This window comes from Phacochoerus africanus, chromosome 11 (genome assembly GCF_016906955.1).
Source record: "Phacochoerus africanus isolate WHEZ1 chromosome 11, ROS_Pafr_v1, whole genome shotgun sequence".
NCBI lineage: Eukaryota > Metazoa > Chordata > Mammalia > Artiodactyla > Suidae > Phacochoerus > Phacochoerus africanus.
Window position 1 is genome coordinate 81305487 of NC_062554.1, and position 288358 is coordinate 81593844.

At 37.3% G+C, this 288358-nt stretch overlaps 3 protein-coding genes and 1 long non-coding RNA gene across 10 annotated transcripts; 3 read left to right on the forward strand and 1 right to left on the reverse strand.

Annotated features, from left to right (window-relative positions):
- The first annotated feature begins 67825 nt into the window (after window positions 1-67825).
- LOC125112160 (uncharacterized) lies at window positions 67826-72306 on the forward strand. The gene is made up of 4 exons (XM_047754392.1): window positions 67826-68258; window positions 70657-70741; window positions 71503-71645; window positions 72211-72306. Exons 1-4 carry the CDS (start codon window positions 67869-67871, stop codon window positions 72304-72306), a joined length of 714 nt encoding a protein of 237 aa, XP_047610348.1. The 5' UTR covers window positions 67826-67868.
- A 2950-nt stretch (window positions 72307-75256) lies between these two features.
- On the reverse strand, window positions 75257-99868 carry LOC125111233 (uncharacterized). The gene is made up of 3 exons (XR_007130847.1): window positions 99518-99868; window positions 80016-80143; window positions 75257-75715 (listed from the first exon to the last, which is right to left on the reverse strand). It is a non-coding gene; the product is annotated as an uncharacterized LOC125111233 (long non-coding RNA).
- Window positions 98727-181848, forward strand: SCIN (scinderin). 2 transcript variants are annotated; one of them, XM_047753118.1, is made up of 16 exons: window positions 98727-98829; window positions 114401-114555; window positions 120572-120733; window positions 131194-131343; window positions 151936-152028; window positions 154491-154623; window positions 155020-155108; window positions 156077-156292; window positions 158421-158542; window positions 164378-164468; window positions 168370-168540; window positions 175030-175207; window positions 175477-175598; window positions 178234-178311; window positions 180435-180495; window positions 181019-181848. In XM_047753118.1, exons 1-16 carry the CDS (start codon window positions 98742-98744, stop codon window positions 181144-181146), a joined length of 2037 nt encoding a protein of 678 aa, XP_047609074.1. In that variant the 5' UTR covers window positions 98727-98741; the 3' UTR covers window positions 181147-181848. The 2 variants fall into 2 exon arrangements, with proteins under 2 accessions (XP_047609074.1, XP_047609073.1); XM_047753117.1 differs by lacking the exon at window positions 98727-98829 and adding an exon at window positions 98883-99305.
- Window positions 181849-220219: 38371 nt separating this feature from the next.
- ARL4A (ADP ribosylation factor like GTPase 4A) lies at window positions 220220-222508 on the forward strand. Of its 6 annotated transcripts, none has more exons than XM_047753428.1 (2): window positions 220220-220351; window positions 221500-222508. In XM_047753428.1, exon 2 carries the CDS (start codon window positions 221586-221588, stop codon window positions 222186-222188), a length of 603 nt encoding a protein of 200 aa, XP_047609384.1. In that variant the 5' UTR covers window positions 220220-220351; window positions 221500-221585; the 3' UTR covers window positions 222189-222508. The 6 variants fall into 6 exon arrangements, with proteins under 6 accessions (XP_047609384.1, XP_047609385.1, XP_047609386.1 ...); XM_047753429.1 differs by having other exon boundaries at window positions 220240-220351; window positions 221503-222508; XM_047753430.1 differs by lacking the exon at window positions 220220-220351 and adding an exon at window positions 220557-220619.
- The last annotated feature ends 65850 nt before the right edge of the window (window positions 222509-288358 follow it).

The window sequence follows — 288358 nt, forward strand, 5'->3', positions numbered from 1 at the left end:
AGACCAAGATTATTTTCAATCCTATGTTAGTTCTATGTTACATGAACAAATTCTAAAGTATTATGGGTATGTAAATTAAGAGGTTATGAAGATTGCAAATGCTTAATAATATTTTGTATTATTATTGGGTTATATGTTCAAAAATCATAAGAAATATATAATAAAGAAAGGATATTATTATACCCAATACATGAACAAATAAAAATGAACAAAATCTTAAGTTTAATACATAAGAAAAATTTTCCTCGGTGCCTGCAGTATGTATTCCAATGTGTCTGACAATCAAAAATGCGTCAACCACTTTAACTAGGTCCTCCTATTTTGGCTTTTAGCTAATTTCTATCTACAGCTTCTCCTTCAGGAGAACCAGGTGTTAAGGCAGCTTTATTCCCCATGTCAAGGCTTCCATAATGGTCTTAATTGAGATTTCAATGAAAATGGGTCAGTATTCTCTTTATTATTATATAAAAGATGCTCAATAAAAATCAATTTCCTCTCACTTCTTTTGTATCTCTATTCAATTAAAGATATTATCTATGGTACTTTTATAGGAGCTTAGAACCTGATAAGCGACAATATTAGTCTTAGAGAAATGACAGCACTATTTATGTGAAAGCTAAAAAGATGCCATCTATAGTAAAAAATGAAGTCTATTTCTTTATTAAATTTTAGTCACTTTTTTGTAAGATATTTTCTTTAACTAATAAATGTACAATTACTGTGCTACATGCATGCATTTTTAAAAGATGTTTATGAAGCCATGGTAAATCTGTGCACAAAACAAGGGAAGTACCAGCCAATGATACTTGTAGCTTAGAATCTGTGACAATGTTTGCTCAAAGAAGACAGATGACAAGGCTAAGGATAAAAAGAGGATATGCGGTCTATAGTAAAACTGTAAAAAAAAAAAAATCTGACATCTCTTATCTTAAATTTTGGTGAAATATTTTCTGTAAAATGTTTTGTCTAATTATAATAAATTCATATTTTATATATTATATGCATCCATTTTAAAGTGTTCGTTATAAGACATGGTATTTATGTTAGAGAAAAAAGGAAAGCACTCATACTCAGGTGTGTTATTTCAAGATATTATCTAATAAACTGAATCTAATATTCATTTTTAAATTGCGTGGTAGATGATAAGATAGCTTTCCATTTTTACAAATCAAACTAACCTTAATAAAATAGATTATAGTCAACGGGATAATAACAAGAGTATCATATCCTAAACAGTTAAGTCTTGCACTTAACTTTTTAAAAGCTGCAGACAGTTGTACTTCATATATATAAGATGTTTATTTTCTTTAAAACATAAGGGTACTTGGAAAATAAAAACAAACTACTTTTACTTTACTATTCCTGTCTACATGGATCTTGAACAATAACTAGGAATCAATAATGAATGCTGTTCTGTTTTAATTGTGCTGTATATTAGCTACGTTTTCTTTGCCTACATTAAAGGAATTGGGGGCGGGAGGGTCTTTCCTCACTTACAGTAGGGAGAGGGACTGGAACAGAAAGTGTCTGATTACCCTTTTTCTAATTATAAGTTCCTTGCCGCTAGGATGTCTGGTAGGATCTAGAAGTTTCTTGCAGTTCACTGGGGGAATTTTAAGGAGCAGGATGTCAGAGGCAAAAAGACAAACAAAAACAAAGGAACCCCCCAGTATCTCCTGGAGAAGACAACTGCCAGAACTTAAAGGAAAGCTAAAACAACTGGAAGAAAAGTGACTACTGCAAAGGCAGAAACGAGGCAGGTGGCCATCAGTCAGGGTTAGTCACAGCCTCCAGCTGTACATGAAGATGCTCAGCGACACTCCTGGAGTTGTCTGACAGAGCCTCCCGCCTCCGCACCCGGAGGCGCCCCCCTATCTCTCAACTTCCTCGTGAGCAGGAGCACCAGAGGGCTCCCATGTCCATCACAAAGACGTCCCTGAGCCCAAAGCATGGGGACAAGGGACGATGGGGCCATCCTGGCCTTCCTTGTCTGTTCCTGCTACAAATTCGGGTTGGCAGCGTGTGCTCGCCATGGCTCAGCCAGCCCTCCTCACGCAAAGCGAAGTCAGTCTGTGCGCTGTGCCTCCCTGACTTAGGCCTGCGACCCAGACCCACGGGTCAGAAAACATGCCTGCGGCGTTTCCAGCTCCAGCTTCTTGCTGCCCCGAGCAACTAGGCAAGTAGCCAGGCCCCGCGTGGCTACTAGCTAAGTGCACTGGTTTTGGGGAAATTTGGTAGTTTTAGAAACTTGAGATGGAGTTTCCATCGCTGAAGCCAGGTATGGTTCAGTTGGAGGGGGCAGCGCCCCCTGATTATCCCTGCTGACAGAGTCTTCACCCTCTCAAAGCTCTTGCTGGAGTGCCCATGAGGACGAACGTGCTTCTCTGAAGATGCGCCTGCCACCTTCCATCTCAGTGAGGGGAGGTAGGAGGAGGGCCTAATGGCCTAATTGCGACATTCCTCTTTCTCTGCAGCTTTCACGGAACTCCAGAAATGAAAAGAGCCATCTGAGACACAATTCAATACTTGGCAACCATTCACCGCTATATGGTGGTGTTTCCATGCTTAGAAGGGTCTTGTATTTGAATTAGGAAATTGAGGTTGATGCAAGCCATTTCTGTAAATACACTGTGTTGCACTGTGACATCAAAATGTACCACATGTTTTCTCATGACCATGTCCTTGTACTCAGTTTCCTTTGCCTAAACTGCCTTTATCCCTATTTCTTACCGTAAGAGTGTCTTGATGATTCAGCTGAAGTAAAATCAGAGATAAAGGAGTTATAAATTACATGCCAAGAAAAGAGTCATATCCAGTGTGTCACATGCATCACTCTTTATGTCCCCTCATTGTTGCAACCATTAATCTTTATTTATACTTGCTTAGTGATTGTCAAGATGTATTTTAATAAACTTTATATGTCTCTCCCCAACATTAAAAATGATCTATTTTTTGTAAATAAGTGGCATTGGCAGGCTGTGTTTGGAAAAAAAAAAAAAATGTTGCTGAGGGCAGCACTAGAGTAGTAAAGCAGATACAGCATTTTTCCAAGGATTAGTCTCAGCTGCATTATGCAGTGTGAAAGTAGACAGACTTGAATGGCTACATACTGCTTGATTCCATTTATATGACATTAATGCTTTTGGGGGGGGGCGTTTTGCCTTTTCTAGGGCCGCATCCACAGCAGACATTAATGCAAAGTAGTACTATCTTCTCAAAGAATATATAAGTAGCTTCCAGGGCTGGTAGTGGGGTATTTGTTGATTTCAAATGGACAAGGAGTACATTTTGGGGTGAGATATCTGTGTTATATTTTGCTTATAGAAGTAGGTGCACACTGATTATGAAAATCCTTGGAACTACGCATGTAGTGCATGGAAATTATGCTATCTTGAAAGGAAAAGGAAAAAGGAATTAGGCAGCAGCCACATTGGTGATTCAGAGCCATAAACCAAACCTTATTTGGTTAAACTTTCCAGCTGCGCTAGGTTGAGGAGGACTTGCTGTGGATACTCTTTCTCCTGACTAATGCGCTGTAATGGAACGATCACTTGTACTCATGGAGTCACCATGTACCTCTGGTTTATTCGTCTTTATGTGTGAGTGTTATATATGACCTTAAAAAGTTCACAAAATTAAAAAAAAATTAAGTCACAAATGACAAAATTCCTAAACATCAAAATATGAAAAATACATACCAAATTTAGTAAAATATAGAACAAATAAATGGCAAATTCTGAAATAATATGCATAACCATAAATTTGGGTTAACTCATAGAATTCAATAAAAATAAAGAGTAGCAGGGAGTTCCCTGGCACAATGGGTTAAGAATCTGACCGCAGGAGTTCCCGTCGTTGTGCAGCAGAAACGAATCCGACTAGGAACCATGAGGTTGAGTGTTCGATCCTTGGCCTCGCTCAGTGGGTTAAGGATCTGGCATTGCTGTGAGCTGTGGTGTAGGTCACAGATGCGGCCCGGATCTTGCGTTGCTGCGGCTGTGGTGTAGGCCGGCACCTGTAGCTCTGATTTAACCTCTAGATTGGGAATCTTCATATGCTGCAGGTGTGGCTCTAAAAAAAAAGGGAATCTGACTACAGTGGTACAGGTAGCTGTAGCATTGGGTTTCAACCCTTGGCCCAGTGCAGTGGGTTAAAATAGCTAGTGTTGACAGAACTGTGGCTTGGATTCAGTCCCTGGCCCTAGAGCTTCCATATGCTGTGGGTGCAGCCATAAAAATAAATAAATAAATAAAAATAAAGAGCAGTAACTGAAGTATCAGTGTATTATTTCTTACTTGAATGAAATGACAAAATGAGGGGTGTGGTATCATGCCCTAATTTTTAATGTCAACAAAATCATAAAATGATATGGGATATAGTTAGACTAAATGAGGAAACAAATCATCAATATAACAAAATGGTTATTAATGTGTGTGTGTGTGTGCGACACATGGTTTATTGGAAGACAGGAGAGTGCTTATTTCTTATGGTACAACTCCTGATCTTGTCAAGGTACTGGAGGCTCTGCCGAGTGGCAACAATTTGTCAGGATGGAGAGCTCTACCCTTATGCTTATCCCCTGCAACAGACATTGCCTTGCTTGTCATGCATCCTCAGGTCCTCTCAGCTTGCTGCTCTTTCACAGCCATTTTGGGGGCACTGGAAACTTTCTTTAAGGCTGATTCTTATCTTTCTGCCTAGATCTGCCATACAGCCATTCCTTTAAAGATTCTTCCCCTACCTTTCTTCTCTCCCTTTTCCAAATTTAGAGGACTCTGGTTGGGTCTGTTCATGTGTCTTTGTGTTTGGGGTGATAACAGAGGAAGGGGAATATACTGTTCATCTTTCTCCCAAAGATATTTTATTCACTCTCCAAATATGCTCCCTCCTCCGCGGTTTAAGGTCTTCAAGATAAAAAGCTGGAACATACTGAACAAATTTATATCATCTTCCTATTTTATCCATTATCTCAGAGATTATATGAAGATGCTAATTAAAGAGAAGAAAGGGGAAAATGAAGGAAACAAAGATTAACATCTTAAAATATTATATTTGCATAATTATTGTCAGGTTAAATTGCCTAAAAACAAGTCTTGAAATAAATGTGAAGCATGTGAATGAAAAAAACTACTGAACATATAAAAGAAAATTTAATTAAATATTCATGGTTTTTTTTTAATGGATATTAGACAGCATTAAAAAATATCAACTCTCCCTAAGATGATCTATAAAATTATTACTAAACCAAAAATATCTTAATAGTAGATTTCATGGGGATTATGAAAGATACTCAACTAAATTATATTGGACTTATTTAAAAAAGATTAAGCACATCCAAAAAATGAGAAGAATTCTTAAAGAGAATGAAGAATAAAAACACTGAGGTTTTGCCAGGGGTTTGTTATTGTTGTTTGGATATTTTTATGTTTTTTCCCTGTTATTTTCTTTTTTTTTTTCTTTTGGTCTTTTTTGTCCTTTTAGGGCATATGGAGGTTCCCAGGCTTGGGGTCTAATCGGAACTGTTGCTGCCAGCCTACGCCAGAGCCACAGCAATGCCATATCTGAGCTGCATCTGTGATCTACACCACAGTTCATGGCAACGCCAGATCCCCAACCCACTGAGCGAGGCCAGGGATTGAACCCACAACCTCATGGTTCCTAGTCGGATTCATTTCTGCTGTCCCACAACGGGAACTCCCTCCCTGTTATTTTCAAAGCCAATCATCAATTATTAAAGTAAATATTAGGTTATTTGTACAGATTTCTTAGTAAACTTAATAGCATATAGAAATAAACTTTAGTATTTCAAATATCTCCAGCTGGTCATGTCAAATTTCAATTGTGGATGAAATAATCATGGAGAAATTTATTCACTTAAAATACAACACAACACAATTGAATTCTAGAAGGTCCAATTAAATGAAAATAATGTATTAGTAATTATTATTTCAGTCATTTATATTCCAGAAATACTCTCTTAGAAGTTATAATATATAAAACTTTAATATAAGACCAGAAACTATAAAACTCCTGGAGGAAAACATAGGCTGAACACTCTCTGACATAAACTGCGGCAATATCTTAAATCCACCTCCTAGAGTAATGAAAATAAAAGCAAAAATAAACAAATGGAACCTAATTAATCTTAAAAGTTTTTGCACAGCAAAGGGAACCATAAATGAAATGAAAAGGCAACCTACAAAATTGAAGTGACTGACAAGAGATTAATCTCCAAAATATACGAACAACTCATACAGCTCAATATCAAAAACGAACAAGCAACCCAATTTAAAAATGGGCAAAAGATCTAAAAAGGCATTTCTCCAAAAAAGACAGACAGATACCAAAATCACATGAAAAGGTGCTCAACTATCACTAATTATTAGAGAAATGCAAATAACTACAATGAGGTACCTCTTTACACCAATCAGAGTGGCTATCATGAAAATGTCTACAAACAATAACAACTGGAGAGGATGCAGATAAAAGGGAGTCGTCTTACACTGTTTGTGGGAATGTAAACTGGTAAAAACCACTAAGGAAAATGGTATGGTGGTTCCTCAAAAAACTAAAAATAGAACTACCATATGATCCTGCAATGCTACTCCTAGACATCTATCTGAAAAAAATGTAATTTGAAAAGACACATTCACTCAGTGTTCATTGAAGCACTATTTACAATAGACAAGACATGGAAGCTACCCAAATGTCCATCAACAGAGAAATGAATAAAGATGTGGCACATATATACAATGGAATATTACTCAGCAATAAAAATGAATGAAATAATGGTATTTGCAGCAACATGGATGGACCTAGAGATTATCACACTAAATGTAAGTAAGTCAGAGAAAGACAGACATCATACAATATCACTTATATGTGGAGTTTTAAAAAAGCATACAAATGAATTTATTTGCAGAATAGAAACAGACTCACAGACATGGAAAACAAACTTATGGGTGTTCCCATCGTGGCTCAGTGGAAATGAATCTGACTAGCATTCATGAGGACACAGGTTCTATGTGGGGAAAGAATCTGAGAGAGAATGAATGTGTGTACATGTATAACTGAATCAATTTGTTGCACATCAGAAATTATTACAACAATGTAAATCAACTGCACTTCAATAAAACTTTAAAAAAAAACAAACTAAAAAAAAATAAAAAGAGAGAGAATATGCATCATCAGTTAAAGGGCAGCGGTTACACTAGAAAAAGATCAACCAAAATTGAGAGGAAAGCATCAGATTTTCTGCTGTGCTGGACATTGGAGAATGGGCTCTTCTACAGCTGATCAAACCTGTGCCTCGCCCTGGACCCCTGTGTCCTCTCATCGTCCCCCCCCCCCCACTCCTCCAGGGACCTGAGGATGCAGGGAATGCCCTGACCTCTCTAGCAGCTGCCCTGGGCTGCATGTGGAATAGCAGCATGAAAAGGGCCCTTTGGCAAAAGCTGGATTCTAAGCTCTGATTCTATGCATTTTTGCTTGTTATGATCATTTTCCTTCCTTAGTTAATTGACCTTTTAGTCAACACAGCTGCTAAGAAACTTAAGGTTTTTTTTGTTTGTTTGTTTTTGTCATAGCAGAAAATCCTATGGGATAGAAGTAAGTGGAGCTTTCCAATTCTTTCTTCAGGTTTTGGCCATCTTACCATACGTTTCATGCTTTTAGTGTGTAAGGGTAATGTTTTCATAAACTTTGAGAAGTTTATACAGTCTTCTCCTTTTTTCTTAAACAACAGATTTCTTTTCTCACAGTTCTGGAAGCCAGAAACCAGAAATCAAGGAGCTGTCAGGGCCTCAAATCCTTTAGAGCTCCACAGAAGGATTCCTTCCTTGTCTCTTCCAGCTTCTGGGGGCTGCCATCATTCCTTGACTTGTGGCCATATCACTCTGCCATCATTTTCATATTGCCTTCCCCTTTGTGTCTCCTACTCCATTTCAAGTGACAAATTCCTCAACGGATGCTGTGTTTCATAATCATGACGTAGTTTAGACAGTTTTTCGATGTCTCAGCTGAACCTTTTGAATCTCATGCTCAAAATGTGCATTTTCATACATAAAGATGCTCTTTTTTTTTTTTTTGGTCTTTTGTCTTTTTTTGTTGTCGTTGTTGTTGCTATTTCTTGGGCCGCTCCCGCGGCATATGAAGGTTCCCAGGCTAGGGGTCGAATCGGAGCTGTAGCCACCGGCCTATGCCAGAGCCACAGCAACGCGGGATCCGAGCCGCGTCTGCAACCTACACCACAGCTCACGGCAACGCCGGATCGTTAACCCACTGAGCAAGGGCAGGGACCGAACCTGCAACCTCACGGTTCCTAGTCGGATTCGTTAACCACTGCGCCACGACGGGAACTCCTAAAGATGCTCTCTTAGTTTGAAACTTTGAATTGTTTCATTCTTTTGATCATCATCATATAACTTTTAAAATATCACTTGTTTTCTCTTTTAAGTCTATTTGAAGAAGTAGTTAAGTTTCTTCAAATCCACTTCTGACTATTTTTTGGGTCTCATTTTTCTGAAATACTTTTTGTCCCTCTGATTTCAAGTTGTCAATATCAGTGACACTGACACTGATACTTCTCTAATGAGATGAAGCACAGTTCTTCAGGAGAGATTCACTCTGAGGTTTTAGATTCACTCCTCATCATTTACAGAGTTCCATTGTGTGTCGAAGTTTTCATGTTGTTGTTGTTGTTCCTTTGGCTTTTACATTCTTTCCTGATATTCAGCATCTTCTTGGGCAAAAAATCCTAAGCTTTCTGCAGTTAAGCATTTGCATCAATACCATCATTCCCCTGTGACATAGTTCTTTATGCTTCTGAGAAGAGTTTAAGTTATTTTTGGACTCAGTCACTTAGAGTTGTAGTGACTTTGATGACTCTTTAAGTGATTGTGACTGGCCTTAGAGAAGCTATCCTCACTCCATTAAATGAAATTTTTTGTAAGTCTCCTTTCTGTCCTTTGCCAACAAGGTTTATTGTATCCCTTAGGGACCTGTTCACATCTCTCCTAAGTGCTGCCAAGCACAGAGTTTGTGACTTCAAAGGCCTGGCCTCCACTGCAGGTGATTTGAGGACTTTATTATAGTCTTCTATAATAAGTCTTACCTTCCTGCTGACTTCAGGATATTCTTCAACTCAAACAAAAAATCTTTGACTAGCTCTTTTTTTCTTCCTTAAAGTAAATTAGCTTTTTGTATTAAATACATTCAAAGCAGTTCACACTAGAATTTCACAGGAAAATCCAAACAGACTTGAGTCTTGTGTCCATAATTCAGACAACACCATCAGAGCATTGCACAGTTGCTACAGGACTGGATGGAAGTTCATTTATTTGGCCTTCAGGAGGCCCTGCCTGGTTCCAAAGGGCACTACAGCTCTACTGTAGAAGTTAGCTTGTAGGTTTCAAGTGATTGCCTAGACCCCTGCAAGTGTTTCACTTCAACACAAACGCGTGCCTGGCCACCAGGACAGACAATATTGGGGCCGATGATGAAAGGGGGCAGATTTTCTAAATGAGTGCTCTCTAACTGTGCACTGGTACTGAATCTGTTTTGCAGGTCATAAGGGGGGGCCCTAATCTCATTGAACTGTGGCCTTATAAGAAGAGGAAGAGAGGTTGTCTCTCTTCTCCATATGAGAATGGTGCTATCTGCAAGTCTCCTTCTGACCTAATTTAACCTTAATTACTTTCTAAGACCCTATCTCTGGATATAGTCACACTGGGGCTTAGGGTTTCAACATATGAAAGGGTACGGGGCGGCGGGGGGGGGGGGGGTGGCACACTCAAATCAGTCCATAGCAGGAGGCTTCAAGACAGAGCTGATTCTCTAAACATTCTGTCCTCAACTTTGGATAGTTTGAATTTAAGACGAGGAAAGTCAGCTGGTAGGAGGTGAGTTGCTGCCAGGGTGCTGTTATTCTGAGAGCTACTGCATTATACCTGAGGAAGAACAATGTAAGGCCATTCAGTGCTGTGGTTAAGAGACATAGAATCAGAATGACTTGTTTTGAAAACTAGCTCTGCCACTAACCAACAAGGTAACTCTGTTGTTTTTACCTTGTTTTCACCTGTTTTTGACATCTGTAAAATGGGAATAATCATAGTATTTGACTCATAAAGTTATTGTGTGGATGAAATAAAAATACATGTGAAGATTTAGCATACCTAGTATGGAAGATGTGCTCGATAAACAGGAAAGATTTTGTTATTTTTAGCATTTATTATTTCTCATATGGTCTATCAGTAGAATCTGACTAAATGAGCAGATTTACTCAGTGCAGCCAGAAAAAGGCTAAATTACACATTGCTTTACAAAATTGTCAGGGAGTTTAGAGATCACCTATGGTCTTCATATACCTATCCTCTCTTCTGTTTTTCTGGTTAAAACTTCCTCTTCTCTTATGAATTAGCTAATACATCACCTTTAGCAAACTTGCCTGCACTCAAAGGCTAGGTATAAGCAAGCCTCCACTATTTATTCCACTGGGCCCCTAACTTCATTATTAGGAGTTTAGCCTCTTGACATTGATGGTGTTAGATTAAATGTGATCCTAAGTATGTTTCATAAAGTATCTAAGCCTCATTTTATCCTCTTGAAAATGGGAATAATATAGAGTCACTTGTGATAAAGTTGGGATAAAATTTAAATTAAGTGATTTAATCAAATGTTGAGCATAATGCTGGTAAGGACTCAAAGATTAGCAGCAATTACTGTACTGTCATTGCTGGGTCATTAGTACAAGCATAGGAATTGAAATACCCTATTTTGGAGCTCCCGTCGTGGCTCAGTGTTTAACGAATCCAACTAGGAACCATGAGGTTGTGGGTTCCATCCCTGGCCTTGCTCAGTGGGTTAAGGATCTGGCATTGCCGTGAGCCGTGGTGTAGGTCACAGAGGAGGCTTGGATCCCGCGTTGCTGTGGCTCTGGCGTAGGCTGGCGGCTACAGCTCCAATTCGATCCCTAGCCTGGGAACCTCCATATGCCGCGGGAGCGGCCCAAGAAATGGCCAAAAAGACAAAAAAAAAAGATAGAAAAAATATTTAAAGAAAATTTTGTGTGTCTAGAGATTTCATTGATGGTGGAGTGGGAGTACCAGAGTCCTTCTTCTGGTTTCTTGTATAACTGCCAGTTGGCAATTGCACATCATTAGTAGGACAAATTTTGCCAAAGAAGATCTTTGCCGTCATTGATCTGAGGACAAAGGCAGTGATGTAAAATGAATTCAGCTTAGAGTCTTGAAAAATCTGACGTTACATCATACTTGCCCACATTTTTCTGGCAATGCAGGCTTTGTAGTTTATTTCCTACATGTAGCTGTGTCATTTTATGAGTCAAGGATTTTCACACAATATTAAATTAATGTAATATTCATCTATAATGAATATTTCACACATGAGAGTCTGCTTTGCAATTGAGAATCAAAGAATAACTCTTCCTAATAAACCATGCTTTTTCTTACTTCCCAGTTTCATTTCTATATTTAAAATATAAAACTAGAGATACAAGGATGCAGCTATTTGTTAATATCGATTTTATATTCTACAGCTAATTTATGAAATATTTTAACAAGTAAATGTCAATTATACTGGTTATCTAATTGTTATTGGTTAAGATTATTTATTCTACATAATGTTATTTTATATTGATTTTACTGATAAAATGCACATATGTTCTTCTCAGGTATTTTAAAAGAATCCTGTAATTTGGGGGAAAAAAATCTCTTCTCAGTGCTCTAGGAATTTCCTGGATTTACCCTATAAACTATATCCCTGGCAGGTTTCTTGTTCTTCTGACTGTTAATAAATGTGTTCTTAACTCCTTTCCTTGGCCAGCTGTTTTCCCTTTCCCTATATAGAATTACTGTGTGATGCATTCTTTCTCATGTTTTATCTATTACTCATATCCCCAAACCCATCAATGTGAATATCCAGTCCAGAACCATTGTATGAGCTTCAGATTCATATAATCAATATCTTCACTCAACTGTGCAGGACCTAATTTTTTGTATGTTAGCAACACACACAAACACACTTATGTTGTCATTAATTTACTTGAAGTACTTTTCTACGTTAAAGCACACAATTTTCCATGATCTGGGCTGTGTATAACTTCCCAGATTATATTCACACACTTCCTGCCTCACACCCAAACATTATTAAAGCTGAATTATCCTCTTGACCAGTTGCACATTTTTGTTTTTAAATATCATGGTATTGAAATTGTATGTTTCTAGGTTTATTCTACCTACTAGACTCTAAACTCCTTGAGAATCAAAGCCTTTTAAATACATCTTTGAATGTCCAGTTCCTAACTAAGGGTTTAATATTGAATACAAATACTGTTTGAACTGAAGTGAACTGAACTGAAATGTTTGAAACAAGCTACATCTGACAGTCATAACTATGTTGCTTGCTGATGGATACTAGGCAATCTTGATGCAAAGTGTAATGTTCTATTCATATCCATAGGTGGCAGCAACCCCTAAAATAAGGAGGAAAATGGTCTCTGCATAGGGATGATTGATGACAGAAGATAGAAGGACATATTCTAATGTGTATTTTGGCCTTTACATGAATAACAACTATGTAAGTTCTCATTTTCCAGAAAACACAATCTATTAAATAAGAAGACGCTTAAAGTGAGGGGTTTTGTTTGTTTGTTTGTTTTTTGTCTTTGGTCCTTTTAGGGCCACATCCGTGGCCTATAGAGGTTCCCAAGCTAGGGATAGAATAGCTGCTTGCCTTTGCAACAGCCACAGCAACACCAGATCCCAGCCACGTCTGCGACCTACACTACAGCTCATGGCAACTCCGGATCCTTAACCCATTGAGCAAGGCCAGGGATCGAACCTGCGTTCTCATGAATGCTAGTTAGATTCATTTCTGCAGAGGCACGATGGGAACTCCCTTGAAGTATTTTTTCTGTCTTAATTACTCAGTATCTTCAGGGTCAAATATAAAGCCTCATAGTCTAACTCTTTCCGCTTATTCCATGTAGAGGCTGTCTTCCTCTACCTTTTTGTCTGGTCGTCACTGAGCAAAACTGTGAAGTTATTTCAGTTTGTTTTTGGTACCATTTTTTTGTTTCCTTGACAGAAGCATTTATGCCTCATTCCATATCCTGAAATAGTCACAAAATAATTTCTAATAAAATATTGGTTACATTTTCATATAGTCATGGAAAGAAGTTAGGCACATTCTTAATATTAGGCTCATAAAAAGAAAAGAAAGGTAGGTAGATGGTTATATGACAGACAGATAGATGATACAGGTATAGCTGATATAGGGGTATAGATAACAGGTGTAGTTGTAGGTATATCTTGGGTGCTGTTAAGGAAGAAGGAGCTTGTAAAATCGTCAGCCCATTTCCCTAATCTTACATTCCTTTCACTGAAGTCAATGTACTGGTGTGGTCCAGGTTTTCCTTTTGGATGTAACTAGTGAAAAAGCAGTTATTATTGAGCCTTCCTTGACTTTTTCCTGACTACTTCAAGGCACTCTGCTTTAGATTATAGTTTAAGTAGAAGGTCCAAATTTTGAGCTGTGTCTTTACACATAATCCAAATATATGTCATGTTCAGTACAACTGTCTCACTCAGTCTCTGAGAATCAGTCTTCTCTTCAGGCTCCTAAGGTCTGTTCCCTCACAAAGGCAGGAGGCTACTTTTTATCAAGGCATGGTGCACAAAATTGTCATACCACAGGTCAGGAGCTGTTTCTATTTAATTAAATAAAATATTGTTGGCAAAACTACTTGTTAGTAATTCATGGCATTAAATTTTTGTATAACCAAGTCATAAGTGGCCCTATTATTAGTACTGATGTATTTCCATTATAGATGCAGTCTATAATAAAACCTGAATCTTATTCCTTTTCCCTAAGCCCACAAAGAAATCACAAACATTAAAAACTTCCCATAATAGATAATCTACACAAACTAGATAGTGAAGCAGCCAGGCAGAAGAAAGAATAACTTACCAAAGATGAAGATCAAGGATAATGATAATATTTAAGGAAAACAGTAATAGCTGGTGATGAGCATCTTTTTCTTCCAAAGAAAAAGAGGGACAAAGCATTTTGTGCTGTTAAAATTTTTAGCTTTCCTTTGGTTCAAATAAAAACTGTCTATACTAATTGTGGGTAAATACTGGATATTTATATTTGTAAAATAATCCATTTTAATTATGTATTTAATCAGTAAACAACTACTGAGATTATGGGATCCTAGGATTCTGATCCCTCTTCAATATCAACATACTAAATGACTTGGGGAAATTTGATTGTCCAGTAAAATTATTTCCTAAATTTCTTCCAACTTCTATCACACTTGAAGTAATAATGGGGCTCTGTAATAACACAGACTAATATTATAAGCAACAGCAACACTGCAGTAATAACAATAAAATAATTCTTACCCAGAAATTTTCCCATTCTTAACCCTGTTTGGAAGAACAAATTATTCACCTTATTTTATTTGGTTAAATCAACATCAGAAAAAACTAAAATCAGGAACTCTGAAAAAAAAATTAGACTCTTGTTTCTGATACATGACTTTATGTTGCCAATTATTTTACTAAGAAATACTTAATGCAGTAATATCATCTCTCCCTTGTTTACATATAAAATTTGAATAGCTGTTATTTTATTTAATAAAATTATTGTATTAGTATTGCTAATGTCACAAAATGAAAATGAATTATTACTGAAGAAAAAATACAAAGAAGTTTGAGAAAATTTCAATTAGATGGAACAGAGTAAGGTGAAAATAGATTTATGTTTTTGTGTGCATTTGAATGTTTGCAGGTGTCAATTCCCACTTGTAAATACTTTTCTTTTTAAGGATGGAACATGTTTACTTATAGATCTGGGAACTGCTCCTTTTATAACCTACTCTGATTTTATGTCATATGGCTTCTTTCATCATACTTTAAATTCTAACATTCTATAAAACACTTTTGATTATTATATTACTTGTGTATTGTCAATTTCTCATTTATTTAAAAATATTTCATTTAGCCAATAGGTCCCACAAAGAAGCTAAGTTTTCAATAAATAATTTTAATCTCCGTCCATTCATTAGATAAAAATAATAAATGTAATTATTTCATCTATCCCTAGTCTTTTAAATTTTTCTTTATTGTTATTTGATATCTGTATGTTTCAATAACAATGAATGAAAACATTTTAAAGTAACAAATATATTAAGGTTTAAGTTTATCTAGAATAATATGATTTATTTTTCCCTTCTTTTATTATCTTATTTTGTTTTGATAATAATGAAAATACACACATTTAATAAATATTTTAGAAAGTCTAATATAGTAAAAGCTAGAAAATATGGCTTATAATCCCATCAGCCAGAGGCAACCACTATTATATTCTTCATATTCTGTTTTTATTCACTTTCTTTTTTATTCCCCCTTTTACATTTGTACTTGATCCCTTAGCATATAACAATTTCCTGTAATGTACTTTCCTTGCAACATGGTAGACTCAAAGTAGGCAATCTTCTTACATTTTGGCTGGCTTATCTCAGAGGAAGCATCCCAAGAGAACCAGGTGCAAGCTGGATGGCCTTTTCTGACCTAGTTCAGAAATCATATAGCATTGCTTTTACTGTAATATATTGTTGGAATCAATGAAATACCTTCCCAGATTCAAAAGAGGGGGCGCTGACCACCCCACAGTTACCCCCCAATGCCATCATGGAAAGAGTCAAAGAATTTTGGTTTATGTTTTAAAACTAACGTAATAACTAGGAGTTCCCGTCGTGGCGCAGTGGCTAATGAATCTGACTAGAAACCATGAGGTTGCGGATTCGATCCCTCGCCTTGTTCAGTGGGTTAAGGATCTGGCGTTGCCGTGAGCTGTGGTGGTGCAGGTTGCAGACGCGGCTCGGATCCAGCATTGCTGTGGCTCTGGCGTAGGCTGATGGCTACAGCTCTGATCCTATCCCTAGCCTGGGAACCTCCATATGCCGTGAGAGCGGCCCAAGAAATGCCAAAAAAAAAAGACAAAAAAAATTAAAACTAACACAATAAGTAAATCATAGATATAAATCAGAGTCACAATTGACATTTTAATAAAAGAAACTACCAAAATTTCTACAATGGAGAAGTCCAAATAATATCTCATCCCATTCCACTAAAAGAGCTCATGTGATCTTTCTTTCATTTAGTATGTGAAGATCTTTGTAAATTTCCCCAATAAAATTTAGGGTCACAGTAGGAATGCTGAAAAGAAAGCAGTTTTTAGAGCCAAATTAGGGGTGAAAATTTGGAATATCAACATTAACAGGAGTTTGGAAAAGTCGATTGCAACCATCATGGATGACTTTCAGGGCTTTAAGACTTCAGTGCAGAGAGTAACTGCAGATGTGGTGGAAATAGCAAGACACTTAGAATTCCTGTGAGTCATGAATGTTCTTAATGGCATATAGAATGGTGAATCCTTTCTAAAAGGTTTTCAACTTACTTTGCCCAGATCTATAAGAGGAATCACTATCCATGGCAGCCATAGCCTTACAAAGTGTATTTCTTAAATAGTAGGACTCTAAAGTCAAAAATGACTCCATGATCCTTGATGTTGGAGAGTAGATGTTGTGTTAGCAGCTGTGAAAACAACATTCATCTCATTGTACATCTCTATCAGAGCTTTTGGGTGACCAGGTTCACTGTCAATGAGCAGTAGTATTTTGTAGTAATAGGTCTCAACAGTTGGCTTAATATATTCAGTAAGCCATGTTGTAAATAAATGTCCTGTCTTCTGTTGTTGGTCTATAATTCTTAAGAGCCCTAGTATTTTCAGAATGGTAGGTGATCATTGGCTTCAATAGCTGCATTAGGCCCTAACAAGAGAGTCAGCCTGTCCTTTGAAGCCAAGCATTGACTTCTCTTCTTTAGCTAGGAAAGTCCTTGATGGCATCTTCTTCCAGTAGAAGGTTGTTTTGTCTACACTGAGAATCTGTTGTAGAGTGTAGCCACGTTCATTGATTATCTTAACTAGATCCACTGGATAACTTGCTGCAGCTTCTACATCAGTAGTTTCACCTTGCACTTTTAAATTTAGAGATGGCTTCTCCTCTTAAACTTCATGAACCATTTGTTAGCTCCAACCTTTTTTTCTGTGGCTTCCTCACTTCTCTCGGTCTTCATAGAATTGGCAAATTAGGGCCTTGTTCTGGATTAGGCTTTTGCTTAACAGAGTGCTGTGGCTGGTTTGAACTATTCAGACCCATGAAGTTTTCTTCATATGAACAATACAATTATTTCACTTCCTTATCATTGTATGTTCAATGAGTAACACTTTTAATTTCCTTTAAAAACTTTTTCTTTGTATTCACAACTTGGCTAACTATTCGGCACAAGAGACCTAGCTTTTGACTTTTGACATGCTTTCCTCACTAAGCTTAATCATTTCTAGCTTTTGATTTAAAGTAAGAGACATATGACACTTCCTTGCACTTGAACACTTAGAGGCTATTGTAGGAATAATAACTAGCCTAATTTCAATGTTGTTGTGTCTCTGGGAATAGGAAGGCCAGAGGAGAGGGAGAGAAATGGTAGAAAAACTGGTGGGTGGAGCCATCAGTTCTGATGGCTTTTATCTGTAAAGTTTGCCGTCTTTTATAGGAACTCTTCATAGGGCCCTAAAACAATTACAATAGTAGCATCAAAGATCACTGATCACAAGTCACCGTAACAAATTAATTATAACGAAGGAACTTAAAATATTGTGAGATTACCAAAATGTGACGCAGAGACATGTGTTGAGCAAATTCTGTTAGAAAAATTGTTTCTGGATACAGAATTGCCACAAGCCTTCAATTTGTAAAAAATGTAATAAAATGAGGAAATGAGGTAAATTGCAATTGCTGCAAATAAAAGTGTGTCTGTGTTTTGTAATGTTGATATTAGCTTAGTAAAATATCTGTAAGGATATGTATCAAATTGCTACTCTTGAAATTTAAGGAGTTGGGATTGGAGTAGGGAAGGGCACTTTAAGTTTTTTATTGAACTCAAACATTATAATACATGGTTATTGTTTCTTTAGTAATAAAGATTCATATCATTTTTATGAGGGAAATAAGTGGACAAAGGAAAATTTGCAAATAGGAAGTAAAGTGACGTCAGGGGTCTAACCACGGAGACGTGCAAGATTTTCAAACCAGAGTAAAAAGTACTTTGGGAACCTGAAGGAAGGATGTTAGAGAAAGGTTATACCATGCTCTAGGAAGGGGTTCTCTGAGCTGGGAGTGGTGAAGGAGCCCACGTGCAGGGGAGTGTACTTGTGCAAAGACAGGAAGGAGGAAAATAGTCTGGAATGGACCCAGTTCTACAAGGCTTGGCAGAATGATATTTTGAAGTAAAATTCCATCTTCTTTCTCTTTCTTAGTATGCTGTGTACTAAAAATTGTACATTGCTTCAAGGAGAATTCTGAGGCAGAAAGCTGGAATATCTGGAGATGCTTCAAGTTTTGCTTTAATTGTACCACTTCATAGAAGAATTTAGTGAATGACAGAACAAAAGAAATAATCTGTGCATTGTGAATAGAGTGATACCCTTGAACTTTTGTATCCCATGCAAAAAAATAGTCCACATGAGCAGGGAGCAGAGAAAGGAGGGTGACACTGTGCACAGAGAACATAGGTTAGACAGTGGAGGGCCATGCTCTCTGTCATCATCCCAAAGGTGAGGTGGGTCAGAGAAACAAAATTTCATGACTCATTTTTATTTTTGTATTAGCATTTTTCTTTTTTTGCCACATTAGAAAATATTATAATTAGTATTACATTCTATTTTGCTGGAGATGGTTCTCTTGTTTGATGTAATTATCATAGACTTTGCACTTTACTCTCAAAAATTCATGGCTTATACAGCCACTCTACTTATACAGTCACTCTAATTATAATCAATGTATATCAAATGTATGCTCTTCTTTGTGTTTTTCCCCCCTTCCTTCTCCATTTTTCTCATTTTCAAAAGTATTTGAAGCATCCTTAGAAGTAAATATAATAACATGAAGAGGTAAACACATTGAGTTCAAAAGACCATAAAGATACAAAATAAAATAAACCCAAGAATAATGTCAACACACACAATGAATAACATAAGGTTTCCTGTATTTAAGCTATGAATGTATATTTAGCTTTAAAATTAACAACAGGACTCATGGTAATAGTAAGATGAAAACATATCAATAGCTCAGTACAAAACACCAACAGAAACATTTGAGGGACCAAAGCAAGTAAATCTAAATGAAAAAACTGTGGAGTCAGAATTTATGTTTTCTCCTTGAATTGCTTGCTATACACCATGCATGAAACCAAAGCTTTGGGGTGAACCAGACCAAATTCTAGACCTCATGAAATTTATTCTATTAGGGACAACAGATAAGTAACAAGTAAAATCAATGATTTTATTCCATTCAACTGTACAAGAAATACAATTTGTGCTAGTTTTAGATAGATCAGAAGGCAAAATTTTTTGGATCTAAGAATAAAATATAAAGTATGAGGAAGATAATGTAGCCTCAGTAGCCTCTAAACAATCTAACACTCTCTCTGAGAATTAAAGTCTTAATAATTGAGTAATCTGTAATTTAAAACTCCATTGATCAAATTTATATATTTATAATGAACACCTAGAAAAGATATTCTGATTCTCCACTTTGATTTTATATTTTTATTCACTTTTGCTTTTAATATCAACTCTAGAAAGCTATATTTTAAAGGTGAAGTAATAGATGTTTAGAAAATTGAATGTATGAGAAAAGAAATTACCTAGTGATAACTAAAAAAATAATACAGCCTTCCAATTTCTTTTCTTTTCTTTTCTTTCTTTTTTTTTTTGTCTTTTTGTCTTTTTGCCTTTTCTAGGGCCGCTCCCACAGCATATGGAGGTTCCCAGGCTGGGCGTCTAATCGGAGCTGCAGGCGCCGGCCTATGCCAGAGCCACAGTAACGCAGGATCTGAGCCGCGTCTGTGACCTACACCACAGCTCACGGCAATGCTGGATCCTTAACCCACTGAGCAAGGCAACCTCATGGTTCCTAGTCAGATTCGTTAACCATTGCGCCACGACGGGAACTCTGATACAGCCTTCCAAATTTTTTTATTTTTTATTTTTTTTATTTTTTTGTCTTTTTGCCATTTTCTTGGGCCACTCCCATGGCATATGGGATGTTCCCAGGCTAGGGGTCTAATCAGAGCTGCAGCCGCCGGCCTATGCCAGAGCCACAGCAATGTGGGATCCGAGCCGCGTCTGCGACCTACACCACAGCTCATGGCAACGCCGGATCATTAACCCACTGAGCAAGGGCAGGGATCGAACCCGTAAACTCATGGTTCCTAGTCGGATTCGTTAACCACTGCGCCACGATGGGAACTCTGATACAGCCTTCCAAATTTTTTTAATGTGACTAATTACTTACATTTAGCACAGTAAAGCTGCTGTCCATGATTTTTATGATATATTAGTATTTTTATTTTAATAGATAAAACTACATATTATCAATTTAATGGTTGTATACTCATATCACTTACGAATGTAGTGTTTGATGTTAAAATGCTCTATCTTTATTTAAATTAAGAGATACTTTGAGTTTTTATAATTTAATGGTTGTGCTTTAGTCGTTAATGTGAAGAAATTTATAACAATTGTACTATGTTTGACATGACATGAGATTATTATAAGCAAAAAATCCTGCTAAGTCACAGGCCACTATATTTGGAAATTAAATTTCCAACTATTTTCAAATAAGGATGTTAAATATTAAAATTATTTGGTGCTAAAAATTTTTGACTCAGATTTTAATCTAGATGTGTTTAAGAATAATGCACACTATGGAGTTACCATTGTGGCTCAATGGTTAATGAATCCAACTAGGAACCATGAGGTTGCAGGTTTGATTCCTGGACTTGCTCAGTGGGTTAAGGAATGGCGTTGCCATGAGCTATGGTGTAGGTCACAGATGTGGCTCGAATCCTGCATTGCTGTGGCTCTGGTGTAGGCTGGTGCCTACAGCTCTGATTAGACCCCTAGCCTAGGAACCTCCATATGCCATGGGAGTGACCCTAGAAAAGACAAGAAGACAAAAAAAAAAAAAAGACTTTTTGATGTTTGTTGATAATGTAAAAAAAAAAAAAAGACTTTTTGATGTTTGTTGATAATGTAAAAACAACTTATTTACTGTATTATTTATTTTAGAAGTTATTAAAAGGCACAGTTATTCAAATTTTAAGATATGCTTTAAGATGAATCATATATTTGTTATATATATTAAATGCATTTTCTGTAATTTTGTCTCTATTTTTTTAAATTTTAGTAGTAAATGCTTATATAATACATAATATGAACATAGAATGACACATAAATTCTTTTCTGTACCTAGAAAAACTGCCTTTGGGCAAAATTATGGACAGATTCTGCCTCCTTGGATAGAAACAGTGCTTCATCTTTCAGGAAAATGCTGTCTTATTCTGAGAAGGGTCCCTTTGGTGTCGGGTCTTTTAGTAGGAGTTATTACATCCTCATTGTTCCCAGGGAATCATAGTGCAGTGAAATAGCCCAAAGCAGATGTTTCAGAGCAAGAAACATGTGTTAAATCAGTACAAGGACAGGCCATATCCTGAATACAATCATTTTTCTCCTGGAAGATAATCTTAGCTGTGTATTTTGCTCACAGCCTATCAAGGATCATTTTCCCTTGGGCCTAGCAGACTGAAGGAAAGATTGCAAGCAGTAAGTAAGAGGACTGAATTTTGACTACAGCAGCACACAGTATGGACCAGACTGTTTGTACTGCATTAGTTTTTTTGTGTGTGTATTTTGCTTGTGTGTGTGTACCTGATAAACCAAACTTAGAGAAACATATCATCAAATGCTTTGACAGTCTTCACCAGTCCACTGGCCCAGACTCTTCCCTGTATTGGAACTACATACCTAAAGGGAGTGGATATGTCTTCACTGTCAATAAACCCAGGAAGGACTTAAGTGTGGGATAGGGAATGAGAAAGGCCTTGGCCTTGGGAGGTGAGAATTTTCTTCCTCCTTTGAGAATAGTAGGAAATGGGGCCGAAACTGTGAGGTGAGGAAAAGCGTGGAGCATTCACTGATGGATGAACTGGCTTCTTCCTTGCAGAGAATTGCTAAGAGATAGGCAGAGCCTGACTCCAAAAGACTTGTACGAGATCTACCATTTGATCCAGCAGTCCCACTCCTAGACATCTATCCGGAGAAAACCATGACTCACAAAGACACATGTACTCCAATGTTCATTGCAGCACTATTTGCAATAGCTAAGACATAAAAACAACCTAAATGTCCATCAACAGAGGAGTGGATCGAGAAGATGTGGTGCATATACACAATGGAATATTAGTCAGCCATTAAAATGAACGAAATACCAGCATTTTCTGCAACATGGATGGACCTAGAAACTATCATATTAAGTGAAGTCAGCCATACAATGAGACACCAATATCAAATGCTTTCACTGACATGTGGAATCTGAAAAAAGGACAGATGGAACTTCTTTGCAGAACAGATGCTGACTCACAGACATTGAAAAACTTATGGTCTCTGGAGGAGACAGTGTGGGGGGTAGGGGAATGTGCTTGGGTTATGGGAAGGAAATCCTATGAAACTGGATTGTTATGATCATTATACAACAACAGATGTGATAAATTCATTTGAGTAATTTAAAAAAAATACAAAAAAATAGATTTACTGAAGTAGATGAAAAATAATATGAGAAAAAGAATGCAAGTATCTCTGTGACTGAGGCACTTTGCTGTACAGCAGAAATTGACACAACATTGTAAATCAAGTATACTTTAATTTTAAAAAAATTAAAAAAACATTTACTGAGGTGTATTAAACATGTTAAGAGTTTATTTGAGCAAAAATGGATCAGAGTTAGGCACTGCCAAACTGGAAATGGTTAGAAGTGCCTCATGGATGGGACCACCAGAAAGACTCTTACAGAGGAAAGGGGGAAGCAAAGCAAGAAAACTATTGATGGGCAATTGCTTAAAGCCTAAGCTCTTTGCAACTGATTGTCCTTGGGTTTTGACTTCATAACCCTGAGGCATTGGCAGGCATAGATTTTGGTTTGCTTACTTAAGTAGGCTGCCAAGGCATTAGTGCAACCTCAGTCTAATGGCCCCCTTGTTTAATTAGACTCTAATGCAAATTGGGAGTTGCCCTAGAAGTTAACTCACACTTCAGCAAATTCTAGATGCTAAAAGTCACAGTGTATTCTCAGCTGTACTCTGGGAAATATGAGCAGGCAGTGTCATCCCTGTCCTAAGGCTTAAGAAAGTATCAGTGGTGGTCTCCACAGAAGGAGGGCTGTGAACTGTCCTGGATATGAATGAGGCAATGGCCTGGAAACTTAAGAAACTAGAAAGCTAGAAGGAAGCTTAAAGATAACTTTTCTAGTTGGACTAGTGTGGTTTAGTGCTAGAGTACAGTGTGAATAAATATCACCTTATTTAGGAAGGAAGCTTAAAGATAACTTTTTTAGTTGGACTAGTGTGGTTTAGTGCTAGAGTACAGTGTGAATAAATATCACCTTATTTTGTAAACATTGTCTAGAGAGGCCAGGTATGTAAGGGGTAAAACTATTCTAACAATGCACTTTCACATAATTTAGTAAAAATTCTTACCAAGGAGTCTCTGCTGTGGCACAGTAGGTTAAGAATCCAGCTGCAGTGTCTCAGGTTGCTCTAGAGGTGTGGGTTCAAGCACGGGCCTGGGAAGTTTTGTATGCTGTGAGTGTGGCTGTAAAAAAAAAAAAATTCTTATGAAAATACTACTCAGAGAAATTATTCATATTGGTGCCCCCATTTTACAGATAAGAAAACAGAGACTTGGAAAATTGAAATTACTTGTCAAAGGTAATACCACAAGCAAACAAAATAAAGATCTCTCAAATCTATGAATTTTTGGCCATAAAAATCCATATTCATTCTACAATAAATCAGTCATCTTTGCTTTCTACCTACACCTCTGTACACTTCCTTGAAGTTCCATTAAAATGCTCCATATATTTCTTGATTTTCATCATTCATTTAGTCACAGAATTGCATAACCCAAATGTCAGCTTTCCTGCCACCCTCTAGCTCCTGTACCCATGGAACCCAGATCTCAACTCTTGTTAAAGCTTCTTTCCCAAAAAAATGCAGAGGCTTCATCAAAGATTTTTCTTAACATTCTCACCCAGGAGCTGAAAGAGGGGGCCTATATTGCACCTTTCATAATAAATAATTCAGAAGTTCTTATTTATCCTTTTGGGTCCTTCAGGCCTTTTCAGTTTCCCATCAAAGATGCAGCCCAGCACACTCTTCCTTCTTCTAGTTTCCCTTTGGAAGGCAATTTCCTCTCTCTTTAGCAAAATCCCTCTTCCTAAAAGCTTGAAAGCCAGGTGGGGCAGTCGTCTCATGACTCAGTGTGAACCGTAGGGCAGCTTGACTAACTCATCTCCTTCACAAAGAACAAAGAGAAGGTTTCTGTTCAAGGGGCCGTCTGACTGATAGTGAAGAGTGTGAAGTGCTTCCTACCTATGAGTGGGAATTACCTCCCTGTGGGAAGATAATTCAAGATGAAGGGAGAAAATATGAGAAAGAGGTGGTGCAAGCAGGTGGTTTTTTGTGTCTGGAGGGTTGTTTGTCTTTTGTGGATTGTGTACTCTGCTGCACTCCTCTCAAGGGGACTTTGTGTCTTAGTGTCTCTGCTCAAGCTGCTGTAACAAAACACCATAGACTATGAGGGGCTGGGAGCATGGGGCTTAAACAACAGGTGGGTTTCTTATAGTTCTGGAAGCTGAGAAATCCATGATCAAGGTACTGGTAGATTTGGTGTCTGCTGAGGGCCCTTATCTGGTTTGCAGATGGCCTTTTTCTTGCCGTATCTCCAAACGGCAAAAGAGAGAGAACAAGAGACTCTCTGCTGTCTCTTCCTGTAAGGGCACTCATCTCATGAGGGTCCGACCTTCATGGCCTAGTCTCTACCTAATTACCTCCCAAAGGTCCCACCCACCAATACTATTGCATTAGGAGTTCATATTTCAATATAATAAATGGAGGCACAAACATTTAGGACACAGCAGCCTTTAACCCCAATCACCCTCCACCTCTCTCCACAGAAGGTCTGTATAGACAGAAGAGATCAAATAAGGACAAGGAGAGGGAAGAATCCTGAGGTGATCACTCAAATGTCTCTTCACAGATTGCTCAAACAGGATAAAACATGCAAAATAATATACAAAAAATAAGCTATTTCCCTTTGAAAACTATGCTCTGAAAAATTAAATATTTAGCACATATCGTATGACTTTTGTTCAGCTTCCTTTTATTTTTTTCCATGCATATGAAATTAACATTTTATGAATTGGTTAATTCTAGGGCCTGGCATGTAGTAAATATTAGATTATATAAATTTAATATCTATTTGAACTGTTCTTGGTGCTTAAGCCAAGTTCTTTAAACCTACAGCTTTAATTTTTTAAATAAAAGTGGTACTTTTCAATGTAGAAAATGAATATAAGCAGTGTCAAAAGAATTTATATTTTAAAAACCATCCCAATCCTATTATACAGAGATGACTAACTATAACAATTTTGAAGCAAACTTTCTGAGGGTTTTTGAGGGTTGAGAAGAGAAATTTAAAGAGATCTAAATAAAGAGAAAGAAACTTATCTCCCTGGAGGCTGACTGTGGTGACAGCATCAGGAATCAAGTTAGAAAGCCAAAAAAAAAAAAAAAAAAAGGTTGCTGAACTGCTTTTTCTTCCTTCCTAAGGATTCTCCATCTAGAATTCTTCTTTGAAAAATTCTTGAGGCAGACCATTTTTTATGAAGCCTACAGTTTATATAATCTGGGCCCTTTTTATTAAAAAAAATGGGCATATGAAAATCAGATACGAAAATGATAATTATTTAGAAAAAGAAAAATCACATGTTACATATTTTAAAAAGCTGGCAAATACCACATCATAAAATGCAAGCAAAATGCATTCTTTTATTAATAACCACCTCACTTCTAAAATAGATTTTCTGACACTTTTGGCTGCATATTATTTGAGTGCCTCCTCACATAAAACCATATCATAATGTTTCTATAAAGAGAATTGGAAGATAATTGAAGCTTTTGCCTAGCTGAAATTTTTAATTATTAACAATTAGAAGAGTTTCTTTCAGATTCACTGTTTACCACTAGTGCTATTATGTAAAGTTTTAGTTGTTTCCTTCATTTATAGGCTATAAGGCTAGGACAGATTTTTACAAACTAGTTTTTGAGTACATACATTTCGAGATCAATTTTTTCTGCATTTCTACACTTTTAGTGTCAGATGTTGTTGGACATGTTTATAGAGTAATATATTTCCCACTCAAGTGCTAACATTATTGTAACATGATGTAACAGAGAAGAATAAACCTGATTCCATATTGGATCTATGCCTTTAGCTCTAATCCTTGTTCTCTGTTTCCTGTGCTTAATCATGTTGGCTCTGCATGATTAAGCACGGACATTCTTTATAAAAGAATGTTACCTATAACATGCAATATAAATGATTCTCAAGGTTCTGGTCTTTAAAAGTATAATACTCTTCCATTCACATAGAGATAAATAGTTGCAGAATAGAAAATAACATTTGTCTTATTGGAGGTTTATAGGAACAATGTGATCAGACCTACAAGGGCAGCTGCAGGAACAAAGGATTCTGGCAAGGAGTTTGCAACAAACAATCATACCCTCCCCCTTTTAGTATAAAAAGCTTAAATTCTAACTAGAGTAAGATAGTGCTTTTGGACACTGGCCCACCATCTTGGTGTGCTGGCTTTCAAAATAAAGTTGCTTTTCCTTGCCCCAGCAATTTAGTTTATTGGCCTGTCATGCAGCAAGCAGTACCAGAGTTTGGACTCTGTAACAATGACACCAACTGAATTGGTATCATGGTAGAAGAAGGCCTTCCCACACAGACAGTTATGTAACTATCCATGCAAGAGACTGTGAACCACATAGCTATAGCATAATAAACTTAATCTCAATGTATCCCACCTCAACCTCCTTTGAGACAAATCTCATAAATTGCTGCAGTCACTTCAATCCTACTTCCCCTGAGGAAAGTACAAAGAAAACAAAGTGAGGAGAATGCAATTTTAGCAGATTTCAGATAGTCTTTTACTTTTGCAAATATTACACTAAAGCATGTGTCAGGCTCCCCTACAAGACCTTGGAAATAAATGACCAGTGGTAGTAAGAGGCCCTGAAGCTTCTGCTTCATTAGCTTCTTAGTAAATCCACCTCTGCCTGAAGAGTTGTGTTTTCTTTTACCGAAAGCTAATCTCCTGAAATTCCTCCCTCATCCGAAGTTAATAGTTCTTCATAGACATAGACAGAGCTGTGTGGCCCAAAGCATCCACTTGGCTTCCTCAATATTCGCTCAGCTAAGTAGACTGCTAAAGATTACTTCAGTATTTCAGTGCACTGGACTAGTAACTTTAATAATGGAAATAAATTATAATTATATGTTTATATTATGGGGGGAAACAATAATAATAATGGTTAACTCACCTATAATAATGTTTCTATATGTTTATATGTTTATTTTTAACTTTTCAAAGAACATTTTCATAAAGCACCTGGCTATTAACTAGATTCACTGTCACCAGTAAAAATATGAATAATACATGTAAATATGGCTTAGGAAAAAGACCCACCACCTCACTTATTTACATAGAACAAACCTGTATTTCCCTACATCACGGAGCTTGAATGTCTAAGCAGATACATCAATAACTACAACTCCTAGCCCATGTAAATATGTGTCATTCTATATGTACAAATTACCTTGATAACAAAGTGGAGATTAGATAAGTAGGATTAAAGACAATAGTACATGATTTTATCTATATAAGTATGCCATTTAAGCAATTTCAAAGTATTATTTAATTAGTTATCTCCTTTATTACTTCATAGATTTTGTTATTTTATGACCTCATTACTAATGATAAAAATTGAAATAACTTATTATGAAAGAAAAATATGATAATTATAAAAATATCTATATTTTGATAATGGATTATGACCTCCAAAATCTAAGTCGTAATAAAGTGATAAATATTTTCTTAAAGTTATTATAACTAGAAAGCTTTCTTTCAAAAAATATATAAGAAATGAAAATTAGATTTCTTATAAACAAAGACACACAATAAGTATTCTGATTTTTAAGTGCAGTTCATCACAGTGGATCAATAATGTGTTAACCCAAAAAAAAAGTCAGAATACCACATTAACTGGGGGAGCAATAAGTCCACTGTCACACTGCTTGTTGAACATGATAAATGTTCCAAATCTACATTATGTGACACCAAAAACTGGTTTTTTTATAATCAAGTAGTGGATATGATTGTGTTTGGATGGTTTCCTATGGAAAAAAAAATTGATTTGCAAAAGTATCATGTAGAAACCAGTCTTGATATTCACAACTAATATCTTTTTAAAGTAAAATTTAGTTTTTTTTTTCCACTAAGGAAAATGCTTTAACTATGTCTCATTCATCTAACACTAAATTAAATAGGGTCTTACAAACTTATTTGAAATTAAAAGTGAACTTGGAAATAAGTAAATACATTCTGATCAAAAGAGTTTTGGATTGACCATACCACTGTTTTGGCTCAAATTTTATTGAACTTTATTTATTACATTTTTTTAAAGATAAATCTCATAGATAAATGATCAAATATTTATCACCATGCCCAAAAGTTTAAATCCAATTTTTTTAAAAGTTGGCTATTATAACCTCACAAAGCATATATATTCCCTGCCCCCTTGGGACAAGGATCTTAATCTGGGCCTATAATACATGAATCAACCTCAGATTCTGGGAAGCTTCTGATATTATATCTGTTAGGGGGTGGAAGACAGTATTTTTAAGAGAAAGTAGTTCGGAGTTCCCCTTGTGGCTCAGCAGTAACAAACCAGACTAGTATCCATGAAGATGTGGGTTTGATTCCTGGCCTCGTTCAGTGGGATAAATATCCAGCATCTCCATGAGCTGTGGTATGGGTGGCAGACGTGGCTTAGATCCTCTGTTGCTGTGGCATAGGCCAGCAGCTGCAGCTCTGATTCGACCCCTTTCCTGGGAACTTTTGTATGTCATACCTGTGGCCCTAAAAACAAAAACCAAACAAACAAAAAAAAGAAAGTGGTTGGCTCAAAGTGGTTGGCTTAAAATAGTCTGTGATCCACAAGATCTCAATACCTAAATAACATCATTAGCATCTACAGTATAAGAAAATGAAAAACTAAAAGTCAAAATTTTGGGGGCCTTGAGAGACCATATTTGAGCATCTGTATTCAACTGAATTTCACATTAAGTTAATTTTTATGTATTGCTACTATTTGCTTCACTCAAGATTTCTCAGCTATTTAAATGAAGAAGTACACAAAATTTTTCACTCTGAACACTACCAAACTCTAAGGCTGCATATTTTTCTTTCAAGTCCAAATAATTGCGTGACAAGAACTATAGAGTCCCAACTGATTTACTCACTTTGCTATGCTTAATATAAAAGGCAATTTAAAAAATAAGAAACACTGCTTTTTGCTTCCGTGTGGTGTGCCGTATGCTAAGGAAGAGCCTACGTAAATATGTAGTCTATCTTATTTTTTTTTACTTAATGTTTTATTACTCTGTAATCTTTTTAAAAAATCATTATAATTGTCTATTCATCATCTTTTCAGCATGTTAATTGTTGGTGTCTGTTAATGTTTAACTTGCTAAATCTGACAATTCAGAAATTACCAATATATACAGGCAGGATTTCATCTTTTAAGATACTGTTTTTAATGTATTTATTTTTTAATTTTTTTGTTGTCTTTTTGTTGTTTAGGGCTGAACCCACGGCATATGGAAGTTCCCAGTCCAGGGGTCCAACTGAAGCTGTGGACATGCCCTACACAACAGCTCACGGCAACATCGGATCCTTAACCCACTGAACAAGGCCAGAGATTAAACCCAAGTCCTCATAGATGCTAGTTGGGTTCATTAACCACTGAGCCATGACGGGAAATCCTAAGATGCAGTTTTTAGATATTCTTTTTAAAAATAAAAACTTTGTATATTATATTTTAATTCCCTAACTGAAAAGTGTACTGCCCTTTGTTATCATTTTTGCTTTTGTTTTGTTTTGTTTTTCTTTGTTTGTTATCCCTAAATGAATAAGACACCTTTCTTATTTTTTTCCATCATGAGGCTAAGTTAAGCTTCCAAGTAGTTTGGTATAGGATCCAGAGTTGTGTTATACACACACACACACACACACACACACATATGTATATGTTTATGTATATATGTATTTTAAGAAAATATATGTATTTTATTTATACTTCCATTAAAAAGTTAAACTAGATTACCCAGAATTGAGAGTACAAAGTAGATAAAATTCTTTTGTTTATGAACAATGGAATAGTATACCAAGTCCTTATAGGGTAGTAATATCTTTATCAGATGGTTTTGTTCACCAATCTTTTTCTGAATTAATTTATTTGAGATAAAAATTAGAGCTTTTTAAAAAAGTTTTTGGCTATATTATAAGCCCTAAATTTTTTTTAAAGTTTGAATGGTAATTTTGTCCTACATAAAATATGTGTACACTTCAACCAAGAAAAAAAAAAAGATTAAAATACAGTTTTATTGGGAGAAAAAAAGTCCATTTTCCTTTCATCACAATGAACAATAAATGATTTTAATGTTATGAAATTATCTGAACTCTGCTGTAGCTATGAGTTAAAACTACTTGAAATAGCTTAGAGCATTTTATAATTTCTCTGTAACTTACTCATAAATCCACTGCCTGGAATGAATTGAGAATAGTCAGATGGCTTAATTCGAAGTTCCTAATGTGAGATATTTCAAAAGACTGGCCTGAAGGGATTTATTATTAATAAAGTCTGCAGAGAAATAAGAATATATTTGCAAATTAAAAAAAGGTTTTTGACATGAGTTTCATTGTATATGTAAGATAATTCCATTCACTCAGTTTCTAGTAATATGTATGTAGATGACATCTGACAAGGAAATCAGTCCTTGGAAAAGAATCCCCTCCAATACTGCCAGCAGAAGAGCAGCTTCCCTTGGGATCAGGCTCTCAGCTCTGCAGTTCAAAGGCAGAATCCAATTCCTCACACACGGCAAAACACCAATAGACACCTAGTGCAAAGTTGTATCTTTTTTTTTTTTTTAAAATTCAGGAGAAGTACAGAAACTGATACATTTTAAAAATATAAATTAATTAGATGCATTATTTTAACCTAGCAATGATAAACTATTGATTTAATATAAAAGAGGAATTTGGGAGCTCCTGTTATGGCTCAGTGGTAACAATTCTGACTAGTACCCATGAGGATGTGGGCTTGACCCTTGGACTTTCTCAGTGGGTTAAGGATATGGTGTTTCTATGAGCTGTGGTATAGGTGGCAGATGTGGCTCAGATCTGGTATTGCTGTGATTGTGTTGTAGGCTGGCAGCTACTGCTCTGATTTGACCCCTAGCCTGAGAACTTCCATATGCTGTGGGTGTGGCCCTTAAAAAAAAAAAAAAAGAAAGCTAAAAATAAAAAAATTTAAAAAGGGGAATTCAATGAAATCTATAGATAATGCAAGAAACTTAATTGTAGATACCAGTTTGAAGATTTTTCCTCACCAAAGGGATGCTCATTACAGGGAATGAATTGCACTTTTTAAAAAAAAAATCTCTATTCCCTAGTAGAGATGTTAACAAACAGTGAAATGTACGTGAGGAAACTGGTTGAAGAACTCCTTATGTCATCAGTTAATATAATGTTCTAGATAAATGGAGCCCAAATAAGCAAAAGGAGCTTGCACTAATGTCAGAATATGTTACCAATTTTATTTTATTTTATTTTATTTTAAATTTTATTGGACTATAATTGACTTACAATGCTGTATTAGTTTCAGGTGTACATCAAAGTGAATCAATTTGTATATATTGATTCATTTATATAGACATAGATGTGTATATATATACATTTTTATATATATACATAAACTTTTTTCCCATATAGGTTATTATAAACTATTAAGTAGATTTCCCTGTGCTATACAGGAGGTTCTTGTTAATCATCTGTTTGATACAGTAGTATGTAGATGTTATTTCCATTTCTCAATTCCTCCTTCCCCATGATTTCCCCTATGGTAATCGTATGATTTGCTTTTGAAATCCATATGTTTCTGTTTGATAAATAAGTTCTTTGTATCTTTTTTTAGATTCTACATGTAAGTGACGTCATATATGTTTTTAACACTTCACTTAGTATGATAATCTCTAGGTCTATCCACATTGCTGCAAATGGCATTATTTCATTTTTTTATGGCTGAAAAAAGTTTCATCCTTGCTAGGTGCTTCCAAGGTACTCTGGGTTCCACCTGCAGATATTGTATTAAAATTTATCTAAACACTGAGTTCCCGTCATGGCTTAGTGGTTAAGGAACCTGACTAGCATCCACGAGGACGAGGGCTCAACCCCTGGCCTCACTCAGTGGGTTATGGATCTGGCGTTGCTGTGAGCTGTGGTGTAGGTCACAAACGTGGCTCAGATCCCGCATTGCTGTGGTTCTGGCATAGGCTGGAGGCTATAGCTCTGATTCTACCCCTAGCCGGGGAACCTCCACCAGCCACTGGTGCAGCCCTAAAAAGACAAAAAAAAAAAAAAGTATCAAAACAGGAGTTCCTGTTGGGGTTGTGGCTCAGTGGCTTAAGAAGAAGACTAGTGTCCATGAGGATGTGTGTTCAAACCCTGGCCTCACTCAGATATGGCACTGCCACAAGCTGCAGCATAGGTTGAAAATGCAGCTTATGTCCTGCATTGCTGTGACTATGGCGAAAGCTAGAAGCTGCAGCTCTGATTCAACCCCCAGCCTGGGAACTTCTATATGCCATAGGTGTGGCCATAAAAAGAAGAAAAAAAAATGTATTAAAACATATTGAAAAGTAAAGCCCAGGATAGCTAAATTAAAGAGTTTCCATTAGAATTGCTTTTTCAAATGATGTAAGAATTTATAAATATATAATAACTTTTAGTTACATATATAGACTTAAGCTTGTATTTCTAATTAGGACATAGTTTGAAGCATACAAATGAAAGGAATTTCCTGTTTCCCTCAATTTAAAATAAAAAAGGTAGTGGATATAAGTAGATGAGTCACAGAAGAGAAAATTTAAGTGAGGTATACATATATCTAAAAACGTTCAACCACACTTCTAAAAATGCTAATAAAAAATAAGTACCATTTTCTCTATCAAATTAGAAAATATATTTTACATAAAATGCTGCATAATGGTAAACAGAAGCTTTCCTATTTTGCTGATGGCATGTAAACTGGTACATTTTCTCTGGAAACAATATGGCAGTACATATCATGAACTTAAAAAACAATCATAAGGAGTTCTCTTGTGGCTCAGCAGGTCAAGAACCACACTAGTATCCATGAAGATACAGATTCAATCCCTGGCCTTACTTGCAGATGCAGTGCAGATCTGGAGCATTGCTGTGGCTATGCTGCAGCTCCCATTTGACCCGTAGCCTGGGAACTTCCATGTACCATAGGGGCAGCACTAAAAAGACCAAAAAAATATGCATACATAATTTGATCCACTCTTACATCCTCATCTAAGCAAATAATCAAAGTGAAATCAGGGGAGTTTCCACAATGGTGCAGCAGAAACAAATCCGACTAGGAACAACCATGAGGTTGCAGGTTTGATTCCTGGTCTCGCTTAGTGGGTTAAGAATCTGGTGTTCCCATGAGCTGTGGTCTAGGTGGCAGATGTGGCTTGGATCTGGTGTTGCTGTGGCTGTGGTGTAGGCGGGCAGCAACAGCTGCAATTCGACCCCTAGCCTGGGAACCTCCATATGCCGCAGGTGCGGCCCTAAAAAGACAAAAGACAAAAAAAAAGAAATGATATGAAATCAAATTCAAAGATGTTGTTTAATACTACTTATAAAAAGTTAGAAATAAACATCTAACAAATTAAGAAGAATTAATTATTGTATGAATATACTATAAAATTTTCTTTGACTATTGGAAGTTGTGTTTTGTAAGATTATTTTCCAATATGAGAAAATAGTTACAACATATGATGAAAATAAGCTCTTGTATAAATGAGTTGTCGATTCATGCTGTGTATACACATGGAAACCCTCTAAGTAAGTGTATAGCCAATGATTTTAACTTCATTCTCTTTGAAAGAAAAACAATGTAAAATTATTGAAATGTATGCAAATACGATTCCAGATCTAGATTAATCACTAATCTATATTTGGCAAAAATATTTAATGATAATAGGGCTTACATTTTACAACTATGTCCAGTAGTCACTGATGATTTTAGTATTTACTTGGGATACTGCCAGCTAAAATTTTTTTTAATGTTCTCTTGACCTATGCCAAAATGCTGAGAAGATTTATTCCTAAGTAATTTGTCAATGTCAAGCATCACTCAAGAGAGACAGCAGGGTGTGGGGAATCTGATCTGGAATCTAGAAAGCAGTAGGGCGTACGCTGATACCAGTTCACATGCTGACAGCTGTTGACCTGCGTAAAGGGTATCATCAGGTTTAGATGATTATTTCTCAAGCTAAATATGTGATATTAACTTTACTCCAAGGTGTGATGATTAGGTGCAGATCTTTGCAAAGCTACAGATGTGACCACAGAGTTAATAATTAAGATACCAACAACCATATAATTAATAAAAATGATAGAGAAAGAGACATTCACTGTATACTCTGCTTTCACTTTTATGGAGGATTGTGTAATGGAATTGATGGTTATACTGAGTTACATTTTTAATATTCTTAAACTTCCTATTTATTTGATTGACTACAAACTATTGACTGATTTGACACAAAATGGTCATTGGCATTAAGTTGCAAGGTTTACAGTGAATGGACACATACTCTTCTTCATTTAGAGACAAAACTGCTCTAGCACAAATACATAAAGGAAAATCTCACCAATTTCCCCCATATCTCTCTACCTATTACCAGCGATTGCCAAATGTTAGAGAACTAGAATATATGCATTTAAAATAAGCAACACACATCTAGCCCAAATGAAAACTTTAATTCCAAAATCCAGTCTTTAAAATTTAAAATCAACTGGTTAACCTATTTCCTAGAATCCATATCATATTTCTAAGGGGCAGAATCAGCAGAATGATCTAAGTCCAGAATATTGCTGTACACACACACACATACACAAACACATGCATACACACACACACACACTCATGCACGTGCATGCATGCATGTGCACACACACACACACACACACACATAGTATGCATGTAATCTTAGAAGAGGAAACATTTCTATTGTATTCACTAGTTTTTAGGTGTCACAGTCATAAATATACTAGCTTGATATTTTGGATTCAGAAGAAATATATCTCCTACAAGTGCTGGCATTTTTATATGTGGACACTTTTAGGGGTAAAGTTCAATTTACACATGCTGCTTTGAACACGGTCTGATTTTTTTTCTCCTGAGTTAGCACAGAAGGCCCACATGACCACATCCATATGTAAATCAAAGAAGGTTTGTGCTACCTTTTGTCCATTGTGGATCGATTGCTTCATAAGACCTTCTGAAATGTTCATATATTATTACTTCAGTTCATCAGAAGTTCTGAAATGTTAGTATCACCAAAATTGGCCACAGAGATTTTTACTTCCTACAAATGTTGTCTCAAGGTAACACCAACTAGATCTCAGACAAGGAAAAATATTGTTTGACTAAACTTTTGATATCTCTAAAAAACAAAGTATAGGAAAAAAAAAAGGGATGGAAATCGATCTTGTATTATGGACAGCCACAACTATCATACTACATCTAAAGAAGAAAAATGATGGTGTTGGAGTTTTAACTCATTGCTGATTAGTTTCTAGCTGCTACAGATCCTTCCTTTTAAGAATTTATCCTTGGAAAGATCAGGAAAAGAGTAGAAAATATATCATTCTAAAACAAATTGCTGTCTGTTTTCATTTTGAGTCCAGAGTGCTTCCAGAAATATAAAGGTGTAGCGGAGTCTTATGTTGGAATAGGATTACTTCATATATAAAATGGATATTGCAAAAATGGTTATTAAAAAAAATCACTGAAGAAGACACAGATTACTCTAAAAATATCTAAACACTGTGTGTTTACATAATTTATTAAAACAATTTGGTCTTCAAAATGGGCTAAATAATAGCCTTTCATGATTATTTTGATTATTATATGTGTTCTGAACTATGTTTTAAAGTTGTATTTTTTCATATTTCAGAATATGAAATGGATCAACTCTCTAGAACATATGACTTTGTGTGACTAAAGTGTTTGTATATACAGAGGTCAAAATTTATTTCTACCTTTGTCATGGATTGTCTGATTAAATTTAGGTGAGTTACCTGACATCTCAAGACTACAGTTTCCTATCTCTATAATAGAGATAATTCTATCTTCTACAAATATCATAAAATTTTAAGAAATTAAATGAGCTTTTTGCATTCAGTATTTCGGTAGAAAATGCATTGTTTAATTATACCTCACTTGCTGTCTTATAAATTATTTTATAATGTATCAATTTGGGGGAGTACATTTATTTTTATTATCATATTTTCTGCCATCAGCTACTTTTCCTGTTTACATGCATGTTACTAAGGAATATTATACGTCTAAAGGTGGGCTATAGTCCATTCAGTATTTCGGTAGAAAATGCATTGTTTAATTATACCTCACTTGCTGTCTTATAAATTATTTTATAATGTATCAATTTGGGGGAGTACATTTATTTTTATTATCATATTTTCTGCCATCAGCTACTTTTCCTGTTTACATGCATGTTACTAAGGAATATTATATGTCTAAAGGTGGGCTATAGTCCATTTCAGAATGGAGGTATAATAGAATGCGTGTGTCTTGCTTTTATTAGAATGGCATTGTAATTACTTCTCTCTGACTCTTGGACTGTCTTTCTTCTTTGGTCTGCTTCTGTTATATTACTTAACATTTACTCAATTGCAATGAAAAAATTAAAATTTCCCTTTCTCAAATTTACCTCTCCTCTTTTTTTTTTGATACATATGTGTCATATTCAACCACCTCATAGCAACAGTTTATATTTTGAATCTTTATAAAATTTTCAGAAGTACTGCCTCCTTAATTTCCTGTTGGTATAAACTGTCCCATGGAGTAACTAAAGTTGAATTTTAGTGATGTGGTGAGGAGATAGTGAAGTCCTTAATTACACAGTCTCTTTGAGTAACTGAGCTCTCCTCACCCCAGCCTCATTCACTGATTGTCTGAGATACAATATAATTTGCACATAGAAAGGCCTTCAAAGCAAAATTATAATAAACATTATGACATTGGCTAGGGTGGGGGAAATTGGGAAGAACTGGCTCAAAAACAGGATATTAATCCAATATATTCATCAGTGCATCATGAAATCCTATCTGCTATATGTCCTACATGGGACATAGCTTATCAAAGGCAGCTCAACTAATTCAAGATTTTGGAAGAAACTTTCAAGATTTTGGCAGATGAGCCTGAAAATGTTGACAAAATCAAAATTGTAAATAATTAATTTTTTCTTATACACTTGTTTTGCTTATGAGGAAATGTCAACACAGAAAATTGAAATGAGCTACACAAAGTCTACCAGTTTTTATTCATTTTAACTCTTGACTAAGTCATTTCATCTTTAGGGTTCCAAAATGTCTTTCTCTATAAGATGGGGATTTTTTATGGGATCTAATGCCTTTCTTCTACCCAGAAGGTTATTACAAATCCTAAGAAATTCTATATCTTTCCAGAACTAAGTTGTGTCTCACTTTCCACAGAAAATTCGGTTAAGAATATTAATTGAATACTTACTACTAGGTTTTATTTGCTATTTGCTCCCTTAGTCCCACAACATCCAGGTGCAGTCAGATATGCTAATAATATAGAGTCTCCAGGGCTTCAACACATCACTGATGCATTCATAAACAAATTAATTTTACTAATTTTTTTCTGTCAATGTATATGTGGAAGGAAAGTGGTATGTCTATTAAACATTGATTCTCCAGTTGATTTTACATGTGTTCTCTAATGATTTTGGTGAAGTTAAGTATTCCAATATGAATATACTGTAGTGTTTTGGTCAACAATGTGGGCTCTGGACAGAGGCTGACCAGTTGTAATCAAATCCTTAATTACACTATGCTCAAACTTCAGTCTTTGAACGTCACTATGTTCATTGAATAAGATCATTCCATAGTTTTTAAATAAGAATGAAATGACAGTGAGTATGTAGAACAATGCCTAAAATATATTTTAGGAATAAAACAAATATTTGTTAGTATTATGGCAAGTTAAATGATGTATTACTGTCAGATCTGAATACCATCAGCAAATTTCCTTATTTTCCATTATTTAAATTTTATGTCTATTTCTTTCACAGAGACTAACCTCCTGAAAGCACTATAACATATATGGGAAAATGTTTGGAACTTGGATTATGAGTGTGATGCTCATTGTATTTGGATTCTTATTCACCCACTTGATACTTAATATTATTCTAGAAACTTGGAAGAGGAACTCAGAGACTAAATTTAAAAATCTCTCTTTAAGATAAAAATCCACACAGACTACCTATTAGAAAAGTGAAATCTTGGATTTCCTGTCATGGAGCAGTGGTTAAAGAATCCAACTAGGAACCAAGAGGTTGCCGGTTCGATCCCTGACCTTGCTCAGTGGGTTAAGGATCTGACATTGCCGTGAGCTGTGGTGTAGGTCACAGATGAGGCTTGGATCCCGCATTGCTGTGTCTCTGGTGTAGGCCGGCGGCTACAGCTCTGATTAGACCCCAAGCCTGGGAACCTCCATATGCGGCGGGAGCGGCCCTAGAAAAGGCAAAAAAAAGAAAAAAGAAAAAAGTGAAATCAACCCAATATAAAAGACAAACTACATTGAACTTTAAAAGACATGAAGACACATCTCATGGACTTTAAAACATTGTGTCTCCAGTGACTGGAGTTTGGTCTCAGCAAGAAGACTGTGGCCCAAATACTGCCAATATGTGAGCAAGGCATCATTTAAAACTACATTGACTTCTTTCACCTTCTGTGACAATATGATGACAACAAGACAGATCGTAAGTGTAATTTTGAGTCAATTCTTTACAAAGGCCAAAAATCATTCTGAGTGTTTTTCCCAGAAATAGCCTATCCAATATATTAACTTGGACTGTAGAGGAGTCAGTGTTAAGAACCATTTCTTTCAGCAAAACTTCAATATCAAAGCAAAGTTAGGGGGAACATTGCAAACAGAATTCTTTTTAGCTAAAAGAATGAATGCAGCTTCAATCTTATTAGTGATCTACAAAGTACCTAGCCTAAACATGGAGGATTAGTAGCAATTCAATTTGCTTGTTCTGAAAATTCAGACATTTGTAAATGAGAACTAAATAAGCTGATCTCTGTGCTTAAGAGACACCTAGTCATAATAATAGTATTTGAAGTTCATCCTAATGTTAGAAGCATTTTATGAACATCATCTTAGCATCAGGTGACTCTTACCATGTTGTTCAAAGAAAAAGCAAAACAAACAAAACTCCTAGTTCTCAGGGTTAATGTGAATATATATGTTGACTGGAAGAGGACTAAACTGAAATTCACTTAGTGAATTATATATATATCCAATGTCTCTTAATAGATATTGTTACTTCTCTTTAAAAAGAAATCTATTTTTAGTAAAATTTTCAAAGGTTGTTTTATTTGAAAATCATCTCTCCAGTTTACCATTACCTCTCCAAGACATTGAAACAAGCTTATGAATGATTAATTTCAACACTGTTTCAACACTGTCTCACTCATCATGAACTCTTCCCAGATCTGAGAAAGAGCTCCTCACTAAAATTCTCTTTCCAAAACAGGATTAAATAAGGGTATATGCAAAACAATTCACATGACAGAAACATCACAAATGCAAATACAAACTGGCAAAATAGTGACTGAATGCCAATTACATCATTAGAATGGTTCTTGAAAAATTCAAGCTTTCTATTCACTTAAGTAATGTAATATGTAGTGAGGCAAATGAGAGTTGGATTCCAGGATTTCAAAATGAAATAAGTTCTTTATAAATTCAAATCTCATGCTAAAATCATATAACTGATAGACCATACCACCAGCTGCATTTGTATGAATGTGACACATGCAAGATTGTTTAAAACTAACTCAGCAAAAAATTTTAAAGCACTCAGATAATAATGAGACTAGATTCTAGCTCATAACTTATGTATTTATTTAGTAAATGTGATTCAAAATAACTGCTTATAAAATGTTCTGCGTGATTTGTATTTTCCAGAAGTTCTATGTATCCACGGCATAATATGTGCATTCTGAGATAGCTATTACAAATATGTAATATTTTTAAAAAGAAGTGCTTTTTAAATATGATTATAGTTATAATTAATCATGATTACAAGAAATTAATCTTTTTTTTTGGCCATGCCTGTTGCATGTGGAGATTCCAGGGCCAGAGATCAAGCCTATGCCACAGCAGTGACCTGAGCCACAGAAGTGATAATGCTGGATCACTAACCCACTGAGCCACCAGGGAACTCCACAAGAAATTAATCTTGATTATAACAAATTTGTTAAATTTTTTATTGGTTCATATTTTATTACTCTAGTTTACCATGGAAAATTGAGAGACGAGAGTATAGAAAAAAATAATGGGGAATGAAGACAATAAGATTGTTGTCTCCTCAAATAATGGTTATTATGGTGAAGATATTTTAAACATAAAAATCCTCATTGCTGAATTAGAATAGGATACATTTTTGGCTATATTCATATACCCTTTCCATAATGTTTTCACAGTATAATCAAAAAACAATGAACACTTATCATAATGAAAATTATTCCAATAGTCAGAAAACACTTCAAGACTTTTAGTCTAACATTACTTAATTATTAATTTGTCATCTAAGTATCATCTAGCTGATTACATATATGCCAAATTATTGTCATCATTTTCTCAAGCACCTTTAATTCAACAAGCTCATTCAGTGAAATGCAATCATAATAGAACATTAATTAAAACAAGGTTTTTGGTAAATGGAAGACTATGAGTGATCGACTTTTAATTTTAACTAAGATCAGTTTCCATAGAGGTCTGTAATATTATCAAATCCTTTTAAATGCAGTCACTCAGTAGAGATAACCTAGTCTCAGAGAGGTAACTTAGGATGCTCAGCTAAACTGTACAAATCCCATTTCTTCTTCTTCACTCCAGAATCATGACAGTGGTCTAGAATTCAGAATTGAGATGAAGCTTCCTCACCCGGGACTTAATCAAATTTACAACCTTTTGCATAGCAAAGGAAACCACTAAAAAAAAAAAAAAAAAAAGACAACCTGTGGAATGGGAGGAAATAGTTTCAAATGATGCAACTGACAAGGGCTTAATCTCCAAAGTATACAAACGATTCATACAACTCAACAACAACCCAATCAAAAAAGGAGTAGACTGACACAGACATTGCTTCAAAGAAGACAAACAAATGGTCAGTAGGCACATGAAAAAATGCTCAACATCACTAATTATTAGAGAAATCCAAATCAAAACTATAATGAGGTACCACCTCACATTGGTCAGGATGGCCATCATTAAAAAGTCTATAAACAATAAATGCTGGAGAGGGCATGGAGAAAAAAGGGAACCCTCCTCCACTGTTGGTGAGAATGTAAATTTGTACAACCACTATGGAAAACAGCATGGAGGTTCCTCAGAAAACTAAACATAGAACTACCATATGATCCTGTAATCCCACTCCTGGGCATATATCCAGACAAAAATATAATTCAAGAAGATACATGTATCTCTATGTTCATTGAATTGCAGCACTATTCACAATAGCCAAGACATGGAAACAACCTAAATGTCAATCAACAGATGAATGTATTAAGAAGATGTTGTACTTATAGGAGTTCCCATCATGGCTCAGGGGAAACAAATCTGACTGGTAACCATGAGGACGCAGGTTCAATCCCTGGCCTCATTCAGTGGGTTAAGGATCTGGCGTTGCCATGAGCTATGGTGTAGGTTGCAGACACAGCTCAGATCTGGTGTTGCTGTGGCTGTGGTGTAGCCAGCAGCTACAGCTCCAATTTGACCCCTAGCTTGGGAACCTCCATATGCTGTGATTTTGGCCCTAAAAAAAAGGAAAGAAAGAAGACATTGTACATATAGACAATGGACTACTACTGAGCCATAAAAAAGAACAAAATAATGCCATTTACAGCAACATGGATGCAACCAGAGATTCTCATACTAAGTGAAGTAAGTCAGAAAGAGAAAGACAAATACCACGTGATATCACTTCTGTGTGGAATCTATAATATGGCACAGGGAGTTCCTATTGTGGCTCAGCGGGTTATGAACCCAACTAATATCCATGAAGATGCAGGTTCAATCAGTGGCCTCACTTAGTGGGTTAAAGATAAGGAATTTCTGGGAACTGTGGTATAGGTTACAGGTGCCGCTCAGATCCTGAGTTGCTGTGGCTGTGGTATAGGTCGGCAGCTGCAGCTCTGATTCAACCCCTAGACTGGAAACTTCCATATGCCACAGGTGTGGCCCTAAAAAACAAAACAAACAAACAAAGGGCACAAATGAACCTATATACAAAACAGAAACAGACTCATAGACATGGAGAACAGAATTTGGTTGCCAAGCAGGAGGGGGAAGGGAGTGGGATGAACTGGGTGTTTGGAGTTAATAAATGGAAATTATTATATTTAGAACGGATAGACAATAAGGTCCTACTGTATAGCATATGGAACTATATTCAATCTCGTGGGATAGACCATGATGGAAAATATTTTTAAAATGCATGTATATATGTATGACTGAGTCATTTTGCTATTAACAGCAGAAATTGGCACAATATTGTAAATGGATTATATTTTAATACAAAATGTTTAAAAGTGACAGTAAAAAGTTAGAACCCAGGAAATAATTTTCAAGTATGAGAAGAAATGGCCTTTCATGGGGTTGGAGGGGAAGTGGGGGAACCAGAAAGGATTCATTTAAAGTGTCTCGGAATTATTATTATCAGCAAAAAAAAAAAAAAGTGTACTGAAGAAAGAGTCACATCTGAGATTGGATACTTGTGCCAGTAAGAAGAAATATTTGTCTGTACCAAGGATATGGCATTTGTCATTAGAAAAAAACAAAAGACAAAAAGGAAATAGTAGTAATCTAAATAAAACATGCTTATATTTTTAGTATAGATGAATAAACATGAGAATGGAATAATGTCAATATGGCAGTTTTTACTAGGATGTAATTGAGACAATTCAAAGATGTAATTCACATCTTCAGATTTATATTCCCACAATTTCAAATGAAAGGCACAAAATTTAAAAAGCACTTCCTCTGATTTTCTTCATTAAGGGAAAAGTCTAGTGTAAGACTGCTTTTATACAGGAGTTGGCCGAAGGTCAGATAGCTCAGTACTGTATGTTTCTCTCTGCAAGATCATCTGGAGAAGGTTTTAACATCCTCCACGAAGAAAAGCTAAGATTTGTGGTAGGAAACGTGGCCTCCTCTTTGTCGACTATTCTTCATGTTATCATCATGTCAGCAGAATTTATTACAGGATTACAGTAAATGAATTTCTTATAATCATCAACTATAATGAATTGGTCAAAAGCAGAAAGCTAACACCAGTGCAACTCCTTTTCATATGTATAGGGATATCTAGACTTGATCTGCAGATCCTGTTAATGGTACAAAATTTTTTTTCTCTGTGTTCTTTCCACTCTTTTATAGAGTAAAAATTCATGGTAGAGCAATGTTTTTTTTTTTTTGATGTTTTTTAGCTCTGTCAGTCTCTGGTTTTGCCAATTGTCTCTCTGTATTTTACTGCCTCAAAATAACAGACTTCAACCAGTCCTATTTTCTTTGGCTGAAATTCAGGATCTCAAAGTTAATACCTTGGATGCTTCTGGGAAGCCTGCTGATCTCTGCGAACACTGCAGCTCTGTATGTCAAGGTGAACTACCCTAAAAACATGGCTATTAATGTCCCCAGGAATGGCACACTACAGAGGACTAAGCTAAAAACAAAGCACATTAATGAAGCTCTTCTTGTCAACTTGGTATTACTATTTGCTCTGACCATATTTGTATCGTGCACTGATTTGTTATTCATAAGCACACTCTTTGGATACAAAATGAATCACTTGGTTTTAGAAATGCCAGGACAGAAGCCCATATTAATACATTAAGAACAATTATAATATCCTTTTGCTTCTTTGTTTCTTATTTTGCCACCTTCATGGCAAATATCATGTTCACTATTCCTTATAGAAGTCAATGCTTCTTTGTGTTGAAGGACATAATGGCAGCATAGCCCTCTGGTGTTCTGGTTAAAATGATCTTGAGCCATTCTAAGTTCCAACAGCCATTCAGGAGAATTTTTTGCCTCAAAAAGAATCAATGAAGAGAAGGACCAATGTAAAATATTTTTTACTTCCTTGTCATTCTACGGACTTGTGTTTTGTTTTTGCTCACTTCTGTGTTTTGTGTGCTCCCTCACTCTGGCAGTTTGCTGCTCATCTCCCATCCCCAGAGGCACTACTTTTGATGTCGAACGGATAAGGTATCTCTTTTTCCAGGACTTGTGTACTTAAAAATATTAACACATTTAAATAACTAGTACTTGCATGGGAGTGCCTGTTGTGTTAAAAATTGGAAGAAAAAAAATACTAAGACTTCATTTGACTGACCAAAGTTATTCTGTTACCTGTCTTCCCAGGTCACTGAGAATCTTCTGCTTTAGATGAGCAAAATCACATTGATTTAGTGTAAGACTTGGAACAATATAATAATCTGGCTATGTGATTGCATATAACCATTTTCTAAAGAGAGTCATTAATGTAATTATTTTAAAATGTAAATTATAAGTGTATGCATGTCAGGGCAATGTACTAAGATATACAGAACAAAGTCTTATTTTGCTTTTGATTTTAGTTACTATTGTTCAGGTAGGTGCAAATGGAGCTGGCGTATAAATACCTAGTGCAATTTCCCATTTTTTACAAGTTGAAGAAACATTTTTCAAGTCCCTGAAGTCTGAAAGTCATACCCAAGAAGGATATGAGGTAGATTGCTGACAATGAAGGCCCAGCAGGAACTCATTCAACTGGTGTTTTAATTTCCCTCCAGCTGGGAATCTTATCTGAGATATGGTTGCAGCAAGTGACTTGAAACTCTAAGGTAAAAGCTTTGAAATCTGTTAATAGATTTGAACTGATTTAAAAAATTTTTTTTAATTACTCAATGAATTTATTACATTTATAGTTGTACAATGAGCATCACAATCCAATTTTATAGGATTTCCATTCCACAACCCCAGCGCATCCCCCACCCCCCAAACCATAAGTTTTTCAAAGTCTGTGAGTCAGTATCTGTTCTGCAAAGAAGTTCATTGTGTTCTTTTTTTAGATTTTCCCAAAATAGCCACCTCTAGAGAAAGGCATGCTGCTGAATATTCCCAAGAGCTTTGCTTCCAATGTCCTTCCCCCACAACAAGCGCATTCACCCCTGTTTTCCCAGGAGGTCCTGCAGTCAGGTTTGACCCAGATTCCTATAGAGACTGTGCTTTGCCCTGGGACCCAGTGCACATGAAAGTCTGTGTGCATCTTTTAAGAATGGGGTCTCCATTTCCCTCAGTCTCATGGAGTTCCAGCACACAAGCCCCACCAGCCTTCAATGCCAGATACTCCGGGGGCTCTTTCTCCCAGTGCCAGATCCCCACACGTGGGAGTTTAATGTGGGGTTCAGAACTCTCACTCCTGTAGGTGAGTCTCTGTGAACCAGTTACTTTCCAGTCTGTGGGGCTTCCCACCCGGGAGGTATGGGGTTGCTTATATCATGTAATCGCCCCTCCTACCTCTTGAGGTGGTCTCCTCTTTGTCTTCTGGAGTAGGATATCTTTTGAAAGTTTCTGGTCCATTTGGTTGAAGATTGCTCAGCATTTGGTTGTAAATTTTGTTGTTTTTAGGAGAGAAGTTCAGCTCCAGTCCTTCTCTTCCACCATCTTAATCCCATCTCAAACTGATTTTGCTCTTTTAAAATCTTGTGTCTCTTTGGGGAAGATAATGTTTTTGTAATATCTTACATCTCGGGATATCTGCTTGAATCTGTGAAATCCTCATTGGCTCTTAAACAAACAGACAAAATGACAGGTAGTCATTTTAATTATAAATATATTGTAATTAAAATGGATTAAAAGTGAAGGGTAGGGGAAAAAAACTAGAGATGTGTGTGAATACGTGCATATATATGTGTGAATTTTTTTGCTTTATAAAATATGTCCACACACAGTTGTTTATTTAATTCTCAGAATGCTTTGTGAAGTTGGCAGTAGAATTATCTCAGTTTTACAGTTGAGAAATTAAGATTTGGAGAAATCATTATACATGGCTAATTTCACTCAACTATACTCAAGTAGTATAATTGGAACTCAAACCTGGTTCTTCTGTCTCTAAAGCCAGTACTCTCTTTGTTTGATTTTCTTCCCATTATTCTTCATGGCAACTTTAGATTCTGAAAGTCCTGACAAGAAAAATGATATTCAAATTATGATCTATGACATCCTATTACCTTTCTCTATTATGTCCCTAGAAAGTCAATTAAAAAATATTTCACAAATCTCTGAATTATTCTATTATTTAGTCAAATTATTTTATTTTGGTTTACTGGTAGTCTGAAGTGACATAGGTGCCCCAATTTATGTTTTAGTATCACGTTACTCTTACATGGTAGGGCAGTTGCTGTACTAGAGTCACTTGTTACAGGTCAGGTGGGATTATACTTTTTGTTGGGAAAAATTATTTGTGATGTTTATATCTTGAATTTTGGATAATTGTGTAATTTGAACCTACTCTAGATTATAGAACAGACCTACCAGCTTATGTATCATCCTGGGGGAACCCATAACCCCTGATCTCCTAGTCAGCTTGTCTTACTTATTTTAGTGCCTGAATTATGCAAGAAGTAATGACAGATATTTCCATAGTGATGTCTGATATCATTGGGCCATTTATACCCTCTGTGATTATTTTTTAATATGTTCTATGTGGCATGTGAAAGTTCCTGGGCCAGGGATCAAATTTGTGCCACAGCAGTGACCTGAACCACTTCACTAACAATGCTGAATCCTTAACCTGCAAGGCGACCCAGGAACCCCTCATTTATTTTTTAATTAAAAAAATTCTAGTAATTGTTTTCAAAATTGTAATATAATACACCATCTATGTAAAAAAATTGGGAAATACAGAAATATTAAAGGTGAATCTGACATAGTCACAAGTGAAATTTTTGTATACATTTTTTCAGGATTTGAAACATATATACATATAGACATATATAAGTATATGTGTGAGGGTATAATTTGTTGCATTTTGAGGATCCCACTGTATATATACTTTATGCTACCTTTGCATTTAAATTACATATGAGAAATTTTGCATATTTTAATAGCTTAGTAATATTTTGCTTTTTAGTTGTGACTTTGTTTTAACCATTCTTCTATTGTTAACCATATCTCCATTAACAAAGAGAACAGAGTGGAAAATAATATTTATATCATCGATGAAAGAAAAGGAGCTCACTCAAACAAAACACATAAAAAATGAAATGTAAGTTTACAAATTTAAAAAAGGGGAGGAGTTCCTGTCATGTCTCAGTGGAAACGAATCTGACTAGCACCCATGAGGACACAGGTTCTATCTCTTCTTCAGTGGGTTAAGGATCCTGCTTACCGTGAGCTGTAGCGCTGTAGCATAAGTCACAAATGTGGCTTGGGTTCTGCATTGCTGTGGCTGTGCCGTAGGCCAGCCTGGGAACCTCCATATGCTGTGGGTATGGCCCTCAAAAGACAAAAAAAAAAGTGAAAGAATCTTTTATTATTAACACGATTAATATATGAGTAATCAAATTGGTCCTAATGCCTTAAAAGATTCTGGCATGGGAATCTCTTGGCATGGGGCTTATTTGCATTGGGAACCTTTTGTGATACAGGTTGCAAATTCCTTGGATTGAGCTTCAGGCTGGAGATTTCCTTGGAATGGTACCGTGGCATAGCAAGCATTCTAAACTTTCATAAAGTTTGTATAAAAAGACATCAATGCCTTTAAAAGGAATTGCAAAATTAATAGATAATTAATTTGAACCAAAAGAGTGTAAATAAAACAGTGAGTTATAGCTTGAATGCTTTGTAATGGAAAATACTATTATTTAAACACCATTAAAATTGCTCCTAAGAAAGATTTTATTTTAACATGAATATATTTCTTAGGCTCCAATTAGTACCATAATAATAATAGATAATTAATCTTTTATTCTAGAATTGCCTTACTTTTTTGTGTATATAATTTCAGGGATCCTCACAAGCCTGGGAGAGGATATCATTATCTACCTTAAAGATGAGGAAATTTAATTTTAAGTGATAAAATAATTGCTCTAGAATTACCTAGACCTGAGTCTTGCCTTCTAAATCTAAACTCCATTTTATTTTCCTAAACTTAATTGTGCATCAAAGTCACCTGGGAAACATTGTACAAGTGTAGATTCCTACACTTATCCTAGACATACTGAATATAGTTTCAGGAGATGGAGCCTAAGAATCTATGTCATAAACCTCCCTTCTGAGAGAATTTTAAACATCAGGGTTTGTAACTCACTGAATTACAACATACTAATGCTACAAATTGGAGCCTAAGAAATATATTCATGTTAAAATAAAATCTTTCTTAGGAGCAATTTTAATGGTGTTTAAATAATAGTATTTTCCATTACAAAGCATTCAAGCTATAACTCACTGTTTTACTTACACTCTTTTGGTTCAAAGGAACATATTTATATTTTGACTACCCAATGTAGCAACATAATGAAATGCACATGAAATGATAAAGATGAAATACTGTCATGGAAATCCAAAAATATAAGTGGAGACAGGCTGAGTCACAGGCAGTCCTATATTACTCAACTGCCATAATTTTGGGAAACTTCTAAGTGTTATTATTCTGCACATTCACTTTCCTTCTCTCAATAGAGACACTCATTCTCTGCCTTCTATGTATATCGTTTCTCTACCACATTTTTCTCATTGGATATCTCCTACCTAAACATGTCGGTTTTTGCAGATCCTTCATTGAGCACAAACACCACTCCCACCCATGAAAAGTAAACATTTACCAAGTTCTCACAAATATAAAAGAAGCAGCTACCAATTCACAACAGTCCCCAAGAGCATTTATGAGTCTATTCTTTAGCTAATTTAGATACAATAGCTTGTTCTCAAATGCCCTCTTTACCAAATTTATCATACAATATTAGAAGTTGGAGTCAAGAGATTATAGTGCCTCTTATCCCTCCCCCCACAGAAAATAAGTAAGTAAATAAATAAATGGATAGATAGATAGATACATGATTCTGGATGAGTATAAGATTCATGAAAATGGTTCACATTTAAACAGAATCTGGCTGAGATTAGCTGTCCTATGGATTTGCAAAAACTGGTGGTTTATCATTTCTAGTATAAGGTAACAGCCAACCAATTATTTATTTTTTATGGCAAAACAGCCTTAGGGCCAAGTAGTCATGTGGCAAAGAGGTTTACAGCCACAGTACCTGGCCCACATTTTTCAGGACTCAGTAAGAGAAGGGATACCCATAGATTCCACAGACTTTTCATGTCATTAGGAGTTTGAAATCTGCAAATGGGAGTTTGGATTATCTTTCCAATATGTTCTAGATAATTTTGCATCCAAAAAGACTTTGTAGGTAGAGGTGGTTGAGTTCTTTTTACTGTATGAGATCCTGTGTACAGTATTCATAAATAATGTAAAAACTGAGAGATGTGGATGTTTATATGTTTCCAGTTCTTGGGCACATCACAGCTGATTCAAACCTAAAACTGAATTTGAGGACATTTATGTTTATTTCTTCTGGCTTCTCCTTCAATAGACACAGCTCTCTCCTCCTTATGTCAACAGGATAGAATTTACATTTTTAATTAGTCGGAAGAAAGTTTTAGTTTTAGCCATTGAGTTATTAAAGAGGAGGCTTTTCCAAGTTAAGCCTGAAATCTGTGCCTCATCTGTGTGACATTGCTTACATAGTAAATCTTTTTTTTTAAAGCTCTTTCCATGGCATGCAAAAGTTTCTGGGCCTAGGACTGAACCTGTGCCATGGCAGCTACTTGAGACACAGCAGAGCCCTTAACCTGCTGAGCTACCAGGGAACTCCTAAATAGTAAATCTTTTGAAAATTAAAAGCTTCTTCCCAACATATACGCACATATCTATCCAATCTTGTAAAAGAATAAGAATTTAAAAATTTTATTAAGAACTCCTTCCCTTTGGTAAGGCAAGCTTCCAGGATTTTACTGAAGGGGTTGTTATGGAAATTACCAGTAAGTTTCATATAAGTAATTTCTGTATGAAAAGACCTATGCAATTTTTTTTATGATTGGGATTCACATTATAGTGACACCAAATGTTGACTAGTTGTTATCAGAATGAGCTACTCTGATAATAATATGGATTAATTGTGTATTAGTTACTTGTCTCTGATCTGTGAAGTAAAGAGAGATCATTTCAGTAAAGGTATACATTCTGAAAAATAAACTCTCTGCATGTTTGACTTAGATGGGATGAATCTCAGTATGAGAGACGGTAAGGGGTGGAGTGAGAAAAAGGGAAATGGGAAATAAAGGTATATCATAACAACTTTGCATTTTTTTTCTAGGTCTTTGCTCTGTGTCACAGATTCCTCAGAACAGAGGATCCCTGACACATGAAAAATATACCCAGATTATATATTTCAAGTTGAAGGGAATGAGTCATTAATGGAATTCCTGTGATACTGTCCTAAAAGCCCATGCTATATATAAAAGATGAATATAAGAAAATATTAAATGTTATAACTCGAGGAAATAATAACAATAGTTGTATTACAGCATCCACTGAACCCAAAGTATTTCATGCTTAGAGTATGTAACACAGGTTTAATCAATAACTACTCTTTCGCTAATATGCCAAATATTGTTCTCCAATTTCTCTAGGGGTATATATTTTCACAGAAATGATAAAGACAATGGAAATGGTACTCTATGGAAAATTATAGGAATTTGAGAGGATGGGGCTTTATGGACCAAGTTTTTTATGCCATGATTCTTTCAAATTTACGTTTGCATTTTCAGAGCCCCTTAGTAGTAAAAATCATGTATTTTTCTAAATAATGTTAAAAGTTGCGAAGGATAGGCTTACAACCCTTTTTAAAAAATCTTATTCCCCTTTATGGTCCACTGTAGTTTTTTTTTCAATTCCCAGTTTCATAGAAGCAAAACAAAATAGTCATTAAAAATAAATCATCCTAGAATCATAATAGATTTTGGTTTTGCTTTTTATTTTTTTTTTGTCTTTTTTTTGCTATTTCTTGGGCCGCTCCTGCGGCATATGGAGGTTCCCAGGCTAGGGGTTGAATTGGAGCTGTAGCCACCGGCCTACACCACAGCCACAGCAACGTGGAATCTGAGCCGCGTCTGCAACCTACACCACAGCTCACGGCAACGCCGGATCGTTAACCCACTAAGCAAGGGCAGGGACCGAACCCACAACCTCATGGTTCCTAGTCAGATTCGTTAACCACTGCGCCACGACGGGAACTCCTGTTTTTGCTTTTTAAATATGAACTAAGTTTTCTAAAAATTTTCTGTAACTCTACCAAGTGTAGCCCCATAGCGTTCCAACATAGGCACTGTATGGTGTTACAGCGTCAATAATTTAGTCATAATATCACATTAAAAAAAAGCAGTAATCTGCTATGGGATAAAATAAATTTTAGAATCTATACTAGCAATTCTCTCACTGTCCTCTAAAACAAAACTTCTCAAATTTGAATGAACATCAGAATCACCAGAAGGGCTTGTTAAAACACAGATTGCTGCACACCATCTCCAGAGTTTCTGACTCAGTATGTTTTGGGTAAGGCCTGAGAATTTCTATTTCTAACTCACTGCCAAATGATACTCCTGCTGGTAGTCTGATTTCTCTCCTTTGAGAACCATTGATTTAGCTTTAGGGTGCTGTAGAGACTGAGAATCAGACCTCTGAGGCCAGACTGGATGGATTTTCATTCTGGTACCACTGCTTATTAACTCAATAACCTTGGGCAAATCATTAGACTCTCCTTCAGCTTCCTCATCTGTCAAATGAGATAATTACCCACCCCCAAAGTTTGCTGTGAGATTGAGTGTATTAACAACCATAAAGCAACTAGCACAGTACCTGGGTGGTGCACTGTAAAGCTCAACTAGTCAATATTAAGTTAAGAAAATTTTTCAGTTGCCACTATGTGGAAGACATATAGATTATTATTCTTAAATACATCTGCTTTGAAGTTGGACAAATAGAACTAAAATATTTTATCAGTACTTTGAGAAAAGAGGTAAAGTATACTTAAGTTTACAAATGATGAACAGCATTTGTATTTTTACTAGGCATAAAAGGGAGAAAACAAGTATTATAGAATGTTACAAAAAGCAAGAGATTAAATAAAGTGAGAAGACAATTATTGACCACCAGAGGCTGACAAAAGATAACAGTACATGAGATTGAATGAAGGAAGGCATGAAAATGCTTAACAGTGTGATAGAAAGAGAGATGAGAAGGCAGTTTGCCCTGGTTTCAGATGTGGGACAGTGTTGTGCATTGTAGATGCTTGACCTGGTGAGAAACTATGGAATGTGGGAAGTCCTTCTTTGAAGCATCACTCATGCTCTGTCAAGGGGGCATGTCTTAATTGGCGTGACTTGAACATCTATAAGTGAAGGAGGAGCTCTTTAGCTGGTAAATTTTAGAGGTCTCATGGGAGGAAGGAAGGGAAAAAAAAGCACAAATCAACAGACGAGCTTTGACCATCAGTAACACAGACCCGGGCATCTCAGGGTCAGTGTAGAGCAGCCAAACTAATGTAGGCACAGTGTGGAAGCGTCACATATGTTTAGGCCTATTTTATTTATATGTAGCTCTGCTTTGTAGACAAATCTACCATGAATTAATCTGCATTTCTGATAGTGATCAGAAAGTCCCACTTCCCCTAGAGTAATTACTAATCATCTGTTAGAACACCTATTCTAGCGTTTATTAAGGTTCTGTGGTGCAATAAACTTGACTATCCTAAAATAACCCTGACAGCTCATTCGGGTCTGCCTGGACAATACAATAACTAGAATCTGGAGGTCTTCCCTCTGCCTAGTGAGAGGGGTTGCTTATGCCTCAGCTTCCCCCCTGTGTTGTTAGCTTTCATCCACAAAAAATAGGAATTCAACTCTGTACTGGTCCCCAAAGTCACCAAATGCTGAACACCTGGCTTTCCCAGACACTCTTGGGAATTGCTGGCATCCAGACACAGGCTGATACCCAGATAACCTGTTAGTCACTGTGCTCTGCTCCTCAACCCCTGCTGATAAAGTTGCTCTCAGACTAGCTCTGTAAAAAAGGAGAGCATCTGGAGTAGGAATTTCTGTCACCCAAAATGTTCACCCATTGTGTGTCCACCTGCCTACCCTGGTGGACCCACCTGCAGGATATTAGGAGGATTGAAAAACTCAAGTCCTCTTTTTTTCTGATCTTTGGTTATAAAACTGTTACTGCAATAAAATCCATTCCTTAACCCACACTGTGTGGTATGTTAGATGGTACCCATAAAGAGACCCTCCCTGTGTCAAGGGTAAACTCAGGTGTGTTTGAACTCCAATATCCACTTTTATATAATCCTGTCCTCTCAACAAGTTTTCAAAGGGTACCACCTCCTTTCCCACTGCCAGTTCTTTCATTGTTCTGAAATGTAACTCCTATAGTTTCATGGACCTGACTTCATTGTAAATAAGTTATTTTATTGTTTTTGCATGTAACTCAAGCTTCAATTTGTTCTGATTCACATCTGCTATTTTCAGTGTGAAAATTGTTCCCTTTCATAAAGAAGATAAAATAGAAGTGAAACTGTTTAGCTACATTATAGCATCCACTAGTATTATTCCATTTGACCAAGAATCTCCCTCATTCTTTTTTTCCCTTATTCTGAGCATAATTTAAAATCTGTTTTACTTCCTTATGAATTGCTGGGGTATTTCTAACTATAGTCACTGGCTATATGATAAGGTTATTACTACAGTAAATTTTAAGTTAATTCATGTGTATAAATATGTTATTCAAATGGCTTTTTCAGAAATGCACATTTACCTTAGTACCTAGAAACATAAAAGTCAGTGTGGAGGTTTTTATTTGCCACAACAAGTTGCCTTCCTAAATTTTTGGAAACTGAGCTACAGATCCTGGAATAACCCCTAGATATTCATGTGCAGTAAAAATATGTTATTCACTTAAAGTATCTATTTAAGAGGAGATTTTTGTATGGTTTATATATAGCTTTAGTTACTGAACCATGAAATAATATTTCCCTATCAAAAACTTCTGAAAAATGATTCATGAAAGCATTATAGAGAATTCTAGTAACTTTAATGCTTTCAGTCATCCAAACCATTTTCCCTTCTTATCCTTTTTATTAGGAACTCTGCTGTTGTCAAGAATATTCTCAAATTTTAAGGACCTCATTAATTTCTTAGGAGAGTAAATGTTAGTACTGATCATTTGGCATTTAGTACATGTCTTGAGATGTATTCTTACAGGTTTGTATCTTTTCTAGACAATTATTTATAATTTTCTTAAAATTTGAGGCCATATCATATGTATTTTGGTATCCTGGTCAATAGTAGTGAACCAAACCTAAATAAAGGTTTCAACCTATGCTTTTTTTTTTTTCCACATCTGTAGTTGTATAATGATCATAACAATCCAATTTCACAGGATTTCCATCCCATAACCCAAGCACATCCAAACTGTCTCCTCCAGAGACCATAAGTTTTTCAATGTCTGTGAGTCAGCATCTGTTCTGCAAGGAAGTTCAGTCTATCCTTTTTTCAGATTCCACATGTCAGTGAAAGCTTTTGATGTTGGTGTCTCATTGTATAGCTGACTTCACTTAGCATGATAATTTCTAGGTCCATCCATGTTGCAAAAAATGCTGGTATTTTGTTCTTTTTAATGGCTGAGTAATATTCCATTGTGTATATGTACCACATCTTCTGGATCCACTCCTCTGTCGATGGACATTTAGGTTGTTTCCATGTCTTGGCTATTGTGAATAGTGCTGCAATGAACATTGGAGTACATGTGTCTTTGCGAGTCATGGTTTTCTCTGGTTAGATGCCCAGGAGTTGGATTGCTGGATCAAATGGTAGTTCTAGTTTTCTGAGGAATCTCCATCCTGTTTTCCACAATGGTTGCACCAATTTACAATCCCACCAGCAGTGTACTAGGGTTCCTTTTTCTCCACACCCTCCTCAGCACTTATTGTTTGTAGACTTTTGGATGATGGCCATTCTGGCTGGTGTAAGGTGGTACCTCAGAGTGGTTTTGATTTGCATCTCTCTAATAATGAGTGACGTTGAACATCTTTTCATATGTTTCTTGGCCATCTGTATGTCTTCTTTGGAGAATTGTCTGTTTAGATCTTCTGCCCATTTTTTGATAGGCTTGTTTGTTTTTTTGGTATAGAGCTGCAGAAGCTGTTCATAAATTTTGGAGTTTAATCCCTTGTCAGTCGATTCACTTGCAAAGATTTTCTCCCATTCTGTGGGTTGTTTTTTTTGTGTTGTTTATGGTTTCCCTTGCTGTGCAGAAACTTTTAAGTTTGATTAGATCCCATTTGTTTATTTTTGTTTTTCTTGTCAATACTCTGATAGGTGGATCTGAGAAGATGTTGCTGTCATTTATGTCAGAGAGTGTTTGGCCTCTGTTTTCCTCTGAGTTTGATAGTGTCTGGTCTTACATGTAGGTCTTTAATCCATTTGGAGTTTATTTTTGTGTATGGTGTTAGGGAGTGTTCTAATTTCATTCTTTTTCATGTGGGCGGTCCAGTTTTCCCAGCACCACTTATTGAACAAGCTGTCCTTTCTCCATTGTATATTCTTGCCTCCTTTGTCATAGATTAGTTGGCTGTAGGTACGTGGGTTTAATTCTGGGCTTTCTATCCTGTTCCACTGATCTATATTTCTGTCTTTGTGCCAGTAGCTTTTGATGACTGTTGCTTTGTACTATAGTCTGAAGTCCGGGAGCCTGATTCCTCCAGCTCCATTTTTCTTTTTCAGGATGTCTTTGGCTATTCTAGGTCTTTTGTGCTTCCAAACAAACTTTAAAATATTTTGTTCAAGTTCTGTGAAAAATGTCCTTGGTAATTTGATAGGGATTGCATTGAATCTGTAGATTACCTTAGGTAGTATAGTCATTTTGATAATATAGCTCTTCCAAACCATGAGCATGGTATATCTTTCCATCTATTTGTGTCATCTTTGATTTCTTTCATCAGTGTCTTATAGTTTTCAGAGTACAGGTCTTTTGTCTCTTTAGGTAGGTTTACTCCTAGGTATTTTATTCTTTTGGATGCAATGTTAAATGGGATTGCTTCCCTAATTTCTCTTTCTGCCCTTTCATTGTTAGTATATAGAAATGCCATCGACTTCTGTGTATTAATTTTGTATCCTGCGACTTTGCCAAATTCGTGGATGAGCTCTAACAGTTTTCTGGTAGAGTCTTTAGGATTCTCTAGGTATAGTATCATGTCATCTGCAAATACGTATAGTTTTACTTCTTCCTTTCCAATTTGGATTCTTTTTATTTCTTTTACTTCTCTGATTGCTGTGGCTAGGACTTCCAAAACTATGTTGAAGAGTAGTGGCAAGAGCGGACATCCTTGTCTTGTTCCTGATCTCAGCAGGAATTCTTTCAGCTTTTCACCATTGAGAATGATGTTAGCTGTGGTTTTTGACATATATGGCCTTTATTATGTTGAGGTAGGTTCCTGCTATGCCCACTTTCTGAAGGGTTTTTTATCAGAAATGGGTGTTGAATTTTGTCAAAGGCTTTTTCTGAGTCTATTGAGAGGATCATATAGTTTTTATTCTTCAGTTTGTTAACGTGGTGTATCACACTGATGGATTTGCAGATATTGAAGAACACTTGCATCCCTGGGATAAATCCCACTTGATCATGATGTACAATCCTTTTAATGTATTGTTGGATGTGGCTTGCTAGTATTTTGTTGAGAATTTTTGCATTGATGTTCATCAGTGAAATTGGCCTGTAGTTTTCTTTTTTGTGGAGTCTTTGGTTTTGGTACCAGGGTGATGGTGGCCTCATAGAATGAGTTTGGGAGTATCCCTTCCTCTGCAATTTTTTGAAATAGTTTCAGAAGGATGGGTCTTAGCTCTTCTCTAAATGTTTGATAGAATTCACCTGTGAAGCCATCTGGTCCTGGACTTTTGTTTGTTGGAAGTTTTTTAGTCACAGTTTCAATTTCAGTACTTATGATTGGTCCATTCATCTTTTCTATTTCATCTTGGTTTAGTCTTGGAAGATTGTACTTTTCTAAGAATTTGTCCATTTCTTCTAGGTTTTCCATTTTATTGGCATATAATTGCATATAGTAGTCTCTTATGATCCTTTGTATTTCTGTGTTGTCTGATGTTACTTCTCCTTCTTCATTTCTAATTTTATTGATTTGAGTCCTCTCTCTTTTTTGCTTGATAAGTCTGGCTAAGGGTTTATCAATTTTGTGGATCTTTTCAAAGAACCAGCTTTTTGTTTCATTGATCTTTTCTGTCGTTTTCTTTGTTTCTATTTCATTGATTTCTGCTCTGATCTTTATGATTTCATTCCTTCTACTAACTTTAGGTCTTGTCTGTTCTTCTCTCTTGAGCTGCTTTAGATGTAAAGTTAGGTTGTTTATTTGAGCTTTTTCTTGTTTCCTGAAGTGGGCTTGTATTGCTATAAACTTTCCTCTTAGAATGGCTTTTGCTGCATCCCATAGGTTTTGGAGTGTCGTATCTTCATTGTTATTTGCTTCTAGGTAATTTTTAATTTCCTCTTTGATTTCTTCAGTGATCCATTGGTTGTTTAGTAGCATGTTGTTTCGTCTCCATGTATTTGTGTTTTTTTGCGGATTTTTTCTTGTTGATGTCCAGTTGTATAGTGTTGTGGTCGAAAAGATGCTTGATATGATTTCAATTTTCTTAAAGTTACTGAGGTTGGATTTGTAGACCAGGATATGGTCAATCTTAGAGAATGTTCCATGTGCATTTGAAAAGAATGTGTATTCTGTTGCTTTTGGATGAAATGTCCTATGAATATCTATTTAGTCCATCTGGTTTAATGCTTCATTCAGGGCCTCTGTTTCCTTGTTGATTTTCTGTCTGGTTGATCTGTCCATTGCTGTAAGTGGGGTGGTAAAGTCTCCTGCCATGATTGTGTTATTGTCAATTTGTCCTTTTAAGGTTGTTAGCAGTTGCCTTATATATTGTGGTGAACCTGTGTAGGGTGCATAGATATTTAAAATTGTTATATCTTCTTCTTGGATTGATCCTTTGATCATTATGTAATGACCTTCTTTGTCCCTTAAAATAGTCTTCATTTTAAAGTCTATTTTGTCTGATACGAATATTGCTACTCCAGCTTTCTTTTGATCTCTGTTTGCGTGAAATATTTTCTTTCATCCTCTCACTTTCAATTTGTATGTGTCCCTAGAAGTGAAGTGGGTCTCTTGAAGACAGCATATATATGGGTCTTGTTTTTGTATCCATTCAGCCAGTCTATGTCTTTTGGTTGGGGCGTTTAGTCCATTCACATTTAAGGTAATTATTGATATGTATGTTCTTATTGCCATTTTATTAATTGCTTTGGATTTGCTTTTGTTGCTCTTTTTTCTTTCCTTCTTCTCTTTTTCTCTCCTCTTCTGGTTTGATGACTATCTTTGGTGTTATATTTGAGTTTATTTTTCTTTGTTTGTGTATCAATTGTAGATTTTTGGTTTGCAGTTATTCTGAAGTTCTGATATAAGAGTCTATATGTATATGAGATTGTTTTAAGTTGTTGTTCTCTTAATTGCAAGTTCATCTCCAGTGTCCTGCATTTGTACCCACCTCTTCTCATGATTTCTGATTTTAGTGGTATAATTGTGCATGGATTATTTCTTATCTTTACTGTATATATACCTTTAGTGGTGAGCCCTATCATTTGTGAAATTTTTGTTTCCTGTTGCTGTCTTTTCTTTTCTGCCTGGAGAAGTTTCTTTAGTATTTGTTGTAAGGTTGGTTTAGTGTTGCTGAATTCTCTCAGCTTTTGCTTATCTGTGAAGGTTTTGATTTCTCCTTCAAATCTGAATGAGAGCCTTGCTTCAACCTATGCTTTTGAGAAAGAATCCTATGCATCTCTATGTAGAGAGAGGGAGGGAGAGAGAGAGGAAGTCAGGTAGTATAAGGATAGGTTAATTTTATTCCCCAAACTGTAAGTAATTGAATAAACTCAAATCTACTGTCATTTCTCTGAGGGAAAAAACAGTGAAATTGAACAGTAGAGAAAACAGTACAGGAAAATTTATCTTTGAGTCTCCATTTATAAACTTGGATAAAATTATAAGTAATTCACTGCCACCCAGTGGTGAACTTTTACTTCAGATGAAATAATGGTTCAAAGGACTCCAGCCATTAAGGATCTCTGTTCAGGAAATTTTATACCACATTACAAAAAATAAGAGGAAAAGAGAAACTAATAATAAGGTCATAGGAAATTTTTTTTTTGGTCCAAATGAAAGTGAATTGTAAGCCCAAATCAAATAAATAATACTCTAAAGAGAAAAGAAAAACCAAAAATATTTGTGATGTTGTTGAGATAATTGGGAACTAGAATTTTGCCTGGATAGTGAATATCAATGAATTCATGTTCATCACTTTTAGATGCCATAGTTGTACTATGCTTATGCTTTTTTTTTTTGTCTTTTTGTTGTTGTTGTTGTTGTTGTTGTTATTTCTTGGGCCGCACCCGAGGCATATGGAGGTTCCCAGGCTAGGGGTTGAATCGGAGCTGTAGCCACCGGCCTACACCACAGCCACAGCAACGCGGGATCCGAGCCGCGTCTGCAACCTACACCACAGCTCATGGCAACGCCGGATCGTTAACCCACTGAGCAAAGGCAGGGACGGAACCCGCAACCTCATGGTTCCTAGTCGGATTCGTTAACCACTGCGCCACAATGGGAACTCCTGCTTATGCTTTTAAAATAAAAGAGTTTCTAATCTTTTAGTGGAAACATTCTGAAATAATTTCTGATAAACCAATGTGATGTATCAAAGTAAAATGAGAAATAGAGGGAGGTAAGTTGGAAGTATATTTAAAGCAATTTGGACTATAAATTGATCAATTTTGAACTGGGGGATTGTTACATAATGACTCTTTTATACAATTCTGTCTACTTTTGTACATGCTTGAAATTTTCTATAAAAAATATATTTTTAAAAAATCTCACCAAGAGAAATGTCATCATCAAGTGTAGGATTTGATCAGTAAAAACAGAAAGCTTTTTCCATAAATTATTTTGCAGAAATCAGTAGGTTAAGCCATAGGTTAGAATGAATAACTTGTAATCTTCATTCCTTTTATGAAATGAACATGTAGGAAATTAAATCTTCTTAAACCCAAGATAATAAAAGAGTTGAAACTGATTTTCAAACTGTGTTTATATTGTGTCAAACTCATGTTGATTTATAAAAGAGATTATTAAACAAATTCAAAAGGTGAATTGTTGAGACATTATTTAGTAAACCTGAACTGGAGTGGAATATTCTTTCTCTTTTTCTCTCTTGATGTTTACTGAGTATTGAGTTTTATAGTACGTTGATTTTCTAACCTTTCAAAGAAGAATTTGGGAGTTATTGCCTTGTTGCTAGGTTTTAGGCAACATTAGAAGTCCTGCTTTTATTCCTTTTTCCTACCCTGACTTGAGTCCTTTAGTAAATTAATTCCATTTCTTAGCAACACTTTGAGTTTTTCCGTAAAGCAAAAGGCTTAACATTTCCTTATAAACTATTTGTTTGCTTAGTTTCATTTGGCTTTGCAGAAAAGATTTGCTGAGGCATACTGCCTAGACATTTTTATAACAACTCTCGATTTTGAATGGTGAGTGAACTTACTGATCTTATAATACTCCTGCCTTTGTTTTTATTTTGAATTATTCCAGTTTGTCAATTTGTGTAGCTCTTTGGAATCTGTTTGTTTTATAAGTTAAGACATATGAGATTAATTAATTTATGAGAGCCCTAATCTCTTTATATGTAATATTGTAAATGGGAAATCATGAAAAACATATTAAGAAGGAGAAAACCCAGCTGGAAGAGAGTGCTGAATTTCTTTATAAACCTACAAATGTGCATAAATTCATGGTGTGAATTCACAGTGATCTTAATAGCAGACTATTTTACAGTGCTCTTTTCTTACATTGGCAGCATTTAGTTATCAGTTATGTATATATATATATATATATATCTTTAGAGACAATCTATCTCTCTGTCTCCTCAAATACTTAAGGTTACAAAATTAAACTCAGCTATGTAAGCAAAGAAGCTTAATTTTTTGTACACTTGCTAACCTAAGAAATGCATTTCTTTTAGTTAGCTGATTGTAAAAGCAGGTAACAAAAATATTTTGGGATTTTCCAGTAGGAAATATTTGAGGAAGAAGTTTAAATGACAATTATTTTCTTATATTGTCAATATTAAAAGCTTTCATTGTTTAGAAAAATTTTGTTAGATACTTGGGCTTTTAGATAGAGTTTTCAAAAGAGGAGTATCTAATTTTCAGAATTTGACAACCATAGAATTTCTATTATTCCTCTTATTGTCAAACCATTTAAAGTTTGCATTTTTTTTAAGGTTGAAATAGTTAAATGAAAGGAATTTTACATGGCTCAATCTAAAATACACAGAACTCAACATAGTGTTTGTAAAGATAGAGATTTTTGTCTCAATTTTTATAATCTAATTTAGGGGCAGCTCTTATAAATAACTTTGAAACAAGGTACAAGGTAAAATGTAGCTTCAGTTTCCATTGCTGTTTTCAGAAGGATGTATGAATCATGATAGGGAGAGCTGGGAATGCTTTTATTGAAAGTGGCATTTAAACTGGTCCTTGAGACCAGTATAATTTCATAGATGGAGAATAACTGTGTTTATTGAATGCAGATTAATCCATTATTTTATTTCCAGTTAGGCATCTTGTCCAAAATATGGCTTCTATAACATCAACATTTACCACTAAATCTTTGACTCAGTGAGAGTATTGCTAGTTTACTTTTTCTTATTTCCTGAATCACCCCTCTTATGACTGTATTTCTCTCTGCCTTTGATTTTTCCATGTAAAGTGAGAATTGTAATGTGATATTGCAATCACAGGCTTCAATCATTCAACCAGATCTCCAGTTGATATCTTTATGCTAGGGTGTTGTGGGATTATAATGGCATGTGCTAATGCGAGATTCATATGGTATAAAAGCGTAATTTTACATGCATATTTTCCAAAAGAATAATATATAATCATAAATTCATAATGTAAGGGATGAAATAAAATGTCATACAGAATTAAAGATAATTTATCATTATTTAAAATATCACATAGCAGTTTTTAGTAGCCAGGAAATCTAAAGACATGTAGAGAGAGACAGACAGGAGTGTTAGTGGCAACAAGGTGACAGATGTAGGTATCCCATGCTCAGCTACCTAGGCTACCTAAACCAGCTTTGCATTCTTTAGTTCCATCTCCTTTGGCCTCTCACTCTCTTACTGCCATGATTCTTGGTTTGTTTTTGTTTGTTTGTTTTTGCCTTTTAGGGCCACACCCGCAGCATATGGAGGTTCCCAGGCTAGAGGTCTAATCAGAGCTACAGTTGCTGGCCTATGCCACAGCCACAGCAACACCAGATCTGAGCTGTATATGCAACCTACACCACAGCTTACCACCGGCAACCCTGGATCCTTAACCCACTGAGCAAGGCCAAGGATAGAACCCGCAGCCTCTTGGTCCTAGTTGTATTTGTTTTCACTGAGCCATGATGGGAACTACTGATTCTTGTTTTTTATGTCAGTTAGACTTCTGAAGTCTTGACCTATTCTTACTCTTTCAGTGTATAATTCTCCTGGCATCAGTTTCTTCCAAGTTGTAGGTACTGGTGAGATATTTTATTGTCTTACTAACCAAACACCCTCAACCTCCATGTCTTTTCATGGCAGCAGATTACAAAGCCCTAACCATGAATCAGTCCACTCATGTGCTTTATTTGCTCATGTAGCCAGATTTCTGAGCCCCGCAGGAGATATGCATATTTACAGATTTAGTCAAGGATGAGCCTTCGGTGCTCCTCAGAAGTCTAAAAATATATTTCTGCAGAAATGTGAATAGTCATAGATGAGACAAGACTGTTACAAAAGAAGACATGGACCAGGAACAGATTAACCACTGACTATCAGGGGCTTGATTTTCATCATCTCCCAGTGAATAGGTAGGTCAGGATTGAATCACTTTAATCAGGTTCAAAAGAATCCAACATGAAAACCAGACATGTAAATTTATTGGTTTATGAGAAAGACCAAGCTATCTTATATTTTTTTCAAGCTCATTATCTTCTAGTAGATTACTGTACATGCATGTGAAGCCAAATGAACATCTGAGGGTGACTTGGTAAAAGTTAGATCAGAATAAGAATTATTGATTTATATGTTAAATGGCCCAGGTTCTGAAAAGGTATGCATTGGAGTTCCCCGTGTGGCTCAGTGGTTAACGAATCTGACTAGGAACTATGAGGTTGCAGGTTTGATACCTGGCCTCACTCAGTGGGTTAAAGATCTGGCATTGCCGTGAGCTGTGGTGTAGGTGGCAGATAGAGCTCGGATCCGCGTTGCTGTGGTTCTGGCATAGGCCGGTGGCTACAGCTCTGATTAGACCCCTAGCCTGGGAACCTCCATATGCCTCAGGTGTGGCCCTAGAAAAGACAAAAAGATAGAAAAAGAAAGGAAAAAAAATGAAAAGGTATGCATCAATCTTCTAAGTTTAGATAGATATGATAACAAATAAAAATCATATATAAACCAGCATACTCTTCACCCTGAAATAATCTTAGAAGGGTACTGCCAACCTTCAGATTCTCACCTTTTTTTTTAAATTATTTTTTATTTACAAACACTTTTAAATCCTATACAGACATTTCCATTGTTTACTGTATAATGCAGAAACATGAAATTAAGATATTTTTATTATTTAACTTATATTTTTAGCATTGTTTAGGGAATAGTAAACCTACATCCTATTTCTACTTATTTTGTTAGTGTGATATTTTAATGATTAATGCATTTTATAGTAATTTGCTAGAGATTATAAGTGATTCCCTATTCATCAAATCTCCTTTATTTTTAATATCATATTTAGAAATATTTATCAAATATGTTATCCTTTAAATATAGATCCAAGTCCCCCTCAGATGTTAGTTAATATAATATTTAGAAGATAACGTATTTTTGAACACTTCGGAAATTTCTAATCTTCTCACTCAGATATTAAGCAGCATTCTTCTTTGTCTTGATTCAGCTTTTTAAAAATTGTAGTAAGAATACTTAACATGAGATCTAGCCTCTTCACAGATTTTCAAGTGCACAATACAATACTGTTGGTATAGGCACAGCATTGTTCGGCAGACCTGTAGAACTTAATTCATCTGATATAACTGAAACTTTATACCTGTTTAATGGCAGTCCCTCAGGCCCCCTAACCCTCAGGTGCTGACAATCACCATTCTACCCTCTGTTTCTGTGTTTAACTATTTTAGATTCCTTGTATAAGTGGAATCATTAAATATTTGTTCTTCTGTGACTGGCTTCCTTCACTTAGCATAATGTCCTCTAAGTTCTTTCATGTTGCTACATATGGCAGAATTTCAGACATTTTAAAGGCTAAATACTGCTTCATTTTTGTGTATATATGATACTTTCTTTATCCATTTGTTAACTTGCAACCTCCTTGGGAGCTGCCCTGGTATAGTCTGAAACTGGCTGCTGTACATGGAAGGCAGGGAGAGAGGGAAGACAAAAGCAGATCATTCCAGGTTGGGACGTGGGCAGGCTTAATAAGCAAAGGAATTTACATACGTGGCTTGACTTGGGCAGCTGCAAAATGAATAGATCTCTGTACCCCACTCACACGAGAATCTTAAAAGTTTTTTCTCTGGGCTTCATCATGTATACCATTGAGATAATCTCAGCACCATATTACTATCTCAAGGCCGTATCTGTCCTTAGGAAGCCTCTAGAGCAGGAAAGACAAGTGAAGTTCACGTTCCAAGGACAGAGGGGATGACGGACTTCTGATTGCCAATTCTGACAGGTGTGAGGTGATATATCTTTCTGGTTTTGATTGGCATTTCCCTGATAGCTAGCGGTGTTGAGCATCTTTTCATATGTTGTTGGACATTGTATAATGTATTTGTAGAAATGTCTATTCAAGATTTTATCTCATTTTAAAATCAGATCACTTTTTGTTCCAAGTTGTAGGAGTTCTTAAATATTTTAGATTTCAAGCCCTTATCAGATAAACAGTTTGCAAATATATTCTTCCATTCCATAGGTTGCCTTTTCACTCTGTTGATTGCTTCTTTTGCTGTACAGAAGGCTTCTTGTTCTCTTAGACTATTTTTTGTGAAATTTAAGTAGATTCAATTAGGTAACACCTATAATCTTGTTCTATTTACCAGAAAAAAAAGTTTGTCTTTTAAATTTACTGAAATTTATCCAACATGCTTTCATGATGAATTTGTTTATTTCCTAATTGAGATAAAATTTGTATAACATAAATTCACTACATAACCATTTTAAAGTGTTACAGTTTAGTGGTTTTTCATATATTCACAATGTTGTGCAACTGACATCACTATCTAATCCCAGAACATGTCCATCACCCCCAAAAGAAATCTTGTACCTGTTAGTTAAATTCAATTCCCTCTTCCCTATAACTTGTGGAGAAATATTTTTCAATATTATTTTAAGCCACTGAGTTTGTGGGCAGTTTGTTAGATAGCATTATTCCAGCAAAACCTGATTTAGGCATAGGCCTACACCTCCAGTTAAGCAATGGACATATACTTTGTTTAAATCTATTTATTATTTTGACATTTTCCCATGTACTGTTCATCCCCTTGTGTATTATCTTGGTTAAGAAATTTTGCATCATCTTTAATTCATTAAAATTTCTTGATGTATCATGAAAGACCTTTGCTAATATAACCTCAACTGATTTTCTAGCTTTATATTCCACCGCTGCTCACATACATATGCTATGCTCTTGCTGCATGTGCTTCTTGCTTTTCTTTCAATGGGCCATAGGAATTTAAAATCTTTTAAAAAATATTTATAGTAGAAGTGAAAAACAATTTATTTCATATTATGAAATATTATTATTAGTTTTTCAAGTTGACATTTTCTCCACAGTAGTTTCTCTTCATTCGCAACTTAAAATTACTGCCTAATAGCATTTAGAATGTTGAAGCTCCTCTATTTTGTTTATCAGCCAATGCAAAATTGTAGCACAGGACAAGGAAATACATCCCCATCTCAGGTCCTTATTTCCTAGGAGCCAGCATTATTTTATTTCCACTTAGCCAAATATCTCTTAATTGATTATTATCCCTCCTTCCACGGAGATTTCAAATTCACTGGCACTGTTTAGTAACATAATGATATATTTATTAAATTCTAGAAGTGCGCCATCCATTTCCTTGTCATAGATCTACAATGAGCAAGTCATGATTCTTATCCACGATCCCAGCAGTTGACGTTCCAAGGCATTTCTTATAGTTTATGTGACCATAGACATCCTAGAATTCTACATACTTTATGTGCCTTAGTGAAATGTTGTTTCCTTCCTTTATCATCTGGCATATTTCTGTTTATCCTTCAAGATCAGTTCAAATGATAACTTTTTCTTTCTTTTTTTTTTTTTTGTCTTTTGTCTTTTTAGGGCTGCACCCGTGGCACATGGAGGTTCCCAGGCTAGGGGTCGAATCGGAGCTGTTGCTGCTGGCCTACACCACAGCCACAGCAACGCGGGATCCGAGCCGCATCTGCAACCTACACCACAGGTCACGGCAATGCCAGATTCTTAACCCACTGAGTGAGGCCAGGGATGGAACCCGCAACCTCATGGTTCCTAGCCGGATTTGTTTCCACTGCACCAAGACAGGAATTCCTGATAACTTTTATTTTGATGTCACTTCTGTTTTCCCAATAAGGGTTAGCTGAGCACTCTCCTAGCCTTTCATAACACTGTTGCAGTATCTGTAACATTACACAGATTTTATTTTCTGTTTTCATGTCTTTCTCCCAATAGCCTCTTGATTACTTAAGGACATGGATTTCAAGTTAATCATTTAATTATTTATTTATTAAAATATAGTTGATTTACAATGTTGTGCCAATTTCTGCTGTACAGCAAAGTGACTCAGCCATATATACTTTTAAGTTAATCGTTTTGAATTCATAGCCCCTAGAGTAGTGACTGCTGTGACAAAGATGCTGAATAAATACTTGCAGCAGCTGTGACACTTTTCTTCTCCACGGTGCCCCCACCCCCATCATTTCAGAGCTTTTTTTCTGCTTCATAAATTTTTCAGAGATTACTCTGGCCTGGAAAGAAAATATTCAATACACAGATGCTACAGTGGCATACTTCACCAATGTCCTTGTCTGTTGCAGATTCCAACATATGAAAACGTCCTTGAGTCCCAGAAAGGCAGAGGGGCCATGGATATTGCAAAGAGGCTGCAGTGTTTGCCACAAAATCTCAACTCCGAATGGAAAAAAAATGTCCTGCAACCACCAAAATCTGAAATAAAAGTCAAACCATGGGAAATAAAGCCTCCTGATTTCAGTTATAAACTGTATAAATCTTTAAGACTTCCAGAAAAACCATTAAGGACCATTAAAGAAGAAGAAAGGAAGAAAAAAAGCAATTTTCCAGGAACAATTCTTCACCTTCCCGGAATAAGGAGTCATCCTCAAAAGGCCATATCTCCCAAATTTATAACTACATTTCCACATCTGGATTCACATAAAGCAAAATTAATGTTTGTAGAGAATGGGAAATATCCAAATGGTATATACATTGACCCAAAACCACATGACTTTCGACAGGTACAAAAAAAAGAGCATTAGATTCAAAATAAGTTAAAACATGTAAGGGGAAAATATATTATTTTATTTATTTCTTAATTATGAAAACTCTAACATGAGTAAAAAAAGTTTATGTGGATATAATGAGTATAAACCTCTTTTTATTTCTCATGGAATGATATAATTCAAATTCAGCAAGAAATGATAAAGGAGAGGTAAGACCCTGCTTAATGTTGCTGATTGGGATTTTATCTGCCAGGTGGAATGGCCAACCCAAGGATGGCTTTCTTGACTTTATGAAAAGTTTGAACGAGGTGTGATTGGAGGACAGACCTCAGTTGCCAGGAGTTTACAGTGTGGTAGAAATGAAATTAATTCCTGGAACAAGTGGATGAGAGAAAGAAAATTGACCAAGAGTGGATATTATATTACTTAAATGAGTCTTTCTAATGGTTAATAATTTAATATATAAGCAAAAATTAGATTGCTTTTGGAATGGATTAGCAATGAGATACTGCTTTGTAGCACTGGGAACTATATCTAGTCACTTATGATGGAGCGTGATGATGTGAGAAAAAAGAATGTATGCATGTATGTGTAACAGGGTCACCATGCTATCCAGTAGAAAAAAAAATAATGTATCGGGGAAATTAAAAAGAATTTTTTAAATTAAAAAAACAAAAAAGATTTTTAATTTAAAATGGTGATGGAGAATATATATTTAAGGAGATGCAAGTGAAGTCAAAATATAATTTTACTAGAATATGAATATATCCTATACTTAGAGCTGTGATTTAACACATAATTATGTTTCTTTCTATGTAAAAAAAAAAAAACAAGCAATAGGACTGATAATACTGAAAAATCTAGAAAAAGGAAAAAATTTATTTCAGTAGGAAAAATATAGGAAAGCAGTTAACAGCATGGCCTCTGGGATTAGGGTATTCCAGTTCTCTCACTTTCTAATAACTGGACAAGTTATTAAGCCTCTTTACTCATTTATACATTGGGATAACAATACTACATGTTTTATATGGTTAAGTAAAGAAGGAGATAATTATACACAAAGTTCTCACAACAGGATTTGGAATATCAAAGTTTTCAATAAGTGTGAACTCTTAGGAGCTATTAGGATAAAAGCTGTGAAATTAAAGAAGCCTTGATCCATAACCTTCTTTACTTGTCCAGAGCACCTAAACACTTCTATTCATATTACCTTTTGGAGATGAGGGGAGGTCAATTAAATATTAAATATTAAATGCTATTGGTTTAACTATTTTACTAGTTAAAGTTACAAGCCTTGGGTAAGTAAAATTTAAGAAATGGGGGATTTTTAAATTTTAGCTAAATTAATTTTTTTTTTAAGAGTGAATTTGAGGCTGCATGATATAAATTGTACAACCACCAGGTGTCAGTCTTGTTACTGACTTACAAACAAGATTTTTCTAAACTAACTTGGTTCACACTGGATTTGACTAAAGATGAAAAATCTTGTATTAGGGAGTTTCCTTTGGGACCTTTAATATTTTATTATTTGCTTGTGGTGGGACAAAGAATCTCTCACTAAGAAGAGAACTCTGTCTGATTTCTTTTTTTTCGTCTTTTGTCCTTTTAGGGCCGCACCCGCATCCGGGGCATGTGGAGGTTCCCAGGCTAGGGGTCTGATCGGAGCTGTAGCCTCTGGCCTATGCCACAGCCACAGCAACGTGGGATCCGGGCTGCATCCGTGACACAGCTCACGGCAACGCTGGATCCTCGATCCACTGAGCAAGGCCAGGGATCGAACCCTCAACCTCATGGTTACTAGTCAGATTAGTTAACCACTGAGCCACGATGGGAACTCCTGATTTCTCCTTGATATCCCCAAGTTCACTCTTTTGTACCACATTAATTCAGATTTCAAGCAGGGACATTTAGGATGCTTTATTTGATTAGTTTCTAGAAGTGTACAGATTCTATTTCAGTTCATATTGGTTCATTTAAACCATGTTTAAAAAAATTTTGTTTTATAGATTACTAAAAACAATCAATATTTATTCTGTTCCAGCAAATTATTTTAGCTTTGTTCAATATTTTTCCTATTGCATGAAATAAATTCAGTTCAGGAAATAAAACATGTACCTCTCCTTGCATTTAAGATTACACTGCCGAATTCTGAATAGATATATTTAAAATACCATTTCTGAATTATTCACAGAAGGCTAATTGAAGTTCTTGCTCTACTATAAAATGAATTGGTTACACAGTATCCTGTCTTAGATTTTTCTATCAAGTTTTCATATCCAAGTTTTATATGCCTTAAAATTGCATTTTACTGGTGAAATATTTCATATTTGGAAAAAGTAAATTCCAAATAGAATACTAGCAATAAGAAACAACACTTATTAGTAATAACACAATCTTCTCTTTACATATTTAGTACCAACGTAACTTACCGAATTTTGTGACAGCTTATGAAAAGGACCCTTTTGGATTAAAATTTAAGTCACAACACCTAAGTACAGGTAAGTTATTATCATAATGCTATGACTATGGCAAAAAAAATAAATAAATAAACTTACTGCATTGTATCTTTTTTTTTTTAAGGGCCACACCTTAGGCATATGGAAGTTCCCAGTCCAAGGGTCAAATGGGAGCCTCAGCTGCCTGCCTACTTAGAGCCATAGCAAACCCTGGCTCCAAGCTGCATCTGTGATTTACACACCCAGGGATGGAACCCACATCCTCACAAAAACAACCCTCCGAGTCACAACAGGAACTCCTCTGGATTATATTTTAATGGCAATATTTGCAAAGACAAGTAATTTCAAAGGTATTTTTTAACTTATCATCTTTAATGATACAGTAAATTTTTTTAAATTCCTATTTAATTTATGGCAACAATCCATATGCTTTACTATCCACAACTTTTAATACATTATTAAAGATTGAGTTTATAACGCAATGTTTTCTGTATAGAGAACTGGTGAGTGAAAATATAGACTGGAGAAGCCAGGTGTGTAGCTTTGAACCTTGGCTTCACTGCCCTAATTACCTGAACTGTCTATATCTTGGTTTCCTCATCTGTAAAAGGAAATGGTAATAATTGGATCCAGCAAAAATGGTAGAAAGGATAAGCAAAATTTTTATTTAAATTTGTATTTATAAATTGTCCAACAATTTACTACTCCCGGGTCCTGATCCCAAAATGAGACTGCATTCAAAGAGATATCATAAACAAAGACCCATGTAATTGCTTAACTTCTCATTTGCCTCATGTCTGTAGTGCATGGGTGCCCACTGCTGAAAGATGGTCAACAGAAGAACAGTGCAGAAAGATTTATCACCTACAAGCCTCATGGATGCACATGGGATTCAAAGCTAATTTTACCAAAAGCCCCATGGCCCGTTAAATCTGCTTCATACACGGTGAGGTTGCTTCTGTCTCTACAGCTGTTGGGGTTTGTCTCCAGCACTGTTGTTAATGATTGCTTTAATGAAGGAGTTTTCCATTTGTTGTAGGGAAAGATATTCCTATCTTTAAAAGTAAAACATGCAGATTTCTGCTTTTTCTTAAAATGCAAACAGTGGATTATCTAGAATTTTGGATTTTTTTTCCTATTACCAAGAGAGGTTGTATGGTAGATTGAGGCCTAAATATTGTGAAGAATTGTCCCCAAATTTACTCCCACCTCATTTGGAGGACCCATTTTGAGTGAATTGCATTCAAATAAGAAGGCCTGACAAGTAGGCTCTGTCATATACTCAGAAACAAATGCTTAAACACATGCCTTATGGCTCAAATTCTCCCCTGGACAAATAAGGCTGCTTTGACAAGCCCTATTTGTCCAAGCAGAACAAGGTGTGTTTTCGGCATATAGAGCAAGCTTTTAAAGCAAAAAATTATTAAATGACAATTTTAAAAATATAAATTAAAATTAAAATCAATACGTGTTTGCTTTGTGGTAACTTACTTTGTACTGCATTTGTTAAGAGACACAGAAGGCGGCGAGATGCATACAGTGCATTTATGGATCGTGTGGAAGAAACATTTACTAAGACATGCAAGAACAATGGGCACATTTTTTAAGATTTGTTGAACACTTCCATTAACTCTTTAGAATTACTAATCAAATGACTGTTTAAAATATTATGTGTTTCATCCTATAGAAGCTCTATTATCATAGGAATTATAAGTGAAATATTTGCATGGTGCTTAAACCATTTTAAGTGGAGTAGGAAAGAATCTAGTCCCTTGACCAGATAATTACTATTTTTTCCTAGGTTTCAGTGGAATTCTGCAAAACTACCAGTGACAATGTCACAATTCCAAATTTTGCAGTCACTGTTGATGCCAGCCAACTCCCTTTAGTCTTGATCATTCCAGAGCATTTCTGCTTAACTTCCGGTAGCCAGTATCCACATCTCCTTGTGTGAGAGTTGTTCCTGGCTGTTGGAGCTGACCACAGCAGGTCTTTGTGCTCACAGCTTAATATCTACCAGCAGCAGCCCTGAAGCAAGGCCTGAGATGGTTGTTTTACAGTGTTCCCCAGGGCTCCCCAAGAGGGTTAAACACCAGTGTCTCAGTAGTTATTAGCACTTTGTTGGCTTCCTTCCTTTTCCTTTATCACCTGCCCACGTTCTTACCTTTATTTTGGGGCACCTCTGGTTTCACCAGCATCTTGGTTAAGTGTCTGCTTCTGCCAGTTTCCCCCTCTTGTAGCCACCTTCAGTCTCTATAAATGGTGATTCTTAGTTGGCTTGGCAAGGATCACCTTTTTCTATCTGTCTTCACTGCATTGCTCCTCCCACCCCCTACCCCCCCCCCCAAAAAAAGTGCCTTCAGAGTTTTCATCATTTACTTAATTTGGAGGGAGTAGAGGGTGAGTGTAGCTGGTCTGGCCCATCTACCTTTTAAAAAGTCCTGTAGGAATGTTTTCTTGCAGCTTCTTTGTGGAACATAGGAATACTTATTTCCTTGTGTTCTCAGCTCCGGGCTTTTGCCTCATATCAAGGCAACAGAAAATATTCCATTTCCACATGCTGTTAATACTTGTATTCCTCACCTCTGTGAGTTCCTACTTTCGGTCACCTGAGGAGCCTGGGTGCACTTGCCCTCTAACTCCTCACATGCCTTCAGTCATCTCCTGGGAGTCATCCTCCCAACATCCTCCTCTCCTACCCACTGGGTTTTATTTTAATACTCTTGTCCAGCCAGGCATCAACAAACCCAGGGCTTAGCTTTAGCATAGCTTCCCCCCCACCTTCTTTTCTTTTCTTCCTTTCTTTTTTTTTTTTTAATTGAGGTATAGATGGAGTTCCCATTATGGCTCAGTGGTAACAAACCCAGCTAATATCCATGAGGACTCAGGTTCAATCGTTGGCCTTGCTCAGTGGGTTAAGGATCCGTGAACTGTGGTATAGATCAAAGGCACAGCTCGGATTTGCTGTGGCTATGGCTTAGGCTGGCAGCTGCAGCTTCGATTCGACCTCTAGCCTGGGAACTTCCATATGCTATGGGTGAGGCCCTAAAAAAGACAAAAACAAGCAAACAAAAATTGAGGTATAATTGATGTGCAACATTATATGTTTCAGGTGTACAACATATAGTGAGTCAATTTTTAAAGGTTATATTCCATTTATAGTTATTACAGAATGTTGGCTATGGTCCCTATGATGTGCAATACCTTCTTGTAGTTTATTTTATACATAGTAGTTTGTACCTCTTAATCCCCTTGCCCTATTTTGCACACCCCCATTTCCTTTTCCACTGGTAACTACTACTCTCTATATCTGTGAATCTGCTTATTTTTTGTTATATTCACTAGTTTGTTGTATTTTTTAGATTCCACATACAAGTGATGTACAGTATTTGTCTTTTTCTAACTTATTTGGCTAAACACAATATCCTCCAAGTCTCTCCGTGTTATTGCAAATGGCAAAATTTCATTCCTTTTTTGTAGTTGAGTAGTATTTCATTGTGTATATACATACCACATCTTCTTTATCCATTCATCTTCAGATGGACACTTATCTCAGCATTTGTAAATAATGCTCTGTGAACACCAGGGTGCATGTATCTTTTCAAATTAGTGGGTTTTTTTTTCCTATGTATACCCAGGAGTGGAATTGTTGGGTTACATGGTAGTGCTATTTTTAATTTTTGGAGGAAACTCCATACTGTTTTCCACAGTGGCTGCACTAACTTATAACCCCACCAACAGTGTACCAGGGTTCCTTTTCCTCCACATCCTTACCGACATCTGTTATTTGAGTTCTTTTTGATGATAGACATTCTGACAGGTATGTACATGCTTGTAGGTGATGTACTGTCTCTTTCTCCAAGTAGGTAGTAAACAACTTTGGAAACAGGGTCTTGCCTGATTTTGTTTTATAGGTGAGTGCCTGAAACATGGTACTTGAAAACTTTGTTTACTGAATGAATGCAGAAAACTGGATAATACATGGATATAGATCACCAGGATTTAGGCATAAAATGGCCCATTTTAACACTCTTCAACTCTCTTCCACCCTCCTGTTTCTTTTCTTTTTTTTTTTTTTTGTCTTTTTGCCATTTCTAGGGCCGCTTCCATGGCATATGGAGGTTCCCAGGCTAGGGGTCTAATTGGAGCTGTAGCCGCTGGCCTACACCACAGCCAGAGCAACAAGGGATCCAAGATTCGTCTGCAACCTACACCACAGCTCACGGCAACGCAGTATCCTTAATCCACTGAGCAAGGCCAGGGATTGAACCTGCAATCTCATGGTTCCTAGTCAGATTCATTAACCACTGAGCCATGACAGGAACTCCCACCCTCCTGTTTCTGATGGAGAAGGAGATGTTTAACTGTAGGAGATAGGATATATTTAAGAGTCTTTGATTTTCACATACTTCAGTTATCTTTCCACAAACCAACTCAGCAATGCGCAATCACTTTTATAGGCATAACTTCACTTAGTTCCAGGGTATGCAGTTTTTAGTTATTGTGTCATTCTTATTACAATTTTATAAACCAGAAAACTGAAGTCCTCATTACAAATTTAATATTCACAGCATTTATTAAAGATAACACACCAAAACACTCACAATGAGTGTCAGCTTGCAGTGGCATGTGTATACTTTTTATAAATAACACCAAATCAATTTGGCTGACACAGCATAGCATAGGTTTTACTCCATATCATAGTTGACTTTTCCTTTTTGTTATCATGGAGTTATGAGGTTGGTTTTAGATGAATATCTCTATGGTGAGATAAGAGGATTGAAAGCTGACATCTACCACTTGTAGCCAAGTTTCTGCTTCCAGGAGTGATGCATCAGGTATGCCTCACCATTTACAGAACTTAACTCAGGAAATTTTGGTCTCACATTTCTCTTTGTTCAGTTAGGCAGTTGGTGAACCAAAACAACATAAGGCTTCCTGAACTCTCTCTTCAGTGTTCATCTGCTGTGCATTTCCTTCTGAGAGCATCAGTGGATTCTAGCATCAGCTTGGATTCTAGAGAAATATAGATATTTATATTATATATAAAATATAGATATTATAGGGAAATATAAATATATTTGTGCCTCCCAAAGACACTAAAAAGTTCTAAAACGACAAAATTTTCAAACTAAAAAAATGCCTAACTTGAAAGTCCGTTGTTGAAACAAAGTTAAAAATGCTGACACTAGGGTTTTGATTGTTTCTGAAAGTTAGATCTTTGAACTATAAGTGGAAATACTGATAAAACTTGTACTTTCTGTTAATGCCCAAAGTTAAAGAGATGTTCTAGTCTTAGGTTAAGCTAATAAGAGTCAGATAAACAAGGATAACGCTTACTAATTTTGACCAGCAAGCTTCTCTAGGAGAGATATTGTGAATTTTATTTGTATCCTTCATTAACAAGAATTCCCAGGGAGATCCCTTTGTAGCTCAGTGGTAATGAGCTCGATTAGCATCCATGAGGATGTGGGTTCAATCTCTGGCCTTGCTCAGTGGGTTGAGGATCCAGCGTCACTGTGAGCTGTGGTGTAGGTCGCAGATGCAGCTTGGATCCTGTGTTGCCCTGGTTGTGGTGTAGGCTGGTAGCTAAAGATCTGATTTGACTCCTAGCCTAGGAACTTCCATATGCCATTAGTGTGGCCCTAAAAAAACAAACAAAAAAGAAGACAAAGAATTCCCAGTATGTAGCACATATGCTCTTAAAAGTGTGAATGTTATCTTCTTTGGAGGACATAGCTGATTAAATGTAAAATTTCTAGGGCCACTCCCTATGGAGGTTCCCAGGCTAGGGGTCCCATTGGAGCCGAGCTGTAACCACCAGCCTACACCACAGCCACAGCAACGCTGCATCTGACCAGCGTCTGAGGCCTACACCACAGCTCATGGCAATGCCGGATCCTTAACCCACTGAACAAGGCCAGGGATCGAACCCGCAACCTCATGGTTCCTAGTCAGATTTGTTAACCACTGAGCCACGACAGGAACTCCAAATGTAAAAACTTTTGACCTTAGAAAGCAATGTAGCAGCCACAGTTGATGTAATCCCATGTAAACAGGGCACTTTTCTGGGGGATATTTTTCAAAGACAAAAATAGGCAAGTTTAGTTTGTGGCACAGCAGCATTTTTCTAAGGTTTAAATTGTTCCCAGAAGTAGATTTTATTGCAGGAATCTTAGGATGCCACATGGTCTGCAATAGTATTTATTCTCAAAAAAACAAATTCAAGAGTTTTATGTTCATGTTTTCAAGGTGACATAATCTAAAACAGTTTAAATTTACTTTGTATATTTACTGCATATTGAATCAAAATCTGAATATTTATTTTTCACTTTTTTCAAGTATATTTTTTGAAAATTTACTTGAGACACTCAAATATATTAAAAGACAGATGATCTTCTACTAACAGAGGCAAAATGTGTCCTTGAAGATCATTAGATTTGGAGAATTTATATTTCCAGAAAGGGAAAAAGTCTTTCTTAAAATTATTGAAATCATTTTCTAAAATTTTGTTGAAAAATCTTGCAGGAAAGAAAACAAATGTCTTAAATATTTTTCTTTGTTTCTGATAAAGATTTGTCATCTTAAACAAAAAAAAGAAAAAGAAAAAGAAAAAGAAGATGGAATCTCCTGTCACTGACATTTTTATCAAATGAATTAGCCTAGCTTCTTTCCAATTTCTAATTTCAAAACTAATTGGAGTAGAGGCGTATAAGGATTTGATAGCTCTGTTTACATAAGCAATATTAAGTGGAAAGATGAGGCAGTGAGTTATTTCATTTCCCAGAGGGTGATCTGCATAATTTGAGTTCCTTAGAATTTTAATAGGTGATCCATGAAAAGGAAATTATTCCTTAGAAAAATAAATATAGCAAATTCTGGATTAAATATATTAGGTGAATTTACTCAGTACACGTGAGTAGAAATGTTGGAATGCTGAAGGCTTAATTCTTGGCCCTCATCTCTTTCTTATTTATACATACTCCCTTAGTCATCTCATTTATTCTTGCTGCTTTAAATGTCATCTACATGTTTAAGACATCCTGATATGTGTTCCTACCCTGGCATATGTCCTGAACTCCAAACTCTTAGACTCAGGAGTCTAAGGCATGACAACCTAACATCTCCCCATGATGTCTAATAGACTTTCAAACTTACCGTGTCCAAAATTGAGCCCTAATATTTTCCCCCAGTCCTCTCACAATCTTGCTTGTCTCTTTAAGAATAACTCCCTTCTTCCATTTGCTCTGGTAAAAAGTAAAAATAAAATGGATTTATCCTTGTCTCTATTCTTTATTCTACACTCTTTTTACTTCACATTATACCATGAACCCATCTACTTTAACCACTTCTAGTAAATACACTGGTGCAAATCCCCATCATCTCTTGCCTGAATTATTGCAGTAGCCTCCTATCTGGAAATCTCCTGCAGGCCCACTCCCACCTTGGCCTATTGACTCTTGCAAAATGAAATTCCAATTGTGTTATTTCTCTGCTCAAAACTCTCCCATGTCTTTATATCTTAAGCCAAAGTTCTTTCAGTATCCTACACAGACCTTTGCTGTCTGGTCCTGGTTATTTCTCTGCCCTCATCTACTTATTTGCTTATTAACACTTCTCAAGCCACGGAAGTTCTCCTACTAACAGAGAACTGAGAACCTTCACGAAGGCAGAGAATTTGTCAGTGTGTTGATTATTGTGTCCCAGTGCCAAGTATAGTAGCTGATACGTATTAGATGGTTATTAAATGTTTATTGAATGAATGACTTCATTGAAATAATCTAAGAGCTGAATAAAAACAGATGACCTACTTATTGATTCCTGCTCTTAGAAGCCAGTGAAGCTGAGGTCATTCACTAGCAGTTGAAGAGTACTGGATGATATATATATATATCATATATTCATTATTCATTTATATTCATTCTGTTTACCACTTCTCTTCCAGCTTTTCAAAAGGTAAAACCTATTTTTATTTTCAATTTATTTAATTAATTTATTTATTTGCTTTCTAGGGCTATACCTGTGGCATATGGAAGTTCTCAGGCTAGGGGTCAAATCGGAGCTACAGCTGCCAGCTTACGCCACAGTCACAGCAACATGGAATCTGAGCCACATTTGCAACCTATACCGCAGCTCATGACAGTGCCATTTCCTTAATCTACTGACTGAGGCCAGGGATCGAACCTTCATCCTCATTGATACTTGTAGGGTTTGTAGCTGCTAAGCGAAAATGAGACCTCCCTGAAACCTCTTTTTAAATTAAAACCTTTGTGGAGTCATGCACACTTACCCTGCTTTATATCTATCAGGCATATTAAAATTTGAATATTCTTGTGTATTGAATGGAAATACCATCCTAGGAGGTAAGAAGTCAAGCCTTTAGGGAAAATGCTTGTGCTTACATGATAGGTAAATCTTTTTATCATTGCCAAACAAGTATAGGCTTAACATTAAGCCTTGCTGAGAACATTAATGATTAACTGCTCAAAATTGCGTGGCAGAAATGATCTAATTGACACAAACCTCTGATATCTGTGTTCATATTCTTGGAGACAGTGGATAAAGGCTGGATAAAGGCTGTGCTATAAACTGGTTAAATTTCTCTATGAATTTTTGTGACTTGTGAAGTGACTTTCAGAACAATATTAAATTATGTATGTCATAGTTGAATTTTAAGAAGAGTATTATGTACCTAAGAAAGGTAGTGAAAGCCAAGTTAATGTAAAGATTTTACAGTGTAATTTTTACAACTTTTTCCATCAAAGTATAATTTTCAGAAAGTTAAAAGTAGCTTTTTTCTGTGTCTATTATTAGTTGGAAATGAACTCTTCTAAATTAAATCCTCCAGAGTGAATACTTGGAAAAGGTTTACAAACCTATTCCCTTAAGGGAGTCAAGAAGATGGTGAAGCTGGTTAAAAGGTCATTTTGAGATTCTGGGTATTGATATACATGATTTTAAAAAATGCCATAATAAGATTCCTAGGTTGTTTACACAACTGTTTGCTGCCCTTTAGGACTACAAGTTATAACCTGTGAGGTTATCTTTTCTACCTGAGGAAAATCACTTACATCCCTACTGGAAACATACCAGTTAATATTTAGCTTCTCAGATTTTAGGTTTTTATTTTTTTGCATACTTTGCAAATTTCACTTTCCTCTTACATGCACATATTTATATTTCTAGACATCTAGCCTAGATCAGACACTGTTTTTAAAATCTGAACTTCCCAATTTATCTGTAAAAATCAATATAAGATTATAAAGTATAATCCTTGGAATATACCTTCCAAACAAGTGATTAAAATACAGCTTACCATTTTGATGCCTGTGGAGAAAATGTGACTGGCTTTATAGGTTTAGGTTTCTCAAGCTGCATTTCCAATGGCATAGATCTATCTTTATGCCAAGCCAAATACAGAGCAACAGGGAGATCAGAACTCTCCTGTAAGAAGAGAAAAAAATTGTTAAAAGGAAAGGGGTTCACAAATAATTTCTGCCTATCTGAAATAATGCTATAAAGGTCTATGATTTCAGGAAAGGGAAAAAAAATATCTTGAAAGGGAAGCTAAACATGAAAATACTACTAGCCAAATTGCTTAATACAGACCCATGTGGCAGAAAATGTCATGGACAGAGACTATCTTGTCAAAGGAAGCAGTTTCAGAACAGCCATCACACCTTAATGTTCAGATCAAATTACCTTTAGAGCTGGAGTGAATGACCTCTTTTTCTCATACTGGGCCTTAATCATCTGACTAGCAAGATGGGACTATGGACTGAATAATCTTTAAAGTCCCATCCAACTCTGAGTTTCTACCTGTGATTTCACATTTATTTAACTATGAGGAAATTTGCTGCCCAACATACATAAATGTTTACCACCACAATAATGCAAAATTATTTTACATGTAGATTTAATATCTAAAGGGTGCTTTTCCTTTCTTGCTTTTTCTCTTTGTGTCTTTGTCTTTTTCCCTTTGCAACCCCACCTCCCAGCCTACCTGTGCCTGTATTTTCTCCACACCTATCTTCTCTCTCTTATCTCTTAATAAACCTTGCCTCTGCTTTCTCCACACCTATCTTCTCTCTCTTCTTCCTTTAAATAAACACTTAATTGCCTCACTAAAAAAAAAAAAAAAAAAATCTAATGGGCAAAATCAAAGCTATGAAATTATTAGACGACAATATAAAAGAATATTTTAAACTCAGTGTGGAAAGGCCCACTTAAAGAGGAGAAAAGTCTAGACATAACTACCAAAGACTTGGAGGAAAATATTTATAACACATATATGAGACTAGGAGTTAATATTCCTAATATACACAATGATTAAAGAAATATAAGAAAAGGAACCATATAATATATAAATATATAAGTAATATGAACATAAAAATCATAGAATACCTATAGATGTCCCATAAATACTGGGAAATATGCTCATCTTCACTATTAGCAGGGAAATGCAAATTAATACCAAATACAATATAATATGATACCCTTTGGGTTTGCAAGAATTAAATTAATAGTATTAATTGCTGGCTAGAGTCTATTGAAATGGACAGTCTTCTACAGTATTTAAAAGTATAAAATGGGCATAATATACTTGGAGAATACTTTAGAATATCAATCAATTAAAAAATAGAAATATAACTTGATCCATCACTTTCACGTCTAGGAATCTATTCTTCAGAAAGAGTGCTATTTACATGCAGAGATATGTAGAGACCACTGCAGCTTTAAGTATTACCTGTAAAGCAAAAAGCCTGGAAGGAGAAACTAAAGGTACACCAGGTACACCATTGTAAAAGTAGTATATCAACATAATGTGTTACAAGACAGCAATTTATTAATGAGTCTACATGTACTCAGCTGAAAAAGTCCATATTAAGTAAATATTGCAATATAAAACAAAAAGGCATGTCATTTTGGTGCATATTATATATTTATATGTATGTGTGTGCATGTGTGCATATGTGTGTGTATTTATGTATCTATACATGCTTTAGTCTGTTTGTGTATAATGATGGTGATGATGGTGATAGCTGATATTTACTAGGACCTTACCTTGTGCTCGGCACTATTCTAAGCACTGTGCATGGATTGATTTAACTAATCCTCAAAACTGCTCTATGAACTAAAGATTAGTCTTCTCTCTTTATAAAGAGACCACAAAAATTTGCCCACATCACACAGTAGATGAAGATCTGGAATTGATTTCAACAATTGGTCTCCAGAACCTGCATATCTTAAACCTTTAATTAAAATTGCCTGAATAGGTCTGGCCTGAAATAGGACAGCAGGCACAGTCTGGCCTGGTTGGTGGTGTCAAGCTCCCAGGAACCCAAGGATCCTAGCCTCTCTTCCCTGAGTCATCCATGAGCATTTTGAGAGCTCTTGTGCATTCTTTGACGGCTCAAACTCCTTTTCTTCTCCAACAATAGGTAGCTGAATTCTTTCACTGATCTCTCAAGTAATACCTCTATGGAATAAAATGGAAGGTCAATGAACTTAAAATATTAAGGTCCTGTTAGATAAGAAATAGCTTTTGGAGAAAATATTGTTAATTGTATGATGAGAAGCTTTTTATTGGAGCCACAATAATATTTAATTCTGAGGTTGGTGAGGATATTGATAATTAAGAATTGAAAGTAGTGAGGAGAAATGTTCTACATTTGCACACAGTTGTAGAACAATTGTAAGCTAGAGATGTACCTGTTCACATGCTGTTTATACTGCTCTTTGTGAAAGTTCTGTGAAACCAAGTGACTATCCAAAAATAAATAAATAAAATAAAATAAAATAAAATGACGCCATCATCAGGATTATATGGTAATCATCCAGCACTCATTTTAGAAAAACAGAGCAGTGATTTCCAAAGCTAATTCAAACAAGATGCAGTTTAAAACTCCAAGATGAATAGTTTTCCAATGAGGAAATTTTGTCTCAGGGAATTTCAGGACAACTTTTAGAATCATTCAACTGTGCAGAACAGGCTACATTTTAATCTCATTCTGTACAACAAATAGGTTTCTAAAACTTTTCAAAACAATTACTTTGCCAGTCATACATATTCATTGCTATATATTTTATTTTTAATTTTTTGTCCAGTTTTATAGAGCTATCATTGACATACAGCACTGTATAAATTTAAGGTGTACAGCTGGAACATCTGGAAATTAAAGCAAGGTAGTGTAGGGATTTTTTAAATATGCAAAATCCAGATTTCTAACTCAGTGCCCATGAGAGTTACAAGCATGAAAAGGGCAGGAAACAGGTTTCAGGTGACTTTTCCTCTCTGATTTTATCACTGGAAAACAACTCTAAAAACCAAACTAACTATATCTCCTTAACTACCAAATATTTGACATGTTCATTCATCTGTAAAATTTGATGCACAGAAGTGTTTTTTTGTTGTTGTTGTTACCATCATGAAACTTTAAAATTTTCTTGGCAGGTGGGCATAGCATTTTCTGCAGAAAAATAATAGTCTCATAATTCTTTGTGGAAAAGTTGAAGGCTGTGTAAATTGAACATCTATCCTGGTTACCCAAATGATGAAAGAAAGTTAATCTCCTGGTGACTTTTTGAAAAATGTTGCTCTTATTTGTAAAAAAAGTTAGCTTAGGAGTTCCCGTCGTGGCGCAGTGGTTAACGAATCCGACTAGGAACCATGAGGTTGCGGGTTCGGTCCCTGCCCTTGCTCAGTGGGTTAATGATCCGGCATTGCCGTGAGCTGTGGTGTAGATTGCAGATGTGGCTCGGATCCTGCGTTGCTGTGGCTCTGGCGTAGGCTGGTGGCTACAGCTCCGATTGGACCCCTAGCCTGGGAACCTCCATATGCTGCGGGAGCGGCCCAAGAAATAGCAAAAAAGACAAAAAAAAAAAAAATTAGCTTAATGTACTTGATATGACAAGGGAAAGAAGGCATTTTTATTGTGACATTGGAAACACTGTCAGAAACCTTGAGTTCTCACCAGTCTCTCAATACTCTCTTTCAGATTTCAGTACTCATAATTTAAAACTTTTAAATTATCATGAGCTTTCCAGTTCCCATTGCAGCTCAGTAGGTTAAGAACCCAACATTGTCCTGTGAGGATGCATGGTTTATCCCTGGTCTTGCTCAGTGGGTTAAGAATCTGGCATTGTGGTAAGCTGCGGCTTAGGTCACAGATGCAGCTTGGATTGGATCTGGTGTTACTGTGGCTGTGGCGTAGGATGGTAGCTGTAGCTCTGATTCAGCCTCTAGCCTGGGAACTTTCATTTGCTTCAGGAGTGGCTATAAAAAGAAAAAAAAATTACCATGAATTTTCAAAATAAAAGCCACTAATTTTCAACTGGTATTTCAATATAATAAATTCTCCCTAAAACAAATTACTCATCAGTTTAAACCATGTCAATAAAGTTAAACAGTTTCACTCACCAATCTCTTTGGACAACTGTTTTATGTCCTGTATTTTGAAATTGCAAACAAAAAAACAAAAAAAAACCCTTTCTCTTCCCTTGCAAAGTTACTTGTTTATAATAAAAATTCATTAGTTGACAGTTTACTTTTGAAATTACTCAATGAGGGAAAGCAATATCTGTAGACAGAAGCTGTCCCACACAAACCCAGAGAGGTAGAAATCTGGCCATTCCTCACCACACCTGTGGAAAGCATCCCACACCTGCCAGTTGTTTTGGAAATGGGAGACCAGGCCATGCATCATCCTGAATGTGGCTGGCTTTTTGGACTGGCACCAGAAACTCTTCCAAATGTGTCCAGCTATGCAGCTCTAAAAGCTTTATTCATTTTATAAATATTTCAGAACACAATTATAGCAAAATCATTTTTAAAACCACACAAAACCCAAGCTTAGTATTTTTTAAGAAAAACATTTTACAATGAAGAATTTAAATCATATGCAAAAGTTGACTTAATAGTGAACCCCTATACTTCTGTCACTAAGCAATTGTTACTACTTTGCCAGTTTCATCTATCCCTCCCTAAACTTTCTTCCTGATGTATTTCAAGGTAAATCTCAGACACTATATCCTTTTATTCATAAATATTTTACTATATCTCTAAATGAGAATGATATGCTTTTATCTTCTTTTCCTCTTATTAAGGTAAAATTGTGTTTTTTCCATTATTTAAGTAATTAAATATGGCAATGTTTAATAAAGGCCATAAATGCAAGAGGATGGTAATTAAGACCATTAGAAAGAATGTAGAAGTTTTTTCCTATTTTTCTGCCTTCTCTCTAAGTAGTCGCCATGCTGTTTCCTCTTGAAGTTTCCTTGATCCATTAAGTAAATATGTTTTCAGGGTCATTGTAAGCTTTGAAACTAGAAGAAAAGAAAGATTAACATAAATGCAATATAAAGCATATTCCTTAATTATTTAAAAGTTTTTGTAGTTATAGTTTGTAAGGGTGCAAGATTTCAGGTCATAGAAGCAAGTATTTTACTACACATTCTTAAACTAAACAGTAATAAAATAGCAAATTAGTAACCCAGGTTTTACAACTCATGTGAAACACTTCCTGGGTTAAATGTTTTTCTTTTTGTCACATGAGCTAAAAGAGTATACAGGAAAACATGGAATTAGAACCACTATATTCATCCCAATAGTTCACTCTGTGCTTTTCTTTAGGCACCCCAATTTCTTCAAATTCCTACATAATTTTTACTATAATAGGTCTGAGTTTTATATATTGAAATACTGACATTAAAGAAATCTATCACATGGATGGATGGATATGTATAGATAGATTTTTAAAATTTTGTTGCTGTTTTTTATTTTGTTAGTGTTGGGATTTTGGATATCAGGTGCATGGAATTGAATTGCTTATACTCCTTGGTTTCTAGGAGATTTTTATTGTCTATCAGTGCACCTTCCCTATTTTATGTTTTATTTTTTCCCATTCATGCCTGCATCATTACTTTCTTTCTTTCCCTCACTGAGTACACACTCACATGCAGCTAATGTGTGCTCTTCCAGTCCACTTTCCACATGGTTCGTGGTCATGTGCAATGTGTGCACTCAGGAAATTTATTTTTATGAATGTAAACATTCTTTTAATGGCACAGATGGCATCGCCGTTGTTTCTTACTTGTCTATTTAACATTATGGTTTTGAAATTTGCCTACAGAGCTATCTTTTCCATGCTGATCATTGCCTCTGACATTAGGATTCCTCTCAAGCATATCCGAACACCACATGTCACTTATACATTTACCTGTTTTTGAACTCCTAGGTTGACTTCAACTTCTTTCTAGCACAGTGTGCTTTGGTGGGCATCATTGTACAGGGCACCTTGTCCATCTGTGAAGAACATCACTGGAGTACACATCCAAGAGTGGAATTTGGGGGCGCAGAGGTTATGCCCACAATTTTCACTAAATGCTGCCAGATTGCTTTTGAGATGGTTACATTGTAATAAGAGCTGCCTCTCTTAATATTATATGGGATTTCTTATTTCCCCCTATCCTTCCCAGCTTCTGATGCTATCTTCCTAATTTTTTTTTTTGTCGTTTTAGGGTCACACCTGTGGCATATGGAGGTTCCCAGGCTAGGGGTCAAATCAGAGGTACAGCTGCCGGCCTACACCAAATCCACAGCAATGCTGGATCTGAGCCATGTCTGTGACCCAGACTACAGCTCATGGCAACCCTGGATCCTTAATTCACTGAGCGAGGCCAGAGATCGAACATGTGTTCTCATGGATACTAGTCAGATTGGTTTTCTGCTGAGCCACAACGAGAACTCCTCTGTCTTTCTAATTTTTAAACAACCTGATGATTATTAAATAGTGGAACAGAGAGCAATCGTGGTGGTTATTAGAGATTAGGTATGAGGACTCAAAGCCATCCCACCTGGATTCAGATTCTAGCTCTTGCCACTTGATAGTTGTGTAACTTTCTGATCTTGGTTTCCTAATTTGTTAAGTGAAACAATAATGATGCCTAGTTCATGGAGCTGCTGTAAGGATCAGAACAGAACAGCTATACTTTATTTTATTTATTTATTTTTGCCTTTTGGGGGCCTCACCTGTGGTATATGAAAATTCCCAGGCTCGGGGTCAAATTGGAACTATAGCTGCTAGCCTACATCAGAGCCACAGCAACGTCAGATCCGAGCTGAGTCTGCAACCTACACCAAGCTCATAGTAATGCGGGATCCTTAACCCGCTAAGTTCAGTGATTGAATCTGTGTCCTTATGGATGCTAGTCAGATTCATTTCTGCTGAGCCATAACGGGAATTCCCAGAACAGTTATACTCTACAAGCACTTTGAATAGTGGCTGACCATAGTAAGCACTCAAATATTGGCTGTTGATATAATTCCTTCAATTAATAGTGAGGCCAAAATCAGTGAGCACTCTTTGTAAAATTAGTGGCCAGATGACTCCATATTTTTACCTTACTTTTCCATAAAATTCCTTGACTTTATTCTTGCTGCATTCTTTTTGTTTGTATATATTCTTGATATCCTTAGTTATTTATAGAAATTAAAAAGATTTTCACATACTTTACCCCATTATTTTTGTCTTTGTTGTTCTATTTTAAGATCATATCTTCTCTTCATTGTAGTAAAAGCTATTAATGATTTTTCCCTTTATATTTGATGCTATATTTGGTATTGTTTAAGAAATCTTTTTAAATGATTATTATTTTTTCCATTATAGTTGGTTTACAGTGTTCTGTCAATTTCTACTGTACAGCAAGGTGTCCCAGACACACATACATATATACATTCTTTTTCTCACATTATACTCCATCATGTTCCATCATAAGTGACTAGATATAGTTCACTGTGCTATATAGCAGGCTCTCACTGCTTGTCCACTCCAAATGCAAAAGTTTGCATCTCTTAACCTCAGACTCCCAGTCCATCCCACTCCCTCCCCCTCCCTCTTGGCAACCACAAGTCTGTTCTCCAAGTCCATAAGTTTCCTTTTTGTGGAAAGGTTCATTTGTTCCATATACTAGATTTCAGATATAAGTGATATCATATGGTATTTGTCTTTCTCTTTCTGACTTACTTCACTAAGCATGAAAGTCTCTAGTTCCATCCATGTTGCTACAGATAGCATTATTTCGCTCTTTTTTTTTATGGCTGAGTAGGATTTCATTCTGTATATCTACCACATCTTCTTATTCCATTCATTTGTCAATGGACATTTAGGTTGTTTCCATGTCTTGGTTATTGTGATAGTGCTGCAATGAACATATGGGTGAATGTGTCTTTTTCAAGGAAAGTTTTGTCCAGATATATGCCCAAGAGTGGGATTGCTGGGTCAAATAGTAGTTCTATGTATAGTTTTCTGAGGTACCTTCATACTGTTTTGCATAATGGCTGTACCAATTTACATTCCCACCAACAGTGTAGGAAGGTACTGTTTTCTCCACACCCTCTCCAGCACTTGCTATTTGTTGACTTGTTAATGACAGCCATTCTGGCAGGGGTGAGGTGGTACCTCACAGTAGTTTTTTTTTTTGCATTTTTCTAATAATCAGTGATGTTGAGCATTTTTTCATGTGCTTGTTGGCCATCTGTAGATCTTCTTTGGAAAAATGTCTATTCAGGTCTTTTGCCCATTTTCAGTTGGGGTGTTGCTTTTTTTTGCTGTTGAATTGTATAAATTGTTTGTATATTTTAGAGATTAAGCCCTGTTAGTTTCATCATTTGAAACTATTTTCTCCCATTAAGTACATTGTCTTTTTTTTTATGGTTTCCTTTGGTGAGCAAAATCTTGTCAGTTTGATTAGGTCCCATTGGTTTATTTTTGCTTTTATTTCTATTGCCCTGGGAGTCTGACCTAAGAAAACATTTGTACAGTTGATATCAGAGAATGTTTTGCCTACATTCTCTTCTAGGAGTTTGATGGTGTCTTATCTTATGTTTGTCTTTAAGCCATTTTTAGTTTATTTTTGTGCATGGCGTGAGGGTGTGTTCCAGTTTCATTGATTTACATGTGACTGTCCAGTTTTCCCAGAACCACTTGGTGAAAAGACTCATTTTCCCATTTTATATTCGTGCCTCCTTTGTTGAAGATTAATTGACCATAGGTATCTGTGTTTAAGAAATCTTTTCCTTCCCTAAAATCATAAACACCCAATTTTATGTATTTAATTCTTTTGAATTTGTATTTCATTTTATATCACATTATTCTAATCATTTGATAATCTTGAACTTTCTTGTTAGTTCTATCAGTTTGTCAGTAGGATTTTTAAACACTTAATTTTCAGACTATCATCTTCATATAATGAGTTCTGAATCTTTCTAGCAATTCATAATATCTTTTATTTCTTTTTCTGGTCTTGTATTGCCCACAAATTCCTGTATCCTCTTGAGTAGTAGGAAGATACTGGGGTTCCTATTGTCTTTTCTTTTTGTTTATTTTCCAATCTTAAATGAAATCCTTAAAAGGTTTTCATTTGATATGTTGTTGCTTTAATTTATTATTATGTCATTAGGTTAGGAAAATTCCCTTCTACCTTGCTACTTAGATTTCTAAAAATGTTGACATAAAGGAATTTTATTTCTTTTTAATATATTAAATTTTCTTATTTTTTCCTTTAAACAAAACACATTTTTCACTTGGACAAAATTTTATATGTGATATTGGTGTTAATATTCATAAATGAAACTGAACTGTAATTTTATTATTTTGAACTGCCCTCATTGGGGTTTATAAGCTATAATTGCTTCATGAAATAATTTTAGCAGCTTTTCTTTTTTACATTAATATTCAAAACTCACAAATAAAACTTCTTGTGTCTGGTATATTATAGAAGAAAAGTTTTTGCTTTTTAAGCAGCATTGTTTATTTAGCATCTATTGGTCAATTAAGATTTTCTATTTCTTTTTTTTAAGTTATTTTTTTCCACTGTACAGCATGGGGACAAAGTTACACATACATGTATACATAATTTTTCCTCTCAATGTTGTGTTGTGATGTGAGTATCTAGACACAGTCTTCAGTGCTACACAGCAGGATCTCATTGTAAATCCATTCCAAGAGCTTCTTCTTTTACTGATTTTAGCATTTTACATTATCTAGAAATATATCCATTTTACTTTGAATTTCAAATTTATTGACATTTATTTGTTTAGAATTTGATTTTTTAAATAGTTATGTTTTTCTGTACTTATATTACTTTTACAAATTGTATCTTATTTGCTAGAACCAAGAACTATGTATTCTCCCAAAGTCCTATCAACTTTCAATCTCTGTCTTTGATTCTAAGATTAAAAAAACCATAGTCCTGCTGAGGTTAAATCTAAATACATGTCAAGTCTACTTACTGTCCTTCATGAATTAGACTATATCAACTGGTTAGGGCCTGGATATGTTACTACTGATGCTTGTGGGTGTTGAGATGATCCCTGGACTTAAGATGGTGAGTTCAGCACTCCCATTGCCTGTTTCAGATACCAGCCCAGCACTGACTTCAAATGTGATTTTGGACAAGGTTCTTATCTCAGCTCTTATCTCAGCTCTATCTCAGTTTCTCCTTCTCTATGAAAAGGGAGATAAATAATAGTAGCACCCATCTAATATGATTGTTGTGTTATTAAGTTGGCAAAGCACATAAAAACATTTAAACAGTACATGGCACACACAAAATACTCAAAATAAGATATGTTTATGTACAATTTACAGTCAAATCTGAACATAGAAATTTGTATCTTGTTTTATTTTTCTTTCATTCACTTTTTATTAAAAGCTTTCTAGTACTCTAAATATAACTTAGAGTAACTTCTAAGCATTATCAAATCCTTTTGTATTGATAAAATTATATAGTTTTTACTGCTTTATTTTGAAGGTGAGACTATTATTGGAATAGCAACAAACATAAATAGAAACTAAATATTTATGTATATATAGAGAGAGAGAGGTGGGGGAAGGTATCATATATTCATTATAAGGCTCTAGGAATAAGAATTTTTTAAAATTCTGAAATAATATTGACTTTTATAAATCATGACATAACCAAGGGTGAAGATATTTCCAAATACCATATTTCCAAAATATTAGATTAAATTAATGTGAAAATTAACTGACACTGGAGTTCCTGTCGTGGCTCACCAGTAACAAACCTGACTAGTATTTAGGAGGACGTAGGTTTTTGTCTGGCCTTGCTCAGTAGGTTAAGGATCCAGCGTTGCGGTGAGCTTTGGTGTAGGTTTCAGACACAGTGCAGATTCTGCGTTGCTGTGCCTGTTGCGTAGGCTGGTAGCTATAGCTCAGGTTCGACTCCTAGCCTGGGAACTTCCATATGCTGCAGATGTGGCCCTAAAAAGACAAAATAAATAAGTAAATAAATAAGCACACAAACAAATAAATAAAATTAACAGACATCCAGAAAAGACATAAGTGGCCAACAGACACATGAAAAGATGCTCAACATCTCTAATCATCAAGAAAATGCAAATCAGAACCACAATGAGTATCATCTTATACCCGTCATTATGGATATTATTGGGAAGAAAACAAATAAGCATTGGTAGGGATGTAGAGAAAAGGGAACCCCCTCATTCACTGTTAATGGGAGTATAAATTGGTGTAGCCACTGTGGAAAACAGTATGGAGATTCTTCAAAAAATTAAAAATAAAACTACCATGCAATCTAGCAATTCCACTTCTGAGTACTTTTCTGAAGAAAAAAAGAAAAACCCATAGTAATTCAAAAAGATACATGTACCTCTGTGTTCATTGCTGCATTATTTACCATAGCTAAGCTATGGAAGCAACCTAAGTGTCTGTTGATAGATGGATAAAGTAGATGTGATACATATATACAATGGAATATTGCTCAGCCATAAAAAAAGAATGAAATCTTGTCATTTGCAACAACATGTATGTACCTAGAGGGTATTATATAAAGTGAAATAAGTCAGACAGAGAAAGACATATACTGTATGATTGTATGTATATATTGAATCTTTGAAAATCACATAAAAACATATTCATAAATATAGAACAAATTCATAAATTACAGAGAACAAAGAGGTGGTTGCCACAGGGGATATGGTTTGGATGGATGAGTGAAATAGGTGAGAGAAATTAAGCGTTACAAAAAAATGAGTCATGGGGATGAAATGTATAGCATGGGGAATATAGACAATTCTACTGTAATATCTTATAACTAGACATATCATGGTGATCATTTGTACAGAAATGCTGAATCATGTTGTGCACCTGGAACTAACACGGTGATGTAGGTCAACTACACTTCAATTTAAAAAAAATATGTAAACAATGGGAGGAAATTCATCAAAATACAAATGATGTTTATCTTTGTGGAGTGGGGATTATGGGTGATTGTTAATTTTTATGGATTTATGTATTTCTCATAACATTAGAAAGAAAACATAAATGTCATTAAAAAGTTTGATGCTCAATTGATTATTAATTTCACATGGAGAACTATGTAAGAATTGATAAAAAAGGTTTTGAAGAAAATTGTGAGGACCTGCCATAGCAGAAATTAAAGGAAAATATAATTATTGTGATAAAATAAGTATGCCACAGATAAATGAAGACAAAAATCAGTAAATTGAATAGAAAGCTAAGAAATAAGAATTTTATATATGATAAATGATACTTCAACTCAATACATAATCATTTCACCCAGAAATTGAACTTTTAAAATCTATTCTATGGAAATAGTGACGTGTGTGTGTGTGTGTGTGTGTGTGCATATAAAGAATAATATGTACAAAAGGCTGTTTATTGATCTATTATTTGAATTGGTGCTTTTGGAAATAACTAAAAGTATGTGATTAGGAAAATGGTATATTAACACAATGGAATATGAAGCCATTATTATTATTATTATTATTATTATTATTATTATTATTATTATTGTCTTTTTGCCTTTTCTAGGGCTGCTCCCATGGCATATGGAAGTTCCCAGGCTAGGAGTCCAATTGGAGCTGTGGCCGCCAGCCTACGCCAGAGCCACAGCAATGCAGAATCCAAGCTGTGTCCGCAACCTATGCCACAGCTCATGGCAACACCGGATCCTTAACCCATTGAGCGAGGCCAGGGATCAAACTCGCAACCCCATGGTTCCTAGTCAGGTTCGTTAACCACTGAGCCATGACGGGAACTCCCAAAGCTGTTATTATTTTTAATGAGGTTCTATTTATCCTTACTTGAAAGGATGTTCATAATCTATTAATAACTTTTTAAAGCTATCTACATATGAATATACACTCCATTTTGGTTGAAATGCATATGTGCATATATATGTGTGTGAATGATAATATGCATTTATTGAGCATTTACTAGAATATTTTTCAATCTGTATTAACACATTTAATCCACACAAAAATTCTACCAGGTAATACTCCCATTTTAGACATGAGAAAACTGGAGTGCAGAGTAACCTGAATTCAGAGTAACTAGAATTGGCAGAGCAGGGAACTGAACCCAGGACATTTGACTTCAAAGCCTGTGCTTTTAACCACTAGCATAGGTAGAGATAGGTAGATGGATGGACGGATGAGCAGAAATGGACAGGTAGAAAGTCAAAACAATGATCCATGTATATGTCTTTAACATCGCATGAAAAGGATATGCATCAAATTGTTTAAATATGTTCTCTAAGGGACGGACTTGAATGGGCTGAAGTTGGGCATTCACTTTTTAATATAAGGTTTGTCAAAACAGAGCAAGAAAGATATAATTATAGGTGAGTGTAATGCCATCATAATTTTTCAAATAAAAATTAAAATTAAAATACTTTCAAAGATGACACATGATCTGTTCATGTCTAACAAATCAGGGTTTCTCAAAGGTGGGGATGGGACTTTTCTACATTGTTTTCACTTCCAGCCACCCAATGAAAAGATCTATGTATCATGGGTGATAAAATAAACTATATGTCAAAACATAGAGTTTCATATCATGACCTGAATGTTGTTTACAATGTTATCAGCCAAGGGAGTAGGGAGGGAGTGGGATAGACTGGGAGTTTGGGGTTCATTGATGCAGACTGTTGCATTTGGAGTGGATAAGCAATGAGATCCTGCTGTATAGCACAGGGAACTATATCTAGTCACTTGTGATGGAACATGATGGAGGATAATGTGAGAAAAAGAAGATATATATATGCATGGGTCACTTTGCTGTACAGTAGAAATTGACAGAACACTGTAAACCAACTATAATGGAAAAAATAAAAATCTTAAAAAAATAAAATAAAAATGTTATCAGCATTTATCTGTATGTGATTAGGGATAATTTTAATCTCATCTATGATTAGTACTTTTGAAATTGTTTTCAGTGAACATAGGTAACTATTATAATCAGAAAAAACATAATAAATATTAAAATAAAAATAGTGGAGGAGTTCCCATTGTGGCTCAGTGAGTTAAGAATCCGACTAGTATGCATGAGGATGCGGGTTCGATCCCTGGCCTTGATCATTGGGTTATGGATCTGGCATTGCTGCAAGCTGCAGCATAGTTTGCAACTATGGCTCTGATTCTGGCATGGCTGTGGCATAGGTGGGGCAGCTTCAGCTCCAGTTTGACCCCTAGCCTGAGAACTTCCGTATGCCATAGGTGTGGTCCTAAAAGAAGAAAAAAATTCCAAAAAATAAAAACTCTTACCTATCTTTTTAAAAGTCTCCCAAGTATCCCAGTGCCCCATGATTTCTTTGGTGAATCAAATTGCTTTTCATTTTTCCTCCCTGAGCCTCAGCTGGAAGCATGAGTACCAAGTGTCCAGGGGCTAGGTACTGAATGGCTTATGTGTAATCTTGGTCATTTTAAGGAAGGGACTGGGTGGATATGTAGGAGGTGAAGTTCCCTTTGGCAGGTTTGGAATACAGTGTTATCTAATATGTGTAAAATAAAACATCTAACAAAAATCCTTCCAATCAATTCGAATACTTCATAGAACCCTGTGATTTTGAAGCCTCAAAATATTGAGATACAGGGAAGCTAGGAGTAAAAGGAGTACCAGTCAAATTGCTCAATTTAAACTCACATATAGACATACTGAATCAAAAGAGACTTAGCTAAAGGAAGTTATTTTTGGTCAGTGAGAAGGGTATCATCAAGTCTTAATTCTTTTCAACAAACTTCCATTCAGTTTAGGTGAGTTAATTAACCTTATTTTTCTAAATTCTTATATAACAAAATGATCATCTGATCATGTCAGATTTCCGTTATTCCCTATGATAATACACTTCCGGCATCCAAATGTTTTAAGCAACTGTTGACATATTCCTTGAAAATCTAAGGTTATTTCTCACAAGATGGTAAACTCAGAGCTATAAACAAGCAAAACTGAATAAGGTATTCATTGTCATTATTAGTAAATAGATACATTTAGAAAAACTGGGCAAAAAAAAAAAAGCAGCTATAATCTCAACCAGCTTTAGCTTCAATTTTATCATAGTTTTAAACCAGAATTATCTTCAGATCTATTGGCATAAACATAAGCTTAATGCAGAAGCTATCATTTTAGATCATAAATCTGAGACCTTGGATCTTCTTTTTCTTTTCTTTTCTTTTTTTTTTAAGGCCACACCCGTGGTATATGGAAGTTCCCAGGCTAGGGCTCAAATCAGAGCTGCAGCTGCCGGCCTATACCACAGCTCACAGCAATGCTGGATCCTTAATCCATTGAGCAAGGCCAGGGATTGAACCTCATCCTCATGGATACTAGTCAGATTAGTTTCTGCTGAGCCACAGTGGAAATTTCTTGGATCTTCTTTTGGTCTTACGTATATACTCTAATACTTAAGTAAGTTGCTCAAGTAATGATGATGTCTTCTCTCAATAATCTTGCAGGGGTTAGCTAGTTCCTATATATTAATAATAATGTGTTTTTATATATAATAAAAATATTATGATGAAAGTGCTGAATCAGCCTGCTGTGGTAAATAGATTTACAAGAAATAAATTATTTATCACAATAGCAGACATTCAAGACCAATAAAACCTTCACTGAGGTATTGAGCTATGATCATGCCTTTATAGTTACAGTATGTGCAATTTTAAACTAATTGGTGGAAAAAGTCCTAAATCCTGGCTGATCTTAAAAAAAAAAAGTGAATTTTTAAAAAGTTCTAGTTTGTATGGTATGGACAGGAGTGGAGGAAATAACTTGCTTAGAATGCATTTTCACTTACAGTAATCACCTAGCTTTAATGAGCACAGGGTTTAGGGCCCTTGCTGATTATTAACTGTGTTTATTGATTGGGTTCACATGGCTTTGACATACATTATTACCTCTTTTAATCTTTACAACATTCAAGTCTTCTGACTCCAGGTTCCAAGCTTAAACCGTCAAATCATTTGGTAAATCAAGCATGTTATTACAATTTAGCAGGATTACAAGTAAAAGAAATGTAATTTTATAAATCAACTATAATGGAAAAAATAAAAAATCATAAGATTCAAAAGAAAAAAAGAAATGTAATTTTAATTACCTTCTTTCATTATTTATAATGTAAGGAAAGCAAATAAATAGCATACTTGAAGCATTTCCCTCTCCTGGAAAAAAAAAAATGCATCCAGTCTTTCACATATGTTTAATTTTAATGATTCTATGGTCATGATTTAGAAAAGGAAAATAAACCAGATTTTTCTCAACTCTAAAATTTTAATGTTTTGGGGAATAAAGATCACTTGAACTTGTTTTATTTTGTTTTGTTTTTTACTAACTCATTCCCATGAATTGAACAGTGAATTAATTATATTATTTAGCACTGTTATTTATTTCAAGGATTAAACTGTGTAACATTTCCCCTTGGGAGTTAACATTCTAGAAAAACACCTACCTTGAATTCAACCACAAGTTCCCACACCTCTAGCCTCCAGACTCTTGGTAAAAAAAAAAAAAAAAACTTACTCACTTTGGCTCTTTCTCCCTGGACTAAGAGAGGATTGGTAATTTGACCAAAAAAAGAAAAAAAAAACTATTTTAATCACAAAGCAACTATTTAATCACACATTTTCAGCCTGAGTTACCATAAGGTCCGAGAATAAAATAAGTCTCTGAGTGAGCCTTCAGTCTTGTGAGAGAAAACTTGCTTTAAAGTGTGGTAATTGTTATAATGTAAGAACATATCAAAAGCACTGGGAGCCCAGAGGATGCTGAAGTTAAAGGATCCAAGGGAATAATGGCAATAAAGATGTGTATCTTTAGTTAAATCCTAAAAAACTGGTAAAACTTCAACAGGCAGATAATGGAAAAAGGGCAATAATATGAAGAGGAGAAAATAATCTACTTTTAAAAACCTAGGTAATTAGAGAGCGAAAATAATAGCAAGGGAAGGAAAGTGGCATCTGGTTTTAAAGACTCCCCCTACCCCAGTCATGATCTGAACTTGACTTAGAAACATTCTTACAGGACTGGATCTGGAGAAGTGAATTAACCGTTCATCAATCTCAGTCGAGTCTATGAGAGGCACTCCTACAGGTATATCTACTGATTTAACACGCATGCCAGTTTTACAAATATTTCTATAAGTATTCCCATTTCACAGAAAAGAAAAACGAGGCACAGTAATGCAAATATTGATAAACAAAATATCAAAGAGGTAAGTTAAGTAAGATCAGCAGTTTTCCTTTGCCTCAACCTTAAATATGGCCTCACCTGGCCCTGTTAATAATTCTGCCTTGATTTTAAATTTTGCTATTTTTATCATGATTTTTTTTGCATTAATTTTGATTTCCTTAAAATACTGCCTTAAAATAGTATTGATCTTGATTATTGAACTTTTTTGGTGCCCTTGTAAATTCTGCATCCCAGGGAAGTGCCTCACTTATCTCACCCTAGTGTTGACCTAAGCAAGAGGGAATTTCACTTATCTATCAAAGTTCAATTTATCTCTTCACTAAAAGAAAATTATTTTCTTCTATTTTTATTTCATCATCAAAAGGAATTCCTTCACTGGAAGGAAAGGAATTATCACTAAAACTGAAAATGAACTTAACTGATAACTCTGATTTTTAAATTATCTTAAGTCCAGATCACCAGTTTTCATATTTTTTTTTCCCTAGTGGAAGTAAGACAACAAATGATTTCCACTTAATAGATAAGAAAACCAAGATATGTAATGGTCTAGTGACAAAGTTAAAGCTAAACTTTCTGGTGCTGACTGGAAGCTTCTCTAGTGACAAGGTTGAAGAAAATGAAAATACAAAGTATACTTATATGAACAAATCTTGGCCAGATAATTTGGGTTGAAATAATAAGTTTTTGTAAAGAACATGTACTCTTGAGTTAGACACAGTGATCTTGAATTATCCTTTGGCCCTCACTAGCTGGGTGAGCTTTGACAAGTTCCAAAGTTTCCTCATTTATAAAACAGCCCTTCTCATACCTCCCTATCATTGTTTGCATTAGAAAGGAAAAAAAAAAGAGAGAGAGAGAGACCGTAGCTAATATTTATCAGTTAGGATCTTGACCTATGACAGATGACATACCAAACAGAACAATTCAGAAGATTATTCTTTTTAAGGTTATATATAAAAGTAGAAAGACAGAGAAACCAAAAGGGATGGTGCATTTGAGGGGACAGTTGCCAGAATCCAAAGGCAAGGAAAAGTCATTTATTTGTCAGCTTCAGTTAAATGAATGCAAAATAAGAAGTAAACTTCCATCTGTATTTTACAGTGCTTTGCCTTGCTGCAAAAAGCAAAAGCTGTAGGGAAAAGAATGAGAATGTTAGCAACTGGAAGCCAGGTTAACAGGTAACTCACAACGCAAGGTAAGCAAGCATATCATAGTCATAAACAGCTCAGTCTAAAAGCACCCCAAGAGGATTTCTTGAGAAACTTTCTTGGCCATAGGTGGCAGCTGGCAAAGAGCTTAACCACAGCTCCCCGAACCCGTGGGGACTTAGCTCTGTCTCCTGGGATAAGACCACCAGCCTCTCAGGTTTTCATTATTGCCAAGAAAATACTGTTTCTCATGACGTTTTCAAATTGGGACGATCAAGACAGAAACTTTGGCCATCAGGAATGACAAAATTGGAGTTGATGATTAATTGTTACGTGGACAGTCTTTTTTTTTTTTTTTTTTAAACCATGAGCCAACCAGAATTTATTGTTGATTTCCTCCAGCTGTTGCCAAGGAAAATGTCCTTTCTAGGAGAAGGCATTTCCAGGAGTTTCAGTAAGTTCTTTCAGGATCTCACATTTTCTGAGATTGGGATTCTGCTCGGGCTACGGGAAGGGTGGGTACTGGCGCTGGGTTCAGGATGCAAAGGGATCTTCTACTTACAAGCAGCTACAGCCTGGGCACTTAGCCCCTCCCTTGGGGGGCCCCGCCTTCCCGCAGAGCAAACCTTATAAAACCTCTGCGAACAGGGTCCTCTGCTCAATTTCAACTCCAAGGTCAACGAGGTTTCTTGCCGTCTCGCCAACTCCCCGGAGCATCGCGTGCCCGAGCCATGGCCCAGGGGCTGTACCACGAGGAATTCGCCCGGGCAGGCAAGCAGGCGGGGCTGCAGGTCTGGAGGATCGAGAAGCTGGAGCTGGTGCCGGTGCCCGAGAGCGCTTACGGCGACTTCTACGTCGGGGATGCCTACCTGGTGCTACACACGACCCAGGCCAGCCGGGGCTTCGTCTACCGCCTGCACTTCTGGCTCGGTACAGGGCGGCGGGACCTGGAGCGCCCAGGCCGGGGAGGGGCGAGGCCGGTGGGGGCCGAGGTTTGCGGGCGGGAAGGCGGGGAGGGCAGCACTAGTCGGTCGCGCAGGTTGCACCCAAGGCGCGGGGGCATTGGGGGGAACCTTGCGGCACCCCCACTCCCCCTGCCACCTTTTGGGGACACGGCATTCCCTCTCTGCTGGAGTCCTCACCTGCAAATGCCGCTGCGAGCGCCCGGCGTTGCAAAGTCGGAGCAATCTTACCCCACTGGCTTTGGCCTTTGTCATGTCTGTCTCCCAGGCTTCGGGGCCGGTTCCTCTAGCTTCTCCTTCTTTTATCTTCCTCTCTCCAAACTCCACTCTCGCTCAAGGCCACTGCGCGCCCCGCCCTGGCCGAGTTCCTCTCACCTTCTGACAAGTTCAGTCCTGGTTTCCCTGTCAGTGAGCAGATGAAGTCAAACAAGTTTGTGGGCATTCGCTGCAGCTAAGTCCTTTAAATTTCTTAATTTAATTTTTATTTCTTGCCCTTGGGCATCAGCTTATATTTCTCTATTAATTGCAGCAAGTAATGTTCTGGCCGCTTAAATAAGGATCCTGCCTGCACCTGGCTGCTCACAAATTTGGTTAACAAAAATTCCTGTTGATTAGGATGCTAATGACCTTGGATGAAAACAGGGGGAAAAAATACAGATATTGTCAATATAAGTAAATAGCTTTATATGGCATATTTCATATTTAGATGAATTGCTTTATAATAATGATGATGATTAAATTTATTATTTAAAGCAGGACACAGTTTGGAACAAAACGGCTCCTTCATCAGTAGTAATTATTTTGGACTGGACTGGGCCCTGGCCAAGCTCTCAGGACACTGGGCCTTGTGTGTTCTACTTTTTCCACCTTCTACTTTTACTCGTAAACATCCTGGATGTCTAACCTCTCCCTGTGAGATTCTGTGCCAGTGGGCACACCCCTTCTAACAACACAACGATTATCTGAGCCTTATTGCCTTATTCTAAAATCAGCTTGCCTCCCCTGGACTGTGTTTATTTTTAGTTTTATTCTTGAGCCTATGAGGAAAATATACAAACCACACACACATACACATTTTGAAGTCCTTTAAAGTCATTTTTTTTCCCCCAAACACTTGAAGATTTTAAGAGACAAAATGATAAATAACTTTCATTGATGTTCTCGATATTAGGAAACACCTGGAGCAAACACTCCGAATGAGAAATACACAGAGGGAGACAGGACTATGTTTATTATAGAATTCAATATTAAAATTTTGTGCTTGCTTGAGGAGGCTAAGATCCAAACTCATTTTGGTTTCCTAGTGTAATGATGTCACTATTTCTGTTATCACAGATACCAATCTGTTTATATTTTATCCTCCCCAAACCCTACTGAAACCTTAATGTATAACTTATGTTCATGAATGGATAAACATAGAATAGTAATGTCCTTACCTTGGTCTTTCTGTTCAGAACTTGTAGCTGGAATGAGTAACAATGTCCAAAATGCTGAATTTGTTATTTTGATGAATTAAAATGTGAAATAATTTCATATTCTGTTGTGGGCAACAGTTAAGTTTGACTTGGTCAGAGGACCACAAGAAGGTTTTAAACACAATTGTTTTAATTCTATAGGTTCTTTCTAATCCAGATGAGTTCTGTGTTTTATAGGGTTTACAGATTGAGTTTTAACTCAATTATTTGGTGCTCACCAATTTCAAAAAATGTAATAGAAAATGCTTTTGGAAGAAAGATTTTATGATCTTAAACATCTACTAAAATGGAACTTAATAGTGTGTTAATTAATAGGTTAATTCAGTAACTTTCAATGTGCACAGCTTTGTGTAAGACATTTTTGCATATGGATAATTTATACACCTTCCCTGAAAATTTACAACTCAAAGGTAAAATAACACAAAAAGTGATAAAACCCGGGTAAAATGTGATGAGCGCTCTGAAAGAGCCACAGGTGTGTGGTTATGTTGGAGGAGAGAAGACTTGATAGAAAAAAGGAAAATGAGGGTAATTGGGAAGGATCTTGTGCTAAGAGAAAATCATGGGAAACCTGGAAAGTTTAGAGCATGGTAGTCAGCAGGACCTGTAGTTGGAATTGTTCTTCCTATTGCAGTTCTCTGAAGCAAGCTGGACTTCATCCAGAACATTCTACTCTAAAACCTAAATTCAGATGAATTCATGAGGATTATTCAGAGGGACAGACCGAGAGAAAGTTCCAAGAGGGAAAACTTTCAGGGGAAAGTTCAGGGGAAGACAAGGTCTAACTAAAGGAAAGCAGTTACAAGGAAGATGAAAGAGTAAAGTCAGACTGAGACAGAAAAGGTACCCAGTGTAAAAATGAAACAAGCCAAGTAAGAGGAAGAAAGGGGAAACAAGAAGTGGGACGTAAAAGAGGACAGAGGAAGAGTTATCTTTCCTGGCCTCTTGCAATATCTTTCTGTAATACCCTTGCATATCTCAGGTTACTTCATTTTACTGTTTTATTTGGTTTCCTTTACAAACTAAGAATTTGTTGAATGTAACTTTTAAGTTATTGTATTGGTCCTTCCTAAAAAAAAAAATTCTGCTTTGTACCTAATGGTTTAAATGCATCTACCAACTAGTCTATGCAAGTCACTAGGGATCCAAAAAATTGGATTACAATATGCAACATACAAGGAATTTATTCAAGGGTTGGAGAGGATGCTCAGAAACTAGAAATTTTTTGGGGGGGTGGAGTGCTGTGCCCAAGGCATATGGAAGTTCCTAGGCCAGAGATTGAATCCAACCAGTAGCTGTGACCTATGCCACAGCTGTGGCAATGCCAGATCCTTAGCCCATGGTGCCACAGTGGGAACACCAAGAAAAACTGGATTTTTAGACATCACTTGGGGTGAGGGGGAATATAAAATGTACAACAATAATGGAAAAGAGTTTGGCAGTTTCTTACAAAACTGAATATACAACTACCATTTGACCCAGGAATTTCATTCATGGGCATTTATTCCAGAGAAATGAAATTTTATATTCATACAGAGGACTGTACATGAATGTCCATAACAGCTTTATTTGAAAGACAAAAACTTAAATCATTCCAGATATCCTTCAACAGGTGACTAGTTAAACAAATGGCATATCTATTCCAAGGGATGTTACTCAACAACAAAAAGGAACAAACTATTGATAAACACAGCAACTCAGATGAACCCCTCAGATAATTGTCCCAAGTGGCAAACAAACAAACAAACAAAAAACCAAAAGGTCTCATGCTCTATGATTCTACTTACACATTTTTGAAATGACAGAAATTTGGATTTGTTAGTATCAGAGGTTAGGGATTAGGTAGGAAAGAGGTGATTAAGGTGGGAGGTGGGTATAGATATAAAAGGGCAACATAAGGGATTTTTTTGGTGATGGAACTGTGCAGTATCTTGACTGTGATGGTGGATATATAAACAAATACATGTGATAAAATTGTATACATGGGGTAAAATTGTGTAACTGTACAAACATGCATGGATGAGTGCAAGTAAAATTGGGGAAACATGAAAAATATAAGTGGGTTGTATTGATGTCAGTACCCTGATTGTGGCATTTTGTGCTGTACTTTATACTTTAGTATGTGGTAATATACTAAACTATACATACTATAGTTTTACAGAGTGTTACACTGGAGGAAAATTGGTCTGTTGCTCTCTGTCTGTCCTTCCATCAATACCAAAACCAGACATGGCCCTGTGGGCTCCTGGGTACAAGAGCCTTTCCATGTCCCCCATTTCTTGTTCTTAGGAAATGTGCCTCGTTCAGCCACCATGACCTTCCCTCAGGTTCCAGACAGTTGCTGATTAGGGAAGGGAGGGGATGCGAAGACAGGGGAGGAAGAGTCTAGGACAGCTTGGAGTCTTTCCTTGTCTTTCTCCCTGGCTTGATTGCACCCCTGAATACAATCGCCTGAAAGCTAAAAATTAGGAACCCTGAGCACAGCTGCCTGTGGGTTAAAAAATATTAGCATATGATGTTTTTCAGGAACTTTTCTAGTTTGTTTTAATCTCTGATCAATATGCCCTTTTTGCAAGTATTGTTATTCTAAGCAATAACCCAAAAGACCACCATCATGATCATCTCGTGACTCCAGCTTCGATGCCTAAAATTCCCGGAAAGAAAGAACAATGTATCTTTCCCTCCAACCCTGATTCTTACCCAGAAACCCATTTTTCTCCTTTTAACTATGAAACTTCCTGCAATCCTTCCCAAGGCGGGGTGGGGTGGGGTGGGGGGCACAGTCTTTAGGTCATTAGTCTGCTCTGACCCTCCTTTGCCTGGCAAAGCAGTAAAGCTATTTTTTTCTCCTTTACCCCAAACTCTGTCTCTGCATTTCAATTCAGCATTGGCAGACAGATGCCAGATTCTGGCAACAAATTTTTGGGCTTCCCTGGGATCTGCCTATGGGCAGGTAGCCCCACAGGGCTCTTGGCTTGATTGGATGCTCTGAGGTTTCTCTCCACTCCAGTCTCCCCTCGGTTCGTGGAGAATTGTAGGACTCTTTCAGGGCCAGATCACTGAGAGTTTCCTGCCACAGGGTCGGGTTCCAAGCAGTTCCAACTGGCCATCTAGGAAGTTGGAACTCCAGGGTGGAAAAGTGGTGGGAAGGCAAGGACCACCCCAACAGCTGCCGAGGTCCCATTGTCCTTGGGGGAGCTCCTTCCTTTCCCTCCTCTTCTGCCGACATAAACTTCCCACTTCAAGAAAACTTTTTGGGAAGGAGAAAAGTAGCATCTGGGATGTCGTCACACCTCTGCCAGTATCTGGGTACATCCCCTGGCATGCACTCAGAGACCCCTTAGACCTTGTCTGTTTGGGGAACCTTTGGTTCCCATTTGGGGATCTTCCTTTTAGGGGGATCCCATCTGTAATTGCTGCTTGGACTAAGGTCCTGGGTTTAGTAGGACTTGGAAGCCATTCTGGAGAATCTTTGGTTCCCATTTGGGGATTTCCTTTTGGGTGATCCCATTTGTAATTTTGTGGCTTTCTCTTGGCTGGTGAGGATTCTGATTTCACTTTCATTTTTGCGCGCGAGTATTTAATTACATTTGATGGTACCCTAGAAAAGATTTTGACAGAGATTCTAGCATAGGCCTCAGTTTTGTGAGTTAAAGAAAAACAAAGCCAATCCGGGAAACATCTCTAAAATTGTATCAGGCAATACTCTGGGGAAGATCGCAGACAACTAGATGACTTTTGTCAATGAACCAATGACTGAGATACCTTGGCTTGTTTAATTGGAAGAGACTGAGGGGTCTGGGCTGGGTGTTTAGATAAGAAGCTGATCTGATGCCTTTCCTCAATTTGGCTACCTTAGTGGAATTTGGCGGAATAAAGGTGAAAATATTACATGAGAGCATTGCTCCAAAGAAAAGGGACAAGACTCCTCCTGGCCAGTTACGGTTTTCTCAGGTGACTGAGAAATTTAACGGGGGTAGTGGAGGCTGAGTCCTCACACCATTCAGTAGTCCCATAGGGAAACCTACTCATTAATTAAAACCTGCTCAACTGGGGACGTGAATAAGAATCAGCCATTCAGCGATCTGAGCACCCTAGATATTTCCTAGATGCCACTGGGACACTCCAGACACGTAAGAGAGAGCTGAAGCAACTCTGGGATAAAACCTGGAGGAATTAAGCTCTCAAGCTTACCCCGACCACTCAGGGTGCTTGAGGACCTGCTCACCCACAGATGGACCAGACCCAGCAGCCGCAACCAGGACCCTTCGGTCCCTGGTCTCCTCCTGGCCAGAGTGCCCTGACCTGGTAAGGTAAAAGAGACTTTGTTGACCTTTTCCCCTTACCTTCTTCCCTCAAGCTAGCCCCTTTTCCTCCCTTTGAAACCTTTGAAGTCCCAAGATACTTCTGTTGACTCTTTGCATGTATAATTTTTTTTAAAAAAGCAAGCTTGAGAAAATATCTTTTCAGAATTCTGACCTTGAGGGAGTAAGTCTCCTAGAAAGGAGAACTTGCTTTTCTCTCCCTGTGCCTCGAGACCTGAGTTCTCGGGAACACTTATCTCATCTAGACCATCTCTAATTCCTGAGACCAAAGGAAAAAAAAATGGGGAAGAAGTCTTTTCAGAACTTCCTTTTAAACTAGTGAGTTTTATTTGCAGTATCTGCCTCATGACTAAGCTTAGAAAATGAAGCTATGAGATCTCTGTATCTGTCTGAGTTTATATGTGCATCATCTATATCTTTGGGATGCTATTATCAAAAATTAAATGTAAATAAGCTCTACTTAATTGGCTTAAAGGAAATTAAGCACATATATAAATTCTCAAAATATGAAAGGGAACTGATTGGCCAGAATTAATTTTATGTTCATGTGAACTGGGAAATATTCAGTACTAAATTAATATATTGTGTTATAATTAAAGTTGTTGATCTAATATAGACATGTCAGTAGAGTTATCAATATTAAGTATAAAATTTGGACCTAGGTTTAATAGAAGTCAAATGAGACACTGAGATGTCAGTTACTAAACAGAGATACTAAAGGTATTGAGGACTATTAATATGTTCAGTGCCACCATGTGATGTTCCCTATTAAAAAAACACACATTTTTAGAAATTATAAAAGACAGTCCCCTGGTTGCTTTAGAAAAGTAGAGTGTGTGTGCTTTTGGTAAAGAAAGAATGAGGAATGGAATTACATTTTATTAAGGGAAGAGAAAGACGGCATCTTTAGCTTGTTGCTCTGAATGTAAAAATAAGGAGCAGAAATAAAATATGGGTTACGAAAGTGATGCAAGGTGTGTGGGAAGTGGACGCTTTGAAAATAATTCTGTGCATGGTCGGGACTAAGTTTAGAATAAATTTAATTGAGTAAATAAATTTTAAAAGTAAGCTGGTGCAAAGCTTGAATTTGGCTTTTCTCCCTCTGCCAAGAAAACAAAGAATGCCAGTTTTGACAACAGATTATGTAAAGTCCTTTGCCTTTAGGTGATCTGTGTTTTCTTTTGAGATCTAGTAACTTTGGGAAAAGTATTAGCCACAATGAACTGTAATTCTCTCTGTCCAAATTTTTTAATGAACTTCCTGTCAAATTCTAATTAAAGTTTTTTTTTTTTTTAACTTCAGCTAACTTTGGGATGGTTCAGAGGGCCCCGAGGTATCCCAGAGTTAAATTAACTAGGAAAATATGTAGAGAGCATTATCAAATGAGTGATAAGCATCTCCAGCTTATACAGTATGATGTCTTCTCAACAATAACCAAGTTTCTTTGTCAATTGCATTGTAATCAGATCTTTAATGTGCCTTCTTGAGTCTTTTGTCATTATAGGCAGCTAATGGGTTTACTCTGATGCCTTAGCAAAAATGCTTTCTCTTCAAGGAGGTCTATAGAAAGGACTTTTTGAAAAATATGAATTCCTAATTTTGAAACCATAATGCTGAACTAGGTCCCTGAACTGGACTGGTCTATAGAGAGGACTGCTGACAAAATCATACTTATATGGAGGAAAAACCATACTAGGATGAGATGATAACATCAGGAGTAGACAGCTGGCTCAAGATGCTGGTCCTGACTTGTATGATGCTTTATAATGTTTTCTTGACTTCTTGAACTTTTGCATATGAATCAAATGTTTTTCCATCAGGAGCATGATCCAATGCTAAGCTTAAAAATCAATCCACTTGTTGGGTTGGTGACCAGTTACCTTTGTCTAGTACTTCTAGGTTGCTTTGGTGGGTTTCTCCTCTCGAAGGCTCTGAATGAATAACCTTTAAGAAATTTATTTTATTACTTAGTGGAATTTTTCACCATGCCAATTAATAATACCTGCTCTGACCCTGACCTTAAATATGAATTTTCTTTTAAGGTCACTCAAGCTCAGAACAATGCGCTAAGTCTAACTCAAAAACTGTAAGCATAATATACGGCACAGGAGTTTCTGTCATGGCTCAGTGGTTAACGAATCTGCCTAGGAACCATGAGGTTGCAGGTTCGATCCCTGGCCTTGCTCAGTGGGTTAAGGACCCGGTGTTGTTGTGAGTAGACACGGCTTGGATCTGGCGTTGCTGTGGCTGTGGTGTAGGCCGGCGGCTACAGCTCCGATTAGACCCCTAGCCTGGGAACCTCCATATGCTGCAGGAGTGGCCCAAGCAATGGCAAAAAGACAAAAAACAAACAAACAAACATAATATACGGCACAGATGAACTTTTCCACAGAAGGGAAAATCATAGACTTGGAGAATGGGCTTGTGGTTGCCAAGGGGGAGCGGGTCGGATGGATTGGGAGCTTGGGGTTAATAGATGCAGACTGTTGCCTTTGGAGCGGATTAGCAATGAGATCCTGCCATGTAGCACTGGAAACTATGTCTAGTCACTTATGATGGAGCATGATAATGTGAGAAAAAAGAATGTATACATGTATGTGTAACTGGATCACCATACCGTACAGTAGAAAAAAAAATAATGTATTAGGGGAATAAAATTAAATAGAAGATAAAAAAAGAAACACATGGATTGGAAACCCAACTAAATGTACTCAGGCCAGGCTTCTGACTTTGTTGGGGGTATTTCTGTTTCAATCTCCTCTTCCTCATCTGTAGATTGGGCATAACAATATGATCTTTACATAAAGATTTATTTTAAAATGGAGTAAATAAACTCATTGTACCTTCCAAAAAAAAAAAAAGAAATAAAGAATGTGTACATGCATGTGTAACTGGGTCATCATGCTGTACAGTAGAAAAAATATGTATTGGAGAAATAACAATTAATTACAATTAAGACTAAAAAATATATATGTGTATATATATATATATATATATATATATATATATATATAGTAGCAACTAGAAAACAAAGAACAACAACAACAAAAACCCTGTAATATCATGTTTATTAGAAGGGAACCTCCCACACTTATGAAATGGATTTAGTGGTTAATACCACACTCTGGGCATTTAAGTTTAAAGGCTCTTCTATGTTGAGAACAATTAAATCATTCTAACAATGATCAGCCCAAGTAACATTAGGAAAATATGCTGGGTGCCTTATGAACAGTGCTTACATATTATTACCCTTGAAGATCATGGCTGATGTAGAACAGGCTGGGTCAGACCACTGGAGATTCACTGGGTTGCACCAAATGGTACTCAGTGAATTTATAGTACTAATTTATGACCTTGGCTTCCAGTAGAATGAATAGGAAGATGTACTCTAGAACTCCCTCAGAGTCAAGGTCATATACATAACAGCTTAAAGATGACACCAATCAATCTACCATTGGTTAGAGCCCAATGAGTTAAGAAATCTGTATTCCAATAGTATGACAACTTAGCAGCTATTTTTGCACTGTCAGTGGGATTGGAGCCTGTCATCGGCCACATCAAAGCCTTAAGGAATTTCACCCAACAGATTTTAAATGATAGTAACCAGGCTATTAGCCTACTGAATTCTGAGATCCTATGCTGCTTTAGAGCCTATGCTGCTTTAAGTGACCCACTCCCTAGTCTTGACAACATATTCTAAAACTGTTTTGGAGTAGGAAGCTATTGGCTTAAATATTTATTTATAACTCTATTAGCTATATTGCTTGTATTTTAACTGTCTTATAAGATTATTGTTCCTTATTTTACCAAATGAGTGACTGGGCCTCCAAGAAAAATAATTATGACTAGGTGACTTGAAGCAGTTAACCAAATATATAGTTCTTTACTGTAATAGTATAACTCTAGATATGGGAAGATGCAACAAGAGGGAGTATTTTCCTGGACCATAATGACCAGAAAGACAAGTGGTCGAGAGACTTTTGGCTACTGTAATAAGGCTAGTCCAGTAATAGTACATTGAGTGGCCTATCAGTGAAATCTTTGCCATACCTGGAAATGAGCATTCCTAGCACCTTGGAATGAAATGGTCATGAAATGCCTCCTAAAACTATCGTCCAATTTACGTCAATGACGGAAGCCTGTGAACTGGAGATTGGCACTTGCCATCTGCATAAATTGAGTCATGAGCCATTACAGCTGCTGACTTTCAATACCCCTGAAAGATCTCAGGGCTGAAATCAGAAGTGAGGCACTCTGTGTTCTGGGAAAACTGGCAGAACAGGTCTTCAGATAGTTAAATATTTTCAGGAGAATATTTTATGAGCCCAGTTCTTGCATCTCCTCATATAGAAAAGCACTAAAATCTTTAACAATGATATCTGCCTTGGCCTTTGAGGAAAACACTATTAAAAATGGAGTAGCTATGGGTCAGACAAGGCTTTGTATTGCTGAGAACTTTCTGAGCTGTGTCAGACTTGAATGCCACCACACATTCTTGAAACAATGTCTGCTGGCAGCCAGTAGTTGCAACCTTCTGGCTTCAAGGAATCTTGTAACTACTAAATCGAAATTACTTTAGATCAGACATTATGGGAAAAAGGAAATATGTAATGATCAGTTGCTCTTGTTGTATATGTGTTAGTACCATATCAGAAATTAAAAAACCTTTTTAGACAAAGGTAGACAACTGGCTACCTAGCTACAAGTCTCACCAAAGTGACAGTTCCAGACGTAGGTTTGGGCTAATTCTCCTGAATTCTCAGGGAATGAGATCTCTTTTGTTTATTGAAGTTCCAGTTGTCACTCCTTCTACTTTTAGCAGGGTCTGTGGCACTAGAATGTTCAAGGGATTGAGATCCTAATCATATAAGACTCAGATCCAGGACTTGGAGCTGAGGAATATTTCTGATGGGGTGTCCATTCCCCAGATTGAGGCAGGACTATGCCCCATTTCAGCAGGAATTAGCAAGAGTGATCATCACCCATTCCCTGGAAGACTTGGGGAAACATAAAACAGAGGTGAGGATTTAAAACTAAGCACCCCCATACCTAGTTTCTTTGCTGAGTTTATGATTAACATGTCTACCCAAAACAGTTATTTCCTTTCTTGCCCAACACCTGTTCTTCTCAAGATTGAGGAGTATCAGAGAAGAGGAGGAGGGGGAATGAAACCGGACATGGCCCTGTGGGCTCCTGGGTACAAGAGCCTTTCCATGTCCCCCATTTCTTGTTCTTAGGAAATGTGCCTCGTTCAGCCACCATGACCTTCCCTCAGTTCCTAGGGACAGGTTCCGACAGTTGCTGATTAGGGAAGGGAGGGGATGCGAAGACAGGGGAGGAAGAGTCTAGGACAGCTTGGAGTCTTTCCTTGTCTTTCTCCCTGGCTTGATTGCACCCCTGAATACAATCGCCTGAAAGCTAAAAATTAGGAACCCTGAGCACAGCTGCCTGTGGGTTAAAAAATATTAGCATATGATGTTTTTCAGGAACTTTTCTAGTTTGTTTTAATCTCTGATCAATATGCCCTTTTTGCAAGTATTGTTATTCTAAGCAATAACCCAAAAGACCACCATCATGATCATCTCGTGACTCCAGCTTCGATGCCTAAAATTCCCGGAAAGAAAGAACAATGTATCTTTCCCTCCAACCCTGATTCTTACCCAGAAACCCATTTTTCTCCTTTTAACTATGAAACTTCCTGCAATTCTTCCCAACGGGTTGGGGGGAGGGGCACAGTCTTTAGGTCATTAGTCTGCTCTGACCCTCCTTTGCCTGGCAAAGCAGTAAAGCTATTTTTTTTCTCCTTTACCCCAAACTCTGTCTCTGCATTTCAGTTTAGTACTTTCAGGCAGAGGCCAGATTCCAGCAATAATACCACACCGTCTTAATTACTGCAGCTCTATAGCAAACCTTAATATAAGATAGAGTTAGTCCTCCTACCTTATTTTTCTTTGTCAAGATTGTTTTAGCTATTCTAGGGCTTGTGCATTTTTATATAAATTTTCTAGCAAACTTATATAATCTATAATAAATCTTGCTATGATTTTGATAGGAATAACATTAAGTCTAAAGGTCATTTGGGTGAAAACTAATTAATGTCTTTATTATATCAAATCTTAACTGTGTCTTTATATTTTTTAAGATTTTTGATTTTTTATCATCATTTTGTAATTTTTAGTATATTGATTGTATACCTATTTTGTTAAATATGTACCTGAATATTTCATTTTCTTTGGAGTGTCTTAAATAGTACTGTGCTTTTAATTTCAATTTCTGCATTTTCATTGCTTATAAGAAAAATGAGACTGCTTTTTGTTTTTGATTAGTCTTTATCATGCTGCCTTGCTGAATGCATTTATTCTGAAGGTTTTTTTGGTAGATTCATTAGGATTTTCTATGTAGACCTCCCTGTCGTCTCTAAATAGAGACATTTTTTTCTTCCTTTCCAATCTGTTTTTTTTTTCTTTTTTTTTTTTACATAATTGCAGTAGTTAGGGCTTCCTCTGTTATGATGAGTTGGAGTACTTGCCTTGTTTCCCTTCATAGGGGGAAAACATTCAGTCTGTGATCATAAAGAATTATATTAGCTAAAATTTTTTTGTAAATGATGTTTATCAAGTTGAGAATCTTCTTCTGCATTCCTAACTTGGTGAGAGTTTTTATCATGAATGGATGTTCGTTTAACATAATCATTATACCTCTCTTTTTGTCTGTGGTTTATATGTAAAATCACTGCATCCCCAAAATAATTTTAGGAAGTTTATAGCATAGATACACATATAACATAATGTAACATGACAAAACACAAAACAACAAAACATGAAAGCATTAGGAAAATCAGCAGAAGGAAAATAAATGAAGTCATTCAGAAAGTTCATGTTTCTGAACACTTACTAGAATTTCATGATGAGTTTGATTCTAGTTTTTATATTCAAAGGCTAGCATTGGTTTCATTAAGACATTTCAACCTCTTTAGAGCAAGGACTCTGGTTTATTCGTACTGTTAGTTCCTGGCCTAGCTCAGTAGATAAACATCTACAAATAATAGTATAATTATCTTCCTTCTAGTTCATTCATTAATTGCATTCCTATCCATTTACATCTACCTAAGGAGATTCAGGTTTCAACTTGTACTCAAGTGAAAATGTTTATATCAAATACATCATCCTTTACACCTTTTATAGTAATCCTTTTTTTTTTTTTTTTTGGTCTTTTTAGGGCTGCATCAGTGGCACATGGAAGTTCCCAGGCTAGGGGTCAAATTGGAGCTGCAACTGCTGGCCCACACCACAGCCACAGCAACACTGAATATGAGCTGCAGTCAAGACCTGTACCACAGCTCATGGAAATACCAGATCCCCAATCCACTGAACAAGGCCAGGGATCAAACCTGAGTCCCCATGGATACTAGTCAAGCTCACTAACCGCTGAGCCATGACAGGAACTCCCCTTTTATAGTAATTTCGATTTGTTTCCCTCTTAAAGCATCTCTGTACAAATCTCTCTGTATGTCTTTATTAGTAATATAGTTTATGGATGGAAAAGTAGATAAAAGAATGACCCCAGAGCCTTTTCAGACTGAAAATTGAACATGTTTATGTGTTTGATTTCCTTCAACAAGTTCACAAAATTGGTATCATGTCAAATACTTTTCTAGCTACTGAATTTTTTTCCTTGCTGCACAGATCCCCTTTGAGAGAAAGAGAGGAGTTATAAATAAATCTAGTTCTTTCAGAGTTCCCATTGCAGCTCAGTGGATTAAGAACCCAACTTAGTTTCCGTGAGGATGCAAGTCGGATCCCTGGCCTTGCTCAGTTGGTTAAGGATCTATTGTTGCCACAGCTATGGCGTAGGTTGCAGATGCAGCTTGGATCCTGTATTCCTGTGGCTGTGATGCAGGCCTGCAGCTGCAGCTCCAATTTGAACGTTAGCCTGGGAACTTCCATGTACTATAGATGTGGCTGTAAAAAGAAAAAATTTTTAAAAAAATCCAATTCTTTCTTTCTTTAAAATAGCTGACCAACTTACTCTCTTCAACTTTCTTGAATACTCTCAATTGGGATTCTGGATGAACAATAGTATTGTTACAGCTTCTAAAAAATTGTATATCAGGTATCCAAGGAGGAAAATAACTTACCCAGTCACCACAAAATATTACTGCTAATGAGAGTCTGAGTATAGAAAATACCTATTACTATTGTAGTTTCTAAGATTCTGTGCTTCAGAGTCACAGAAACCTGCCTCTGAATCATGTTCTACCAAAGGTCAGATTTATAACCTTAGGGAAGTTCCTTGGCTTCTCTAAGCCTCTATATTTTCTGTTGTAACATGGTACAGAATTGTTTCTGTGGCACTGGGTCACTTGATGATTAAGTGAAATCATCCACATAAAGCACTAGTACCATGTCTGGCCCATACCAAGCATGCTATAAATACAGGATTAGCTGTTATTACTTCTAGAATCATTTACGATTTTCACACAGCTCAGGCATATAGAAGTTTTAAAAATGCTTTTTATAAATTTTGAGCTCCCTGCAAACTGTCCTGGCTCTGATCTTTGTGTCCATTGAAGGCACTGGGTCTAAAAACTGATGTTTGGACATCAGTGAAGTCACCTGGATGGGATCTGTATTAAAATTGTGAACATTAAGTGTATCTTGTTTGTTAAATCCCTGAGGAAATACTGCCTATGTTAATGTTCAAAAGATGTTATCCTGCCTATTCTTTATTTTCCCTTTTCATTCAGAGAGTATTATGCCAATAAGGTAGTGAAGTGGGAACACTGGGGCCCAAAAATAGGATAAAGTCATGTTACATTCATTTGCCTATTCTCAGAGTGTTGTAGATGTTCATATTCCTCACAAAGATTAACATCCTGACATGTTGGAAGCCTGGAGATTAATGCTGATAAAAGCCTAAAACAATTGAAAATTGTTTTTATAGCCTGATCAGACCAAATGAATGTGAATCCCATTGGAATATATAGTTATATCTTCCTGAACATAGACAGTGGTATTTCTTCTAAAATTAAAAAAAAAAAATGAAAGCAGGAACAAAACAATTCTTTCAGTTATTAGCAAAGGAATATTTTATATTAAACCATTTCTACCAAGAGATTGTTCTGTTGAAGATGAACAATTTACATATAAATTGATTGCATTGGAAAATAACTCAAAGAAAATTTCTGAGCTTTTTCATATCAGAAATTCTGCCTTCATACTGTTTCTTGCTTGACAAATGAGGTGCTGTCATTGCTGTTTCAGGAAAGGAGTGTACCCAGGATGAAAGCACAGCGGCTGCCATCTTCACTATTCAGATGGATGACTATTTGGGCGGCAAACCAGTGCAAAATAGAGAACTTCAAGGCTATGAATCTACGGATTTTGTTGGCTACTTCAAAGGAGGTCTAAAATACAAGGCAAGCAGTTCTCTCAAATTGTTTTGTGACCCCCCCTTCTCTTCTTTTCCATCCACACCTCATGTCTTCATAGAATCAAAGTTTACTGAGGGCATAGTTTTTTGTTTTGTTTTGTTTGTTGTTTTAATCACTCATACATCCCTGGTACTCTTTTAGACACATACTAGATGCTCAAATGTTTGTGAAATATCTGATATAATGTGTGAAATAGTCTAACTTAATTTCATTTGATAGGCTAATTTTCAATAAAGTTAATATGGGCAACTTGGGCATTAACAGTTTTTGTTTTTGTTATTCTAAAGAATTGCTTAATCTGCTTCAAGTAACCCACAACTTGGCTATTTCAGTTGTTCTGGAATATAATAATATAGTATTTATAACAGTTATAACTTCAGTTAATGCAAAGAACTATACATACATTTCCCAAATAGTATGGTTTGACCTTAGAAATGATATAGATGAAACCATTGAGTTGAACATATGTGTGGTTCAACCTCACAGACTTGTGCACATACACTGCCACACACACACATGTTTTTGTGTTTTGGCCTGAAACATTAACCAACAAATGGCTTTATTTTTTTTTCTTTTAAAAAAATTTTTTATTACTCAATGAATTTTATTACATTTATAGTTGTACAATCATCATCACAACCAAATTTTATAGCATTTCCATCCCAAACCCCCAGTGCATCCCCCCAGCCCCCAAACTGTCTCATTTGGAAACCACATGTTTTTCAAGGTCTGTGAGTCAGTATCTGTTCTGCAAAGAAGTTCATTGTGTCCTTTTTTTAGATTCCACATGTAAGTGATATAGCATGTGATGTTGGTATTTCACTGTTTGACTGATTTCACTTAGCATGATAATTTCTAGGTCCATCTATGATGCTGCCAATATTGTTATTTCTTTCCTTTTTTTGGCTGAGTAATATTCCATTGTGCATATGTACCACATCTTCATCTACTTCTCTGTTGATGGACATTTAGGTTGTTTCCATGTCTTGGCTATTGTAAATAGTGCTGCAATGAACATTGGCATACATGTATCTTTTTGAGTCATGGTTTTCTCTGGATACATGCCCAGGAGTGGGATTGCTGGGAAAATGGCTTTATTTATTTTATTTTTTTTTTTGTCTTTTTGCCTTTTCTAGGGCCACTCTTGAGGCATATGGAGATTCCCAGGCTAGGAGTCTAATCAGAGCTGTAGCCACTGGCCTATGCCAGAGCCACAGCAACGAGGGATCCAAGCCGCATCTGCAACCTACACCACAGCTCACAGCAATGCCGGATCCTTAACCCACTGAGCAAGGCCAGGGATTGAACCTGCAACCTCCTGGTGCCTAGTTGGATTCATTAACCACTGTGCCACGACAGGAACTCCAGCTTTATTTTTGATTCAAACAAATAAATAAACATAGTCCCAAATAGTTAAATAGTTTTATACCTTTAAGGCAACCTTCAGTAAAGGATTGCTTTTTCTAGAATTCTTTCAGTGACCCTTGCAGACTGGCCATCCTTCACCATTCCCTCTTCCCCCAAGAGTGTTCAATTAAAGTGAAGGAATAACTTCCCCAGACAACAGTCTTTTTCAAAACCAAACGTGCTCTAGCAGGTGTTCTACAGACCCTCCCACACATCTCCAGCACACTAGCCTAGTGAAGATCTAAAACCTCAGAACTAAACTAGTTCTGAATATATACTAAATATGCCTGCTATGATGCCAGAGTCTATTTTCTACTTTTTCCTGATCCAAGCCTTAGTCGAATATTTTTTGATGCCATTGAGATCAGGACAAAAACCTTAAAAGTTCTCTTTCTTTCTTAAAATCATATGTCAAATGATCCTGAGACACCCTGCATGCCAGTGAACCCAAGGTTTTGTATAAGCTGGGGTTTGTAGTCACTGAAAGTGTGTATGTACCATCATCTTATTTATGAGCCCATTTCTGCTGCAAGTGGCTTGTTTGCCTCAGGGCAATTACATGAGCTTTCTGTGCTCAGTTAGCTCAAATGGGCAATGGGTTTCACAACAGCTTTCTTGTACAGGTATTGTAAGGATTAAGGATTAAATTAAATAATAAAAATACCCTTGTTATAATACATATGCAACCACTGGGGATTTAATCCTTCTGGCTATTAGCAGGACTTCTGAGATCAAACTTCTGGATACATATTTAAAAGTGGACATGATAAAAGTAATTTTACAGTTATTGGATAATTATTTTCCAATTATCAACATCAAAACCACAACAAATCAGCCTTTTTTAGAAATGGAGGCCAAATTTATTAGCAAAAAATAAATTCATTTACTATCTTCTTAGTGACATTGAACAGATAACAATGTATGCAGTTGCAACAATGCTTGTTAGGAAATGTGGAGGCACAGATAGTTTACCATCCAGAATAGCAAAGACTATAATGTTACATAGTTAATGTCATGCTTAAAGGAAAGAGCTCTGTGCAAGGTGCAATTTGTACCACTATCATCCTATTAAATAAACTGAAGTTTAGAGAAACTGTGTTAACTTGCCAAGCTCTCATAGCTGGTATGTGAATAGGTGACTGTTTGACTCCCTCCAGTGCCTAAGCTGGTAATCATGATGCTATGATGCTTTCAACATAAATAAATGGTTCAAATACAAGGATAAATTTTTTATTTAGGATTATTCTGTGAAAAGGATATTGTGTCTATATGAAATGGGCAAAACTTAACAAAGTGTGCAGTTACCAAGTCAACAACAGCCACATTTAGTAGCCATATGTAATATAAAGATGCAGCTAGGAAACAGACTCTCATCCCATGTCACTTAATCGACTTGAGGGTTTTTTCTCTGTGAGGTTTTTATAGGGAGTTGGGGAGGGGTTATAGAGGACTAATTACTTACTACTACTTTTTCATATTAACTCTCTGGTTAAGCATTTTCCCAAGCTGAACAAGACCCACCCCCAGCCATAATTTTATTTTATTTTTTTATTTTTTTTTTGTCTTTTATCTTTTTTGTTGTTGTTGTTGTTGTTGCTATTTCTTGGGCCGATCCCGCAGCATATGGAGGTTCCCAGGCTAGGGGTTGAATCGGAGCTGTAGCCACCGGTCTACGCCAGAGCCACAGCAACGCGGGATCCGAGCCGCGTCTGCAACCTACACCACAGCTCATGGCAACGGCCGGATCATTAACCCACTGAGCAAGGCCAGGGACCGAACCCGCAACCTCATGGTTCCTAGTCGGATTCGTTAACCACTGCGCCACGACGGGAACTCCCGCCAGCCATAATTTTAAATAGCAACAGTCAGACATCTGACAGACATCTGCCTGTCAGGCAGTAAAACTGCATTTATGGCCTCCTTGCTTTAGAGGATCATTCACCTTGCTTCCATTCTGTAGAATAGGTAGAAAGAGGCAGGGAGTTCCTAGAGCTCATTCGAACAGTATTAACAGAAGAACTATTTACTGTCTGATACAGACATATATGAAACAAAAGTTTTTCTTTTGTGCAATTTTGGCAGCAAATATTAAAGATAAAATTAATTTTTAAAATACTGTTAAATGTTCACAGACTGTATAGCACTCTAATGGTTCACCATATGAAATTATCTTAAATGTTATATATGTATTTTTTTTATTACAGTGTCTTTATATTGTTTTTTTTTATCCTATCACAGTGTACTTATTTTAAAAAATTAAAATGGCCAAGCATAGTACTATGGAGATGAAAATCTTGAATTTATTTTAACTGTATAATAGTTTGTGCAGTCAAGAAAAATGGCAATGTTTGTATGCCGAGACTAACTCAGCAGGTGAGGGCTGAAGAACGGGTGCTGTGGAGCTTAAGAAAAAAGTTAATGTAAAACAAGACATGGAGACATTTGTCTTAATTAAAGGTGGGAACTGGGAGGCTCAGGGTCTCAGGGACCAAGGGGGTCGCCTCAAGAAACCACACTGCTTTTATTGTGCTCTTTAGGATTACATCAAGTGAGGAGGGGGCTATAAGTGCAGGATATAGTTTTTTTAAATTATTCTAAATGTTCTTTTATTATTTTAAAAGTCCTATAGCTGGTAGATGGTCAAGCTTTTATTCTGACCTTGAGGCAGTTAACAATCATTAGCATTGAGGAAGCTTGGCCTCAACTATCTATGCATAGCATCTAGAGACTCATCACTGTGCTTCCGCAGATGACATGCCTATCTGTGGCAACCCTGCCTGCCTAGGTTTGCACCGGTTCTCCTTGCTGATGCATATTCTGCTAACAACCGCTCATAAACTACTTGGGACTTGAAGTTCCTCTTTCTCTTATTCTTAAGAGGACATATCATGCTGTGATGCTGTGCAAATGGCATGCCCATTTGCACAAGTCCAGCATGGCTAGACCAACGCATTATGTCCTCATTCAGCTGACAATATGAATAATTTATGCCTTTAGGTCTTTGTCCTTAAGCTTAAGTCATTTACCAGCACTGCAACTGTTTTTCAAGCAGAGATATGGGGTAAAGTAAAGCAGAACAAAATGGAGTTTTCAGCATAGAAAATAGAAGCCAAAGGCTAAGAAAATATTGTAGAAACATGTCTCCCGACATTTGTAAAATTATGAACTGGGAAATGGTTATGTATTTCTAAAAACTTGTGCTTATAATTGTTCTGAAGTCAATATCTAGTCTGTACTAATAAAACCATTTTATTCACGAGGGCCTTTTCTCACAGAAGGTGAGAAATCTGAAGTCAATGGAAATTTAAAGAATGTACCAAGGATTACATAAGCAGCTTAACTTCTTTCTTTGGATTTACCATATATGTTTATGCAATAAATTTAAAAGTTGGATTACTTTATAGGTTTCTTATACTGGTAATTTTCTTTGCATGTTTTCATTTGTTTACACCGTACTTTTATTCTGCACATTATCTCATAGTTAATTGTGGAAGTAAATAAAGATTGTTGTCCATAACCTTTAATTAGGGGAAATAATAAAAAAGGTAAAAGCTAATATTAAATGATGCAAGAAAATGTGCTTGATACTGTTGAACATTTTTCTTCAGCATTTCTTAATTTGGTGTGGCTGTATCTTGATTTTTGTTTTGCTTGTTTTGGGATGTGCAACCAGATTTAGAGTATAAATACTTAAGCCTGGCATATTTTGTGAATTATTTTTACCTAAATAAATAAATAGGTGAGATGATTTTTTTCAGTGTAGAAACAAGGACTTTGGAGTTCCCATTGTGGTGCAGTGGAAACAAATGCAACTAGGAGCCAAGAGGTTGGGGGTTTGATCCTTGGCCTCAGTGGGTTAAAGATCCGGTGTTGCCGTGAGCTGTGGTGTATGTAGGTCACAGACGCGGCTCAGATCTGGCGTTGGTGTGGCTGTGGTGTAGCCTGGTGGCTACACCTCCAATTGGACTCAGCCTGGGAACCTCCATATGCCATGGGTGTGGCCCTAAAAAGACAAACAAAAAAAAAAAAAGAAAAGGAAAAGAAAACAAAAAAAAGAAAAAGAAACAAGGACCTTAGTTAGGAGCAGCCCTTTCCTGTCCAGCACTCGGCACTCAGCTTCCATCTCTGAGGCCGTGAAGGTGGAATTTTAGGCTGCCTGGTTCTCTGGACCCTCCTCCTCTGTACTAGTGACCTCTGACTCTCCTTTAGCTTCCTGCCACCTTTTTTATGAAATCCTTATCTGCCCTCTCTTTTAATGGTTCAAGAATCATTAGTTCCCACAGGACAAGAGCTACAATTTCCTATTGTTTATGTAGCGGGTTTTACACACTGAAGTTTTTCAGTGAATATTTGCAATATTAAATTGAATGATTAAAGTAGGAAGGACCAAGAGCCTAAAACAGCAAAACAAAAACCTGTTGATTTGCCAGAAATTCTGGCATTTGCATTTAATTTTCCACATGCCCTTAGGTGGCTATTTTACCTTGGCACAGTGGGCTCTTTGGCACCAACACCTATAGTTTTATAAGCTGCTGTGTCTAGTTCAAAGCCTCATCTGTTTTGTTTTGTTTTCTGTTTTCCTCCCACTGATCAGGCTGGAGGTGTGGCATCTGGATTCAACCATGTTCTCACAAACGACTTGAGCGCCCAGAGGCTCCTGCACGTGAAGGGTCGGAGGGTGGTCAGGGCCACGGAAGTTCCCCTAAGCTGGGACAGTTTCAACAAGGGTGACTGTTTCATCATTGACCTTGGCTCTGTAAGTTTTACACACATGGCAACCTTTGAAGGAAAGTAAACTCTCATCAAATCAAACCATATGTCTTTGTCATGGAGGATAATCACTTTTCATGCGCCCTAGAAAGAGGTCATGCTTATGTGAGATGCAATCATATCATATGACTAACTGGCAAGTATTTAAATGACACATAAAACAGGACTTCACAGTTTTTATTCTCTTTGATAGGTTTAGAATGGATGAGTGATTTAGTTCTTCCTTCCATAGAACAGAAATTGAATGATTTTTAATATTATTTCCCCTTCTCACCGAACAGAGCTTCCTCTAATTATTTTTATCCTTAAATGCATGTGGGAAAACATTACTTGAGGGGGAAATTGATTCCTCCGGGAAGCAAAGATTCAAGAATTTATTTATTTATTTATTTATTTATTTATTTATTTTTGTCTTCTTAGGGCCGCACCTGTGGCATCTGGAGGTTCCCAGCCTAGGGGTCGAATTGGAGCTGTGGCTGTTGGCTTATGCCACAGCCACACCACACTAGATCCGAGCCATGTTTGTGACCTACACCACAGCTCACGGCAACCCTGCATCCTTAACCCACTGAGCCAGGCCAGGCCAGGGATCGAACCTGTATCCTCATGGATACTAGTCAGATTCGTTTCCAGTGAGCCATGATGGGAACTCCAGATTTAAGAATTTATAATGGATATAGGATGAATCTAAACAGCCTGCCTGGAAAGTTTTGGTAAAATATTTTTACAAATATTAATATATCTCTCATGTCCACACATAATTCTATTTCATACTTTTTACTTCTCTCTTAGTTATTATAAGAAAAGGAGCAGGTAAAAATACGAGGTGTCTTAATGGGATGGGCAATATCTGACTTATGTTTTCTTCCAGGAAAAGAAGCCACTCTAATGTGTCAGGTGTACTTATTATTATCATGATGAAGAAGTATTATTGTCAGGTCTTATGCTAGACTCCAGTAGGTAGGATTTAAGTTGTGTTTTTGAAACTATTTAAAGTTTTAAAAGTAGAAACAAAGGGTATTCCCTACCACTGAAAGCCCACGTGCAGAGGCAGAGAATGCAAGAAAGCACAGAATACGTTTATAATGTCCTTTTTCTTCTTGGCATCATAATTCTTAGCACAGCACATACATCAGCATTCTGATATCATCCCTAACATTTCTGCGTCAAGCATTGTACAGGGACTTAATCTGACTTGCATTGCTTCAGTTAGCATGAGGCCTTGGACTGGTTATGGAACTTGCCCAAGGTTGTGCAGCCAGAAATGGTGAAGCCAGGGTTAGACCCTGCATGTGTCTGATTCCCTCCTGAGCATTTATTTTACTACCTCTCCTTGGGCAGTGTTTTGGAGAAAAGCATCAGATAGAGGCCAAAAGAATTTATTTCATATGTGCAGAGAGGGGACATTGAAGATTTTGAAAATGGAGCTCTACAAAGTTCTATTTGAGCAATATTAATTTGGCAAGAGCAGAGAGTAAATACACTAAGGTTATAAATGGTTTGGAAAATGACCCGAGCTGTAAACTTCAGTGGGTTCTCTAAGTTGGAGTACACCTCTAGTTTTAACCCTGCTAATGTATAATCTGACTGTCTTGGATTATACCAGTTTGGGTGCACAGTCAAGGTCATGGTATCAATGCCGAAAGTACACTTCCTAGTGTCACACTTAGACATCTGCACCCCAAATGGCAGTAATCTTGCACTGTATCGCAGAGAGTGAATTTCATGGAAATCTCCTTTTTGACCTTAAATGCTAGCCTGTTCTCCTAACTGGGCTTAAGTCCTGACCTTCAAATGTGGGCAGAAAAAAATACTACTCTTGCCCTCCATTTCCCTGAAACCACAACCACCGCTTATACAAATAGACGATCAGGTGTGTTAAGTCACACAGTTCCAAAAGCAGTTATGGCACTCAGAGCCCCTCAAAGCCTCTGCAAAATAATCATCTCTCTTGGCTACTTAGCTTTTATAGCCCTTTATCCATTTATAATTTATAAAGTAGTCTATATATATAATGTGGTATTGTTCATGGAAAAGGGGGACCTCAGTTTTCACCCAAGTGTAGTGTGATCTCAGGTTCTAATCTATAGAAGTCAGGTATTTGATTTGGTGAGCTCTGGGCCCCCTACACAGGAGAGACATTTCCCACTGATAAATGTAATGCATCACTGCTATTACTTGAAAACATTTCTTTTGTCCAAAAAATGTTTTATTTGTAATGCAACTACTCGACAAATGTAATAATCTCTTTAATTGTTGCAAGTAGTATCAAATTGAGCTTTCCAACTATCTATTCTTTGATCTTGAGAAAGTCATTAACCTCTGAGTCTTAACTTCCTTGTTCTTTTTGTTTTGTTTTGTTTTGTTTTTCATCTAGAATCTGGTTTCTTTGATTCTACTGACCTTATCTGGCTATGATTCAGTCTGGTCTGACACACAGTCACATCTGTGAGTGGCAGTTACTATTCCTCCCAGTTTCACAAGAAGAAAAAAAACCTGAGAAGATGTGAGCAAGTCACCTGTATGAATGCAGGTCGAGTGGTGACTTGGGATAAGACCTGGGTTTCTCTGTTACGCATTCAGATCTTTTTCATTACATTAAGTGAACTTGGCAGTATAGAAGGTGATGTGGCTCTTTAACAGGGTATCTTGCAGTACTTTCAGGATCTGGTGAATTCAGAATTGAGTATTCCTAATGTGGCTTAGTGAAAGCAATATTATTAATGAAATTATTATTTTGTTCAACAAGTATTGAGTTTCCACAACGGGCCAGATAGTTGAAGGCTTTGATAGACTGATTGTAGTTTTAGTAAAACAGGCTCTCTTCTGATAGGTAGTATCTGCCCATAGGCGTATGACTCACAAATCCAGGCTCTTATAATAGGAGCAGAGTCTTTATAAGGTTAAAGGATATTTATACGTTTAATGGTAAATTTTCTTTATTTTGTGTGGTCCATTTTCTTTAATGATTTTCCAGTTATCTCCTGCTCTCATGCCTGATTAGAGACATTTGGAATGATTTTATTGCAGAGACACTTGAAGCTGATCATCTCTTATGTTGTGAAAGTGTGTCACACTCCAGAAGGGCTCCCCTGGTAGGAATCAAACCCTGGTCCTAAGTACATTAGAACAAATGCTCACATGGTCTTTGCTCATGTTACTAACCTTTAACCTGTTGGTATGTTGCCAAAAGTTTCTAAATGTTGCTAAGATCTTGCAAATGCCTTGGGGACTTTATTTTTGGGGTGTGTCACAGTAAACAAAGAAGAATAGAATCAAACATGTCTCTATCATAATATTTTAATAGCAGTTATTGAGTTAATTATTTCATGATCACTTGCTGTTTTCGTGGGCACAAAGGGAAGCCAAGTGCTGTTTCTTCAAGTTTGTTTCTTTACTCAAGTATGACAAAGGTAGGTTAAGCATCTAGAGCTGTCACCCCGCTAAAGCCAGCTGGCCACCACTAAGGTTGTGGATGTAGCTTAAATGCTGTGTCTTGGCTGTGTTTGAGGGAAGTGAGCTTTTTTTTTTTTTTTTTTTTTGAGAAACCATCACTCTTATTAAAATGATGTGCCATGTACCTTAGAGACATTTGCCGTGATAGGATTTTAGGACACAGTGAATACTCCCTAGATGTGACAGTGTCACCTCTTCAACCTAAAGCAAGACATTGTAAGATTATTCATTTAATCACTCTGAGAGTTAAGAAAATCATCAACATTTTAGAAGATGATTTGGATAATTTATCTTCATTTATTTATTTATTCATTTGTCTTTTTGCCTTTTTTAGGGTTGCTCCTGTGGCATATGGAGGTTCCCAGGCAAGGCGTCTAATTGGAGCTGTAGCCACTGGCCTACGCCAGAACCACAGCAATGCCAGATCCAAGCCGTGTCTGCAGCCTACACCACAGCTCATGGCAACGCTGGATCCTTAACCCACTGAACCCACAACCTCATGGTTCCTAGTCGGATTCGATAACCACTGAGCCATGATGGGAACTCCTTGGATAATTTATCTTTAGTGTTGTTTTCAGAAAATAGTCTAGGACATGACTAGATTTCACAACTTGGAACTTCCTGAATCTTTGGAAGAATGCTTAGAGCTGTATGTTTTCATGATGGTGAATTTGTAAATCATTACTTTCCCACTCTTCTTAAAGATATGAGATATATATAGAAATTAACTAATACAGTTGCATCTAAATATATTTCAAAAAAACCTCAATAACTCCAGAATGTGAATAATAATGAAAAAAAAAGTCCATATTCTCAAATTTTGGGATCAGGAGAGAATTCTTTTAGAAATACATGTCAGAGCCAGCCAGTATTGGAGAATTGGGTTTCATAGGAGTAGGACTCTGTGGTGAATTATTAATCATGATGTTCTGCATATTCTGTTTCCCTCTTAACTTGTTTGGGCAGTTATGCAGAATTGCCCAACTGCCCTTGCTATTTATAGTCTGTCATGCCCTCCCTCATACGCAGTCATGCTGCTTTGAAAAAACAGCCTACACTTCCTCATTGACCAGTTGGTCTTCTACCCACATCTTCTAACCTTTACTCCCATCATTTCTTTGACATTGTTCTTATGAGCATCGATGCCAGTGGACACTTTTTGATCATTTTCCTTTTAATTCCTATTCCTGCAGTTGACACCTGCTTAAAATTGACTCCCTTCCACTTCAGTCTCACTCTTTCTCTGGCTTTCTCTTTCTCCTGTCAAGTCACACTTTCTCATTCTTCTTCACATGGTCTGCCAACCACTGAAGTGTTTTTTTAAGGATTCTGCTTTGGATCATTACCTTCTCTCTCTCTATTCTTCCTGAGGTATTGTTGACCAACCCTGTAGGCTCTAAGCTCCTAAATATACCTCTATTCTTCTCTTCTCCATCACCACTGATCTACTCTACCTCACATAAAATTCCTTCCTTTCTGGTCACCAAGTCTTCAGCGACCATCCACACCCACTGCATCCATCTGTCATTCTCAGTCAGAAATGTTTTTAAAAACACATATACATGTCATTGAAAGGTATTGAGGTGTCTTGGCTTTAAGCAACAACAAAATAGAGTATAAATAAACATTTGTTTATCCCAAAACCTTAAAAAGTCATGTTTTAGAGTTTAAAGATTAAAAAGGGTTGATTCCTACAAATATCGCACAAGTCATTAGCATTTTTAGCAGTGCTTGGAGAGTCTCCAGCCTAGAGAGGTATCTGAATGAGCTTCTATCTTTGGTTAACTAGATCTAAGGGAAAACTAAGCACAGGAATAATAAAGCCAATAGAAGCAAAGGAGAGGAAGAAGTCTGTTGTCCTCCATACCACCCTGCTTTAATAAACGTTTAGATGTACTTAGAAGAGGACAAAAGAGTAGCAAGTCCATGCTGAATTCTTTGCATGTGTTATGTACGAGTCACCATCACCTGGCTCTTTGGGGTGCTCCTTCAAACTCAGCTTCTGAAAAATGACCTCCCTTCAATTGTTGACCCTTGTTTTGTTTCTGCTCATATTTCCTGTCCCAAAATGAGGTTAGGCTGCACTTTTGATGTTTGGCTTGTTAGCTCTGACCATGTAGCTTAAAGTAAATTTTAGAAACTTCTGGTTTGCCCCCAGTGTGGTTGTTTCTATGAATATCACTCACTTGCTTTTATTTCTTTTTAGTGGTAGTCCGAACTAATTGCCAGTAACAGATTGTCTTTACGCCTTTATTTCTTCCTTTTCCAATTATCCGGAGTGATTTTGTTTTCCTTTAATAGTTTGTATACTAAGAGTTAATTACGGTTTCACAAACTTCTACTAAAGGTTGTTCATGGGCAATGTGTACATCAATAAATTTCCACCAAAATTTAAGTGAACTTCATTCTGAATTGAATGGATATTTCCATATTTACAGGGAGTTTTTATGTGTTTTTTCCCCAAAGAAATATAATGTTTAGTGTTGTTAAATTCCTTAAGATCTTAGAGGGTAAAATAGTTGCCTCTGAAACCATGTTTAATTTACAATTTTCAGTGTCAAGTACACTTAAATCAGATTTACAAAACTTTTTTCATCTAAATTCCATTAAAGTATGATACATAAAATAATTTAAATTGTAAAGAAAATTTTCTTCTGTTATAATAGTACATGTCAACCTGTTCCATCAATTTAGACCTTTTTTCGCTCTGTGCATAATTTCTTTTTTTTCAGCCCATGCCCTCTAAAGAAAAGGTTAAGTTGAATTAATTATAGGAGAGTTTTTCCAGTGTGGGGCCAATTGAGTACAAAGTTTCTTTGTACCCAGGGTGGTGAAGTCGTCTTAACCAACCACCTCTGAATACAGTAAGTGTTGGGCTAGAACAGTTTATTAATAGTACTACACACATTCATCTCATCACTGTAGACCTCTGTTAAAATAAGATGTCTTAAACATACCACCTAGACGTGGTGGAATATAAATGCCTCAAATCCAATGAATTGTCCAAATTCTGTTTAACATTTTAAAGTGTGTTTTCATGGGCTAGTGCTATAATTGAACAAATTATATTTGTATAAAAAATTAGCATTGAATGAAAAGGGTTTTTTAACTTTTTAAGCAGTTCTGGCTTTTAACAATTTAAAATTAAAGTCTCTATTATATTTCATTTCATGTCTGAGTTAACCATTGAAAATGGAATCTAGTAAATAAAATAATACATCACTTATAGTAGCACAAAATAAGGTGAAAATAATAAAAGAGTAAACATAACACAAAACATTCATTTTCACACTCAATAAGAATTTTTTGGTAACACTTTTTTCATGATTTAGTCATCTTTGAGTTAAAAGGAAAATTTCACTTTTAAAACTTTCATTATTTTCACGAGTATTCCTAGATGTGTTTTTTCCTATTTTAAAGGTTGAAAGTGTGGTCTCTAAGTAATAGTGAGGAATATTTTCTGCAACTAAATTTTATCTGTGAAGTGATACTGCCCATGAAAACTCTCAACTCAAAGTAATAGCATAGAAAATATTTTGTAATCTAAAGAATATTGTAAAAGTCTATGTTAAATAATAATTATGTTCATAAAATTATCATTACTTATATTTCATTTTTAAATATTTCCATAATGCTTTACAGGTTCTAATAAATTTTAGTGTGATTTTATGTAATCTCTTTGAAGTAGATGAGGGGTAATCAATTGGTAGAACTAATGTCAGGAGAAGGTAAACTTCTGTTAGACAAATGTAAAAATACAGAGCAAGCTAGTAATGAAAGTTGCTAACAAGACTGAGAAATCCAGAGAGCTAACTTCTGACCTACTTCCTATAATTTACTGTAATGTAGATATTAGAAATTTGCTTTCTCAGACCTACTAAAAAAAGACTCATTTGCAAATATCATGAATCTAAGCTAAGAGCCTAAGTAGACTAGCTGAATAGCCTGCTCTGCTGCCTTGGGTAATTAGCACTTACCGATTCCCTGTAACATCTGCCAGGTGCATGGTGCTCCTGGGGACCAGCAGGGCTTCTCAGCCCTGGTTTCGTGTTTAGAATCATCTGGGGAGTGTTCAATAAACATGACTTCCCAGAACACAGCTAAGAGGCCCTAAGATTAGTCTCAGGTATTTGTAGTTTTAAAAAATCACCATCCACCCCACCACCTGATTTCAATGCTCAGTGATTAGGTGTTGGCTGATCACTGGGAACCATTTGTTTTCACTCTTTGTACCTGCTAACCTAGGCATGGTATTGAAATTGTCTCCAAATGTGAGCCTCATATTCAGATGCCCTGGTGTGGAAAAGAGGTGAGAGAGGTAATAAAAACAGCACACAAGTCTCTGAATAATAGAAAAGAAACACCCTTAACTATGTTGAATAACTCGTTCAAATTCTAAAATGAAAGGACTTGCAAAGCATAATCCTTTTTATTTTACTTCTTAATAAGACTTGAATTCCTAAACTTATATTTCAGTATTGAAGAGGAATGTGGAATATTGAATCAGGAAAATGGGAGTGCCTACATACTTTGAAGTTGTGCTCCCAGGGGAGGAGAGCCTGCCCAGTTTGAAGCAATCAGTAAACAATTTTTGAATGAAGAAATGACTTGAGACTGGAAATGTCATAATCAGAGAGAACCAGACTCTGAATTTGGGGAGTGTTCTTTTATTACGCTCTTACTAATTTCTGCTTTTAAAAATTTCAAACACAAAGTCATATAGCCTATAGTCATATAGTGGCTGCCAAAGCCTTTCTTCTTCTTAACCACAGTGCAACCTCCTCTCTGGATTATTTAGATGATGTGTGGAAATGCAAATACCAAGTGTAGTGTAAATGTATTGTTAACATTAGTTGTCTACATGTCAGTCTCTCCTTGCTAGTTTTTTCTCTCATTCATCTTTCTAGTCCCAACATCTAGCTCATAAGAGGCACCTAATAAATGTGAATGGTATTTTTTTTTCTTCTTTTTAAAAAATACCAATTTAGGTACAGTAAAAACTGAAGTTTTTCTTTCTGTGAAGACATGTCCTTCCCCTGTGTTAAAACTTTGTAGGTTTAAAAATATTTTCCTATAGGAGTCCCGTCGTGGCGTAGTGGTTAACGAATCTGACTAGGAACCATGAGGTTGTGGGTTTGATCCCTGGCATTTCTCAGTGGGTTAAGGATCCGGTATTGCCGTGAGCTGTGGTGTAGGTCACAGATGTGGCTCGGATCCCACGTTGCTGTGGCTCTGGTGTAGGACTGTGGCTATAGCACTCATTAGACCCCTAGCCTGGGAACCTCCATATGCTGCGGGAGTGGCTCTAGAAAAGACCAAAAAAAGAAAAAAAAAAATTTCCTGCAAAGGAAGAAACAGAGCTTATATTTTTGTTTCTGCTTAAATGGAACTATATTTTCCTGTGACTTTTATTCTTTATGATATACCTGGATATATTTCAACATTGGTGTTTAAAGCTTTTCCTAAATTTTAACACTTGAAGAATTGTCTGTAGTATCCACGTTATGACTTCTTGTCTTTTCCTCTTTTTTTGATTTTTAGAGCCACATCTACCACATATGGAAATTCCCTGGCTAGGGGTTGAGTCGGAGCTGCAGCTGCAGGCCTATGCTGCAGCCACAGCAACATTGGATCCAAGCTGCATCTGTGACCTATGCTGCAGCTCACTGCTACACCACAGCTCAACAGCAACCCTGGATCCTTTACCCACTGATCAAGGCCAGGGATAGAACCCACATCCTCATAGATACTAGTCTGGATCATAACCTGCTGAGCCACGATGGGAACTCCTAATGTAATGACATTTATATGACCATCTCCCTATTGATGGGCATTTGTTTTTGTTTTGTTTCTTTGTTTTTGCATCCTGTGCTTGAATCTTTCTATAAAATAGATTCCTAGAAATGGAAAGTCCTGATTCTAAAAATACGTGTAATTTTTTGATACAACATCAAACATGCTTCAAAAAACACCTGTGTCAGTATACACCATCCAAATAATGTGTGACCATGCCCACTCCCACATCCCACCAGGCCTAGGCAACATTAAACTTCTTTCCTTCTTTTATTAAATCACATTTAATGGAAAAAAATGATTTTTTATTTTACATTAGTTACCATATACTTCTGAACCCTGTACCTATGTCTGAAATATATATATTTTAATTTAAATGGAAACTATAAATAAATACATAATGTATTTAATTTATAATATAGAAAACTGTCCTATTTTTCTAAATTTCTGATAAAGCATAACTTTGAGGAGTTCCTTTTTGGCCTGGTGATTAAAGGATTCAGCCTTGTCACTGCTGTGGTGAGGGTTCAATCCCTTGGCTGGAGAACTTCCACATGATGCAAGTGTGGTCAAAAAAAAAAGGAAGCATAACTTTGATTTTTAAGTATTTTTCCTATGTATCATAATTTATATAAGTATTATCCTATTGCTAAACATTTAATGCCTAATATAATCACATAGCAGTGAAAACCCTTACACATATGTTTTTTCTTCTCTTTATCAATAACTTATTAACATAAATTCTAGATAGTGATATTACTAGGTCAAATGTTTAACTCTTTATAACTCTTGATAAGAACTGTTAAATAGCTTAACAAAAGTGATATATCATTTTTATGAACATCAAGAGCATATTGCTATAACAAATTCTTGACTATATGAAATATGTTGGATTCATATTTTAAATTTAGATAACCTGTATAAATTTATGTTCACAAATTGTAGTGGGATTATATACACAAAGAATAGTGAGATATGTATTTCTATTTTCTATGTGTTAAAAATGCTAGCTGAAAGTAACAGGATACAGATTGAGGTAAAAAAATAAATATATCGAATTATACATACCTCACAAATAGATAACTTTAATTTTAAAATATCTTTCTTTTTTTCCTAATGAGTCACAGTGTGCATTGCTCCAGGGCCAAATGTCCTCCACATATTCCAGGGGTCAAAAGATCTCTCTCTTTCTTTTAGGAAATTTACCAGTGGTTTGGATCCTCATGCAACAAATATGAGCGTCTGAAGGCCAGCCAGGTTGCCACTGGCATTCGGGACAATGAAAGGAATGGAAGATCTCAACTAATAGTGGTGGAAGAAGGGAGTGAACCATCAGAGCTTATAGAGGTATTGTGGGTTGTGGTAGATTTTAAAAGGTTGCCCTTCTAAACTGTGTGTGTGCGCATGTGTGTGCATGTGTGTCAGATTTCACAACCTCACTAATATTTAGGCTAAGATTAGGAAAGAGGGAGTACCAGAGTAATCTAAGTCATGGTGCTAGGAAAACAGAACATCAAGGCTGTTTTCTGTCAATACCGTGATGACTATCAAAGGAAGCCTTGTTCCTGTCCTCTGTGGTATTCAAGGACAAATGGGTCAGCAAGGCCTTTGAGATGGACTATAAGAAAATATTTTGGAAGATAAATAATGGTTTATTCTTCTGGACCTCTCAACATTTTTAATGCAGTGATTATCTTCACTTTTAAAATTAACAATTGTTTCATTAAAAGAATGAAATAGGAGTTTCCTGATGGCCTAGTGGTTAAGGATTCCACGTTATCACTGCTGTGGCTTGGGTTTGATCCCTGGTCTGAGGAATTTCTGCATGCTGTGGGTGTGGACAAAAAAAAGAATGAAATAAAGCCTTCTACCAAGAGATTAAATATGTGAATATTTTAAACATTTCAGCCATTTTAAACTAAGAATTACAGTATAGGCAAGATATGTAATAATTTTAGTATAGTTGTTCAATTAATTTGAATTGTCTCAATGACTCTTTGTACTTACATCATTTGCTTAATCAGTATAGCAGTCCTGGACATTTAGTTGTAACCAATTTCCCCCCTTTGAGAAAACTATAGTGAGTACCTGGGTTATATATTATATGTATTCCCTGAACTAAGATTATCAGTCAAAGGGTGTGTTCATATTAGGTGTCTAGATACATGTTGGTAGTTGATTCCCATTTATTGAACTACATGAGCCAGCCACTAAATATTTTACCAATAGCTGCTTCCTCATGCAAGCAGTGTCCCTTTATGACCTTACAAACCCTGTCAGGAATTTTTGCTATAATGCCTTTTTGAATTTTCCCACAGTTAATAGCAGCAAGAGGCATCTTTTTGAGTTTTCATTTCTCTAATTCTCCTGTGGTATTTTGCATTTTCCCCCAATGATTTTAGCCCTTTGCACTTAAATTTTTCTAAAGACATTTTTCGTAAATTTATTTAGAGCAATTTTATGCATTAGAATTACCTGATCCAGTGCTAGCCTACATAATCCAGTAATAAAAAATTATATAATGAAATCATTTTATTGATTATAATGTCTTTAAGCTTTATTACTTCAGTAACCACCAGACACAGACTTTCACATTAGTGATGTTTTGGGAACAATTTTAATTTAGTGAGAAAATGCCCATGACAGAGTGCTAAAAGGCAGAATATAAAATTTATCTTAATATGCGAGTTTATATGTATATAGCTATAGAGTCATATATACATTTATATCTAGAAAGAAATATGCTACCAATAATGTCTTTGACTCTGAATATGGCTTCTTGTTATTGTCTTCTTTGTTTTTCTTTGTATTTGCAAAATTTATTTTAGTGGATGTATATTCCTTTTATAATCAGAAACAAAAAGCCGTCTGAAAAAATAAAGTTACAGATGGCTTAACTGGGTTTTCAGTAGTCAGAAGAACATTGCTAGTAAATTGGACTTCAAAAACTATTCAGAGCAAAGTCTTTTTTAAAACTTTATTGAGGTATAGTTGATTTATAATGTGTTTATTTCTGCTGTACCCCAAAATGACTCAGTTATACATACATATTTTTTCTTTTTCATATTCTTTTCCATTATGGTTTATCATAGGATATTGAATATAGTTCCCTGTGCTATCCAATAGGACCTTGTTTATCCATCCTATATATAAGAGTTTGCCTCTGCTAATTCCAAACTCGCAATCCTTCCCTCCACCATATCCCTCCCCTTAACAACAACAAGTCTGATCTCTGTATCTGTGAGTTTGTTTTTGTTTTGTAGGTATGTTGACTTGTGTTGTATTTTAGATTCCACATATAATGATATCATAGGGTATTTGCCTTTCTCTTTCTGACTTACTTTGTTAGTATGATAATCTCTAGGTCTATCCATGTTGACTGCAAAATGGCAACATTCATTCTTTTTTATGGCTGAGTAGTAGTACGTATTGTATATGTTCATCACGTCTTTTTATCCATTTCTCTGAAATGGGCATTTAGGTTGCTTCCCTGTCTTGGCTATTGCAAATAGTGCTGCTATGAACATAGGAGGTGCATGTTTCTTTTTGGATTATGGTTTTTTTCTGGGTATAATATGCCCAGAAGATTGGGATTGCTGGATCATGTGGCAACTCTATTTTTAGTTTTTTGAGGAACTGTCATAATGTTTTCCATGGTGGCTGCACCAATTTACATTCCCACCAACAGCGTAGGAGGGTTTGCATTTCTCCATACCTTCTCCAGCATTTGTTATTTGTAGACTTTTTAATAATGGCCATGCTAATCAGTGTGAGGTGATTCCTTATTGTAGTTTTGACTTTCATTTCTCTAAAAATTAGTGACAATGAGCAATTTTTTATGTGCTTATTGGCATATGTATGTCTTCTTTGGAGAAATGTCTATTTAGATCTTCTCTCTATTTTTATATTCAGTTTTTTTTTTGATTATTGAATTGTATGAGCTGTTTGTATATTTTAGAAATTAAGCCCTTGTTTGTCACATCACTTGCAAATATTTTCTCCCATTCTGGAAGTTATCTTAGAACAGATTCTTGATCTTTTTAAAGTCTCTGTTCTGGGAGATGTGATTGCTTGTCATCTAATTCTCATATTTGGAAGCAAAAAATCTATCGATAAGATGTACTTCTAATTATTATAACCGCTTGTGTCAATAGCTATGCTTTGATCAAAGTGGCCCTAGGAACAGGATATGTGTTGATTAGTCTAGCTTCTCCATGGTCATCTTGGAAAGTCCCTTAACTTCTCACTGTCTCTGGTTCCTCATTCGTAAAGACAAAGTGGCTTCTCTGGTCTTTTTAGATTCCAGTGATCTGTGGTTCAGCCTTGCCTCTCAGATAATAGCTGTGTTTAATTACTGAGGATTTGTGGTCTGTTCCAGGAAATGAAGGCACTGAGGCCAAGGGCCTTGAATGCACATGTGTATTTTTTACATCCTTGCTTATTGAATTTCACTCAAATTCATGAAAAAGAAAATCTTAAATTGTCAGTGATTATATTATGCTGTTAAGATGAAGGAAAAAATGCAAACCTGAAGAAAAAAATTGCAAAAAAAATTTTGATTTTAAAGTATTAGTGATAGTCATAAGGGACATATTGTTTAACATAACCTGCTATATCTGTGTTTTAGAGGCTCTTTATTTTTTGTTTTCTAAAAATTCCTAGAAAACACCTATTTGTTTCCATTCAGTGCATTCAATCTATACCACATTGTGATTGACAGCTTTCTCACACAATTGATCTGAAATGAATTTTCAGTGAAAGCTGTCATTTTTTTCTTAAAAAGCATTCAGTGGGTGGTTTTGTTTTTATGAGTGTTCTTCTGTGGCCTGCTTACAATGGTGGATAATTCTTTGATGAATTAATTATGCACCTATGATCAACTCATTTGACCTCTAGGCTTTTTTAATGTTTCACCTGTGACAAGAGCATTCAAAGAGCTCATGAACTTGGTTGGAAAAAAAAAAACCAGCTTCATATTCACTAACCTCTTGATGAAAATTTCCCCAAATATGAATGTAGTTGACAAACCACAGTAGCATGAGCAGTACCTGTGACTTTTCAGATCACACTATAGGTGTATTAAACATAACCTCAAAATACCATTTATGCTCATCACTACTTGGTAATTATGGCAGTTTTTAGCCCTGTTGTTCAATAATGTTATTTAATGAGTTAATGAAGAAGTGTATATATTACTTTATCACATTTACTTTTTAAATATCTTTTGATAGTTGTATTTCAATGTAATTGGTTTCCATTGAAATAATTAGTATTTGATTTTTATCAATTTAAAAAAATGTTTTCCTTAGTAGGAGTTCATAGGCTTCAAAAGTGGTGCAAAGCCATTGTAGCACACACACAAAAGAAATTACCTTGTTTAAGATAATGGAGTGCCATTTCTTTTTCTGAGACTCTAATGAAACTGTTGACTTTGCTAGAGCAGGGTTCTAAAAATCTAAGAATATTTCAGAGTTCCCACTGTGGCTTAGTGGTAATGAACAGACAGGTATCCATGAGTACATGGGTTTGATCCTTGGCCTCGATTAGTGAGTCGAGTATCCGACACTGCCATGAGCTGTGGTGTAGGTCGCAGATGGCTTGGATCTGGCATTGCTGTGACTATGGCATAGGCTGGCAGCTGTAGCTTAGATTCAACCTCTAGCCTTGGAACTTCCATGTGCTGTACATGTGGCCATAAAACAAGGCAAATAAAAAACAAAAGCAAAAATCTAAGAATCTTTCAAAGTATCTTTCAAAATTGACCTTTAAATGATTCATTTTTAGTGGGAATCTTTTAAAGTTATTTATCTCCAAAAACTTTGAAAGTCTATGTATGAAGGCTTTAGATAAAGGACTTTTCAACCAGTTAAATTATTGTATTCTCATGACTCCATGTTCAATACTTAATTTTTGGAATGTGATTTTGTAAAACATTAATCAACACTGAAAATATTGAAAACTGATTTTTCTGAGAGTTCATTGAATAATTGATCTTTATTTAGAGGTAGTTCAGCTATTTGTCACAGTATTATTTTCACACAATTTTATTATGACTTATCTCTAAGATGATCATAAATTTAATCCTCCAAACAAAAACGCTTTGGTACCTAGAGATTATCCTACTAAATGAAGTAAGACAGAGAAAGACAAACATCATATGATATCACTTATATGTGAAATCTGAAAAAAAAAAGAATACAAATGAACTTATTTACAAAGAGAAACAGACTTACAAACTTATGATTACCAAAGAGGACAGATTTGGGGAGGGATGGACTGGGGGTTTGGGATTGGCATGTGGATACTATAGTATGTGGGAGGATATTTATACTTCAATAAAACTTTAAAAAATGAAGAAAGGATTTCCCATCATAGCTCGGCAGAAACAAATCTGATTAGCATCCATGAGGACGCAGTTTTGATCCCTGGCCTCACTAAGTGGTTTAAATATCCGGTGTTGGAGCTGTGGTGTAGGTTGCAGATGTGGCTCAGATCCCACGTTGCTATGGCTGTGGTGTAGGCTGGCAGCTGCAGTGCCCATTTGACCCGTAGCCTGAAAACCTCCATATGCCATGATTGTGGCCCTAAAAAGACAAAAAAAAAAAAAAAAAGAAAAAAAAGAAAGAAACAGAAAAATTTTGAACATTAAAATATTTTATATATTAAAATTTTACAAAGAAGCTTTAAAAAAACAAAACAAAACACCACTTTGGAGAATAATTGCGGCACTAACCAGGTAGGACATCACATGCATTAAAAAGACGGTCTGGGGAGACAGGATGTGTGGTCAGCCCTTTATCTGTATCTTTAGCACTTTTAAAAGCTCATATACCTAAATGTGAAAGTAATCCTATAAGTGGAACCACCGAAAGCCAGTAACTAAAGTTACATTTGCTCTGTGTTTGTTTTCTCCTCACTATAAACATACTTACTGTGAAAGCCTACATATAAATTATGTAAAGCTTTTTCCTTGGTCTTTCTTCTTTTTGGATTTAAAATAATCAGTGAATGTGAAAGAAATTAAATATCTCACTAGCCTGAAGGCCTCAAACTTTCTTTGTTGGTTCTACTCATTCTCTAAACATTATAAGGGAGGGTAAAAAGTCCCTTGAAAAAAAAGTGACCAAGGTGAATAATTTATCAGTTTATTTTATAGACTTTCATTTTTTAAAAAATAGTATGGAGTAGATACCAAAAAGAGAATAAAGAAGGGACAAGTAATTTGAAATGACAACAAAACAATTTTTCTAACCTGGGAATACTTTTTTCAATGTAATTTAATAAACTTTTAAGTCTATAATCATTGTAAACGCTAGTGAAGGAATAGTGGCAGCAGAAATACGACATGGAAATTATAAGCAGATGCTATGTTGTTGCACTGTTAGCTTTCTTGCTTTTATCAAAACTCTATAGCTCCCTGGAAAGTCATATGCATGATCGTTATTTTAGATTTTGGACAAAAAAAAAAGAAGGAAAATTGGAAGCAAAATTAGAATGTCATATGATGTGGTAGCTAATGTGTTCATTGTGCACTGGTCTGGTTCTCACTAAATTTCAGAGACTGTATTTTATTGCCTGATGGAGAAGATAAGCAAGCACTAGATCTAAGACATAGTCCAAGAGTGGGAACAGATTGTAAAGGCTCTCAAATGACAGAAAACACAGTCAGAATTATACCACCAATGGATGGAGGACTTATCATGATAAAACTTCTGTATTTTAGGCAATATGATAGTAGCATACAACATAGATTAATCTCCAAAGGATATCCCAGTGTAGGAATTGTGTTCTTCTTCTTATTATAAATCATAATTGAGTACTTGAAAATAACATTTATTCAGCCATTCTCTTGACAAATTGATTGGCTATTTGTGATGCTCATCTGGGTATCTTATAAATAAAATCTAGAGTTGAACAGTGCAGATATCGCTTAAATTATCCTTTAGAGATGTCTACGTAGGCAAAGAGTAAAATTTTAGTTATATTTCCCCAAGGTATTTTGCAAAGTAAAATTTTTATCTTATTATTATTATTTTTTTTGGTCTTTTTTCTTTTTTTAGGCCTGCACCCAAGGCATATGGAAGTTCCCAGGCTACAGATCGAATCAGAACTACAGCTGCTGGCCACTGCCACAAGCAATATGGAACCTGAGCCATGTCAGTGACCTACACCACAGCTCACGGCAATGCTGGATCTTTAACCCACTGAGTGAGGCCAGGGATTGAACCTTCATGCTCATGGATACTAGTTGGGTTTGTTAACTGCTGAGCCACAATGGGAACTCCAAAATTTTTATCTTAATGATGCTACTCTTAAGTTCCTTGAGGGCAAGACACTGCCTTTAGCTGTGTAATCCTCACAGCTCTAACTCATTGCTCATTAATATACAGATAATTAATATAACTGTGAATTTTTGGTACCAGAAGACCAACTACATTTGTTTTCCTGTTTTCTGGAGGATAGTATTGCTTTTAAAAACATCCTTGCGGAGTTCCCGTCGTGGCGCAGTGGTTAACGAATCCGACTAGGAACCATGAGGTTGCGGGTTCGGTCCCTGCCCTTGCTCAGTGGGTTAACGATCCGGCATTGCCACGAGCTGTGGTGTAGGTTGCAGACGCGGATCGGATCCCGTGTTGCTGTGGCTCTGGCGTAGGCCGGTGGCTACAGCTCCGATTCAACCCCTAGCCTGGGAATCTCCATATGCCGCGGGAGCAGCCCAAGAAATAGCAACAACAACAACAACAACAACAAAAGACAAAAAAAAAGACAAAAACAAAAAAATCCTTGCATTGTAGATGATAGTGTTGGGAAAGATATGAACAAAGCCATATGGTTGATTGATTTAAAACCAACTGCATTTATATTGGAGCAATTAGTGTTTAGATAAGGATAATCTAAATATTACGCTAGTCTTCTTTCTCCAGATGGATAGTTACAACTAATCTCGTCGAGAGTGATAACCCAGTCTTGAGCTTATCTACCTCCCCACAGATAAAGTAGATGGCATTTACTCCAAGGAAGAGTATCTAGCACAGTAAGAAATAAGTAGCTCATGTGTAAAACTGTTCATTCTGGTAATAAAAATTCATGTTCCCAGGAGCTGTAATTGGATTCTGTCCTTTATAAACTTTTCCTTCCCAGGTCAAGTTACATCCCCATTTAGTGTTCAGCGAAATGAGACACTTAGTGTTCAAAAACCCCTTTCCTCTCCTCTCACTCTCTAGCACGCATCTCTGTGTCCACTCGCTTGACCCCTTGTGTGGTCATTACTTATAGTCCTGGTACTGCCTCTCCTCACCACTGGGTTAAACATGAATATGCTCCATGAACTCCAAGGAACCACACAGATATAAAGCTCTATTTATTTATTTGATTTTGGCTGTAGCTGCAGCATGTGAAATTTCCCAGATCAGCAACCAAAGCCTCTGTGGTAACTATAGCAGATCCTTAACCTGCTGTACCACAACAGCATTCCTAGAGCTTTATTTTTGAAATCACTCAATATACTTGTCTTATTCTTCCCCAACATTTAACATCAAAAGGCTGTGAATAACGCCTTTAACACTTCCCTAGGTTATATAATTTAAATTTACAGAAAGTAAAATCAGGACTGATTTTGAACATTTGATAATATTAGCACTGAAGTAGTCATATATTTTCAGCATGTAAAGTAAAAAATTAAGAAAATCAAGTTGGAATTTGGAAATTTAGAATTCTGTCAGCATTCCATAAAGCTTATCTGTGGAGATGTTTGTTTCATAGCATAGTCTTGAGTTTACTGGATTTACTTGAGACTATATTTTAATCTTTTAATTAAAATAATGTATACTTAAATCAAGCTTGATCATTTTGAAATTGATGCTATAGAAAATGGGAGAAACTTATTTTTCTGGGGGTGATTCTTCATTAAATAAATCAATTCCCATTTATCTTTGTAGAATAGTATCAAATGAACCAAAGAAGTACCAAAAATAGAAATGGGGAGCTGTTTTGAAAAATCCCCCTCATGGCCATTTTGGAACATTGACTATATAGTATTTTTAAAGGGTCTAAAGATATATAGGGGACTTTCTTTTGTGGCTCAACGGGTTAAGAACCCAACTGGTATCTATAAGGATGTGGGTTCAATCCCTGGCTTGTCCCAGTGGGTTAAGGATCTGGTATTGCCATGGCTGTGGCATAGGTTGGCAACTGCAGCTCTGATTTGACCCCCTAGTCTGGGAACTTCCATATGCCACAGGTGCAGCCCTTAAAAATAAAAAAATAAAAAAAAAAGATTTATAGGAAAATAGTATAAATAAAAATAAAAATAAAAACCATGTTGCTTTTTAGCCTCAGGAAATAAGCATGGATACTTTCAGCTCCTTAAACATGAAGTTGTTGGGTTTTTTTTTTTGTCTTTTTTGCCATTTCTAGGGCCGTTCCCATGGCATATGGAGGTTCCCAAGCTAGGGGTCTAATCAGAGCTGTAGCCACTGGCCTACGCCAGAGCTACAGCCACACGGGATCCGAGCCGCGTTTGCAACCTACACCACAGCTCACAGCAATGCCAGATCCTTAATCCACTGAGCGAGGCCAGGGATCGAACCCGCAACCTCATCGTTCCTAGTCGGATTCATCAACCACTGAGCCATAACGGGAACTCCAACATGAAGTTGTTTTGTGGGTATGTAATATACACACACATGCACACATCACTCATTAAATTATTCTCTATTGCCCTCTCATTTCATTATTAGTCACAACTCTACACTTTGTAAGGATGGAAATTTGAGTTGACTGAGATATTAATTTGGTCAATAGGTACAGTAAACACTTTAACACTAAGAGACAACAGCCAAAAAAAAAAAAAAAAAAGGTTTTGTTAGAGAGGCACACCTCTGTGTGCTGTCCAAGAAGCTTTGGCTTCCTTGTTTACCCCTCCTTTATTTTCCAGCCTCTTTGAGTTCTTGGGAAATAGAACAATGTTTTACAGGTTTTGGAATTTCCTTTTCATATCATATGGTGTCTGGCACATCAGAGATGTTCACCAGAATTCGTTGTCTGATTAGAATAACGTTATTATGAGAGCCATGTGGAGAGAGAAAGTCCATTTGTGGGTTTACCATTCAGCAATTGTTAAGGTAAAGTGATCCAAAATTCTGTCACTTGCTCTATCTAGACTAGTCCTCATCATTACGTGTGGAGTAGAGAGGAAGTATCAGAGGTACCAGCATATAGAAATGTTTCCTTTTCTTCTCTTGGTTGTATTGTAATGAAATCATTGCCTCCATTTTGCTTTACAGCAATGATACTTACACACACAAGTCCAAAGAATTACAGTGACCAGCAGTGCATACTGCAGGATTCTGATGTTTCCAGGAGCACTATTGTTGCTAAACAGCTATTTGTAGCTACCACTTATGGATAGCTTACTCTGCACCAGGCACTGCTCAGGGCACTGATCATTTGCTGTCATTTATTTTAAGGAATGTTTTATTGGGATGTCTAGTATTTAATTCAGATAGCCATCTTTTCCCCTGCCAATTCATCCAGTGGGGGAAGCTGAAATATTCTGAACAAAGATAAGAAATATAGTAACAGTGTAGTTAACCATATACAACAAGATAATAGTTTTTTTCAAATAAGCTTTTATTTTGTCACACCAAAATTCTGATAAGGTGTCACTTTTTAATAGTTACTCTGGATTAGTACTACTTGGCAAATGTTTTCTAATTTAAAAAAAAAGTAAGACTTATTTTCTTTCAACAATTTTAAATTAGTTTCTTCTTAGCCCTGTGCTAAGAATTAGCGAAAGTCAACATCAAAGGGCAGGATCTATAAGATTCAGTGTTTCACAGATCCTTGATATTCATTTTGTAAATTAAATCATTAAAATATGTAATAATAATTAACCTTAATTTTATGTTTCTTCTTAATATCTTGTGCTAAGAATTAGCCAAGCCCAGATATTAAAATGTTGGCTTTCCAAGAGTCAGTGATTCATGATTCCTTAGTATTTATTTTGTAATTAATGTTTGTTACTAATAGGAAAAGTGTTCATATCTTGGAATGAACTTTCCAAGATGGAGTCCATCTGCACTGTGCTTTTAAGTTCTGTTTATCCAAAGCCAAGGATCACACTGTGGTGGAATTGGGTTATATTCACTGTATTTGTGCAAATGAAAAACTGGTGTTATTGCTATTAGAATTGCTGTTATGTTTGCAAGGATATCCAGTGCATCACAATTTTACAGTTACATTGTTTTGGATATGTATATAGAATATATATGTATATATAAAATATATATGTATGTATATTTATTTATTTATAAAAAGGATTTAAAGTGACTTTGCAGGAAGGCATAGTTTGTTCGTGTAAATACTCTCAGTGAATATTCTCAATTAGGAAATCTTCGGTTTTGGATATTCTATAACATTTTATTAATCAGGAAAAAGGTACTAACATGCTGTTTATATACAAATGCCATACAAATATACTGGGAAATGAAGTCATAAATCATGCAGACTGTGAAGTCAAATATCAGTGCTCTATTTCAGTGAAGGCTGGTAGCTAAAAAAACGAGTAAAAACTAAAAATTTAATTAAATCTGATAGAGAACATGTAGACAAGACAAATATGTTGATTAAAAACTTCTAAAACAAGTGGCAAATGCCCTACCACTGAATCTGAGTTGCTGGGATATTGTGTCGTGGTACTCCACTGCTAGGTGATGGCACCATTTCACCTTGTGCCCCACAAGGGTAAGGGCAGATGGCTCACTGGTGGGCTGAATTTTCTGTTGACTTCTTACTCTTTATAGTTGTAGTTTTCTTTACATGATGCCAGCACTTCTTATCATTGACACAGCAATTCCATAATCTAAGAAACCCATTTGTCCTGGATTTATTTGCTGCAGAGGTGTTAACAAGCAATCTTCAATGGGCTGTACATGAATGAGCAATTTAGTTCTTAACCACAGCCCTATGAAGTAGATACATTTATTGTCCCCTGTCTTGGTTGGTGTTCCTCCAAAGCCAACTCAGAGGCAAGGACTTGGGAGCAGGTTGTCATGTGGAAGATGATCCTGGAAGCATGGGGTAGGAGTAAAATGTGGCAATAGTTTGTTAATAAGTTATTTACTGTTATAGGCACCTGGGACTTAGTTCCAGAGGGACCCTCTGAGAAACCACATGGAAAACATCTTAGAACTGGCCCTCAGAAGGCTGAGGTGGCTGCAGGATTTAGCCAGTATCTCCCATTCCTCATTGGTTGAGGGCTGCTCCATGGATGTTAACTCCCAGAACTTCTAACATGCCTTGTGGTTGGCTACAGTACAGCTTGGTGGCCAGATAATGCCATCAGACAGAGAGTAGAAGTCTTTGACCTTTAAGAAATTTCTGCTGATGACTTCTGAGGTAGACCAAGGTGAGATGGGCCAAGCACCAATAGCATCTCTACTTCCTCACTTTATGAAGAAAGTAAGTCGTAGAAAGACTGTGTAACCTGCCACGTGGGAGTGGGAATGGGAGATCTGTGGTTCACACCCAGGCAGTCTTAATTCCAGAGCATGAAAATCTTAAACATGTAGAAAAGTGGGAATCCCATCCGCTGTGAAGTTATAAGTTCCAAAATTTTGCCACATTATTTTTGGCGATGGTACCTATTTTGAATATTCCATATTAAAAGTAATAGCTTTTGTGGCACTCAGTGGGCTGGCTTGACCCTTTATTTTACATTTCTTAGTGTCAGCTTTCAACCTTTCATCCGTCCTATGGAAGCATTAGGCTCAGGGTTCTTGGGGGTAGACATTTTCTGTGAAAGAAAATACTTTTTAATGTGAGTGTAAAAGGTATGCAAATATTTTTCAAGCTCCTCAGAGTACATGAAAACTGTTTTGAGTTTGCTTAATTCTGGTGCTTGGAAGTTTTCTGAATTACGTAGATAAAGAGGAAGCTTTCACAACTCCCTTGCTGTAAAACTCTGCCTAATCTGATGAAACGTGTAAATCAGGCCAACTTACCTCGCCAATTCTCATAATAACTGTGAGTGGTAGTAGTTATTATACTGTTTTAAATATGGGAACAAGGTCTTAGAGTTGCTTAGCAGTGGGTCTATCCAGCTCAGGCTGTCTGAACTTAGCAAATGAAGGAGGTGACAAAAAGACAAAGTTGTGGGGTGCTCACTGTGAAGTATAGAGCTTAGGTACCCCAAACACCGATGAGGAAAGTGTCCATTCAAGCACTGATCGGGTAGAAATGGCCAAACGAGTTTAGAATCTTACAGAAAAGGTTTTAATGATCCCCCGAAAGAGCAGATGGCCTAAGATCTTTATCTGAGATTTGACCCAGGACAGCCTCTAGGCTACCAGACACAATTTGTTCAGGGGAGAAATTCTTTTTTTAATTTTTTTGTCTTTTTTAGGTCCGCATCGATGGCATATGGAGGTTCCCAGGCCGGGATCTAATCAGAGCTGTAGCCGCTGGCCTACACCTCAGCCACAACAATGCCAGATCCTAGCTGCATCTGCGACCTATACCACAGCTCATAGCAGTGCCATATCCTTAACCCATTGAGCGAGACCAGGGATCAAACCTGCATCCTCATGGATACTAGTCGGATTCATTTCTACTGAGCCATGACAGAAACTCCCAGGGGAGAAATTCTTTATATGAAGCATTGTGAAAATCAGAAATGCTGGGAAGACCTGTTCTGATGGATGAGGTGAGTGAGCCAGGCTAACAAAGTGATGTCACTGAAGGCTTCAATAATAACACCACACCAGGGCTAGGGCTCTTGAAACACACAGTGCCAGCCCTCAGTCAGAATCTCTGGAACTGGGATTCAGACCTGGGTATTCCTTTTTTTTAAATTAAAGTATAATCGATTTATAATGTTTCTTCAAGTTCTGTTGTACAGCAAAGTGACCCAATCACACACATTTCCCTGTGCTGTAGTAGGGCCCCATTGCCCATCCATTCCAAATATAAGAGATTATATCCACCCCCCCCCCCAAATGCCCATCCATTCCCTCTTCACCCCTGGGAACCCCAAGCCTGGTCTCCTTGTCAATGATCTGTTTCTGTTTTTTGAGATCAAATCATCTGTTCCATATTTAGACTCCACTAACAAGTGTGTCATATGGTATATTTTTTTTGGCTTATATTACTTAGAATGAGAGTCTCTAGTTCCATCCATGTTGCTGCAAATGGCATTAGTTTGTCTTCTTTATGGCTGAGTAATATTCCATTGTATCTATGTACCACATCTTCTTAATCTATTCATCTTTTGGTGAACATTGAGGTTGCTTCCATGGTCTTGGGTATCGTAACTCCTACGTGATTCTAACATGCAGCCAGTGGAAAACAACTGCTCTAGTTTAAGAAGTTGACCTTCTGGCTTATGTATTTTAATGACCTGTGAGTTAGGCTTACATATTAAAGAAACTTGTACATTAGCTTTCTGTAATAGTAACTTGTGGATTCGCTTTCCATATTATAATAGTTTATCAGGTAACGTTCTCATGAGGTTGAGCTGCTAAATCTAATCTCTGATACGTTAATCTTACAGTAATGCTGAGGTTCAGACTTGCATCAGGCCATGGCATTCTCTGAGTCCTCCACAGCTACGCTATCATATACACCATCTGTGAGACTTGGGTGGCTATTTAAATTTTGATTTAAATTCATTAAAATTAAATAAAAAATAAAATTCAGTTTCTTGGTCACACTAGCCACATTTCAGGTGCTCTGTTATACCAGGTTAGCCAGTGTCTACTCTATTGGACCACACAGATATGGAATATTACAGTCACAGAAAATTCTGTGTCTGTGGTCAACGCTGAACTCACTAATGAGGCCAAGCCTCTTTTGCAGACACTTGTTTCACTTTGTTCTTTTATCCAAATGTATTTAACATGTTTTCCCCCAGTCTAAAATACCTTACCCTCTATTAGATGTATGAATTACCCTTTATTATGTACCAATGAAGAGATAAAGATATTTTAAAGGAGGGGAAGCACATCACTGAGAGAGAGCAGGAGAGCAAATGTTGGAACTGTATTCAGTTAGGTGGGGCTTGCTAAATGAGGTCACAGCTTTTCTCAGAATTTCCTATCATTTTAGATCTGGGCTTCTTCCCTATTGTCAAATATTAGTCTTACCAAAAGCATAAAATGCCCTCAAGTAAGTAAATACACCATAGCAATGAGGTTCCACCTCACTTTAATAATTTGTTTCTGTTCACCATATGCTCGCAATATACTGTTTTTTTCCAGTTAGGAAAGGAAGTAAGATACAAAAACTACAGAATAATTACAATTTTAGCTCTTAGAACCTGAGAGCTTACTCTGTTTTGGTGAAAAAAGAAGCAGAGCCATTTACAGTAAAATATTCAAGGTAAAGGACTGCACCATGTCTCATTTTCTCTATAAAACACTGCAGTATGAGTTGGAAGGCCTGGACTTTACATCCTTGCTTCAGCACTTGCAGGATTTGGACCTAAGGCAAATTTCCTAATTTTTCTCAGCATCATTTTCCTGGTCTATCAAGATGAAATTGTATTGAGAAGCACATAAGACCCTCTGTTAAGTGATTGTAGGACTTGACACAAACATGGAACATTTTTATCCCAAGTGATCTGGAGTTTTGAGTTATGCACTGTCCTTATTCCAGGCTATGTACTATCCCCTCTTTTCCTATTATTCAATTCAATTGCCTACTGTAAATTGTCCAAACATCTTGACTTTTCTATAGAATATCAAAAGAGATAAAATGCATCTTGTGCAATATTGTGAATATTGGAATTCAATATCTCGAATATGTGGGGCTGGCTAAAAGTTTCAAAATAAAGACAGATGCAAATGTTAAAATTCAGTAAGGATCCTGAAAATATAGCAAAGTTTTCTTTAACTGGTCCTTTTTTTTAAGAAAACAAATTTACGCACAGGCAACTTATGTTTTAAAAGAAAGTAACAGTAGGTCATATAGAAACATATAGAAAAAATAAGACACTGAGGATTGAGGGTAGTCTTGACATAGGTCATGAAAACCTAGAAGTTCTGAGGCTAGGGGATTGTGAATCTAAAACTGGATTGTGTATTTGCTTTAATGGTTTAATATAAATATCTTCTGAGTTATTTTGAATTGAACTTCTGTTGAAGACAAAGAATAAACAGCAGAAAAGAAGGTCAATTTCTACAAAGAACAGAATTGTATTTCCACAAATTTCCAACCTCTTTAATATACTTGGAGTAGTGTTCTTACATTGTTAAGCATTTCAATTATGTTACTGACAAAACAGAGAGGAAAAGATAATGATATGCCCACTTTTATATTCATATCCATCTGTAACAAGATAGCACCTGTGATCTTTGGAACCACTTAATTTCCTAGCTGAAAATTTAAGAACCCTGGGCCCCTGGTGGCTCCCTTCTCAGTTTTTACATTAACAAATGCTTCTCTGCTCAAAATGCCTAGAGCAGTTGGGAATGCAGTAAAAATATTTACTACCCTTTGATGAATTGAGTGAGGAAGGGTGAGGCAGAAGCCTAAAGTAGATTGTAAATTAAAAAGAAGTGATAATTACTCTATTCAAGGTAATAAAATCTCACAGTTTATTCCACTGGGAGAGAAGCAATAAAAATACAAGAGGTCGGCATTTTTTAATGAAAGTTTTTACAGTTTTGTTTAATATAGAAAAATAAATGTTTATTGTTGACATTTACAAAATACTGTTGTGATAGCAAAAAATATTCCAAGTCCCATCTTTGAGAAAAGAGTAACCAAATTTTTTCTAATCTCTGTTATCACATATGCATCTCTGTGCTTTTACAAGAAAGAGTTCACACTGTAGATAATGCTTTGCAGTCTTAATTTTTACTTGAAATATTATGAACCTTTTTCCTGATCATCAAATCATTTTTAGAATATTGTAATGACTGTATAGTTTTCCATTGTATGTATATAGCCTAACTTATCTAATCAGTTCCTACCAGGTTGGGCATTTAGGAGATTTGTATATTTTAACATCATAAACTGTGATAAATAGTCATGAATATACTTTTTTGTATATATTTTAATTATTTCCTTAGAATAAACTACTAGAATAGAATGACTGGATTAAATGATTGACATGCTTTTAAGGTTTCTGTTATCTACTGCTCATTACTGTCTAGGATAGACAGTAGAATACTGAAGAACAAAGGCAGGAGGAAATTGACAGGAGCAGGATAACCCATGACTTGTGTGACAAGGTCTGCACTAGAGTGGGGATTAATGTAGGTGGGAATCTGCGATTCTCACCATGGTCATAAAGAAGGAGAATTTAATGACTAAGTGGCTAGGAGATTTAAAGTGGAGGGCAGGAAGTATTCAAAACTGACCATGTGATTAGAGAAATATATTAACTGACACAAATGGAGAATTGAGAATGGTCAGGTTTGTGGAAAGAAGTATGTTAGAAGGTGATAATATTTATAAGTGGAAACTTAAATAATTGAAGGAAAGGGGCCTCCAGCTGGACTGACTGGTCTTGACTAGAGTAATAGATGAAACTTTTAAGGAACATCCTCAGATAAGGCTTCTCTGTTTCCCTTCCTTTTTAGATAGTCAAAATATATGTTGTTTCACACACAAAGGCTTACATGAGCTAAGTGCTCATCAGTTGAGAATCCTAAAATGGGTGTTTTAAAATTTAGGCATTATCCTACCTTAGAAAAAGAGAAAAACTATGTTTACATTTAATTTCAAAGATCAGAATGTGTGGCATAGTTGATAAAGTGAACATGTTATTTTCTTCTCTCTAGGAAGGATGTCAGGGTTTAAAGGATTGTGCAGAGTGGTCAGAAATTCTTTTGTATATCTTAGTGAGGTATTTGGCAAACGCTTAGTTGTTGAACTGAATTTTAAAATGATACCTGACAATATACAGCCTCCCTAACCCTCTGGAGTTAAGCCTGTTTCTGGTAAATCCTCTGGGTTCAATTCCCAACTATGCTACAGTTATTTGAGAGGCTACTAAAGATCCTTAGCTAATATGAGAATTGTTATAAATTAAAATTAGAGTATGCCCCAAGTCTCATACTCACTCCACTGGGAGACCTCTAGTATTAAATATGTCCTTAGCCCAAACTGTTGAGTCCAAACTATTATCTTGTTAGAGTAGAATAACAAAAAGCTATACGAGAGCTTTCACTACTTTTATAAGATATACATATTTTACCGAGATTAAACTGTTTCTTAAGAAAAGTGCTTTTGGTTACAAGTGCTGTAATTTTTGTCTTGATCTTAATTTTAGCCAAAAAGGAAAAACTATTCATTTAGCATATTCAATAATTCAAGTGTTTCGTTGATCAATGGGTAAGCAAAAAGTGGGCATGTTCCCAGAGGGAATGTCTTCAGTGCATTTCTAACCTTGAGACGGTGCCATGCTCGTGTGAGGATTAGAATTCATAGGCATTTTTATTATTACCTGGTATTCAGCGTTATGTATTTTCACACATTACATTATAAGGAATACTGAATATAGAACACATTATGCAAGTGATTCATTGAATTTAAATATTTATTGATTCTGAATGAATAACTTCTTTATATATTTTTTTTCTTTTTCTTTTTAGGGCCTCACTTGTGGCACATGGAAATTCCCAGGTTAGGGATCAAATCAGAGCTGCAGCTGCCGGCCTACACCACAGCTGCAGAAATGCCAGATCCGAGCCTCATCTGCAACCTACAAGACTGCTCATGGCAATGCCGGATCCTTAACCCACTGAGGGAGGCCAGGATCAAACCTGCATCCTTGTGAATACTAGTTGGGTTTGTAATCCCCTGAGCCACAACAGGAACCCCTTTGCATTTTCTAAACTTGAATTTATATCTACATTGTTATAAAGCTTACATTGTTTAGAATAAGTTTATATTTGATTCCTGTCCTTAATGTCCTATATTTGTGTCTATTAATTAATTAATGTGCTTTACAGACATATTTTTTAATTTATTTTATTACTCAATGAATTTATTACATTTATAGTTGTACAATGATCATCACAATCCAATTTTATAGGATTTCCATCCCAGACCCCCAGTGCATCCCTCCACCCCCTGAACTGTCTCCTTTGGAAAACTTAAGTTTTTCAAAGTCTGTGAGTCAGCATCTGTTCTGCAAAGAAGTTCAGTCTGTCCTTTTTTCAGATTCCACATGTCAGTGAAAGCTTTTGATGTTGGTGTCTCATTGTATGACTAATTTCACTTAGCATGATAATTTCTAGGTCCATCCATGTTGCTAAAAATGCTGGTATTTCGTTCATTTTAATGGCTGAGTAATATTCCATTGTGTATATGTACCACATCTTGATCCACTCCTCTGTTGATGGACATTTAGGTTGTTTCCATGTCTTGGCTATTGCAAATAGTGCTACAGTGAACACTGGAATATATGTGTCTTTGCGAGTCATGGTTTTCTCTGGATAGATGCCTAGGAGTGGGATTGCTGGATCAAATGGTAGTTCTAGTTTTAGTTTTCTGAGGAATCTCCATACTGCTTTCCACAATGGTTGCACCAATTTACAATCCCACCAGCAGTGTACTAGGGTTCCTTTTTCTCCACACCCTCTTCAGCACTTATTGTTTGTAGACTTTTTGATGATGGCCATTCTGGCTGGAGTAAGGTAGTATCTCATGGTGGTTTTGATTTGCATTTCTCTAATAATGAGTGATGTTGAACATCTTTTCATGGGTTTTTTTGGCCATCTGTATGTCTTCTTTGGAGAACTGTCTGTTTAGATCTTCTGCCCATTTTTTGATAGCCTTGTTTGTTTTTTTGGTATGGAGCTGCAGAAGGTGTTTATAAATTTTGGAGTTTAATCCCTTGTCAGTTGATTCACTTGCAAAGATTTTCTCCCATTCTGTGGGTTGTCTTTTCGTTTTGTTTAGGGTTTCCTTTGCTGTGCAGAAACCTTTAAGTTTGATTAGGTCCCATTTGTTTATTTTTGGTTTTACTGTCATTACTCGAGAAGGTGGATCTGAGAAGATGTTGCCATACAGACATATTTTTTGTGTCATTTTAGTGTAGGAAAGTTCAGAGCAGATTCACATGTGTTTTCTACCAAATACTTTCCTTGAACTGTCAGATTATATCAGCTGTGCAAAGAATAAATAAATGCATGCATTTATTAATTTGACATTTATTTGTTCTTTACCAAAAATGCAACAGGAAATGAAGTATGATACGGTTAACTTGCATTTTATCTAGCTTATATCAATAATGATAATGGGAGAGTTCCTGTTGTGGCTCAGTAGTTTACGGACACAACTGGTATCCATGAGGATGCGGGTTCCATCCCTGGCCTTCTCAGTGGGTTAATGATCCAGCATTGTGAGTTGTGGTGTAGGTCACAGACACAGCTCAGATCCCGTGTTGCTGTGGCTGTGGCGTAGGCTGGCAGCTGCAGCACTGATTCAACCCCTAGCCCAGAAACTTCCATATGCCTCCTAAAAAGCAAAAAAATAAAAAAATTAATGATAATGGTACCCTACCATCAAATCCTAATTTTGCTCCAGGTTTTTGTGATAATAAAGAAAACCTATAGATTACTTCTAGATGCAGAGGTTATGAAAGAAATTCTGTTACGGAACTGCACTTAGAATTCTTAACATTTCAATTAATTCCTGCTAGTTTTCAGTAATATGAAGATCTATGCTTTCAAGTTTAGAATTTAACTTTCTTGGATATTCCCATCACCAGCACGCTCAGTGTTTATTTATTTAAGGCTATAAACTGATTTGAGCCATGGGAAAAGGCAAATGCAGTATGATTGGTGAGAAATGTCTGAGCTTGGTCATTTTATCTGCTAATATTTTATAATCTTTATATTTAGAAATGTAAGATGATTAAGTAATTTTTTAACTTTGCATCCTTTAATGAGAGGTCTTTATCTTTTATCTGCTTACTTTTTTCCCCAGGTTTTAGGGAAAAAGCCAGAGCTTAGGGATGGAGAAGATGATGATGACACCATAGCAGACATAACTAATAGGAAAATGGCTAAACTCTACATGGTGAGTTCATTTTTAGGGAGTTCTATTGTTTTCACTGAACTGGATGCTTCTGGGGAGACCTCTACTGGGAGGGACTTTTCACTACAGTTGACACTTCTCGTCCTCAAAGAGAAATGTGTAAGCAGAACCCATACTTTGCACTTAGTATAGGTGCAAAGTATAGGTATTAAAATTCTTTTTTATAACTCTTTACATTTTTATTAAAAACAAATAACAATTTGTTAGATTTAAATAAAATTATATATTGCTGCTATATTAGTTTGCAACTGTATGTTTTGGTATATTATATTCAATAAAATGTTTCCTTCCTGGAGGAAAAAGACTTTGTAAGCCTTTTCTTATAAAATCTAGATATGCTATGAAATCATCACCTCATTTGCAATAACCTGATTAGCTCTAATGGAGGCTTTCTTTGGTACAGGAGAGCAAGGCCATCAAATCAAACAGCTGGAAGGAAACAGGGTTAAAAACTGTCCTGGGACCTAGTTGGTGGACCTAGTTCCATGTCCACTCTTTGGGAAAGACTACCTGGGTGACCTTGGGCAAGACGTGACCATCCTGTGTCTTTTATGGAAAAGAGAGAGAGAGAGAGGTTACATTAGTTTTCTTTTATGGAAAAGAGAGAGAGAGAGGTTACATTAGAAGATTACTCAGTTTCCTTCCAACTACATAATTTTATGATTTTATTGCTGGTAAGGGTAAAAAAAATTCTCAAAATTTTGTTCTAGTTGAGACTGTTCAGATGGATTCTTCAATCATCCCTCACCCCCAACTTTCTCAGTGTGTGATTTGGAACAGTTGTAATGTCATCTCTTACAGGAAGGAATTATATTAGCTGTTCTTTAAGGGGATTTTCTAGCTCAGAAATGCTGTGATTTTAAGTAATGATCAAGTTACTAACTTGTGCAGACTAACTTCCTTTTTGTAAAGGGGAAGTAGATTATTTTCTTCTTCCTCCGTCTCTAAATGTGACCGTGTTAACTTGAATCAGTACTCCCTCTAGTGGATCTATAGTGTATTGCACACATCTAATTCTAAAGTCCTTTCGAAAATAATTTGGGATTGCTCAACAGAGCTGGGAAACAAGAGTCCCTTAGGGCAATCTCTAAAAATACAGAATTCAAGTCTTACGACAGTGCTGCAAAAATTCCATCACTGATCTAGGAAGCGCCCTTAAATCTGCATGTTTTACAAGTACCCAGGTGGATTACCTTGCAGTCTAGAAGACCTTTGAAAAACAGGGAATTCTGACCTGGGCATTAATCACTTTCAATTTTGTAAGACCACCTCCAACTTTAAAAAAAAAATGTTCTCTAGTCATTTCCAAACTTCAAGAGTCTAGATAAATTTATGTGTGACACAATTGATTTGTGACAGATGAAACTTACTTTGATAATTTACACAAAGCATTTAAGTAAATTTAAGTAAATTACAGGCCCTAATTGAAAAAAAAATCTGTAAAAATAAACTGTAATGTATCGATGTCTTCCTTAGCACGGTGCTTGGCATATGGCAGTACTCAATAAACATTGAATGAATGAATGTTTAAATTTCAGCTTTGTGAGTGTGTGCAATGAGTGTGAGATTATTACCTGTTTGAAACGGTTGTGGTAAAAATTAAGAAACAATCACCTAAGAAATCCTGCCGTGGTGCAGCAGGTTAAGGATCTGGCATTGTCTCTGTGGTGGCATGGGTTCCATCCCCAGCCTGACACGGGGTTAAGGATCCTGTATTGCTGCAGATGTGGTATTGGTCACAGCTGTGGCTTAGATTCAATCCATGATCCATATGCTACAGGTATGGTTCTCTCCCACATACAAAAAAGAAATAATCCATGTAAAATTCATTACGTGGTGGCTTTAAAAATTCAATAAACTATCCTTTATTACTATCACTATTATTTTTCTGTATTGAAACTTAACTTTTTATTAGTAGTACTTTTACACCAAAGGACTTTAAACAAGCCTTTTAGGGTGTAATTGGGCTTAGGGAGTTTTTTGTTCGTTTTCTTTAAAATAGCTTGTTGAGGAGTTCCCATCGTGGCGCAGTGGTTAACGAATCCGACTAGGAACCATGAGGTTGCGGGTTCGGTCCCTGCCCTTGCTCAGTGGGTTAACGATCCGGCATTGCGGTGAGCTGTGGTGTAGGTTGCAGACGCGGCTCGGATCCTGCGTTGCTGTGGCTCTGGCATAGGCCAGTGGCTACAGCTCCGATTTGACCCCTAGCCTGGGAACCTCCATATGCTGCGGGAGCGGCCCAAAGAAATAGCAAAAAGACAAAAATAAAATAAAATAAAATAAAATAGCTTGTTGAGATATAATTTCCATACCCTGAAGTTTACCCGTTAAAAGTATACAATTCAGTGGTTTTTATTACATTTATAGAGCTGTCTGACCATCATTATAGTCAAAGTGTAGAACATATTTATCATCCTTATATGAGCTTAGGGTTTTTATGTTAGGTTTCAGATGCCAGTGGATCCATGAGAGTGACCATGGTGGCAGAAGAAAACCCCTTCTCCATGGCAATGCTGCTTTCTGAAGAATGCTTCATTTTGGACCATGGTGCTGCAAAACAGATTTTCGTATGGAAAGGTAAAAAATGCCATTGGCATTGTTGATACACCTCAGGTTTACATATATTTCTTCAGAAAGATAAATAAAACGTCTTTTCTAACTTAAAAAAAGAGGCCTACTTTTCCGAGGCATGACCTATTCAACGCAGACATAAAAACCATGTTTTGTTCCTACTAGCATCATTTGCTGTGATGATGGGGTGAAAGAAAGCCTTTGAGCACTATAAAAATCTTTTTTTATATATAGTACTCATTATAATATTGTTAAATATATTTAGTATACTAGAAAATTGTTGCTATCCCCTCAGTGCTGTAGTTAAAGTAAATTCTAATAATTTTTTTGGTGCACAAATATTTCTTAATCATATAAAATCTTGCCTCTCTGAAATTCTCTTTTATTTATCTTACGTGTTAGGAAAAGATGCTAATCCCCAGGAGAGAAAGGCTGCCATGAAGACAGCTGAAGAATTCCTACAGCAAATGAATTATTCTACTAATACCCAAGTATGTGTGGAGAGGAACTGGCTAAAAACAAATTTTTAAACATGGGAGCTCATGACTACTCCACAAAACTCATGAAAGAATTTGGCTCAAAATAACATATGCATGGAAATCATTCTTTACTTACATGTGTGCAGTGTTGTGCCATGTGTCCCTAGAGCTGTATCTATGGAGAGGATGGGATTTTGCAGAAACTGGAGATCAGACCTTCTCTGGGGCCCTGTGATGAGAATAACAGCCCACCCATTCCTCCAAGCCTTTAAGTCAAGATGATCAGCCACAGGGAGTTCCCTTGTGGCACAGCAGGCTAATGATCTGGCAGTATCACTGTGGTGGCTTGGGTTGCTACTATGGCACAGGTTTGATCTCTGGCCCAGGAATTTGCAAATACCATAGTCACAGCCAAAGGTGGTGGTGGTAGGGGGGATATGATCAACCACAGCTGAATTAACTGAGAGCACTTATCAGTTATTCTTTAGAGCAGGTTGTATGGACATGAACTGATGTCAGAGAATATTTGACTTCATGGAGATCAGCTAAGACACTGGCTAGTTAGGCTTCCTTTCTGAATCTCTGAGCCTCACCTTCTCTCTTCATTTTTATGTCCTGGCATGAGTAACACAGTGAGATCACTTCTTTCAGGTCACAGACCTCTTAGGAACCTAATGTAGAAAAAAGTCAAACTTATTTGAATGTAATGGTAAGATATGAAAGAACTTTATCTCAGATACCCAGACTCATTGGCAAGTACTTTAGTTGTAAGAAAAAAGCTGGGTTGCTTTAACTTCGTATTTAATAGTCTTCCCTTTTGCATTCATTGAAGGATCCTAGCTTCTAAGTTTATATCTGTCATCACAAAAAAATAGGATAATCTTTGCATTTTCTTGTATTTTTCTCCACTATTGGATTAATGTTTTTCCTCAGTCTCTTATTTTTCTGTCTATGGATTATTATTATTTTTTAAATTTCAGATTCAAGTTCTTCCAGAAGGAGGTGAAACACCAATCTTCAAACAGTTCTTTAAAGACTGGAGAGATAAAGATCAGAGTGATGGCTTTGGGAAAGTATATGTCACAGAGAAAGTGGCTCATGTAAAACAAATTCCTTTTGATGCCTCAAAATTGCACAGTTCTCCACAAATGGCAGCCCAGCATAATATGGTGGATGATGGCTCCGGCCAAGTAGAGGTATTTACATGTTTTTGCCTTTTTTTTTTTTTTTTGGTCTTTGTCAAGCCTCTTTATACCAGTATATGTCGAAATATAACTTCAGGGAACTATAAACTGTGTAAAATATGAATTTTAATTAATAACAGAGGTGGTCTAAGACATTTAAATCAGGGGATTTAAAGCTGGGAGAGAGATTGTCTGACCTTTCAGTCCTATTTTATGGTATGTATGTGATTCTAAGAAGTTAGGAGGTTTGTGCAAGATCATCTAATTATGACCTTAGAGACCCTCGTGGAACCCAGCCATCTCCTTCTGGTTTCCTTCTCCAGAACTGCTCCTGCTCTCTGGACTGAGGTTGTCCAGTGAGGGTGCGTTGCCCCTAAAGTACGACCACCATAAGTCTGTCCTTCCCTTGCATCTTAGGGGCATTCACAGAAGCAAATTGGATGTGTGTTATGTGCCAAAATCACAGATGTTTTTAGAGCACTTGAATTGAGTTTGTCAATTATTGCTTTTTTTGGACAAAAATTGTTTCCAAAAAACCTGAAGAGTACTTCTTAACTAAAATCTCTTCACACTCAATTACTCTTGAGTCATTTAATTCAAGGGGAACTGGATAATGTCCCTTCCATTCTAGAATATCTATATGTCTTCCTGAGAACTTTGGTCCTCAGCTGGGCCTCCCAGGCCTTTGTACTTGACCTTTTTCACCTCAGCCTTCTAAGGCCACGAGGGCTCTTCCCCTCTGCTATCTGGCTAGCGTTCCCACTCCTCCTTTGTGAATCAGTTGGGTCACAAGCTGCATCTCTTCTGAGAAGCCTACCTTCCACATGCAAATGACCTTTCTTTGTGCTCAGGCCATAAGTAATATTTTTCACAGTGTTTGTCATGTAAGTACCGCAAGATTGTTCATTTACTCAGATTTCTCTTTCCAGACTGCTTGTCAATTCCTTGAGGGAAGAAATTGAATGTTTTATCTCTATATTCCCAGTGCTTGCAATGCTTAGACCAAAGTATAGAGAAATGAGATTTAGAAAGTACTTTTTCCCCTGCTATTTCAAGGACACGAAATTTGAATCTAAGCTGGATAGTGGTTATGGGAACTGCAAAGGGAGAAATGCTCCCTGTGATCATTGTCAGAGGGTGTCACTTTCTGAGGCCTGTCCGTCTCCTGCTTGAACATCCTTTCTGGAGGTGAGCACAGGTAGATGGCTCCAAGGCAGCTGTGGCTCCCTAGCACCAAGTGTGTCGGGCTGCAGTCTCCCTGTCAGGGCATAGCATCTCTGAGATGTCCTCTGGTGTCACCCCAGGGCTGCTGACATCTATGGCTCTCTCTGGGTTTTCCTCTGGATGACTGGCATGGGAGGCTACTCTCTGAAACACTGGCTGTGGCACCCCTCCAGCTCATCTCCAACAAAGCAAAGGCTGAGCCTCCCCAGGACCCAGGCAGGAGAGCATGTGCAAATACGCAATGCCTGGCAGTCTCTTACTCGTATGTCACTTTCCCGTTTCATTTACAACTCTCCTCTGTCCAATTTTTAATCTTTAATTAAAAGTATCTTTAATCTCTGATGAGGATGAGGAGATAAAAAATGACGCGTTCCGCCTGCTTTTACCTAATCAGTCTTATGCCTAGATGGCACCTTTTGAAAATAGAAGTCATGCAATTGACATCCTTATTATTCAGTCACAACTTGCTACCTTCGCTGAGAAAAGAATAGTCTTATGCCTTAAAGGACAGGGAAGAAGCCATTTAAAAAAAAAAAAAAACTGATTAAACTGATGAAAAACTTTGCAATAGTTAAGAGATATATTTCTGAGCTGAATATTTTGGTTTCTTATTTAACTAGAATATCATGTTATTTTCACTAATCAATCAAGGCAGTAGGTATTTTTTAATCAGTAGGCTCAAAACGGAGCTAAATACTATGAAAGATAAAAAAGAACTGTAAGTACTTAAAAAGTCAATAACCAAATTGCCAAATTGGTAAAAAATTTCTTCCTGTTGTTTGATTCGTAAGCTAGTTAGAAAAGTAGTTTAGAAGTTTTTTAATGACAAATCCAAACCAAATTTTTTTAAACCTCCGAGAAGTATTATTAGATCAAGAAAATTTTAATTTTGGTATGCATATTTCGTTCCTTTCAGATTTGGCGTGTTGAAAACAACGGTAGGGTTGAAATTGACCAAAACTCGTATGGTGAATTCTATGGTGGTGACTGCTACATTATACTCTACACTTATCCCAGAGGACAGATTATCTACACGTGGTAAGTTTTCCTCTTTCGTAAGATCTCAAGTTCCATAGAGGTCCGATTTTGGTCCACAGTTAAATTTCATTAAATTCTATGCAATATGGGGTAGAATTCTCCTATAATTTCCCCAGTGAAAGTTGTATACCATGCATGTAGTATTTTCTTTCAATATGATTTTGGCTATTTTTGTAGCTGCTGTCCACAAGCAGGAGGGGTTAGATAAATATCATCCTTTCCAGTCTTGGAAAAAGGTTTTGCTCTCCGAAGGGTAGTTTCTCTTAGTGAATATGTCTTTGAATAACTCATCACCTATGCAAGCTAATACTCCAGCTGTCCAGCGTTGGGTACCATGTCTTCTAATTGTTAAAATTCATCGAGGCCCATCCTGTTTGGAGCTGCAACATTGCAATGAAGCAAATCCTCTAGGGCATGCATATAATTTATGATTATACTTCATACTCTAGAGACCTCAAATTATTGCATCTTTATTCTTTGTCCCACGAAATTGATAGCAGTAATAGAGAAAAAATGCCAGTGCATCCATATCTTGTATGGTTTTACATAATGATCTGAGTTAATTGAGTGTTAAGTTTACTGAGAGAGCATCCTTGCCAATGGGGAATGTCCAACCAAGTAAGTGAAGTAGACATAGCATGTCATGTGAGATTCTCAAACTTTGTGTTCAGTGAAATCAGGTGAAACAGAATATTTCTGAGAAGACTGAGAAAAAGAAAAGATTATCAACAAAGATCTTAAAGCTGAGAGGTATAGCTTGAAATTTCAAGGGTGAAGCATGATCCTGCCTTTGGCACCATGGTGATGGCCATAACCAGTAAGCCCATTGAATGTACCTGGACTCAGGTCTCTGTGTCCCACCAGATGACAGAGCCATTGGTTCCACCATTTACCACTTATACTGGCTGGTGTCTTGAGCTTAACCAATTTCAGGAGAGATTATTATTCCTGTCCCAGAGGTTCTTGGTACCCAAACCATGGTCTGGGAACCAGAAGCATCAGCATCACCAGGGAGCAGGTTAGAAATAAAGAATGTCAGGCCCCACCTTTGACCTGCTAAAGCCAAACCTGTGTTTTAACAGGTTCTCAGGATGATTCATATGCACATTGATGATTAACAGGCACTGCCTTTGGCAATGGTTCCAAACACTAGCTGTGCATATTAACCTGGACAGTTTTTTTCATATGCCTGGTCCCCACTTTATACCAAATAAATCAGCCTCTCAGGTGGCGGAATTCCTGAAATTCTAATGTACACCATAACGTTAATGAGAGTCACCGTGTCCAGGGACGTTTCTGACCCCAAAGTCACATCATATCCTGTTGAAGGTGAAAGTATTTAGCTATTTCGCTCTGTGTTTAAGATACCAACTTTGTAACAACCATGTTTTTGAGCAGCATATTTGTGCAGCAAAGTGCTATATGTTTCCATATATTATTTCTATTCATCACAACCATTATTTTCAAACGAAAATGAGGAAGAGAGGGGAATTAGACAGTTTAAGTAATTTAACCCCAAATCACAACTGTTGTAACTGGTGAAGCAACATTTCACTCCTTAATCTGAAGCTCTCTTTAAAGACTTGAGTGCAGCGATAACCTGGTAGAAGCTATGTTCTTATTTTGCAGTTTCCTGTTCTAGAATTTTAATTCAGAGAAGTGTTCATGCAAGGCAAGACGATTGTAGGGATAAGTTAATTGTTCCTAGTCAGCTTCTCTTTTACATTTTACTTTTTGGTCTTCGTCTTAATTCTCTTTCGTACATAAAAAATACAATTGATTGTGGCACTTAGATGAAAGAAGAAATACTAAATAAGAAACTCAGGGGACTTTTTTGAGGAATTTACAATTTGTAATCCACATAAACAACTATGTGAACATAACTAAAACAGACTAAATCAGGTTATAAATTTTAAATGTAGTAACCAGTCCTTAAATCATTTAAAAGCATCCATTGAGCACTTTCTATGTGCCAAGTACTGTACTGGTACGGCACTAAAGATGCAGTGGTGAAAGACAAACAAACAAAACACAGCCTGTGTCCCCAAGAGCTTATGCTTTAAAGAGAAGAAGATGATGATCAGGCATCTCAGTGAAATATGAAAAGTTTTAAGTAAGATAAGATCAAGCTGATTGATCTTTGGGGAATTAAGGAGAGACACCCAAAGCCCTCTCCTAGACTATTGACATCTAAGTAGGCGTAGAGGTGGGAATTGGGAAGACAAGCAAATAGGGAAGTTGTTTCAAGAGTGCTGGGCAAATTGTGCTTTAATGTAATGATGTATGGCTAGAACAAAGTTAGGAAGCAAAAGATAAAACCAGAGAAATTAGAAGGAGCAGAATTGCGAATGGCCTTGTAACTATCTGGGAGAGGATGAACTTTATTTTCAGGGTGTTGGAATCCAGCCATGAAATTTCCACTAGGGAGTGACATGATTGGTTTTCCTCTTAGAAAAATTATTTTTAGAGAAATTATTCTGGTTAACATCTAAAGAATGGACCGGTGGGAGAAGATTGATGACAGAGAGGCCAGTAGGGGTTTGTTGCAATAATCCACCTGAGTGACAGTGTGGCCAGAAAACAGTGTAAGAGCAATGGGGAGGGAGGGGATGGGACAAGTTTGAAAAGTGTGAAGAAGTTGACAGCCAAATGACTGGTTATGGGGAATGGAGAAGTGGCTGAGTCAAGAGTTGGCCCAGATTTCTGATCTGTGCACAGGTGGGTAGTGTTTTATTCACTGAGATGAGGAACTCAGGAGGAGGACGAGTTTGACCCTCTGTGTAAATAATTGGAAGAGAAAAAGGGGAATATGCCCTATTGTTAATAGTCACTACCTTTGGGCCAGAACTGGGGATGAAGGAGTGGGTGGTTTAGTTTTCTTCTTTCACTTTGATGAGAATGTATGACTTTTTGACATCTCAAGAATATAAATTAGGTATTTGAGAATCTTTTTGTGAATCTTCATCATTTAATATCATGGATGTTAAATATGTCAGTTTGTTAATGTTGCATGGTTTGCAGGCCTATTGAAACTTTCATAAAGATAGTGAAGGGGCATTTAGAAAATAAGCACATATCTTGAAGACTAACTATCACATGAAATAGCTTTCCAGTTTATGTGATAATTTCAGGGAAGGAATATAAATAGGTTAAGTCCAGGAAGCAGACTTAAAGAATGAAAGCAACTACTGAATACACAAATTTGTCTTTTTATTTCTGAAACCATTTATATTCTAAAATGGTAGGGGAAACATAATTTCACCAGTGATCTTTTCTCTGAAATGTCAAGTAATTGAAATTGAACAAACTTTGAACTGTGGCAATGATGAGTTTCTTGAAGCAGTAAATTATATTTTCATACAGATTTTATTTTTAATGAGTAACAAGATTTATAAAGAAGAAATCATATCTAAGTAGACTGCTTTTTTTCCCCCCTAAGCATAGGATTTCAAAATTGGAGGCAAAGAACAGCTTTATTACATCTTGGTTGTAGTGGAGTCCTTGACTGCCTGGGTTATAGATTCATAAGGCAAATTAGTTTGAATCTATGTGGGTGGAAGCATGTGTTACTTTGACAGGAAGAGGAAGAAGGGCTCGAAATAAACAGTGAAATATTTATGAAGAATGTCAGAAGGCAAAAGTTAGGTGAAGGTCTCCAGTTCTGTTTTTTGGTTTTTGGCCCCGCCCTGAGGCATGTGGAAATTCCCAGGCCAGGGATGGAACCTGCTTCATAGCAGCAACCTGAACCCCTGGAATGATAAAGCAGTATCCTTAACCCTCTGCTCCACAAGGGAATTCTGGGGTCCTCAGTTTTGCTGAAATATTCCAGGGGGAAAAAAAAGTAAAATGACAACTAAAGTTTGGTGATGCTATTTGTTGGAAAAAAGAAATTTTTTTTTTAATCTTTTAGGGCTGCACCCACTGCATGGCAGTTCCAGGCTAGGGGGCAAGTTGGAGCTACAGCTGCTGGCCTGCACCACAGCCATAGCAATGCCAGATCCAAGCTGCAGCTATGACCTACCCCCATAGCTCATGGCAATGCCAGATCCTTAACCCATTAGGGAAGGCCAGGGATTGAACCTGAGTCCTCCTGGATACTAGATGGGTTCGTTACCCATTGAGCCACTACAGGAACTCCAAAAAAATTTTTGTGTGTGTCCAGAAAAAAAGGAAATGGAGAAATAGCTAAGAATCACAGATGTGAGGAAGGCCCTACTGTTACCTCAGCTCTGTGTAACTCCCCACCCAGCACTTCTGGTGGCTCCTGGAAGTGTTTGTTAGCATGGAAAATTTAGGCTATTATCATTAGACTGTGTTTTTATGGGTGCCCTTATTAAAAAAGCATTTACTTTTTTAAAATGTTTGTCTGACATGAGCATTTTTTTTTTTTTGCATCCCAGTGCAGAACATTCTGATATCAATCATTTGACTCTGTTGGTGCAATGAAATACTATGAGATAAATGAGAAATGCTCCCTGTACCCAGTATTTTGGGGCATGAGTACATGAATGCTTACGTGCGTGTGTGTTGCCCAGGTTAGGGGGCTGTGGTTAATCTGTTCCGGGTATGGAATAGGCAGGTCACTTCCAAACCTTCAGAGGAAAAGATTATTTAGCTTTTGAAATTCTCTTCCAGGATCTGTCTTCTTCCTGCTAATCCCTAGTCAGAGATGGGAGGGTTGGCTACAAACAAACAATGCTCCATGTTTTGGCTGGTGTTTCCCTCCCACAAAGTCATCAAACAAGCAGTTCTCCCAGAGGTTGCTAGTGATTGGAGTTATAGCCACAAGGGTCCCTAAAAAGAGAAGTTTCAAATGAGCTGGATGAATGAGTTTATTGATTCTTATCTGGCTCACTGGTGGTTCATGCTCTCTTACTGGATTATTAATAATTCCTTTAAAAAAAAATAAGGAGTTCCTGCCATGGTACAGTGGGTTAAGAATCTGACTGTGGTGGCTCAGGTCGCTGTGAAACTGCAGGTTCAATCCCTGACCTGGAGCAGTGGGTTAAAGGATGTAGTGTTGCCACAGCTGCAGCTCAGATTCAATCTCTGGCCCAGGAACTTACATATGCTGCAGGTTTGGCCATAAATACCACTAATACTAATACTAAGAATTCCTTTAAAGAATTGCTAGAAAAACAAAATGAGACCTCTCTGTTGCTTACTTCTGAGGATTATTTTCTTTATTTTTCTGGGTCCGGACATTTGTTACTATGCTCACCAAATATTCATGGAAAGATAAGTGCCTCTTTTCTAAATACACTTCTTTGTTGTTTAAGAATTTAAATATTCCTATTCTCTTATCTTTCCATGAAAGATAAGTCCTTTAGTGAGCCTAAAGGACTTGGCTCATATTCTACTCAATGGATTATTTTCACTATGAAGGTGGTTCCCCCGCCCAAAAAAAAAAATGCATCTCTCGGAGTTCCCTCTTGCTGTAGCAGCTTAAGGGTCTGATGTTGTCACTTCTGTAGGTCAGGTTTAATCTCTGGCTTGGGAACTTCTGCATGCTGCAGGCTTGGCCAAGGGAAAAAAAAAAAGCAACTCCAACTTGAAATCAGACAGACTTGATTACTTAGCTAAGTTATATAAGGAACTAAAAATGAACCTATGAAGTGAAGATAAAAATACCTGCCATATGTAGTTCTAAACAATACATATATTGGCTCATGGCTCAATGCTAGTACTTTAAAAAAATAATAGCTTCCGTGACTTTATTATGTCAAAACAGTTCGTTTCTTCTGGATATTTTATAATAAGTTTCTGCCTGAAGTGCTTACATTAGAAGATCTTACTACTTAACACAAGCTAATTTGTTTTCTTTGGTTCTTCCAGGCAAGGAGCAAATGCCACAAGGGATGAGCTGACGACCTCCGCCTTCCTGACTGTGCAGTTGGATAGGTCCCTTGGGGGACAGGCAGTGCAGGTTGGGATTTTTTACCCACCCCTCAAAACAAATACAGGTTAAAGTTTTGTAAGCCCATTGCTTAAGCCTTTCTCTCAACTTGGGAGGAACATCAGACATTTTCTAAATACACTTCTTTGTTGTTTAAGAATTTAAATATTCCTATTCTCATGCCATTCTAGTTCTCTCAGATTCAGGAAAAAAGGGAGCGAACAAATTTTAAAAAACAGAAATAGAAATAAGCTATTCACAGATTTAAGAGCCCCAAAGAATCTTTCCTTTAGAATCTCATCAGATTTCAAAGACAGCCATTGGCTCTCTGGAGTTCCTTGGGGGTCTAGCAGTTAAGGATCTTCTGTGCCACTGATGCAGCCAAAAAAAAAAAAAAAAAAGACAGCCATTCATTAATGAAACTGTTCTGACTTCTGACATATCACTTCCAGTTGATCACTTTCCAGCTTTCAAATCTTTATAAATGTGTAATGGCTTTTTCAAAGGTAATAATTACATAGAAAGGCAAATCAGTACTTTAGCACATAAAATCTAAGATGTGAAGGCTGAATTTTGTCTTCGAGCTAGTTTTCTTTCCATCATGGTATTTAGTAGCTAAATAAAGCAAGTTAGACCTAATTTTAAAGGTGCATATTAATTTTTTAAAATAGAAGAACTTTGTCAAGATGATTGAATTTTTTAAATGCACTAACTCTCCATGAATTTCGCCATGAATTTCCCCCATGAACTACCATTACATTCATTTATCAAATGAAATATTTAGAAGAACTGAATCATCCATGGTATTTCATGTCATTGATCTTTCAACTATTAATAAATAATACAAAAACTTTGAAGACATGGACTGTGCCTTATAAAGTCTCTATTTCATAGTTAAGTATTTGATAGATCCAGGGAATGAATTTCCATTCTTTGTTAGCCAGTTAAATCCTAGACTGATAATGAAATGGTAATGCTTAGCTTCATCACTAGATGGCAGTAGTTTACAGTAATGCATAAGTTTTAAGTCCTGAATTTTTTTTAAATGATTTTTATTTTTTCCATTATAGTTGGCTTCCAGTGTTCTGTCAGTTTTCTACTGTGCAGAAAAATATCCCAGTCACACATACATATATACATTCTTTTTTTCACATTATCTTCCATCATGCTCCATCATAAGTGACTAGATATAGATCCCTGTGCTATACAGAAGGATCTCATTGCTCATCCACTCCAAATGCAAAAGTTTGCATCTATTAACCTCAGACTCCCAGTCCATCCCACTCCCTCCTCCTCCCCCTCGGCAACCATAAGTCTGTTCTCCAAGTCCATGAGTTTCTTTTCTGTGGAAAGGTTCATTTGTGCTATATTTTAGATTCCAGATATAAGTGATATCATACAGTATTTGTCTTTATCTTTCTGACTTCACTTAGTATGAGAGTCTCTAGTTCCATCCATGTTGCTGCAAATGGCATCTTCTTAATCCATTCATCTGTTGATGGACATGTAGGTTGTTTCCATGTCTTGGCTATTGTGAATAGTGCTGCAGTGAACATACTACCATTACATGTGTCTTTTTCAAGGAAAGTTTTGTCTGGATATATGCCTAAGAGTGGGATTGCTGGGTTATATGGTAGTTCTATGTATAGTTTTCTGAGGTACCTCCATACTGTTTTCCATAGTGATTGTACCAATTTACATTCCCACCAACAGTGTAGGAGGGTTCCCTTTTCTCCACAACCTCTCCAGCATTTGTTATTTGTGGACTTATTAATGATGGCCATTCTGACAGATGTGGTATGGTACCTAATAGTAGTTTTAATTTGCATTTTTATAATAATCAGTGATGTTGAGTATTTTTTCATGTGCTTTTTGGCCATCTGCATATCTTCTTTGGAGAAATGTCTATTCGGCTCTTTTGCCCATTTTTCAATTAGGTTATTGTTTGGGTTTTTTTTTTTTTGCTGTTGAGTTGTACAAGTTGTTTGTATATTTTAGAGATTAAGTCTTTGTCAGGTGCATTGTCTGAAACTATTTTCTCCCATTCTGTAAGTTGTTGTTTTGTTTTGTTTTGTTTTAATGGTTTCCTTTGCTGTGCAAAAGCTTGTCAGTTTAATTATGTCCCATTGGTTTATTTTTGCTTTTATTTCTGTTATTTCTGTCAGAGAACGTTTTGCCTATGTTCTCTTCTAGGAGTGTGAATGGTGTCTTATGTTTAAGTCTTTAAGCCATTTTAATTTTATTTTTGTGCATGGTGTGAGGGTGTGTTCCAGTTTCATTGATTTACATATGGCTGTCCAGTTTTCTCAGCACTACTTCCTGAAAAGACTGTCTTTTCCCCATTTTTTAATTTTTGCCTCCTTTGTTGAAGATTAATTGACTGTAGGTGTCTGGGTTTATTACTGGGTTCTCTATTCTGTTCCATTGGTCTTTCTGTCTATTTTGGTACCAGTACCACACAGTCTTGATGATTGTGGCTTTGTAATGTTGTCTGAAGTCTGGGTGAGTTATGTCTCCTGCTTGGTTTTTGTTCCTCAGGATCGCTTTGGCAATTCTGGGTCTTTTATGATTCCATATAAATTTTTGGATTGTTTGTTCTAGTTCTGTGAAAAATGTCCTGGGTAATTTGATAGGGACTGCATTGAATCTGTAGATTGCTTTGGTTAGTGTGACCATTTTTACAATATTAATTCTGAATTGCTTTAAACATTTCTTTGTAGACTATATTAAATTTTGAAAATCAATTTACCTTTCTCTCTCTTATTTTCATTTCTCAGTGGAGACTGTGTCTTAATCAGTGGCCCTTTTTCTTTTGTGTTGTCAGTTGAGGTTTCCTCAGTGTTATAGGAGATGCTAAGCCAGCTGTAATTTGAAGTACTCTTAGCTAACCTCATCCCAAGCTGTGGGGTTGTGACTCAAAACACATTTTCATAATTTGCTACTTGCTTATTTGAATGTCTGCTAATCGAAAGAGATTATGGAGTTAGTCACTTTGAGGGCTCCCTAGGCCTCCCTACGATGGCATGTGCAGCAGCATTTCTGGTCACTTGGCTTCTAGAAAAAGACCAGAGTAGGAGAGATAGTTGAGTTTTAGCACAGGGCAGAAAATTTGGGACAAAAATAAGAGACTGACACAAAATTTGAACTCTTCATGTAAATAAATGCATTAATAATTTCTGCAAGAAAAAGGAAATTTGTGTCTATTCCAGTACTTGCTGTTAAAACTAATAGGTGAAATTAAATATTTTATCATTTATTTTCCTCAATTTCCTTATCCTGAAAAGCCCTGACATTGTATTTTAAAAAGTGTTTATAATAAGCACGTCTACCATTTTCATAGGTGAGTTTAAAAAGCAGAAAGCCTGTTCTGTTTATTCTGTTGATGTTTGAATTGAAATCTTTATTTATCCCCAGATTATGATATTTTTTCATTTCTCAGTGGTAGGAATGTAGATAAAATAAGTATGATTGTGCATTATTTTTGAAAGCATTAGAATTCACATCTCAACCTTCTGAACAAAATCCAAAATACCTGAAAAGAAGGTGTACCCCTAAATATCTGTAAAGTTTGGTGCCCTTGAAAAAAGAGTAATTTTCCTAAAAGATAGCATACATCAGCACTCTCTTGTATTCCCTTTTGGAGGTGGAGATGAATAGACTTGCATCTTTGTGCTTTCTGGAAGCAGAAAGTGGTGCAGGGGTGCTGGTTCCCTGAAAAGGTGCCATGTCTGGAGTAACAAATATTTCCTCAGTCATTGAGGAGATGGTGCTTGATTACCATTAACCTATATTTTCTGTTAATCGTCATTCCTCCAGCTCTTGACTTTTTTTTAAATATTATTTTCAAAAAGAAAAATAAGAACACATTTGGAAATACAGCCTTCTTTCATCTCACTCTTTATTTCATTTCTTTTATCCCCACCACCCCCAGATCCGAGTCTCCCAAGGCAAAGAACCTGCTCACCTGCTGAGTTTGTTCAAAGACAAACCACTCATTATTTACAAGAATGGAACATCAAAGAATGGAGGTCAGGCACCAGCCCCCCCTACACGCTTCTTTCAAGTGCGAAGAAACCTGGCATCTATCACCAGAATCGTGGAGGTAACGTCATGCATTCATTAAAACCTGCCCTGCTCATGGACTTCCCAGTGGACTTGAGCCATCAACAAATATTAGTCTTCAAAAAAATTGTCAAGTAAACTCCCTTAATTTCCATAATTAATCCAGTGTTGATCATGAAAAATACTCAAAGCAGGAGAAGCAAGCAAAAAATTAACTTAAAATGGCAGGCCATTCATATTTTTCAACTGCATTTACCCAAACAAGTGAATTTTAAGAATAACGTAACAAATCAGAAGTTCCCGTCGTGGCGCAGTGGTTAACGAATCCGGAGGTAACTCCTATCCTCTTAAAACTCTTCCAAAAAAGTTGCAGAAGAGGAGTTCCCGTCGTGGCGCAGTAGTTAACGAATCCGACTAGGAACCATGAGGTTGCGGGTTCGGTCCCTGCCCTAGCTCAGTGGGTTAACGATCCGGGTTGCGGTGAGCTGTGGTGTAGGTTGCAGACGCGGCTCGGATCCCGCGTTGCTGTGGCTCTGGCATAGGCCGGTGGCTACAGCTCCGATTCAACCCCTAGCCTGGGAACCTCCATATGTCTCGGGAGCGGCCCAAGAAATAGCAACAACAACAATAACAACAACAACAAAAGACAAAAAAAAAAGAATAACGTAACAAATCAAGCTGTCAAAGGCAGGAGGCAGCTTAGGCTCCACCTTGGAAGGCCTGGGGAAGATGGATGGCGGGTGACAGTCAGGTGATCACACAGGGGAAATTCCAGAGGGAAGGCCCTTGTTTGTACAAGTATAAGGAACGTGGAAAGCAAGCTTTGCTTGAGCCAGAACCATAACTCAACTGGCCAAATAGGCAGTGCTTTGACCTCTAGGAGGATTCATCACACTTCATGACTGGTCACCTCAGTCACCATGAAAACCCAAGTCCTCTAAGTGTCCTGGACTCTGTGTAGCCCCTCACCTCTGGTCCCACCTGCCAGGCCATTCAGCTGAGCCCTTAAGACCAGGTGGATCACAGAGTCCCTCCACCCGCAGCCTTTTCTCTAAGCTGCCCTCCCCTTCTTGCTGCGTGGCTATGCTCAGAGGACATGGATTCCCCACAGCTCTCTTAAGTGGAAGTTGTGGTTTTCCCAATACTCTCTCACCAGTGATGGGGTGGTGGGATCCCCTCCTTGGTCACCCTTGTCCCTTTGACTTCCCTCCCCCATCCCCTGGTGCTGAGCCATGGTCCCCCCCCCCCCCCCCCCCCCGCTTTTATTCTTTGGTGCCTTCAGCCCTTATCTCACTGTCTGTGTCACTCTGGCTTATCTCGTCCAACAGTCTTGTCTTGACCCCACTTCATCTCCTACTCACAGGGTCCTATATTAGACCTTGCCCTTGGTGGTAACTTTAGTACCTCAAGCATCTAATGCCTGACAACCAACTCTGGGCCTTCAGCTCCCTTTCTCCAGGATGCACATTCTAGTGAGGCTCCTATCTCACACCTGAATCCACGAACTCTCTCCATCCATCACATCCTTCGAGTTCTCCTCCCTCTCCACATCTCCAATATCCCAGCTTCCTACTGACAACGGATTCTGAGTTCACAGAGAACATAATCACACAAGACTGTCCTTATCTACTCCCCTCCAGTTTCACCAACTTGTCTGCATCTCTACACATGTATTCTTCTGTGTTATGAAATAAATTGAAAGTGTTAGTGTAATTGTATTTAAAAATTAATAAATAGGAGTTCCTGTTGTGGCTCAGTGGTTAACGAATCTGACTAGGAACCATGAAGTTGCGGGTTCAATCCCTGACCTTGCTCAGTGGGTTAAAGATCCGGCGTTGCCGTGAGCTGTGGTGTAGGTTGCAGACGCGGCTCGAATCCCAAGTTGCTCTGGCTGTGGTGTAGGCTCGTAGCTACAGCTCCAATTCGACCCCTAGCCTGGGAACCTCCATATGCTGTGGCAACAGCCCAAGAAATGGCAAAAAGACAAAAATAAATAAATAAATATTTTATAATAGTCATTTACATATAAATATATTATATTGATGTATACTTATCCAATAATAATGTATAAAACAATATGTTAGTAAATAAATGAACACATTTATTTTAGAAATAAATAAAATGTGACTCCTGGCCCAGGCCAAATTCCTCCTGCCCCCATCCCACCACTAACTTCTGTCCAGGGTCCTCTGTCTTCTGGCTTTCTAAGGACTTTCCTGATGTCTCTGTTCCATCTTCTTATCCCATTTCCAGTTCATTACTGCAGACAGTCATCTCTTTTCTCTTCTGTATCACAGTTCATTACTATAGGCAGTCATTTCCTTTCTCTTCTGTGTCACCACTTTATTCTTCTCTCCTGGGTCACTCACTTTGGAACTCAAACGTGCCTTTAAAACAGTCCCTCCTTTCTTTGAAATCTATCTCTTGACCCTGATCGTACTGGCTACCATGTCCTTTCTCTGCCCTCCTTAAGAGTACAGATTCTCAAAACAATTGTATTCACTCACTCACTGTCCCTACTTTGCTGAGGCTGCTCTTTTTTTAAATATATATATATATATTTTTTTGTCTTTTTGCCATTTCTTGGGCCGCTCCTGCGGCATATGGATGTTCCCAGGCTAGGGGTCTAATCAGAGCTGCAGCCACTGGCCCACGCCAGAGCCACAGCAATGTAGGATCCAAGCCACGTCTGCAAACTACACCACAGCTCACTGCAACGCCGGATCGTCAACCCACTGAGCAAAGGCAGGGACTGAACCCGCAACCTCATGGTTCCTAGTCGGATTCGTTAACCACTGCGCCACGACGGGAACTCCTAAAAATATTTTTTTGAAGTATAGCTGATTTACAATGTTTTGTTAATTTCTGCTGTACACTGTAATGACTCATTTTATATATATATAATATAAACATATATATGTATATAACTTCTTCATATTCTTTTCCATTTGGTTTATCACAGGATATTGAATATATTTCCATGTGCTGTACAATAGGACCTGTTGTTTATCCATCCTATATATGAGTTTGCCTTTACTAATTCCAAACTCCCCACCCTTCCCTCCCCTACATTCCCCATCCTCTTGGCAACCACAAGTCTGTTCTCTATATCCGTGAGTCTGTTTTTGTTTCATAGATATGTTGATTTGTGTCATATTTTTGATTCCACATATAGGTTATATCATATGGTATTTGTCTTTCTCTTTCTGACTTGCTTAGCATAGAATGATAATCTTTAAGTCCATCCATGTTGCTAGAAATGGCAGTATTTGGAGTTCCCATTATGGTGCAGCAGAAGCAAATCTAACTAGGAACCATGAGGTTGTGGGTTTGATCCCTGGCCTCGCTCAGTGGGAACCTCCATATGCTGAGGGTGTGACCCTAAAAGGACAAAAAAACAAACCAAAAAATGGCATTATTTCATTATTTTTTATGACTGAGTAAAATTCCATTGTATATATATATACCACATCTTTCCTATCCATTCATCTGTTGATGGACATTTAGGTTGCTTCCATGTCTTGGCTTCCATGTATTAGCTATTGTTGATGGCTGCTGTAAACATAGGGATGCATGTATCTTTTCTTTTCTTTTTTTTTTTTTTTTTTGGCTTTTGGCTTTTGGCTTTTTAGTGCTGCACCTATGGCATGGAAGTTCCCAGGCTAGAGATTGAATCTGAGTTAGAGCTGCTGGCCTACACCACAGTCACAGAAACTGAGGAACCAAGCTGAGTCTGCAACATCAGATCCCCAACCCACTGAGCGAGGCCAGGGATCAAACCCACATCCTCATGGATACTAGTTGGATTTGTTTCTGCTGGGCCACAATGGGAATTCCCCATGTATCTTTTCGGATTATAGTCATTTTTTTTTTTCTTTTTCTTTTTCTGGGCTTATGCCCAGGAGTGGGATTGCTGGATAATTATGATAGTTCTATTTGTAGTTTTTTGAGTAACCACCATGCTATTTTCCATTGTGGCTGCTCCAATTTACAGTCCCATCAACAGTGGAGGAGGTTTCCCTTTTCTCCACACCCTCTCCAGCATTTATTATTTGTAGACTTTTTAATGATGGCCATTATGACCAGTGTGAGGTGGTACCTCAATGGGGTTTTGACTTGCATTTCTCTAATAATTAGCAGTGTTGAGCATCATCTCTGTGTTTATTAGCCATGGATATGTCTTCTTTGGAGAAATGTCTCTTTACGTCTTCTGTCCATTTTTCAATTGGGTTGTTTGTTTTTGTTACTGAATTCAGTAACTGTTTTTGTTACTGAATATGAGCTGTTTGTATATTTGGAAATTAATCTCTTGTCAGTCACATCATTTGCAAATGTTTTCTCCCAGTCTGTAGGTTGTCTTTTCTTTCTGTTCATGGCTTCCTTTACTGTGCAAAAGTTTTTAAGTTTGATTAGGTCCCATTTGTTTATTTTTACTTTTATTTTTGCTGCTTTGATTTTTATCTAGTTTGCCAATATCCTGCCTTTTGCCATCTGATCCCACTTTTCTCAACCTCCTGCTAGAGTTTGCCACAGTCGCCCATTTTTGTCTTCTCAAAACACTATTCCAGCCCCCGCCCCCGGTGCTAGGCCTTTGAAACCCCACACTTATCAGGATTTCTCCCACACTTCAGGGCCACTCTTCTGAAGAGTGTTTTCACTCCCATCCAGTTTTGCTGGATTTTCTTCCTCTGCTTATCCTCTAAGTTCTTGAACTTTCCAAGGCTCAGTCTTGGCCTTCTCCTGAGTGATCTCATTTAGTCATACAATTTAAATTCCATTATGTATTGATCTCATCCAGGACATTCTGTGCATGGATTCTCATACATTCAATTATGACTAACTTTTTTAATCTTTCAAATTGACGGTTAAGCTCTCGTCTACAGGTGCTTTCAGTTGATTTCAGGTTCAAGACTGAATGAGAGAATCATCATATTCCTGGTCTTTTCCCCGTGGGCACTTCTTTATGAGGCATAATGAGCTGCTTGCCATGCAGACTCTTTATTTTCCTGCAGCCTCTCAAACCAGCCATTGCGTTACCATCCTCTCTGAAATGCAGGAGTCAAAACATTGTTTACAAGTCTTTCTGTTTCCACTCCCTGGGAGGCTAAAGCTTCATAATGTTCTGTTTTGGAACTTCCTCCCATATCCTTCACCAGTGGGGGCATGGGCTTCTTGTCACCTGTCTCTCTGTCATTCTAAGCTCTTTCCTCTATACCGATAAGGAGACATTTGGGTTAGAAATTGGAAATCTGTTCCTGTAAATCTCCATCATCGCATCTGCTGGATTCCTTTGACCTTGGTCTGTGGGGCCTCATTCCTACTGAAAGAGAATGAGAATCACTTCCCAGAATGTTACCAACACCTGGGACACATCTTTAAGTCTTCCTCCAGGCATTCCTTGGTCTTCTAGTGCTCTCTCTGGGGACAGGGTCCTGACCTGTAACCCCCAGCTCTCCACACGCTTGATGCCTTTGGCAGTGGATACAGGTGGAGAGATGGCATCATTTGGCACCGTGGATCTCCATCTCCTCCTTGCGGCACTCTCTTCTCTTGGCCTCGGGGCACTACACTCCTGATTCCTTCCTCCATCGTGGCTGCCCTGTGGCAGTCTCATTCACTGGTTCTTCTTCATCTCCTGTTAGCACACATCAGAGTCCCACAGTCTCGCAGACAATCACATACATACTGTTGCAGTTGCAGGATCAAATGGCCAGAGGATCTCCCAGAGACCAGCACTGAGATGCAAAATGACAAGGCCAAATACACGAGCCCATCCTAGGACCCCAGGCTCACTCCCCAGCCTGAGACTCTGCACATGCCTTGTCCCTGCCCCAAGGTTCCACCTTCAGTCTCATCCTTAGGCTGGAATCTGGTCTCAGTCAGGTGACTCTCACTCTGGGTCACACAGACTGGACCTGACCTCACTTCCTGTCCCAGACCATGTCCACAGCTTCTCAGTTGAAAGGAAGGATATGTCCATGCTGTGTTTTTATAAATCCTCTGATAATATGCGCTGTAATTTATCTGAACCTGGAGAGCCCTTTAATGACTTGATGTTACTATCTCTTTGCCTAAATTAAACCCTAGTCTCTGTTTTATAATTTTTAGGTGTCCCTTTGATCATTTGAGAAACTTCTTTAGCAGGGGAGAGAAAAACTGAATACCTGTGCTTCATGTGTGTCATTGTGAATATTACATCCTCTTTCCAATCATCAGTTATAACCCATCCTCTTTCTTACGGTCTCTGAATATTATTCTGGTTGTGTATCACTTAAGTTTGCCTCATTTTATTCTCAGAGCCTTGTGCTGCTGTCTGTGGGCAGGCGAGCATTAAAGTGACGCAGCGCACTATGCTCCTTCTCTAATCGTTCTAGCCCCCTTATGCTGTCTTGGTAGCCTCTAGATTAAATACCCTGAGATCACCACAGAAGTCTGTAGACGGTTTGGCACTGTCACAGCTTCTTGGACACATTTATTGAAGGAGCAGCAATGAATTTAAATCACTGTATTATTTTTCATCATACTCCAGGTAGATGTTGATGCAAATTCATTGAATTCCAATGATGTATTTGTCTTGAAACTACGACAAAACAATGGCTACATCTGGATAGGAAAAGGTGCCAGCCAGGAGGAGGAGAAAGGAGCAGAGTATGTGGCAAGTGTCCTCAAATGCAAAACCACAAGGATTCAGGAAGGCGAGGAACCAGGTGTGTGTGGGAGGGGCCAAGGACACTAGCCAGAACTTCTATTTGGTACACTTGTTAATCATGCAGACTATTTATTTTTTCACAATTACGTACTTTGTCATGATTATAGGGCATTAAGAACCTTTTACTAGCTGCAAAAGTGGGTGACAGTACTCGCTATATTTAACTTCTTAACGATGACATTGAGGTGGGATACTATTTGTGAATGTAAAGCAGTATTGACTATCTGCTCCTGAAAATGCATTGGATAACTCAGTATGTTTCCACAGAGGAGTTCTGGAATTCCCTTGGAGGGAAAAAAGACTACCAGACTTCTCCCCTGTTAGAAACCCAGGCTGAAGAGCATCTGCCTCGGCTTTATGGCTGCTCCAACAAAACTGGAAGATTCACTGTAAGTGTCTTGTGAAACCTTGGGGTAGAACCGAGCATTATGGAGGGAGAGGCATTCTGGGGTTGGCTCTGACACTTTCCAGCCACGTTCCCGCTCCAATTCTTGGTTTTAGTTTACCTGCAAACCACTAATGACAAGTCTTTGCTCCACCCAGGGTTGGTTTAAGAGCTGATGATGTAATGGATATGAAAGCAAAGGAATACTGTAATCTACTGTATAAATCAAGCTGCTCTTAAAAATATCAGCTACTTTGCACCTGTATCAGCATGCAGTCATTGCTGTATGAAAATGCATGTGGTTGGATTTGCTAATTTAATAGTTTGACAATTTCTGTGGACAGCAATAGTGATTTCTCTGATCAAACTATTTAAATTCTACACTGCCGTTTTCCAGAGGAATAAAAAGTTTCCCCATGTTGTCTGAATAAAAATATTATGTAAATACTATGATCATTGGTCAAAATCACAGAAAGCTATATACATACCTGCAGATTAACTGAAATCAGGAATATTTCATTTTATAGTCACAGTCACATTCAAAGGTTTTGCATTCTAGGCAGTTTAAAGTAAAAGAATCTGTGTATAAGATGATTTTCTGTGAGGTTTTGAAATATCCTGGGCTGTAGCCTCTCATCTCAGGTTAATCACAAAAATTCCTCTTTCTCTGTTTGACATGTTAGGCTTTTGTATAAATTTTTCATTTAAAAAACTAATTCCTTGCCTATAAAATTTGATCCAAAGATGTGGTCACCATGTCTTGGTAAATACAAGCTTTGCTTTTCAACATATACATGAAAATTTAGTATTTTTCCAGGTACATTGAGTGCTTGAAATAAAATGCTTTGAAGTAGAAATTACTCATGTGTGAGCCACGCTTGAAGCTTAGAAGTGATTTGACCTAATATGTAAAGATTTGAATGGTGGATTGTAATAAATATTAGGTTGTTAGGCATCACAATTGCTCACCTATTTTGCTGGAAATCCCTGTATTTTATAAATGTGTTGTCAGAAAACTCTGTTGTTTTACTCTTTTGACTGTTGATTTGATATTGCATCCAAACAACAGCTTTTTAAGCATATGCTTCTATAATTTCTTGTTAGTACTATCTCCTAATAATTCTGTACATAATGTGTTTGTTTCCAATGAAGATATATTTTACAAAAATAATACCTGGGCTTTATTCAAAGTTAGGTTTAAAAAGTCTATCGGACTTTGTTTTTTGTCATGTATATTTTAAAAAGAAATATACTTTTCCTTTACACCTACTCATATTCTTGGTTGGTGTTTGGAACTCCTTCTACGCCCTTCACGATTTGAGGAAAAGGAGTGTTACTAACAAATGTTTGCTCTTATTATCATGTCACAACGCAGGCTTCATAGGAGACAGCAGAGCCTGTTGGTTAAATGCAGTGTTTAGATCCAGTCTGCCTGTGTGACATCACTTACTTGGTGATATTATTTACTAGCTGTGTGACCTTAGGCTGGTTACTTCTCTGTGCTGTAATTTTCTCATCTGTAAAATGGTGATAATCCTCTTACCTACTTCATAGGATTGCTGTAAATATTAAATTAGTTGTTGCATATAATGGATTAGAGTAGTGCCTGGCGTGAAGTAAGTGATGTTTATTTTTGCTTTCTTAAAACATTATGTAATTGGTAATTATTTTGTGGAAAGAAATATGCAGATATTCTTGCCTTCTGTAAATGGTTCATGTTTGTTTGTTTTTTGTGTAACTCAGAATATCATTGGATTACAACCAATAGGTATGTCATGCTCAGGGGGATGAAGGTTGGGTTCGTGCCTCTTCCCTACCACCCCACCCCCACCCCTGCCCCAGACAGAGCCCAGGAGCGCAGGCAGGCTCCTGCTGAGTCATTTGCTAATATGATATGGCCAAGGCCACTATCAGCTTTGCCTGCTCACCTGAACTGTAGAGTCGCAATGCAGAGGGATGAAGTGAGGAAGTGTGCAAATCATAATCCAGTCTACCACAGCTACCTAAGGATCAGAGAGGGTTTCCTTCAGAATTCTTTAAACATTTTGAACTTTAGATTAACCCCTGCCTGCTGGTGCATTAAACTCATCCTCCCTCTTACTCTTTAATGTCCACTGTAGAGAACATGATTTAAGACATTTGAAATAAAAAAGTGAAACTTTGCATATGGAATGTTATAGTACCATCGTATTGAAAACTGTTAGTTTGTGAAAATGTCTAGACCTATTGGTTTTATTAAAGCAGTCTTGACCTACAAGATGGAGGACAATGTAATACCCAGATCAGAAACTCAGATGTCTTTAGGAACTGGGAAGGTAAAAATTTGTGAAGCAACTTGTCATAAGGAACTGGAAAGTAGAGATAACCGTGGCCAGACTGACTTCATGTGGCCTTCCTGAGGGATTCAAATGCAATGTTTATGTTAAGCCTGGTCCTCTCCAAATAAGATACCATCAGTTTGTGATACTTGATTAAACAGGTAAACAATTATTTAAATCTTTATTGCCCAGAAAGAAGAAAAAAAATGAATACCAAACTTTATTTTTCCTGTGTTACAAAATGGCACAAGGCATTTGTATCCTATATTAGAAATTTCATTGTGTGACTGTTTGGTCATAAAGCTTTTTCATACATTTCAGATTGAAGAGGTCCCAGGAGAGTTCACCCAGGATGACTTAGCAGAAGATGATGTCATGTTACTAGATGCTTGGGAACAGGTAAAACTATGTTTTGTTCATAACAAGAGAGTGTACTTATAGTTGGGAGCTGACAAAACCTGCTTTGAGAAATGGCAGGTCTAGTAATAAAGCGATTTAGGCTGTATTTAAAAGAGACTCACCACACTTTAGCAACAAACAAACAAAAAACAAACTGATACACATGGCAAGTTGGTTTTTTAATGTGGAAATAATTCCACAGCAACCCATCTTTTGCTGTATAGTTTTAGGCAAAAAAACTCCTTCTGTTGGAGTTCCCTTGTGGTGCAGTGGGTTAAGGATCTAGTGTTGTCATTGCAGTAGCTCTGGTCACTGCTGTGGTGTGGGTTGGATCCCTAGTCCAGGAACTTCCACATGTCATGGGTGTGGCAAAACAAAACAAAACATTAAACAAACCTGTTTTTCATTTATTTGTAAAACTCACTCTTCCTTATTTATTAATACATTCATTCATTCACTCGTTTAAGTAATAAATGCATTAATTGCTACAATCCATGGAGGTACAATTCCACAGGGAGTTTGAAACAGAATTTCTCCTGAAATTTGACAAGAAGTCATAGTGGACCCCTCACCTGGGGAAGAAACAGACACAGGATTGTTTGTGAATCTTTACAGTAAGATATATTCCTGTTTCATATATCTTTATTTGGCAGAATATTAATGGTGATTTGACACCTCACATCTGATATTTTTCTTTAACCTCTATGTAAACTAATAATAGTGAAAGGGAAAAATAAATATGTTGGGAATTAAGTTGTATAGAACAATTATGAAACAGTTATCTGAATTAGGCCTAGTCTAAGTCAGCCATAGAGATTGTTATTCTTAGGTCTGTCCTTATTTGCTAAGTCATTCAATTATATTACATCTTAGCTTTTTGGGGTAGAATTACCATATTTGAATTTGGAATCCCATCACAGATTTTTCCTTAAGTGAATGGATGACTCATTACTGAATATGAAATGTATTTAAGAATTATGAAATAAGAATTATACTCCCGGGAGTTCCCATTGTGGTGCAGCAGAAACGAATCCAACTAGTCTCCATTAGGATGCGAGTTCAATCCCTGGCCCCACTTAATAGATCTGGCATTGCTGTGATCTGTGGTTTAAATCACAGATGTGGCTCAGATCCCACATTGCCATGGCTGTGGTGTAGGCCAGCAGCTGTAGCTCTGATTCGGCCCCTAGCCTGGGAACTTACATATGCCATGAGTGTGGCCCTAAAAAGACCAAAAAAAAAAAAAAAGAAATACATTTCCTTATTGAGAAGAATTCAATCTTTTCCATTTGTAATCATCTCTATTGTTTCCACAATCATGGATACTTTAGAATATTTCCAGTTCTAAAGTTCGTTTTAAAAAATAATACTTTTCATTTACATTGCCATGCTCTCATGGTGTATTCTCTGCCTGCAAGAAAATATTCTCCACTTTCAATATGAATTAGAATACAGTCAGAACTAATTTGACCAAAATTTTTCTGCCAACAAGTGATCTTAAAGTGCTTTAAATATAAAGTAGTTCAGGAGAATTTTTCGGCATTGAAGTACTCAACCCACACATCTGACAAAAAGGATACAGAATTTATATCAATTTTTTAAAAAAATCAATATTTACACAGTAAACATTATAGTACTTTTACCAAAATGATAGCATAACATAGGATAAGACCACTAGGTTGAAGTTAGGGGTTCCTGACGGGGGTTTGGGGTTCCTGACGGGGGTTTGGTGTACCCACAAACAAGCTACTTGTGGTTCCCCCAAGATAATAATATGGGGATAATGACTGCCTTACACACCTCAGGCAAAAAACAAACAAACAAAAAAAGCCAATATGTTGTTTTGGGGAAAGTTCACTATACCAACTATATATGGAAAATACTATATACATAAAACGCTAGAATGTGAAATCTGGAGTCAAACTGGCTGGATATAAATTTATGTGTCTCCTAGTAAGTGTAGATATTGGGAAAGTGATTGACCTTCTGTGTGCCTCCATTTCCACACCCCTAACTTCTGGGGTGGTTGTGAAGATTGAGACTATGTGAGAAGCATTTTGCATAAGGTTTGCACTGAGTCAGCACTCCCAAAACAATGTTATTATGACTGTTTCATTTTTCAGATTTTTATTTGGATTGGCAAAGATGCCAATGAAGTTGAGAGAGCAGAATCTCTGAAGTCTGGTAAGTAGATCCCATGGGCAGTTATGGCAGTAACCCTGAATAGTTATTACTCTATTTAGCACATCTTCCAAAACTATGTATCAAAACTGAGAATAAGCTTAGCTTTCATCTCCTGAACTAATAGAGTAATGGGATTTTTTTTTAAAGTGAAGAATTTCAGAATAGGAATAAGAAAAATATGATTTGTTCTCTAATTTAGAATATAATTATATCAATTTACTTAAATTTTTAAAAATTCATTTTGAGTAATGCTGTTCTTTCCAGCACACTTTTTTATATTATTGCAAACAAAAGAATAACTATGCTGTCAGGATAATTTCATAAAGTTTAGACTTTTTTCAGGAAATAATGAGATTTTCATACATATTCCATGGCAGATGAAAGAAATCAATAAGGAATTGTTCATATAGAATAACATTGGCTACTTTGGGGCAATGAAAATTTGACCTGTTACTTTTACTGGAAGATTTTTTATTCTGTAGTTATTTTACTTTAATTGAATTTATCTTTTAACTCTTTTTAGCCAAAATGTACCTGGAGACAGACCCTTCTGGAAGAGATAAGAGGACGCCAATTGTCATTGTAAAACAAGGCCATGAGCCACCCACGTTCACAGGCTGGTTCTTGGCCTGGGATTCCAACAGGTGGTAAACGATTTTTATAGGATAAAACAAGCAAACATTATGGGGCAGCTGTCCCACTGCTGTTCTAGGGGAGAAAAAAAAAAAAAAAGAGTAGTCTGTTTGACCTTGGCTATACGGCTGTTTTTTAATGCATAGTATTGCTTTGAAATTTTTTTAAAAATGGAATTTTCTTATGATAATATTTTAAAATAACTCAAAGTAAACTTTTGTTATGGACCATTATTAGCTTAGCTGGAAACTGACATATCTCTTTAAATGACCTTTTAAAGGTGAAAAGCTATGCACAGCCTAAGGGAGCTTGTCAGGAAATTTTATAATTCAGGGGCTGTTAGCCAAACTTGTCCTTTAATATACCAGAGAAGAAAGTTATAAATGTCTTTGAGGTTATTCTCCTTTCTATGTGTTGTTATACAAAGACTCGCATATTTGCAGTACAGCTTCTATTAAGACAGCTTTAAAAATTTGTTTTCCTGCTTTAGCCAATGTAATGTTGATATCATTAACCCCTAAGTGTTATTTTCTTAAGAGAAACTACCTTTCTGGCCTGTTTAAAAGCCTTTGGAAGCACAGCTCTTTTATGACAAAATAATTTGTATTCTTATTCATATACATATATTTGACAGTACATGTTTAATATCTGAAAAGATACATACAAAAAAAACCCCTCACTAATCCTATCTTTCATCATTAAAATACCTCTGTTTGTAAAGGTTTTTGTGACATTTTATTTAAGTGTGATGTGTGAGTTAATTACATGGTTAACTTTAAGGTTAAAAATACTTTTATGGGAGTTCCCCTCATGGTGCAGCAGAAACAAATCCAACCAGGAACCATGAGGTTGCGCCTCACTCAGTGGGTTAAGGATCCAGCGTTGCCGTGAGCTGTGGTATAGGTCACAGACGCGACTCCGATCTGGTATTGCTGTGGCTCTGACGTAGGCTGGCAGCAACAGCTCCAATTAGACCCCTAGCCTGAGAACCTCCATATGACACAGGTGTGGCCCTAAAAGAGGAAAAAAAAAAAAAACACCTTTTATGCTTAAATATGAATTTAATTTTTAAAAATTTATTCCCATTAAGTAGTCAAAATCAAACTTTTCACGGTTACATCATTTTCAATTTTAAATGTCATAGTGCAGATAAAACCGTTAAAAGATAAACTGAACTGTATTAGCAGTTTTAAGAGGTTTTTTTGAGCAAAGACTGATTTGGATTGGGCAGAGGCAAATTGAACACGAGAGAGGCCTTCATAGGAAAAAGGTGGAAACAGGAAAGAGATGACTAATTGGTTTCAGCTTAAAGTCTCCTTGGCTGTTTGTGACTGATTGTCTTCAGGTTTGGATTGGGTAACCCTGAGGCATTTACAGGCTTAGATTTTGACTTGCTCACATTCATGGCCAGAGGCATCTCTGTCTACTGGCCTCCTTGCTCACTTAAATTAACAGCCAGCAGAAAACAGGAGCTGGGGAGAAGATGGAGCTCTAGTAAGGCAGAAGTCAATTTTGGCGGTAAGCTTGGGCAGAGGGTGAGGGGGTGGTGGCTGGTTGAGGAGGGGAAGTGGCTTTTCCACAAGAAAGGCAATCAGCCAAGGAGGGACATGGGGAATTCTCACCCTCTTGCTGGGGAAGGAAGGGCTCTGTGTTTCAGATTTGGTCTGGTATGGGAACACGGGCCCAGGTCCATTGCAGTCTAAAGGTGTACAGTCTTGTAGGGACTTCTGTGGGTGGTAAGGAAGCAGTGAGATCCTGTACTTCTAGAGCCTGTTAATTCATTGAGAAATATTTATTAGGCAGCTTCTTGGTGTCAGGTGCTATTGTAGGGACACAGGACCCAGCGTGAATGAAACAGAATTCCATTTATCATGGAATTTATATTGCAAGGAAGAGGCTAATAAAAACAAAATTAATAAGTAGATATATTGTAAAAATATGTTAGAGGATAAGTTCTATGGAGGAAAAAAGATAGGGGAGGAGGACAGGAAATACAGGGTGAAGAGTAAAGCGGATGCCATTTGAATAGGGCGCTTAGGGAGGGAAGGCCTTGTTGAGAAGGTGATAGTCACACAGAGAACTGGCAGGAGGAGCAGTGAAGCCTGCAATCACACCCGGACAGAAGGTGACCCAGGGTTCTCTCCTCCTGTCACCCCTGGGCTACAAACCTTTCATTTTAGGCAGAACTGCTCTAAACAGGTGGCTTCCCCACATCCCAAAGCCCTGGGGACTCAGGGGCAGGGATGGTGATGCCTAAGGAAACAGACCGTGAGGGTGGTCACAGAAACGACTGACTCGCAACAACATAGTTTGTGTCAGGAAGACCTAGGAGTCAGGTGTTGGTAAACTGAATAAGAGAATGTATAAAAATTACCTGGAAAGGGTGCGCTAGGGAATTCCTGTTTTCATTTACACCCAAAGCTGATGTGGAGCGAGGAAATACCTACCAAACACAGGAGATTAACCGGGGGGAGGGGAATCTGTGTCCTTTGAAAAAGAACAAAATTCGGTGGGTTATACAAGGGCCATCGTCCTATGACATTGTGTAGTCTTAAAACTCCAATTATATGTAAACCCACAAAGAAATTACTCTTTTGGATTTGAAGTGCAGTTTCATACAATCTAATTAATAAATATAAAAGTTTCATAATTAATTTTCTATTTTTTCCACAGTGACTGTTTATTAATTTGTAATCTGAAAACTTTGATTGCTTTCTTGCCTTTGATTTTTCCCAAAGATTTTTGGGAATAAAAGCCAAAACAAATTTAGCCCCAGCTGCTAGTGCTTTATAGACCTTTTTTCTCTTCAAATAATGTAACATGCTCATTTTTGTGTGAAATTTGTGGTAGTAAAAAAAAAACAGTGAATCCAGGAAATTACCAAGTGCTAATCAGAAGTAAATATTCTAGTCAGAAATAGCACCTCAGGAATTTCAAATAAGGAATTTGATTATGGCTTTAACTTTGAGCCAGAGAGAACCTATGAAAAGTGAATAGTTGTTTTGTCCTCTTAGCTATTTTTTTTTGTTTGTTTTGCAAGACCATCAGAAAATTGGCTTCAAAATAACTCCTATATTGGACAGATTATTAAAAGAGATGAAATTCTAGTCAAAATAAAAGAGTATTAGTATTGATTATATATATGGGCTGGATATGATGTAGTTCAATGAAATGTATTTTCAAAATGCTTTTTCCTTCTGTGCAGATTTTTTCTCTATTTTGATTTCTCCCTTTTCAAAGACTTAGGTATTTTTAAAGTATGTCATGTATTTTATGTGTTCTCTATAATAGTTCTCTCTCTTAAATATGCTTACTGTGCCACTTAAAATGTTAATGATGAAATACTTTGGTGCTGAAAGAAGAAAAAGAAAAGGCTGAATCCATATTTTATTAAATATGGCTGGATAAATGTCTTGTTCAAAAATTTAAATATTAAAAGAAGGCCTCAAATCAATGATGTAAGCTTCTACATTAAGAAACTTCTAGAAGACTAAATTGAAAGAAAGCAGAGAGAAAGGAATAACTAAGACAAACAAGTATAGGAAATGGGGGAAAATATGAATCACTAATATCAGGAGTAAAAGAGGAGTATCCTCACAGAACACATGGATACTAAAAAGAAAATAAGAAATCTAATTTTATGCTTAAAAATTTGACATTGATGAAATGGGCAAATTCTTTGGGAGACAGAAACTACCAAAGCTAACTCAGGAAGAAACAGACCCCAAGTAACAGCATATAAACACTTATTAAAGAAGCTGAATTCAGGAGTTCCCTGTCCTGGTGCATCGGAAATGAATCTGACTAGGAACCATGAGATTTTGGGTTTGACCCCTGGCCTCGCTCAGTGGGTTAAGGATCCTGTGTGGCTGTGGCTGTGGCCAGCAGCTATAACTCCGATTGGACCCCTAGCCTGGGAATCTCCATATGCTGGGGGTGCGGCCCTGAAAAGCAAAAAAAAAAAAAAAAGTTGAATTCATAGTTAAGCACCTGAGGCAGAGAAAAGCCTAGGCCTAATTGGGCTTCATGGTAACTTCTCTGAAACATTTAGGAAAGCAATTAAACCAGTTCTCCAAAACTCTTCCAGATGGTAGAAGACGAGAGAACATTCTCTGACTAATTTATGATACCAGTATTACCCTATAGCAAGACTAAACAGATTATAAGGCTACTGTATATATATGCCAGTATTCCTCAATAAGCAGATGTTAAAATCTTTGAAATATATCAACTTGAATCCAAGTCGAAATGGGTTTTTTCCCAGGGATCCATTTTAACATTTAAAAATTAATTAAGAATTCTCCATCCTGGAATTCCCATTGTGGCTCAGTGGAAACGAATCTGACCAGCATCAGCGAGGACTTGGGTTTGATCCCTGGCCTCTCTCAGTGGGTTAAGGATCTGTTGTTGCTGTGAGCTGTGTGTAGGTCGCAGATGCGGCTCAGATGTGCTGTTACTGCAGCTGTGGCTTATGCCAGTGGCTATAGCTGTGGTTCGACTGCCTAGCCTAGGAACCCTCTGAATTCCATGGATGTGGCCCTAAAAATACCGGGGGGGGGGGGGAAACTCTAGACTAAAAAGGGAAAAATCACATGAACATCTGAATAGATGCCGAAAAGCATTTGATAAAATTCAAAAACTGCTCATAATGAAAACTCAGCAAACCAGGTATAGAATTGAAGTTCCTCAATCTTTAAAGGATTATCAATGAAAAAATGTACAGCTGACATCATACTTAAGAGCAGAAGACCAAATGTTTTCCTACTAAGATCTGGAACAAGATACAAATGTTTGTTTTCATCTCTTCAATATTTTGCTGGAGATGCTAGCCAGACTGAGAAGGCAGAGATTCTCAGTCTTGGTGAAAAATGTCAAATTTTGATAATTCTTTACTGTGGGGGATGGGCTGTCCAGGGCATTACAGAATGACTAGCAGCATCTCTGGCCTCTGCTTAATGGACACCAGTGTCTTCCCCCACCCCTCTCTTCAGTGCACCAATCAAAAATATCTCCAGACATTTTCAAATGGCTCTGGAAGGGGAGGGAAGCAAAATTGCCCCCAGTAGGGAACTACTTAAAGGAGGTAAGAGAAAGAACTGAAAGGCCCAAAGACTGGAAAGGAAAATGTAAGTACTCTTGGCGAAAGTGATATGGGCATTAGTAGATTTTAAATGCTCCCAGGTGATTATCATCTGAAGCTGGCTAGAAACCTACAAGAGCCTTTGACAAATTAAATACAGCTCTCTCCAGCTCTAGACCTGGCCTCAACTAGCCAGGAAGCCTTCTTATATTATTTTCAGATGCAGGAACAGCAAAAACTATAACTTTTTATCCTTCACAGTATTTGATAACTGTCAAAACAAGCCTTTGACTTAAATACCGTGTTCATGCCTCAAATCAAATTTTGGTAGTGAATACTCAGTTAAAGAAAAATCCGCACCTCAGCAGCATAAAATTGACTTTCTGTTTACTATAGAAATACAATTTTATTTTAAAATATTCAAGATGAAAATTACCTATTTGCAAACCTCTTCAATTGTATTAAAACGGTGTTCTGATTAAAATAGAAATTAAGAAAAAATTAAGAAATGAAGGGATAAAAACTTCAGAGATGCATACATTCAAACAGCACAGTAGAGGGCACTCTTTGTCCATGTTACTAAAGAAAGACTAGCCTAGTTCTTGAAGACGCTGAGAAATACAGTCATGTTTACTTTTATTTTAGATGGGAAACAAACAATGCTTCCAGGCAGATCCAATGTGGCTGCATTCCTAATCTAGAGGTATATATTATACCACTTTCCAACGTTGAGGTTTAATAGAGTACAATCATATATTGCGTTTATGAGGCAAATACTAAAATCCATATTCTGCCATACAGCAATAAGTGTTACGAAGAAAAATAAGAGCAGGGAGAGAAATGGATTGTGAGATGAGGGATTCTGTTTTAGGTGGAGTGAAGAGGGAAGACCTCTCTGAGGTGACATTTGGAGAGAGACCTGAAGCAAGTCAGAGAATGAGTCTGATGGTTCATTCAGACTATGTGTCATTTTAACTGGGCCATAGGATGCCCAGATAGATTATTTCTGGGTGTTTCTGTGAAGGTGTTTCTTACAGAGATTCGTATTTGACTTAGTAGACTGGGTAAAGTAGATGGCCGACCCCAATCCGGGTGGGTGCCCTTCTATCCTCTGAGGGCCTGAGGGACAAGGTGGCGCTGAGCTGGGTTATGTCTTCTCCTGCCCTGGGGGTGACTTACACCATCAGATCTCCTGTTCTCAGGCCTTTGCACTTGGACTGGAATTTATACCACCAGCTTTCCTGGGTTACCAGCTGGCAAATGGCAAATTGTGGGACTTATCAGCCTCCATCATCACGTGAGCACATTTCCTAAAATAAATTTTATTTTGCATATATAGATACCAAGATCCATATCACTCTCTTATCTACCTGTCCATCCATCCATCTATTTATCCTAGTGGTTCTGATCCTGTGATTGGTTGAAAGCCATGACTAGTGATTAACACAGAACCCTGGGCATAACTCTGGGTGGGGTCTTGCAGAGCCATTTGTGCAGGGAGCTGAGAAGCTTCTTGGCCTGCTCAAGGAATTGGAAGAATGTCAGTGTGGCTGGATTGATGGAGGGAGCTGGAGAAGTGTGGGAAATGAGATCAGAAAGGCAAGTAGAAGCATAGATCATAAAGAACGTGTGGCATTTTCATTTTCCCCTGGGTGATATTTAGTGGAATGACATGACTTGCCTGACATTTTGAAAGGATCACTCTGGCTGCAGTGTTGAGAAGAGACCGTGGGATGACAGGCCTGAAAGGAGAGGCCAGTTAGGAGGCACTGATTATAATCCAGCATGGAGCTGTTGGCAGTGGTGTCAAAGAGGGACTGGATTCCAGCATATTCTGAATGAGAAGCTGGTGGGAGGGTAGTGTTTTTGATATAAGGTGTGAGAGAAATTGAGTATCACAGGAGCTGCATTTACGGAGCTGGGAAACTGTGGAAGGAGGAGGTTTTGAGTGGGGAAACAGGAGCAGAATATGTTCATTTTTGAGATCCTATTGGATGGTTTGCTGAAGTTGAGTTCAATAGAGAATTCATGGTCTGGGACATAGATTTGCTGTGCGTCAAGTGTATAGATAAGTTGAAAGCCATGTGGATGCGATGACCTAGGGTGCGAGTGTAGATAAGGAAGACATCTGAGAGGATAACTGAGTCCAGGGATGTTCCACCATGTAGAGATATGGGAGGTGAGGGAGAACCAACAAAGAGGAAGAGAAGATCCCAGTGGAACAAAAAGAAAACCGAGGGCATCTATGAGAGAATGCTTTGTCGAGGTCATCACCCTCCTTTCGTTACAAACATGAATTTCAGGGAAACAACCACCTATGCCTTTCTGATCATTTCCTAATCATATAACCAAATGTTGTTGTGAATGTTTTAGTGGATGCTCATGGGGTATTGATTGCCAAGCTGTGTATGCCCTAAGCAGTGATTTTCAACCAGGGCTGATATTGCTCCCTGGCGACATTGGGCAATGTCTAGTGACATTTTTTGCTTGTCACAACTGGGGGACATCTAGTGCCACTTCATGTGGTGGGTAGAAGTCAGAGATGCTGCTAAACATTGTATAAGACACAGGAGAGGTCCTCACAACAAAGGCTTATCCTCCAAAATGTCAACAATGCCAAAGCTGAGCATCTCTAACCTAGAGTAATTACAGTTCAAAATGGAAATGGACTACCACTCAGAGGAAAATTTAAGGAACAAGCTAAAATGAGGTAATACCATATGGTAGGACAGCTGCTTCATTTTTCTACACAATATTTTACGTAAAGGACCAAATGAGAGTTCCTAATTAACTAAATTTGCTGTATTCTTGTCATCATGGTACAGAGACCTAAGACCTAATTATTTAATAGATATAAAATATATGGATATAGGTATGTGCATAAGGTAATATTTAAAAACATTTTTAAATGCTACAAATTTGATATTCTGTATTTAAAATTGATCTTGCCAAATTGTTGTGTATTTATTGCCTATTGCTACTGTAACAATTATCCCAAATTTAGTGGCTTAAAACAGCACAAATACATTGTCTTCCAGTTCTGGAGCTCAGAATTCTAAAACAGGCCAACAGGGTCACATTCCTTCTGGAGGCACTAGGGGAAGAATCTCTTGCATTGCCGTTTCCAGGTTCTAGTGGCCTCCTTCCTGTACCACTTGGCTTGTGGCCACTTCTTCCATCATTAGAACAATCAGTGTAGCGCCTTCAAAAATCTCCCTTTGCCCCCCTATCGGACCTCTACGATACGACCGTCACACCTCTTTCTCTGACTCTCTCTTGCCTCCCTCCTTCACTTATAAGGACCTTTGTCATTATCCTGGACCCACCTGAATAGTCCTGGATAATCTCCCCTTCTTGGGATCCTTAATTTAATCACATCTGTAAGGTAGGTAACACATTCACAGACTCCAGGCAGGATGTGGTCATCTCTGGGAGGTAGGTGGGGTTGTTACTCCACCTAGCACACTGGGTAGAAAGCTAGACAGTGAAACCAGTGTTGTAGATGGTTGACTGGATAAAAGCTGATAACCTGGGAAAGCAGAAGATTTTCCCACTCTGTTCTATCAATTCCACCTTCAGCCTAGACTGACATTTCTAAGAGAGCCCATAAACATAGCTATGAGGAAATCTAGTCAGAATTTCATTTCTTTTCTCATCCTTGCAAGATGCCGTTCTTATTCCAACCTGACAATCTTGTAAACAGAGGCAGAAAGAAAACTCTCACACTAGGTTCACATAAGGCATTTGCTGTCTTCACAATTACAGTAACGCCCCTGAAAAGACAAAAGAATATGGGAGACACTCTGGACACAAGGTAGGGGGCTGTGATATTTCACTTGACTTTAACCCAAAGCAAAACAGTTTGAACAATTAAACATTAACTTAATCAGATAATTTTTGAGCTTTGTTTTTTTGAGAGCAGTGTTTTTCTGTTCTTAGAGGACACCTGTGAATTTTATGCATTTGAAGATCCAGTAGGAATATGGCTAGAATGATAATATTTTCAGTAGGTCATCAGTGAGGTTAGCCAATATCTTTCTAATGGCACATAATAGTAAACACAGATTTGAATGAGAAGAATTATTATTTGAGATTGTAACTTCTAAATATAAAAGTGTTTCAAAGAAGGTCATAATTTTATAAGGTCAAGTACTTTTTTACATGAACTTTTATTGAGAGCACCAGAGATAACATCTTTCTAAAATTTTTTTAAATTAATTTTTTTTTTACAGTAGTTGAGCCAGCTGCTCATTGGAATCTACACTTTATTCTTTCAGGCCCAGGAGGTTATCAGTTACTCAAAGCAGAAAATTTATGCAATTTTTGTAATGCTTAACTGTCCCTGTAGGAGTCACACAGCCCTGTTCTTTATGGTCCCACAATAATATTCCTTAAGAGAAGAGGTCACTGCCAAACACAATGTTTTGTTTTAATTTTTTTTGTTTTTTGTCCCTTTAGGGCTGCACCCTTGGCATATGGAAGTTCCCAGGCTAGGGGTCTAATTGGAGCTGTTGCTGCTGGCCTACACCACAGCAACAGCAATACCAGATCCCAGCCATGTCTGTCACCTACACCACAGCTCACGGAAACGCTGGATCCTTAACCCATGAAGCGAGGCCATGGATCAAATCCGCAACCTCATGGTTCCTAGTCGGATTTGTTTCCGCTGTGCCACGACGGGAACTCTACAATGTTATTTTTTAAGGTATTTCATTAATGATACATGGGAGCAAATAATTCCACCTTCCAGCACCCAAACTAACAGAATCTCAGAAGGATATATAGGCTAAAATAGTGACAGAAATATTGTTTCCAATTTTTAATGAAAAAGGAGTAATAACAAAAATTATGAAACTTTATATTCTATTTCACAATAAGGATTACCGGTACCCTGTTGTTGTTGAAATATTCTATGATTCTAAAGTTTTCAGCTCTATGTTTTTTTAAAAAAATGTGCTTTGTGATTTTGGCTTTTAAGATAATTATTAAGTGAGACTGCAAAGAAAAGGGTGTAATTTTATACATTTTTCTAGGCATGTTTTTTTCTCCCATGGAAAATAAACTATTCAGTCTTGGTGGAACCAGACCTCCTCCTGAGCCTCCCCAAGATGACACCTAATAGCCAAATATAACGGACAGGTTACTGATGCTGTTGGAATTCCTCTGCTTTGTCTGAAGCAGTGTGGTTGGTTACAGTAACAGTGAAATGCTAAAGGACTCTGAATGATGCCTTGATAGGTCTTTTAATCATCTAATTAAAAGGATTCTTGGGAAGAATTCCAGCCCCACCACTGTTAGTTGGACCAAGTATATTAGGTAAATCACTTATTTTTATACCCTTGGTTTCTCTTATGGTTAAGCATGCATCTGCCTACCTACTCACCATACAATCTGTGTATTAGACAGGTTTCACTGGTTAGTGTGGGTGCTGGGAAAAGCCCAGCATAGCTGCTAGAAGTCAGAAGGAGTTTGTTGAGGAGCTATCCCAGGTTAAATGAAATGGGAAGAAGAGGAGGAGAAGGGGAGGGAGGAGGAGGAGGAGGAGACCATGACATGTCTCAGGACATACAAAATATGGTGAAGAAAATAGACTGAAGAAAATCAAAATTAGCAGATAACATCAGAAAATGGCTATGCTCAGGAAGGGAATTAAAAGCATAAATGGGAGTTCCCGTCGTGGCGCAGTGGTTAACGAATCCGACTAGGAACCATGAGGGTGAGGGTTCGGTCCCTGCCCTTGCTCAGTGGGTTAACGATCGGCATTGCTGTGAGCTGTGGTGTAGGTTGCAGACGTGGCTCGGATCCCGCGTTGCTGTGGCTCTGCCGTAGGCCGGTGGCTACAGCTCTGATTAGACCCCTAGCCTGGGAACCTCCTATGCCGTGGGAGCAGCCCAAGAAATAGCAAAAAGACGGGGAAAAAAAAAAAAAAGCATAAATGTTCAAGTACTCATGGAAACCTTGGGGGAGAAGAGGGGGATGTTGGGAAAAGCTCAAGGATTGACTAGAGTAAGTAAAACAATAATGGTGGTGAGGGTAGGATGATGGGGAAGAAAACTGGATGTCAGAAACTGTTAGTAGTTTGTAGCACTTAGCAATGAGGTTGTGTTACATACGTAGAGGCAAGAAGTGAAAAGTAAGATGAACAATACTTATGCAAAAGGTAGGGAGAATCCCTTCTTTGGGGGAAGGAATTTTTTTGGAAGGAAGAAACCCACCTCTTATAAGAATAGCAACTGTTTTCTGTGTTCACTTACCTTTTGCATTTACCAAACGTAGTCTTCTACCATCAAACACATCAGTAAGACATTTCAATTTAGTGAACATTTCAGAAGGCGGAAGTTAGATAAGAAAAGCTTTGAAAAAAACTGAGTATAACTGAAAGGACAAAGAACAATTTTAAAAAGCAGAAAGTATCTCAGATAAAAATTTTTTATTGATTAGTGACTTGGTATTGATAAACAGCCTAATTAAAAAGATAGATAGTCTAAATTGAAAATACATAATTTCGTATGTAACTTGGGAGCTACAAATACTGTTTCTAAATATGTATGCTATTTCCCTTAAAGTTATATCAAAAAAACAAGCAATGGAAGAATAAAATATGTTAGTGTGCTATCTACATCTGCTGATAGGTCTCTATCATCCATTCGTCCCTTTTTCCTGTTAGTTGTGCAAACCCAACTGTGTGACTGTGTCCCCAGCAGCAAAGTCACCTGACTAAATTCAGGACAAAGATCTAAGTAAAAGTTCTCTGAGTCATAAAGGCAAGTATCTAGTCATTTTGTTTGCCCCCACTTTTGTATTCCCTTTTCCTCTGGCTGTGAAATGGTGAGATTCCTTGTCCATCATCACATCTTGAGTGAAAAGAGGGTATGCTTTCCAATGTGTGCTGTAGAGGTGTCCCAGGGGACTGTGGATAGAGAAGCATTTCCCAAAGAACAAAGGCAGGAGACCAAAAGGACAATGGATAAGGGAGTTTCCCAGAGAGAAGGCTAGGATTTCATCAAGGAACTTAATCCAATGACAGTGAGTAGAGTCTGTAATTTTTACCCAGAAAGATTTCGGCATTGCTTTAGACAAGCATTTCTGTGTAATTCCCATCCTTTTCCAAGAAAGGATTTTTGTTGCTGTTTTCCTGGTTCTATTCCACTACTGTATATCTGTGTGTGTGTGTGTGTGTGTGTGTGTGTGTGTGTCTACGTGTGTGTGTCTACATTGTTCACCTTTGGAAAAGAGACACGTCCTTCATATAGGGTGAAATGAGAAGATTGAGTTAACATACAAATGGGTTAGGGCAGAAGCTAAGTGTCTTCTAGTATTCAATGTCTCTTAATTACTTCTAATCATAGAACTGACCAAAATTTTAGCAAATAAGTCCTGTCCAAGCAAAAGTGAAATTTCTCAGCCTTACTTGGAGCTGATTGTGGCCATGTGACTCAGAGCTGACATTTGTCTGGTAGGATATTTGCCTAAAAATAATCAGCTTAACCTATACACTAGTGAAGATGGCACTTCCCCTGCATTCAACAGGAATGATATATGGAGGCATTTAACTATTTCTAGGAATAATAAGGAAGGACAAAATAATAAAAATGTATAAGTATCTTATGAGGTAAGCTTAATACTGTACTTGTTTAAGGCTAGTGAGAAGGAAATGTTTAAAAAGGACTTTTTGTGAAATTAGTAAAGAGCAAGGTTGCTGGTTCATTGTAAATTGTATTTGGCTAGTTTCTGTGCTTTAACTGGTGGCTTTTTTAATCTTTAATTTCAATGTAGTCCTATGCAGATAGTTCGGGTGTCAGTTAATATTTTTTGAATGGCAATCTCAAAAATGGGGTAGGTGGTAAAATGGTAAAGTAGAATGTTTTGAGAGCGTAAAAGGATTATTCCATTCTGCTGCAAAGGGTTTTAATCTGCCTAAAAGAACAAGAGAAAAGATAATGCAGCTCTATAATTTCCAAATGCATCCCAGCAAAACCATAAGCACTTAGAAGACATAAAAGAAAAATATGGTACATTTTACTAGATGAAAATATGGCATACATAGTACCAAAACTGAGAAACTTAGAAATCAATGTGTAATAAATACAGCTAACATTATAGCAACACAAATACTAATTTCTGTCATTAAAAAGGAACCCTTACGAATCAATAGTCAACAACTCAATAGAGAAATGGTCAAAGCATGTGAAGAGATAATTCACAAAGAATGAAAATGGCCAGTAAATATTGAAATGATATCCTATGACATTCATCACTGAATAAAATTCCTAGTAAAAGAGAAGAAACAAATTTTTGTTTATCTACCAAGTTGGAAAATGTTAAAATATCAAAATGTTAGTGGTCATTAGAGGACAAGAACACAGGTTCACAAATACATTATTTTTTGTGGAGGGAGAGGGCTCTTTATCCTTTATTGGAAATAGTAGAGCACAGTTAAGAGTTAGGACACGGGGGTGACGCTTTAGGAAATAGGTGTCATCTGGTTCCATATTCATTATCTTCAATTGATTGTGAGCAGAGACACTTCTCTCACCATTGAAAAGCAAAGGCTTGTTTTCCTCTCTGCCGGTACCAAATTTTGGAAATCAAGTTGGTGGGCTTCGGGTTTAAGCACCAGTAGAACTAATCTATAGCTGGAGACTGATGGCTTTGTCAATTCTGGGACAAGCAGAGCCAGGCTCCATTTGTATTCCACTCTCTAACTCCACATGTGTCAGGATTTTTTTTTTTTTCCTCAAGTGGAGCAATTACTTGTATCAATAACAAGCTCCCAAGTGACCAGAGGCAGGTGGAGGGAAGAGGGTCAGATGTGGATTCTAATTCTGGTTCTGGGTGTTAGTTTCCTGGGGCTGTTGAAATACACCACCATAAGCTGGGTGGCTGATAACAGAAATTGGTTCTCTCTGGGTTGTGCAGGTCAGAAGTCGCATATCAAAGGTGCCCCTTGATACCTTGATAGAGCAAAGCTGTCTTGTGGAGGCCTAGAGGACAAATACACTGTTAATGGCTATATAGATTACTCTAAACTGTGGATATGTAGCACACAGTAATATTTTTTAGAAACAAATACACCTGAAACATTGTATTTTTATCAAATATAGACACTAATCTAAAATTGAAGACATTTGGGTACTTATGGAAGACGGGGGGATCTACGTGTACTCAAATAAGCTACTGTGCTGACATCCCTTGAAATTGATATTTTGGCATATTTCATAGATAATTGGAGGCAAGGAAAGGAAGATTCTTTTCTTGGATCCAGCAGGGATCCATATTTACTATTAGCAGAGGTCACTGCCATTTCTCTGCTCCGATCCCAAAAGTATATATATATATATATATATATATTCTGCTCTGACCATCAGAAGTCTGCAGTCACCTTCTGCCTTGGAGAGCCATTTAGAGGTATCTGTATTTAGACAAACAGAATTGGTAGTATTTTTATCTCCTACTTCAAGGAGCTTATCCAATAATTTTTCACACCATCTATTTCCAACAGTCTTGGTATAGAGAATTGCCTCCACATTGTGTTGTTGTAATGCTCAGTCTCTAGTAATGGTTAGGAACCCCTTATATCTTTACATTAAGCCCTGTCCCCTGAGCTCATCACTCAGTTTTGCAGCAATTTTCATATCAGTCATTTTCCAAAACACCACACTGTAAACCTACATCATTGTATAGAGAAACCAGCCTTTCCTCTAAAAAGTTAAGTTGACACTTGTTTGAATTAAAAGGAAAAAACATTGTAACTATTAATTATGCATTTGACCTGGGTTTGAATTTTAAAGGCTGCATATGCCAAAAATATGTTGCATGACCATTGATTGTAGTCCACTGTTGTCCCAGGTAAGACAGATGATCTGAGGAGCTAAAAAAAAAAAAAGGCTTATAAATGCATTTCACAAAGAATGATATAAAAAAGACATTAGGCTTATAGAAAGTGGTTCAAACTAAGTATTCATTAGGGAATGACTAGAATCAAATATTTCATTGTGGCTCAGTGGTAACAAACCCAACTAGTAACCATGCATGTGGGTTTGATTCCTGGCCTTGCTCAGTGGGTTAAAGATCCAGTGTTGCTGTGAGCTGCTGCTGCTTGGATCTGGCTTTGATGTGGTCAATGTGGCTGTGGTGTAGGCGGGCAGCTACAGCTCCAATTTGACCCCTAGCCTGGGAACTTCCATATGCTGTAGGTGTGGTACTGAAAAGATAAAATATATATTTTACTTGGCAATACCAAGTAAAAATACTAGTGAGGATGTGGTGCAACTGAAACTGTCACCCATGGCTGGTGAAAATACAGCTTGATACATTGGTTTTGAAAAACTTTCACTTTCTATTAAAATGAGCATCCACATATTCTGTGACCCAGAAATTCCTCTCCATGGAACATACCCAACAGAAATGCATGCAAAAGTGCACCAAAGGATGTAACTGAATGTTTTAAGGGATAAATTTCTTTTGTGCATTGGCAAAGAAATGAAGATACTGATTAGCAATTTGTTTGTATAATGCAATCAGTGGAAGATAAATCAGAGATATTATTTTCCCTTGTGCTTTGCAGCTTGTGTTTCTTTCATATTGATGTGAAAAGCAGCTGATTGTTATTTGACAACATAAGTCTTCTATTACGATGTCATTTTGAGTATATAATTGGCTATGGTATTTGCTTGCATTTCATTAGGTCTCCATCTCTTCAGAATGATGATTTCCAATATATTTTTCTCTAGGGCAAGAGTAAGTGTAGTCATAATGTTGTCTATTACCTGTGAAAAATGGGTCTTTTAATTTAGTTAATATGACAAAGTTCACCTTATTTAGAGAGGTAATTTTTAATGTTATTGTAGTAAAAATAACACCTTTGTTACAAATGCTTGGTCATAAAATGCTTTTCCATTATTCCTGCACTGATTGCAAACAGTACTGAATTAAAATATTCTTCCTGCAAATTTTCTATGACAGTCTAAACCTTTAATAATTCATGAATTAAGATTAATGTTGATGTTATGTTATCCCAATCATTCTGGCTAATGCCAACCCTTTGGTACACAAGTAAACGAGAATGAACTAATTTCAGTTTTTCTAATTATCTGACATTGGCATTAGCTCCAGCTAGATCCATAGCTACATCTATAGCTATTGTTGGATCTTTTTTCCCCATGGGACTGATGAGCCCTAGCTGAGATGGAGTGAGAATGATGAAGAATGGCCCTTAACTCCTTAGAAAGGTCAGTAGAAGAGATGAAAGTGGACAAGTTTCTGCTGGAGCATTGATCCAAGATGCTCTGGATGTAGAAATTCTCCTGACACATTCCCTTTCCAGTGAACTGGAAACAGCAGCTGAGTATGGATTTCCGATACGGTAAATAATCATAATAATGTTACTCCCATCCCCAATTCAGTGACTCAAGTCACCATTTACACGTGGCCAGGTGTAATCTCTAACAGATACAGTGACTGGTGCATTTCGAGTGAAATTAATGCTGGCAAAGCCGTCTGGGATTACCCTATGCACATTACTATATACACAATAGATAACCAACAAGGACCTATGGGAGCTCTACTCAATATTTTGCAATACCTAGAAGGGAGAAGAATCTAAAAAAGAATATATGTATGAAACTAAATCACTTTGCTGTATACCTGAAACTAACACAACATTGTAAATCAACAATACTTCAACTAAAAAAAAAAAAAAGCCCCTGCCATATAGCACTGGGAAGTATGTCTAGTCACTTGTGATGGTGTATGATAATGTGAAAAAAGAATGTGTGTGTGTGTGAGAGAGAGAGACTGGGTCACTTTGCTGTACATTAGAAGATTGACAGAACACTGTAAACCAACTATAATGGAAAAAATAAAAATCATTAAAAAAGAAAAAAGCAAGCAGGAGCAAGGTCAAAGACAGACCTTAAAACCTGCCAGAGAGTTTAGACTTTACCCTTAGAGCCTGTGAGGTGGTAGTAAACAATGGTAGCTCAAGAGGCCAGCAGCCAAATTTGCATAGTAGAAAGCCCCCCTTGGCTGCAATGTAGAGAATGTACCTGAGGGGGTAAGAATGGAGGCAGGAAAAGCACTGAAGCTGGGCAGCCCTCCAGATGTGAGGTAGTACTGGTATAACCTGGACTATCAGCTTCAGATATGGAGAGCAGTGAGTAGTTCTGAGAGACACTTAGGAGGTAAATCAGTAGGATGAACTCTGCAAATGGCTGGGTATAAAGGGTGAAAAAAAGTTGGATGAGTGAAGGGTGATGGCAGTTTTCTGGCTCCATCAGCTAGAAGGGTGTGTGTCATTCCATGAGGAAAGGGATGGGACATGGGAACAGGCAGGCTTTGAGGGAAGAATCAGGAACTCAATTTTGAGCTTTGACTTTGTGATTCCTGTGGGATTTCCATGAGGCCACGTTCTTTAAGGTGTCAGAAACACAGGTCAAGTACTTAGGGTATCTCTCTAGAGAGAGGATATATATTTCAGAGTCATTGCCATTTTGATGATATTTGGAGTCATAAGAGGAAATGCAGAAGTCTATGGCGGTGTGGAGAAAAAGAAAAAGAGAGGTCTAGGACAAAGACTGGGAATAATAACCTGTAAGAAGTAGGCAAGAAAATAAAGCTTTCCAAGGAGACTGAGAAGAGACCAAAGAAGGAGAAAAGAAAGGAAAGACTGCAATATCACAGAAATCCAAAGAAAAGTGGTGTCAGCCGTCTCAAACCTGCTGAGTGATTGAGGAAGATAAAATCCAAGAACTCATTGCTAGATTCCACTCTAGCAGTCTTTTCTGACTTGTGTGAGCAGTGCAGTGGGATCTTGGGTGGGAGAAGCACTGCACAGTAAGATAAAAGAGCTCATCCAGGAGACTTACTTTGGAAAGAAGTTTGGCTATAAGGGCAAAGAAAAGCTCAGTACCAAAAGGAAGACAGACCTCTGGATGGAGAAAGATGTTTTGAAGAAAGTGAGAGCCTTAAGCATGTTTATGTGCAGAAGGGAAATGACCAGTTATAGATGCAAACATGCAAGACAGAGAAGTGATAGTAGCATCCCAGGAGAAAGTGGGAGATGAGATCTGGAACACAGGCAAGGTTAGCCTTGGGTGGTGGGCAGGGGCTCTGCTTCCACTGACACCAGAGGGAAAGAGAACAATGGTGAGAGTGTGAGGTATGATTATCTGCCCCGTGCAGGATGAGATGGACATTCAAGGCAAACAGAGTTTAAACTAAGCACTATGGAGAGAAGGATGTGTTGAGCAAAGAAAAACAGGAGGAAAGAGATGTTGAAAGCCCCTTTGTATTTCCTAACTATGAATTGATGAAAGTGCCAAATGTTAGGGTTGAGTAATTCTGCTATTCCCAGAAGCCTCCCAGGCATAGGAGGAAGGCAGAGTCCCATGGACTCTTCTGCCATGTTTTCAACTTCCCTAATTTCTCTTTTTAAAATTATGTGTCAAATTTTTATTATAACATTTCATGCCCTGGCATTGAAATTTTATGATGCTGAAAGTATACGTTAGTTAACATGTATAAAAAAGAATTCTTCTTGAGGATATAGCACAGTTGGGAAGGAATAACTAACTGAAAATCCTTTTCTCCCATCCTCTCCACCTATCATAGAAGTTATGTTTTCAGGGCAGAGAAAGACATGGTCCACAAATTGGCCAAGTAATCTGAAAAGCAATGTTTTTTGATATCCTGTTGAATATTTAGGCAACTTTGGCTGATGTTCCCTCCCATATTTTGCAAGTGCATCTCCTACAAAGAGGCTAAAAGCCAGTGTTCACATCCACTTGGTCAGGAGCAGGCAGAGGACCTAAACAACCAGACTTGAATTTGGAGCTTGTGCTATCCATGCTGTAGGATCCACTTGAGTGAGAGCTGGGGTGGTTCTAGCAGTGTCATCCAGGGATCAATATCAGCAGTATGGGCAGTGGTCACCCAGCAATGGCCACAGTGGTGTCTTTGCTGATGCTGTTAACCAATGGTGGGAGTCAAGGGATGGTTCTTGGCTGTGCAGACTCTAAGCCCGACTCCCTGGCCCTCCTGCAAATTGAGCGCTCTCTCTGCTTAACTAACTAGAAGTGATGATGTTTGTGGAGAACTAAGAATGCTGACTGCCACACAAAGACCAAGGTGTTGGAATGAGGGTTTCTTGAAAAACAAGACAAAACAAAAACGTCCCTTGTATTCACCTTTAATTCCAGCTACAGTAAAGGCTATAGTTCCCAGAAAATGAGTGGATGATGCTGAAAGTTCCATGATCTCAGAAGAACCCCCAAAGTTGCTTTAGTGGATGATTTTGGCCATCCAAAAAATCTAGAGTTAACAGTTTCTCCTTTCTATTTGTGAAATGATTTGTTGTCAGAGTGCCTCAGGATGGGAAAAGAGAAGTCTGGTATCCTTTGAAATCACTTAAAGTTATGATGCAAAGAAGAGGCAGAGGGGAAAAAAAGCAAGCAAATTTTAGTGTTGTATGTATTTGATTATTTTATAGTGTGTTTAGAGCTAAAGTCATGAAGGAAAGTAATATGTGGTGGATCCATCATAATAATGGCTAAAAGACATATTGTATCTGTTTTGCGTGATTTTTAGAAATAGATATCATTGTGTATTTTTAATTCCCCAGATCCTAGTACAGTGCTGGCAAGAAGGCAGTCTCTAAAGATTGTACATATGCACTGATATACTCTGTCTTTGCATGAATTCATGTTTAATTTCCAAGACATAAATATCAGTCTGCAAAAGGAATCCATATACATAACACTGTCTGTGTTTATGCCAAAGTTGTCCCAGTCACATGAGTATTCAGCTTGGTAAGCAGTCCAAATGTTCAGCCCGGATTAGAATGTATACAAACACAGCTGCCAAAACTGAAATTTGTGTTTGCATCTACTGGCACAATGGATTGCCAAATACCTTGGCTTGATCTTTGTTTAGGCCTCTTCTTTGATGTTGTAGCAGTGCAATTTTTATACTTTATTTGGAATGGATTATTTGTGAGATGAAAATACGTAGTGGACACAGTCCTGAACTGAACTCCTCAAAGGCATTCCTGCTGGGTTGTGAAGTCTTAACAAATGTAACCAGAGCTAGTCAGCGGGTACATGCTAATTTGCTCTCAGCCAGTTACTCTTCAGATGACCAGATATTTGGATATAAAAACTCAGGGAGATGTATTAAATCCTGACTCTGTTTTCCCTTTGTAGGCAAAGAACTATAATGAATTCAGTCAAAATGTTAGTTCTTCTGAGTATGAATAATAGCCTAGATCTTTATCCTGAAGAACTGGAGTATTGTAAATGCTTTTTTTTTTTTTACCCCTATACATGTGCTAGATTTACATATTCTTTTAAGTGGGCAAGTGTGCAAGTCTTTTCTGAAGAAACATGGTTTATTTGCATTAATTAGTTTTAAAAGATTGCTATGCCCCCGCTTTTTTTTTTACAGTTGTACAATCATCCGTAAAATTGTAAATCAATTTTAGGACACTGTCATCACCCTGAAAAGAAATCTCATTGGTAGTTCCCTCTTTCTCCAGCTTTCCCCCTTCTTTGCCCTAGGCAACCACCAATACATTTTCTGTCTCTATAGATTTCCTATATTGGACATTTCACATACATAGAATGAAACAATGTTTGGTCCTTTGTGCCTGACTTCACTGATTTAACATCATGTTTTCAAAGTTCATCTATGTTATACATCATTATTCATTTATTCATATTGCCAAATAACATTCTTTTGTATGGATTCACCACATTTCATTTATCCATTCATCATTTGATGGACACTTGGGTTGCTTCCACTTTTTTGCTGTTATGAATAATACTGCTATAAGCATTAATATATGAATTTTTCATGTGAACATATGTTTTCTTTTCTCTTGGATTGATACCTAGGAACATAATTGCTGGCTTATGGAGTTCCCGTTGTTGTGCAGCAGAAATGAATCTGACTAGAACCATGAGGTTGTGGGTTTAATCCCTGACCTCGCTTGGTGGGTTAAGGATCCGGTGTTGCCGTGAGCTGTGGTGTAGGTCACAGATTTGGCTTGGATCTGATGTTGCTATGACTGTGGCATAGGCCAATAGCTGTAGCTCTGATTAGACCCCTAGTCTGGGACCCTCCATATGCCACAGGTGCGTCCCTAAAAAGCAAAAGAAAAAAAAAAATTGCTGACTTACATGATAATCCTGTTTAAACTTTTGAGAAACTGCAAGACAGTTTTCCAAAAGCAGCTGCACCATTTTGCATTTCCATCAGCACTTGTATATAATTTTTTAATGTCAAACTATTTTTACATTCTGGGAATTTATTAAAACTTTTAACTTTTATATTTAATAATGCAATGTTTCTCAATATTTGAGTAAAATTTAAAGAAATGGAATTTTAAAATTGTTTGGAAATTGTCAGATCGAAGACATTAAAAGGAAATTGATTTTTTGAAGTATGATCTTAATATCCATTTGTTCAAAGTAGGAGAATATATATTTGCTTTATTACATATAATTACATTTTTATAAGTTAACAAGTTGTATATGAACTTCAGAAGATCCATTTATAGGCTTTCATTCTTGCATTTCAAGAAAATCAGTGTCTACCTCTAACCTCCAATGAAATAAAAGGAAAGTTCAAGTTGAAAATATTTATCTTGTCCATTATTGATAATTTCCTTTTTTATATAATATACTAAATTCTTAATATTTTCCAGGTATGTTTACCATGTATATATATGAATAAACAATACTAAGAAACAATTTCAAGTTTACGCTTAGATAAATTGATCCTGTGATACTAATATCATATATTTAGCATCTCTTGTTATGGTAAGATTTTAACATATACACACACGCTCACACACACACACACACACACACACACTGATATCTGTAGTCATCCCAAGGTATTTTAATGGATCATTTATACTTTCTCTTTGCCTCTGTTCTAGAATGAAATGAAATATTTTCCAGTATGAGACTAAAAAGGCAAGATTGAGTTCTGTTTTGTTGTCTACATCATAAAATATTATATTGAGAAAAGGATTTCACATTGAATGCTACTTATCTTTGTAATTTTTCAACATGCAAACTTCTAATATTTCAGATTGTTCCTGAAACAACATTGCTTTATTATACTTACGGTTTAGGACATCTTGGAGACAAGTTTAATTTCAGAATTATAAAAATGTTTGAGAACCTGGCTTGGTACAACATTTCTGTCTAAAGTCTTAAGATAGGATTCAAAACAGAAGCGATTTTCCAGTCTGAATATCAGCCTGATTTAATTTTCCTATTCCTGAAAAAGCATATTGACTAAGTTTAATAAGCCATCCAAGCATACTTTCAATTTATATCACTATTCCAAAGTAGATGTAAAGACCCATTAATTTAATGTAAGATGATCACATGGAGCATGAAGAAGAGTCATAATTTTCTATTAAAAAGTAGAGTTATGTTTAAATAGAAGATAGCAGGACAGTTCCCCCAACATGAGGTGTTTCTGTGTGAGTGCTACATTTTAAACTTTATTTCGTTCTCTGATTTTAAAACTACATCTGGATATGTCTTAAGATCATAAAATTCTTTTGTAATGAGAACATCATAAATTTGCTGCCAGCTCTCAATATATTCCAGACTGATAGTTATTAATCTTTAAATATTATATCCTTATGACAAATGAAGCATACTGAGAGATTATTGTGCTAAAAATAGGAAATGTCTTTTTTTCTTTTTTTTTTCTTTTTTTTTTTCTTTTTTTTGCTTTCGAGGGCCGCATGTGCAGCATATGGAGGTTCCCAGGCTAGGGGGCTAATGGGAGCTACAACTGCTGGCCTACACCGCAGCCACAGCAATGCTAGATCCAAGCCTCATCTGTGACCTACACCACAGCTCATGGCAACGCCAGATCCTTACCCCACTTAGCGAGGCCAGGGATCAAACCCGCAACCTCACTGTTCCTAGTCAGATTTGTTTCCGCTGCACATGATGGGAATTTCAGGAAGTGTACTTTCAAAAACACTGTCATATTGATTTTCAACGTCTTCTTTCTGCCCTAATTGGTTACAGTGCAAACTTTCTGGAAGAACTTTCTCCATCCCATATACTCCACATCCCAAAGCCAGTCTCAGCATGTGGTCACGGGCAGTGCTCTAACCTGGAGTCAGCCAAGTTACAACTCCAAATGCTGGCTTAGTGACCTTCAGCAGATAAATCACTTACCCTCATGGAGCCTCTGTTCCTTCATTTATGAAATCAGGATAAATCATACTGCTCTTGCTTTCCTTTTAATGTAGTTTGGAGGATAATTGCTAAAAATGGAAAATTCCTCTTAAAATAATGTTGTAAATTTTAACTGCTCTTTTCTTTATTAAACAAATATTGATTTTTATAAAAAATGCCCATGACGTATCAAATCTCAAATTTAGGACTCGGTTTACTCATTAAATTACTTGCAGATAGCCAACAGTTTTATCTTTCTCTTCAACAAATCAGAAATTATGCTACATCTTTGCTCAATTTATTTGTTTCACACCAGAAAAATTTCAGTTTAGCTTATGGTAATTTTTAAATCCTAATTACTTTAGACTAAAATGCTATTTAGCTCATAAGTTCTGTGATCTTCAGGAAGTTCAAAAAAAAAAAGTAATCACAATCCCATGAAGTACTATTTTATCTAACGATTACTGATGTTATGCATAGAGTAACTTCACTCAAAGCCCAAAACAACCCAAGGAGGCAATGAGGTGCAAAGACTCTAAGGCACACCTAATTTGCTTATTTAATCAGATTAAAAATATTTTGTAAAATTTTTAAAATTTTTATGTATTTCATAGGTTACACTCATAGTTATTATAAAATATTGGCTATGTTCCCTGTATTGTGCAAGACATACATCTCTGTCACCTATCATACACCCAATAGTTTGTGCCTCCCACTCCCTCACCCCTATATTGCTTGGTCCCCCCCACAACTACTAATCACTAGTTTGTCCTTTATATCTGTCAATCTGCAGTTTTTCTGTTATATCGACTAGTTTGTGGTGCCACAAATATTATCTAAATGCCCATCAGTTGCCCGGTATACATAAGACTAGTTTTAGAATTTATGAGACCGAAGGTTCTGTTTGATTCTCCGTTTGATCCTTTATCATCCACAGAGGGTACCCTTTCCCCTCCTAGCTCAGATCTTCCCTGTGAGCTTGTTCTACTTTCACAGACTTCCCTTTTGAGTGGAGGGAAGACCACTGTCAGTACTTAGCAGAACTAATTAAATGTTGCTGAACAGTAGCATAGCCCTCCTCAGCCTCCACTCAACCCTCTTTTAGTTCTGTAAACAAAGATCAAAATATACACACTGACCTGCATTGTCTGTGTAACAGACTCAGCCTCCCTTGCCAGAGCAAACACGCCTTTTCTTCTGGCCCCCATCTCTATGGCACCATCTTTTCTGATCCCTTCCTGACAGTTGAAGAATTATATAAAATATTGTAATTTTAAAAATTGCTATGCATGTGAAAACACAGGCTTCCCTCTAAATTTCCATCCTCCTCTCTTTGCTAATAATCACCATCTACCCTGCAGGTACGCCAAATGCTGGGAATTTATCCTGCAAGACTTCTATCCTCAACTTCAGTTAGTGATTTCCAGATACTTCTCATTCCAGAATTTTTTTTTTCTTCTTTTTGTCTTTCTTGGGCAGCACCTGTGGCACATGGATGTTCCCAGGCTAGGGGTCCAATTGGAGTTGTAGCCGCCGGCCTACACCAGAGCCACAGCAATGCAGGATCCGAGCCGCATCTGCGACCTACACCACAGCTCATGGCAATGCCGGATATTTGACCCACTGAGCGAAGCCAGAGATCAAACCCACATCCTCATGGATGCTAGCTGGGTTCATTACTCACTGAGCCACGATGGGAACTCCACATTCCAGAAGTTTTTAAAGACCTTACCCCAAGTGTTCTGATTCAGTAGTTCTATAAAATTTCTTGGCCATATATTAGAATTATATTTATAAGAGACCATGCATTATCATGACATGTGCTATTAAAACATATATTTTAATGGAATTACTGCTGTGGTTAAGAATACAACTGCACTGGTTTGGGTTGCTGTGGAAGCACAGGTTCGATCCCCAGCACAGTGGCTTAAAGAATCCATTGTTGTGGCTTGGATTCAGTCTCTGGACCAGGAACTTCCATTTGCCACAGGCACAGCCATTAAAAGAAAAGAAAGTAAAACAAATACTTCTATGAAAAATAACAGTTGGAAGCTACAAAGTTTTAATCATATAGAAAAGTAAGTTTTCCTGCACCTTTTATTTTAATAACAATAAGAGTACAGCTATAAAATAGATACAAAATAAACAAATCCAGATTTGATTTCCTGTAGGCTTGCCTGTTACTGTCCCTCCCTCTTGTCAGAATTCTTATTAGCCTTGGAATTCTTATATATAACTAAAAACTTAAAAAAAAATTGTCAACCTAGGAGGCACAAAGCTACATAAAGCAGCTGTTGTCCAAGAAAACATGTTTTATTTTAATGCCTGCTGCTGGTTTCCAATCACTTTTCCTGCTACTTTCTGCTCATGATGGCATTTAATAACAGTGGTTTGCAGTTTTGTGAGTAAATCAAAATATGTTGCCTGCTTAATCAATTATGATATATCTAACTTATAATCTAAAAATTCCAACTAACAAATCTCTGTAATAAACAAACAAACCTCATCAAGTGAGTGTGATAACAATTTAGAAAACCACTGGGCTAGACGTCTCTACATGTGTACATCTACATATGTCACAACAACTTCACACCTTTATACTTATTTTAAACTCAATATCTTCTCTACCACACCAGCTTCATATTTTGTGCTTCCTATTTGGGGGGGGGGGTTCTATTTTTTTTAATTATTTCAACATTTTTCTAGTTACTCAGGCTAAATGCATAAGAGCTATATGACATCACCTTTATCTCTTTTATCTAATCAATTTCTAGGACCTGTCAAACTTCTCTCCAAATTACTTAACTCCTGTTTTCCCCTCATTCCATTTTTTGTTACTAAGTTCTAATGAGGAGTCTTACCAAGCCTCCTAACTAGTCTTCCTCCCTCTGTTTTTATCCAGTTTTTGGGCCAAGATTACCCAAGGTAATCTTCTTAAAGCACAGATATGAACTTGGCAGTCTTTAAGTGAAAAAAAAAAAAAACAAAAAAACTTTGATGACTACTTATTCTGTGACTGGTATGACCCATCTCAAGAGCATGGTGTAAAGGTAAAGTCACAAATCTTATTTTTCAAAATAAAACCATCTTGGGATCCCATGTTAGATTAGCAGGAATACCAGCATCTTTGTCTTTGGACCTGTCCTTGTTACTCGAATGATCCCATAGCCATAGGAACTTAAAGAGCCAATCCTACCTCTAAACACTTTGTAATGATAGAGTTCAGGATAATATGGCAAATCTTCCAATGGCCTATTTTCCCATCATTGTTTTTTGTTAGGTGGAATTGGTGTTCCAAAGAGGGCCTACTATCATAATGTGGCTATGGGTCCATTTCTCTACGGAGGTTGCAGTAGTTACAACATAAAGAGTCCACCTATATATGGACTAAGTCCAACATGTTAGGAAGAAAGGATGCAGGAGGACTTTTTGACTCAGCTACAGTGTGCACAGGAACTAGGAACTAGGCTTTCCTTCCATCTACATCCAAATCCTGTTGTTGAGTGTGGGTCACAGCACAGACCCACTCTTCTTACAGGAGTTCCCACTTCTGGCCCATTCCTGCCATAAACCCTGATTAAGACCATCTCAATCTAAAAGAAAAGATTTAATAAGGTAAATGTATTTTATTTCTTTTCCATCCAGGGTGTTCCTTTCTCTTTCCCCAAGTGACAATTTCATTGAGTGGCAGTACTATTCACACACACACACAAAAATGGTCCTATCCTGTCTTGTTCCCCAGGCAATCTTTCCCTAATTACCTTACATTTATTTAATCTTTAAAGGGGGCATTTAAGGCGCTTTTTTATGACCAAAGACATGCCTCAAGGAGATTTACACTCACTTTCAGTCGGAAAGGCATCTTCCAAGTTTTAAGCGGCAGCTGTGTCTGGGTTTAAAATAAATAAATAAATAAAACAATCGGAGTTCCCGTCGTGGCTCAGTGGTTAACGAATCTGACTAGGAACCATGAGGTTGCGAGTTTGATCCCTGGCCTTGCTCAGTGGGTTAAGGATCTGGTGTTGCCATGAGCTATGGTGTAGGTTGCAGACGCAGCTTGGATTCCGAATTGCTATGGCTGTGGCATGGGGCTCTGATTAGACCCTTAGCCTGGGAACCTCCATATGCTGCGGGAAGCAGCCCTAGAAAAGGCAAAAAGACAAAAAAAAAATCAGCCAAATAAGCAACCATACCTTGCTATGATAAATTCCGTACCAGCATTGTGCTAGACACTGGGGATCACAGAGTCTAGGAGAATAAGACGTGAAAACAAAATATTTCGTAGTGATGATCAGTACTTAAGAAATGGTGGGTCCATAAACTAGAAGCAGCACAGAAGAAAGAGTGACTTAATTCTGTTTGGGAAAGTTAGAGAAGCCTCACCACTGTGCCATCTCTGGAACATTGTAATGAGCAATAAACAGATCTGCAAGGGTCAGTGCAGAGCTCAAAAGGAGTGAATATGGGGCATTATGGACATCATATAAAAAGTGTGGAGTAAAATTCATATTTTCTGGCAAGACAGGAAAAATTTAAACATGCCCTTTAGCCTCCTCTCTCTGCATTATGTATCTGCTCTGTGCATCAGCCAAACCTCCCCAACGGCAGAAATACCTGCTCAACCTTAAAGAGCAGCATTCTCCTAGCATCAACAAGACAACTTTTCAAAAGATAACATTCCTTGTAGATCTTGTAAAGGGCCGTGATAACCCATGGCCAGTCTCTCCCAGCCAGCATGAGAGCAGCTAGCGGAAATGGCAGTAGGTCCATAAAAGCAGGCAGAGAGAGCCCCATCCCCTCACTCCAAGGTACCATGGGCACAGAGAGAAGCAGCAGGGGTCCTCAAAAAAATTAAAAAAAAAAAAAAACAACCCACTACTCACTAGATTGTATACCTGCTCAATAATATGTCATTTAATGTACAGCCTCTATCTCAAAAGTTATATTACTGTGCTTTGACCTTTGACAGGCAGAACAGTTCTTGGCACTTGATATGTTGCTCCCAGGTAACAATCTTTAATGTGGTTCAAATAAAAATTTGCATTTCTTCCTGAGATCGACTAATGCTTTTTCATTGACAGTATGCTGTGGAATACTTGGAGAAATAGAAGTATGCCATGTGCTTGGAGCACAGGAATGAGGGTGGAAGAGTGGGAATGAGAGAAGGGTGGTCAATGAAGTTAGAAAGCAAGCCCAAACCAATAGCCAAAGTCTACAAATCTGACTATTACAACTTCAGGAATGCAGAGGGTGTTTGAGGAGTGTGCAAATCTATAGTGTAAACAGCATGCATTTTGCTGAAATACTAATTCATTTTCGATGGAAGGAGGAGGATTTATGGGGACTCTTTTTTATTGACACTAAAGTTTAATCTGTTTATTCCTTTAATGATAACTAGACTTATTTTATTAACATTTAATTCCTGAAACTCTGCTCTGAGAGGTCAGCAGTGACATTTTGCATGATATATAATTTTTGGCCAGTGAACACTGCTTCCAGAAGCTAGTTCAGCCCCAATCCACTATTATTCTTTTGCAGCATGTGAACTTTTTTTTTTTAATTCTAAACTTTTTTAAAGCATATAATGCATACATTAAAAAATATAAAAGCACATACATCATAAGTGTGCAGCTTAATAACATAAGAAAGTGAACACAGGTATATAATTAATACTCATATCAAGAAACAGAACATTCTCACCTACTTTTAAGGAATATTTGCTCTGGCCTGGACACTTCTAAGTACTCTGTGTGGATTTCGGAGGTAACTGGATGGGAGGTAATATTAGGGAATCATCAATGGCTGAAGTCCAAGTTCCTTGCTAAGATAAAACACTCCACCGTAAGCACCCATTTTTATTTTTCCTTTCTGAGTTTGTCTCATGTCACACAACCCTATGTTTTTATTAGTTAATAAATTACTTGCTAATTCCTTGGCGATTCTCTCCTTCTGTGCCTTTGTTCATACTGTTTCCTTCTCCTTCCTGGGACACAGCTTCCTCCCCTGGCTCCTGTTCCTTCCCTGCCTTCCCCCAGCACACACAGGCTCAAAGCTCTCTTTTAGGATCCACCATCAACATCACATTTTCCATGAGATGTTTCTGCTCTTCCTGATTGAAAGAAAGGCCATGTGATCAGGTGTTTCCACAGCATTACATGTTATGTCTGCTATTGCCCTTGTGTCTTTCTATACTGGACTATTGTCCTCTTAACTTTGCTAGACTAAGTTTGTTGAAGACAGGTTGATTTATGGATCATTTTATATCCATTTACTATAAACATATCATCTTAAAAGATAACCATGGTATTTTTTACATGTCATTTTATCTACCATCATTTATATTTTTAACAATAAAAATATTTTCTATGCCCAGTAATTTGAACATGGTTTTACTTAAAGTAAAAAAAAAAAAAAAAAAAAAGGAGTTCCTGTCGTGGCGCAGTGGTTAATGAATCCGACTAGGAAAGATAAGGTTGCGGGTTTGATCCTTGCCCTTGCTCAGTGGGTTAACGATCCAGTGTAGCCGTGAGCTGTGGTGTAGGTCGCAGACGTGGCTCGGATCCTGCGTTGCTGTGGCTCTGGCATAGGCTGGCAGCTATAGCTCCGATTCGACCCCTAGCCTGGGAACCTCCATATGCCATGAGAGCAGCCCACGAAATATCAAAAAGACAAAAAAAAAAAAAAGTCACACATGTGATAACATTGAAACATTCAATTATCATCTCAGATGTGATGAAAGATTTCCTCAGAGTGAACTAAAATGTAAAAAAGGAGTGAAAATTTAAAATCAAGTACAGTGTAAAAGACTTTTTATGTTAATGGATTACTGGGTAAGAGTTAATTATAACTTTTGCGCCATAATAGAAAGCTCATTTAAGTTTGTAGGTTCTCCATAGGCTACCAAATATATTATTTATAGAGCAAGAGATATATTGATTTTAAAACACACATGACATATTTTATCATCTTTCTCTTTAATATTTTCTTATCATCCATCAAGAACAAAGTTTCATTAAGGCAGTTGTTTTTCATCAGTACATGAAAATTCATTGAATGCAAACAAAGATTCTACCTGACTTATAATTTTGAAATAAACCAGAGTCCATGCTGCCCTTAAATATTAAGTGTAAGACAATGAGAAGGTAGTTTATTATATTATTTACCATCATAAATTAGTTATTTTTAATAGCTAATTTAAATAAATACGGCAGGAGTTCCCAGTATGGCTCGGCAGTAAGGAACTGATTAGTATCCATGAGGATGTAGGTTTGATCCCCGGCCTTGCTCAGTGGGTTAAGGATTCAGTGTTGCTGTGAGCTGTGGTGTAGGTCACAAATTCAGCTTGGATCCCGAGTTGCTGTGAGCTGTGGTGTGAGCTGGCAGCGACAGCTCTGATTTGACCCCTAGCCTGGAAACTTCCGTGTGCCACAGATACACCCTAAAAATAAATAAATTTAAAAATAGGGCAAAGAACAAGTTGTAGTTTTCCATGTTGCCTATTCCAGTGCTAATTAGCCTACTGCTTTATCAAATGTTTGTGGAATATGTTTTTAAGTAAATTCATTAGTGAATAAATAAAATAGGTTTAAGAGACATCTAACAAAACTTTCTCTTTCCACTATTTTCACCAGGATATTATACTACAGTCTTTCTAAATTGTCTTAACATAATTATTTAGTAGGCAGCTTTTGGCAATGAGAACTATTGTTTGTTGGTTTTTTTTTAGTTTTATCCATGAAGCTCACTTAAAGATACTCTAAATCATTAGAAATTCTTTAAAAATGAGGGAGTACTTGAGAAAATATTTGCACCATGTACCATTTCATTAAATAGTAAAATGTTTTACCTTAATTAAAACACCCTACAGTGTTAAAATATCAATTATATTTTGAATAAAAACTAAATTTTCCTAACCATACAGTTGATCAGTTTAGAGAATTTGAAATGAGTTATCTAATCCATTTTTTTATGTGTTTAAAAAAGAGAAGACACACTTGCAATTGTATGTGATAGTTTTAACCAGTCGTTTCAAGAGTGACTGTTCTATATTTTATGCCAGGCTTGTATGAACCCTTGACATTAAGAGAATCAGGATGCATTTCGTGGAACTGGAAAGGGGAATTTGTGCCTCTTCCTGACTCATGATGATAATGTTTTTCACTTTGTATCCAAGGGAACCAGTGTGATAATATTAACCATGTATACTCTGATAACTGTCCCCCCACGCCCAGCCCCATCCCCATGACCACCACAAATAAAACAAAGAAATACGTATTTGGTCAAAACAAAACAAAACAAAAAAATGGAAATACTTAAAACAGAGAGAGCTAGCTGAAACTTGAACTAAAATATTTGAAACATGGAGGGTTTGTAGGTAGAGAAAAATTCTTATTCTCAAAATTATAATTAATTTTTCCCTGAAAAGCTGTCAAAATCTGAACCTTCCTTTGGTTTCTTCTGCTCTTGGGCAGGAGAAGAATGCCTGAATGGGTTCATTAGGTATAAAGACACAGCAGGCACCTGATGATTAGTCTTAAAAATACTAAGACGACTGTTAATGTAAATATATTACACTGAGACACTAAGCGTTATATTTTGTAATAATAGTGCACTCAAAGCTGTTGATACAGGGTCCGTTGGCTATTTTAGAATAAATAGGTACAAGTCATTTATTTTGTTTTGGCTTTTCTGTATAGAATTGTGCCTTGAAGTTACCTGTTTCTGTGGCAATCTGTTCCTGTTTGGGCAGTTCTCTTAGGATATTAAATATTCATTTGATAAATTCGCTGAGCTTCTACTATGTGCCAGACACTGGGGGGACAGTGTTATGTAAAACTGATATTATCCTTGCCTCCTAGGGCAAGAATAAAGAAAGAGAAGATGAAGAAATTAATGAGGGAATATAGTAAACAAACACAAATCGTGTCAGGTAGTGACAAGTGCTAGGAAGAAGAAAAAAAAAAGCAGAATAAGGAAAAGAGTGATGGTGGAGAATGGAGGGTAGGGTACGTACTTCAGATAAAGTGTTCAGGGAAGGTTTTTCTCAGGAGATATCTGAGCCTGGGGAAAAAGCTTTCTCCCAGAAGCAGAGAGGCTATGTGAGAGGGCTAGGGGAACAATGGACATGAACTAGTGGGGCGGCAGTGGGGTGGTGAGAAGTGGTGAAGTTTGGACATATGTGTCCATAGGACTTGCTGATGGATTAGATGTAAGTTATGAGGATGAATCCCGAGTTCCTCCTCTAAGTAAGTAGGTAAATTGGGTGGCCACTGAATACAATGAGAAGTGTTGAGCCTAGGGAGCAGGTTTAGAGGTTGTTTGAGATGCAGAGTTCAGGCAAGAGGTCCAGATCAGAGACAAATTTGGGAGCAGAGAAGGTATTTAATGCTTGGTACTGGATCAGATTACCTAAGAAGTAAGACTGAAGGACTGAGCTGTGGAGAACTCCATGAGGTGTGAAACCTAGGACAGAGAGGATGAAGACATTCATAGCAGAAGACAGAGAAGTAAAAAGACTGGACAGAAGTGGACTGTAGAAATCAAATATTCTGATGTAATGGACTTATCTGGGCCCTGTTTGGATATAATGGGCTTATCTGGGGCCTGTCGTGCTGGACATTCTGTCAATTATCCAAGAAGAGGTACATACATTCAAGGCAAGAAAATAGGGACATAGCAAGGATGCGTTTATGTGGTATGGCTGGACATCATTCTACCCTGGGCCTCTTTGTAAATGGGCCTGGAATAGGTGTTCAGAGGCCCATGAAGCCCTTCCTGGAGGAAGGAGCAATCTGTCCTGGTATTTGAAACTGGTGGAGCTAGACCTGGAGGCTGACCATACAATGTTCATGGTGGGAGATTTGGAGCTGTGGGCCCAATGAATTCTTATCTAGGCATTCATTCTAAGTGAATTTGAGGTTGTACTTCCCTTCTGACATCTTTTTTTTTTTCGAAAATTATACCCTGGCATTATGCTACAGTGGATCAAAGTGAATTAACCTAAATGTAGACTCCCTTGAATGTCATGGAAAGGAGAACAGACACTGGTGCCAGACATAGGAAACAAATCCCATGACCACTGCCTATTAAATGAAAAATCAGGAGGTGAATTAACCAATTTAGGAGAGCCATCATGAGAACCAGATGTAAGCAGTGGGAATTGGAATGTATGAAATAAATGGATTAAAAAGATACCAGTGGCTAATCATAAGTGAGGCATAAGAGAATTTTTATTTTATTTATTTATTTATTTTTGTCTTTTTTGCCTTTTCTAGGCCACTTCTCGGCATATGGAGATTCCCAGGCTAGGGGTCTAATCGGAGCCATAGCCGCTGGCCTACGCCAGAGCCACAGCAACGTTGGATCGGAGCCCCGTCTGCGACCTACACCACAGCTCATGGCAACGCTGGATCGTCAACCCACTGAGCAAGGGCAGGGACCAAACCTGCAACCTCACGGTTCCTAGTCGGATTCTTTAACCACTGCGCCACGACGGGGAACTCCAGGCATAGGAGAATTTTTAAAACAGCTCTGAGATTTCTCCTTGGGATTATTAAATGAATTATCATCAACCCAAAAAAGGACTAGAAGTGGAAGACCATGTTTCAGTAGGAGTGATAATGAAGTGAATTAAATTTTGAATATGCTGGGTATTTGGCAGAGAAGCTCATTTGGCAATTGGACATGGAGTCTAGCCCCCAAAAGCTGACTTTACAATTATGAAGCACGAAAAAATTACCATGAGTATGAGTGGTATTGTTACACTTGAGAAATGTAAAATGTATCCACTTTTCTACTATTATTTGGGGTGCAGGAAAAATACCTTTTTTCTAGGCATATCTTTTTTTTTCAACTATATTAATATAATTGACATATAGTATTGTATAAGTTTAAGGTGTACAACATGATTTGAGATATATAGATATATACATATATTATAAAATGGTCACCACAATAAGGTTTGTTAAAACATCCATCATCTCACATAGTCATCGTCTGCATTGTGTATGTGCATGTGTGCATGCTTGTGTATGTGTGTGCCGTAAGACTAATTAAGATCTGGTCTCTTAGAAACTTTCAATAAACAACGCAATACTATTAACTATAGACACCATGCTATACATGATATCCTCAGAACTTGTCTCATAACTGGAAGTTTGTATCCTTTGACCAACATCTCTCCATTTCACCTTTCCCCCAGCACTAGGCAACCACCACTCTACTCTGTTTCTACGAGTTCAATTTTCTAAGATTTGTATATAATTGATATCATACCATATTTGTCTTTCTCTGATTTATTTTACCGGGCATAATGCCCTTCTGGTTTATCCATGTCATTGCAAATGGCAGAATTTCCTTCTTTTTAAAAGCTGAATAATATTCCATTGTGTGTATACATAATGTATATACAGTTATTCTTCACTCTGTTAGTATGAAATGTCGCATTTATTGATTTGCATATGTTGAACCATTCTTGCATTGCAGGAATAATTCCCACTTGGTCATGGTGTATGATCCTTTTAATGTGCTGTTGAATTTGGTTTGCTCGTATTTTGTTGGGAATTTTTGCATCTGCAGACATCAGGAATGCTGACTTGTTTTCTTGTTGTGTCCTTTTCTGCCTTTCATATCAGCGTAATGATGGCCTCATGAAATTAGTTTGGGTGTGTCCCTTCCCTCTTCAATTTTTTGGACGAGTTTGGGAAGGATTGGTTTTATGCTTCTTTACACGTGTGATAGAATTCACCAATGAAACCATCTGGAACTGGGCTTTTCTTTGTTGGGAGCTCTTTAATTCAGTTTTCTTATTCGTTATTGGTCTTTTCCAGTTTTCTGTTTCTTCATGATTCTGTCTTGGTAGGTTATATGTTTCTAAGAAGTTATCCATTTCTTTTAGGTTGTATAAATTGTTGGGATTCATGGTATTTTCTTATGACCCTTTGTATTTCTGTGGTATCCATTGAAGGGTCCCTCATTTCATTTATACTTTTATTTATTTGAATGCTCTCTCTTTTTTCTTGGTTAGCCTAGCTAAAGTTTTGTCACTTTTATTTATCTTAAAAAAAACCAACCTATTTTTTTGTTATTTTTCTCTTCTCTATTTCATTTACTTCAGTTCTAATCTTTATCATTTCCTCTGTATGCTAACTTTGGACTTTGTTCCTATTTTTGCATTTGTTTGCAATGCAATGTTTGTTTATTTGATCTCTTTTCTTTTTGTCTTTTTTTTTTCAGGGCTGCAGGTGCAGTATATAGATGTTCCCAGAGCTGCAGCTCCAAGTTTATGCCATAGCCACAGCAATGCTGGAGCAAAGCTATGCTATGCTACAGCTTGTGGCAGTGCTGGATCTTATCCCACTGAGCAAGGACAGGGATCAAACCTGAATATTATGTTCACTATGTCATGTACTTAACCTGCTGAGCCACAATGAGAACTCCCTAGAATTACTTTTGTGCATCCCTTAAGTTTTGTTTTGTTGCATTTCATTTTCATTTGTCTCAAGATATCTATTTCCCTATTGATTTCTTTCATCCCTTTGTTGTTCAAGATTGTGTTGTTTACTTTCCATGTATTTGTGAATTTTCCAATTTTTCTCCTGTTATTGGTTTCAAGTTTAATACCATTGTGGTCAGAAAAGATACTTGGAATAATTTCAGTCTCTTGAATTTGTTGAGACTTGTTTTGTGGCTTGGCATATGATTTATACTGGATAATGTTCCATGTGAATTTGAGAAGAAAGTGCATTCTGCTGCTGTTGAAATATTTTGTATACATGTCTCTTAGGGTCATTGGGCCTATAGAATTGTTCAAATGCTGTTTCTGGTTGATTTTCTGTCTGGATGATCTATCAATTAAAGTCCCCTTAGCCCATTACTTTTTCCCATGAGAAATTACAATCTCCTCTTTTTGGATGGGTTTGAACATATTATAAACTTAATGCCTCCATGCTCTGCAGAGTATTACTTCTACCTACAATTCAGTTCCTCTACCCCTTATCTGTTGTTGAGTTCTTTGAACATTCAGTTTGAAAGTATATTTTTTCAGCTACTCTGACTCTGTTAGATAAAGTTTGTGTAAGTGTAGGACTTGATAGTAACTTCTGTTTTATAACTCAGAAGTCCTGTTGAGTATCAGAGTAATTGGTGCCTCTACTGAACTAATTTCTTCAGCCAGAGAGCATGCCTTCTGTTTACCTGGGCCTTCAAATTTGGGAAATTCTAATAAATATATATTGAAGCAGAGTGAGGAAGTCTAGAAGCAGCAGCAGTCTATAAAAATAAGGAGTGCCAAAGGTCAGGAAGGACATTAGTTACAGTATGAGCATGTAACTTAAATATATGGTAGAAAGTCAGATTGTGGAAAGAGGAAACTTGGCTACAGGCATCAGATTTGATCTGGGTCCTGGTATTCATAAAGGGCAAACAAGGTAAATTACTCAGTTGTAGTTATTTGAATGGAGAAAATTTATCCATTTCTTAAGATTTGTATTTCTGCAGAATGTCTAATCATTAGTTACCTCAGATGCTTGTTGAAAACTCAGATCACTAGCCCCTCTCTGATTATTCTAATCTGGCAGGTCTGTAATAGGGTCCTGGAATTTGTAGTTTGCAAGCATTACCAGGTGATTCTTATTATTGGACAAGTCTGGAAAACCATAACTAAAGGGAAAGGTTCATGGAGCTCCTAAGGTCTCAGTAATTTTTTCACAGTGGGTCAAGCCAAAAGAAATACCTCCAAAATTACATGTATGAAGTAGATGGATCCAGACAACTTAATAGTTGTAGTTGTTAACATGACCCAACAGATGGCACTATGTCTCCCTCAAAAAATTAAAATATTCCGTAAAATCCCTGCTTTCCCTTAGGCACCCCTGAGCGCCTCAGTACACAGTGTATGAACTGTAGCCTAAAGGTATCATTTTTTCGGCATTGCATCTAAATAAAAATATTTGAATGAGCCTTCTACAGAAAGTCTATGCGACAAAGTAGACGGTGTATTCCATGAATTTCATCACTTTTCTATCATTTGCTTCATATGGTAGTTATTGCTCACAAAGCCGTAAAGCCGGAGAGCAAATATTTTAGGTCTTCTGAGGCCCCAGGTGGTCTCTATTGCATAGACTTGTCTTTTCTGTTGCAGCCCTATAAACATGTAAAAACCGTTCTTATCTCTTGAATTTGGCCTATGGGCTAGAGTTCGCCAACATTCTAGTTATAGCCCAGTATACATGAAAGTACAATTCAGTGAAGATGACTCTGCAAGGCTGTAAGTGTTCATTATTTTCCTGTCTCATGATTTTTGTTTGTTTCAGAGAAGTGTGTGCAGAAATTTATCCCTGCAACTAATATGGGAAGGGCCTGCTTAATTTTAAAGCTAGTATAAATGAAAAACTGGCATAGAATCTTCCTCTTAATTCTTGATTTACTGAGAATTGGCAAATTTTTCTCTAGCTTAATCATCTCCGTTAAACTTCCAAGGAGGCTAGCCCTTTATCACTTGCTTGCTAATTAGTGTAAATAGCTAATGAGATTCCACAATTATAATAAGGAAACCTTCTCTTATGCTAGATTCAATAAGTAACTTGATAGAATAAGCCATTTGAGACTTCTCATTTTATTTCCAATATTAGCATTGCTATCTTGAAAATATGCGTTGTGCTTATTCCTTAGGTTTTATGTTATTTTTTAAAATCTAGTATGACCAGTACTGCTCCTATGCTAGTCATAAAGGAGATAAATATAACAGTGATAGGCTTGAGAAAAATTGGAAAATTTCTTGAGAAAATGTCAATCCATATTTTAAAATGTTAATTTTTGGGGGAAAAAAAAAGTGCACCATAGTAGTTCTTCCAACATCTTACAGCCTCCACCAAAAAGATGTTTGTTCATTAATGATTTCCCAGAAAAATCATTCTCATTTGTCATAAGTACTCTGAAACTATCAATGATCATATTTTGTAATTAAATTTATTCATGTGGAAATCCACTTTTTTTTCTCGTGAGACTCCAATGTTCCATGAGAGCAAAGACAGTGTCTGATTTACTCACCATTCTATTCCCAAGCACACAGAACTGTGCCTACTGCCTATTAAATATTCGATAAGGTTTTGAAAATTTGTGGGTCAAGGACACAGTTGCAATTACGAGTCAGAATTATCCAATATGGAAAGCACCAAGCCTTTAGTGATTAGTACGCTTTAAGTTCCAGGACCATCACTAATTTTCCTTGGATTATGAGAAACAGCCTCATAACCCTCATCTGTAAACATGGCATAGTTCTACCTGTCGCCACCTCTCGAAGATGTTGTTAGGATCACGTGGCAGAGAGAGCATTTATTTGCTCGGCAAAAGGGTGTGTTACAGATACCAGCCGGGGCCAAGACTCTGGGCAGCTACCGAGGCACGTCCACGTCACACCGTTATATAAGGGGCCACCCTGTCCGGTATCCTCTGAAATCCCTGACTTGCGTCACTGACCACCGCACTGAGGACGCCGGATGGTGCCCAAAGGCTTGTCGGTGCAAGAAGGGGAGGTGCTGGGGGAGTCCGCCCCCGCCCGAAGCTAGTGGCGGGCTGCTTGCAGAAAGAGTCTGAGACTGCAGCGGCTCCCAGGGCTGACGCTGGAAGCCCCAACTGACTTGCTCGCCGCCAGCGCTAAGCGGGTTCGAACTTGACCTTGTTTTGGCGTTGCTAGGAGACCCAACTCCAGCACGCCCCCGACTGGCCGGCGCCCCAGAGAGAACTAGAAGGGGGCGGGGCCCCGGCCGACGCCGGGTGCGGTAGGCCGAGCACCGTTAAGGCAGCCCGGCGCCCGGCCAGCGCCCCGGGAAGCGGCGTCTTGTCCCTGGCCACCGCCCAGCCCTCGCTGGGGCCCTCCTGCTGGCATCTACGCGATCCTACGTGGCTGTCGGACGAGGGGAGGACGGTTAGTCAGGTGAGCCGCTGCAGGGCAGGCAGCTGTGTGGCCACGCCCTGCCGAGGGAGCCGAGCCTGCCGGCTGCTGAGGGGCGAGGTGAACGGGTAGTGCTGGGGAGCAACGGACCTGCTCTGGCGAGTGTCGCAAGCCCGATCCTTCATGCCCAGGGGCCGGCGGGTCCGCAGGGGGCGGCCTCCGGTCAGCGGACAAAGGGTTAACGCGCCGGCGGTGACCGCGGGCCCCGGATGTGAGAATCGTGGACCTGCGTCCAAGGGCAGCGCCGCAGGTGCGCCGGGACGGGCGGAGCGAGAGGGATGGCGGGGACCCGACCGGCCGAGGCTCCCCCTCCCCTGCAGGGGCCGCTCGGCTCCCTCCGTAGGCGTACTGTTTTCTAACTTGAGGGCAACAGGTGGTGCTTGTGGACCGAGAGAGAGCCTGGCTCCGCCGCTCTAGGAGCGGCAGTGACTCGTACCAATTAGGGAGCGGGGGCGGGCGTGGTAGGGACGCGCTGACGCAAGTGACCAATGGGGCTTGGGCTCAGGGGTGGGCCGTGAGGCGTGGGCGTGGTTGGAGCCTGAATCCAGGGTGTCTAGTGCGACAACCGCCAGAGCTGCGGAGAGCGCTAAGCTGGGCGGACGTGGGGTCCTTCTCTGCCCCAGCGTAGCAAAGCCTACCAATGCTTTCTCGTTTGGACCCCGACTCCAATTTGGGAGGTGAGAACATTGTATTTTACGTAGGGGGTTGGGAGCGGCTTGGGTTAACCGTGACCGTGGGTATGTTGTTAGGCATATGGAATTAGATACTAAAGATCAATCGATTACGTGATGCAAATTTTCTTCCAAAAAAACCACTTCTATGGCTACTGCGACTTGGCCCGCATGCTGGTGACTAGGTTGTCTCCGGAATGAGATCTTTGAGGTCTAAGGACCCCGGGGGAGTAGAGAAAACTACGTATTACTGCAATTTCAGTGAATGTTAAAGAATTTCAGTGGCATCGATTTTTCTGTCGTCTGCGCCGGATTGCGTACATTTCTTATCTCATTTGGTATGTTTATGGCAACAAGTTTTATTTATCAAGTTCCTCGTGTTGCTTATTTAGCAAGAAGAGAGGAAAACAGTTGTAGTAAATTACTTCACAAGAGTAACTTATTCATTTCCCCCCTCAGCAGCTTGGTAGCTGTATCCCCTAGGAAGAAAACCAAAGCAGTAAGAAGAAAGCATTTGAATTTGGAACACTTCTTTGCAGCTGGAAATGGGGAATGGACTGTCAGACCAGACTTCTATCCTGTCCAGCCTGCCTTCCTTTCAGTCCTTCCACATCGTCATTCTGGGTTTGGACTGTGCTGGAAAGACAACTGTATTGTACAGGCTTCAGTTCAATGAGTTTGTAAATACTGTACCTACCAAAGGATTTAACACTGAAAAAATTAAGGTAACTTTGGGAAATTCTAAAACAGTCACTTTTCACTTCTGGGATGTAGGTGGTCAGGAGAAATTAAGGCCACTGTGGAAATCATACACCAGATGCACAGATGGCATTGTGTTTGTTGTGGACTCTGTTGATGTTGAAAGGATGGAAGAAGCCAAAACTGAACTTCATAAAATAACTAGGATATCAGAAAATCAAGGAGTCCCTGTGCTTATAGTAGCTAACAAGCAAGACCTGAGGAACTCATTGTCTCTCTCAGAAATTGAGAAATTATTAGCAATGGGTGAACTAAGCTCCTCAACTCCCTGGCATTTGCAGCCCACCTGTGCAATCATAGGCGATGGACTAAAGGAAGGACTTGAGAAACTACACGATATGATAATTAAAAGAAGAAAAATGTTGCGGCAACAGAAAAAGAAGAGATGAACCACGATACCTTTTCTATTTGTGTGGAGTAGGTTTTCTCCTTCTGATTTTGACAAATGGAAGAGTGTCTACAGCCTGGTTTGCCTGCCTGCCCTCCTGGATGCTGTTAAAGCTTTGTTTTGTTGAACAATCAGATGTTCAAATCTACTGCCTTGTGGAAGATGAGTAAATGCAGTGCTTCTTCAAATGGTCTCTTCTCCCTACCCCACAAGTCTTTTGGTACTACCATTTTGGGAAGCCAAGCAAGGATAGGAAATTGACCAGAAAACAGTTGTGGAAATTTGACCTGAAGTTAGTGAAATAAAACTTTGGAGAGTGTCTGCCTAGTGTTTTGTGCTTATGTCTTATGGGGGGAAGCCTTTGCAAGGATTGCATGCTAGGCTTGGTATGTTAAGATAAAATGCTAATGAATGAAAATGTTATGGTAGATTAATATATATATACACACACAGTTATATTGATCACATTGGTCCAACCAGTAAGGGAAAAAGAGGAAGTGTTTGGTTTTTAAGTTTTGACCAAATGAGTTTTGACATTTTGGGGAATCAAATACTGTAATACTATATCTTGATTCTAGACAGTATTTAAGTAAGTCTAACTTAAAAGAATAAAAATGGTATTTGGGGCGTATTCAAGTGCATGGATTAGCTTTTCCGACACAGCATGTTTTGACATATAGTCTTTTATATTTTAGAAAATAGCTATGCATCTTTTTACACGGTCAGGTTGAAAACACCTTTTTTGGGATTTAGGGCTCTTAGAGAAGTAGTGTGTTATCAGAAGCACTTTCAGTTGAAGAACCTATTTATGATTTACTTAACTCTTTTATATAGTAAATTTGGGCATGTAGACTAATCTTAAATGCATATGCTTTGATATGTGTATGGATTTATTAAGAAAGCAATTGATAAATTCAGTTAAGAGGATGTAATTCCAATACGTGGTCTCTAAAGTATTCCAATTGTAAAATACTTGTTTTATTACATTTGCTGACTGAACACAGATGTGGTTTTTCATATATTTTTGTAGTGTTTTGAGAAGGGCAGAAGCTTTATAAACACCACTCAATGCACTGTGCAGTGAAAATGTTAAGAGAGATACTTTATGTGCTCTGAGCTTTAATTTTTTGTTTACAAACAGAACAGTGTTATGAAGGCAGTCCAGTCCTGATTATAAGGTAGGAAGAAATGATATAGTACTTCAGATAAGAATTACAATTATAGAAAATGAAGGGGAAAGTAGCCAGGTTATGTTTTGTGAAAATTCACTGGTACTGTTTACATTGGAATCCAAAAAAACCCTCTAAATTAAAAGGAGGAAAAACCTTTACCTGTTTCTTATCTATAGGTAAAGATATACTTTCAGTGATCATACATTAGCAAATCAACATACTTTCTGTTTATTAAAGCCAACAGCAGTTTGTTTTGAAGATAACCAAAAGAAATGCACTTTGCTAGCAGAGTTTTATTTTATTTTATTTTTAATGGAGTTTCTGGAACCTTGATTCTTGTTACACACAAAATAAAGTAGCTTCCTATGGAGCTTTCAACATGTTAAATGTACCTGCACTAGTGACAGTAACTTAAGATGTTTATATTTATAGAAATGTGGATAATAACTATCAATAAACTACTTGAGGCACTAGGAGAATAGTGTTTGACTTTGAGTTTTAATGAATGTATTTCCACTTTTGGTGAAGCTACTAATTAGTGGTGAAGACAACTTTAGAAGCTGGGTTACACAGTCCTATAGTAATATGTTCTGCTCAAAAGTGACAAGGCACCAAAGATTATTTCTCGGAGAACCTTTTTTTTTTTTTACCGTAACTTCACTACCTGAAATAGTGGTATATACACCAAACATCACTAGATCCATGATGGATTAATAAAACTTGCTGAAAAAAGTCTGAATCAATTTAGACTTTCAGCTTCCCTGTCCTTTTTATATACTTGCTATATGAAATAGTGGTGTTTTAATTGTCTCTTGAGAGTTTAGGCATTACCCTTATTTTAAGAATATGATAAGCAAACCCATGTTATCTAAGTGCTTCATATTTGGTGAACAACAAGAGAAAATGGCCTGGACTTAGTACTAGCTTTCATTTATAAAACACATTTTCAACTATAAAACTCATCATAGAATTTTACACTTTGCTAAGTTCAGGTAGGTTATTCACTATCACTTCTAGCTGTTAATACCGTAAGACAGGATTAAGAAGGAGTCTCAAAACCTGAAGTGTTTAGACAATGTTTTGATACCTAGTTTTTTGTTTTGATTGTTTTTAATTAGGACATACTTTTTTAAATTGTTATTTCTAAATATTAGGAGTTCCCACTGTGGCGCAGTGGGCCTTGTCTCCATGGAGATAATAGGGTTTGATCCCCAGCCTGGTGCAGTGGGTTAAGGATCCCAGGTTGCTGCAGCTGTGGCCTAGTTAGCAGCTCTGGCTCAGATTCAGTCCCTGGCCTGGGAACTTACATATGCTGTGGGTGTGCCCAAAAAGGAAACACATTTTTTTTTCTTATATTTGAGGTTATTTGGCTGAATACCAAATAGTAATTTAAGGACTGCAACTCTAAAATTACTATAAACAAAATTAAATTTAAAAAAATGATACTTAAGACTTAAAATTTAAATGTCCATTGTTGTTCTTAGATTATAAACATTTAGAAAAAAATTGTATCTATATTTATTTTTAATGGCTGCACCCTCAGCATATGGAAGTTTCTGGGCCAGGGTTTGACTCCCTGTGAAGCCAGGAAGGGAGACAAACCCTCACATCCACATAGACTCTACCTGCTGCGGTTGCATTCTTAACCCTCGTGCCACAGCAGGAACTCAAAAAAGTTGTATAGTTTAACCAGCACAGATAGGTTCCCTAAAAATTAATTATGTAAAAATAAATCATTAGATGCCAAAAAGGGAAGTTATTAGTATGAATATATGTATGTAGAGAGAGAATGACTAGTTTGTACAAGGATGCTGGTTTCTGAACTAGAGGAAAAGGCCTAGACTTGAATGTTTTTGTTTGTACAAGGCATTTGACACTTAAAGGGTGTTTCATTAATTACTCATGTTGCCCTGGAAGGAGGTCTTTGGCAGAGCTTTTCAAGGTTTTATTTAATACAGTTTAATCAGTGAAGTAAACAGTTTTCTTGAGTGATAACATTGACACAAAAATTTTTTCCTTTAAATTTTCCATGATGTAGCACTCAACATTTAAGTAACAGAACTTGGAATCTTTAGTATACCATCATTTGAGGTTGAAATTCTACATTTAAGGTTTAAATTTAGCACAACAGTAAATGAGAGTGGTGATGCTTGTGCAAGACTGGGAATACATCAACTGTTACTGAATTATGCATCTAAAAATTGTAAATGTATGTGTATTTTACCACAATAAAAAAGTTTAGCAGAATATTGAATATACTGCTTAGTTTCAAAGAATCATCTGAATAGAGTGAGAGCATTGTGATTTAGAGATCAGAATGTTTAAAGCTTAACATGAACCAATATAGCATGCTAAACTACTCATGAAGTTAGTATTAAAATTATAACCATCAAAGATAATAATCTTAACAAACCCATAGCTGAAATATGTCAGATTCTGTTTATATAGAAGGGTGAGAATACATATCTGAGAGTCTAGTTAGAAGAATGTGATGTGCACTATCTAAAAACAGCATGAGGATTGACGTTAGGTCAGGTTCAAATCCTGGCTCTCCCGCTATTACGAAGCTGACATTTTGGCAAGTTTCTTGAAACTTCTCATGATGTGAATTCCCTCCTAGTTAAATGACGGCTATTGCCTTCATAGAATCTTGAGAGGATTGAATAAAATAATGCAAACTATTTAGCACATCACCAAGCATTTGATAAGAACGCAATAGCTAGTATTATTAACCAGTATGAACCAGTATGTCTTGAGAAGCAGTATGTGTATACAGTTGGTAAATCTTTAAATAATTTCAATACTACAAAATTCAAGCCTTTTGGGAGTTCCCTTTGTGGCTTAGTGGGTAACAAACCCTACTGGGATCCATGAGGATGTGGGTTCCATCCCTGGCCTCACTCAGTGGGTTAAGGATCTGGCGTTGCCATGTGAGCTGTGGTGTAGGTCGAAGACACAGCTAGGATCCCACATTGCTGTGGCTGTGGTGTAGGCTGGCAGCTGTAGCTCAGATTTGACCCCCAGCCTGGGAATTTATATATGCTGCAGATGTGGCCCTAAAAAAGCAAAAAAAAAAAAAAAAAATTCAGGTCCTTTTTAAAGTGCTTTTTCAGAGACACAACATTTGCTTTATAGAAGGCATCCAGTAGAACCTTGTTTAATGCCAGCAGAAACAGTGTCTTCTTTGTGTTATCTTATAAATTTATTTTTTATGCAAATGTATACATATACACAAAAAAAGGGGGCATTGCTTGTGAACTGTGCTAAATATCTTAAGTGCAGCATTCTAAAAAATGGGTTGAGTTTTCTTGTGGTGCAGTGGATTAAAGATCCAGCATTGTCATTGCAATGGCCTAGATTGCCCTTGTAGCATGGGTTCAATCCCTGGCCCAGGAATTTCCATGTGCCATGGGCATGAAAAAAAATAAAAGTAAAAAAAAAAAATGAAGATGTTTAAGTGGATTCATTTTGATGATGCTCTAGTTCTAAATAAAAATACTAAGTTTTGGACTTGCTGTTGTGGCTCAGCAGGTAAAGAACCCAACTAGGATCCATGAGGATGAAGGTTTGATCCCTGGCCTCGCTCAATGGGTTAAAGATCCAGCATTGCTGCAGGCTGCAGCAGCATAGATGCTGCTTGGATCTGGTGTGGCTGTGGCCGTGGTGTGGGCTGGAAGCTGCAGCTCTGATTTAGCCTTTACTGTGGAAACTTCCATATGACACAGTTATGGCCCTAAAAAGAAAAATCTTAAGTTTCTTTTACAACAAATTTCAAAAATGGAAGCGTTAGAGCATAATGAACACCAACGTATCTCTCATGTACTTTCAGTTATTACCAACTCTTGGCCAGTCCTATTTCCTCCATATTCTCATCTTTGTGTACCATCTTCCCTCTCCTCCTACCCCGGTATTATTTTGAAGTGAATCCTAGAAATTACATTTTATTTGTAAGTATTTTGGCTCGTGTCTCCAGGAGATAAGCACCTTTTTAAAAAACTAACATCACATGTAAAAAACACTAATAATACTTATTCAAAATCGCCAGATATCTATTCAATGTTTACATTTTCCTAATTAAAGTTTTTACATACTTTTAGAATCAAGAGCCAATCATTCGCACTCCATGTATTGCAACTGGTTGATATGTGTCTTTCTATAGGTTCTCACTTTCTTCTTCTTCCCTCCCTCCTTCCCTCTCATTCCTCCTCATTCTTGTTCCTGACTTCCCCCTCCCCCACCCCCATTGCAATTTATTTTTGTGTAGTTTCCCATGTTCTGGGTCTTACTGAATGCATCTCTCTTTTGGTACTTAACCTATTCTTCTATGTACTCGCACTTTTCTTTTTTTCCCCAAGACTACTTTAGAGGTGGTGTTTAACTTTGATCTGTAGGTACTATTGTTGTCTCTATTTGTGTTGGTAGCGGCCATTGATGGGCATTGTTTTAATCAGTGACATCTAATACAACTGTAGTGATGGAAATATGCTATAGCTATGCTGTCAAGCATAGTAGCCACTAGCCTCATGTGGTTATTGAGTGCTTGAAATGTGGCTGGTATGTTTGAGGAATATGATTTAAATTTTTATTTAATTTTAATTTAAGTAGCCACAAGTGATAGCAGCTACTGCCTTGGCCAGGACTTGCTGATAAGAAACTTTCAGCAATGATTTTGTTACCCTGAGGTTCAGTTCTTAAAGGAAAGGCAAGGTGAATGCTTGATTTACAAATTTTCAAGATGAGTTCATGTCTTGATATCCTCCAAAGGTGACCAGTGAGATTTGTTCTGTTTTGGATATCAATATACCCTTCCACATTTAAACATATTTGATATATTTCAATCTTTTGCAGTTATTATCCCTATTTATGCTTAAATTGCCTGGTCTTTGGAAAATTGAGTCCTCTTGTCATAACTCTGGTAATCTCTACCAGCTTCTTTGCTTTGTGGTTTTACAAGAAATTCCTGCCTTACCAGACTTGTTTTTCTAGGATCCCAGGTTTATTTTAGTGGGAAGTGGTATGTAGAGTCCAAAGTATAAACCCACTGCATTTGTCTTTGTTTCTAGGCCTTTTCAATGAATGAAATAAGACTTCCCCTAAATCACACATATATTTCCAATTCAAACCTTAAAATTTGGGTTTTCACCTAACTGCAGTGATATTTTCATCTATGCCAAAAATCGCAGTTATGAGTGACACTTATTTTTTTGCTTTATTCCACTCTATTCTCACTGCATTCTTTTTTTTTTTTTTTTTTTTTTGCCATTTCTTGGGCTGCCCGCTCGGCATATGGAGGTTCCCAGGCTGGGGGTCGAATTGGAGCTGTAGCCGCCGGCCTACGCCAGAGCCACAGTAACTCGGGATTCGAGCCGCGTCTACAACCTACACCACAGCTCACAGCAACGCCGGACCCTTAACCCACTGCGCAAGGCCAGGGATCAAACCTGCAACCTCATGGTTCCTAGTCAGATTTGTTAACCACTGAGCCACGATGGGAACTCCATATTCTCACTGCATTCTTAAAATAATACACTACTATTATCAACAGTAATTATTTTTTAAGTGGTTTAACCGTTGTTGTAGTTTCTTTTTACCTCACTAGAGAGAGTCAAATTCTTGTGTGTGTGTGTGAGTGTGTTTTCATGTGTGATCATGACACCAACTGGTACACCTTTAGGTACATTTGCTTCACAAAATCTTTTTTTTTTTTTTGAAATGTTGACTCTGGTTTATTTAATGTATACAGTTCTGTATATTTAAAATATTCAATTTGGGGTAAAAAATTTTTACACACTGTACTTTAGAAATATCTCTTACAAAGACACAATTACATGGATATTTTCCTCAATTAAGAGAAATGTTTTTTTAGGTAATTTTTGTTTTTCATTTTTAGTTTGAGGCCCATACTTTGCAGAATTGGTTGATGACAGTTGAAGTTCATGCAGTTTGCAAGGGAAAACATCTGATACAGAACAGTCTAGTTGAAAATGGACTCTCACCTTCCCATTGCAGCTCTGCATGATGTCAACAAGAATACAAATAGCCGTTTGCTTTCTGTTTAATGCAGAAAACTGAATCACTGAACAGCAAATGATTAGCAATCAGACTTCCAGTGGACCATGTATCTTTAAATATTAAAATAAAAAGTGTTTGTTTCTCTTAAGCCATCATCCATCTGTGGATACCCTGAAATGGGTCAGTGACAAAGTAGAATTCCCTAGAACAACATTTTTCTGCACTGGCTGTACTTTGTGATGGCTCACAGAGCTTTTTTAAATCTCTAAACTCCACCTTAGACATTGTGAATTAAATCTCTAGGGGCCGGAACCAGTCATTAACATTCTAACTCTTCCCATATTTGTAACACACCTAGATCAGCCAGATTTAGAAATCTTTGTTGGAGATGACGGAGGGATGATTTTTATAGTGGCAGGAATAAAGGAGTCAAAAATAGAACTGGCCTATCAGATATTTACCTGGCTACCTTCGATCCCTTTTCTTCTATATGGTGGGATTTTTTCATTGGCTTGACATTGATGTCAAAATAACTAAACTGAGAAGCATTGTCTGATTCAGGGATGTTTCAGATCAGATGACTAAGGAAATCTGAGAGGGTCCAGGCGACAGGAATAGGCACTTTTCCTTCTATTGGCCTTGCATATACTTTATGGTAAGAAGCATAAGGTGTGCTACAAATTCTCAAGGAGTCCTGCCCATCTCACAAAAGAGAGACCAATTAGAGAGTTAGAGAAGAGGTACCAACTATACTAACTAGTGCCTAAAGTGCTGTTATTCTATAATCCTCTTGGGAACTTTGAGTGTCACAGGTTTTAGTGATCATGATCATAGGTTTTTTTACTTTTTTATTTTGTCTTTTAAGGGCCACAACTGCAGGATATGGAAGTTCCCAGGCTAGGGATGGAATTAGAGCCACAGCCTCTGGCCTATGCCACAGGCACAGCAATGTGGGATCCAAGCTGCGTGTGCAACCTACACCACAGCTCACGGCAATGCCAGATCTAATGACGAGGCCAGGGATCAAACTCAAGTACTCATGGATACTAGTCTGGGTTTGTTCACTGCTGAGCCATGTCGGGAACTCCTGTGATCATGATCATAGTGGATTATTTTGGGACTAAGAGTTATGATAAAGAGAAATCAAAGGCATATGACAGTAGCAACACCCAAAGAAAATGGGCAGTTCCAGATGGTCTACACTAAATCCCCCACACATTTGATTATTCAAATAAATAAATAAAACACTTTCCATCTATCAGTTTGGTAGACTAAGATGGCCCTTCTTGTTCAATCAGTCAACAACTTGCCGTGCTAAAAGCTGAATGCTTGCTTTAAATTTTACAGAGTGACTTTAAATCGCCATCATGACATAGCTGTGTGTGTAAATGCAAGCTAATTTATATCTGTGAGCTTCACAGCCTTCTCACCTTAAAATGGTGATGTGATGAAAGGTTTGCAAGTCATCTGGTATGGTTTCTGGCACACAGATCATTCACTCAAGAAGTATCTCAATGACTATCTCATGATGCCAGGGGTTTAGGATATAGCAGTAGGCAAAACAGATGTTTACTGTAGCCTGTACTGGAAAGTAAGCTCCACCAGGACAGGAAATTTATCCATTGTTTTATCCTTAGCCCTTTAAATACTCCAGGGCATATGCATATATTAAACACTCATATATATACCTAATTAACAAATGAATGAAGCTTAAATTTAATGGGAGAGTCAGAAGTTAGAAAACAAAATAAATATAAAATGTGAAAAGTGCTACAGAGGAAACAAAGGACTGAGGAGTGGAAAACCATGACAACGAAAAAGTAACTGAGGATATTTCAGATCTATCTAAAGAGCTATGAAAAGACTAGAGGGAAAAGCATTTTAGACAGAAGGAAGAGTATATGCAAAGGCTGTGACATGCATGTATTGAGGAGTGAGTGTAAACTAATACAGTCACAACTAGAGGGAAAAAAGGAGGACGCCAGTATGTGTAGCTGAAAGATCAAGTGATGACATTTATCCAGTCTGATGATTATGTCTTTAGAGTACTTGGTTTCTTTATTTACTCTTTATGCACTTACTTACAAATTACTGCTATTTGTGTTTCAATCCAACACAGTATTTTTCCATTTGTTTGACCTTTTCTGTTTCTTTTTTTAAATTTTTTTATTTTTATTTTTATTTTTTTGTCTTTTTGCCATTTCTTGGGCTGCTCCCTTGGCATATGGAGGTTCCCAGGCTAGGGGTCGAATCAGAGCTGTAGCCACCGGCCTACGCCAGAGCCACAGCAACGTGGGATCTGAGCCACGTCTGCAACCTACACCACAGCTCACGGCAACGCCGGATCGTTAACCCACTGAGCAAGGGCAGGGACCGAACCCGCAACCTCATGGTTCCTAGTCGGACTCGTTAACCATTGCGCCACGATGGGAACTCCTCTGTTTCTTTTTAATGTCCCTTTCTCCCTTCTTTTTTGGTTTATTAAATAGTTTTATTAATTTTCCCCTCCATTAACTTTGTTATAAAGTCCTCTACTGTTGTTTTTGTTGTTACCATAATTGCAACATACATCCTTGATTTACTGAAGCCTAATATAAATTAGTACTTTTGCTATTTCCACTTTTTGGACAATACAGAAACATATGGCTGCATTTTAACTGCATTTACTCCTTTTGTTGTAATAGGTTATTATTATTGTATATTTTAGTTATACACATTAATGAGCCTCCAAGTTACTTGTTTCATGTTTATGTTTTCTGCCATTTTTTTCTTGAATCTCCTGAGATACCATCTGGGATCATTTTCCTTCTGCCTGAAGAACTTCATTATTTTTTTGAGTATGATTTGCTGGCAACAAATCCATCCATTTTTGGTTTCTGAAGATACTTACTTTGCTTTTATTGTTAAATGACATTTTTGTTGTGTAGTAGAATTTTAGGTTGGCAGTTTTGTTTTATAGCACTTTTAAGCAGGTCATTTTGTTGTCTTCTTGCTTTCATTGTTGTTGTTAGAAGGTCAACTCTTAGCATAATTTTTGCTTTTGTGAAGGTAGTATGTCTTATGTTCTGTTTGCTCATAAGATTCTTCTTTGTAGTTTTCACAGTTTGACTATATATCTAGGGGTGGATTTCTTGCTATCTCTTTTGCTTGGGATTCCTTAAATTTATGGCTTGAAGCACCTGTCAGATAACACCAATATTTGATTATCTGGGAATCTGTTTGTCTACTGTTTTTTAACCGAATTTTGCCCTTTTGTATTTCTGGTTTTCTTCTGACTACCATACATTATAAATACAATTTTAGTGTATTTGTGCTGTCTTCATTCTCCAGAGAAAATGTACTTCTGTTACTGGCAGTTAAAAAGGGTTAGGCTAGATTATCTCTTTGGGTCTCCTTTTCCTTTTGGGTCCTTCCCCCAAGCCCCAATGTCTCTGTAACTTTCCAATCCTCTCAAATAGATTTTCTTTAAAAAAAAATTATCTAGCTTTTCTAGTTTTTCTTAGCTAGAAGGCTGGTCTGAAAAGAGTAAAAAAAAAAAAAGTATATTATTTTATTCTAAAAGCAATAGGAAAGCATTATAGAGTTTTAGGAATTTCATATCTGATTCACATTTTAAGATGATCTTAAATAAATTATTTGTTGTCATCTCTCCTCTTCAAATGTCTTAGAAATTGACTTTCATCTCCATTTCTACTGTTGTCTCCCTAATCTAAATTCTCTCTAGTTACCAACTTCAATTATTGCTTTTATCTCACTTTTTCAGTCCCTGAAGGCTCTCAAACATATTGATGGTTAAGTTCTTTTCTCAAGATCCTTTTTCCTTTATGTATAGATTTGAAACTTAAAGTTAGTTGTGCAATCCTTTAAGTAAATGGTTTTATTATTCACATTTTATAAAAGAGCAGATCAGCTTGAAGTTGTTAAGGTACTTCCTCAAGTTCACAGTTAGGTGGAGTTACATGTTGAATCTAGGCCTCTTGAGTTTCAGAAAGCAGATCCATCATTTCATAACAGAGTTGTATCCTATTCAGACTATATTTACTATAAATATAACAACATTTATATTCTATTGCTGTTACATGTAAATAATAAAAACCTAAAGCTGTCATTATTGTTCATGCTCACTGATGACAGCTGAATTTTTTTCAGAGTTTTTTTTCAGAGGTGTTTACCCTGGCCTATAAAATTGTTTAGAATATGAATCCTTTCTATTTATACATGAACATTATTTCACATACATATAAACAACATATACATACCTTCTCATAGGTGTGAGAAATTTAAAAAAATACAAGATAAAATTTAATGCTTTGTAATTCCTAATTGTTTCTTTTTAAAGAATCAGAGAAATTTGTTTCCTAGACTACAGATTCTATCTTTAGTTTGATATTTCCTAGCTAATATGATATTCTCACTTTGGGGTGTTTTTAGATACTTTAATACTTAAATCAGTTTTTTCATCATATACTGGGATATACATATTCCTTCAAGCCTGGACATGGACTGAAGGGTGTGGGAAACAGAGCTTTTAACATTTAAAAAAATAAAACTGATAATGATGTTCTGCACATGAATCTGTGCCCTAACACCTGATATTTTTAGTTATTAAAGTTTTGGTTCCATCTCAAAAATACTTTAAATGCTTGACCTCATTTTAATCTAGCTAACACAATTTGAACAATAGCTGGGTTCCCATATATCCTAGAGTGACTGAGTTGAATCATCTAGATTTGAAATGCCATAATTTCAGCCCTGGTAGATAGAATAGAAAAAAAAGAATTGGATTGAAATGGTGATGGTGACCATAGAACAGAATGGTATGATATCATCATTAAGAACTCGGGTTCTGGAACCAAATTGCCTGTGTTCAAGTGCTTGTTTTACCACTGTGTAACCTTGGATCAATTACTTAACCCTCTGGGCTACAATATTGTCTATATTGTGGGATAACAATAATATGCCCTGTTATAGCTTTGAGGATTATAGGAATCATTACCTGTTGGTATTTAGAATCTTGCCCAGTCTTTAATAAGCATTTTATTATTATTATTGTTATTAGTTGACCGATAAAATTTTCACTTAAGTGCCCCATTTATAATAGGGTTTGTATAGAAGATCTCTGCAATCCTGATTTTCTGTCAGTTGATGTGATTTTTCAGCGATTCTTCCACAGTTTGAATGAGCTATCCTTCTTCCTAATATGATATTGTTTATTTATGTCAATTCTATATGTGGCAATCCATGGTCTGAATAATAATCAGCAAATGTTTATTTAAAGCTCAGTGTTGGAAGAGGGAAGGGTAGATTTTGATATAAATAAACATGAGAGAATTAAAGAGACTTCAAGATTCAGCGCTAAAATTTTGCCTCCTGGCTGTGGGGAAGAATGTTCTGGGAGCTCAGATTCAAAGAAAAGAGCTGCAGGTTTCTCCAGGGGGTGCTTTTATTGGGTTCCTCTGACCCCGTTTGTAACTGAAAGGCAGGTGGAGAGAGGGCATCTGCTGCATCCTGGAAGTCCCCAGTATTTCTAAGTAATAAGTGTTACTACCTTAATTACACAGTCTTGCTGACATGTGGATGGCCTGAGGTTTCGTAGGTATAGTGTAATACTAAATTGGCCATGACCACAAACAGGATGTCATTGTCATTCCTTTCAGACTACAGAGCAGTAATTTGGTAGTGAGGGAACACCTGGGTTTGCACTTCCTTTAACCTGAAATAAAAGGGAGAGGAACAGCCTGAATCTAATTTTGCCTCTATGAGATCTGACCCAGGGCTCTCTATCCCTTTATAAACATTATATTTGGGTATCTGCCTATATATATATATATGTACATTTTTATTTTTTAGAACAACTCCTTGAGGGTACCATTACTTGCGCTATATTATGTACGACAGTGTGGGTGCTAGATGAATGTTAGCTACTAATAATAACAATACAAACACACTAATTCACAGATGAGGTATTTGATGAATCACCACTTACTGTGCGCTCACTGTTTAAACCTGGTAATGCAAATATGTCAGATTGTTTCTTAGATAAACTTAACTGAGGATATTTGATCACTGGAGTCATAGTCAAAAAATAGTACTTTCAAAACCTTTTTTTTTTTTTCACTTTTGATTTGGAATAATCTCAAACTGAGGGAAAAGTTTCCAGAGTAGTACAAAAGAAATGCTTACATCCTCCCCTCAGAGACTCCGACCGAGGCTGGCCAGTTGTCTCAATAATGTCATTTAGGACATGGATTCAATTGTGGTACCTGGTTGTCTCAGTTATCCTGGAACATTTCTTCTTTCTTTCCTTGACTTTCTCAGCCACATCATTTCTGAAGATAAGTCATTTATTATGGACACTGTCCCTCAATTTAAGTTTATCAAATGTTTCCTCATAATTATATCCAGGTCATGCACTCTTTGGATAAAATTGCACAGAAGTGTTGGTTGCCTATTTTCCTTGCTTTCAGTCATGTGGTACATGTTGTTAATTTTCTTTATTACTGGTGCTGTTAACTTTGATCACTTGAATAAGATGGTGTCCCTGAGGTTTCTCCACTGTAAAAGTATGATTTTTTTTTTAACCTTTTGGAGTTAGTGATTATAGTATAGGGAAAAATTTTGGGGACTCAAACTCATGTAGCTCAGCTCACGTGCATCAGTTAGTTTTTGCATCCATTACTATTTCTTGCTTGATTAATTATTACTAGATCAGTTGAGTAATAATTCATTTTCTAATTCCTTCATTCATTCTACATTACTTAGTATTAATACAGAAGAACTTTCTTTTCCTCCATGTTTATTTAGTATCTATATCATTAGGACTCACGAATTCCTATTGCATTCAGTAAGCTATAATTCAGTAGTCACTATTTATTTTGATGTTTCGAATCATCCCTGATTTGACCAGTAGAAGCCCCTTCAGGTGGGTCTCTGCATCCTCTTGACATGAACCCGTCATTCTCTGAGCACTTTCTTACTTTCAGGCACAGTCAAGTTCATCCTGTTCTCTCCTTGTACCACCAGCCCTAGGATCAGCTATTTTGCCCTCTTTCCTTGAGTACAATGGCATCTAGGAATGAAGATCTGGGTGCAGGATGTGCTTATTCCTAGGGTATTACTGCTTCTAGGTTCCTCTGGTGGAAAAAGGAAATTTATATACATCTTTACCAACATTTATTTCTCTATTTTTCTCTCTATATATATTAACCTACACATTTATTAATTTATAACTATGAGTACACACCAATACTTCCAATTCCTATTTCTTATCACCATAGAATTCATTCTAGATTTCTTTCTTTCCATATTTGTACTTTCCTTCCCTGACAGTAGGAAAACTGTCTACCATTATCTCAATATATTATTTGCTCAATCTATTCATATACATCCGATTTTGGTGGGTTGACTTCCCACCCTCTCAGGGCTGCATAACGACTTTTTCACTGAATAGTAAATAAGGGACAGAGAAAAGGATAGGTAGAGGAAGGGAAGAAGGCAGTAACATATTTTAAAATATTAATTAAATTTTAGATTTTGTGTAGTTTTTGTATAGGTATTATAGAAGTTCTGCGAATTGAATTTATTTTTTCAGAACTTGCTTGTGTATTTTATATATATATATATATTATATATATTTTAATATATATATATATATATTTTAATATACTAACCCACAGCATTTAATGGTACAGGCATTAGGCAAAAAATGAATGAAACCTAGTTTACGAAAGACTTGGAATTTGATAAGGCTAGCAGACATGTTCACAATTCCTGTGACAGTATGATGAGGGTTATGGAAGAGGAATACAAAATTCTAAGAGCACAGAGAAGAGACCAGTACATTTTGACAGAGGCAGCTGAATGATTTTCTTCTCCAACAGGAGTAAGAATTGAGATGCTAAAATGTTAATTTCTAGATGGCTTCCTGAATTCTTTTTTTAAATCTTCTTTTTCTTCTGTCCTGGTTGTCCTAGAGAAGGCCAGAGGGTAGACGGGATGAAATCTCTCTCCATGGTCTGTTAGGACAGTTGCCAAACAAGAGGGAACGTAGCTGTTCCTTAAAGACCCAATGTCCTGTTTCTCTTAGAGCCACGCTTGGGGAACTTTGGTTTGAGTGTAGCTGCTCACTGAAATGGGTCAGAATTTTTTGATAGTGCCATGTAATTCTTTTGAATACAACATATTTTTCAATGATTTTAAAGTCATTATTATAAAATTTCTTATGTTATCAAATAAGGCCAATATTCTAGAATTTTCATGCATATCAGTTGTATCACTATATATACTCAATGGCGTTACAGGCAGATAACTTCAGTTTTTATTATTTTAGTGAAAGGGCTTTTCATTATATCAGGTGTCTTTAAAACATACTTATTAGGTAAGCCTCTCAGCAATGTGGAAATGTGGGTTGGTTGTATCACTCTCCAATTAAAATTATTGCTCCTGGCTTCCAAGGAAGCAAGTTAAGGCACTTGGAGAAATTGGTTCAGTTTTATATGATGCCAGTAGAATAAATAAATCCAGATGAATGAATCTCAACCTGTTTTCTGCCCTAAGTCATCTGAGAGGTAAATATAACCCCTGCTCTAATAACTGAGTCGCTGATTCTGGCTCAGAAAGCCATTATGTCTTCTCAGCACATGCCTTCAAAAACCTGAGATGCTCTATTTTCAAATAAAATTAATTTACAATGACAAAATTTTTTTTTCTTTTTCTTTTTTGCTTTTTAGGGCTGCCCTTGTGGCATATGGAGGTTCCCAGGCTAGGGGTTGAATCGGAGCTGTAGCTGCCAGCCTACACACCACAACCACAGCCGCAGCAACATGGGATCCATGCCGTGTCTGTGACCTATGCCACAGTTCATGGCAACGCCAGATCCTTAACCCACTGAACGAGGCCAGGGATCAAACATGCAACCTCATGGTTCCTAGTCAGATTCGTTTCTGCTCTGCCACGACGGGAACTCCGAAAAAATATTCTTTGAGATTGCAAAAAAGTCAACAGTAATGCAATCAAAAATTCATTAAAGGAAACTTTGTTCCTGCATTACACATATCAATAACTCTTTAAATATTATATTAAGCTTATTGCACCCCCCATTATCTCCTTTACTGTATAAAGATACTCCTTAAACTAAGTATTAGTATTGCTTACAGTTGCAATCATCTGTCTGTATTTGGTATGGAGCATGTGTACTGGGTCACCTCTTAACAAGGGTCTCAAGCCTGTTGAACAGTGGTTGAAACTCAGGGTAGAGCCTGTATGAGAGGCCCATGTGGTTATATCTTGGATACAGTGCAGTGACATTTTCTTTATGGCTTACAAATTCACAGAGTTCATAGGCAATGCATGTAAACCTAAAACATTTGAGTAGCCATGTAAAAAACTTTTTGTATCTCGGGGGCACCTAGGTCTCAGTTTATGACTCATCTCTATGTATCAAGAAACTGCCACAGTCATCACCTTGCAATCCCATCTTATTGTAGGTACAAGTAACTCTCATTGCTTACTTGGGATTTGGATAACTTTAAAACCGGAAAGTCACTGCTACTTTTAAAACTAGAAAGTCACTAATTCTGGTACAATCGCCATGTTCATTCTTTAAGAGCTTTCTTCCTATTCCCTTTGGTTTCGCTCATAACTCTGGTAAGAAAAGACAAACATCATATGAGTAGATAGGAATTTCTGAAAATCTGTTTTCACAGTCATCAGAGGAAGATAACTCTTTTGAGGTTTCCCTTCTGGATTGCTTTGTCAAGAAGAATCCTATGATAAAATATTTTCACAAGAGTTTTATCAAGCATAATATTAAGCATATCATAATGCTAATCTTATTATACAGAGTTTCAGGAAGTAGATAATAAGTATTATTATTTTATGTTTAGTGGTAGAAACATTAAGGCTGACAATACCCAGTGATTTTAAAATAATGATTAAATTCTAGCTAAACGAGTCTTAGACAAGCATTTACTGAAAGTGCTTAAGGAAACAGCAGCAGTAATGATAGCGAGAATAAAACATAGCAGAGTAGACTTGCCTCTTTAATGCCCATGACTCTTGAGCAATGTGTATAATTAACAAGCCATGGAAACCACGCTAGGAACATTCTGTAATGCGGTTTAGCGAGACCTTTGTCCTCAGATTTATTAGCTAATGAAATTCTATAGTGATTTGGTAAATCATTGAATTCTATTGATTTTTAAATATTTGGGAATATGTAGTTAAAAATATAAAGTATGACTTGGAGTTGGAACCTTTTCTTTTGATTCTTCGCAGTAAGCTTCCAGCCTGTTGTGGCCTCTGTGGAATACCTGAACTGTTGCTGGGCATGTGAAATGAAGCGCCAACAGTATACTTTTATTTTGAAATCCAGAAGTTTCATAACCTGCTGAAATAGTGTTTATCATTGCTAAACTCCAGTGGTATAAACATTACATAACAAATTTAAGATTTATTGGTAAATCAGTTTATTCCTTTGAATTTTAATAACACATAGATCAAGAAATATATTTTACATTTCTTTCTGTTCACACATATCTAAAGTAAATGTATTTTTAAATTATAACATCTGCAATCAAACAAATGTCATAGGATTGAAAAATGTAAAATTTTGAGGGCATTCCCGTAGTGGCTCAGCGGGTTAAGAACCTGACTAGTATCCATGAGGGTGCAGGTTTGATTCCTGGCCCCGCTCAGTGGGTTCAGGATCCGGTGTTGCCATGAGCTATGATATAAGTAGCAAATGCGGCTCGGCTATGGTGGTGCTGTGGTGTAGGCCAGAGGCTATCTCTCCAATTCATCCCCTGGCCTGAGAACTTCCATATGCAGTGGCTCTAAAATGATGGAAAAAAAATTTTTTTGAGGAAAAAAATTTATTTGAGAAGTACCAACTCACAATGGTAGTAAATACTGCCAAGCACTAGGTGGGAAAGTGTTCTTGGTCCCTTCTAACTATCACAGTCTCTCAACAATGTGCTTTACACACACATTCTTTAACTGCCAGGGACACACACTTGTTTCTACCTCAGGGCTTGTGCTATAGATTATGTCTCGTATGCTGTCAATATCACCTTCTTACAGAGGCCTTTCCCATCCTTCCAGTTAAACAAGTCTCCCAGTTAGAGTAGCCAGATAAAATATAGGGGGATGAGTTCAATTTAAATTTCAGATAAGCAACACATTATTTTTTTGTAAATGCATGGCCTAAATATTGCATGGCACATATTTATACTGAAAAATTACTCATTATTTATCTGAAATTCAAATTGAATTTGGTTTCCTGTATTTTTATTTGCTAAGCCTGGCAACCCTACTTGTAGTCATTTTCTGATACAGCGCTCTGTGGTAATTTTCTCCTTGCACTTAGCACTAGGTCATATTCTCTTGTTTACTTGGTCGTTCAAGTGTTTAATGCCTGTCTTCTTCCATAGGAATTCAGGGTCTGTGAGGGCAGGAACCCAATCTGTCTTATTCCCCGCTGTAATCCCAGAACCCAGGACACTGCCCAGCATATACTAGGTAGTCAATACATTTTCCTCAGGAATGAATACGCATGTTCTTCTAAAGACAAATGTTAACTGAAATATTCTTTACCTGCCTTGTATTTTGTAGGGAACCTCACTTTTCAAGGAGTTCTATAGTCACAGTTATAGACAGTGCGGTTGATCCTTTGCTGCTCCCAGCTATGCCTTTCAGAGCTTCTAGAATAAGAAAGGAATCCTGTAATCTATTACAGAAAGAAAAGCTTTTAGTAAACCACTAAGGAAGCAAATTACATTTAGTAATCTTGGTGAAGCAAAAGGATGTCATATATTTTACCAATATGTATATCTTAATCATTTTTTAAGCTTTAAAAACATTTGAGAATGTGTCAAATTTTAATCCATACGACCCTGTCTACATACTATGTTGTCCTGGGGTTAACTTTAAGTAATTTTTGGCAAAAAAGCTTCTCTTAACTATCTGTGCATGTTTTTGAACATTATATAAATGTAGTGTTAAACTGAAAAAATTAATTTGTTCTTAATTGCCTTTCTTGTAGTTTTAAGGAAAGGCAAATTGTGTCTTGTTCTTCCTAATAACTGATTTTTTTTCTGAATATATGTTTCTTTGGAATGTAAGTTCTACAGAACATTGATCTTACTGATAGAAAATAAAGCTCTATGTGGACTTTTTCCTCAGAGAAAGCTTTGGGTGAAGTTGGCTAAGTGGTCTTTAGGCAAAATGACCTGAGTAAAATTAAGAGTTGAGTAATTAAGAGGGAAGTCAAATCAGTATGGACTGATTTTTTGTATAATTCAGACTTCCTTTGTCTTAATTCCAGATATAGGGATCAGAGTTTTAAATTATGTAACAATTTCTAGGATGTGTTCTATTTATATGAAGTGTAAATTGCTGGTGGTAAGAGCTCCTGCTGTGGTGCAGTGGGTTAAGAATCTGACTGCAGCTACCCAGTTGTTATGGAGGCACAGGTTAGACCCTGGCCGGCTCAAAGGATCCAGCACTGACACAGCTGCAGCTTGGATTCAATCCCTGTCATAGAAACTTCCATATGCCGTGGGTACCATTAATAAATAAATAAATAAATAAATAAATAAATAAATAAGTTGGTGGTGGTGGTAATGGTGTGTGTGGGTGTGTTCATGTATGTTTGTGCAAAACCTAAAAAAGTACATGATGGAAACTTCTGATAGATTTTAACTCTCCAGTTAATTTGTGTTCAACATATATGTAACAGCAGTATTTTGCTTTCAAGACACAGGTCTCTCTTGGACATTGAAAATCAAAGCATCTATCTATCACAATATTCAGAAATACTGCCCAATTAACTGGGGGTATTTGATCGTGCATCCTCTTTTAGAGCAGCTGCTGAGGTGATCCAGCATGATTAGAGGGTCACCTCTCCTCAGTCTGAGAGAGCAACTAGGTTTTGCTTGAATGAAACAAGGAAAAAGCAGGAGGCTACAGGGAGGTTGTAAAGAACAGGCAGTGGGCCCCGCCTGAGTTCACTCTGGGCATATCTCATCCTCTCTGTGCCGTGTGTGTGTGTGTGTGTGTGTGTGTGTGTGTGTGTGTGTGTGTGTGTGTGTGTGTGTGTGCGTGCGCCTATTAGCTGATGAAACCCCCTTCCTGTTGAATGGGGACGGAACTAAGTGGGGAGGGCGCAGCTTTGGAGGGTTCTGAAATCTAAGAACAAGCTTCCTTTCCCACCACTTTCCGCTGAGTCAGTACGCTTGCAGGATCCCAAGGCCTTTGTGTTTGATTATTTTACTAGCTACAAAAGCCACACCCTTGTGCTACACAAACAGAACACTTTGTCCTTCCGGGAGGTCCTACTTTGACCACAGCCCTGGGATTTCAGAGCTGCCTGGTGGTGACTTACCCATTGTGATGTAAAGCGTTAGGTCAGTGAGGCTCTCTGGGTCACAATTGCTGGCCAGTGAAGCCTTTGATCAATGATTGATTCTATCACTTAAAACAAGCTCAGAAATCCATTTATTACACATTTGAAAAGAAAAGGTACAGTGACAGTGAAAAAGAAATGGAATAATGTATTCCGATTTAGAATAATCCATACTTTTCTTTTTTAACAACACATCATTTATAGCAAATAGCCATTTATATATGTTCTATATGTTCTATATGATAGTACATGGCCCATTGGTTTACACAGGCAGCTGTAGGGAGGAAGTGCTGTGGTGCAAGGAGGGAGGAAATTAGATGTTGAGCTGCAGCTGGCAATATCCATCTCCTGCTTCCCAGCATAGCAACAATCACCTTTGTGAGAGAGATGTTGGTCATATTCCTCTTCTCAAAGTGTGTTACAGGCTCAAATGCATCTTGTGTAATTTTACATTTTGCACTCAATAGGAGAATACAGAATGATCTCTTGTTGGATGGCGATTGCAGGCACTGTGCATAATGCTGTTTAGTGTCTCATTTAACTCACAAATTTAATAGTTACCTTGTTAGTGCAGTAGGTAGCACATCAGTCTCATAATTTGCAAATTTAACTTTGTGAAGTAACTTCTGTAATCTGTTTTTCATGTATAAAGAGAGGGATAGGCTTAGAGGTGTTAAGTCTCTAGATAGGGCAATTACAGTTAATAATGAGAAAAACTGGGCTTCTAACAAGGCCTGGTAGACTTCACAGCTCAAGATCTTGAACGCCAAGAAATTCAGCCCAAGAATTACCTTTGCATTATAAAGGATTTGGGATGTGCAGGCAGGCCAGTCTGATCACACTGGATGGCCAGAAGCCTTTCTGTGAAGGCTTGGCCAAGGAAGTACGTTGGTTTTATTTGGATTTAATATTTAAGGGAAGTGAGGTTGATAAATACTAGTGGACAGCTAAGCCCTGTTGGCCTAGCTAACTCTCTCCTCCTACCCTTCCTCTTCTATTGCTTAGCAGCCTTCATGCCTTCACAAAGCAACTGGAGATAGCATTTTTGCTCCAGCCAAGTAGACTTTATTAAATGTTCCTTTTTTACTCTCAGACCCCTCTCCCTAGAATAGACATGCACTATCATCCTTCAAGCTATATCCTAACCCTTCTGCAAAGTGAATCTCATAAAAATTTTACTATTGACATTTTTCTAAAGTTTGACAATTAAATCCTACCAGTTTCTGTCTTTACAAGAAATACTGTACAATAACCAACTCCTGCCTTTAAAAAAAAAAAAAATGCAGCTAGGCCTATCTGATGCATTAAAAAATTGTGTTTTCTTACTTTTTAATTTCATTATGTGACTTTAATATTAGTCAAAAATTAGTACAATTATCATTCATTCAGTGAGCCCTCAAACTGAAAACAAATAATTCTAAGAAGTGCTTATTTTTTCATTTTATTTTATTTTTTTGGAAAGAGTGAGCTGGTTTGATCACTCCTTCTGGAAACCCTGTCTTCTTGTGGCTTCTGTGGCAGCACAGTTATGTGATTTTCTTTCTGCCTCATTTGCTACTCCACTCCTTTTCTAGTTTTTCCTTCTCTCTTCATCTGCTAAATGCAAGAGTATTTGAATTTGATTTAGATTTTGCTTTTCTAGCCCTTTCTGACTTCATCTGACTCCACAATTCAAAAACCATCTCTGTGCTGAAGAGTTGAAGATTTCCATCTTCCGTTCTGGTATCTCCCCTAGTTCCAGATGTCTAGTCCATGTCTCCTTCTGTGTGGACAATAACAGTATTTGTCACGGGTACAAAGAAGGACTTTGAATAGTCTCTCAAAACTCTCTCCCAATCTTGTCCATCATAGTTAATCAACATACAATTTTCCCTACTGTTTATGCTATTTCATGGTCTCTTTTTTTCTGCACCTCTCCACATCTCTTACATTTTCTCTTTCTGTACAGACTAGGTTTTTTGCTGTATATCACTTCTCAGCGCTGGCGGCCAGAAGAAAGGGCCTGAGGCTTCTGACACCAAATCCAGCCCTGACCAAGGAATGAGAGTCATTTGGATGAGCTCTTTGTAGCCATCCACTCTGATCCACGGCAGCTAGACTGGGACTGAGGTCTTGGTCTGCAGTCAGGCTCCAGGTCATGATTAAGGCTTTTTTTTTTTTCCATTTTTGTTTGTCTCGTGGCTTAATGAGTTCTCAGATCTGAGTCGAAGCTGAGACCTAAGCTGCAGCTGTGGTAACGTCAGATATTTAACCTATTATGGGGGCCGGGGGTCAAATCTGCATCCCAGCACTCCCAAGATGCCGCAGATCCGGTTGTGCCACAGTGGGAGCTCTGGCAATTTTTAGAGAAGTGGGTTGGGTGGTGCATGGGTTGGGTGAACATCCCAATAATGTATACTATATACTCTTACCAAATTTTCAATAATTTTTATATTTGTAGTCCCTTTGAGTTGAACATTCATGTAAAGAACCAGAATGGATCATGCTTTTACCAGTAATGATTATTCTCAAAAGACTTTTTTTTTCAGATCCATCTTTTTTTTTTTTCTTTGATGATTAAGAACAAACTTGGAGTGTGTGGTTTCCCAACCTTCCTTGACATAAGTTCTGAGCCCAGCCCAGCAAAATTTGTTTATTTACTTTATTTCTTCCCTGAATGTGCATGCCTAGTTTAGATCACCAGATCTTGCCAAGAAGACTTTTTGGAGCTAATCAAATGTCCTAGGAGTGACGGTGACTAAGTAGCCTTGAATTCAATCAGAGTCAATTAAAATTGCTTTAATTAAAATCTTTATATTATGATCTTGAATAATTGGGAAAAAATGGACAACTCTAAGAATTCCCTAAAAGAGAAAAATATATATATAGTCAATATTCTTACTTTTGACAATTCAGTGAAAGTGTGAGAGATGGTATTCATCTTTCCTTCAGCCGGCCAGGATTTTGAGCCATACCATATCAGTGCATCACAGGAGGAAAAGCCAGATTGTACACTGAGATCAATCTATCTTTCTAAAAGAAAGTGGTTTTCATGCCGGAAGAGAAGGGGAGGGGCCTCTCTTTTCATGAACTAGAATTATTTATATTACTCCTTACCTCATCAGTCTGCCAATAGTAATTTCCAAACAAAAATCAACCACTTATTTTTTTGGTGGGATGGGCCTTCCTGTCTAGCAATGCAGCTATTTTTGTTTAATAATTATATAATTGTTATGGAAATTCCCTTTCAAAAGCATTACTTAAGAAAATTGTGCAACATTTCTTCCCAAACTTCCTAAAGAATATATATGTCACAACAAGAAAAAAATGATGTGAAGTTTCTTTTCTGAGACATTGTTGCCATTAGAGAGAAATTAATGTTTTGGTAGGCATTTGCTTCACAGAATGAACATCATCCTTGTCTTTGCATGAATTGATTTTTGTCTATTTGACAGCAGAATTCTTAACATGAAAGCTAAATTGTTTTGATTACTCAAAATACCACAATATGAAAGATGGAAAAACTGTAATTTCCTCACCATTTCTCCTTTTTCTGATCCAAATTATACACAGAAACTGAGAAAAAACAAGTCATTGGATAATGGAAATAATTCACAAACAAATGAAAACTGGAGAATTAAAAAAAAAGAGAATGGGTCATAAATTATATTTTTGTGTTAGATAAAATCCACTTATCTTCATGAATGATATTTCCACCAGTTTTCTTCTTCTTTTTTTTTTTTTTTTTTTTTTTTTTGCTTTTATGGGCTGCAGCTGAGGCATATGGAGCTTCCCAGGCTAGGATTCGAACTGGAACTGGAACTGCTGGCCTCCACCACAGCCACAGCAACGCAGGATCCAAGTGGCGTCTGCCACCTACACCACAGCTCATGGCAACGCTGGATCCTTAACCCACTGAGCAAGGCCAGGGATCGAACCCTCATCCTCATGGATCCTAGTCAGTTTCATTAACCGCTGAGCCACAAAGGGAGCTCCTGCCACCAGTTTTCCACCAAACCAATAAAAAAAAAAAATCTTTGGTAGAATAATAAAGACTATGAAGAAGTTTCAGAAATGGGTCCCTGCTCTATCTTCCTCGTTTTCTTCAGTGGCCATTTCATTGTTGAGAAAAATGGGGGAGAGCTGCTGATAAATAGCTTCACAATTTTCCCATAAGGAGAGAATAATAAAATTTTCTCAGGACATTTGCCTTGGATAAGGAGTTCTGTTGTCAGATGAGTTTGGGTATCGTCATTTGCCTATGTTCCCCATGATTACAGGCTCCTCTTCAGGGCAGTCTCTTATAGCCTGTCACCATTTTTTCATGTTCTCCTGGAAGTTCTGTAGGTAATTCAAACTCCAGAACTGAACCATGGTTTTCTCTCTCCATAGCTGCTTTCCTCCATACATCTCCTGCCAATTGCCCCTTTGCCCAAGTCAAAAAACTGATATTCATCCCATATACCTCTCCCCTTATCACTTCTTCCAATCCCCGTCCCCTGATCGAAGTCATCCAGTTTTTTTTTATTTCAGGCCTTTATGGTCTCTCTGATACACTCTCTTTTCCTGTAGTGTCATTCAGGCCCCTGTCCAGACTCTTTGTTGGCCTACATTTATTCTCCTCCCCCAATTAATCCTTTTCACTGTTGATGCAGGATCTGCCCCAGTGGGTCTGCTATTAAAAATATATAAATGGGGTATTCCTGTGGTGGCTCAGTGGTTAACAAACCTGACTAGGAACCATGAGGTTGTGGGTTCGATCCCTGGCCTTGCTAGTGGATTAAGGATTTGGCATTACCATGAAGTGTGGTGTAGGTTGCAGATGCGGTTCAGATTACACCATTGCTACGGCTGTGGTATAAGCCAGCAGCTGCAGTACTGATTGGAGCCCTAGCCTGGGAAATTCCATATGCCACAGCTGTGGCCCTAAACCCCAAATATATGTATATATATAATATTTATATAATATAAATATATATTAAAATATATATATATTTTTAGTATTCTATATCTAATGAAAATATTTAAAAATATTTATATATGGTTCCACTTTGGGATGAAGTTCCTACCTCTACACTTTCCCCCACAGGACCCCTGTCTCCCTTACATGAATCCATTACTTCACAAGTTCCCTGAAGCTGATGCTCTATTTTTTTCATCAATGTCTGTGCATACTGTTTTGCTGAAAGTACCCTTCCCTCCTTTGTGTGACTGGCCAATTCCTTTTCATACAAGGCTTGTCTCATCTGACCACTTGACACTTCTGTCTCCATCTTTCTGAATTATGTGCCCCTCCTTTATGCTTCCTAAAAGTCTGCTACATAGCTCTGACAGAACTCTAAAAGGCAGTATGATGCTCTGCACCTGAAAGAGTATGGCCTCTGGAATCACACAGATCTGAGTTTGAATTAGGGGTTTTATTTATTAAATATGTTAAATGCATTTATTAACTATAAACCCAGGAATATATCTTAACCTTGATATATATCAATTATATAGACATATAAATTTTTCATCTGTAACTAGTTATATGAATACTTGCCATATGGAATCTATATGTTTTAAGTAAAATAAAGAATGTAAAGCATAGAAAAATAATGCCTTTTATGACAGGCAGATATAGTTGGATCTCCCCTATAACCATGATTATATTATTTCTCCTTGAGGTTGTCAGGGCTAGAGACAGAAATGATCACAAGATATTAGCGCTTGACACTGTTGCCAGCTTTCTCCTAAAATACACTCTCCTTTCTTGGATTTGCTGACACAGTTCTCATCTATGGTCCTCCTATCATTCTGGCTGCTCTTTTTCCATGTACTTTACCGGAGGCCCTCATATATGAAGGAGAGGAAAAAACTTTACCCTCTTAGATTTAGTATCAGAGGTATGTAAATTTAAATAGGCAAAAAGCAGAATTCATAGGAGAAAAGGCACAACATTTAACATTTTACATAGAAAAGAAGTGAAAACCCAAAGAAGCAGTTATACTTGGAGGTTTATATACCATTTTAACAAAGGGCAATCAATTGTGGAAAGGTGACTAGGAAATGTATGATAAATAGGAGTTATTTAATATGGTTTGTTATGCAGACTCAACTCCCTGCATCTCTGGTATTCCTGTTACAGAAAGCTGTTACAGAAGGCAGGAAACGCCTTTACAAATGGAAATTTTATCATGTTTGTAAAGGGACGTTGATGCCCTGCTTTTAGGCAAAGGGAGGATAGCAGAGAGTTTTCCTGTGTCTGCTGTTTCTCAATTGCCTACAGGTCAGAATCACTCTTATGCCAAAGTTGCATATTTTGTGGTGACATATTCTGAAACCCTTTATATAGTTACCCTTTAAGTGTCAGAGTTCGTCAGGCCCTGTCCCAGTGCTCCCTCTTCATATCCTCTCCCTCTCCCAGAGTTTCTCATAGCTCAGTTATCCAACGGTATGAGAGTCAACTGTGGAATTGGATGTAGACTGCATTTTTAATAAATTCTTCAAGTGAGTCTTAGACAAACTACAGTTGAAAATTTTAGTCTTAATTATGTCATAAGAGTGGTTTTTAATTACCACATATTTGCTAGAGATTTTCAATTCTATGTCTCCATCCCAGACTTTCCCACCCATTTAACCAACAGCTTCTTTGGCAGTTTGCTTTGGAAAATTCCAGACAATATGATCAAAAGCAAAATTTGCCTACTCCTCTGCTAAGTGTTTCTTATCTTAAAAGATGAAACATCTACTCAAATGCTTAAACCTCAGGTCAGCCTTGTCCTCCCACTTCACTACCCTAGTACCAGAATACCTGTACTGTCTCTTGAATCTTTACACTTCTCTCTAACCCCATTGCGCACCCCCCATCCAAGCCTCAATTATCTTTTATCTGAACTTCTCTAATAGGCTGCTCACTAATCTGTATTCACAGTAGACAGTAATAAAGTATAGGCTCTGAAGGCTGACTTCCAGGTTTCAAAATCTCTGCTTCTCAGCACCTTGCTTAGCCTCTTCTTATAGGAGATGAGGATAAAATAGAATTTACTTCAAAGGATTTTTGGGAGGGCTCCATAAGGTAATGTGTATAAAGCTCTTTGTATTGTGTGGGGTGCATGGGAAGCTCTTAATAAGGGTTTGTTGTTGTGATGGTCCACTAGTATCCTCTACAACCCATCAGCCACCCGTCATTAGTGATCCTTTCAAAATGCAAATTGAACCACATTTCTATTAAAAGCTCTTCAATAGCTTTGTGACATCATTGGAATATTAACCTTTATAAGGCAGCATGACTCTCTAGGTTGCGTCTAGTCATAGTTTTAAGTCCCATAGTTTGCTTATTTATTTATTTATTTATTTATTTATTTATTTATTTATTTATTTTATACATATATTTTTTTATTTTCCCACTGTACAGCAAGGGGGTCAGGTTATCCTTACATGTGTACATTACAATTACATTTTTCCCCCAGCCTTTCTTCTGTTGCAACATGAGTATCTAGACAAAGTTCTCAATGCTATTCAGCAGGATCTCCTTGTAAATCTATTCTAAGTTGTGTCTGATAAGCCCAAGCTCCCAATCCCTCCCACTCCCTCCCCCTCCCATCAGGCAGCCACAAGTCTCTTCTCCAAGTCCATGATTTTCTTTTCTAAGGAGATGTTCATTTGTGCTGGATATTAGATTCCAGTGATAAGTGGTATCATATGGTATTTGTCTTTGTCTTTCTGGCTCATTTCACTCAGGAGGAGATTCTCTAGTTCCATCCATGTTGCTGCAAATGGCATTATGTCATTCCTTTTTAAGGCTGAGTAGTATTCCATTGTGTATATATACCACCTCTTCTGAATCCAATCATCTCTCAATGGACGTTTGGGTTGTTTCCATGTCCTGGCTATTGTGAATAGTGCTGCAATGAACATGCGGGTACACGTGTCTCTTTTAAGGAGAGTTTTGTCCAGATAGATACCCAAGAGTGGGATTGTGGGGTCATGTGGAAGTTCTATGTATAGGTTTCTAAGGTATCTCAAAACTGTTCTCCATAGTGGCTGTACAGTTTACATTCCCACCAACAGTGCAGGAGGGTTCCCTTTTCTCCACACCCCCTCCAGCACTTGTTATTTGTGGATTTCTTAATGATGGCCATTCTGACTGGTGTGAGGTGATATTTCATGGTAGTTTTGATTTGCATTTCTCTTATAATCAGCGATGTTGAGCATTTTTTCATGTGTTTGTTGGCCATCTGTATATCTTCTTTGGAGAAATGTCTATTCGGGTCTTTTGCCCATTTTTCCATGGATTGATTGGCTTTTTTGCTGTTGGGTTGTATAAGTTGTTTGTATATTCTAGAGACTAAGCCCTTGTCAGTTGCATCATTTGAAACTGTTTTCTCCCATTCTGTAAGTTGTCTTTTTGTTTTCTTTTGGGTTTCCTTTGCTGTGCAAAAGCTTTTCAGTTTGGTGAGGTCCCATGGGTTTATTTTTGCTCTAATTTCGATTGCTTTGGGAGACTGACCTGAGAAAATATTCATGATGTTGATGTCAGAGAGTGTTTTGCCTATGTTTTCTTCTAGGAGTTTGATGGTGTCCTGTCGTATATTTAAGTCTTTCAGCCATTTCGAGTTTATTTTGGTGCATGGTGTGAGGGTGTGTTCTAGTCTCATTGCTTTGCATGCAGCTGTCCAGGTTTCCCAGCAATGCTTGCTGAGTAGACTGTCTTTTTCCCATTTTATATTTTTGCCTCCCCTGTCAAAGATTAATTGACCCTAGGTGTCAGGGTTTATTTCTGGATTCTCTATTCTGTTCCATTGGTCTGTCTGTCTGTTTTGATACCAGTACCACACTGTTTTGATGACTGTGGCTTTGTAGTATTTCTTGAAGTCTGGGAGAGTGATGCCTCCTGCTTGGTTTTTGTTTCTCAGGATTGCTTTGGCGATTCTGGGTCTTTTGTGGTTCCATATAAATGTTTGGATTGTTTGTTCTAGTTCTGTGAAAAATGTCCTGGGTAATTGGATAGGGATTGCATTGACTCTGTAGATTGCTTTGGGTAGTATGGTCATTTTTACAATATGGATTTTCCCAATCCAGGAACATGGACTATCTTTCCACTTCTTTACATCTTCTTTGATTTCTTTGATTAAAGTTTTATAGTTCTTGGCGTATAGGTCCTTCACCTCCTTGGTCAGGTGTATTCCAAGGTATTTGATTTTGTGAGGTGCAATTTTAAAAGGTAATATATTTTTGTATTCCTTTTCTAATATTTCATTGCTGGTATACAGAAATGCAACTGGCTTCTGAATGTTAATCTTATATCCTGCTACTTTGCTGAATTTATGAATCAGTTCAAGTAGTTTTGGGGTTGAGTCCTTAGGGTTTTCTATGTATAGTATCATGTCATCTGCATACAGTGACAGTTTTATCTCTTCTCTTCCTATATGGATGCCTTTGATTTCTTTTGTTTGTCTAATTGCTATGGCTAGGACTTCCAAAACTATGTTGAAGAGCAGTGGTGAGAGTGGGCATCCCTGTCTTGTTCCCGATTTGAGTGAGAAGGCTTTCAGTTTTTCCCCATTGAGGATTATATTTGCTGTGGGTTTATCATAAATGGCTTTGATTATATTCAGGAATGTTCCCTCTATACCCATTTTGGCGAGGGTCTTGATCATGAATGGATGTTTAAGTCCCATAGTTTAAAGTCTACCCAAAGTTTAAAGTCCAAGTGCCATCTTTCACTCCCCTTTCTTTTTGATTTTTTTTTCTCCCAATAATTCTGGATTTCCTTCATTACTAAACTGTAGCAGCCTCTCCTTTGCATCCAGGCTTGCACACTTCTTTCTTGTCCGGCATATATTTCTACTATCCACTACCCCCCAAGTCCCTCAGCCTTCTGTTGTTTACAGAATCCTGCTCTTCTTCTATCAGGTACTTTTTTCCTCTATTAGGTTTTAGGGAAATATTAAAAAATAGCTTCCTGGGGGTGAGTTCCTTCCTTTGGATTCAGTTTTTTCTTTTGTGACATAAATCCCAATTGTAATTTCTTTCTTCCTCATTATTCCCATGTTCTGCTTTGACCATGGGGAGCAGGTCCACCTTCTTCATGGCTGTATCCCCAGTGTGTTGAAGGCACTCACTAGTATTCACTAAGTGAATTAATACTCTGACCAAAGTATTGATAACTTCTCATTTCTCCTTTGCATATTTCTTCTCTCTTATTAATATTTATTTATTTGGCTGTGCTCACAGTGCACAGAAGTTCCCCAGGCCAGGGATCAAACCTGTGCCACAGCAGTGGCAATGTCAAATCCTTAACCACTAAGCCACCAAGGAACTCCACATTTCTTCTCTCTTAAACCAACATTTTATTTTCTCAAGAGTCTCACTTTGGATTTTAGATTTGTATGGTATTAAGTAAGAATAACTGAACAATGTACTAAAAATCCTGAGAAGAGTCTAGGCCTGCAAAATTTTCCTTAGTAAATAAACTCCCAGGAATTATACATCTTTGATGTTCAACAAATAAATTATTCGTTCAATAAAATTGAGGGATCTCGATTATAAAAATATTTCTTAATCATGTTGAGTGTATTGCTTTTCTATTTAATATGACAGAAGTGCTTTTAGACAGATTTTTACTCTCAAAAAGGGATCCTAAGTTTTATTTGGATAGGACTAAATATGTTATAAAACGTATTTTAATTATGGTCCAACTTTTTCTACTTTACAGATTCAATTATTTCTGTAAACTAATGAAAAATCTGGAGGATGATTTATCAGGACCTTTAGCTTGTTTTATGTCTCATTTATTTATTTATTTATTTGTCCTTTTAAGGCTGCCACCATGGCACATGGAAGTTCCTAGGCTATGGGTCGAATTGGAACTGTGTCTGTGACCTACGCCAAGGCTCACGGTAATGCTGGATCCTTAACCAACTCAGCAAAGCCAGGGACTGAACCCGTGTCCTCATGGATATTAGTCAGGTTCCTTACCACTAAGCCACAACGACAACTCCTATTGTTTTTTTTATAATAGCAAAGAGAATTTTAGACTCTTATTCCTCCAGATTTGTAGTAAGTCATCTGAGTTATCAACAGCTGTACCTTTCATCATTTTGTTGCTTGCTACACTCTATTTGTTAATCCCCTCATTTCCCCCACCACACTGAAATGGGGAAGTAATTCATTAGAAACTACCCTTTTAATTAGTTACACTCTTTTAATACTACTGCTTGACTCTGAGCTCCCAAGACAGCATCCACATTGCCTGCCTCTAAGATTTATAGCCCAGGGTAATTGCTATAAACAACTCATTTTGAATTTCTATCTGTACTTAAGTTTCAAGAAAAAAGAGTGTTTCTATAGTTAAGGTCAAAAGTAAGGTTTGGTGAGAAATGCAATTCTGGTCTGACAGCTAACCAGCTGCTATATAGAAAACATTACGGGGAAAGAAAATTTGAGCCCTAGGTCTCCATTCTACCCTGTCGTAAATCCTGAAAACTATGGCTCTCATATCATTTATTTCACATACAGTCTCTCTGTGCCTCAGTTATTAGCTCTTTTTGAGGATGTACATAGTGAATAGTGACATACTTATTGTCATCCTGACTGATAATATGTGCCCTGGGGTGTATTATCTCTAATTTTCTAATTCTGTATTTTTTAAAATGAAGAAATTGAATGTCACTGTGGTTAAATAGTCGGCCCAGATTTCGCCGTTCAGTAAGTTGCAAGGTCTGGTGTTCAAACCCAGACCTCTCTGACTCTAAGCCCGTTTACTTTCCAGGGTACCTCACTGCTTACCCTCATTACACAGAGCAGGCCAGCTCTATATCCTGGTGGCTGCTTTCATAAACGATCCTTCCATCATTTTTTGTATCTGTTGCAGTTCTCTGCCCCTCCCCAACCAGGGAGCATTCCTAGGCTGCTTCTTGTTCTGTTTTCTCCTCTACCCACTCATCCTTCCACCTTTTGGAAGGTGGCCTTCCTTGAAACCATTGTGTCATCCAAGCACTGTTTCCATTAATGGTTAAGTCTGCAGAGAGCTGGCCTTGTTCGTAATAAAACGTTTACACAAAGTATAAAATGAGGGGAGGCTTTTGTCAAAAATATGTCCACAGACATCTCATCAATACAAATCTGTTCTTTTGACATTCAAGTGACTTAAAATTACAATTTTGCTGGGAGGTTAACACTTCTTGCCACTACTTAGTTTAAACAGAATGTATTAGTCAACAACTTTCCTTCTACCAATAAGCTGAGAGCAGCTTTCCTGCGTGATTTTTAATGCGAGTAGGAAGAGGAAGATGGGTGGAGGTTGGTGTTAAGGTATTCATGAAGTTGAATTTGGGGTAGAGCCTTTTCTAGGGAGAGAAATTCTGGAACAAATGCTACTCTAATCGGGGACTGCCAGGGATGGGCAAAATCTGTGCCGGTAGAGCAGGTTACATGAGACAGGAGGCACATGGTGAGATCTCAGCTTGGAGGTCAGATGTCCCCCAGTTTGAATAAGGGTTGCCCTTCAACTCCTGAAATGTGATACTATATTCCCGTCTCTGCCCACTAGTTTTTCCATAGCAACAGTGCTTCTGTCTGAGCCTACTTGGTTTTACTCTTTCTAAGTCCTGGATATGTCTTGGTGAGAAATTACTAGGCTGCATGCTACCCACTCAGCCTGGTTTAACAATTTTCTTGTAAGCAGCTTGGTGAGGCTCATCAAAGAAAAGTGCAGGATGCAGAGCTGGCCTCGAGCCAATAGGACAATTTTCTCTCGATTTTTCCTTTTCTAGGGCCACAGAGTGTCTTGTCCTAGTTCCTCTGGGGGTGTCTGCTATACTCTGTGGTCTGAAGAATAATCGCCTGTAAACACTTCCAGAATTTCTATGTAGCAAGGGCTAGAGCCACAAATCTGCTGGTGGTTGTGGAGAGAGTGTATCGTGTGTATACAGAGGCTACAAGCAAACTGTTTTAAATTAAACATTCTATTAGTTTTAGATGGGACTGTGAGGTGCTTAATTGGCCCATAGGTGCTCTGTCAGGCATCTGGCTGCCCCTGACCAGTCTGTGAGTATCCTGGCAGATGACTCAGTGTGCTTTTCAGTGTCCTAATTCCATATTTCTAGGCCAGGGAATAGAGTTGGCCCAGCTTCTACTTTCATGGGGTAAAGAACATCAGGGCTCAATGTGTATCAAATAATTTCCTCCTCTTTCTGAAAGTGTTTCAGTCCAAATCAAGGAAGATTGTCTGTAGAAGTGAACAGCATTCTATCCTAGAGAAACCTTGAGGCCTTTTACTGCCCCAGATGTTATCTTATCACCTCGGTGTTTCTTTTTTTGTACATGTGAAAGACAAAGCCTGTATCCTGACTTAGCATGAAAAGGAAAACAAAAGCACCCACTGGTAAAGGCCTTCCTCAAATCCCCTGAACCAGACATCTCCCATTTCCTTTGCTTAAGCTCATTTCCTGACAGCCAGCCTTATGCCTTTCTGAACTCTCTTTTGTTGTAGTTTACTTAAAAACAAGCAGTTCTTTGCACCGCCTCTTGGCTTGCTGACATCATTTTTCAAAGGTAGTTTCTCAGGCTTTTCCATCTATATGAATTCTTCTATGCGATTAAATTTTATACACACAAACACACCAATATAATTGTAAGAGTAGCTGTTCAATACTTTAAAAAGCCCTGAAATATAATTCTCAGCAAAATTATATACCTTTTTCTTTTCAGATTTTGTATTTAAACAAGAACAACAAATTCAACTTTTGCACACTTACGATGAGGAAACTCTTTCCTTTCCTCTATCGTTTCTAGGAGAAAAGCAGACTAGTTTTTATTTTTAATTCATACAAATATTTCTGTGCTTAAAGTTGAATATTTATTGATGATATGTCTGGGAATTTCTTCCATTAAAATTTGACATGCTTTTGCCTTTCTTTTTTTTCTTCCTTTGCCTTGCCTTTCTATTTTAATCATTTACCTAAACTTGGTGCTTATAACATGGAGACAACCTCACAAAGAGCTCACTTTTTTGGGTTTTCTCTTCTAAATAAAATAGGATCCTCCTCCCTACCTTCTGTCTGCCATTTTGGCCAAAATGTATGTGATCCTTAAAAACAAAACCAAACCAAACCGCATATACAGGCTACAGCTTTGGCTGGGTTCCAGGATTCCATTAGCCAGACAATGAGCGGCCCTGGGTGCAGGCAGGGGGCCGGAGGAAGCCTGACTTGCCCTCTTCAGGGTGTCGGGTCAACAGCAGGTTGAGTCTGGGAATGGGGTAAACTGATTGTTTTGCAAATGATAGTGATAAATATCTGACAAGTCCTGTTCTGCTTATCCTTTCATTAAAGATCAATTTAATTTGGTAGTGCATATTTTAAAAATCCACTTTACAAGTTTGTTTTTTTTTTTCCCTCTTAGAACAGTTCAAATAAAACTTTGACCAATTTTGGAATAACTACAGCTGAGCAAGAAATGGCTTCGTAGGAAGTTAAAAATAGATGTCTTCCTTAGATTTTGTTTTGTTTATTTCCAAAAGATGTGCCAGTATACTTAGGATTACAGTCTCAAGACTAAATTAGTCAAATACAACTGAAAAGTGCAAGGATTAGCATTTTCTTGCATAAAAAAGTGATTGCTATTTTCTACATTTGGATTTTTTATTTTTTATAGTCTCAGCAATTTTTTTTTATCAATCTTTGCAAGAAACTGCTGAAAGTGAAAGGCACTGCGTATAATAAATATACAAGTGTAAAGTTATAGTTTTGAGGGAAGGGGATATTTTAATTTAAAAACAACGAACACATGTAAAAATCAGTTTACCATATGTTATTTCAGTTACTCCTCTGTATAAGCCCCACCATGGCTAGAATGTTCAATCCATGAAGGTGGGGATCTTGGACAGACCATTGGAGAAGTCTGAATTTCCAGCCCTGACAGGGAATTCTCTCAGTGAGGGAAAGAGGAAGGAAATCACCGACTCATTGAAACATAACGTGCCAAGGTTGCGTGGGTGTTTTCCATGCATAATTTAACCTCATAACACTGCTTCCTTCCCACCCCTAACCACTGTCTCCTCACCCCAGAGTTAGGAACTTTTGGTTTTGTTTCGTGTATGGTTTTCTTGGCCTTGGCTTGATGTGGAATCTCTCTTCCCAGCCTAGGAATCAAACCCCCCGGGGCCCCAGCAGTGAAAGCACAGAATCCTAACCACTAGACCACCAGGGAACTTCAGAGTGGGGAATTCTCTTTTCATTTTCACTCTAAGCCACAGCACCAAAAAAACTATATGCTTAAAATTGCACAGCTTCTAATTGACAGACCTAGGACAACTTTCCCATCTGTAGTGTCTCCAAGTACAGTCCTCCTTGCACCAAATGGCACCTGTCTACCGTGTCCTCTATTTTTTTTAACCTACTTTTTGCAAACACTGAATGATAGGGAGAGGCTATAAGCCTGGAATACACTGTAAGAATTTAGGTTTTGCTGGGAGGTTTGGTGAGGGTCTGGAAGAAAGATTCCCGTCCCTCCCAGTACAGAGCAGGGAAACAGCATAGAGGCCCCAGGTGGGCACCATAGCAGCAAAGTGGGAAACCAGGGTCCAATCTTCCAGTATCCCCATGTTTGTGTTCATGCCTCCCTGCCATTGTTTCCCAGTGGGGGAAATACTCATTCTTTGAGATTTACTCATTATCACCCTCCTCCTTTCTCTTCTCTTCACCTTTCAAGAGCAAGTGTCTACCTCATCCTTTTAAAAACTAGTAGGGCCTGCTGGATTGAGTTTGGAGTGAAGGGTGAGCATCTGGGGAGGATTGATGAGTCTCAGGTAACAACAACTTGTGTTTACTTGGGTATCAATTCAATTTAAGTCTTTCCCTGTGGCTTTGCAAAAACATCCAGTTTAGGTTATTTCTATCACGTGAACATGAGTCAGGCAGAGGAAAGGCAGTGCTGACACACGGGGGAGAAAACAGCATGGTTGGGGTAAGGCAGACTATGTTTTCTATAAGTGAACAGAGGTCTGGGTGACCAGAGTGCAGGAAAAAAATTGCAAATTTTAGGCACAGCTTTCCCTAAGCTTTGAACTTAGGCAGAAGTTGGGTTTGGCCTATTAAGCAGAGTACTCTAGAATTCTTCTGCATAAAAATTTCCAAACGAAATATATTGGAAAAAACCTCAAATTCTTACTGTATGCTCATTTTCTTTTTCTGTCTTTTTTTGTCTTTTTAGGGCCACACCCGTAGCATATGGTAGTTCCCATGCTGGGGTTCACTTGGAGCTGTAGCCACCAGCCTACACCACAGCCACAGCAAGACCAGATCGGAGCCATGTCTGTGATGTACACCACAGCTCATGGCAATACTCAATCCTTAACCTACTGAGCAAGGCCAGAGATCGAACCCAGGGCCTCATGGATATCAGTCAAGTTTGTTAACTGCTGAGCCATGGCAGGAACTCCACTGTATGCCCATTTTCTTCATTTTTTAAAAAAAAATTTTGTTTAGAGTTTAACATGGTTCATTCTGAAGAAAAAAATGTTCTAAAATATCAGTAATTCTGGATTTTATGTTTTGAATTTTAAGAGAAACTATCTGAAACTAGTTAGATTCACCGAGATTTTTTTTTCTTTTTTAATAAACCTAAGAGAGTGAATGAAAATAAGAGGTTTGCTTTTGTCCTTCACTGGAACATTTTTTTTTTTTTTCCTTATCAAAGAATGACAGGTTCTCCGGCCACACCCAGGAAGTCTCTTAAAAATATTGATAAACTGTCACCACAGACATATTCTAAGGTAAAGGGAAATCAACACATTACTAGTGTTAGAAATTTATTTTTTATAGAAAAAAAAGATATTTTCATTGAGTACAAGGTCTAGCAAAATATTAGAAAATGTGTACATATGATAGCACTGATATAAACTTTTAAAAATGGCCATAACACTTTCTACTCGTCTTCACTCTAAGGCATTGTGACTCCCACTAGGAGATTAAGTGGGTGGGGAAGTTTATAGACCTCATTTTAGTGGAGTAAAAAAGTTATTAAAGTGGGTACAATTATGCAAAGTCAAGTATTCTTTTTTTTTTTTTTTTTAAAGGCCTGCATTTGTGGCATATGGAAATTCCCAGGATAGGGGTCTAATCAGAGCTGTGGCTCACAGCAACACCAGATCTTTCACCCATTGAGCAAGGTCAGGAATTGAACCTGCATATTCATGGTTACTAGTTGCGTCCTTAACCCCCTGAGCCACAATGGGAACTCCATGAATTTGAGCATTCTGAAGCATCTATTATGACTAGATTATAAAACAAGAATAGATTAAAAAGAAATGAAGAAACTCACCAGCAGCTGTTATTGCAAGGGAGGTTTTCAAGAGGAGATTTTAATCCAGTGGGGGAAAAACTAGTTAGTGGCTGGTTATTACCTAATTATCATCTCTTTATTTTAACATAAAAAGAGTCCATGAATCCAGCCTGCAGATTTTTCAGCTGTTTACAGGCCTGCTCACACTCTTAAACTTCTTCAGTCAAATATTTTCTTCAATGTTTTGACTTGGTATATCCATCAGAGTTCTCCAGAGAAACAGAACAAAAAGGATGTATGCATGCCCGCCTTTCTTTCTTTCTTTCTTTCTTTCTTTCTTTCTTTCTTTCTTTCTTTCTTTCTTTCTTTCTTTCTTTCTTTCTTTCTTTCTTTCTTTCTTTCATCTATCATCTATCTATCATCTATCTATCTATCTATGGAGAGATTTATTTATCTGAAGACACTGATTACAGGAATGTAGAGGCTGTCAAGGGCAACAGCTATAAAATAAGTTGGCAGGCTGGAGACCATAGAAGACATGAAGTTGCAGCTTGAGTCTAAAGACATCTTTGGGCAGAATCCCCCCTACTTTGGGGGACCTGGTGTGTTCTCTAAATGCCTTCAACTAACTGGCTGAGGCCCAGCCACATGACAGAGAGTAATCTGCTTTATTCCAAGTCTACTGAATTAAATGTTAATCTCCTCTAAAAAATACCTTCACAGACTGGTATTTTACCAAATATTTAAGTTTATACATAAAAGTAACCATCATGGTTGGCAATAATAAAAACCATCTATTTAATCTCTGACGTTAGATTCTCTAAAAAGAGAATGCCTAACATTATAACCAGGAATGGAGAAATTTTGCACAGATTCTATGGCAGATAATAATATGAGCTTCCTGTCTGATAGCTTCCCTTTTATAGAGTTGCCAGATTTAACACATCAAAACATAGGCTGCCTAGTTAAATTTGAATTTCGGGTAAACAATTAATGTTTTGTTTAGAATAAATATGCCCCACAGTTTGCATGGGGCTTACTTTTATTAAAACATTATTTGTATTTACCTGGAATTCAATTTAACTAGATGTCCTCATTTTTTCTCATGACTATAAATGCCATTTAATGCTGATGAATCCTTTGTTCTAATCTCCTTACCAGACCTTTCTTGTGAGTCCCACGCCTCTTTGTATATTTGTTTATTACTTATATCTATTTTGGCATCCAATTGACTTTCAAAATAATATCTGAAAAATATGACTCTTGAACTTCACCTTTTCACTCAAAATCTCCTAGCTTTTCCTTATTGCAGTATATGGTACTTATTTTCATCCATGTATTTAGGCTAAAAAGCTAGGAGTCATTTTTAGTTTCTTTTCTTTCCCGTTCAACCTACCAGCTATTATTTTGGCTGTACCTTTAAACTATGTCCTGATTTGAACCAGTTGTCTTACCTTCCAGCATTATCAACTCTCAGGCACTGCTATTTCTACATGGGTTATGCAGAACCTCCCTGACTGCTCACTCTACTTCCATATTTGCCCATGTACAGTGTGTTCTTGCTATGAAAATATCAATCTATTTATACTATAAATCTAGTCATTTTTAGTCTCCTTATCAATGGTTCCAGAAGACTATCCAAAATATTCACAGAGAAGCCAAATTGTTTTTAATGATCCATGACACTGTACATGGACAAGACCTTGTCTAATGTCTTACCCTTTAGCTTAATTCATATTGGGTTTCTTGCTGCCATAAGGAAGGCAGGTTTGCCTGTATCTTTACAGTGCTTTTCCCACTGCCTTGCATAGTCTTTTCCAAAACCTCATGTCTATCTCCTTCACATTATTCAGATTGCTTCTTAAGTGTCACCTTATTAAGATATCTTTCCTCTACAACTTTCTGTTCCCTTTTTACCCCTCTGAAATTATATGATTCTTTAAAAATGTGACATCTGAAAGTTCCCATTGTGCCTCAGCAATAATGAGCCCGACTAGAATCCATGAACATGCAGGTTCACGGTTAAGACTCTGGTATTGCCATAAACTGAGGGGTAGATCACAGATGTGGTTCAGATCCCATAGAATTGCTGTGGCTGTGGTGTAGGTTGGCAGCTGCAGCTCCGATTTGACCCCTAGCCTGGGAACTTCCATGTTTTCCAAGTGCGGCCCTAAAAAGTGCAAAAATATATATATATAATGAAAATGTGATATATCACTACCTAAACTTTTATGATTTATTTATTAAATGAGTGGCACCCAATGTATCTTTTTCACATCTTACACTGTACCTGGTATGTAATTAATACTCAATGAATGTTTGTTTAATGAACAAATGTATCTGTTGACCATGTAGACTTTTGTAATTTTTAATGCATGGATTTCTTCTCATAATGTTATATCATAGGCATTTTGAAATTCTATCCTCAACTTGCATAGTTCTTTATTTTTTCCTCAGAACTGCAGTGAGAATTTATTTGTGAACTTGTTGAAAGGAAAGTTCCAGACCACATCCTAGCATTCTTGCTTCAGTCAGGTTTTTTTTACCCTTCTGAAAATCATTATCTCATTTTTCACTTTAGAAAGAGCAGTAATGCTTCCCACCCTGCTGAGATAAAATATAGATAGCTAACATATTTAAAGGTGTCTGTTATAGAAGCCAGCAAAAATGTCACCTTATTAAGACATTGAATTCTCATCACCTGACAGTCATGCCTACTGTGGCTACATGCCATGCACAGTCTTCACATGCTACATTGCATTTTTGTTTTTTTGGTTTTTTTTTTTTTGCACTTTTAGGGTTGCACCTGTGTCACTTGGAGGTTCCCAGGCTGGAGGTCAAATCGGAGCTGTAGCTGCCAGCCTACACCACAGCAATAGCAACATGGGATCTGAGCCACGTTTGTGACCTATACTGGAGCTCACTGCAGTGCTGAATCCCTGACCAACTGAGTGAGGCCAAGGATTGAACCTGAGTCGTCATGGGTACTAGTGGGTACTAGTCAGATTTGTTTCCCCTGTGCACAATGGAAACTCCCTACATTGCATTTTTTAATACAAGGAATAAATCTAGGTATGTGATGAGTATGTTATAAAGTAAAAATACGTTCACTGGGTCAGGGATCTGAAGACCTGTCCTCTAGGACAAGATCTGTGACTTACTAGCTTTACTAAGAAGTTATAAGTGTTATAATCTCTCCGATTCTTAACATCTTCATATTTAAAATGAGGGCTGTAGAATGGGCATTGAGCATGGAGAAGAGCTATATTTAAAATTTCCTAGGTCCCATTAATCTGTAAGTCCTATGGTTCTACGTGCATGGAAAGCTGTTTTCCAGTCTCAAAAGATATTGCCAAGAGTAGTTTTTGGCAAAGTTCATGTTTAAACATGAACCTTTCTCTGTATAGTTTGTATTCCTTCATCATTAGTGGGGTGATTGAGGTAAGAACATGGGATTAGAAGCACTGGTGAAAGAAACTGAGAGTGTTGAGAGTATTACATGCATATATTTCAGACTTCAATTCGAGTTTATCCAGGATGTTAACTATACACAACTACTGAAAGTAAAGGCAATTTTCCAGCCTCCTAAGGCTTGATTTTAAGAAAAAGGCCAAATGTGTTCTCTGTACATAAAGTCTATCACTTTGGTCACTAGTTGTGTGCAAACAAATAGGTCAAATTAAGTCTTTTTCTTATGCTATTAACCAAATCTGTCAGGTTATTATATATATTATATATATTATATTTTCCACAATTTAATTGAACTCTGACATCCTCCTAAAATCAGTTGGCTGTACACAGAATAATGACCAGCCCCGTTCCCCAAGTGATCCATGTCCTAATTCTGAGAATCTGTGAATATTCCAAGGGCAAAAGGACCTTTGCAGATGTGGGTATGATTAAATTAATGATCTTGAGATAGAGATATTATCCCGGATTATCTGGGTGGGCCTTATGTAATCATAGAATCCCTATGAGAGGGAGACAGGAGGTCAAGAGGGGAGAAGATGCTTTGAAGATAGAAGAGAAGGGGTCACAAGCCAAAGAATGTAAGTGGCCTCTAAAAGCCAGTAAAGGCAAGGAGACAGATTATGTCCTAGAGCTTCCAGAAGAAGCATAATCCTGTGGACCTACTTGATATACTTTTGATTTGTAAGACTATAAAGTAACAGATGCTTGTTGTTTTAAGCCATTAAGTTTGTGGTAATTCATTATAGCAGCAACAGGAAACTAATGTATTTGTATAGTATAAACCACTGTATAATGGAATTTTCATTAAAAAATCCTCCTACTGCATTCATAAGAGGCAGGTCAAGTTAACAACCTGAATAAAAAAAAATTCAAAAAAATGTACTCATTGGAAAGTGCTGACATATGTAATAAGTTACCTGTAGGCTGCACCCGTGGCATATGAAGTTTCCCAGGCTAGGGCTTGAGTTGGAGCTGTAGCTACTGGCCAATATCACAGCCACAGCAATGCCAGATCTGAGCTGCATCCACGAAATACACCACAGCTCATGGCAATGCTGGATCCTTAACCCTCTGAGTGAGGCCAGGGACTGAACCTGAAACCTCATGGTTCCTAGTCGGATTTGTTTCCACTGCTCCATGACAGGAGCTCCATGTAGCCATTTTTAACCACAGGAAACCCAAGCAGAGTATCTTGTGAATTGTCAACTTTTTCTTTTTAAATTAATTATATTTTTATTGTGGTAAGAACATTGAGCATGAGATTTACCCTCCTAACACATTTTTAAGCATACAATAGACAATGATGTATGGCAGATCTCTAGAAGTTACTCATCACACAACTTTGAACAGCAATTCCTCATTTCTCCCTCCCCCAGCCCCTGGAAACAACCACACTACTCTCTGCTTCTTTTTTTCTTTTTTTTTTGTCTTTTTGCCATTTCTTGGGCCTCTCCCACGGCATATGGAAGTTCCCAGGCTAGGGATCGAATCGGAGCTGTAGCTGCTAGCCTTCACCAGAGCCACAGCAACACGGGATCTGAGCTGAGTCTGCAACCTACACCACAGCTCACGGCAACGCCAGATCGTTAACCCACTGAGCAAGGGCAGGGATCGAACCCACAACCGCATGGTTCCTAGTCGGATTCCTGAACCACTGTGCCACGACGGGAACTCCTCTCTGCTTCTTTAAGCTAGACTACTCCACTTATACTATTAATGTAGGTGGAGTCACGTGGTAATTGTCTTTCTGTGACTGGCTTATTTCAATTAGTAATGTTCTCAAAGTTTCATCCATATTGTTGCCTATGGCAGGATTTCCTTCTTTTTTGTGGTTGCATAATATATTTGCCTTTTTGGGTGTGATGATTTTGGGATAGAGATTCCAGAAATTGTACATGAGATTGATGAGATAGCTGATCTTCCCATAGGATTTCTTCCTATGGTAGTTTGAATCTATGTCCTCAGACTCAAAGTGTGGAACCTGAGTGTCCTCCCCTAAGTGTGTGTTGAACTAGCTGACTTGCTTCTAACAAAGGGAATATTGCATGAATGATGGTATGTGACTTTAAGGACTAGGCATTAAAGGCATTGCCCTCTCCTGTATGCTCACTTTAGGAAAATGATCTTGCATGACACAAGAACAATCAAACAGCCCCATAGAGAAGTCCATGTGGTGAGGAGCTGGCACCTCCCGCCAACAGCCATGTGGAAGAGCCACTGCAGCCCCAGTGGAGCCCTGAAATGACTGAAACTCATTGTCTAGGCAGTGACTGCAACCTCCTAAACAACCCTGAATCAGAACCATTCAGGTATGACACTTCCATTATGACCCTCAGAAAATGTATGAGGTAATAAATGCTTATTGTTTTGCGTTGTTAAGACTTGGAGTAATATGTTATGCACTAATATAAAACAAATACCTTCATGATAGTTTTCCTGAGCTATGTAATATTGTTATACTATGTAAACAAAGAAAACTGTCCTAATATTACTGAGAAGCTTTACTTCTCTTTCTTTCTTTCCTTCTTTCTTTAAATAACAGAGAGAATGGAAATGGTCCAGCCTGGATTATGCTTACCATTTAAAGAAGTAGAAAAGTGAGAAATCCCATGCTTTGAAAGTCCTTTTGAGAGACAAACTAAAGTATTCACAAGAAAGTGACTAATGGGGGTTAAAGGGTAAAATAAAAAAAGAAAGGATTTCTTTTGCCTCTTTTATTCCCAGTCTGTCCTACTAATTAACATCATTTACTTTCACAGTTCACCATCAGGTCATATAATTAGAGCAGGATTAAACTCTTCTCTCTTGAAGAGGATAGTTAATTTAAACTGTTTGGAAACCACTTAAAGAAAAGCAGTGAAAGACTCCGAGGACTGGAATCTAGATAAAATGTAAAAAGAGTGTAAATATGACCAAAAGCCAGAATGATAACTTTATACCAGACCTGGTGCCAAATTGTCTCTAACTTAACTCACAGCAGAAAATATTTGTTGTTTATGAATTTGCCTCTATCTATAATGCTGCTTTTCATAGCTGCCAGTGTGTGAATGTTTCGTTATTCGTTGATAGGACATCATAATTTATTTCAGATAGTGCGATTAGAGTTAATATGACTGAATTATTTACGTAGTTTTTGCTTAGATTGTCTCCTTCTCTTTGTATTTATTTTTGAGTATCCACAGGTACCTGTGAGGATCCTGGACATTTTTCTCTTGACACACAGAGTGACTTAAAATTTATACTTTGAAAGAGGTAGCAGCAATAGCCTTCCTTCCCCTGAAACTCATTTATTGTCATTAGAATAATTGAATGACACTGTGAAAACACTATGACTATCCTCGGTGTAGGTATTTATCTGTAGAAACAGATAATTTTCAATTTTCTTGATTGCTTTGTTAAATCCAAGTCCTCAAGTAAATGAAAAGGTCTTATGATAAATGTCTATGAGAAAACCTGAAGTTGCATATGTGATCTAGAGGTCAGACCTTCAATACAGTGGGTGCTACTCATTCTTCATCTGCAACAATGTGATTCCTCTGGCTATGACAGGGACAAGTGATGGGTATGAATATGGCTTTAGCCCAGTCATGCTAAAATTCTCACTTCTCTCTCATTCTCAGTGAGTGCAGGCACACAGGACCTGGGTTTCCAATGAGAAGAATTCACCTTTTAGAGGCTGTCTAGCCTTGCAAGTCAGTTCATAATTCCATCTGCAAGTGAATCTTTGAAGGGCCTTCCCTCAACCCTCAATCTGTCTCTGGGCCTCTTCAGTCATTTTATAAGAGATAACAGCTTTATTTATGGTGTGAAAGAAAAGGCAGATGGGGGCCCTGTTTTGTTGTCACCATTTCAGGCAGCCATAGTTGCTGCACTTCCAAAGTGGAGTGACAGATCTGGGAGGAGACTGAAAAGCTAGGGGAACATTCCCAGCATAGAAAATGCATGCAAAACAAAGAAATCTGGCTGACCATTGAGACACTGTGAATGCCAGGTCACACAAAATCCCTGCATTGCTTTATTGAGAGGCCTTAGGTAGCAGCTGTTTCCTCTAATTCATTTATATTGTGGATGGGAGCTTAGGTCAAAGGTTATTACTCCATTCCCTTTATTCAAACCTACCTGATGTTCCATCTCCTCTCTGAATGTATTACCAGAATAGAGGAAAATAAACTTTATTTCAGTGAAAGCACAACAGATTCACTGCTACTTATCAGTCTTTCTGTATATCTAACTTTACTTAAAGAAACAAAGACTACAGAAAATGACCATCATTTTCTCTTGGAAATAAAGTGGAAAGAAATGAGAAAGAGTTAAATGGATATTTTTATCAAGTTTACATACATGTTGTCTTTATTTGGGGATTTTTCTACTTAAAAATTCTTTGCCTTACTCATTTTTTTTTGTTAAAAATGAGTAACATTTGACCCACCTCCCAGCATTGGTTTCTATCAAGAGGATATACATCCAAATATATTAGAGGAAGAAAACAAACAGGAAGTCTCAGAGTTGGAGCAAGATGTTAGACAAATCTTATGTGACAGCAGACAGCAATATGACTGAGCAAACACAAATATTTTAATTTAAAAATAAATTAAAAAACCTCAAACCAATGTCTTTTTTTTTTTTTTAAACTATTCTGACCAAGTTGGTCAGAATAATTGAGTCAGGCTCTATTGTTGATGTTTCTATTTTAGAAAACCAACATTCTTTGAGAATATTTTGTCTGCTATAAGAATTTTTTTTGTTTTTGTTTTTGTCTTGTTGCTATTTCTTGGGCCGCTCCCTCGGCATATGGAGGTTCCCAGGCTAGGGGTCGAATCGGAGCTGTAGTCTCCGGCCTACGCCAGAGCCACAGCAACGCGGGATCCGAGCCGCGTCTGCGACCTACACCACAGCTCACGGCAATGCCGGATCGTTAACCCACTGAGCAAGGGCAGGGACCGAACCCGCAACCTCATGGTTCCTAGTCGGATTCGTTAACCACTGCGCCACGACGGGAACTCCCTGCTATAAGAATTTTATTTGAGGAGTTTCCATTGTGGCAGCAGTAATGAACCTGTCTACTATCCCTGAGGATGCAGGTTCCATCCCTGGTCCTGCTCAGTGGGTTAGGGATCTGGCATTTCTGTGAGCTGTGGTGTAGGTCACAGATGCGGCTCAGATCTGGCATTGCTGTGGCTGTGGCTTAGGCCAGCAGCTGCACTTCTGATTTGACCCCTACCCTGGGAACTTCCATATGCCATGGGTGATGCCCTAAAAAAAAAAAAAAAGAAAGAAAGAAAAGAAAAGGAAAATTTTATTTGATTGGCTCAGAAAACACAGAAAATATAGCCCAATTATTAAAAGATTTCTGAATATTTTTCCTTGGATAATACTTAATGTAAATAACTTGCATGGTTCACTATAAACAGTATCTATTTCCCCTTGCCCCCCACCCCTCCTTATAGGTGACATTGTTGGTTTTGTCACTGTTTTTCTGCTGCATTGATGTAGGCATATTTGTAAGACAAAGGATGGCAAGAGTAACCAAAGAGCTGCTAAAATGGGATGAAGACAAGTGGAGTTGACAGAATAAAGGAATTGCTATTCTAGCCACTTCAGCATATTTCTTTGAGATAGGACAATAAGGAAAAAAATGGTAATGAAAACCTTTTTTTTTTGCCTTTTTGCCATTTCTTGGGCCTCTCCCGCGTCACATGGAGGTTTCCAGGCTAGGGGTCTAATCAGAGCTGTAGCTGCCAGCCTGCGCCAGAGCCACAACAACGCAGGATCCAAGCCGCGTCTGTGACCTACACCACAGCTCACGGCAACGCCGGATCTGTTAACCCACTGAGCAAGGCCAGGGATTGAACCTGCAGCCTCATGGTTCCTAGTCGGATTCGTTAACCACTGCGCCACGACGGGAACTCTGAAAACCATTATTAATAAATGGATGGGCTCATTTTGATCAAAGACAGCAGTAAGCCATGAGAATAAGCAGAGTGTGGTTATAATGTTAGCCTTTGAATTTGCGGTTCCATTGAAAAAAATGAGCATTGTATTTTATAAAGGGTACTTTGCTTCTTATTTATTTTGCTTCTTATATATTTGACCTTCTCAACTGACTTGGTCCACAAAAATTACTATTCCATCAACTAGGTATCACAGGTTGGGCTCTCTGGGTAGCAGATGCTGGAGTGGAGTTTAGCATGTAGTAGGTTTATTACGGAGTGCCTTGGAATCAGCATCAATAGAAGAAAGAGGGAGAAAATAGGACTGGGTAGATGGAGAGGCTGTAGTGCTATGCAAATCTGAACAACAGTCTCACTTGATCCCAAAGGGGAATATGGCATTAATGTGTTCAGAGTTGTCTTGATTTGGAACAGAATAGTCTGGTCTTTCTCCCCCTGTGTCAGCTGTTGGAGTTGGGATCCCCTGGGAAGGGCAAGATCTAATCTGAGAGGAGAGGAGGCTCTCTGCAGAGGCAATCGCTGAAGAGTCTGATCACCGAAGATGTCTGATCACAGTACTTCAGCAGCTGGACAAGAAGCCCTTCTTAGAAATGACAACTGGGAGGCTGATTTTTCCATCCATTATACTGGTTCAGTGACTTTCAAAGATTTTTCACTATGGTCCACAGTATGAAATACATCTTATGTTACTATTCAGGCACAGGCACATCAGGCACATACTCCAGACGGCACAAGCACACATAAATAAAACAAAGGTTTTATAAAATAATATTTTAGCATTTGTTCCTATTACTTGTGATGTTCTTGGGATAGTCTCAATTTCAATGTGTTTTCTTTTAGTCCCTTCCATATTACTCTATTCTCCTTCACTTTTTAAAACACTTTTTAAAAATAACACCGTAATTTGATTTCAAGATCCACTATTAGATTACCACATGCACTTTGAAAAATGTGGAATTAAATTGTGGAAATTAACCAGTTACTGCTGAGCAAGTACTCCAGAATAAGTAGAATGGGCCTGTGTTCCACAAAGTGATTGGGCTACTTTCATTTCCAGGAAACCACAAAAGGGCCGCAGTAGAGCTTTACCATATCTGGGCCCCAAAGAGAAGGTGTGGTTCATCAAAAAGTTAAATCCTTGAATACTGTGTCCCAAGTGAAGGGTCATTTGTGATTTTTTGTTCTAACAGTATGTGCTCTAGGCAAGATTTTCAAAGAAAGATGTCAATTATTAGGAGAGGAAATAGTAACTGTCAGTGAGAACCATGATTTCCATTTGCTTGTAGAATTTTAGGATGAGAACAGATATAAACATCTTAGTTTTTCCTGACAGTGGATGCCTGTGATCTCTTTTGTGTTGAACTTTCACATGAGGTGAATTACTGCAAGAAACATTTAGTGTCATGCTATAGAATATATGGGGTATTGAAATATATAGAGTAAATGCCTAAATGGGACAGTATGACTGTAAATTAAAGTTTAGAAAAGGACTCCCATTTTTAGACAAAAATATGAAAAAGATCGTGAACATAGTGAGATATAATTCAGGAAGATGACAAATTAATAAGTGCTTTTTCTTAGGTCCAACAAAACAACAAACCAAAAACATACCCTTTGTCCTTAAAACTGAAGCAATGAGTTTAGGGTTCTTACCTGTACAAGATTTACACTGGAATGAAGCAGAAATTTCATTATGTGCATTTAAATTTAAGTTGCTTAAGCTGAATAAATATGGTTCTACTTGGAGAAGTATAAAAGCAATGATAGAGTAAGAAAGAAAATAAAAGATATCTATTCTTTTTCATGTTTATGCTAGGAAACCTTTAACTTATTATCATATTTTATCATTAGCAGATTTAATGGTTACTAAAGAAATTGAAGCTAGGATATAAATAATTTAGTCAAGTTAACAGAGTCAGGATTGAAATTTAGATCTGGCTCCAACCTTTTTACTACTTCAAAGTCACATACATGTTTAATTTTCTAACTTTTAAAAAGCCGCAGAATAAATTTACATTAAAACCAAATATATATTTATTTATATGTCAATATATAAGTTGAAAATGGTTCATCAATTCTCTATCACATTTACATATTTTGCATTATTGCTGCTTGTGAGATGAGTGTATTACATACTTTTAAATCCTTGGAAATTTTTCATATTGTATCTGTATTATGTTTCAGTTAGCCATTAAAAAATCCAGAAGCCAGGTTTAAGTAAGCCAAAGTAATTAGTATGCATACACACTGAAAAGAGTTGAGATTAAAATCAAAGATCTGAAATGTTTTATAGATATACTGCATATCAGTTACATCAATTACATGTAATAGTATAGATTATATATATAGATATATATAGAAATATAATGTGTGACTATTCTCAAGTATTATCACATCTAAAAAGTGTAGTATTGTTTTTTACAGAGAATATCAGATTGTCTTTGATTTGGCAGGATATACCCACTCATGAATTTATGTTCATTTCAACTGTTATTAGTGTATTGACAACAATAGTTCTATGAAAGGGGAAAAAAAGGTTTATGAAGGACAGACTTTAAAAAGTCATTTTTAGCCCAGTTACCTCAAAATAGTACAAGAAATTAAGTGATTGACCTCATTTAGTAGCTCACCTAACATCATTTTATTCTCAGGAAATTACCTCTGAAGAGTGTTAGAGGACAAATTTAACTTCATCATTAAAGATGAAAAATGAACCAGAAAATGTGTTCAGAAGCTCAGGAAGACACTAGAAAGGGTAAAATATAATCACATTATCTATCTTTGTATTACCACACAAATGAAATTTCAGAGTTTAAATCTGTTGTGCAATGGATTTCATATTTCTTTAACCTTGTTTGTGCAATGATTTTTATATCTCTCTGAACTTGGTCAAGTCATAACACTTCTGGGTCTTACCTTTCTTTACCTGTGAAATGGGATAGTATCTAATATTTATGTTCTGTGGTACACTACTTTTTTTTCAAATATATTATTCATCTCAGGAATGCTTATAAAAAACTATATGGAGATTTTTAGAGTTTTGCACCTAAGGAAGAGGAAATACTGGTTTTCTTATTTGGATTCTGTTTGGGTTTATCTATGTTATCTTGAATAAGTCACTTAAATTCTTTGTGACCCAATATCTAAACAACAACAGCAAAAATGGAGCTTCTAATTCATATCTCATTTCTCAGTGGAATCTACCAGGGATAGACATCTACAGGGATAGATATACTTGAGGGGTATAACACATTGCAAATATAAGGTATTACTATTTTAACCATCTATCATTATTTCTGAAAAAGAGAATCCATTGTTCTATTCATGAGTCAAGGAATTTCACTTTAATATATGGACACAATTTCAGCTCTTACTTTACCTAAGACATTTGTTAAGTAATGATAGAGGGAGGAGTATTTATTTTAATGTCTTTTGAGATGAGTGTTTAATGACACTAGATAGAATACAAATTAAATTTTTTTTGTATCTTCTGGAGAAAAGATTTAGTAGGTACTTTGGAATGTGTGTTTCAAAATATCTGGAAAACAAAGGCCGATCTAAATTTTGATACCAACTTAAAAAGAATATTTATGGTCATTGCCTTCTATTCTCTGGTTACATATTGATACACAGAAGTTTTTTTTGTTGTTGTTTTTTTGGTCTTTTGTCTTTTTAGGGCCGCACTGGAGGCATATAGAAGGGGTGAATCAGAGCTGCAGCCACTGGCCTACACCACAGCTATAGCAACGCTAGATCTGAGCCGCCTCTGTGACCTACACCACAGCTCGTGACAATGCCAGATCTTTAACCCACTGAGTGATGCCAGGGGTCGAACCCGTGTCCTCATGGATGCTAGTCAGGTTCACCAATCACTGAGCCATGAGGGGAACTCCCGATATACAGAAGTATTTTGATACTGCTATTTTGAAGTGTCTACTGGGCTCTTTATGAATGCCTCACTCAGAGATTCACATTTCTTCTTCACAAGTTTGTAAGTTTCAGAAAAGATGAAAGATAAGTCAAATTTTAAAATTGATCATATTTTTTGCAGTAGTGGAAGTGTTGAGGGTAAATGGGCTGCTGGTGAGAAAGTGAAGAGAAAGTAAACACAAGGCCTGGGACTGTGCCTGAGCAGACTATGTTTAAGAAACTGTAGCTAAAAATGAAACTCATGAAAGAAGTGGCAAAAGAGTATTCAGAGAGGAAGGAGAAAAAATAGGCCCACACAGATCTAAAGAAGAGAATTTTACACTTAGGGATTGGTAGATGTAGGACAGAGGAAATTGGAAATGGCTGGGATCCAGGAGGCAGACATAGGAAGTCACAGTTGTAAATCTTGGAAGGTCTGAAAGAAATAAACATAGACTAACACGAGTGCCTGGCTATGGTGCTTGACAGTAGGTATCAGGGAGCGAGATGTGAACACTACTGCTCAGAAACCTGGTTCCAATTCCCTGGAAGCCCTGGTGAGCATAAGTAGGACTCAGTCCAGAAGGAACTAGACAGGAAAACAAAGAAGACACTCATATATATTTAGGACAGTCTGGAAACTCATACCTGGATGCAGAGCTGCGGTTGGGGCTAGGTGAAAGTTATGTGACCGAATACCAATTTATTGCAAAGGGAATGTCATCATAACAGGGTTAATAACAAAGTGTATTTGTTGTTCACTCCAGAGCTCTATGGAGGCTCTTTACATTTCACATGTTTAGGGACTTGATTCATCCCTGAAGTTTGGAATAGATTTAAACTACAAGTGAAAATTAAGTGCTTAGCAGATAGTAGATGCTCAATAAATATTTGCTGAAAAAAAAATGAATGAATTATAAGATCTTAGATCTGGAGAATGGAAGTCTTCCAACTCAGCCAAATAACTCCAAAGGTATCAATTTACAAAAGAGTTTCTTAAATGTGTTCTATGAAAAACTGATTTCTCAGGATATATCTTAAGCTCAAAGAGTGTTTTGACCATATAAACTGGGGAACTGAAGAGTTAAATAAAATGGCATTTCTATATCGCAAGACCTCTCGGAGGCTTTATCTTGGTATATCTTATTAATCTCTAAAAGATAAGTAGTATGTAGACATTCTCTGGTTCACTTGAGCTCAGAACCCTCTCCTCAACAACTATTTTCTTTTCTGAATTGTCCCCTGGAGTAGTGTTATAAAGAACGTATTTTAGAAAATGTCGGAAGATACATATAAAAATCAATAGATGGACAGAAAGAGATCAGTGGACTTTGATGATATTGGGGGGGTATCCTTTTTTTAGGAGTTTAAAGATTTCAGAAGCAGAAGTTCTACAAACTAGGTAATTTTTCTTGCACTCCTAATGTTCATACCTAGGGATTTCTAGGAGTCACGAATCTTTTTTAATTTCTGGTTCACGGTGAATTGTAGACTGGAAATATTTGGAGACTATGGGACATTTTCAGAAAATATACATGGGACGAGGAAGAGTATGATCAGATACAGTCATTGTGTTATCCATACATCATTAAAGATTTATGTAGTTTTCCCTGCTTGAATTCATAGAGGGCAAAAGAGTTGTTTGTGTATAGGGAGAGGTGGTTGAGGATGGTGGGGTGAGTATGGGAGGAGAGACCTTGTTCCTCTCCTACTAGAAGGTATTATCCATTGCTATGTCTATCTCCTCCCACTGAAAGTAAGGGCAGAGTGTGCACCTTAATTCACTTTTGCATTGGCAGCATCACTCACTGCAAGTGGAATGTAGCAGGTGCTTAGAAAACATTTGAACTGATGTGGACTAAGAGGATCTGAAGAAATGAGTAATGGGTTGTGTTCTTTACAGTGTCTATTTTTAACCAAAAGTCAGTTCACAGCCCCCTTCTCTTCCTTGGATGGGTAATCTAGGGTCAAGGGAGCACTGATTGTTGGAGGAGGACGTTTTGTTGACATTGATGTTTTAAGGCATTTACCATCATCTTTCACCAAACATAGTCAAAAAATGAAAGCCCAAATAGTAGTCTTCATTGTTTACAGCAGGATGTAAGGGGAGGATGCCTCTAAGATTACAAAGCTTACAGTTCCAGGAAAGGAAGAGAAAACTAGCTGAACAACTAAGCAAAAATTATGAAATCCTTTATTTCCAGGGAATTCTGAGGTTTAGGGTTAATGTCAGATGGATTGGTATTCCATCCTTTCTTCCAGTTTATCATGCAGAAGAAAGTTTGACTCATTCCAAATGAAATCTCAGAATAATGTCATCACAGTAGTAGCTAATAAGCTTCTTTCAGCAATGAAACTCCTGGGAAAAAAAAATTCAAAATTGGTTGACAGTGTGAATCTTCTATGTGAACCTTGAGTCTTGTTGAAGCAATTATACACATATATGTATATATGTAGTTGAAGAAATTATATATATATATATACATATATATATATATATATATATACATGTATATATGCATAGTTGATTTACAATATTGTGTTTCAGGTATATAGCAAAGTGATTCAGTTTTATAAATATATATTCAGATTCTTTTCCATTACAGGTTATTATAAGACATTGAATATATTTCCTATTTTATATATAGTAGTGTGTATCTGTTAATCCCATGCTCCTAATTTATTCCTCCTCTACCTCTTTCCCCTTTGGTAACCATGAGTTTGTTTTCTATGTCTGTGGGTTTGTTTCTGTTTTGTCAATAACTTCATTTGTATTATTTTTTTACATTCTACATGTAAGTGATACCATATAATATTTGTCTTTGACTTACTTCATTCAGTATAATCTCTAGGTCTATCCATGTTGCTAAAAATAGCAATATTTCATAGCAGTATTTCCTTTTTTATGACTCAGTAGTATCCCATATTGTGTATATGTGTGTGTATGTGTATTGTTTATTCTTTATCTGTTGGTGGACATTTAGGTTGCTTTCATGTCTTGGTTATTGCACATAGTGCTGCTATGAATATTAAGGTGCATGTATTTTTTTGAATTAGAGTTTTCATCTTTTCTGGATATATGCCCAGGAGTAGGACTGCTGGATAATATGGTAGTTCTATTCTTAGTTTTGTAGGGAAACTCCATACTGTTTTCTATAGTGGCTGCACCAATTTACTTTCCCACCAACAGTGTTCCCTTTTCTCTACACCTTCTCCTGTATGTATTATTTGTAGACTTTTTGATGATGGCCATTCTGACTAGTGTGAGGTGATAGATACCTCAATGTAGTTTTGTTTTGTTTTGCATTGCTCTAATAATTAGTGATGTTGACTTTCTTTTCATGTGCCTGTTGGTTATCTGTGTCTTCTTTGGATAAATGTCTATTTAGATTTTCTGCCCCCCCCCCCATTTTTTTTTGCTTTTGTAGGGCCACATCTGCAGCTTATGGAAATTCCCAAGCTAGGGTCAATTTGGAGTTGCAGCTGCCAGCCTACATCATAGCCACAGCAACTCGAGATCCAAGCCACATCTGCAACCTACACAATAGCTCATTGCAGCGCCAGTTCCTTAACCCACTGACCAAGATCAGGGCTCGAACCTACAACTTTATGGATACCAGTCAGGTTTGTAACTTGCTGAGCCACAATGGGAACTCCATTCTGCCCATTCTTTTGATTGAGTTGTTTGCTTTTTTGATATTGAGCTGTATGAGTTGTTTTGTATATTTTGAAATTAGCACTTTTTGGTCTCACCATTTTCAAATATTCTCTCCCAGTCATAGGTCATCTTTTTATTTTGTTTATGGTTTCCACTGGCACACAAGCTTGTAAATTTGATTAGGTTCCATTTGTTTATTTTTTCTTTTATTTCTGTTGCCTTAGGAGACTAACCTTAGAAAACATTGGTTTAGGTCAGAGAATGTTTTGCCTATGTTCTCTCCTAGTTTTAGAGTGTCATGTCTTATATTTAAACTATTTTGAGTTTGTTTTTGTGTAGTAAGTGAAGGAGTGTTCTAATTTCATTGATTTACATGAGGCTGTCCAGTTTTCCCAGCACCACTTGCTGAAGAGACTGTCTTTTCTTCATTGTATATTCTTGCTTACTTTGTCATAGATTAACTGACCATATGTGTATGGGTTTATTTCTGGGCTCTCTATTCTGTTCTATTGATCAATATGTCTGTTTTTTTGTGCCAATATCATGCTGTACTATTATCTGAAATCTGGGAGGGTTATACCTCCAGCTTTGAAGCAATAATATTTAATAAAAGTATTACCATTAAATATTAGAAAGAGAGCATTTTAGCTTATTTATTTTCTTTAACAATTGAATACCTACCATGATAAAGTACTTTGCTTGTCGCTATGGTACAGAGATAAGTAAACTATGTTTTATACATTCAAACTTGTTTGCAGTTCAGTTAGAGTGACAGGCATGTATCAGGACAATAAAGTGAGAGAGAGGAGGCAGTGGCGGATCAGAGAGAAGATCTCCATGAGGGCTGAGTGTGTAGCCCTGTAGATTCCAAACTTCCATGCTAGTATAGTGATGTAAACATGCTGACTTCCCAGCCCACCCACTTGGTTGGCTTTGGGAATCCTAACTGGGTATGTGTCTGTATCTTCAGTAGGCAAATTCATAAATATTTAAATGACAGTCATGATGGAATGAGCAGTCCCAGAGGTTTCTTTAAAAGAGAGTCCATCAGTGCTTACTAAAAAAATGATTCAAAGAGTTGGACATTACACAAATTCTAGCATCTCCTGAGAAATAAAGTTCATCTCTCTCTTCAATAATTAGAATACATTGAGACAGCCACTCACAAAGTCTTGTGGCATAGGAAGAAGACCATGAACTCTGGCAGATCAACACTGCCTCAGAAACTGGCTCCAATATTTACTTTCTGATTGACCTTGGGGATAATTTCTTCCTTTCTCTGTGCCTCTGTTAGCTCATGTGAAACAGGATTACAGCATCTAATTTAAGGAATTGTTGTGAAGGAGGTAACATATAAGGCTAGGTTCTTTCCTTGTATCCTCTCAAGGAACCCTGCCCATCTCTCTCTCTTTATTTTTTTTTTTTTTGTCTTTTTGCTATTTCTTTGGGCCGCTCCCGCGGCATATGGAGGTTCCCAGGCTAGGGGTCGAATGGGAACTGTAGCCCCTGGACTACGCCAGAGCCACAGCAACGCAGGATTCGAGCCGCGTCTGCAACCTACACCACAGCTCACGGCAATGCCGGATCGTTAACCCGCTGAGCAAGGGCAGGGACTGAACCTGCAACCTCATGGTTCTTAGTCGGATTCGTTAACCACTGCGCCACAACGGGAGCTCCCCCCCATCTCTTTTTATAGCACATTTTGCAGTTTGTAATTCAGTAAGTGTAAGAGCAGGTCTTTTATGTTTATGTCCTCTGGCTTCTGCTGAGAAACAGGTTTCCTGAAGGAAGGAACCACATTTCTCCTATTTACCATGCTGTCCCAGAGGCCTATCACATCCTTAACTCTGTGCTGACTGGAGGAAACCAGAGTACACTATTAATTAAATACATAGTACATTATGAATAAACGTTGCTTCCCTTCTTTCTCATACTCAGAACCTGACAATTTTCTTTCCCTTGCTCTGTTTGTCTGTTACTTTTGGAAATTTCTGCGTTTCTCTTACAACATGTGGTATTATGGCATATTTCTTGTTTATACCACTTCCTAGGTGCTACTCATATGTAGCCTGGGCCTTTGTCAACGTCAAACTCTTTCTGGACTGAAAATGTAATTGCTAACTGCTTTTACCTGTCCTTAATGGGATTTTTTTTCCCCTGAGTTGTTTCTTATATATAAGAAGGTGATTTCTGGGTCTACTTGTATTATCTTGAATTTTTTCTTTCATTTCACATAAGTTCACAGGATAAGGGAATGATTAGGTTGATTACTGGTTCTTTTGTATCTCACTGCTATTGTATTTTCCATTATTTCATGTATTAAGTAAAAAACCTAAATCTTATATAGCCCTTATTATATTTACCCAAAGGCAGAAGGAAAATTGAAAGTACTGAAACCAGTGTTTGGTCATTATACTTATTATACTCATTTTTTATGTTGACTGATTTCTTTATGAATATAACAATTATTGCTTGATTTCATCAACTCATGGCAGCACTAAAATAGAGTACGGCTTCAGGTCTCTCTTCTGCTTGCATTGGTGAGAGCTGTGAAGAACTGCACATTTCCAGGAGTGGAGTTTCCATGGAAACCCGGACAAAGGCAAAGCAAAATAATTCTTCAAGGCCCACAAGAAAAAAAAAAAAAAATCCCCCCTTTGCTTTTTGTTTCCAATTCTGTGTCCCCTGAACAGTTCAGCCAGCTGGCACTGTCCTTACTCTCTAGGAATCCCTGTTTGAAATTTATATATAGCATTATGCCTCTCTGAAATCTGCAAAATAGGGTTTAGTGAGTATGACTATAAAGTTATTTCTTGGGTGAGCTCAAACCCAGAGGGTTTTTTTTTTTTTAATACAATGTGATTAAAAGTATAATAAAGCATCCATTTAAGCAGTCACTGAATTTATGACATGGAGTTGCTCTTCAAATGAAATAGGTCTCAAAGAAAAGAGTTTTAGAGCAAATAAATGGAATCAATGATTCGAGGAAATCTGACATTTTGAAATAATTTGTTTGTTAAAAATACAGACCAGGCCAAATGATTTCTGATGCATTTGCAAGTCACATGTCTTGAGTAAAAGGAAGACATGGGGTTCCTGTGAATTCCTTTGGAAAACGATGCCTCTCTCATTGGTTTGTGAGGTTCCAAACAGGCTCTCTTATTTATGTGTCTTCCATTGTACTGAGCACAGCGGTTTGAAGCTATTTTGGGGACTGGGTTGATGTAGTGCAGAGCACCCACCATGTTCTCCACATAGGGTTCTTTGGTGCTACAGTCAGAAACGGAATACCCCGCATACAACTGTTGACACTATTTGATAAATTCGTGGCACAATTCGTACTTCACTTTCTTTTCCTAATTGAACTTAACTACAATTATGTTAAAAAATGTATTCACTCTTCAATTCATCCTTTCATCAAATGACTTCTGAATAATCATTACACACCAGGTATTATGCTAGAGACATGCCCTCAGAGAGTCCATCAAGAACTGCCAGATTTTTTAAAAATGAAATAACACAAAAGAAAAACACAGTGAAATGTGACAATTCCTACATGCTGTGAAATGTGGTGTTTGAGGCTTGTTCTAGGTTGTATGGCAGTTCAGAGCATGGGTGTGTCTCAACTTAGTGGTGACGGTCACATAGGGGTTAGATCATGTAAGGACTGATGTTTGTTTTGAGTACTAGAAAATGATTAGGTGTGAATCAGGAGACAAGTGGAGGAAACACATGCAGAGGAAACAAATATAAGAACAGAGGGATATGGAAGAATGCCAGTGTTTTAAGCATTGAGCATGGGTTATAATGGCAAAGGTAGAAGCCAAGTCCTCAGGGGGTTTGCCAAGCTAAGGAGTATGAATTTTATCCTAAAGATGGAGAAGCCACTGAACAATTTCTACAGAAATGTTAAATCTGTATTGTAATCCTGGATGAAGTCACTTAGAGCAGTTAGATGATTTAGGAGGCAAAGGAGAATGCTGATGAAACATGGTGAGACCAGAACTAAGGCTGTATAGATGGGGATGGAGAGGAGAACTAGATCCAGAGCACAGATGGACCTAGGGTAAACAATTGGTTGGGTGGGAGTGCAAAAGAAAGGAAGACTGGAGTGGATGTCAGGGTTCTAGCACAAGTGCTGCAAGATGGCAATACTGCTTAATTAAGTTAGTATAAGAGGTGAAAAATCCACACAGATTAAGAATATAGTTTTACAGAAACAAATCTGACTAGGAACCATGAGGTCGAGGGTTTGATCCCTGGCCTCACTCAGTGGGTTAAGGATCTGGCGTTGCCATGAGCTGTGGTGTAGGTCACAGATGGGACTCGGATCTTGTGTTGCTGTGACTATGGTATAGGCTGGCAGCTGTAGCTCTGATTAGATCCTCCCCTAGCTTGGGAACCTCCATATGTCACAAGTGTGGCCCTAAGAAAGCAAAAAAAAAAAAAAGAGTATAACTTTAATCTTCAAGGGACCTCAGACAGGGTTCTTAATCTATTTGAGCCTCGATCAATTTGAAATGATCCCATGGGATTGTGTGGAGGATTAAATGAGATGATGCTTAGGAAACATTTACACATTTGCTTGATCTCTATTTTTTTTTTTGTCTTTTTAGGGCCACACCCACGGCATATGAAGGTTCCCAGGCCAGGGGTCAAATCCGAGTGACAGCTGCTGTCCTTCGCCATAGCCACAGCAACATGGGATCCAAGCCACGTCTGCAATCTACACCACGGCTCACGGTAATGCCGGATCCTTAACCCACTGATTGAACCCACATCCACATTGATACTAGTTGGGTTTGTTACTGCTGAACCACGATGAGAACACTGATCTTTATTTTTTTGAGCATTTGTTATGTACCAGGGTAAAAGATTCAGAGGTATATAAGACAAAGTTTCTGCCCTCATGGAAATGCCATTGGATGACTGGGAAGGTAGACATAAACAAGTTAACAGGTAAATGAGTAAATTAGTCACAGTTTTGGAAGAGCAATTTGAAAGAAGTAAACAGGTTAATGTGGTAGAGATAAGATTGAGAGTTCTAATTTTGATATGTTGTTAGAAAAGGCTAAAACTTAAAAGGAGAGCCAGGGGCAGCTATTCATTTGGGGAAGAGCCTTCTAGGCTGAGAGGACAATGAATTCAAAGACCCTGAAGTGGGAAATAATTTTAGGACAGTACACACTTAACAGTTCCTCAAATATGGTAGGTATGTAGTAAACAATACTTTTTTAGTGACATGGAGGTATCTTCCTGATCATATGCTGTGGAAAACTAACTTAACAAAATACCTCATTCATTTGTTACATACAGTAGTCAAAGCAATATTTAAAATTGCCACCTTTAGAAATGTATTTAAGAATGTGAATAAAATTGTTAGTGGAAAAGGGGGGAAGAATTCTTTAACGTGGTGTTGAGTTTTATGGGCCAGGAATTCCCAGTGGGCACTTTGTGATTAATAGTCATCTCAACAGCTCTGGAAATACATTTTTCTTTACTTTTTTATTTCCCAATTATCTTTTTCATTTGCTTGAAACTGACTCAATCTTAGTACTAGTCCATCCTTCAAGGTTGGGAGACTGTTACCTCCTTTTTGAAGTCTGAAATTCATACATCTGTGCGTGGAAAACTCTATGTTAAAATTCATGCTTTAGAAATCTTGATTACTAGTCACTTCTGCATTTTTTCTGTGCAATGATAGAAAACATCATTTAATTTATCAAAAATGATTACTCAATTTAAATATAGTGATACCCATTTTTAAAAAAGTTGCAAATGGAGAACGTTACCCAGGGAAATTGTTAATGACTATACCAGCCTGTTGTTCAAGCAACATCTTTGAGAGTTTACTGTTTTACATGCTAAGGAAAGATTATAGACAACTTCTGTAATGCATCAACAAAGGCATCTGAATGTGACATGAATTCTAGCTAGATACTTCCCTACCGTTTATTCTGCTTGTCTTCTTGAACTAGAATATATAATGAGTTGCAAGTCTATGGTAGTTATAAATTTAAGATAAAAATGTAGAGACATTAAATTTAGATAAAGATTAATGTATGGCATGTATTAAAACAGGTTGATAATATAAATTAAAATTTTAAACATCAAACAGATAATCAAACAAGATATAACTAAGCAGACCCCAGAACCTTAAAACAGGGATAAGGCTGCTCTAGAATTCAATGAATGACAGCCTCCATGTCTGTTCACAGTGAATTCTAGCAAAGAACTAATGAAGATAAACAATCTGTTTAAGTGATGCTGAAAAATTCCCTTTCAGCCAGCAGCTGGCATGACTGTTGTCATTCAAAGGGCATAAATAAATGTCATATAACTTAGTCACTGAGAAACTGAGATGACAATGAACTACGTTCTCATTAACACTTTTCAAAATTCTTCCGTGGTCTATTAAATAGGTGATGTTTAAGAATGGTATTAAAGCCAAAGGAAAACTCCAAGAAGTCAGAGTTTAACAGGTCTCAGCTCTTTCATCAGAGGCTCTTAGGGCAGTTAGTTGTGGCTCTTGAATACCAGGTGGAGTGTGTTTTTATGAAATACACTGATAGATTCTGAATCACTGTCTCTTATAGATATGAGAAATCAAAACTTCATGTGAGACAATGTGGTACTTCAACCAAGCACAGATCACCATATCCTGGCCTAGATAGTGCCTTTTAAGTGCCTCTCACCTCTGTACAACAGAGGAAGAGTGTCTTCACATTTTTAAAGGAACCTGAGGTCAGTAAGACAGTCTTTGCCCAAATCAAGTTGAATGTTCTCCTTGTGCCCCCATTTCCTGCTTCTTCACTTTACCTCTGGCTTTCATCCATGACTATTAACTCAGGTACTTATTCATTCATTACTTGGAATCTTCTAGCCCGACCCTGTAATTGACCTTGGCTTGGCCCTTTATTCTTTTATTCCTCTTGGATCCAGTTCACCTCTGTGTGTTTGAAAGTGACTTCACACATTCTCTTGGTTTCGTTCTTGCCACACCCTGCCCAGAGGCTAGAGTATTATAGGCCTACTCAGTAACACCCTTTTAGGAAAGTGAATCTTTAATAACCAGGATTTTAATGCCAATTTCCATGCATCCTTAAGTAAGGAATAGAAATAGATAATTTCTATATCCAATTTCTACATCCTTCAAGTTAAAAAATGTTCATAGTAGATTCTTGGACTCTTAATGGCTATGTATATTTGAACTCAGTGATGTAAATTGTACAGCTAATCTGTAGAAAGCAAGATTGCCTTATTAAACCTGGAACTATATAACAAGGCAACCAAATAGATTGTCCAGCATATAATCTGAATATCTATATAATGTTTCTTAAAGATGTCCATTAGTTAAGAACCAGAAAAAGTAAAGTTAGGGAGTTCCCATTGTGGTGCAACAGAACTGAATCTGACTAGTATCCATGAGGATGCTGATTCAATCCCTGGCTTCACTCAGTGGGTTGGGGATCCAGCACTGCTGTGAGCTTTGTTATAGGTCACAGACACAGCTCAGATCCTGCGTCTATGGCTGTGCTGTAGGCCAGCAGCTGTAGCTCCAATTTGGGCCCCTGGCCTGGGAACTTCCATGTGCCTTGGGTATGGGCCTAAAAAGCAATATAAATAAATAAATAAATGGCAATAAGTTACCTATAATTGATGCATTAATAGAAGTTACTAAAAGTTAAGAATTCTCTGATCATTTATGATTATTGTTTTAGATCAAAATATAGTTAAGTTCCTTTTAGATATATGAAATATATGATTCCACAGCCCACACATTAAAATCAGCCTCCATGTCTTACTCATACATTAGATGTGCCAAGTCATGGATGCTGTTGCTGTTGCTGTCCTCCTGGTTACCCTGGATCTCCTTTATTATGGGCTTCTAATAGTAGTCACCTGCAGCTGTCTTCCAAGAGCTGTCTTTGGGCTACAACCTCTTTGCCAGCAGCTGGAAGACTATTTTTATTTTACCTTATTTTTAATTTTATTGGAGTATATTTGACTCACAATGTTGTGCTAGCTTCAGGTGTACAGCAAAGTGAATCAGTTATACATATACATATATCCATTCCTTGACAGAGTCTTTTCCTACGTAGGTTGCTACAGAGTATTGAGTAGATTTCCTGTCCTATACATTAGGTCCTTGTTACTCATCCATTCCATATACAGTAGTGTGTATACGTCAATCCCAAACTCCCATTTTATTTCTCCGCCCAATGTCTTTGGTAACTGTAAGTTTGGTTTTAAAATCTTTGAGTCTATTTCTGTTTTGTAAAAAATTTTTGTCTTTTTCTACAATTAGATTCCACATATTAGTGATCTCATATATTTTTCATTCTCTGTCTGACTTATTCACTTACTATGATAATTTCTAGCTCCATCCATGTTGCTGCAAATAGCATTATTTCATACTTTTTTTATGGTTGAATAATATTCCATTGTGTATATGAACCACATCTTCTTTATTGACTCCTCTGTTGAGGAACATTTAGGTTATTTCCATGTCTTGGCCATTGTAAATAGAGCTGCAGTGAACATTGGGGTACATGTATCTTTTTGAATTATGGTTTTCTCTAGATATATGCCCAGGAGTAGGATTACTGGATTGTATATAATATAGTACTTCTATATGTAGTTTATTTAAGGAATCTTCGTACTCTTCTCCATAGTGGCTGCACAAATTTGTATTCCCAACTGTGTAGGAGAGTTCCCTCTCTTCACACCCTCTCCAGCATTTATTGTTTGTAGGCTTTTTGATGATGGCCATTCTGACTGTGTGAGGTGCTCCCTCTCTGTAGTTTTGATTTGCATTTCTCTAATAATTAGTGATTTTGAGCATGTTTTCATGTGCCTACTGACTATTTGTATGTCTTTGAAGAAATGTCTATTTAAAACTTTTGACCATTTTTTTGATTGAGTTGTTTGTTTTGATATAAAGCTTCATGAGGTGTTTGAATATTTTGGAGATAATTCCTTGTCAGTCACTTCAATTGCAGAGATTTTCTCTCATCCTATGGGTTGTTTTTTCCTCTTTTTAAAAAATTGTTTCCTTTGCTATGCAAAGGCTTTTAAGTTTAATATTTTTGTTTTTATTTCCACTACTCTAGGAAGTGGATCAAACAAAATATTTTTGTGATTTATGTCAAAGAATATTCTGTCTATGTTTTCCTCTAGGGGTTTTATAGGATCTATACTTACATTTAGGTCTTTAATCAATTTTGAGTTTATTTTTGTGTATGGTATTAGGGAATGTTCTAATTTTATTCTTTTATATATAGCTGCCCAGTTTTCCCAGTACCACTTACTGAAGAGACTATCTTTTCTCCATTGTGTATTCTTGCCTCCTGTGTCATAGATTAATTGACCATATGTTTGTGGATTTATTTCTGAGCTTTCTATCCTGCTCCACTGATCTATATTTCTGTTTTTGTGCCATTACCATACTGTTTTGATGAATGTAGCTTTGTAGTATAGTCTGAAGTTAGGGAACCTGATTCCTCCAACTCTGTATTTCTTTGCCAAAATTACCTTGGCTATTCAGGGTCTTTTGTTTTTCCATACAATTTTTTTGTTGTCTTTTTTTTTGGGGGGGGTGCTGTACCCATGGCATATGGAAGTTCCCAGGCTAGGGACTGAATTGGAGCCTTAGCTGCCAGCCTATGCCACAGCCACAGCAATGCCAGATCCAAGCTGCATCTGTGATCTACATCACATCTCATGGCAACACTGGATCCTTAACCCACTGAATGAGGCCAGGGATTGAACCTGCATCCTCACAGATCCTAACTGAGTTGTTACTGCTGAGCCAAAACAGGAACTTCCCATCCAAATTTTTAACTTTTTTGTTCTAGTTCTGTGAAAGATGCCATTGGTAATTTGATAGGAATTGCATTGAATCTGTATATTGCTTTATGTAATAGAGCCATTTTGATAACATTGATTCTTCGAGTCCAAGAGCATGGTATATCTTTTCATCTGTTCCTGCTGTCTTTGGTTTCCTTCCATAAGTGTCTTGTCTTATAGCTTTCAGAATACAGGTCTTTTGCCTCTTGTGGTAGACTTTTTCCTAGGCATTTTGTTCTCTTTGATGCAATGGTAAATGGATGGGATGGTTTCCTTAATTTCTTTTTCTGATCTTTCTCTTTCATCGTTAGTATCTAGAAATGAAGGAGATTTTTGTATATTTTGTATTATATAGTTTGTGTCCTGCAACTTTACAGAATTCATTGATGCTTTCTAGTAGTTTTCTGGTAGCATCTTTAGGATTTTCTATGTATAGTATCATGTCATCTGCAAACAGTGATAATCTTACTTCTTTTCCAATTTGGATTTCTTTTATTTCTTGTTCTTCTCTGATTGCCATGGCTAGGCCTTCCAAAACTATGTTGAAAAGCAGTGGTGAGAATGGACATCCTTATCTTGTTCCTGATCTTAGCAGAAATGTTTTCAGCTTTTCACCATTTAGAATGATGTTAGCTGTGGATTTGTCATACATGGGCTTTATTATGTAGAGGTAGATTCCCTCTATGCCCACTTTCTAGAGATTTTTTTATCAAAAATTGTGTTGAATTTTGCCTTTTCTGTATCTTTCGAGATGACCATATAGTTTTTATTCTTCAGTTTGTTAACATGGTGTATGCATTAATTGATTTGCAAATATTAAAGAATCCTTGCATCATTAGGATAAGTCCTACTTGATCATGGTGTATGACTGTTTTAATGTATTGTTGGATTCAGTTTGCTAATGATTTGTTGATGATTTTTGTATCTATGTTCACCAATGATATTGACCTGTAATTTTCTCTTTTTTTTGGTGCTATCTTTGATTTTGGCATGAAGGTACAGGTAGCCTCATTGAATGAACTTAGGAGTGTTCCTTCTTCTGCAACTTTTTTTTTTTTGTCTTTTGTTGTTGTTGTTGCTATTTCTTGGGCCGCTCCCGCAGCATATGGAGGTTCCCAGGCTAGGGGTTGAATCGGAGCTGTAGCCACCGGCCTATGCCAGAGCCACAGCAACGCGGGATCCGAGCCGCGTCTGCGACCTACACCACAGCTCACGGCAATGCCGGATCGTTAACCCACTGAGCAAGGGCAGGGACCGAACCCTCACCCACATGGTTCCTAGTCGGATTCGTTAACCACTGCGCCACGACGGGAACTCCTCTTCTGCAGCTTTTTTGGAAGAGTTTTAAGAGGATAGGAGTTACCTCTTCTCTAAATGTTTGATAGAATTCACCTGTGAAGCCATCTGGTCCTGGGCTTTTGTTTGCTGGAAGTTTTTAAATCACAGTTTCAATTTCACTACTTTTGGTCTATTCATATTTTCTATTTCTTCCTGATTCAG

Excerpts from the sequence above, each read along its gene's own strand:
- ARL4A (XM_047753428.1), top strand. The coding sequence starts at position 221,586 with ATGGGGAATGGACTGTCAGACCAGACTTCTATCCTGTCCAGCCTGCCT.
- LOC125112160 (XM_047754392.1), top strand. The coding sequence starts at position 67,869 with ATGGATATTGCAAAGAGGCTGCAGTGTTTGCCACAAAATCTCAACTCC. Across the intron at positions 68,259-70,656 it reads AACCACATGACTTTCGACAG|TACCAACGTAACTTACCGAA; the intron begins GTACAAAAAAAA and ends TTACATATTTAG. Across the intron at positions 71,646-72,210 it reads TTAAATCTGCTTCATACACG|AGACACAGAAGGCGGCGAGA; the intron begins GTGAGGTTGCTT and ends GCATTTGTTAAG.
- SCIN (XM_047753117.1), top strand. The coding sequence starts at position 99,107 with ATGGCCCAGGGGCTGTACCACGAGGAATTCGCCCGGGCAGGCAAGCAG. Across the intron at positions 120,734-131,193 it reads TCATCATTGACCTTGGCTCT|GAAATTTACCAGTGGTTTGG; the intron begins GTAAGTTTTACA and ends TCTTTCTTTTAG. Across the intron at positions 164,469-168,369 it reads TTGGGGGACAGGCAGTGCAG|ATCCGAGTCTCCCAAGGCAA; the intron begins GTTGGGATTTTT and ends CACCACCCCCAG.